We start from the raw sequence: 244,268 nt of genomic DNA on the forward strand, positions 1-244,268 counted from the left end.
AACATTCTTCCAATACTATATGTGCATTAGAATTTCAAAAAGTACAGTGTGAAGAAAAAAACGTATCAGCCTAAATAACTTTTGATCTATTGATCTGATTTTCACGTGCTAGGGCTCAATCTTAATGGTCCAACAGGTTGACCTAAAATGCTAATTAGTTAGTGCAAATGATGTTTTAAGTTTTTAACGCCAAAACGGACTTTCTCTGACCAAACATGCCTTTTTATTGACGAATTTGGATTTCTGACCCGCCAAAATACAGCGGGTTTCTGAACTCTGGGAGTTTAGTGAGGAAAACGGTACAAATATGGGATCCCAGTTACTTTTAGCGTACATCCTCCTGATATATCGCGAATTCTTCAAGCGAATCGCAAAAATGTTTGCACACAACTTTAAAACTTGTTTATCAAACGCATAAAATATAATCAAACGCAAAAAATAATTTTAAATAAATATTTATTATTTTCTTATTATTTAATAATAATCGAAAAAATTTTAAGTTGTACGATATAAAATTTTTAACATTTTTAGCATAAAATTTTTAACATGCGTTTTATATGTCAAAATACAAACTTCAAACGAAATCGGTAAAATATTTCGTGAGAAATAGAATCTGACTTTTTAAAAATTGTTTTCTTAGGAATTATTCGACCGATTTCATTCAAATAAGTTTGTAGTTCATTATATCAAGTTACATTCTTTAGAAAGATGCAAAAATTTATAAATTTTGCCGTTCAAAATTTTTCCGCTATTATTAAATAAAATAATTAAAAATAAATAAATTATTATTTAAACTGATTTTGTTTTTCATTAAATAATCTTTGGATGAACGAACTTTAATTGCAAATATTTTTTGCAAAATTTTTCGATTCTCTTAAAAATTTCGCAAAATTAGAGGGTCTAAAGTTTGGACCTCTCTCCTATCGGGGCTCTTTTTACCAGATCGCGGTTACCCTCTATATTTTGAGGGTCCGAAATCCAAATCCGTCGGGAAAAAAAAGGTAGGCATTTTCAAAAAAGTACGTTTTTGTGACTAATTTCGTAATTGAATATTTCTTCCGTGCACTAATTATTTAGTATATTATTAGTTATTATTATATATATTTATTATATTATATATTATAAATATATTTTATAATGTATATATGTATTATATATATTATATACTATATTATATTTATTATATTATAATATGTATATTATTAGTTGACTGATTTCGTAATTTAATATTTCTTCTGTGCACTAATTAATTAGTATATTTGAGTCATGCTCCTCATACCGTGTGATTGAATCCTAGTACGGGAAGATACGATCATTAGATGAAAAATTATTCAAGGTGACTCTTTTTTTTTGGAAGGAGTATCACTTTTTTATCACTCAACGTATCACTTTTTTTTAGAAGTAGTATCGTCCCTAAGTGGTAGATTGTGAAAACGAGCATAGTTTTTGTGGAATATCTGTTCTTCAAATTTAATCCACATCATGAACTAATCTCTATTGAGTATTGTTGAAGAGTTTCATTGTGAATTGAGTGAAAAAAAGGACTTTTAAAAGCTCGTAAGCTCGTTGTATTGACGACACAGCAACTGATCCTTAAACAATTTTCCTTCGTGGTTTTTGTATATTCATGGTTCATGGTTTTGACGTTTCAGGAAGTAAATAAGAAAGGTTATCTGACTTTTTCTTTTAAATTTTTTTTGTCATACTAAACAATAAACTTGAAAATGTTAAATCGAACTAAAACATGATTTTTACGTTTTTCCATGTGCGCACTTGGCTGAAATGATTTTACAGAGTTTTTTGCTATATTCTGTTTTCACATGTTCCTAAATCGCACATTTTAAGATGCATCTTAATATTTGTGAAAATTAAGAAAAACAAAATACATTAGAAACCGTGACAAATACTTAATTGTGAAAAAGGTGAAAATTTTACAAAAATGTTGTTTAATTCAAAAGAATATTGTTCAAGGTCAATTACAAAAGAAGAATTAAAGAAATTAATATCAGATAATCATTGACCTGTCAGTTGAAATTGACATTTATTTTTAATAATCACTTTTTACATTCTTTCGGCTTATTTAACAATCAAAATGATTAAGTTGTTTTTAATGACATCTTCATTGATATAACTCCGATGGAAATACTAAACATATGATATGATATAAATACGATTTAGTGACCTCTAGCGTGTATAATTTAATTAACGCATTTTTAGCAAATATTCAAAAATATTCATTGCATTAACAAGAACAAAATATTACGTAAAACATGAATATAAATATATATATATTGAGATATTGATATTTTGAGCTGTGTCCATTTTTGCACGCACGCATTTTGAACTGTGTCCATTATTGTAAATACGCGTTTTGAGCTGTGTCCGTGTTTGAAAACAAGTATTTCGAGTTGTGTCCATTTTCGTAAACCCACATTTTGAGCTGTGTCCAGATTTAAAAACTCACAAACGCTATGTTTTAAACTTTCGTATTTTGTAATACAGTACTTATTTTGGAAATGAGTAACAATTTTCTTAAAAGCTTTGTTTGTTCAAGCAAACCTTGAACAAACAAAAGGCTATTTCTACGAAAATCTCTCAACACTCCAACACCTTAAATCTACTTAATTATCAGATTATTTTGTCTTCTGTGTAAACAAAGACGCCTCACCTCGAAATTATATTCATTTTAGCAGCTGTCATGGTTTTGTCAAGAATCATCTGCATCGCTTAGCAGAATTATATACTTTGTGAAAATTTTCAAAAAGTCGCCAAATGGGCGATAAATAAACAAGTAGAACTTAAAGGCAACCCTACAGAATCTGCCTTTCGAAAAGTGGATGAGTGTTTTGGAAGCGGCAGATACAATTCTACCGTTCATGAATCTAGGTTGTCTTGGAATCAGGTGGAAATTTAAAGAGAGAGGTGTTGATGAAAGAAAATTTTCTTTTTTATCCGCGCGGATAAAAGACCGGGAGATTTGATTTTTTCACCACCCCTCCATTGTATTCCGCGGAAATATTTATAAGTGTTATGTGCCATTGTTATGCATGGAATTATTTTTATGTGGCTTTATGAAATAGGAAGAAGCTGTAAGTTTTCATTATTTATCTTTTGTATTTGTTAAATTTTGAGATAAATTAAGGAAAAACGCTGATGATTTCATTGACATTTGATAATATTTTTTCGAAATTATCATAGCGCGTGTTTTATTACATTATAAAGATGAAAGACTCTTAAAATTTTCGGAGAAAAAGACTTTTTAGAGATATTTTTTCTAATGGGTACACTAATAAATACACGTAGTCTCTCTCTTTAACAAAATCGATCGGTTTTAGTTGAAAAATTACCTTTGAAGAAAACTTCGTTATAAGGAGGTTTGAGAGCTTTATATCTGTTGAAAAATTACTTTGATAGAATACTTCGTTATTAAGAGGTTGGTGAGTTTTATATTTGTTTGAGTAAATGTTACAAAAAATATACATTGTGATAAGCTCAAAATAATAAAATTATGATTTTTAATTATAAATGAAGAATTACAATTGCTAAATTACAGATAGTAAATTAGTTAAAAATCAATACTTTTTATTGAATCAATAAAACACTAAATGGGGAACATAATTCAACAATTTATTTTTCCAAAATAAGTTTGCCTTTCATGATAGTAAATTTTCATGAAAATGTTCATATTTTAAGTGAGTTTTAAACTTATTTGAGTAAATGTTACAAAAAATCTACATTGTGATAAGTTCAAAATAATTAAGTCATGACTTTTAATGAAGCATTACAATTGCTAAATTACAGATTGTAAATTAGTTAAAAATCAATACTTTTTATTGAATCAATGAAACACTAAAAGGTGAACATAATTCAACAATTTATTTTTCTAAAATAAGTTTGCATTTCATGATACTAAATTTTCATGAAAATTTCATATTTTTAGTGAGTTTTATACTTATTTGAGTAAATGTTACAAGAAATCTACATTGTGATAAGTTCGAAATAATTAAGTCATGACTTTTAATGAAGTATTACAATTGCTAAATTACAGATTGTAAATTAGTTAAAAATCAATACTTTTTATTGAATCAATAAAACACTAAATGGGGAATATAATTCAACAATTTATTTTTCTAGAAAAAGCATTTCATGATGGTAAATTTTCATGAAATTTTTTATATTTTAAGAGGGAATTAAAAACAGAATCTGGCGTAGACTAACTTTTTTCAAAAATGACTGAAAAAAATAAATAAATAAACGTCAGAAAAATTCCATAAATGACGCAAATTAAAAACGTTAACGCCTGAAAATTTCGTCTTTAGATGAAGACTACTTAGTTATATGGAGAATATTTTAAATGTAACTTAATGTCCCCGGTTATAAATTTCATTACAAGAAAAAAATTAGGGGTTGAGATGCTTCGTTGTAGTGAGATTCTACTGTAATAATTTAATAGTCTTTGCTTTTCAGATAAATTTATTATGTATTAGTATCTTATATCTGAAGAATAGTCTTAAAAATCTAATCTTTAGACCCAAAATATCTAGTTTTCGTACGTATAATATATATATATATATTACCTTTATTGAAAATAACAGATTGCATCTCATAAATGTTGTTTCTATTCCAGGTAACAGTGTTTTTTAATATAAAAAAAATTGAAGAATAGCAAGCGAAAAATAATCAGAAAAGGAGGATTTGATTTAAATGTTAATAATCAAAATTTGAAGGAAAATAATAAAAAAAATGAGACGAAAACTAACAAGTTATATGCATACTTTTGTTAGGCAAAAAATGAAAGAAGGGACGGGACGTAGTTTTGGAAAACAAATGCTTCTCGAGGTTTGCAAAAGCTTATAAACCCGCAATATTTTTTTATTTTTTTCACTTCTCATTTAAATTTAAATGATCTATTAAAGATTGTGTAGATAAATTTATGTTAAAACATTGAAACTAGATTTTTGTGAATTTACGATGGTATTTTCAAGTAATAGAAATAATAGTTATTACAACGGAATGAAAAAATGGAAAGTAATTAACGAATAATGTTTCTATCATTTATCATAAACATATAAAAATTAAGAATTTTTTTTATGATGTCATAAAGGTTTTTTGAGAAACACATACAAAACTAAACTTAAACGAAGAATAAGGAACAGGTAAATTTGATTAATATTTCACTTTTTTATGTATTTAATTTTAATTGCTTTAATTGAGGTCTATGCTTTAAAACCTATCTTTGATATTTAAATTTCAAAAGAAGAGAGAAAAAGGAAGAAAAAAGATATTACGGAGTATTTTATGTTTTGAAAAAAAAGCAAATTTTTTTTTTTTTTACAGGAATTGGAGTTCTTTGAAATCTTTTTATGACAATGCAATAAAAAACCGAAAACACTAATTATTTCAAGACTATTTCTTAGCATTTTGGTTGTCACGTAAATTTCTTTTAAGGATTATTTCACCATGAATAGCTAGGAATGTCTATTGGAAAAAAACTAACAGTTATATGAATCTTATTTTTTATATCAAGAAGCATTTCTTCAAAAATTTAAAATAATAAATTAAGCGTCTTAAAAAAATTGATTGCTTGAAACACTCAACTTAGTACATACATTCTGTTTACAAAATACGAGGAAATAAATAAAAATAATACAACAAATTTGATTAAAAATTAATTAGAAATTAAACAAAGGGAGTTCTTTTTATTAAATTCGCTCAAAATTGTTAATGGGCTCAGAAAACCGAAGTGTAACATTAAAAATTTGAGTGCTTTTAGTTTTGAGATGGAGATGGTTTTGTGGCAAAACGCATACTTTATTAAAAAGGTCCTGCTTACGTCAAATCATGAAATATCTACCCTCAAAATTTTGTTTATTTTTTAAATTGTGGTCTTGTGAAAAACCGCAAAAACCATTTGCTCTCCTAATTCCAAGTACTGTTTTATAATGAATATGCTTATAATTTTTTAAATGTGAACGCACTGTCGAATAAATTTTTCCGCCAGGATTCTGTTTTTGTTAATATGTCAAAAAAAAGTCCTGTATTTGTAAAATAAGGACAAAAACCACGTCTTTCATTGGGCTTTATTTTTAAAATAATGAATCAGTGACGTCATCAATAAAAATGATTGTATCTGGAAGCGTGCATTTTAAAAACGAACAATATAGTGAAGGGTTGATCTTTATTATTAAAAGTTTATGAAGGGTCCGTTAATAAAGTTCATGAAGTTAACGGAGTTCATGAAGGGTTCGTTAACAATATTTATGAAGAGACCATTAACAAAGTTAATGAAGGGTTCGATAAAAAATTTATGTAGTTAATAAAGTTTATGAAGTTAACGGAGTTCATGATGGATTCGTTAACAATATTTATGAAGAGACCATTAACGAAGTTAATGAAGGGTTCGATAAAAAATTTATGTAGTTTATAAAGTTTATGAAGTTAACAGAGTTCATGAAGGGTTCGTCAACAATATTGATGAAGAGACCATTAACAAAGTTAATGAAGGGTTCGATAAAAAATTTATGTAGTTTATAAAGTTCATGAAGTTAACGGAGTTCATGAAGGGTTCGCCAACAATATTTATGAAGAGACCATTAACAAAGTTAATGAAGGGTTCGATAAAAAATTTATATAGTTTATAAAGTTTATGAAGTTAACGGAGTTCATGAAGGGTTCGTCAACAATATTGATGAAGGGACCATTAACAAAGTTAATGAAGGGTTCGATAAAAAATTTATGTAGTTTATAAAGTTTATGAAGTTAACGGAGTTCATGAAGGGTTCGTTAACAATATTTATGAAGAGACCATTAACAAAGTTAATGAAGGGTTCGATAAAAAATTTATGTAGTTAATAAGGTTTATGAAGTTAACGGAGTTCATGAAGGGTTTGTTAAAAATATTTATGAAGAGACCATTAACAAAGTGAATGGTTCGATAAAAAAAATTTATGTAGGATCCGTTAACCAAGTTTATATAGGGTCTGTTAACAAAGTTTAAGAAGGAACCGTTAAAAAAGTTTAAGAAGGAACCGTTAACAAAGTTTATGAAGAATCCGTTAATAGATTGAAATGTTTCCTCGAATGAAACGTAAAGGAGTTGTGGAGGCCATGATATGGTTAAAATTTGCAAATGAATATTTTATAATCAATTTCAGGCTATAGTTTCAAAGAAAAATATTATTTGATGCGTACACAGTCAAATAGCTTAAAATATATAAAATATTGAAACATAAAAATGAAAATGGATTTTTTACATTTTGCCTTAAATAACTTTTCCCTTGAATTAACGTCTTGAATTTTTAGATGCAAAATGTTTCTTGAAATCTTTGAAAACTTCTTCTTGAAAACACTCGAAAAGAAATTTAATAAAGGTAATTTGAGCGCGAAGAAATAAATTCCGTGTTGACAAGCATATTTATTAACAGTTTCCTAAAAAAAAATTCCCCCATTTTTAACATGTATTAAATATTTAAAGTTGCATGCGTTTAATCTGCCGAGCTCCTTATTTTCCTAGAAATATTACTCCTGTATTAAAAATTAAGAAGGATAAGTTTAAAAAAAATTAAGTTAAGTTTTCTACGATAGATTTTAATTTCCGCAAAAGTATGAGTTCTACGTAAAGTGAAGTATTTTTTTTTTTTTTTTTACATATGTTTTGACTTTAGAGAATATCTTAACTTTTTTCTTGCTCTATGTTTATGTTTACGCGATTTTTACTTCTAATTTTCCAAACAATTGAATTTATATTACTGCTTCATTAAAGTAAAGTTTCTTTTAGAAAACTAGTTCGTTGAATTTATTTATCTTGTGTTTGCTCTAAATATAATTTTAAAAAACAAAAATATGTATTTAGATCGATGTACTTGATAGAATTTGGATAGTGCAACTTTTTTAATAACCTTCCTCATTGTAGCATGTTTACTTGAAACATGTTTACAAATTGTTGTTTACTTAATAATGTAGTAGAAGTGTGCTGTTTTGATAATATTGAAGAACGAATTATTTATGGGAATTGTTATATGTGAAAAATTGTTTGTTAAACGCACTATGCATTAGAAAATGTCATTCCAGTGGAAAGTTTGATAATTTTGTAATAAAATTTAATCTGATAAGAAACCAAAGCCGTGATAGTAATGTAATAAATGCAGCAATCAGTATTTCTATTACGAAATAAACACAAGTCAAAGCAATAGAAGATAAAGTAAGATTACCTTTTAATGCAATATTACGAATAAAACTAAACCCAACGAGTATTCGTAAAAAAAATTTTTTTTGTTAAAATTACATTGTAACCAATTATATAAAGGAACAGCATAGTAAAAAATAATTTTAAAAAACAACAACATCAGAGCTATAATTTGGCAATTTAATTCTAGTTTAATAATACAAATAATATTTAACTTGCAAACAAAAACTTCTAAAAAAAAAAAAAAAAAAAGGAAACAATATCGTCTGCTTTTTTTTTCGTGTGGTTTACATCAGAACCCGTTTATTGGAGAGTAGGAAAAAAATAGATTTCATTTCTAAGAATCGCGGACTGTGTTTTTAAGGTTTGCATGGTTGCCCGTCAACTAGAAAACAGTAAAGTTACAAGAGAAAAAGTTTAGTTGTTTCATTGCCTATTGTTCGCACGAAAATACACTTTCTGGGAATAAAACTTCTAAAAAAGTGGTTGACCAACAAGGTTGCGCGGTAAATTGAACTTTTGGGCAAGAAAGATCGACCTGACGTAGCCTTTATCGTCTGTTTTTTTAGGTCACCTGCCAATCATTCGCAAACTTACCTACTCATCGCAGATATTTTATTTCATTTCACGAGTTGGGGAAAAATTTTTTACTAAAAAATAAAACAATCAACTGTGTTATAGTTTTTATATTTTTTAAAGGATTTAATTGGATAATATTCGAATTAAATTTAAACTTTTACCCGATATTCAGAAATTTTTCTTTCTTATTTTCTTACTAAAAGGCTTATCGTAAAATAAAAATAAAAGCCACAAGTTTTTCTTTCTTTCTATATATTTGTTTTGTCAGTGAAATTCACATATTTAGAATACAGATTGCACTATTTTTTTTCAAATGCTTAAAACACAATTCCTCTGTTTTATCTTGGGGCATATTATTGTTTCACAGATAATCCTTTCAGTTTTATTCTAATTTCGTATATTGAAATGCAAAAAAAAAAAAAAAAAAAAAGAACATAACTATAATGATTACGTGTTTTAAAATGATTTTGAAATCATTGATGGAAACACATGAAAATTTTTTTAAATCTTTATGCTATAAGTTAAAACCTAAATTTAGAGAAAAACAAAAACTGATAGAAAGTAATTGATAACTTCTATAACAGATAACTTTTGATGTAGGGTTTGTATTTATGTTAAAATGTTCAATTATAATTCTTATGCTAAATATTCATTATCCCTTTGACTGTTAACTTTTCTAAGTTTAAGCAATTGATGAAGACTGAATACTTTTACGCGCAATATTGTTTTTGTCAGCTGCGTACTAAGTCGTACACAATCCAAACACGATTTGTATTTTATCCACTCCAAAACTGGTCCAATCATTTTCTATTTTCACCGACATTATCTATTTCAACCAATCATTTTCAATTTTTCTTTATATTGTCCGACACTGATCGCACCACCAGTCATTAAGAGCTTTTCGTACTACCAATAATCACGTACACGTATTCTATACATCAGATCTATCATTTTAAAAGTTTAATTGATTATAGGTGCTAGGTTTATAGGTAAACTATCATTAAAAATATGACTTTTTTTAACCAGTAAACCTTGCAGCGTAGAAGGGCACCTTAATAGACGGGTATGCCAGACAAATGTGTGCTGGGCAGTGGCACTTAACCTTAAAAAAATCAGTGTATACAGGGAAGTGGCATTTTATTTAATTTTATAACCAGAGTTGAACAGTTAGCCCAATACTAAATTTACAACTATCGATACTCAACTCCGTAGCCTTCTAATTTTGAGTCCAACCCAGAGGACAAGCAAGCTCCTGGATCAAGCATTGAGAGAAACTAGCCTTCGTTAAGGACTTTTTGATAACACTAACTCGAATTTGCGTTACATGGAGAAGAAAACCACGGAAAAATCTTACGGTTAGACCTACTGCAATTGAATTCTAACCCATGATCCGTCTGCCACTGAGGATATTATACGTCATCGTTGCTATCTGCGCAAGCCGAGAGCAGAATTCGTATCATTCAACCTCCACTGGGATTCAAAAATGGGGTATTGCGCATGCGCGAATAGCCTGCGTTTTGATATATATTGTTTATTCATCAAGGATTAAGTTTTAAAATGGTTTGGCATTTGCGCCAATAGTCTACCCTGATTGCTTGCGCAGGACGCACATATGCACCCATAGGCCACACCAATGATTTTCGCTGGACGCATATATGCGTCCATAGAAGTCAAAGGGTTAAATAATCATTATTAGTGTATTGATAGTTTTTACAGCAAATATCAATTTTTCTAAAGCTTGTAATTGAAAATTATCAAATAAGATATATATGCACTGTAAAAAATTCCGGATCAAATTACGGTATAAAATACCGGTACTTTGAGTGTATCATCCGTAAAATCCATTTTTACTGTAAAATATTACACCGTTAATTTTAGAATTATATTATTGAACTTGACGGTATTGACTTATTACTTGACTTATTACTTATTTACGGTAATTACTGTAAAAATTATGGTAAATTAGTTTTTTTTTTGTTTTCGTAACATGTTGCATTAAAAATAGATTTTTCCGGAATTTTTCCCAGTGCGGTTATTTAAAATATTAATATTTTTACTATTTTACTATTTTCTTCTCTTTGAAAAGGATAATAAAATCGCGATAACAGCGAGTTAAAAATATCTAATAGTTCCCAGTTTTATGAAATTTGAAACGAATGTCAAAAGCAATTGCAAAATGATATTTTTAGAGTAAAATATATCCGAAAGGTAAGTAAATAAATTGAATAAGATTCATTCGTTTGTTCGTAATATCTTTCGTTTTCTCTTTAGTAACTTCTCATGACAATGGGTACAACAGAAAATGTTTTATTTCATATTTTTCTTACAATACATTAAGGAATCTTTCTCCTTATATTATTAGATATCATTTGTTGATCTATCGTATGACATTCGCTTGTATTAGAGAAGAATTTGTTTATGTTTTCAGATTTACCAGATTGTATCAAGTTTATTAAGCTATGTGTAACTTGCGTCTAGCTAATACAACAAGCATAAATCTATTTAGCTCGCAATGATTCTTATTATTTACTATAGATTACAAATATAGTTTGTTTTTATTTTATGAAAGATTATTGAGTTTATAAATACCGCATACGCTGATGAAAGTTGCAAATATGTCAATAAATGTTTTTTTCAATACACTGTAAAATAAAAAATAAATAGCTTACTCAGAAGATCGGTAGTTTTAATTTCATTTTTTGCTTATTTCGTTTTTTTTTATAATTAAAAACTTTTAAGTGAATGGAATGTATGTCATGATGCGTCATGACAACACTAGCAAAAAGAAAAGTTTAGCCTGGAAAAAACTTCTTGACAAGACCAAGGCCCACCCTGGGCTGTTGTTGTTGATGATGATGAAATTAAAAACTTTTAAGTGAATGGAATGTATGTCATGATGCATCATTGCTATATAAAGCTTCCTAATTCTTCCTGGACTGGGGTGTACGAGTATGTTTGTTAGAGCATCCTACTAAATACGAGCCCGAAGGTTCTTGGTTCGAATTCTGCCCACAGCTATTGAACATCTTCCTTACGCGTTTCTCCCTCAAAATTTCTGAGACTATGCACTTTGGTCAAAAATATCTTAAAAACTAGAAAAATCAAAAATCTCTAGAAATCCTATCTCTTTTTGAGACTACTCATTTTGCTCGAAAATGAGTACATGCTGTTTCAATGCTCACTATTGAGTAAAATATTTTATACCAATTACTATGCTCAATATTGAGTGCATGAGGTTTTCAAATTCGACTAAGTCTGTTACGAAGCTTTTCGACACATTTCTGTTCGATTTTGAGAAACCCTTTTTTACTTGTACTGGTTTACCAAATAAGGGACCGTGCAAGATAAAGATTATAATTTCCTAAATAAGACGAATAATTCTCAGGGATAATTTCCCAGAAAATGGTTAACTAATGGTTAAAACTCTAAGATTAATAGTTCAGGAGTGACCTTACAATGACCTTATATTCTAAAATCTTGATCAGTGATTTAAAGCTTTCCCTACTTCTGACATTGCTATCCAAACAAGTAAAATATTTTTTACGTATTTATTTATGTTGTACAAACTGAATCAAACGCGAATCAATAGAACTGATGGTTTAGAAATTGCGTAGTTTGCGTAGTTTATTGAGTAATTTTGTAGTTTGCGTAGTTTAGAAATTGCGTAGTTTGATAGATAGTTTAGAAACTTTTTCAGAAATCAAGAAGTGCTATTTTTATCGTTTCTATCAGACAAATGTGGTTATCATAAAGACATTTTTTTTTACATTGATTTGAATTAGAGTAAATTCGAGACAATTGGATAAATATCTTAGAAGAAAATTCTAAAATACCGAGAAAGGATTGGAATATTTTTAATTGGGTCATGAATTTTTAATGCAGAACAACATTTTAAAAACAAATTTTCACTTATCGTAAACATATCCATGTTATTATTTTGAAGAGATAGTATCGTTAAACTAATTACAATTTGCAATTGACTCAAAAAAGTTATGAGAATAATTTATTTGAGCAGATGTTTTAATTTTAATAATAGTTTGAATTTAGTTTAAAACAAAAAACAATAAAAAAATACTTTCATGAAACAGACAAACCGCGCGTAATTGCAATTTCATGCTTCAATTAACTTGTAAAGATCTGTGTAAATAAACCACAGTGACTTCTACAATTTAATTTAAGCGAAATAGATTACATAATTCTAAAGAAACAAACAATTTAAAAAAATAAGATTTTTTAAAATTTTTATTATCTATGGACTACTTAACCGATTTCAGATTGATTTTGATTGGTCCTTCAAGCAAAATTACATTTCATTAAAATGAAAGAATTTTTGCATCTCAATTCAAAATTTGTTCCATATTTAATAAATTAAACAATAAAAACTGTTATGAAAAATTATTTTTTTATACAAAATAATTGTTGAGTAAATGGGGTATACAATGAGTGTAAAAAATATTAAATATGGCATCTAAAGCCGGTTGATTTATCAGTATTGTAAATTGTTAATATTGTAAATTGAAGATATTCGTTAAACATTCCGATTTAAAATATTTAAAAACAATTCTAACTATACATGATAAATATCGCAACGATAATATCGAAGATAAATATGAGATATCGCGTGTATTGTCGATGACTATTATCAATTACGATATTATCATGATCATTATTGTAACTGATGAATTTATCGAACACGATAATATGAGTAATAAAAATTCTTGAATACTATTGTGTTGATAAGGGCTTTGTGATGATAAATTTCAGTGTGGTAACCAAAATACTTATTCTTGTAATATAATATTATTAATTAATAATAATAATATAATTAATGCAAAATAATATTAATTAATTAAATGTCAACAATATTGTGATATAGCATGAAATATAGTTATTTTCGCTGTTATATCACTTTATTTAAATTTTGATATCACTAATTACATTTCCTATTTTTATTCTTTTATTTATTTATTTTTTGCGTTAGAAATCGCAATTCTTAGAAAAAATTTAGTATATTCATTTCTCAGAAAGTTTTTGTTTTACTTTCTAATTACGATTTATCATCATTAAATTATCATTTCAATTTATTTTAAGGACTGCATGTTTAGCTATTGAAATTGCATCTCGGTAAAATTCCAAACTGTAAATCAAAAGTGTTTCAAATCAATTATTTTTCTTCAACTTATAAATTAATAATTTACAGCGGAATAATTAAATTAAGATAATTATTTATTACTAAAATTTCTTATTCTTTCAAGGTAATCGTAAAGATCTTATACAGAAATTATCTACTACCATTATTAACAGTAAAATTAATTTTAGCGACTTGCATTTATTGAGATTGCTTCTTAGTAAAATTCCGATTTGTACATCTTAAGTTATTCGAAACGATTATTTTTACCCAATCTATGCATTAATAATTTACAGCGCAATAATAAGCTGAAATAATTATGTAATTCTAATTATGAACAAATTTGTTTTCATCACGTAATCATAAACAGCTTATACAGATATTATATAATAGCATTTTAAAGATATGAACGAATTTTAAAGACATGCTAACTTTAAGGAGTAAAATTACAATTTGTAAATCAGAAGTTATTTAAAACGATTATTTTTCCCTAATCAATTCCTTAATAATTTACAATGAAGTAATTCAAAAATAATTATTCATTTATAATAATTAATCGATTAATTTTTATCAAGAAAATTGTAAAAAACTTATACAGAAATTATCTACTACTATTATTAGCATTTGAATTAATTTTAAGGACTTATTTCTCTGATATTGATCTTAGTAAAATTCGGATTTGTATATAAGTAATTCAAAACTATTATTTTTCGCCTACTCTGTGTATTGATAATTTATAGTGAAGTAATATAACTAAAATGATTATTCCTAACTATTATTTATTTTTTATCCATCACGGTAATCGCATATTAACGCATACTTCAAAAATTATCGATAACCATTATTTAATCAAGTTGCCACATTTTGTAAATAAAAAACTCAGAAGATAAAAAGATGAGAAAAAAGGTCCTGTCTGGAACAAACTTGATTATGCAAAAAAAAAAAAAGTTTATCATAATTAATTAATTAATCCGTACCCGTCGGTGTTTACTTTTACTTAAAGTATTGCGTTAGATATTAAGTGAACTTTTCAAGGAAGATAATTAATTAAGACCTCTAAAAGCCTGAAGAATCAATGCTATGAATTGCATTGAGTAAAAGTTTTTTTTCTCTAAAAAATAGCGATAACCTACTTTTTCGTTCTACGATACAATGAAAAACAGTAGCTTTATAAAAAAACCGTCTCATTTTTTTTTTTTGTTGCATCATCATCAACTTTCTTTCTAAATGGTTCGAAAAAACTTCGAATTATTATTTCTTTAGAAGTAGCCCAGATTTTATAAGCAAGGGAAATCGCTAATATAATGTTTTTATTATTTTTTATTAATAAACCAGGAAGTGAAAACGATAATACTTTTTAAATCATTAATGGTTTGGACTAGACTTTAAAGATATCTTTAACTGTTGTTCAGACAATGTAATCTGTTCTTTATTTTTGAATATTAAAGAAATTAAATAATAATTTAAGCAAAGAGTACATTATTATGCAAATTAAAAAATTTATTTCCTCGTTCTTAAAGTTGTTTTGATTGGAAACTGTAGTTATAAAGTTAGTGGGTTTTAATTGCGTTATTTGTTGATAGTTGTTAATTTTTTTCAAATATAATATATAGAACATTTGATTAAAATTAAAAGCATTATTAAAAAGAATAAATATTTTTTTTTAGTAACAGTGTATTATTATACAACTTATAATTTTATCACTTCCGCTTCTAAAATCAATTTTAACTCAAAACTGTAGTTAGGAACAAATATTTGTAAGAGTTAATTGGCAAATATTATTTATTCTGACATTACATGGAATATTTAATTAAATAAATGACATTTAAATAACTAAATATTTATTTGTAGAAAAATCATTGTTTAGCAAATTTGTAAATTTTGTCATTTTTTTCCTTCATTTTAATATTTATATTAAAGATCCGAGATGGCTAAGTGGTTTGGCATTGAGCTGTCATTCTGAAGAACTGATGTTCGATTACGACTTGAAGACTACCCAGCAGCTATCAAAGACTACCAGTCTGAGCAGCGATGGGTCAGGGGATAGAGCGTTCACCTTCTAATGCGGCGAACCGGGTTCGAATCCCAATCGATACGAATCCCGCATCCGGCTTCCACCGACCACAGTGTTGACGTGAAATATCCTCAGTGGTTGACGGATCATGGGTTAGAGTCCCTTTGCCGTCAGGCTAACCGTGGGAGGTTCTCGTGATCTTCCTCTCCATGTAACGCAAATGCGGGTTAGATAAATCAAAATGTCCTCCGAAGGCAAATTTCTCCCAATGCAGGAGTTTTTTTGTCTTCTGGATTGGGTTTAAAATTACAAGGCTACGGAGTTGAACATTAGTAGTTGTAAACCCATAAAATTGGGTCGGATGTACATACAACGGAGGTTATAAAATGAAAATAAAGTGACTGCCAGTCTGTTTAGGCAGTAAAGGGGAACAGTACGCAACGATGACATGGCCGCCACCATACCGTTGTTGTGAAATTGTTGTGAATGGCTATTAGGTGAATGACCATTGACATATTATTGTTGTGAATGACTATTAGACCTCAATAACGTTTAAGTGGATTGTTTCTAGACGGCTTTACATTTTGTTTGCGTTAAACTGAAAATTTTCCTCATCAAAAACTCACTTATGTTTGTTGAAAAATGAAAATCTAAACTCTTTAACTCTGTTATATAGATTACTAACCGCCTTCAGTGTTTCGTCACAAACTTACTGCTTCGCGGCTCCACTTTGACATTGCACAGTTTTTTGAAAAATTATTTTAAATGGTTAGTTCTCCTTCTCGGTCTTTCCTTTTTGCTACACCCTATCTTTATTGGTATTCACGGACTCGTCTCTTTGCGACTACCTATATTTATTGATATTCACAGACTCGGCTCTTTGCGACTACCTATATTTATTGATATCCACTGACTCGGCTCTTTGCGACTCCCTATATTTATTGATACTCACAGTCTCGTCTCTTTACTACTTCTTAAGTTCATTGATATTCACGGACTCGGCTCTTGACGACTTCCTATCTTCATTAAAATATAAAATGGATTAATAAAAAAATGATACATTGTGAAATTAAAGTGCAAATTTGAGAAGGCGAGAACCAATATTGTTACGAATTGATGCTATGACGATGCAATTTTGTACCTTATTTAATTGATTTAAATTCGGATGTGAAAGATGACTGAATTTTTTAAATGTATTACCAGAGAAACAGTGATAAAACGCAATAATCTTAACTTGTACCATTTTCTTATAGACATTAGATTATTCGTAACTGTTCACGGTTATTCTATCAAAATATATTATGCATAACTACAATATATTAGTTGTTATACGTAAAAAATATTATTTTAGTTTATATTTTATAGCCGTCGTTGAACAACCGACCCAATTTTTGACAAAGAATGTTCAGCTCCATAGCTTTGTAATTTTGTAAGCGATTCAGAAGACAAGAGAACTCCTGGATCAAGTATTGGGAGAAATTTGCCTTTGTGGAGAGCTTTTTGGTGGAACTAACCCGCATTCACATTACTTTGAGAGGAAAACTAAGAAAACCTCCCATGTTTAGCTTCACGGCTAGGGGACTCTAACCCATGATCCGTCTACCACTGACGATATTTTACGTCAGAACTGTGGTCGGCGCGAGCCTGGTGCGGAATTCATATCGATAAGCCATTGGTGGGATTCGAACCAAGTTTATCTCATATGAAAGCAAGTGCTCTATCCCCTGAGCCGCCACAGCTCAAAACGAATTATTACAGACATTATTTTTACCGTTGTTAATACAGTACCGAAACCGAACCGATTGCCTCTAGATATTAAATAATTTATGATAAAATATGGCATTATGCTTTTGAAGTGAAAATCAGAGATAGTATGAGGCAATACTACGACGAATTTAAGCAGTGGTAATTCAGATTTGTTCAATACTCAATTAATTTAAATTGGAATTTGAAATTGATTAAATGCTTAAAATGTATCATCTATAGAACAACAGTATGGCACAATAAGCATAATCTGTATCATTTGCTAATTAATATTAGACTGATCATGATTATTGTATTAAATTACATTGTATACATTATTAGACTGTGTATTATGCATAAAAATTAATATTAATAGAATTCTGCCTGACAATGCTAAGACACGATTTAAACTTTACTATCCGCTTTTATTATATGATTAATAAAAGCTAGATTGTTAATGTTACTAATGTTACTAGATTGTTTATGAATGTTATAAATTTTAAATTGTGCATGCTAATATAAATTGAATTGTAAAAACCAATTTTTTTCTTTGTTATACTGGTCAATATTTATTGTACACGAATAAAAAAAAATCTAGTTGAATTACCGTACTGTACGGTATTGACACTGTATGGTCTGGTAAAAAAAAAAAAAAAAAAAACTCCATAATTCTGGCTAATAAGAAGAAAATATCCGGTATTAAACTATTCATTCGATGAATTTTCCGTTCGAATGGAGACATTTTATTGGAAATTCCGGTTTTCAAAATTGTAGTTCTTATTACCACACATTGTGTGAAAAATACTAAACTATAAAGTCAATTTAACCGAATTAATGATTTTTATGCCACGCTGTAAGGTATCATGATAAAACTACCAAATTTTCCCTTATTTACAAAATTTTATCTCACATTATAAAACTATTTTTTATTTCATTTCACACATTATTAAACTATTTTATAGTTAATTTTTCCAAACTCATTACCAAATCTCTTTGGTAAAAGTTACCGAGCTTTTTCGCGTTCCCATAGAATCAGGAACACGGTAAAATTTACCATATCAGATAGTTATGATTCTACTTCTTTTCTGAGTGTCTTATGAGTTTATGAATGTCGAGGTTATGCAATATTGAGAAACAACAGTTTCTAAATTATCAATATGACTTTATCTATCTTATAAGTAAATAAAACTATGTCTCCTTATCCTTGCAAAATTTTATAGAAAAAAAATTGTAGTTTCGAGAAATTTCCTCATAATATTTTATATAATAATATTTTATAAGCAATATTTGATATTTTCTTTTAATATTTTCAGTGTATTGACAATGGAATTCACCTACCGTTTATATGAAAATTCATTTTATTATAATGTTTTATGTATAACTCATTAATTTGAATTTATTTATCATGTCTGGGATGTACTAATAAAATAGAATAACTTTAAGACAAAATACCTTGTGATTTATGTTATGTTCCCGACACTGCGTCCTAGAAACTAAATCTTTCTCTAACCTTTATGACTTCTGACTTTTTACCTTTTTTCGTTGTTTTTCTTTCCTTTTGGCACATTTTCTGATTTAGTGCATCCAACAGCTTAACTATAATATCCTCAGGGATTTAGGAAATAGCGAACTGTAGATTTTCATAGGATATAATAAAGAGATTGGTTAATAAAAAGTATTTAGTTTTTTTCGTTTTTTTTACAAAAAATGTCCATAAATTTTAGATAGGCTATTTTTAAGAACCACATACAATTGCATGTTCTTAGTTTAAAAAGGAAATGCACGAGTTAAATTATTTTAAGCATTTCTTTGCTCAGTAGAATTTTTTTTATTAATATCTGGATTTTAGTTAGCTGTTTGTAATGAAATAAATATTTTATTTGACACTTTTTTTATTTACGTTGCACTAGAGCTGCGCAATGACGGTCTGGGAAACATCTCTGAGGATAATCTGGAGACAACATACAACCTCCGAATTCTAAATCAGACCTTGACAGTAAGGTATCATAAGGAGTCAAAAAGTTATTTAAACTCTACCTCAAAAATTACCACTTTAACCGAATTTGCCATTTTCGAACAGTTTTACCACGTGTCTGGATCAGTATTTCTTAAACGTTTTGGTGTGGGAACGCCATTATACTTCCGAAAATATTTGGAGACTCCATAAACTTTACGCAAATATGACAAACGCGTAAGGAAAAATTGTTAGTTTCTTCACTTGTACTGGTATATACCATAGCAGTTTTAGGGTTTCAATTTTAAAACATAGAACAATGTGAAAAATTTAATTAAATAGCGAATTACAAACGACGGAAGAAGAATTCTTCGAAACGATTGTTCGTCGAAATTTTTGTTTTTTTTCATTGCCCGTATTATCTTATCTTTATCTATTTTTTCAGACACATTGTGCAAAAAGATTTATTAATTATAAAATTATTATAATATGTTAGAAAATATTAAAATTTTTGATGACCCTTGCTGCTTGCTCGATTGAGGTTGAACTCACTGTTGAAGAAACTTTGGTCTTGATGGATAAGACCAGAATTCAGAATTGAAACCTGAATTGTATTTGTTATTACGCATTCATCGAAACCTCTGATATTTGTTACAAATGTTTCCGGCCTCATATGCATTTTCAATAAATTTTATATCTGAATTCAAATAATAAAACGCTAAATTTGATATGCGATTTCAAAATAACAAAAAAACGGAACTAATTAACCTCTATGTGCTGATTAACCGTCCATTCTGAATTCCAATTATCACCCATACAATCTTTGCGTTTAAAACATGTCTAATACAGTTTTACACAGGTCTAATACAGCCGTGAGATTTTTATTATACAGGCCTTCAGTTAAGGATATTAGAAAGACATGAAGTATAGCTTTGAAGAACATTCATTATATTCTCCTAAATATTAGATACATTTTAATCTAACAACCAAATCGCCAACTTAGAGCAATGTCTGGACTAAAGCTCATATACAATTTCTATAATTTTCATATCAGCATCCAAATCATAAAACACAAAATTTAATATATAATTTCAAAATTAAAACAAAAACCGAACTAACTGAATAAACAATTCATCTTGATTAATGAAGGACTTTAACTTTGGGTATCTTCCGTTGCTAGTTGGGAAAAACGTACTTCTTAAGGAGGAACAACACAGTAAAATTTTCAAAAAATGGAAGAAAAACAAATTCTTGCATTTTTTGATAGTTTATTCTTTTAATATTATTGTACCAAAACATTGAATTGATTTTCGAAAAAAATGTGAAAGTTACAGCATAATATGTGGAGGTCGGCGAGCGACGCTGCGCTCTCTGTGACATGTATAGAACACACTCTTGTCAAAAATATTTCCCTAAAATGCTATTATTTTAACTATTTTATCGAAATAATTTGCTTAAATTATCTAAGAAAAAGAATGAATGGTACTTTCAATATAAATAGTTGAAACTTCAACTTATTTATCTGCAATAATATTTGATGAAAGTTGGAAAAGGTTATTCGCAGTTTTGGAACAATTTCAAAGGAATACAATTACAAGTAGGTCCAGCAGCTGAAGAATATGCTCAAAATGAGGATGACCTCAGAATTTCAGCTGCTCTTCTAAAAACATATAAAGACATCACGTGACTGACAAGAAAAAGGGCTAAACTAGCTCTTGAAAAAGGTGAAGAAGCATCTCATGAGCTTTGTTTTGATGCATTATAGTTAGTTGTTCAATTTTATATATTTATATGGATCACAAATCTTTAAAATGCAATTTACTCGGAACTATGATTCTATGCTTAGACGCTTCGTGCTCTGGATTCCTTTAAAGTTATAGAAATATTAATTAAAGGATATTAGAAGAAAAAGTGCCGACCGTAGGGCTCAAGGGACTGGCCTTGCATCAGAAAGGTCCTGGGTTCGAATCCCGGGCAAGACATGGATGTTCTTTCATTCTCTGTACTATCTGTCCTTACTGTGGAAGCAACGTTGGCCCACCTAATATGGTGCTCCTGAAAGAGTGGCCAACAACAAATACGCCCTTCAGATGCCTGTATTTTTGAAAGATCAATCTCCAGGTGGGCATTGGGGAAAATGTTTCTCTTACTTGCTGTATATCTAACAAGCAAAATTTTCATACAATTTGATTACAATAAATGACAAATGATCACAATAAATACAGTTTTCGCTGCACGTAGGTATTTTTCAATTGGGTTAGCTAATTTTGAGTAATCCACGAAATTCTAATTTAATTTAGGGCATTTTTTATAAACTTTTTTAAAAAACACCACCAGATTTTTAAAAAAAATAATTTAAAAGAGAACTTCTAAGTGTAATGAAAACTACATTCATGTAATCTTAAAAAAATCAAAACAAAATCAAATTTGGATGATTTTTTTTCCAACTAATGAGTAGGGGAGAGTGGGGTCAATTGTAACAGGGTACGATTGTAACAGAGCAAAAATTTCGAGTATCGGGTTCTAGATTTGGTTCCTAGGTGGCACACAAGGTGTATTTAATAAATCTACATGTACACCCCTGATGGCAACCATTTTTATGTACTTTTGAAAGAGTTACATCACAAAAGATATTTTCACGCCCCGAAAGTACTTTTTTTGGTATTAGAATATTATATTGTAACAAAGTAATTTTGTTTAAGCAAATAAAAATTAGTAACCGAATATGTAAGTGGACACCTTAATTAACATTTCAATAAAAAAAAGATTAGTTTTGCTAGTTAACTAGCATTGTTTTTAACAAATGAAGCTGAAATGGCGTCTTGGGGACAATTGTAACAATAAGTAAAGGGACGAATGTAACAGCTGAAAATAAATAATCTTATGTTTACAAACCATTACTTAACTCTTTAAGAACCACCAATAGTTTCCTATATCATTCATATTATGTTGCATGTGCATTATTTTATTTGTCACCTTCACAGCATAAATTAAAATTTTTAACCCCTTAAAGTTAAAAGTTTAACCCTTTAGGTCTCTGCTCATTATTATTTTTACTCCTAAAATATCACTACTATTTTGATCAATAAAAAAATATATCACAACTATGATAATATGTATAATTAACTATGTTTTAGTTGAATTTATGAACTGTTACAATTGACCCCGTAAGTGGGGACAATTGTAACAAGTGCACGACTGTCAAAAATTTTTAATAACTAATATAATAACATTTAAAACCAGGTATTTATTTTTTTTTCTAGTAGAGGATAGTCTACTTGACTCGTCTGTCAATTAATACTAATAATATATGGGATTTTTTGTTAGTTAAAAATAGTTAAGTAAAAAATGTTACAATTGACCCCACTCTCCCCTACAGCAAGTCGTGCGAAATTTAAGAAAATATGTTATAAACATTTTATTATATAAGCGCTAATTTTGAAAATTTTGTATTTGTAACATGAATAAAAGGAAAATTAAAATATGTACTATGGGATAAAAAAAAATAATTAACTTCATCACAATCACTTCAAAATTCTTTTAAAAATCCCCTTTTCACAGGATTCTACTGAGTTTTCCCTCCTTAAATCCTATGATTCTAAATTCCATTAAATTAAAAAAACTTAATTATTTTTTGACACATACAAAATGAGCCGGAAATGAAGAGTTTAAATTTAAAATAACTTATGTAAATAATTTATCTATCTTGTACACTTTTGTCAAAATATTTTGTTTATCAATTTATTTGTTAAAATTGTAAAATTTAATGTAAGCAAACACTTGAGTTTTTTAGAAAGTGCACAACATTATTTCTGTTCAAAGATTATTAAATTTAAATAAAAATTTTTTTAAAATAAACGTTAATGCAACAATAAATTTAATTCTTTGCCGCGTAAATAAAGTTTTTCCTGAGTAAATTAAAGAAGAACTCTTACAAGAGAAAAAAATATTTTCACTAATACTGTTGCTGAAGTTTTTCTTTAAATTTAAAAATAAAGTTTTATTTATATAACAATGTATAAAGGCTATTTCTTAGATTTAAACAAATAGCTGCTCATTTTTACGAACCAACATGAAGTTTAAAAGTAAAAAAATTTAATTCTGTTATTTTTTTTTTACTTTTTGTCTTTAATTTCCTATTTCATGAATCTTTTGTATTTGTTTTTAAAATAAAATTTTGTTTTCATGTATTACAGTGTTTATAACTTTCTTGGTGCTATCAGAATAGAAATATGCGTTTTTTCTTCTTTTTTGTGCAAAAAATTTTCAATGCTTGAAGTATAAACCAAAAGTAGTTTTACGAAAATGTTATTTACTTAAGCAATCAGGAGTATTTCTCATTTTTTTTTAAATTGGGAGGTCTAGACATTAAGTTTTTTTATAAATTTATTTATTTCCGAACTGTTTTCAAGTTTCTTTTAAACTTGAAAAAATGAAATCTTACTCAATTATAAGTTCTATATTGCGCATTCTTTAATCGGTCTAACTTATATTGATAAAGCAATTAGTGAACCAAAACTAGACATTATTTGACTTCATGCTATTTAAAGAATTCTTAATAAAGATTAATTTCTTGCAGTACAGCATAAATAATTGGGCTTTATTTTTGGAAAAAAAATTTATTTCAAAATGCGAAGATTAGTTTCAACTCCACTTTATTTAAATGCTTTGGTATTGCAAATGAACATTGCGCAACGTTATGTTAGCACATTTGACATCAGAAACAGTTTTAAAAAAATTACAACACTATGAATTCAACAATAAAACATTAATATTTTATTTACAGATACCAAAAAATGTTAAGATTTTTTAATAAATTTTTTAATAATTTTTTTTTAAATTTTCAGAAATTACTCAAAAATGATTTTAAATTAAGCTAATATTTTAAAACAGAATTATCGTTCAAGAAATATCTTTATATTGGTTGAACTTTGAATAAACTAATGTCACGTGTGTTGTTCTCGTTTCACAACTTGAAATTCATATTTTTAAAAATATTTCGTTTCGGGACTTCTTTATTTGACAGGTTTGAACATTTTCATTTGATAATTTTGGAATTGTGTATTCTTAGTGTTTCGGATTTTGTTTTCATTTGAAAGATTTGGAGCTTTTTATGTTATAATTTTTTAATGTTGTATTTTTAGTGGTTTGTGATTTCTTTTTTCATTTAACAGATTTGGAACTTCTTTATTTTGTGCCTTCTGGATTTTTTTAATCATATTTAGGAAATTTTACTCATTACCAGGGTTCGTGATTTTTTTGATTTAAATAGGATTTTTTTTTGATTTTTATTCAAATACACTGTAAGAACTTGGATTTATGATCGAAAAAACTTTATAACTGTCTAATCAAAATTAAATGAAAATTAAAACTATATTACAACAATATTTTAGAACCTCTAACTACCTAAAACAATTTTTCATTATAATAAATTGCTTTGAATGCATAGCAACCATTTTGAAACAAATGCATGATTAAAATTTAGGATGAAATGGAGAATTCTTTTTAATATAAGCTAAAGCTTTAGAAATATATATTTTCCACCAATAAAATATACTGCAGATTTTAATTCCATGCTTTTTCAATCAAAAGGTAGAATTTTAATTAGCATTTGCATTTTTGTTTTGAAAAAAAATCATGTTCATTAATTACTACAGCTATGCAAGTCTATATTAAGACAGCATTAAATGTTTACTTTAATCTGTACTTTCAATCTCAAGAATCAAAATATTTTTAAAAATGTAATTTCATATGTGTTGGAATTTAACATGCACCAAAAAGGAAAGTATTTTCGTTAACTAAAATTAATTAATGCAGCTATTTATTTAAAATAAATTTTGAAACTAGGAAAAGAAAATAATAAAAGTATCAATAATTTAAAACTCTGGTTTTTTAACTTTGTAAATCAATATATATATAAAAATCATCTGATTTAAATCAATAATTTTTTCAAGAAACTTATTTGATTTAAATCGTGATTTAAATCACGCTGATTTAAATCAACTAACCCTGCTCTTTACGAATGTCGTATTTGTTAACTTTAAAAGCTCATAAATCAGTTTACAAAAATGAAGCAATGTTAATTATTTTCATAAAAATATTTGTGGTTTAATTTTAATTTACTCTAATTTTTAGTAATTTTCATTAGTTTAAAAAAATAAAAACTAGGTATTACCTATGTAAAACGATATGTTACGTTCTTAACATATTGTTTTATGTTACGTCGTCCGTAAGTTACATGCCGCGTCCATCCATATTTTAATTTTTTTTTAAATTCAAATTCCTGGAGAAAAAAAAAATTGGAGCTGGAATAAATTAGACTAGGAACTTTTGTAAATATTATGCTAGAACCGCGATCTTTTTTAAACAGAGAGATTTATGCATTTAGAGTATGCAAATATGATAATCGTATATGGTGGACTTTTCAATTTTATAATAATGAAAACTTTTCATGTCTTTAACTTTTTTTTTAACTTTAAAGCTTTTTTTTTTAAGTTTTAAAGTTATAAAATTTTTTTAATTCATTTACAAACATTTTTTTAGACTTCTTTAATGTTAAAATTATTCAAGCATTACTTTTATAAGCAACACGAAAGACTCAAAATTGTTTGAATTTTAAATTTTATACTTTAAAAAAAGTGACTATTATTATAAGCTTTTGCAAATACACCTGTTTTGGTCCTTAAAAAAATACGACACCAAGAGTTCGTTAAAACTATTGGTATATATATATTTTTTTACCTAGTCTGGCTCATGTGGCACACTGGCGCCCGTCAATTGTTTCAACATAACGAGACCATTAATGCCGCAATTACTTCAAATGTAGCACTTCAACATGATGATGTTCTTTACCATTCTTTCTAAAAGACCATTAGTTCTTGTCTGGAACCTTAGTGCAACAGAGAAATACATTTTATGTATTTCAACCTTGGCGGTAAAAAAATTTTTTTGTTGAAGAAACGAAGATGGACAGACTCATTATGAATAGTAACCACGCGGTCTGTCGCAAGGAAAACGCCAGTAGCATTCGCAATTAGGAAATATCACGCTCACGCAAGAGTTTCATATCGCATTTCAACATCTTGCTACAGTGATGGAATTGATGTTGGCAATTACCGGTGTCGCAAAAGAAAGTGTTAAAAGTGTCAATAACCTACGTGCCTGTCATTCATACTTGTTGCTAAAATATGAGTTTTGATTCTTGAAGCTTTTTCCCTGGCTTCAAATGTTAGCTGAGTGGTTTGCTAATCGTTGGTGCTGTTACAGGCATATACCTGTCAGTAAAATCATTTAAGAAGCCAGTGAACTTTCGATCAATTAAACTGAACTTTATGTGTATTTTTTTCTAAATCTATGCATTGAATATATTTTTATAAAATTATGTTTCAATGGTACTTACATATCATTCCGTCGACCATTTCTACCAAACCAGAAAATAAATTTCGAAATGGTTTAAATTTAAATATTATTTTATTTTTTAAAATAATTTATATTTGCATTTTGTCAAATTTTTATAATCTATTACTATATTAAAATAACTTTGAAAGATACCAAAATGACTCTGGCGCGATGTTGGCGAAAATAGTCGACGGTATAATTCGTAGATACCACTTCAATTTTTGACTGTAATAGTTTAAACCTTATAAATTTTTACAACAATTATTTGTTAGTTTAAACTGTATTATCGTCCAAGTTTACTCAAACTATAATAAAGTTTTAAAGTTTTAAATTATAGTAATGAAGTATAGTGTGAACTCGTCTAAGTTGAAGTATGGTAATTGATTCATACCTTATAATTAAATTGATTCATACCACCGTCTAAGTTGAACCGTGTAAAGTTTAAAATTAATTCATTCTTCCACCTATCTTAAGCCACAGTAAAATATTAAATTCATCCATACTTTTGTCAAAGTTGAATCACAGTAAAACTTAAATTTCATTCATATTTCCGTTAAAGTTGAACCATAATAAAGTACTCAATTCATTTACTCTTCTGTCTAAGTATACATCTAACATAGTAAATTCATTCATACTTCCGTCTATGCTGAACCATTTTAAAAACTGAATTCATTCATACTTCCGTTGAATTTGAACCAAAATAAATTATTTAATTCATTTAAACTGTCTGAGTATCAATCTAAAATATTCAGGTATTGAATTCATCCTTACTTTTGTCTGAGTTAAAACATAGCATTAAATTCATTCATATTTTCGATTGTTAAACCAAAATAAAGTATTCAATTCATTTATACTTCATTCATAATTCATTATAATTTGAACTACAATAAAGCTTAAAATTCATTCACATTTACGTTAAAGTTGAACCATAATGAAATTTTCAATGGATTTATACTCCTATCTAAGTGTAAATCTAACATAGTGAAGTATTAAATTCATCCATATTTGCACCTAGGTTGAACCAGAGTAGAGTGCGTGAAAGTTTATGGTGAAATAATTCAACCTAACAACCTACTTATTTGCGTTGCAGAAAATTTCTATATGCTATGGTTCAATTTGAAAAGACTCTTAATAGTTTAGAGTCAACAATGCATCTTCATTTAAAATATATTTCTGTTTTTCTTTTCTTCTTCTTTTTTTAATGTAACTTTTCAATTTGGGAAGTAAACTTAGGCTTCCAAAAAGGAATTTAACACCAATTCACTTTTAATGGTGGTTTCGGAGAATCAAAATCTGATGTAGTATTTAGTTCTCAGAATAAAACTGCTTTTAAATATCTAAACGCAAAGAAGATTTTTTATTTCACTTTAATACTTACTATTAACACGCACTTTTTAATAAAATTTTCATGCAATTAAGCTTTAAAAAATAAGTTTTTTTTTAAAAATTCTAATATTTTTTGTCTTACATCGGCTGCCCTCTCTAATTGGTTTTCATTTTTTTTTTAAACAGACATCATGCATTTTTCTCAAAATTTAATAATTGAGTAAAAATAACAAGTTTTGAAAGATTTTAAAATGACTAAATCTTAATCAATGAGATTCTTCTAGGAAATCGTATTGAATGTAAATTTATGTATTTAGCAAGCAATTAATGATTGTATCAGTTAAGAGTAAAAATTGATTCCCTGTTTTTATACGTTTTTGAGACTTATTCTGTTTAAACATTATCGTACATACTGTAATTTTGAACTCTAAAATAAAATACTATCTTGCATATTTTAATTTTTGAAACCAGAATTGAACATTAATTTTTGAATACCGGAATTGAACATTAGTTTTTGAACACCAGAATTGAACATTATCTTATGGAAGAAAAAGGAAATTGTAAAACTTTAAAGGAAAAACGTAATACTAAAACGTTTATACTAATATATTCTAGCAATAAATACAAATACAATATGATATATGGAAAGGCATTTAGTACCTTGAGGAATTTTTCCTTGGTGTTTATATTATTTTAGAAAAATTTTGGAGTTATTTGTTTTTTTATAAGTATATTGTCAATATGCATTGACATAATAGTATAAGCTTGTTTGAAAATTTTAAATTATTGTTCTTTTGAAATTATTGTAATTATGAATTTATTTATTTGAAATTATTGTAATATCGTTTTTAGATCATATACTTCAAATTATGAAGGTTTATAGAAAATTGTATAAAGAGTAATATCTGACAATTTTGGATAAGAGAAACATCTGATATGATAGAAATGATATGATAGAATAAAAAAAAATAACGCCTTATAATTATTTCAAAAATTTTTAATTTAAAAATTAAAAGTAAAATTTGTACTTTTCTGTCTGGTCACTCAGCTCACAGAAATAAAATTAAAGATTTTTGAAATTCGACTTGCTAAACGGGTAATTTTTATTTACGAAATTCACATGATTTTTTTTTATTTGATTCGATTTCAATTTGTTTGAAATTCATTTCAATTTTAAGTCCTTTTTTTCGATAGCGTTTCTGTTGGCTTTAAACTATGACTATCCATTTTAGTAGAAAAATTACTCTCCCTCGAGATCTTTATTTTGTATGTTTATGTGTGAGTTGATGTCGAAAGTTACAGAAAAAAAAAGAGATGCAATAGATAGAGAGATTTAAATGTCAGATATAATATCTTGACATTTAAGTTAAAATGTTTGAAAATACGAAAAAATAAATTCAAGCGAGATATAAAAAGGATTTCCTAATGAGTTGATATAATGACATGAGGTTACCGTTACATATCATTAACGACTAAAATTACTTTTGCTTTACTTCTTCTTTTTATGTTATACTTTCTGTTTCCCTAAGTTTAAGTTTTTTTTTCCAAGTACAATTGATTATTTTTCAAATTCAGGTTTTTATTTCGTAAATATATTAACAAAATGTTCTTACATATACACCGAAGAGCCATTACATTATGACCACCCTGCTAATAACATGTAGGACCATCTTTAGCCTTCAAAACTGCTAGCACCCGCCGTGGCATTGATTCCACAAGGTGCTGATAGGTAGTCTGAGGTATCTGGTACTAAGCGCTCACCAACTGGTCCTGCAATTCCCTCACATTGCGAGGGGGTAGCGTGGCAGCACGAATTTGGTTTTCCAAGTAGGACCACAAATGCTCTATCGGATTAAGGTCATGTGAATTTGGGGGCCAAGACATGACTTGAAAGTCACTGGAATGTTCCTCGACGATTTGACCCTTATGACATGGTGCATTATCCTGTCGGTAAACACCATCCCCCGCAAGAAAAACTGTTGCCATGAATGTGTGAACCTGGTCTGCAACTATGTTTAAGTAGCTTACGGACGTCAGGGATTGTTCTATGAGGATTATGGATCCTAATGTGCCCCATGAAAACATTATTCCTGGGCGAGAAACCATGAAAACCTGGGTGAGCCCATTGTTATAGATAGAGGGTGGTCATAATGTAATGGCTCTTCGGTGTAAATTTCTTAAACAAAATGATCGCTTTTTTGAAAAATACCGTTTTTAAAAAAATTGACGATTATCCATACGGAGCAATCACGGAGTTGGTGAACGCAGTGAGCAAGGAAAGGAGTTTCTTCGTTTTGTAAATTTCTATAGCATAACAGTAAAAAAATCTCTCTGATGTACTGTTTCGATTGCCGATTATTATTAAACGAAAGTTGAAGTTAATATTAAGGAAAAAAAGATTTTTTTAAAATTATTTATTTATTCAATACTTAACAAAATTTCTACTACTATTTCTTCAATAAATCTAGACATGAATATAAATTATACTTTCAAAAACAATGATTTCTTTCTGGAATAAGATTGCATGGTATGCGTGCAAAAATTTAGTAACTTAGATTGGGTAGATAAATGTGGTTCGTAGATCTGCTGAGCAATCTATGAGTAGTGTGTTGTCTGCATAAATACTGATATTAATATATTTTTCTGTATAAAAAAATCCGAAGTAAAAGGAATATTTTATTCTCTCGGTAAAGATAAAATAGCGAAATTACGCACGCTAAGGTTTATGATTTATTATTCTTAAAACTTTCCTGCTACATCATTTCGACGTAAATATGTCAATTAAAACATTATTTATTGCCGATAAGACAGCAAATCGATAGTAGTTTTATCAAATAAGGAAGCATTATTTATACAAAGTTAATGTTCCTTAGTTTTTTTTTTTATCCTTTGTTGTACGAACAAGAATGAGTAATTAACGCCGATTATTTTAGTACTAGTCTATATTTATTAATATGCTAATGGTAATAAATAATATTCGATTACCTAAAATAAAATTGCTTTGATGATATTTTAATGAGTTTATTTTAGCTTTCGATTATTTGGGTTATCTATATTAGATTTTGGTGGATTAACCCTTCGACACAGAGTTTTTATTAAAACTTATTTTTTTCATTACTTTGTATTAATTTAGGTCAAAATAAATGCAAAATTCCATATTTAGCATTATAATAATTTATGGTTATGAAATACAGCATGAAACACCAGTGACATTTTCTGCTTTAAAGGTAAAATCTTCCCAACGCAGTTCTCTTTTAAATGCTAATTTTTCTAATTTGCAGTTATTTAGAACTAAGAGAAACAGTTATTCACCAGTGAAATTTATTTTATTTACAAAATCAATTATTTATACATTTTTGAATATGAATGAAAAAAAAAAATTCAAACTACTTTTTTTTGGATTTTACAGCATATTTTAGCACAACTATAATTCCTATAATCCAGAAGATTTTTTTTAGTAAGAGTTAAACTTTTCTTTATTATTAAAAGTACCAAAATATATTTTTACATGTAATTAGAGCGTGATATATGTATATATATATATTTATATATATATATATAATATATAAAAAATGAAGATAAAACAACGGAAAATTACAGACATATGAAAAAAGGGGGAAAAAATAATAATAAAAAATGCCGGAAAAAAAGGATAAAATTTTTTTTGAAAAATCCGGAAAATAAAAGATTTAATCTTTTCATGAGCCCACACGATTATATCCGCAAAAAATAGTGTTTTCTAATATTGTATCAATATATATATATATATATATAAGATCGTATAAAAAAAGAGTACTCCAAAAAGCGAAAAATCCTGAAAATTTGTGGTTTTTGTTTTTGGGTACATAGTAGAGCTGGGACGGACGCCAGCCCGGCCTAACGCAGGCTCGTTTACTGAAAGAAGATTTCAGGCTCGAACTGTTAATTAAATTTTCATAAACTCTTTTACTACTTTTAAACAAATGTTTCCTTCAGTTATTAAGTATAAAAAATATAAAACGTAAAAGAAAAGTACAGTAATCTGCTACTTCTGTTCGGTGCATTTATTTTGAAAGCTCTATTTGTACAATTACTTTTATTTAGATTGAGATTTTGATTTTTAGTTATTGTTTTAGTCATCTTAGAGTTTTAGTGAGTTTAGTTTACTCTTTGCTTTGTCTTTTACAAGCTAGTGATGAAAAGGTTTTAATGACTAAAAATTCCTTGTTTAAATTGTTAATTTTCCTTGTTTTTCCTTGATCCAAGTCCGAGAGGCGAGACTTCAAAATTTGGTCGTTATTTGACTATATCTTGTGCTCGGGTGAACTCGGGCTCGAAGTAATCCTGTGTATTTGGGGCTCGGTTGAAAATTCTTCTGGTTCGGGTTGGCCAAAACTCATTCCTAGAACAAAGCTTTTTTATTTTAATAATAAATTGTGAACCTCTAGAAACTCTATAACAAAGCTTTTATTTTTAGAGAGGAGAAAAATACGCAGTAACGCTGACTTTCCTTACTTCTTTCGACTTCCTGACTTTTATAAATAAAAATGACAATTTTTACTTTGAGCCCAATGCTTTTGAATTTGAATTGCAAATTTTGAACGACTAATGATTTTACAGTTGCTGAAGAGAGTTTCTTTTAGTGCTCAATTATAAAAATTTGACAATTTTCTGTCGGGATGCGAATAATTATAAAACTGTTATTAAAAAAGTCCACAAGTTTTAAATTTATATAACTTATGCATGTATTTGTTTATATGCTATTAAAATTACAAGATTATAAGTGAAGCTGTATAATTTTAAAGGTGTATAAGTCAAGTCAAACTTTTTGGGAATTAACCGTTTTTTGTAGAATTGTGAAAAATCTGCTCACAATATCATGAATTTATGAAAATAGGTTTTTGATTTTGTGAAAAACAAAACGAGGGAACAGGTTAAACTTTGTGTACAAAGTTCATTTTTGAGAAATTGTGAAAAATCTACTCATAAATATCGTGAGTTTAGTGATATAGATTCCTGATTTTGTGAAAAAGTCACAAAACGAATGGACTGTACATTTTTTTTTGTAAAGTTTTGAGAAACCTGTTTATAATTTCGTAAATTTAAGAAAATAGGATTCTGATTTTGAGAAAAAAATCCTAAAACAAGTTAAAATCCTAAAACAACAGATCAAACTTATTGTATAAAGTTCATCATTGAGAAATTGGTTAATATTTTAAAATATGGTCCTGATTTCGTGATGGAAAAAATGGACACTGTATGGAATAAATTAATGATTCCTTAAGAATTATTATTAACTTATATTTTTTATTCTCTCTCCATGGCGTTAATTATTGAAATTTAGATTGAAAATTATACCGACTTTTCAAAAACAAATAGTTAGCATAATTTATTTTAAAAACAACAATTTTTAAACCACGAATTCTAATTTAACAACTGATTAATGTCAGTTGAATATTGATTGTTATTTAATGGAATAATTAGAGAAATACGGAATATTCATAATTGCTATTGCACTATATTACTCCATTGTTACCCGCCATAAATTGTTCTATTTTGACAACAAGTTGGTTATCTAATTTTCAGAAGAGTTCACTATAAAATCGTTTTTATTTCTTTCTAGAACACAGAAAAAAACATCATTAAACGATTGTGCCTTCGAAATTTACTACAATGGTGAAGGAAAGTTATTAGTTACATTTCCGATAGACAATAATGCAATCTGAGTTTTAAATTGAGTTTAAATATATTGTTTGTTTTGGTTATAATTTTCCATACAATCACGCTAAAATTTATAAAAGCGCAAAGATTATATCACGATTTCCTGATTTTAACCATATTTGAAAAACTACAATCACGCAGATAATAAATAACCCGAGAAACAAGAAAACTAATTCGAACAATCAGCGCTGCGATCAAAAAGCCGGACTTTTAAGTTTTCATTGTTGGTTTCAAGGTTAGTTCTGCTTCGGGTTTATAAGCAGCTACGCAATTTTATCGCGAGAAAAATATCGCTGTGTTTTCGCGTGACACCAGTGACAAAATGAATGGTTCTCCAAACATTGACATTGGAATTTATTAGACGTACATATAAAACAATTACAAAGCGAAACAAAACAATTGAAGTTTTAGTTCGAAGAAATTGCAGCTGAAAATTATTATTATTGTGGTAAAAAACAAACATTTGAGAAACATTCGAAAGGTGATTTAGAGAAATGATGTAAAAAGAATAAGTTACTTGGAAATAATGAATACAAATTTATAAATTAGTTTTCAGATTTGACCCATGGTAGTGTACGTGCCGCTATTTTTGAAAGTGGAATAAGTCCTTTCGGAAAGATGTCCAAGCTTTTTAAAGGTTAGTGTTCAAAAATAAAATGTAAAAACATTGGCAAAGATGTTGGTGATGTTTTAACACTAAAGTTAGAGGAAACATCACAATGCAATAATGATTATTAAAATCGAAAAAACAAATAAATAACAAGTAAAAACAAATTCGAACAATCAACGCGGCGATCAAAAACTATGCATTTAAATGTTCATTGTTGGTCTTAAGGTTAGTTCCACTTTCGGATTGGAAGCATCCACGCAATTTTGTCGCGAAAAAATATCGCCATGTGTTTGCGCGACACCCTAAACAAACTGTATAGTTCTTAAAACATTGACACCGGGTTTCATTAGGCGTACACATGAAATAATTACAAAACGGAACAATTGAAGCTTCATTTCAAAGAAACTATAGCTGAAAACTAGTATTATTGGTGCTAAAAAACAAGAAACATTTGAGATCTGTTCGGAAGTTGATTTAGAAGTAAAACGAATAAGATATTTGAAAATAATGAATAAAAATTCAAGAAGTTTATAAATTAGTTTTTAGATATGACCAACGGTAATGCATTTGCCATTATTTTTGAAAGTGGAATAATGCCATTTGGAAATGGAATAAGTTCGAGGTTTATAAGGGTTAGTGTTTAAATGAATTTAAAAATATTGGTAAAAGAAGGGTGATGTTTTAAACACAGTAATTTGATGAAACATAACAAGGCGACAATGATTATTAAAATTGTAAAAGATTAAACAAATAAACGGCTTTATAGTTACAAATGGACTGATTCCACTTTCAAAAAGAAAAAAAAAGAAGCTGCTAAGAGCTGTACACATTCATCTTCAAGAAATGAAAACAACTTGTTTCGAAAGTTTTGTCACATATTTCAAATTTGCCCAATACATTCAGAAAACTTGATCCAACTTAGAACTGTAATATTGTTCAAATTTGTTGCCAACTTACTACGGTGCTAAATGAACCATGCTTCTGCTTAAGATTAACCATCTTACAATAAAGTTTAAGAATTTCGATTTTCACAAAATCAGGATTCCATTTTTACAAATTTATGAAATTCTGAAAAAGTTTTTCAGAACTTCACAACCATGAAACCTTTAAACAGTAAGTAAGAATTAAGCTCTGAAACTAATAAACAGTTTCGTCGCATTCGGAGAGTTTTACATCGATACAATCTGAGAAACTTATTAATGAGATTCTAAATTCTCTTTTAAACATCGTTGGAATGAAACCTTTCTTTTTATAGTTTATAAAAGTCAAACAGTTTTATTGTTTTGCTGTCTGCTAAAATTTGGTTTGAAAGAAAAGTAAAAAATTAGATTTAAAAGTAAGGTTTATGAGAATACTATGCTTCCGCAGAGTTTTCTTTATTAAAAAATCTTTTCAATTTACTTTTAAAAAAATATTCCAAACTGTAAGATTCAATTTGCCCGCAAACGATTTTCAGAAAATTCAGTTTATTGCCAGATTCATCGACTTGGAATACTTTCAATGAAAAAAAAAATTCTTAATAGGATTTCTTATTTTCTCGAAATATCGCGCAAAAATTTTATATACTTTTAATACTTTTATATATGCACTTTCACTCTGAAAATTTAAACGCTTTGAATCCACTCAAACAAAATTGACTTTGAAATCGAAAGATTTTCCGCGTCTCATTCGAGGAGGCTTATATCTGCAGAATCGTTGCTTCAAAGAAACACAATAAGTTTTCTAAATTCGCTTCTAAAATATGGTAGCAATTCAAATTTATATGCGACTTCAAAAGTCATTCCATTTTTAAAGCTGAATTTGCTTCTCTTGGAGGCTTTAGTGCCAGGAACTTCATATATACAAGCTCCTGTCGCGCCAAGGAAAAATCTTCTCGTCAATCGAGTTATCCAGTTGCCATAGGCAACGCCCTCTAGGAGCGCCAAAAAGAAAAAAAATACTTATTGCCACGATTTTGAAGTTTTCTTTCAAGAAGCTTCTATCACAATTTCTTTCTAGGGCGCGATAAGAACTATGAAAGAAAAAAAAGGAGAAAATTTGAAGTAAACTTGAAATTCAAGGAACCTCTTCAGAAACATTCGTTAAAGTTTTTTTTCTCCCTTTTTTCATGTTTTATTTATATTTATTTATTTATTTATTTTTTGTATTTGGTATAAGATTTGAAAGTTAAAAGTGGTTAGGAGAGCTGAAAAGGTAGCCATTGTTGAAGATATTTTCGCCTCGCTTCTTGAAATGAACTACCTGGATGGATGGAACAAAACTTTACAATTCGGTTCAATAGTTCATTCTTAAGACAAAAAAGGATTCTTTGAATCAAAGAATGGAACAAAAAGGAGTTAGAATTTTTTTTCCTTCAAAAAAGAACAGTATCGGATTCACTTGTATTGCAAAAAAATTTTTAAAAAATTCTATATTGTCAAATGAGCCATGAGAAAACTTTTTGATCACACAAGTTTTTTAAATTATGACAATTATATAATGATAATTAATTATATATTATGCTAACATGATTTTGCCTGTGCACTAGTAAGCACTGAACTTTTCTATTCGACATTTCCATACACATATCTACTCTTTGCATAGATAAAATAATTCTTTTTTATCTAATTTACACACTATAAACAATTATAGGTTCCGAATTCTCTTATTAATAAGAACAAGTAAAATTAAAAAAGAAAATTTTTTCATTTGAAAGAGAACAGTTTTCTGAATCGTTTGGAACATAATATCATTATTTTTTCTGTAAAAGCACGAAAAAATAAATGAAATTTTAAAACATAAAATTTAACGTATTTTATTTTAATGTTTTCTCAAAACACAATGTCATACTTTTTCAATGCTGTTTTTTTCAAAAACTGATAAACACATTGGAGTAAATTTTGGTAGAGGAGAAGTATTTACATAATTCTACACAGTAAAAACCTGAATAAAAAAAATTTGGAAAAAATAATTTTCTTAATTGAATATATTTCGGCAAACTGAAATATTTTTCCCATTCTTGAATGAAAATACAAGTTCACTTAAAAGAACACATAATGTAATGTAAAATAAAACTAACTTCAATACAATTTCATAAACTTTAGAACAGCAATGTATTAACCACTTTCTTATGATTTAGTTCCACATGGCTTCCAAATTTTGCATTACTTATGATTAATCTTTTGTAGTACTTTAGAATTTAAATCTACACCACAGTTGTGCACATACAATTGTATTAGTTCAGATTATCTAATTACTTGCGTTAGAACGAGATGATGCCCAAGTCTTAGCACTGCTCCTTAAAACTCAGATAATGTCTCCGTTACAGAGACATCACTTCTGAAAAATAAACTAGTTTCACCTGGTTAAAATGCAGATTACTAATCCTAATTAGTTTAAGCTTGAAGAACCTCCAACGCTTTTATATTTAACCGACTAAGACTAGATCTAATTAGTCCTAGTCGGTTAAAACTCGAAGTTACACATGTCGACAAAGCAATCTATTACTAGAAAATAGGTAAATAACTCTTTCTTAGTATAATTGTCTCGAGCGATTTTGGGATTCTGAGATTTTTTATTCCTATTCTGAGAATTTTTAAAGGTTAAAAACCACTACCCGATAACCCTAACAGTAATATTTTTTTTTAGAATTATGGTTTATTGCCTAGTACACTTATATTATTTTAAATTTAAAGGTCATTGCAAGGTATTTCGAACACTTATGTTTGGTAAAATATATCGTCTGGATAATAATGTTATCGTAGATAGTGGAGAGATGGTGCATAGATTATGTTATTTGATGTTCATTGAGCGCGAAAATTTCCTGACATTGCAATAATGCAAAGGGACAGAAAATAAAGTTAGCATGATTAGACCCAGTTTTAACCGGTTAACGGTATATGCGTTGGAGTTTCTTTGGGCTAAAGCCGGCTATGATGCATACCTTTAAATAATTAAACGCAGGTTTATCACTCAGTCTTGCGCTATCTGTAACGTCACAGGACAAAATTCGTCGTTCTTCTTCGAAACACAAAAAGTCTAATTTCCATATTTTGTAAGCATTTTCGAAAAGACTTCTTGGTACAATGGTTTGCCTTTCATTCCTAAAATATCAATTTTTATAATTGGACCTATGCAAGTGACGTCATCGAAGGTAAATCGTGCCTTTTGTCAATTCAGGAGCCAATCAGTTGCAACACACGCGCAATTATAGATATCCAATTAAGACTGATTTAAAACACATGGTTAGGCATAAACACTTCACTTCTTCTCGTGTTGCTAAGACCCAATTATAATAAAATATTAATTTCCCATTTTTTGTGTGTTTATTTTAACTGAAATATAAATGTTTGTTTGTTTATGTTTTTAATAATGTGTTTTAAATGTGAATTGTTTATCTAAAATTTAGAACATTGCAAACGTAAATAAATAGAAATGAAAAAACATTTGCAATTATAAAAAATAAATAAAAAGCAAGGAGTGGAAGGAACATTGCAAGGAATTTAAACTGGTCCTCTTCCTCCACTGTCTAAGTCCCCGGGACAACTGCCTCACTCTCCCCACTTTGAGAACGGCCTAAGTAATATCTATTATCAGACAATGCTTTTTTTCTCTATCAGTTAATGTTTTTTTTTTTTAAGTTTCATTTATTTTAACTAAAAAAAGAATAAGAAATCTTCATTAAAAATTTTCATATTAAAAACCAATAAAAAAAACAGCAAGAGTTATAATTAACCCTTTGGCTATAATTTCAGCAATCCCTCAGATAAAATTTTTTATAAACTTCTTAAGCGAGTTAAGACATAGCCATTGGCTCCAGAACACGTCATTTGCCAACAAATTCATATAGTCAGCAACATAAAAGAACAAATTAACTACCTCCATGTACTGAGTATACCTAACTCGTAACCTAACATAGCCATTGGCTACAGAACCCGTCATTTGCCAACAAATTCATATAGTTAGCAACATAAAAGGACAAATTAACTACCTCCATATACTGGGAATACCTAACTCGTAACCTAACGTAGCCATTGACTACAGAACCCGTCATTTGTCAACAAATTCATATAGTCAGCAACATAATAGAACGAATTAACTACCTCCATGTACTGAGTATACCTAACTCGTAACCTAACATAGACATTGGCTACAGACCACGTCATTTGCCAACAAATTCATATAGTCAGCAACATAATAGAACGAATTAACTACCTCCATGTACTGGGAATACCTAACTCGTAACCTAACGTAGCCATTGACTACAGAACCCGTCATTTGTCAACAAATTCATATAGTCAGCAACATAATAGAACGAATTAACTACCTCCATGTACTGAGAATACCTAACTCGTAACCTAGCATAGCCATTGGCTACAGAACACGTAATTTTCCAACAAATTCATATAGTCAGCAACATAATAGAACGAATTAACTACCTCCATGTACTGAGTATACCTAACTCGTAACCTAACGTAGCCATTGACTACAGAACCCGTTATTTGTCAACAAATTCATATAGTCAGCAACATAATAGAACGAATTAACTACCTCCATGTACTGAGAATACCTAACTCGTAACCTAGCATAACCATTGGCTACAGAACAGTACTGTTGCAAACAAAGTCACGTTGTTATAATGAAGAAGAACTAGAGAGAGTTAACTATGAAGACTTTCATCAAACAAGATACTCAGATTACTATCTAAGAAGGCCAAAATAGTAACATAGAATTTTGGATTATTCGTAACTTTTGCCAATAATTTTGCTTGTTCGTAACATGCCGAAAATTATATACACATACACTTTTCCATTAATCATTAAAATAAACTACAAAAGTCACTATCTGTAATCTGTAATTACAAAATCTGTAGTCACAATCTGTAACCACAAAAGTAAGTTGTAAAATAAACTTTATATAAACTTTCTTTAAGCAAGTTAAAACATTGCTATTGGCTACAGTTGTTGCAAACAAATTCATGTTGTCAGTATGAAGAAAAACTAGTTAACTATAAAGACATCCATCAAACAAGATACTCGGATTACATAATTCGTTGGTTCAGAACTAATAGCAAAAAGTTACGTACAAGACACTGACTTGTTTGTAACTCTTGTCACTTATTTTGCTTGTTCGTAATATGGCAAGATATGTATACATGCTAATTTTTTACCATTAATCAATAAAATAAACTTCAAGGGCCATTCTTATTTCCTATGGCCATAATTATAGTGGTATAGTAACCTCTTAGATAAACTTCATATTAACTTTTTTTAAACAAATTAAACATAGCCATTAACTACAAAACAGAACTGTTGCTAACAAATTCGTGTTGTCAGTATAAAGAAGAACTAGTTAACTATAAAGATCACCACAGACTCGAAATATCTAACTCCTTGATTCAGAACCAATGGCAAAAGGTAACGAACGCGAGAAGTTACAGACAAGAAACTAGCTTGTTCGTAAATATTGCCACTGATTTTGCTTTTCGTAACATGCCCAAAACTATACACATATAATTTTTTCCCATTAATCTATAGTATAAACTACAAAAGTCATTATTACTTCCTTTTTCCATAATTACAGTAATCTGTCAGATAAACTTTCTTTAAACAAGTTGAAACATGGCCATGGGCTACAGAACAGAACTGTTGCAAACAAACTCATGTTGTCAGTATAAAGAGAAGAACTAGTTAACTATAAAGACTCTTCCATCAAACAAGATACTCGGATTACCTAACTCGCTGATTCAGAACCAATGGCAAAAAGTTACGAACAAGAATTCCCGATTAGTCCTTGTAATATACTCCCCGAAGGGTCATTTAGCAATTTTTTTTTCCTTTTACCATTCGTTGTTTTAGTTCGCAGGAGAAAATGATGAAGTTAGTTACTACATACGATTTATCGATTTGGAAATATTAGTGGAATAGAAAGTAACGTCTCTTTTAATATCAACAAATGTAGGTCATATCATCTTGATGTGTTTGAAGCAAATATTTATGTTATTATTTATTAATTTAAGTAAATACGTATAAGTTTTTCGTGATTACCGTCCTTAATATATATATATTAGAATTATTTTTATTGTATGACAATTGTATGATATTGTTTTAGAATATTATTTATATTATGACATTCGTTAATTAGTTCGAGAATGTTTAACTGTTAATTTTTGTAATAAGGAAACCATGTGGACCGACTTACTGCCCGCTGAAACGCGACTACAGAGCAGCATAGTACAATGGTAGTTAATATTATATAAAAATATAATATTAAATATGAAAGAAATTAAACTCTTTAATATTTGAAACGTTCACTTATTTATCTGAATATTTATTCTTAATGTTCCCAATTGTTAAAAATAAATTATAAAATATTTCTTCTTTTATTATAGGCAGCTCGTGATATAATTAATGCCAGCCGTATTGGAATAAATAACGAATGGAATTTGCTTTGTTTATATGGTATGTAATATTCATTTTATATCGTAAACTGAGCCCGTAATAGTTAGTGAACTTAACTTATTTAAAAACCATAATAATAATTTTACAGATTTCTTATAATGTTTCTATGTTTTACATGTAGTAATTGTGAACAGTTCACTTGCCATAGTCAAAGCAATATAAAGTGAAATATTTTCCCATAGAAAATATTAAATTTAAACCATTCTGAAAATTACAGCTCTAAAATTTAATATTAAAAAATAAAATTAACGACTTTTTATGTAACATTTTAGTAATTTGTTATCACATCATGAAACTAAAAAGAGGATTCATAAATTGTTACGTATCAGTAGTATTTATACCTTACCTATTTTTGTTAAATTGTCCCTCAAATTTGGTTTGCTAACGTTTAGTTTTATTTACTAGTTGTTTTGAAATTTTTGATTTGTAGTGGTGAAAAAATTACGTAATATGAAAAACACTAAACTAAAAATAACTAAAATTTCGCTACCACTAGAAAATATCTCTTTGCAAAGCGGAGCAAGTTGTCATCTTTGGAATATCTATTAAAATTTTCACCATAAAATTTGAGAAATTATCTGCATGAATAAGCTGGCATCGTTTTAAAACAAATTAAGTTTTTAAAAAGTCTTAATTTTTTTTTTCAAGAGCTACTCGACCGATTTCACTCAATTTTGTTTTAAATTGAAGCTACATGCTTTAGAATGTAAACATTTGTAATAATGGCATATTTCAGAATTGGATGCCAGTCCATTTGGCATATTTCCAATAGCCTATTTCAGCACTGTACTCGTACTAATATTCAGCTTTTTGTTGTTGTTATTAAAATAAATTATGAAATTCATTTAATTGTTAAAAAATATATTGTGAATGGAATTATGTTTGGATAAATAAGTTTTATAATTCAGCGCAGAAATGTTTCGAACTGTTAAAATAATTTTAAAAGTTATGGCAAAATGCTCAAAAAGTAAATTTTATATTAAAGGGGACTAAACTTACGACCGCTCTCTGACTAAACTCTAAGGGCCCTCTCTTCCAGATTGAAGCTAGCCCCCTCATATTTTAGGACAAATTTGTCCAAATAAAGTATGTTTGTCCTGAGAAAGTACGTTTTTGTGTTTGGTTTCTTAACTTTAATGATCCGCTATAGGAATAGAAGCATACTTAAATTCGATCATTAACGTGAAAATCCGTTCATTAGATAATAAGTTATTACGGTGTTACGTTTTTCATTTTGCGTTGTATGACTACTTACTCTTATGTGTTTCATCAAAACAATTAATTGATAATATAGCTAGTATTTGAATCACTCATGGTAAATTGTTTAGACGTATTGCCTATAGGTACTTAACCCTTTCGCGCCATCTGTCACAAAGACGGGCCAGCATCAGGGTAAAAAGATCAAACCGGTAACCAAAGTAGCTCTTTAGCAGTTTATTTGTGGGCGGGGTTATAATTGTTTGATTTATTTAATTCACCATTACTTTACTTCAAAATAAAATTATTTAGTTATACTTTGAACTAACATTGATTATATACAACGAAGAGCCATTACATTATGACCACCCTCCATCTGTAACAATAGGCTCGCCCAGGTTTTCATGGTTTCTCGCCCAGGAACAATGTTTTCATGGTGCACATTAGGACCCATAGTCCTCATAGAAGAATCCCTGACGTCTGTAAGCTACTTGAACATAGTTGCAGACCAGGTTCACCCATTCATGGAAACAGTTTTTCCTGCGGGGGATGGTGTTTACCAACAGGATAATGCACCATGTCATAAGGGTCGAATCGTCATGGATTCTATGGAACATTCCAGTGACTTTCAAGTGACTTGGCCCCCAAATTCACCTGACCTTAATCCAATAGAGCATTTGTGGTCCTACTTGGAAAACCAAATTCGTGCTGCCACGCTACCCCCTCGCAATGTGAGGGAATTGCAGGACCAGTTGGTGAGCACTTGGTACCAGATACCTCTATCTATCAGCACCTTGTGGAATCAATGCCACGGCGGGTGCTAGCTGTTTTTAGGGCTAAAGGTGGTCCTACATGTTATTAGCAGGGTGGTCATAATGTTGTGGCTCTTTGGTGTATATGATTAAATTAACAATAATTAAAGTAAAAGCAAAGTAAGTCTGTTAAATTAGCAACGTTTACATTTAAGCTACCGTTTTTTATTTATTTACATCCTGATTCTGATTTTGTACGAATGCTTTTATGAATCACCCGTCCCCAAGGGGTTAAGTGCCGTATAAAATGTACCCGTAAGCTATACATTTGCGAATCTTTCGCCATAATATATTAACTCTAGTTTTGCTTGCTTTCTATAAATTGCGCTTTCAAATACAATGCGACTGTTTTAAACTGATGCCACCTAAAGAAAATAAGAATAAAACGATATAAATCTTTTTCTTATATTTAACTTAAAAAGAATTGATACAGAAAATTTAATTATCCTGAATCGAATTATTTTCAGTTCAAACCGAATTTAAAACTTTTACATACATATAAAAGTATAGACTGTTAAAATTTCTTTTCTGCCATAATAACGCCTTTAGTTTACATTCCCTCCAAAGAAAAACAAAACAAAAACCTATTGTTGTATCACTCAAGGTCAGGAGTACTAAAATATATCTTTCTTTTAAGTCTGACTTCTCGTAAAGTTATTTATCCTTTTTTCTTCAGACGACTTTTTTCCTTAATACATTAGTGACTGGATGATAATCTTTTGCTCGCGTTGATTACCTATCACGGTCACGGTTTTGTGAGTTTTGCAAACGATTTTTTTTTCTTTTTAAATTATTCTTTGAGAGCCTTTTCTAAGCCGAAACGCAACGGTTGTTGTTCACTATTTTTTTACTGTTTTTCTTCTTTCCGAGTTAACTTCTTTTTTTTTCATTGCCACCGGTGTTTTCAGCCATTTCCTGTCAGGTGTAGAATAACTTTTTTTTTGTCATGACAAAGGTCGAATCCGGGAACTTTAAACCATGAAGAAGATTTCTTAGTAAAGAGTTTGTTTTCACACGTTAAATAATAGATAAAAGAGAAGTTAATAGTTAACATGCATTATTTAACAAAACAAAAATAAAACAGGAATACATTTTTGAGCGAATGTGCCAAGTACAAAACAAATGTGCTGAAAGAATTATTGACCGAAAAATTTATGATTTGTGTATCATTTCTTAGTTAGTTTACATGTTAATTTTATAAACATATAACTTTCAGAATTACATGCTGAAAATATATATTTTTGATTCAAATAAGTTACAATATAGGGATATAAATGAAATTAGTTCAAGTTTACTACTATCAGTAATATTTGGAAATGGAAAGATAATTAAATTAGAGTTTATAAATTTTGAATCATAATCATTCCAGAAAGTTGATATATTGAATCATTAATGTGAAAATTTTTCTTAGATAAATAATGTAATGAAACAATTTTATAAAATAAAGACTTTTCGTCAAGAAAAAATATCTGTATTATGAATAGAAAACTTATTCTATCTGGAAAATTAAAATTTTTTTTACTAGATCAAATAAAAAAAGAATCTTGAATTTTAAATTTTTTTTTTAGAATTTAGTTATTAATGAACTCTTATTTCTTTTTTGATCTTAAATATAGATAGTTATTTCAAATTTAAACCCGTAAGTTATGATATATCTTTTTTAACAGACTATACAGTGGCGTAGCTAGGTAGCTAAGGGCCCTGGGGCAAATTAAAAAATAGGGCCCCACTGCTATGTAAACTGATTAGGTTTTATCAAATAAAAATATGAAATTTTTCCAAATACTTTAAAAATGCTAAGTTACTTAAGCTCTTTTTTGTGCACTGCAGGGCAGGTAATAAAAATATTAAACAGTAACAACATAAATTACAATTAATACTTGGTGTAGGTTTGGCTAATAAAACGAAATAGAGAATATTCAAGGGTTTATTATATAAAGGTCGGGCCTACCAACTGACTAAATAACAATTATATTTAAAAAAAATTTCCTAGCTTTAGTCTTCGCAAAAGTATCAATGACTTCGTTTAAATCCAGGCTTGATGCGGTTTTGTTTTCAATTGCTATTAGCGATAAATGTTGGAGTCGAGTTTGGCCCATATTATTTCTTAAATAATTTTTAATTATTTTTAATTTGCTAAATGACCTTTCAGCTGCTGCAGAAGTGACAGGAATTGTAAAGAATAATAACATTGCTGTAAATACTTCCGTTAGGTCGCATTCCAGCACTCCATATTTGCTCATTATTTCCTTACATAATTGGTGAACAGTCCATGCTTGAGTTAGTTCAGGTAAAACTAGGTGGTAAATATTAATAAATTGAAGTGAAAAACTAGGGCCTATTATATCTGAATATTTTCTTTGGAATTCGTCACACTTATGTAATAAAGTTGCTTCATCAATATGTAATAAAAATGTTAGTGTTAGAAAATCGAATATATGACAGACTGCACTCATACCAATAAAACGTGTATCTAATTGAGATATTACTGTGTCTAGTACATTATTTAAAATCTCAATTTTAAATATTTTTTCTCGGTTTGGAAATCGGTGATCAGCAGCTAATTCATCAAAATGTTTTTTAACTTTTCTTTGCCTTTTTTCTTGAAAATGGGTATCAATACCATATTTTCTCGCAGTTTCACTGGCTTTGCACTTGAATAATTCGAAATCATTTCTATAAATTTGCAACTTTGCTTTGGTCTCTGCTAAAACTTTACTCGCCTCGCCCAAATTGATGTCGCATTTTTGTAAAGTTTTGGATGCATAACTGATGTCGTTCAATACACTGTGCATGAATTCGCAAAGCAACACGAACTCGAAATTTAGCATTTTTGCTTTACTACTCTCTGCTTCACTACGCTCATCTTTATTAGGACTCTTTAGATCTATTTCTGATAATGCTTTGATAATATCAAAATAACGAAGTTTTATTGCAGAAATCGTATTGACCCTACTGGACCATCTAGTCGGATTTAGTTTTTTTAGAGTGGTGTCCGATTCGCCAGTGAATTTTGACAGTAGATTCCAACGTTTGATGCTGTTTCCGAAAAAGTTATACAAATCTTTCAACGTTGCGAAAAAAATCTGTATTTCCACACAACTGCTAACGGCATCATTTATCACAAAATTTAAATTATGAGTGGCACAATGTACGTACTCTGCGTTAGGCTGGATATCCTTAATATGTTTTTGTACACCATTATGCACACCACTCATCACACTGGCTCCATCATAGCCTTGCCCCACACATTTTTTTAAATCAATATTTTTGTCGATGTTGTCACTTGGTTGACTAAATCTACTGCGCCATGTTTGATGGCTGCATAAAAGCCTAGAAACATTTCTTTTACTTCTATATCAATTGGCTGTCCATTTTCCGATCTGGTTATTACTGCATACCTCACAACAATGCTCAGCTGATCTACCTTCGATATGTCCTGTGTCGTATTCATTATGATTGCAAAAACGGTGACGCTCTAATTTGTTCTAGTAGATGGGTTTCGAGTTTGGTCCCCAAGCTCTCAATCATTTTATTTTGAATTGTTGCACTCAGATATCTTGTAGATCTTAAAAACATAAAAAAGGACAATTTCAAAAAAGTCCTGATACTAAACAGTTAATAATTATAAACAAAGTAAAACGATAAAAAAAAACTTAGAAATAATTATTATTACCTTTGGGTATATCCAAAACTTGCCGCAAAATGTGATCATATCGGGCGACAAGCTCTAAAAAGGACAGAAAATTTCCGTGGTATCATTTCTGACTTAAGTCTTCCTGATGTCTTCTCAAAGCCAAAGAACTTTTTGCTAGGGTAAGTATGATATCGAATAACCTTTGAAGAACCATTTTCCAAAATGATGCTTCGTTGCGAATTTCATTTTCAAGTTCCTTGTCGATAGTATTAGTATCGTTTTTTTTTTTTTTTTTTTTTTTTTTCAAAATTCATACACAGCACATGCTTCCGAATGGCCACTCGAACAACTGTGTTGTTTAATTCTTTCTGATAAATGCTTCCAATCTCGAATTCCCGTACACCACATATTATTCCTTTGTGAAGCAAATAACCAGCAGGGTTGACAATAGGCAGCGTCTGGTATTTTGGAATAACACAACCAAAAACGATTAACTGGCCCATATTTAGAACACGAAACGTAGTACGATTTTGAAAAACACCTATTGTTCTGGTTGGCGTCTGTTGGAAAAGGTCCTGAAGGCTGTAAAGGTCTCATATCAAGAATTTGACATTTTTCGTTATCACTTAATATCTTGTTTGTGATGTTTCCCAAGTCACAAGAAGATTTGTCGTACACATTTTCGAAAAATGTAGAGGTCTGTGGTTCCTCCAAACCCTCCGCTCTTATGTGTGTCATGCAAACATCATCCACGTTCACATGATCGGCGGCGGAGGTATCTCCAACTGCAATAATTGTCGAATCTTCTTCAGTAGGCTTCTCAACCAACACTGCAGTTACCACGTTATTTGAGTCACTATCAATAGAAATATTTTGGCCAATTGTACTTGCAGAAGGCTGACTAAAAAACTTGCCTATTTTGGGCAATTTTTGTTTACTATCTTCTCTTTCTTGGCGTTGTTTGCGTTTAAATGCACCACTGGGTTTCTTTTTATCCATAATTTTAGTTTTCTAATTTATTTAAACAATACAATATTAGATTGTGCTCGAGTAGGTAGGTAGTCACTGTTCACTGACGACGTTGAAAGTAAAATAAAAGGAAAAAGAAACACAATGATACGCTACAATTAAGTGTCGTTGGGGAATCCCTGGAAAAAATTATCACCGTTAGTGTTACCACATTTAACGGTGGAGACTGTAATGGTTGGCAACTGTTTGGCGACCTTTTAAGGCGCACTTAGTGCATTTTGTCATCCCGTCGGAGAGATGTGAGAGAGAGAAAGGTAGATGTATGTTTCATATAATCAGGAGAGGGTCTCCCTTGGTATTCTAAGAGCTGGAAGCTCTTACTGGAAAACAATGCCTATTTCTTTTGTTTTTAAATAAAGTTAAGTTTTATTGTTTTAAAAATCTGGTCTGCTTATTTATTGGAAAGGAAAGGCATTACAGAGACCATGAACGATCTCCTGCCCGCGGACCTGAATTAATGTACCTACTGCAGGTGACTTGCATTTTTTCACTATATTTCGCGTTATACAATGAGCTGTAGCCGAAATCTATAGATTTGATACGATTTATTGACTTAACGGACATGATGTGTGGTAAAATCAAATAAAATTGAACCACTATATTGAACAGTACAAAGTTTACTGACATTAGCTTACTTACTCCTGATACAGCATTAATTTTTTAACCGTTCTCGAAAAAAAAATCTTAACTCGAATTCACAATAAAACGCACATCGATGAATAATAAAACGCACACATCATATCCGCCAAATTGACAACACTGCCAACCTACAGAAAGAATTTAGGGAAATTCCCTAGGCATAACTTTTGAATTTCTCTCAACTGAGTTGTCATGATTAAAGTGGGGTTGCAACCTGTCATATTTATTTTGAAAATGGGAATATTTTGAAAATTTCCAAAAGTTCAGTTCGATCGAGATTTCTGGTGAGGATTCGAGGGCCCCCTGAGCTTGAGGGCCCCGGGGCACTGCCCCGCCTAGCCCCTTGGTAGCTACGCCACTGAGACTATATCACTAAATGCTTATGTATACAATTGCTAGTGATTGTTACATGCGTTCAAATCCTTAGATTTTCCTTGTGAAAAATATTACTTTTCTTTACTTTCCGTCTGGTATGATAAGATCTTATTTATTTATTATAAAATGGCGTTATTTTGTAATTTTGTTCGCGCGTGTTCAGGTATACTTAATTTGTTCTAAATTAGGTTGTTAGAAAAGTTCTGCAACACTTGCGGAAATTTTGAAGTTTCATGAATTTTCATTTTATGTTGTTGTTTTGTGGTGTTCCTAGTTTAAACTTTCATGAATAAGCTCTAAGTTAATTTGGATAAAACTAAACTTCGAGTTTTCATTCGTTATTGCTATAAACGAGATCTTTCAGCAAGGAATGCTGCAAGGGGTGTTACAGAACTTTTTAACAACCTAATATTTATTTTTCTGCCGCTTTCTGCTTATACTGACCACAGTGAAATCATAAGTGAAATTTCCGTTACCATTGAGCTTTAGGTGTGAGTTTTTTGTCGTTTCCTGTTCTTGTAACGCAAATGTAGGTTAATTTCTCTCATATCGATTTAACTGACCGAGTATTTTCAATTTGGGTAATATTGTAAAAATGTTTCTTCTCAATGAATTACTTTCTCATCGGATAACCAGGAGGAAAACTGTTTTTTCATTAGAAATGAGCCGTACGAATGGGTTGTTTAACGGAAAAAATAAAGCAGAACTAATTCAAGCCATTTTAAGTTTAGTAAGTACCATGCAAAGGTTTTTAAACATCATGTATATTCACCGACAATAGCTGAAGATATTTATCAATTCCATGCCATATACAACACAAAAGCATCTGTGGTGTAAATCGACGTTTAAGGAGAAAATAGAACTTATTAAAGCCATTTTAAGTTTATTAAGTACCATGGAAAGGTTCCGAAACATCATGCACATTCACCAACAATAGCTGAAGATGGTAGTAAATTTCATGCCATAAACAACTCACATCTGTGGTTTAAATCGATGCTTAAAGGAGAAAAAGAATATCTTCCAATATATACATCTAAATTCGATTGAAAACCTCTCATGAGGCTATATTCACCATTGGAACTCATTCTCCCCTTAAAAGAAATAAGTAGACCCTCTAATTAGATAGACTTTAAATTAGATTTCGGGTGTTGACAGTCGAAATATCCCTGAAGTCATTACTGGGTTCATTTAGTTGTTTTATTCGAACAGACAGTTCTCGAACGACGGCTAATTGCATTCCCTGTGAAAACGAATCCGCGAATTAACGAAACTAATTGCATCGGATATGTGAACAGCATTTCCATCTTTTTCTGATGACTCGGGACCATTATGAAAGGCTGTGTATTCAATGTGTTTGCATTAAATGTGTGAAAAGAAGGTAATGATTTTACTTTCAAGACATTGATTATTTGAAACATAGTGAAAATTTCGCAATTTCTTTCAGATATATGTTAAAATTACATTGTTTGTAATTATTAAATCATAATCTCGTTCAAATTAGGTGCAAGCTTAATCTTTTACAGTGCCCTTCTTTTTTAGTAATGAAACAATTCCACAGTCGTATTTTCTTTAAGATATATGTTAAAATTACATTGTTTGTAATTATTAAATCATACTCTCGTTCAAATTAGGTGCAAGCTTAATCTTTTACAGTGGCCTTCTTTTTTAGTAATGAAACAATTCCACAGTCGTATTTTCTTTAAGATATATGTTAAAATTACACTGTTTGTAGTTATTAAATCATAATCTCGTTCAAATTAGGTGCAAGCTTAATCTTTTATAGTGCCCTTCTTTTTTAGTAATGAAACAATTCCACAGTCGTATTTTCTTTAAGATATATGTTAAAATTACACTGTTTGTAATTATTAAATCATAATCTCGTTCAAATTAGGTGCAAGCTTATTCTTTTATAGTGCCCTTCTTTTTTAGTAATGAAACAATTCCACAGTCGTATTTTCTTTAAGATATATGTTAAAATTACATTGTTTGTAGTTATTAAATCATAATCTCGTTCAAATTAGGTGCAAGCTTAATCTTTTACAGTGGCCTTCTTTTTTAGTAATGAAACAATTCCACAGTCGTATTTTCTTTAAGATATATGTTAAAATTACACTGTTTGTAGTTATTAAATCATAATCTCGTTCAAATTAGGTGCAAGCTTAATCTTTTACAGTGGCCTTCTTTTTTAGTAATGAAACAATTCCACAGTCGTATTTTCTTTAAGATATATGTTAAAATTACACTGTTTGTAGTTATTAAATCATAATCTCGTTCAAATTAGGTGCAAGCTTAATCTTTTATAGTGTCCTTCTTTTTTAGTAATGAAACAATTCCACAGTCGTATTTTCTTTAAGATATATGTTAAAATTACACTGTTTGTAATTATTAAATCATAATCTCGTTCAAATTAGGTGCAAGCTTAATCTTTTACAGTGCCCTTCTTTTTTAGTAATGGAACAATTCCACAATCGTATTTTTTTAAAGATATATGTTAAAATTACACTGTTTGTAATTATTAAATCATAATCTCGTTCAAATTAGGTGCAAGCTTAATCTTTTATAGTGTCCTTCTTTTTTAGTAATGAAACAATTCCACAGTCGTATTTTCTTTAAGATAATAGTTAAAATTACACTGTTTAAAATTATTAAACCGTAATCTCGTTCAAATTAGGTGCAAGCTTAATCTTTTATAGTGCACTGTTTTTATAGTAATGAAACAATTCCACAATCATATTTTCTTTAAGATGTATGTTAAAATTATAGCATTTAAAATTATTAAGCCGTTGAAAATTAATGCGAACTTAATCTTTTATTAAGCTATGTTTTTCTAATGAAAAAATTCCATATTCCAATTTATTTTAAAATATATGATAAAATGATACAGTCCCTGGCCAAATTATTAGACGCACTGTAAGATTCTATGTAAAATCTTAATTATCAGGTGATACTCTACAATTTTAATGTTTTTACGTGGCTGAAACCGGTTTACATTTGTTTATGTTCGTGCATCAATTGGTTAACATTGTAATGCAATGCGCTAAAAATAAATACAAATGGGAAGTAAGTAAAAAATCTCATCTACAAAAACTCATTACGTTCATGTTTAAATATAAGAGTAATGCATATAAACTCATGCAAAACATGCAATTATTAAAACACTACAGCGCATCTTATAATTTGGTCTAATTATTATAATATACTAATATAATACCTGATATAATAAATATTCGATATTTATATAATATATTGTCTAATTTATTCACTTGTCGAATTTATATTATATATCGTCTAATTTCACCAATTTTTACGCAAACGTAAAAAAGTACAAACCGGTTTCAGTCGCGTAAAGCTGTATAGTATCACCTGATAATTAAGATTTTATAGAATCTTTTAGTGCGTCTAATAATTTGGCCAGGGACTGTAGTGTTCGAAGTTATTTACCATAAATATCGTTCAAATTTGCTGCAATCTCAATCCTTTATAGTGCTCTATTTTTCTAGTAATGTAAAAATTCTACATTCTAATTTTATTTTAAGATTTATGTAAAAATTACACTAATTAAAATGATGAAACCATAATGTCTCTCAAATTTGGCGGAACCTTCATCCATTATAGTGACCTGTTTTTTCTAGTAATGTTATGTTAAAATCTTTTTGCAATTGAAATTGATTTACAAGTTGAAATTCATTTATCTTGTTATCAGTATTTATATTCATTATCTAAAACTAATTTAATTCTTAAGAATATATGTTTTAGTAGAAAAATATGTAAGATTTTCTAAATTTACCTACTAGGAAGAATTAATCATAAGTTGAAATGCTTTGCTTATAAATAACCTAATTTATAAATTATGTGAACAACGGAAAATATAAATTTATAACTACATTTAAACTCAATGAGAAATGATGAAAAGAACGGACGTGTAAGACACAAGAGAATAAAATTTCCTAGCGTCGGTTTCCGTTCTGTTCCCCCAATGCCAACATTTACTGTTACCCATATTTTTGTAAACAATACTATTCATCGTTGTTTTTCAGCATTTTCTAAAGTTATCAACAGATAGCAGCCCAAATAATGGGAAAATAGCTTCCCGTCTACATTTAAAAATTGTTGAAGTTCTGGGAAGAATACTTCCCAAGGTCTTTTAAAGGGTTAGTAAAATACTAAGTTGAACCCTATTATAGTTCTTCTACACCCGATTCTATTATTCAACTTGTACTTGTACTTAGTTCAGTTGAACTTCATTTTTCCACTCTTAATGAACTTCTTATTACCGCAAATTTGAACCGTATAATGGTTTAACTTCAAATACATTTTTCAGAGAATGTACACGGAGAAAAAAATTAAATTGTGGTAGTTTTTTACTTAAAAGTATTATTTTTAACCTAGCTTCAAATCCCACATGGACTCCGTTATTTAATACCAATTAAATTGCAAGTTATTTAAATATATACTCATGGTATTATAAATTTATACACGTTACAGAAAGAGTAAATTCTGCATTTATTTATGTATAAAAAATAATTTATCATTAATTGTTGAATTTAATATAGTTTACAAACCAATCGTTGCTTAATAATTTATTATCCAAATAGAGAACTTTTTATTCAAGTAAAAAAATTTAAAATTCCAAAATGTTCAACATTTATTAATCGTTGATACGTTTGCTGACATTTTTTTTAATCTCGATTTTATTATGAGGTAGTATCTGATTACATAAAGACAAACTACTAGGTCTGTGCTTGGAGCCCTTTAATTTATGATACCTAAAATCTTTATTTACACACAACATTTAAAGCTTCAAAATCATGAATATATTTTCAAAAATTAAATTGTTTTTAGTTATAAAAGCTATGACAATTAACAACTCTCGTTAACAAAACGAGTTGAGATAGATGTACCCAAATTATTGGCGATGTTTGGCCTTACTTTTTCTTTAGTCAGCCTTTTTTTACCAATGAATATTGAACCAAATATTTAAATTTTCAAATTTTTTATTTTCAAATTTTAAGTGTAAAAGCTTGTACGCTTTGGAACAAAAGCAATTATATGATGCCCCTTAATTTAAACTAATTTTAGAAAAAAGCGTGATTTTATGAATTTATTGACGTTCAGCTATATATTCAATTGAATTACGTTTTAATTCTCAAAGATAAATTTGTAAGAAAATGTATTTTATGAAATATATTGATATAAATACATATAATTTGTATGAAATGTATTATATTATATTGTATTTGTTTTATTTGTATGAGTTTATTTTTTATTTATCTACTCTACACTAATTCGTTTCACTAATTCACCAGCAAATTAATTCCAAAATAGTGTTTGAAGGAAAAACAAAATGCTATTACTTGTTTAAAAACTTCATTTCATTGAAAAATATATAAATTGGAAATAAAAGTCGATATGTTTCAAGTGCTCAAAAATAGACGCCAATTTTCATAACTTTCCAGACGTGAATGAGAAAAACAAAGCTGATTTAAAATATAAAACATAAAGTTGCCAACGAAAAATGTAAAATTAAGGTGAGAAAGAAAAAACTTGAAAAACCTATTATTCTCCAATTTTTCCTGACTTTTGTTATTACTTAGTCAAATATACTTAGCTAACGCTATCTAAAAATAAAATTTCATTAAAAATAAAATAAATGTCTTTGTTTACTACGTGAAACACTTTACGTGAAATTCGATTCTTCTTGTGGAATAAATTGCGTTGCCACCTACTTTCTCTTTTCACTGAAATCCATCTGTTTTTATTGTTCCCAGAAAAGTTCCCTTATAGCTCAATCCAATTCTTCAAAATTGGTCTAAACGAGCGGAATTATACCCCTAGTTAGGTAATAAACAGCTTACAGAGAGAGAGCTTCGCCATTTCTTTCAATTGAGGTCGTCGAAATTTTGTTCTGCAGTAACTATGGAAACAAGAAGGCGGCCTTCCTAGAAAGAGTTGAGTGTGAACTTAGTTTTCTGAAAAGGTAATTATCGTTTGATGCGTTTTGAATGTCGAACTTTTTTATCTTTTAAGATCGAAAAATACATTTAGTTGCAAAAAAAATTCACCGTTTTAACTAATGCCTATTGTAATCAAGCTCGCTTTCGCTTAAAAGTAATTTAAATTAACGGATTGTGTTAGTGAAATAAAAAAATTACTTGATTTGAAAAGCCTTTTTCATAAGCTTATTAGCTTCCTTCAAAATGAATAAAAATTAAAAATTCATTGTTTAAATTGATTAAAATGTATCTTTAGTCGAAGCTTTTAAAACTTTTTTGCTGTTAAAGGAGGTATATTTGAACTATTTTGCGAACGAATTTTCACTTACATTACTTAACATTTTAAAACTGTCTGGTTATTTATTTTAATTAAAACATTAGTTTATATGTTTATAAACCTATAATTTAGTTTGAGGAAAACTAATTTTGTTTGTTGAAAAAAATTATTCAAACGCTAACGACATTTTCTTAGTAGCAAACATCATTTTAATAACGAAAGTCATTCCTTATTTTGTGTGAATTCCGCTTTATTATTTATTTATTGTATTTACGTGTGGTTTCTTTTTAAGATTATTCGTTTTTAAATTTGAAAGCAAATTATTAATAAATTGCGTGACTGTTAACCGTGACTGTGGATAATTCTTGATATGGCGAATGAATAAAGAAAGAAAAGAACGAGTGAAATAACGAATCAGCTCTATAGTGAATCGGGAAAGAATTAGCCTATTAATTAAATATAAGTACAGTGAATTAGTGAGTCAGTGGTAAAGTATGTAATTATATAAGTAATTATAATAATAAACCTAAAAATGTTGAAAATATGATATGAAGGTGTAAAGATGAGTTAGGCTTCCTTTTGTTGTACGGATATGATTCAGTACGCAAAATTAAAAATGGAACACTCTGAATAACTCTAGATCTAATGATCAGATTTTCACGCTCTAGGACCCAATCTTAAGGTTGAAGAACCCAACCTCAAATATGCTAATTAATAAGCACAGGCGATTTTTAAGATAATGTGGGGGGACCGTAACTGAAAAATATGGCGCAAATAGTTTGATCAGAAGAGCGGGCGAATGTTAAGACCCCTTAATATTAACTTTATTTTTTTAGCATTTCACTATTTCTTAAGAACTTTTTAAGCAAATCAAAAAAAAAATTACATAATTATAAAATTCGCTTATTCAAGGAAAATTCCACGCAAAAAAATTTTTTTAGCATTTTTTTTTTAAATGCTTCATTTAATAATGATAGAAATAATTTTGATTTGAGAAATCAAATTTTATGTACACCATTTTTTTGAATTTTGCAGATTAGATTATTAAAAATTGCGTACTTTACGATTCAAAATTTTTCTGACTATTATTAAATAAGATAAATAATTTTTTTTTTAAAAAGTATTATTTGGATTAGATAACTTCGGTATATCTTGGATAACTTTGGATAAACAAATTTCAGAACTGTATGCAAATGATTCCGTTTTGGTTAAAAAATTAAGCTATAGTGAAATACCCCAAAAGTAAAATTAGCATTTAAAATTTTAAAATCTCGACAGCTCACCTGATCAAACTATTAGGATCATATTTTCCAGATGGCGGCTACCCCAATCCCCGGTTTGAGGGTCACGAATTCGAATCTGTCAAAACAAGATATGTTTATTCAAAGAAAGCATTCTTCTGTAGGTAATTTCGGAACTTAAAACATCATCTATTTTAATTAGTTAGCATATTTAAGGTTAGGCCCTTTGAACCATCTGGTACGTCAAAATAATCCAATCATTAGATCAAGAGTTATTCATGGTGTGCCATTTTTAATTTTGCGCCCTATACTCTACCGACATATGGCTTTCAAGGATTTGCCAATCAATTGATTGCGAGGACAAAATAAAAATTATTCTCTACTTTCAAACATAATGCATGGAATATTTTTATGGCTAAGTATTTTTAAAAGCACACTTGCAAATTAAAGCAACTTTTAGAAAGCAATTTTTATTTATGGTTATTTAACTAAATTATTCTAAATATGGATTTTTTCCGTGTGTGAAACACAATCAGCTAAAATAAACTTCTTTGTGGGAGACAAGTGCTTTGTTAACTTTAACTCAATATACTAATCGCAGTTACTTAACGTTTTGTATAATTTTACTCTCACATTAAGAGTCAAACATCGTAGACATAAATTATGTTTTCAGTATTAAACGACTATCTGTGTAGAAAAAAGTTCCAATTTAAAGTTGACTTTTTTTCTCGAGTAATCATTATACGCACATCCCTCCCCTTACCATTTGAAACTTTTAACACTTTTCGACTGCACTTTAAATTTGTTTCGTTCAATAATTTTTGTAACACTTATTATTTACGTATTTTTCACTTACAATCATGTTTTCTTTCTGCATTCAAATTTAAAATTGTCCTTAAATTTGTTTCTCTTTAATTCTTGTGACACTAATTATTTACGTATTTTTCACTCACAATCATGTTTTTTTCTGCATTCAAATTTAAAATTGTTCTTAAATTTGTTTCTCTTTAATTCTTGTGACACTAATTATTTACGTATTTTTCATTCACAATCATGTTTTCTTTCTGCATTCAAATTTAAAATTGTCCTTAAATTTGTTTCTCTTTAATTCTTGTGACACTAATTATTTACGTATTTTTCACTCACAATCATGTTTTCTTTCTGCATTCAAATTTAAAATTGTCCTTAAATTTGTTTCTCTTTAATTCTTGTGACTCTAATTATTTACGTATTTTTCACTCACAATCATGTTTTCTTTCTGCATTCAAATTTAAAATTGTCCTTAAATTTGTTTCTCTTTAATTCTTGTGACACTAATTATTTACGTATTTTTCACTCACAATCATGTTTTCTTTCTGCATTCAAATTTAAAATTGTCCTTAAATTTGTCTCTCTTTAATTCTTGTGACACTAATTGTTTACGTATTTTTCACTCACAATCATGTTTTCTTTCTGCATTCAAATTTAAAATTGTTCTTAAATTTGTGTCACTCTTTAATTCTTGTAACACTAATTATTTACGCATTTTTCACTTACAATCATGTATTTTTTTCTGCATTCAAATTTAAAATTGTTCTTAAATTTGTTTCACTCTTTAATTCTTGTAACACTAATTATTTACGCATTTTTCACTTACAATCATGTATTTTTTTCTGCATTGAAATTTAAATTTTTTTACACTTTAATTCTTGTAACACTAATTATTTACGCATTTTTCACTGACAATCATGTTTTTTTCTGCATTCAAATTTAAAATTGTTCTTAAATTTGTTTCACTCTTTAATTCTTGTAACACTAATTATTCACGTATTTTTCACTCACAATCATGTTTTTTTCTGCATTCAAATTTAAAATTGTTCTTAAATTTGATTCACTCTTTAATTCTTGAAACACTAATTATTTACGTGTTTTTCACTTACAATCAAGTTTTTTTTTCTGCATTCAAATTTAAAATTGTTCTATTATAAAACATAACACATTCGACAATAAAGATAATCATCTTAATTGCTCAAGATACTTCTACTATCGAACAAAAAGGGGTGTTGATTAATGGTACGCACCACAGGGATATACCAATTTTACCTTGGAACTATCCTTGAAGTCGTGGGTGGAATAGAGTACGGAGAAAGGGTGGGGCGAGCATTCTATTTCTTTTATTCTTTTTCAAGGATATAGTTGATCTAGATCTGAAATGTGTGAGGCTTTGGATCCAGTTTCGTAATGGTTTTTCTTGCTCATAACCGCGAGGGCGAAACTCCTCTAATTATTTCTTTTGCTCGATTAGAACAATTAATGTGTGGCAGAATTTTATAAATAGTCTTTTATGTTATTTATTACGTTGCCGATTTTAATTTAAAGGTTGAGGTAAACTTGATCGGTTTTCAATCGAATAGGATGGTCTTGAACTTTTTATAAGTTATTTTTGATGTTCTTATAAGGATTGCTGTTAACCATCAAATGATATGATTTTAATTCATTTTTTTAATAAGATATCTCAAATGTTTTTTTTTTCTTACGCTAGTTTAAAATTAAATATGATATATAAGGTGAGGATGGTCAACGTTTAATGTACGAGCATCACAAAAAGATCGTTTTAAATTTAAATGAGTAAACTGTTTGCTTAACTGAATAAAATAATATTTTCTAACTGTAAAAATAAGATAATTGCCTACGCTGTAAAAGGTTTGGGATCAAATGGCAAAAAGTATCGGCACACATGGTGCCAATATTTTTTTATTGTAATTTTACAATATTTTTCGGAACAAAATCTGATTTACCGTAATTTTTAAAGTAGTTTTTATTGCAAAAGCACTGAATAACTGTTAATAAACATTACTTTAAAAAATTATGATACAAAAGTTTAAAACAAAAATGGATTTTACGGATGCTGCACTTCGGGTGTCAGTACTTTTTACAGTAATTTGATGTGGAATTTTTCGCTGTGTACTGGACAGATTACAAAGGAAATAGAGTCAGTCGTGCAAAAATTATTATATTTTATTAACTGATGGAGATGGCTAGGTAAATGGCTTAATACAGCGGTTGATTTCGTCCTTCTATTCTATTCGATTTTGTACTTTTTTATTATATTTATTCTATTATATTCTATTATATTTATTCTATTATATTATATTATATTTATTCTATTCTATTTATTCTATTATATTCTATCTTTACTATCTATTCTACTATTCTAATCTGAGTCGTGGTGGCTGAAGGGATAGAGAGTTCGTCTTCCTGTGAAGGGAACCGGATTCGAATCCCAGCGATGGCAGGTCGATGCGAATTCCGAAATCCGGCTTGCACCAGCAAAAGGTCTGACATAAAATATCCTCAGTGGTAGAACTATCATGGATTAGAATCCCCTTGCCGTCAGGCTAACCGTGGGAGGTTTTCGACTCCATGTAACGTAAATACGGGTTAGTTCCATCGAAAAATCTTCCTCCACGAAGGCAAATTTCTCCCAGTACTTGATCCAGGAGTTCCCTTGTCTTCTGGATTCAGTTCTAAATTTTAGTGCTATAGAGTTGAACATCAGTAGTCGTAAATTACAAACAAGGAAAATTAAGGAACATTAGTAGCTATAAATCCAAAGAATTGGGTCGGCTGTTCAACGACGGTTATAAATTATAAAATAAAATATCTATTCTATTCTATATATATATATTTTAGTGGCGGGCACTTGGAACTATTGTCCATTGGCCACAGAAAGTGCCAAAGCGGCTAACTCTCTTTTCGTTACCCAGTGGGCACCTGTGGCGAAGCCACGGCGGTGGAGCAGCGTCTCCCACGTTACGCTACCACAACCCGTTAATAGGGCGGGTCATATTCACACACAAAGGAAAAAGGAAATAGAACACTGATAGAGAGAAAGAAACATCCATGCCTTGCCCGGGATTCGAACCCAGAACCTTTCTGACGCAAGGACAGTTCCCTGCCCCCTACACAGACCGTTCGGCTCTATTCTATATATGTTCTATTTGTTCCATTTTATTACATTCTATCTTTTTTACTGCATTCTACGTACTATATACTATCAATCCTAACTTTCAAACTTTACTATTTCATTACTTCGTACGCAAATTGGAATGGAAAATTTAAAGTATAGTGTTTTACTTAGGAAATAGTGCTCACTCTCATGCATGCAGTTTTTCCTGTAATTGTGATATTTTCGTAGTGTATATGGGAATGCGAATTTAATTTTTATAAAAACCAAAAGAATAATTATCATTAAGTAAAAAACTTCCAAATAAAACCAAAATATGCGGTATTTAAACCATTCATTTGGTAGTTTCTCCGTTCATATTGTAACTGCTTAACTGAATTCTAGTTTTCAGAATTATAGAATTACAAATCATTTAGTAATACTGAAAAGTAAATTTAACTGAAAAAATGAGTGATCTAAGGCAGTGTTTCCCAAAGTATGGTACGCGTACCCCCAAGGGTACGGGAACAGTTTATCGGGGGTACGCGTTCTTAGGCAAAATATCTTGCAACAAAAGAAGCAATTTAAAAAAAAAAAATTTAAAACAAAGCTGGCCATGAAAATTTACGATTACGTATTTTTCTATTGGCTGTTTTTTGCAGAGTTAACAGTCAATAATTAGTGGTGTCTACAGACAGTTGTGATTTTTAACTTTTGTCCAATTTTTTTATAGTAAAGGTTTCTAATAAATTTTACTTATTTTCATTATTTTTATAAAATATAATTTTTATCTTTTGTACCAAAAAAGAAAAAGAAACATATTTTAAAAAATTTTTTTTTACTAGTAGTACACAGCGTTACAAAAAAATTTAGAAAGGGTACACAAAAGTTATAAGTTAGGGAAACACTGCTCTAAGGTATCATGATGCAATGATCAAATTTTACCACATTTACAGAATTTTACCACGCATTATAAATCTATATTTTATTGCTAATTTTTCCAAAATCATTACCAAGCGCTTCGGTAAACATTACCAAATTATTTAATGTTCCCATAGAGCCAAAAACGCGGTAAATATTAACATATTTTGGTACATTTGATAATACTTTTTTCCCCATGCAGTAACATCTAAGTTATTCTGTTCCAGTTTTTTAAATTAATATTAATTACCATTAAGTCATTTAACAATTAATTATGTTTGATGTAGTTTTGACAGTTATTTATAATCTCAAGTGCGAATCTCAAAGCGAGTCTGGTAACCATACATAAGCAAACCACATATATTATAGGGAGGCCGGAAAGTAATGTTGTTTCGGAGCATTAAATATCCGTTAGTCTTAAAAACCAATTTATTTTTTTCGATCCATTTCGATTCATTTTCGATCCGGCATTGAAAAGTTGCTGCTCAGAAGAGTGAATACATTATTGATTAAAAATAAAATCTTGATAACAAATATCAAATGCACTGAAACGATATTACTTTCCGGTCCCCCCCCCCCCCAATATTTTCCTATAACATTTCTACGTTTGGAAGTTGTTGAGCATCCAATATTTTATATTTTTGAATTCGCATATTAGTTTAAATAACTTTGAAATTATCCTTATCTGAATGAATATTTTAAATTATTTTTAAGCGATGATAACTACTTCAATACACTCATATTAATAAACAAAAATTATAAATTTAAGGATTTGAAATTCGCGATCGCAACGAACTATAGGGGGCGTTGTTGTATGAGACGCTTACCTGCGATTTCCATATGAACCGTCATTCAGTTACTCTGGAGACGTCGTTAATGTAGCGTGTAGCATTGCAACGTTCCTTCTTTAATGTGGCTTATTAAATTTAAAAAAGAAAAATGCTTGATCTTCTTTCTTGTACAACCGAAAACAAAATGGTATCTCTTTTTATTAGAGAAGGAATATCCAAAACACATCGGAAAAATATTTGTACATTAACAGAAAAAAATATGTATATTCTTATAAGAGTTAAAACCTAATGCCCGAGAAATAGTATTACTAAATTTAATGATATAACATGAAAGGCCCATTTAAACTTTACATTCTATAGTTTTAAGAATCATATTAGTTCAAAAATTAAAATGAACAAAAAGTATACATAAGCCTCATAATTTTATGAAATTTAATTTTGTAAACAAAGTTTTTTGACAACAATTTTTATCAAAAGATTTCAAGTTTCAATAAAAATCATTATTTAGAAACTAAGAAACGTAAAATAAAGAATGCTGACGAAACAAAAACAAAAAAAAAAAAAACAATTCTTTTTTGTCGCCATTTTTAGTGCTACGAATATTCGTCTTTGGGATTTGCCAAAAACAAAACAAGATGCAATTTTATTTTTTCAGGAGGGAAATATTTTACCGAAAAAACGAAAATGTACCAATTCCCACAACATAAAACTTTATCTTGGCAAACGTACGTTTTGGAAATGTTATTTCATTTGGAATCTTATTCATCAGAGTTCATATGGCGATATGATTGTTTTGAATCTATGCTAAACTCTATATCGGCTCATTTTCCACCGAAATCCAATTAACTATTTTGATTTTAAATAAAGTGTTTTATTTTATGAACTGTCGCAAAAATTTTAAGTGTAGATTGGCGGCACTTAAAAACCGCCAAATCTGTAGCGGCGGTGGCGTTAATACGTCGTAAGTACCGAATTTTTATTCCATACTTTTCTGAATCATATTATTTCAAACATTGGAATATACAAGAAGTATACATAAACACATAATGTTATACCATTTAATTTTTCAAAAGTATTTTGAGAACAATTTTTATCAAAAAATTATAAACTAAAAAACGGAAAATAAAGAATTCTTAGGATAAAAAAAACGATTTTAAGAATTATTAACATTGAAATAAAAACTTTCATATTGTTTCTTTTTTTATTATTCTTATAGTTCTTAATCAGACGTAAAAAACCATTCTGTAGAGAACCATCATCAAATGAAAAAAAAATATTTACAAGCAAATTTTTTATTGTAAAAATCATTGCACTTACCTGATTTATGATTTCCGGAGAATTCCAAAATGATAAGTTCCTTGTTTGAAAACTTTATTCTCAAATAATAGATACATAGTTTATACCTTCATTACTTTTAGATAACATTCTACACAGCAAAATTTTATAATTGATATGAATTTGAATATGTAGCTAAAAACAGAATAGCTGAATTCTAGTTGAACTTATTCTTTCAAAATTAAAAAAAACTTACCAAGAAAACGATTTAAATTAATTAAGAATCAGCACAAATGGCACTATTTCAAGTAACTTGGATAATTTTTTATTGTTGTTTTCCGAATTATATGGATACAGAAATATATACTATTCTATAACGAAGAAGAATATGCTATAACTATTACAATTCTGTATGTTCTGAATTCATATTTATTCACTGGAATGACGAAAGCAATGTTGACTTCACTTTAATTCGTAATGAATTGAAGACAGAAGAAATGCATTTTACCTTAATACACACATCTGTAACAGTATCCGAAATCGGAAGTCATCAGTTGCAAGTTTGTTGATAATAGAAATAAAAAATTATTGAGGAATTTTTCTTCAAATGTTTGGCGTGTTCTGTTCCTGAAAGATTTACTAATATTCTGGAGATTTTTTTCAAGTTCTTCGGCCTTTTCCTTAGGGAAATTTTGTTTCTTATTTGCTGCTAAAAAATGGCGTCTGATTCAGTCAATGACTTTGATGGAACTTTGAAAACGTGATAAATTAATGTCCGATATTTACAGGCTCCCGCTAGACGGCGTACTCGAGCGTTGCGATCCGGAATTAAAAAAAAAAGAATTTTGGTCTTCAGAAAAAGTCGTTTGAGTTTTAAAAGTTTTTTTTCGTTTACTTTAAATAACTTTGAGGTTACCCTTTTCTAAATGAGTATTTTAAATTATTAATAAGCAATAATAATTACTTCTATACACTCATAACAAAAATTATTAATTTAAGGATTTGAAATCAAAATCAAAATAAAAGAATTTCGTTCTTCGGAAAAAGTCGTTTGAGTTTTAAAAGTTTCTTTTTCTTTTATTAGTTTAAATAATTTAGAGGTTACCCTTTTCTAAATGAGCATTTCAAATTATTCATAAGCAATAATAATAACTTCAATACACTCATAACAAAAATTATTAATTTAAGGATTTGAAATAAAAACTCAAAATAAAAGAATGTCGTTCTTCTAAAAAAGTCGTTCGAGTTATACAAGTTTTTTTAGTTTTTTTCCTGAAATTTGCGACCTTCGATGTTATTTGAAAATCGCCGAAACGAGTCACGAAATGACATTGAATTTTTAAAGTAGTTCGTTGATGCATTTTCTTCTTTGAAAAATATATCCTCTTTTATTTCCGCATCTACAGTGGTGGCCAAAAGTGTGGACACTTTTTGAAAGTTTCATGTTTTTCAACTTTGTGTGCTTGTAGAATATATTAATTTTCACTTAAATGCAAACGTTTATATATCAAATTGAAGGTAATTTAATGTAGAATTTAATAATAAATACAGTATTACAATATCTGTATTACAAAAAAGGTTATGCAACAAATAGTCAGATGTATCTTAGATTTGCATTTTTTTAAAGTGATACTTACGCAATCAATACTTAGTAGGATAATCCTTATAAGACAGCTTCACAGCGTCTTTTCATCGAGTGAACGAGTGTTTGGAGTTCATCTTTCGTAACCACATGGTGCCAAGAATCAATTATAGCTTCAATAAGTTGTCTTTTATTGGATGGATGTTTTTTTCGTACAAGAATTTTCAAACATCGCCACAAATTTTCAATTGGATTGAGATCAGGGCTGTTTCCTGGCCATGGTAATATATCTATGCCTTTATTTTGAAAGCATGCTTTGCATACTTTTGCTGTGTGGCATGGAGCTGAATCCTGCTGAAAAATAAATGGTGCGTTGTTGGAGAAGAGATCCCTGATTGAAGGTATCAATTTTGGTTTCAGGGCAGTTTCGATGTATTTTTTGGCATTCAGGATGCCATCAATCACTTGAATTCGGCCCACACCATCTGCAGACATACATGCCAAAATCTTGACATTTGTTGGATTTTTTGTAGTTGCTTCAATGCAATCAGGATGAAGCGCTTCGCCTATACTACGTCTCACGTATTTTCTACCATCACTTCCAAAGAGCGATATTTTACTCTCATCACTCCAGATTACTTGCTTCCATTGATTTTCTGACCATTTAATGTGTTCTTTTACCGACTTAACTCATTTTTTGCGTTGCTTTTGATTTAAATATGGTTTTTTCCTTGGAATTCTAGCTTGCAGTCCAAATCCTGATAACCTTCTTCTTATTGTTTTTGAACTTACTGCAATGCCAGCTGCATCCATTTCACATCTAATGGCATCTGATGACATTTTTCTATCTTGTAGGCATAGCCATTTAATTTTTCTATCGGTAGTAGCACTTGAGCATTTTTTTCGGCCTGATTTGGCATCCTGAATGCCAAAAAATACATCGTAACTGTCCTGAAACCAAAATTGATACCTTCCATCAGGGATCTCTTCCCCAACAACGCACCATTTATTTTTCAGCAGGATTCAGCTCCATGCCACACAGCAAAAGTATGCAAAGCATGCTTTCAAAATAAAGGCATAGATATATTACCATGGCCAGGAAACAGCCCTGATCTCAATCCAATTGAAAATTTGTAGCGACGTTTGAAAATTTTTGTACGAAAACAACGTCTATCCAATAAAAGACAACTAAGTGAAGCTATAATTGATTCTTTGCACCATGTGATTACGAAAGATGAACTCTAAACACTCGTTCACTCGATGAAAAGACGCTGTGAAGCTGTCTTAAAAAATAAAGGTTATCCTACTAAGTATTGATTGTGTAAGTATCACTTTAAAAAAATACAAATCTAAGATAGATCTTACTATTTATTGCATAACTTTTTTTGTAATGCAGATATTGTAATACTGTATTAATTATTAAATTCTACATTAAATTACCTTCAATTTGATATATAAACGTTTATATTTAAGTGAAAATTAATATATTCTACAAGTACACGAAGTTGAGAAACATGAAACTTTCAAAAAGTGTCCACACTTTTGGCCACCACTGTATATTTATGTAAGTTAGCATTCAGAAATGTCGCATAAATAAAGATTCGAAACAAGTATTTTCTTTTATTATTTGAATATGAATTGAATTTGTTTATCAGGCAAGAGCTATATCGATAATTATTAAACTTTTTTCCTTTAAGCCTCTTAAAATAACGTAACTGAAAAATTATTAATAATTGCCTTATTAGAATAGTTTATGAAACTATTGTGCAATTTAATAGAATATTGGCGCTGTTTATTTAATGTGGTATGACAACATACAGTATTTTAATACCATCCAGTAAATCAATTATTTCATATAGTTTTCTGTCTGGGGGTTTCAACATTTATTTAACTGGGGGTTTGACATTTTAGCATTTCATTAAATAAACTTAATTAAAGCTAATTTTTTAATATTGTTTTTCAATTTTAGGCCTTTTTCATGATGAAGAATGTGTAGGGTACTCAAATCATTGTTAAGCCGATTTGTAATTTAAATTTAAGTGAAAAAAAATATTTTTCTTTATTTTTTGGAATTATTATACCACATACGATGTTTATTATTTCTCACACTGAGGCAAAAAATAAGGTCAAAACTACAAGAATATGGTAAACTCTACCGTGTTTCTGGCTCTATGATAACACCAAAAAGCTCGATAATTTTTACCGAAGAGCTTTGGTAATGATTTTGGTCAAATGAACAGTAAAATATGGTTTTATAATATGTGACAAAATTTGGTAAATGTGATAAAATTCAGTCATTTTATCATGATACCTTACAGCGCGGTATAAAAACCATTTTTTCGGTTAAATTTACTTTCAGTTTTGTATTTTTTATTTAATGTGTGGTAATAAAAGCTATAATTTTGAAATACAGAACTTCCTGTAAACAAAACTACCAAATTAATGGTTTAAATACCGAATTGTTTGGTTTTTCTTACCAGAATTTTTTTTTTTTTTTTTTAACCAGGAACGTCATTATTATAAGAACGATAATTTTACCAAAATTTTTTTCTCCTTTAAGATTTTGATAAATTTTCTTACATTTTACATTTTTACAGAAAACAAAAACTAATATAAACATTTTTGTGAGATATTATCAGCGAAAGCTGATTATAAAAATTTATAAAAGCAGTCTTAAAAAAAAAGAGCAATTGTTTAGCGAAACTTCATCTTAGGGAAAACATTCTACGAAAAATATAATTCAAATAACTCTTTCTTTAAATATATGTATAAAAAAAATAATTTCTCTTAAAATAATATAAAAATCTTAGTTATTTTTCATCATTTTAAAAGCAAAGAAATGCACAGCCTGGATTTGTTTCTTAATTTACTACGGAACAAAATTATGGTATAACATACTGGCATTGTGGGTGCCACATCAGAAAAATTCATTTTTACCGTAAAATGTTAAATTTTAATTTTTATAGAATTTATTTAATTAAAGAGATTGTTTCATCATTGTAATTATTACTGTGAAAATTACGTTATATAAATTTTTTGGTTTTGTAACATGTTCCAGCAAAAATTGACTTTTTTAAAATTATTGCTGTAAAAATTACAGTATATCAGATTTTTTGTTCGTAACATGTTCCAGTAAAAATGGACTTTTTGCTAATTATTACTGTAGAATTTACGGCTTATCGGATTTTTTGTTTCGTAACATGTTACAGTAAAAATGGACTTTTTAAAAATTATTACTGCAAAAATTGCTGTATATCAGATTTTTTGTTTCGTAACATGTTCCAGTAAAAATGGACTTTTTGATAATTATTACTGTAAAAATTACGGTATATCAGATTTTTTATTTCGTAACATGTTCTGGTAATGAATAATTTTACGGGGAAAAGTATCGGTACCTGAGTGCCGTTAAATTCTACTGTAATTTCATCCGGAATTTTTTACAGTGTGATAATGTAAGTGTTCGACTTATTGCATAAGTTGAGAATATTGCTTATTTTCAAGTAAAACTAAAAGGAGTGTTTTTGCATTGTCAAGAAAAACTTATTAGTTCGTTTATTATTTGAGTTGCACGGTTTTAAATTTCGATAATTTTTTGACCCTTAACATTTTGACAAAAAAAATGTCTGTTATCAATAATATTAATTTTGTGAAATGGCTGAAATGTGTATTCCAAAGATGATCATAATAGTAACTACTCAGGGGTTTGTTTAGAAGAAATTTGGGTCCGTTAACGGACCCTTCACAGAATATCTTTTCATAAAAACGGGCCCTTCACAAAATATGTTAACTTAAAAACGGACCCTTCACAAAATAATTTATCTTTTAAACGGACCCTTCACAAATTTGTTTATCTTCATTATTGTTTTGTTAATCGAATAAATTCTTTCCAGGGGGTGGGGGGAAAGAAAGACAGATGTAAACGAACTAAGTTTTGTCTCCGGCAACGCTTCTTCCTTTATTCGTCCGAAATGAATATTCTGCGTTCAGCAGTATAGGCTAAATACCAAATATTTGTATGTTGCATCTCTAATTTAGTAGCAGCAATTGCTGTTTATTTTTTAAATTGTAATTTTTTTAATTATAATTTCACAGTGTTGAGCATAATCTTGTATCCCTTTACAATTTAAAAACTCCTTGAAAAAGTTTTTTTTTTGCAATAACAGCACCCTATTTGCACAAATTCACAAAAGCAGGACCCTGGTTAAAAGAATGTGACTTAACGTTTGTTTTATATTCACAAATTACGAGTAATTTTTTCTCAATTTTACAAAAATGGACCTTGCGCAAAATGTCTGGACAGACCTCTGCTACTGTTCTTCAAAGCAATCTTTAAAAAAATTCAGTCAAATTATCAACATAAATAAAAGTAGGGAATAAGTTAATAATACATTTTAATTCACGTCATATAACCAAAATTTCAACGGAATTTTCTAGAAGAAAACATTGTTTAAAAAAGATTATACAAAACAAATAATTTTTCCCTTAGATGGGCATCTGAAAGATTTTTATAAAATATACATACATATATTTTAAAAAAAAATTGCATTAAATTGTGAAGCAGGAGGCAGTACCAAGATTTGTTTCATAATGCTTGTACTACGTTGGTTATAAGTATAATCGCTCGCATTAGGTTGGTTCTGTTATAATATAAGTTAATTATGTAATTATAATATAAGTTAATTGTGTAACTATTCAATAGATTATATAGATAGACAATTTTTAAAATTTCTAAGTAGTTCTACTTTTTTAAGTTTCTGGTAATTTTTCGCGATGTTAAGAAGGACTGGTTATTGCGTTAATTATCGATTATTAATTTATTTATTTGAATTAAAAAACTTTTTTGCAGATTTAACTTTAAGAGCTTTTCTTAGTTTTTCTCAATAGTTTTCTTCGTTAAGATTAATTTTTCAGGAACTTCCTTTTGATAATTTTTAAAACTTCGCCTATTGACAAAAAGAATAAAAAATGCAAACATATTCGTAGGATAGTTAAAATTTTTTAACCAAACCGGTTGATGAAAGTAAATAACGTTCTTTATTTCATTCTTTGAAGAATAAGAATGAGATATTTATCCATGTGAATGGGATAATAAACCATTTTAATTCACTTCTGTGAAAATTCTTTAAGATATTCTTATGAAAATTCTTTAAATTATTTAAGAAAAAAACATTATGCAATGATAATTTAAATTACTTTTTTTTAGATAAGCATCTAAAATATACTTTTCCCTTACAGAAACAGCAAAAAATAGAAAACATCAAAAAATAAAAGCATTTTTCCAATATAAGAGTAAAGCAAACACCAGCACCCCATACAATAATAATACAGCCATTCGGTTCATAATGTAAGATGATAATGTAGACTAATCAGAATAGAGATTGGTAATGTATAGCAATTCGGTTCATAATATAAGTTAATAGTGTAGCCAAAAATAATAACGTAGTTATTCTATTCATTAATATTAATGTAACTATTATATTCATTATATAGGTCGATAATTTTGCTAATTTTCAAATCAAACTCAAAGGTACTTTTTCGCGATGTAATAAAATAACAGATTTTTCGTTAATTACTAACTATTAAATTAACTTATTTAAACTCAACGAACATTTTAGTAGATTTGTGGGGGCAGGAGTTATCGACAATGCCAACCTTCACAAATTTGATAGATGAAGGTCGGCATAGTCGATAACTCCGCCCCCCCCCCCACATTGCCTCGTGATTGAATCAAGTTAGCATGTCTTATATACCAGTGAATTTATGTTTTAATAATCGTAGTGGTAGTTACGCCACAATATTCCCCCAGCAGAATTTTATCAGGGATAGAATTCGACGAACAGATACCACTAGTTGCTGTACTTGTGAAAGACCGGGCGCGCTGGAATTAAGGTCACCGGGTTTTTGAGTGCTGAATGTGAGAGGTGTATTAACTTCACAGTCGTTGTCGCTCCTGTGCTGCCATTAGCAGTCGAGTGTATGCAGGCAGACGTTGTGCTTAATCGAGACGAGACTGAGTAGCAACAGCGTGAGGAGGTTGATTATGTCGCAGTCGCATGTAGCAAGTAAACTGTTCAATGTGGACTATTCATCGAAGTAGGCGTTGCTGTCAAGTTATTTGTCAAGTGGGCGTTACTGCGTGTTCAAATCACGTCCGGGTCACCAATGTGGGGGCGGAGTTGTCGACTGTGCCAACCTTCATCTATCAAAAGGTACCTCGTGATTGAATCAAGTTAGCAAGTCTTATATACCAGTGAATTGATGTTTTAATAATCGTAGTGGTAGTTACGCCACAAATTTAATTAAATTGTAAGAATACTTCATTTTAGTTCTTAATAATTCTCTTCTATAAGTTTCACTTTTTAGGAACTTCATTTTTATATTTTTTTAACTTTTGCAGATTGACGGGGAAAAATACAAGCATTTTGGTGGAATAGTTGAAATATTCAAACTAAAACCGTTGACAAAAGTAAATAATGTTTATGAAACTATTCTTTAAAAAATAGAGTCAACTAAATTAACAGTATTATCAAACCCTGTAAATGAGAAAATAATCCATTTTAATTCACTCCATATATTCACAATGGTTCTGCGAAACTTCTAAGAGAAAACATCCTACAAAGGAGATCATTTAAATCACTTTTTCTTTAGATAAGCATCTAAAAGATACTTTCTCCTAGAAGAATATCAAAAAATAAAAGTAATTTTCCAACATTAAAAGAGTAAAGCAAGCAGCAGCACCCCATAGATTTATTTCTTTAGATCCAGATAAGAATCAGAAGTTTTCTCTAACAGAATATTATTTTTTTCTTTTCGCCATTTTTTTTTCTTCAGCTTAAATCGCTGTAGATTAATCATTGTTAAGTTTTGAATTGTTCTTTTTTCTCCTGTTCTTAAAAATGGAACTCGGTAAGAGAACACTTCTTATGAAATGAAAAGAATTATTACATTTATTTTTCTTTGAAAAAAAAGAACTTTGAAAACGTGTAGAAGTAAAATATTGAATTAAGATTTGTAATCTTCTCTTGATTTTTTTTATTGTCGTTTTCGAGCATTGATATTTTTTTTATTCATCAGTATTGAAAAATTGAGTCCTACTTTTATTCCGCTTTGTAAAAAAAAAGTGATATTTTGTGAGAAATGAAATTACTCGAAGGCGGAAGTTTGGAAATAGAGTAAAGAAAAGATGTATTTTGTGATGATTATAATGAAAAAGTTAATTTTTAAGACAATGGAAATAATCCGAAATATGAAACTATTTTTCTCTTTTCAAAATACTTTGTATTGAAAGATTTTGTATTTTTTCATTGATAACTTCTTAAATAAAGCCTACTAGCTTACAGAATATATGTTATAGGCTAATTGGTTATTCAATAGCACTGTATAACATTCCGGATGAAATTAGGGTATGAAGTACCAGAACTTCGGGTGCAAAATCCATTATTAAAGTAAATTATTATACCGTAATTTTTACAGTAATATTTATTTTAGAGTGATTCAGTGATTTTGCGGTAATTATTACTGTAAAAATTACGATATTTTTTGTTTGGTAACATGTTCCGGTAAAAATGGATTTTGCGGTAAAAAGTCTCGACACCCTGAGTGCTGGTACTTTTTACCATAAATTGATTCAGAATTTTTCACAGTGTAATCTAACAATTTCAGACATATTTTACAAAGATCCCTAAACTCTTTTAGGCTAATTAGAAAATCTACATACATACTAAACAAAGATGTGTAGACTTAGTGTAAAAAAACTGAAGTTATCAGAATTGTGAAACCTATTTCTTTTCTAAATAATATGCACTGCAAAATTTTACATTTTGTTAATTTGTAATTTATTAAATAAATCTTATATATGTCTAGCCTGATTGGAAAATATAGAATGTTTCAATTCGTCAAACAATTTTTAAGTATTTTGCAATGAGCCTATACTTTTTTAGGGTGATTAGAAAATCTACATGATTTTGCTGAACAGGATGGTTATCATTCAAGCTTATTGCTATAAGATTTAAAAGAAGACTTAATGCAAATACGTGAAAATAAGTTCGGATTAAAACGGAAATTTGGCAACCTTATTTGCTGAGAGTTCGTATTTCCAAGAAGAAAAGGTAAATTTTTCCGAGAATGCTTTGCATAACTTCAGAATAGAAAAATATTTCTATATGTTTGTATTCTTGTTTTAAAATTCTCACAAAAATCTTTTATCATTTTACTAAAACTGAGAAACGATACATACTATTTTATTTCATTTTAGGCCTATAGCATTGAGCTCATACGCGTTTTTAGTTTAATTAGAAAATCCAAATATATTTGAGGTTTTATCATATTTTTAGAGAGCTTTTTTTCATAAATAGTTACAGCTTTTACAAATGAAGTTTTTCAAGGATAGAATTATATGTTTTTTTTTGTATAATTATTAAAAAATTACGCTACATTACCTTTTTTCATTTTACATTACGTTTTACACAAAAAATATTAGAACTAGAGTAGCCTGAGCCAGGGGTGTAGCTGGCATTAGAGCAAACGAAGTGGTGTACGAGTATTAGGGGCCACTAAAATATGAAAGTTAAAAAAATATGCAAATAAAATATATTTTAATTTTTTGAAATACTTATTAATTAGCAATTAGAAATTAATTAATAAGAATTGTTAAACTTAATCAGAAAAATGTTAACTTTTTTTTTAAAAATCAAGTTTTTAAGTATGAAAAGGCAGAACAGAACAAGTTCATTTATAAATTATCAATTAACGAAGCAAAAATTATGTACTGAAATATATCCAAGTTAAAAAGATATTTCATTACATATTATAAGTATCGGATTTCCAGGGGTTAAGGGGGCCCCACTTTGTGTCTTTGCCTCAGGCCCCCGAGAGTCTATAGCTACGCTACTGATCTAAGCAAGACTAACCCCGTATTGTTTAATATGACAGATAAATAAAACTTACAAAGTAAATTCGTAGCCTTAAATGTTCTTTAAAAGAACAAGTCTTTTTCGCGAAAGTTACTAAGTGAATCTATAATCATAATTTTTTTTTTTTTTACTGTTCTATAATAAGTTTTCTTCTCGAAATTTACGAAGTAAATCTACGCTCGCACAATATATGAATAGTTTACCGTGGTCTAATCAACTAGGAAGCAGTATCTACCTGTATTTATTGGGATTCGAACCCGGGTCACTTCATTGGGACAGCTGTAGTGATTTATTATGAAGTAAAGTCTGAAACTGTCTTTGCCTAAAAAGTCTTGCATATCGAGTAACCCGTAAAAGTCTAGTGGCCCATCATTTTAAAAATGAAAGTACAGAAAATAATTAAAATCATTTGAGAAAAAGTAAACTTATCGTACGGTATGCAAAACTTTATGACAAAACTGAAATTTAAATTGACTGTTTTAAACCGTTTATGGTGAAGGTGAAAGTCAGTGTCAAAATCCGTTTTGTCAACAAAACAGCTCTAAACCGTAAAAATACGGGTATCTTTAAGAATATAATTTTTATATTATACTGCGTTATTGTTTAAACCAAATCAGGTCGAAATAAATAATTAAATAACTATATAGTGATTTAAATTGTTTTTAATTCACAACAATCGAACGAGAACTCGATTGAACGTAGAGCAATATCAGTTTTTCTCGACCAGAACACTAATATAAATACTTCTATTTATAATAATAATTATTAACTTAACTGAACCTGTCCAGGTCTTAGTATTACTGTAATCTATCACTTGCACAATACTTGTGTGCGTGAAAACAATAGCCCAAATAATCACCCATGTCAAAACTCGATTATTTATTACGCACTTAAAACCTAACTTAAAGCTCGCATATATTTTTCAATCTAATCGAAACGAGTAAAAAAAAATGATTGATGAAGATTTTATGAGTTCTGATAAGAACTGAAATGATCTAGAAGAAATGAAGGAACGAAAGAGCTAAAAATAAATCGGTATTGTTATGCATATTACGGCAGTCAATTTACGGGACAATTTTACGTCACATTTATGATATGTTAAGTCATTAATCAAAATTGATTTTTATTCTGTTTACTTCTTGTACACAAGAAAAGATTATTTCTGAGAAAGGAAGTTTCTTTGGCTTTATTTGGAAATGTAATTTGGCTTCTGAGACAGCTCAAACATTTTGAAAAATTGGTGATTTATTACCTTGGAAATGGTTTCGTAATTTTAAAAGAATTATTAATATTCATTTAGAGATTGGATAACTAAGAAATGCTCAAGTTATTGTTTGTAATAATTCAAAGAAATGTTAATTTTACTTCTTGATGTATCGATCAAATTATCAATAATGCAAGGTAAACTTGTATTTTTGCCAAACGAAACCTTTATTATTAAAAATTATATTTTGCTCATTAAATTACCAAAATTGTGCTAACTATTCGTGCTGTATTAAGAAACTTGACAATTATTGCTAATTTCTTTCTAAAAAAATTGATCTCTAATTTTTTTTCCAAAAATTACAACAATTGCTGCGATACCTAATAACCATGAAGTACCTAAACAAGTAATTTATTATATAAAATTCTTAAAATGGCTTTCTGACACATTTTGTGTGTTTTATCTCTCTCTCTCTATATATATATATATATATATATCTTACACGGCGACAAAAAAAGCCTCATTACAATTCCCCGAATGGCAACGCTAGTAAATCGACCAATGACTGCCGCTAAAAATGTCACATGCCAAATCTAGCTGAGGTGGCTCAATATATAGCGCTTTTGAAAACGGAAACTGAAATAACCAGAGATAGCATTCTCAGTAAATGTGATCTCTTCCGAAATTCACCCTATCAGGTTGTTCAATTCAGCTGCGGCAATCTCATGCTATTGAGCTTGGCAGAAGTGAGTAGTCTTTGTCGATGGATCTCTACTTTAGTATTTTGTCGCAATCACTTTTTTTCACGAATTTATTATACTATAGCACATTTGTTTTATTATTGTTATTAGTTATTCATTGAAAAATGAGTCTCAGTCGTGCTGTTACGCTTTAAGATTTCCTACTATAGCACATTTCTAATAGGTTTAACGAATTACTTGTCATTTATTTGAATTCAAATTTATTTTAATAACTTAGTATTTACTAAAAAGATGTAATTTTTTAAAAAAAAAAAACTTCTGATATGGATTTGAATGATTGTTTTGAATTCTTAGAATTTTGTGCATTTGCAATGTACTTAAGTTAGTCGCGAGCGAAGCGAGCTTGGTTTGCGAAGCAAACCATATAAGATTGCGTAGCAATTTTGGGGGGTTGGCGAGCGTGAGCGAGCAGCGGGCGCAGCCCACTAGTTTTGAAATAATATTAAATATGCAAATTTAAAAGAAAAAAAATAGCTTTTTTAAATTTCTAAAACACGTTTTTACCTTGCTCCTCTACCTATGTCAGAAAAGTATTTAACCCATTCTAAATCAGAAAAAAACGGAATTTGTGAAAAAAGTGAAAAAAAAGGGGAAAAAGAAAAATCTCTTTCTTTGGTTTAGAAAAAAAAATTCCCTCTAATACCGATCATCTGAACAAGTTTTTCAGATATAATGATCTACATCAACAAGAAAGGGAATAATAGGCTGAGAGATCCATTACCTATCGAATTTTTGTTGAAGATGAATGTTCCATGTTAGAATAAAAGGATCAAAAAGGTCGAATAATAAGAGATAAAGACTGGCATGGTCGATTCTATACGTTTTCTAAACGTCGAGCACACAAAATCGACAATGGTCAGAGGCTATTATGTTTTCGATTCGGTTCAGAAAATATTCTAAAGGACATGTTTTTCTTTTCCTTTTGAAAGATATAAAAAATTGTTCTTTTACGAACCAATTCGTAAAGTTTTAACAATTCCGGAAGTTATCGTTGGTGTAACTGCGACCACGTCAGACAAAAAGAAAAAAAGAAAAAAGCTGAACTACTTAATGTCAAAAGATTCGTCTGCTTAAAAGTTAAAAAAAAAAGTTAAATAGAAGTTGCAAAAAAATATTTGATATAACCTAAAAACGTTTTAAATTATTTATTCCTTCAATTTTATTCTTTCAATTATTTTTTAATAATATGTGTTGAAGCTTTTAAAAGAGAAGCAGTGGCAAGACTTAAAGCAAAAAACTTTTATTTACTTTAACTTTATTTTTAGATATTCATTCCAAAATAAAAATATTGGATGCAAATCATCTACCTTTAAGTAAATTAGACTAATGATACAAAAAAAATCTACTTTAAATATGAAAAAGGTGACAATTTATACCAAATAATTGTGCGTAAAAAATGAAAATAAGAATGATTTGTACAAAGAAGTAGTTTAAAAAGTAGTAAGACTGATTAATAAAGAAAATAGTTTTCTTAATAAATGTAAATGGAATACGTGAAAACATAACTAGTTAAGCCTTTTCGATAAAAACTATTAAATTGTTTTACTTTTTCACTATTTTTTTAAATAGCTATATTTCAGTTTTAAAAGTGATAAAAAAGAGAAAAAGTATTTTATTTGAAAATATTCATGAGTACTTAATCAGTGTTTAAACCGATTTTCAAATATTTGTTTTCTGTAGAAAATGTCATCCCGTTTTATTTTATATAATTTGTAAAAGCAAATGGGTACATTTTAGTTTTTAGTTATAAGAATAAAATAAGTTTTATATCAATGTTAAACCAACCAGTATTTTGAAAGAAGTTTAGTTGTAATCACAAAGACTGATAAAAGGAAAAGGAATGGTGGAACTTCAAACAATAAAAACAATGTTTGCTTTCAATTATGAATCCTAAAGCTAGTTCATTTTTTTCCTTTAAAATCAATTAAATTGATTTTAAAGGAAAAAAATGAATTATTCGCTCCAATGCCAAACTAACTTATATATATATATTTTTAAGAATAAAGTTACATTTCTTTCTTTTTAGTTTTAAACTATATATTTGGTATCCAGCATAGGATAAACGTAACTTTTGTATAACGTAAAGTGAAACGCATAATTAAAAAACATTATTATTTTTAATTTCGAAACCATTTATAACAATGTTAATATTTTATTGATTTTGTGTTGACAAGTTTTGGCGACATTTTTTCCTGCCAATAGCGACAATTGCTATCGACCTTAGTTTTACAATAAAATTTTTTTTAACTGAATAATTTTCTGATGACGTTTTGTTAGTACTATAATTTTAAAGGGACGGAATTCAGAATGATACACTGTTAGAAATTTCTCTCAAAAATTAGTTAAATGTAAATCATTTTATTCTTATTTTACCATATTCAAACAAAATAGTTAAATAATCATAAATAAGATGGTATTAAAACTATTATCTGTGAGAAAAAAACCGTTCATGAACTGTTAGCGCCAAATTTAAATAATCTTAATTTTTTCGCACCAACTAGGCCCACCAAAGGATGTCACTGCCACTTAGATCTTTGCAGCTGGGTAAAGTTATAGCCTAGAAGGCTAATCTGTCAATTTCATGGCCCACAGAACGGTGGTTCAAGTCCCAGCGTTGACATCCCTACATTTTCTCCATTCCATTCAATTTTTGAAGTTTCCAGTGTTCTTCACTTCCTAATTTGTGACCACGGACTATTAAAATACGATATTTTCCCTCACACATGGATGGCAGCACCACAAAGCTGCTTGGCACAAAAAGTCTAGTATTTTCCATATCTTAGGATAAAATAAAACAACCAGATAAACTAATTAAACCTCTTTCCACGGTTAATTTGGTAAAACACAACTCAACCACAACCTAACTCAAAGACCCGTCCCCTAAGGAAAAGCTTATCTCCAATATCCTGTTGAATTTCTTTTTTACGGTTTTGAAACCATGCTAGTTATAAATGGTCAAAAAACCGTGCAGTTTTGTATTCATGGTTTCCTAGCCATTCTGGTTGTAAACTGTTTCTACACCGTAAAACGTTGTTGTTGTTGTTGCCAATTCCCATCTGGTCTGACGGGGCCAGACCAGATCAATAAATCCGTTGACATTAAGAAAATCCGAAACCCATAAAACGTAAAGGTAAAAAGTGTCCTTACCGTAAACTTAACTGTTAATTGAATGAGCAGGCTGCTGTCTGTTATTTTACCTTATTATTTGAATGAAAATTCTAACCGGTAGTTTTTATATGAATTTTTTCCTCGGAATATGTTATGGTATTGGAGATGTATTCAGGTTTTAGTATAAATGACGACGTCATTATGACGTATGACTTACTATGCTATTAGAAGCTTTGGAATTCGATGATTCACAACATTCGAGGAACAACAAATTTGTAACAATCTTTTTACGTTGCAAAATATAACGTTATTATGATATAACGTAACGATTGGGACCATCCCGAGCTAAGAACAGCTGAGGTGGGGTTGGAAAATTTGGCAGATCTACAAATTTTTTTAACAACTAATAATTATTATAACTAGTAATTATTATTACAAGTAATCAAAATCTATGATTACAAGTAATTTATTACATAGCAGAAATTTTTTGTAATCAATTAAAATTGTAATCGATTACTGTAATCGACGCACAGCTCTGCCCTCTTGATGAAAATAATTACCAAAATCAATGATTAATTCCCAAATTTCGACATTTTTAACAGTACAAATAATGCAAAGTTGGAGTCATTTTTAAATATTAAAAAATTCGATCAAAATCGTATTTAATTTTCACTAAACTAGCTTCTCTTCATGATGACGTTGTGGAGCCATTCTCATAATAAGAAATGAGGAAGTAGCTAAATAATTAGAAATGAGGAAGTAGCTAAACATAGACTTATAACATGATTGACCTAAAGGCCTGGTTTCTTAGGACAAGCGTCTTATCTGGACGTCAGCGTTAAGTTGACGTTACCCTGACGCCAACAAAATACTAGTTTGTTAGCTCAAGGCCTGGTTTCTTAGGAGAAGACTGGGCGTCAGCGTTAAGTTAATATAATTTTGACGCCATAAAAATACCTTTTTGTTAGCTCAGCGTGAGCAGTCGGTCCAACACAGACATTATCTTGCATTGCGCATGCGTTAATAACGTAAACAAATATTTATTTCGAATTTGTATTGATTTTGTGATTGTCGACCAGTGCTTTAAAGAAAAAATAAGGACTTTGTCCAAGAAAAAACACATTATAGCTTAGCGAAATGAAGAAGAGGAAAAAGAAGCTATGTTTAATGTTAAAATTAAAATCTTGACTGATTTCAATGTTCTGTTGTTGGCTGTTGTCCGCCATTGCTTCTGCTGTTAACGTCACGTTGTAATCCAACTGCAGCTGATTTGGACGGTAGTTGTCGTTCAAGCTGAGCGTTCGATGACGTATGTTGACAAACTCATACATTAACCAATCAGAGGTAAACGTTCGTTTCAAGCTGACGCCGACGTTTCCTAAGAAACCAGGCCTTAAGATTGAATCATGAATAATGGTTGAAATCTTAAAGTAATTATGAAAATAGGACGTTATTAAAAAAATTTAATTATTATGTGTAATTTATTTAATTTTTTCCGGCGTTATGAGCTCCTTATACAGTTAGAGTGGGTTCAAATGTTTTGAGATATATACGCCGAATCATAAGGTGAAAAATATTATATCGGCTCTTACAGTTGCTGTTACAATCACAACGCAAAAGTAAGAAGTAAAAATATTTTGCTACACAAAATCCTAATGTTTGGTTCTGCTATAATAAATACAGATAAAGTAATAGTTGGTTACTTGCACCGCGAGAGGAAAGATAGTGATTATGCCTAATCATGTAATTTAAATCAGTTTTTATTGGATACTTGTAATAAACGTCATGCGTGTGTGTCGAACCTGATTGGCTTCTGAATCGACAAATACCCTGATCTACCTGAGGCTGCTATACTATGTCTAATTCAGGGGCTCTAGATCTACCTACGATGACATCACTTACTGGTATCCAATTAAAACAATTTCGATGTTATGTGCTCTTCATGCTGTTCGATTGGGTTCAAGTGTTTTTAGATATATTCGGCGAAGAAATAGGCGAAAAATAATATCTTTGGTACTGCAGTCACGGTTGCAAAAACAACGCAAAAGTAACAATTAAAAATACTTGAAAAGCGTGAAATAAAATCCTTTTTGATAGTTAAGTACAGCGGTTGTCAATTTTTCGGCTTTGTAACTCTATTTGATAGAACTTGTTCTTATAGTGGAACCCAGGCTTGGTAAAAAGAAGTTTATGAGCAACCGTAAATATGCTAAACAAGGAAAAAAAACACTAATTATTGCTAAAATATATTTAATGTGAAGAGAAAGAAAAAAAATTTAAATATTTAATATTATAAATTTGTTCTTGGTGTAAACATAAGTTGAAAAGGAATAAAATAAGCTGAATTGTGGTTTTCTAGAAGTATTTTATGTAAACGATAAGAATGATTGCCAGAGAAACGTAATTCGTTATTCTAAATTTGGTTATTTTGCTAGATGAGAAATATTTATTGAATTTTTTATAAATGCATATTTTCGTCAAAATTTATTCATTATATTTTTATTGAAAAAATTTTTTTTTTCAAACTTTGCTGTTTTTCTCGTTGGCAACAACTTTAAATGAGTTGTTTGTTTGACCAGGTGATTAGCTGTTGTGTAGTGTGAAATCTTTAATTATGAAAAAAATAGGTTAACCTTAAAAAGTCCTAAAAATTGGGTTTTTCATTGTTTTTTTTTATACACTTCATGAATATAATTTATTCTCAAAATTTTCTATGAATATAAATTGCCTTAAACATCTGCTATAGAGAAACTGAATTTAAAATCGCTCTCTCGAATTCAAGCCATCTGTCGTTTGATAATTCTACTTTTTTTTTTTAAATATTTTTTATGAAATATAACGAAGAAGAATGTGAAAATGAAATGAAAGTTTGTTAAATTGAATTCGATAAAGCAAAATGATTTCAATTTCAAAATTCAAAAATGTCTGATCGTTTTAGCGTTTATCGAAACTGAATTCTATGTATTACTTTTATCGCCTTGGTGTTTCGTTTTCAATTTAATTCTTGGTGTTATTTATTCATCGTGAAAAACACTTCTTCCACGGCATAATTTTATATTACATTTCATATGCAAGTATACATTTCATATGCATTTAAATATTAAATTGTTTTCTTTGGTAACGGAATTGAGAAAATTTACCGAAATAATTTATTGCCAATGATTTTAAACCAATTTTATCATTGCAATATTTATTTAGTCTTAAATTTATTTATTTTTTTTATCCGAGGATTCAAATTATTTCAGGAATATAGTGTTAGAGACGCATAAAAATTACAAATAGCGGGACTAAAACAATGTGTTCCGTAATTTTGTAAATCATCGTCTTAACATGCATTTTAATAAATCTTATGAAATATAAATTAAATAAAAGAAAGCGACCTAGGGGTTGCAAATTAATATATACAGTGAAAACTCTTGTAAGGACCATCAAAACCAGGCAAACCTCCGTATTAAATGCAGAAAAGGCCAAATAAGGAAACAGGAATATATATATATATATATATATATATATATATATATATATATATATATATATATATATATTCCTGATACTTGACTTATTTATATACTTGAACATAGTTGCACCCATTCATGGCAACAGTTTTTCCTGCGGGGGATGGTGTTTACCAACAGGATAATGCACCATGTCATAAGGGTCGAATCGTCATGGATTGGTTCGAGGAACATTCTAGTGACTTTCAAGTCATGTCTTGGCCCCATAATTCACCTGACCTTAATCCAATAGAGCATTTGTGGTCCTACTTGGAAAACCAAATTCGTGCTGCCACGCTACCCCCTCGCAATGTGAGGGAATTGCAGGACCAGTTGGTGAGCGCTTGGTTACCAGATACCTCAGACTACCTATCAGCAGCTTGTGGAATCAATGCCACGGCGGGTGCTAGCAGTTTTGAGGGCTAAAGGTGGTCCTACATGCTATTAGCAGGGTGATCATAATGGAATTGCTCTTCGGTATATATATATATATATATATATATATATATATATATATATATATATATATATATATATATATATATATATATAATAATAATAATAAATAAGTAAATACAAGAAAACACGAAGAAAGTTAAGAAAAACAATAAGTTTCATTTATTGCGCTTAAGCTGCAAGTAAACAGAACTCATTAGATAAGTTCAAAATGAAGAATAAAACAAAGAAAAATTATATAATATTTATAATATTTATTATAAAAATTATATAAAATTATATAATATTTTTCTTTGTTTTATTCTTCATTTTGAACTTATATATATATATATATATATATATATATATATATATATATATATATATATATATACATAAATATATATACATATATACATGTAATATAATATATGTAATATAATACAGGGCTCCAACCCTGTTATCAGTGTTGTATTTAGCTTGAAATAATTCCAGTCATAAGCCATCAGACGTTCTAAACAGGTTTATTTAAATGTAGGCTGGTATTGATTACAGTTGACGTCCACACTCCCTACGGGAGGGGAATGGACAAGACTTCTGACAATTCCTGAACAGCTTATCAGGATCAAATCATGATGAAAAGGACACGCAAAACTATGCGTTCTTACGTTTTATACCAACATAGATTTGAAGTAAAAAGGCACATTCGTACATTCCTTGTAACCTTACGCATTAAGGAAAATCATTTCTGCTTCCTTATAAGGAATTGAAAAAGGGAACGATTCTAAAAATAACTCTTCCCTTGAAATATAAATCTATTTATATTTCAATGGTATGTTTTCAGCCTTGAATTCCCGAAATAGAATCTCTCTACGCTTATTCTTTAACAAACACCTTTTATGAAAACGAAAGAGATTTAATTCTTTTATTAATACAAAAGTATTTACTTTTGTATTATATATATATATATATATATATATATATATATATATATATATATATATATATATATATATATATATATATATATATATATATATATATATATATATATATATATATATATATATATATATATGTTCGATACCAATTGATTGATTTCTACGCTGGTTCGTTTGTTAACAAATGAAATGGACTGTATTAAAGATTTTTATTATGATTGGTGCTACGAGCACGCTCATGCTATAAGATCAACAACTAATTTTCAACTGATTAGGGTTACAACAAACGGTGGCGAGGATGCTGAGACAAAGATGCCAAGTTGGCGCTATATTTCTGAGATATTGAACATCCACCCGCCGTTGAATTATATTCAATAAACATACAAATTAGCATAACAATGGTACATAAACATATTCCAATATAAAATTTACAAAGATTGAATAAATGCTGTAGGTACACATAATGAGAAAATTAACACACATCTTTTTTAATTGTCCAATGGCAAAATACACAATTTATTAATGCTACGTTTAACAATTCCCTTGCTCGTTTTAATCTCCGCTACTCTAACCTTTCCATCCGTTCCAGGAAATAGTTTTAAAATTCGTCCCAAGACCCACTGATTTACAGGAAGATTATCCTCCTTTATTAAAACCATCGCATTTAAAATTATGTTTGTTTTCTCTACCTTCCATTTTGTTCTTTGTTGCAAATTGTTCAAATAGTCGCGAGACCACTTAGTCCAAATGTATTGAACAATTTTTGTCAACCTTTGCCATCGAGAAAGTCGGGTTTCCGATTTATCCAACAAACTTGGTTCAGCTATGGCAGTTATAGATCTTCCAACCAAAAAATGCTGCAATCGCTGCAATTCCCTACTAGCCCCAACAAAGTTTTTTGCATTATCAGATGATATCGTAGCACATTTGCCACGTCTAGCTACAAAACGCTTTAAAGTAGCAAGAAAAGCATCGGTTGTTAAATCGGAAACAACTTCTAAGTGAATCGCCTTCGAGGCTAAACACACAAATATTGCAACATAAATCCGTTGGAAATTCCCTTTTCTCTGGTGTTTATATTTAATTTGGAAAGGGCCGCAATAATCAACACCAGAATGCAAAAAAGGATAATTAGGGTTTACTCTTTCTCGAGGCAAGGTTCCCATAAGTTGATTTGAAACAAGGGGTTTATGTTTAAAACAAACTATGCATTTATGTACAATTTTCCTAGCTATCGATCGACCACGAAGTGGCCAAAACCTTTCTCTAGTGCAATATAACAACGCTTGAGGTCCTAAATGGAGATTTTTGATATGCAAATGAGTCATCAACAATTTAGTGAAAGGATGGTCTGCAGGAAGTATAGCTGGATGCTTTTGAGAATAATCCAGAGCAGCATTATGCAAACGACCACCGACTCGGACAATTTGATGACCATCAAGGAAAGGATTTAAAGAGTTGAGTTTACTCTTACCTGAAAAAGCCTTGCCCTTGGAAATGGCCTCTATTTCCTCCTTAAAAGCAGATGCTTGTACATTTCTAACTAAAAAGGATTCCGTGTCCTTTAGTTCATTAGAGGATAACTTACCAAATCTTTTGCTACTTGGATTTCTACAGTTGAATATGAATCTGAAAGCATAACTTAAAACATTCAAAATTTTAGTATAATTATTGCTACGATTTAAAATATTGTCAATTAAGTCCAGTTTATAAGAAGTTAAAAGTATTTTGGCAGGGGGTTTGAGTTCCTGTAAAAATTCACTGTCCGAAGAGAGTTTTTCAAATTCTATTGGAACAATATTCAGTTCTTCTTTCAAAAAATCTGGTCCGAACCACCACAGTTCATGGGAAGCAATTTCTGAAGCATTCAGACCACGAGAGAGGACATCTGCAGGATTTTTATCAGATGCAACGTGATTCCAATGACAGTTCTTAGTGAGTTCTTGTATTACTTTAACTCGATTGCTGATAAAAGTCTTGAGTTGAACAGGTGACCGTTGAAGCCATGTCAACACAATTGTAGAATCTGTCCACAACATTATTTGTTGAATGGGCAAGGTTAGAGACTTCAGAACCTTGTTCAAAAGCTGTGCCAATAAAACACTGGCACACAATTCTAAGCGAGGGATCGTGATAGGCTTTACTGGTGAAACGCGGGACTTGCTGCACAAAAGTCTCGTATATGATGTTTCTCCCGAAATTGATTGCATGTACAGAACTGCTCCATACGCAACGGCTGATGCATCGGAGAAGCCGTGAATCAGGATTCCCCTCTTCTCCCCCACGTGACGAGGAATTTGCATGTTTTCAATGGCAGGTAGAGTAGAAACAAAACACTGCCAGTCCTTAGCCATTGAATCTGGAAGCGGTTCATCCCATTCCAATCTGAGTATCCAGAGTTTCTGGAGAAACAATTTAGCCTTGGTTAGTATGGGATCAAGGAATCCAAGGGGGTCGAACAAACGTGAGATGGTGGATAAGACCTTTCGTTTGGTGTATGAGTCATGCATATTTACATCAACCTTGAAAGTAAAATAATCTAAATTTGGGTTCCAGATAACCCCAAGGGATTTAATGGTATTAGGTGGCTCACAAGAGAAATCATAGGCTTGGTCTTCTAATGGTATGGAATTAGGAATTTTTGAAGTGTTAGTGCACCACTTGTGTAAGCTCATACCCGCCTTTTTAAACAGGTCTACTAACTGTTCTTGTAGTAATTGAAATTCTTGAAAGTCTGAACTACCTGACAAAATGTCATCCATATAAGTGTCTCTAATTATTACAGCAGCGGCTAGGGGAAAACTATCACCCTCATCAATGGCTAGTTGTTTAATAGTTCTGGTTGCTAAGTAGGGTGCACAAGAAGTTCCGTATGTAACAGTGTTAAGTTTGAAGGTTTGCACTGGGTCATTCACGCTATTCTTCCATATTATCAACTGTAAATTTCGATGATCAGGGTGAATCAAAATTTGCCTAAACATTTTAGAAATGTCAGTAGTGAACACATATACATGTTGCCTGAATCGCAAAAGTATTGAAAATAAATCTTGTTGTATAGTACCGCCTTTGTACAAAATATCATTTAAAGAAAGACCGGATGTCGTTTTGGAGGAAGCGTTAAATACCACCCTCAACTTAGTGGTTTTACTATCTGGGCGAAGTACACCATGATGAGGTAAAAAATACGAAGTTGTTTTATCAAGAGGTTCTACAACTAATTGCATATGCTGCAAGTCAGCATATTCCATTAAGAATGATTTGTAAAGTGATTGCAACTCCTCATCCTTTGAGAGTTTTTTCCATAATTGATTTAAACGCATTTCGGCAACGGCTTTAGAATCACCGAGCGAAGAGGGATCCTCCTTCAAAGGCAACTGTACTATGTAACGCCCTTCATGATTTCGATAATGAGTATTTTTATATTGAGTTTCGCATAACTCAAATTCGACACTATGTTCAACAGAGGGCTCCTCAACAGTTTCTATATTCCAAAATGCTTGTAGCTGTTTATCAAGGCTTTCCGAATTTATATCTGAACTAAGCGTTAATCCACAATATGCTCTATTTGTACTATTATCGGAGCTCCCTACGACTATGTAACCAAAAACAGTTTCTTGAAACAACCAATTACTACATGGCGATCGAAGCTGATTTGGCTTTAAAATTTCAAAAAAGAGCTCGCAACCTATAATTAATTCTACTTCTTTTTGTGTGTTAAACTCTGGATCAGCCAAATTAATGTCCGATGGAATTTTTATATTAGATACTTCAACCGGATTAATTATCGTCAAATTTGTAATCGAAGGAACAATTAAAAATTCTAAAGATGTTGAAAAACTTCCACTATTGTTTTTAATTGCAGTGGTTATCTTTTGTTTGATATTTACCGAAATATCGCTCAATCCAGAAACAGAAGCATTTATTTTTTCCTTTTTCAACATTAAGTTATTAGCTAAATTTTGTTTACAGAAAGAAAGATGAGAAGCGGAATCCAAAATCGCTCTGCATGGATAATAGTCTCCCAATTCATTTCTAATATAAACAACTGCAGTAGGCAAGAGAATATTTTGTTTCTTTTTTGATACTAAATAATTAGAAAAAGTGTTCGAATGTTCTTGTGGGAATGAATCATGCACTTGCGAGACAGTTGTTTGATCGGCGCCTGGCATCGTAGAAACTGAGGAGGTAGGAGGCGGGGAAGAAATCTCATAAATATGCAGTAAAGTGTTATGGCGTTTTTTACAAACGAAGCAAGAATTATTCGATTTACAGTCTTTAACTTTGTGATTATTCTTTAAGCAATTAATACACAAATTTAATCGTTTTATTTCATTAAATCTATCCGAAACCTTCATATTTTGAAAAGTATTGCACTTATAAATCATGTGTGGTAATTTACAGATTACACAAGAGTTAGGATTATTATTCGAATTCAGGAAAGATTTACTCTTATTAACAGCTTGCTTATGTTTATAAATTGAAGAAGAAGCTGTTCGACTAATACTATCAAGAATTTGGCTTCTTTTTTCTAAAAATTCTAAAAACTTATCCAATTCTGGTATTTCATTTGATGCGATCGTTTGTTCATATTGTTTTCTAGTTTCTCGATCTACCTTTTTCAAAATGATGTTAAGCAGAAGTATGTCAGATAAATTATTACGATCAAAATTTAGAAGCTTCAAAGCTCTGATATTTTTCTTTAAAATATCTACCATGTTTCTAATATCTCCAGCTGATTCATTTGTAAGTTTTTCAATTTCCAAAATTTGATTTATGTAAGTCTCAGTCAGGAGACGTTTATTCTCAAATCTATTTTCTAATGCTTTTAAAAGTGATTCAAAAGAATCGTCAACAGTTTCGAGACGTTTAGCGTCGCCCAGCAATGACGCTTTCAAATAATGCAATTTTTGAGAATCGTTTAAATCATTGTTTTTAGTTATAATGTTATCAAATTGCGATTTAAAATTGGGCCATTCGTCAAATTTACCATGAAATACCGGTAGTGGTATCTCGGGTAGTTTAATTTCTAGTTTTGTTTTCGAATCAGCCTGAGATATTTCATTTTCACAATTAATTATTGAAGGTTTAATTATCAAAGAGTTAAGAATATCTTTAATTCTTACCTCCAGAGCTTCGAGTCTGTCTACTGTTCCCTCCAAGTCCGTTTCTACTTCAGTTACCTCAGGGTCAGTTATGTCTTTTAGCCCATAATAATGCTCCTTTAATTCATCAACTTTTTTATACAATTGTTCCACACGCTTCAGCTTGACCTCTAATTCAGTATGGTTATGTTCCTTCGTCTGGTCAATGTATGTTTCTAGCTTTGTTATGGTACCTTTGACGGCACGCTTCCATCTATTTAGTTTTTCTTTTTCCATCTCCGGCTCGACGGACCACTAATGTTTGATACCAATTGATTGATTTCTACGCTGGTTCGTTTGTTAACAAATGAAATGGACTGTATTAAAGATTTTTATTATGATTGGTGCTACGAGCACGCTCATGCTATAAGATCAACAACTAATTTTCAACTGATTAGGGTTACAACAAACGGTGGCGAGGATGCTGAGACAAAGATGACAAGTTGGCGCTATATTTCTGAGATATTGAACATCATATATATATATCCAAACTGCACTAAGCACGATGATGATATATTTTTATAGTTGAAAGTTTAGATAGAAAAAAAATCGCGTCTCAAACAAATAAATCTCTTCTTATTTTTTAAAGTTAGTTAATTTTTATTGTATAAAATTAAATGCAAAACTTACACGAAAAGCATAATTGTTCGTTTATTTGAAACGTTATCGTTGATTCTGATGTCACTTTCTCTTGAAAACTAATCGACTAAATTAAACTAAATTCATTCTAATAACTAAAGTTAAACTAAATAAATTCAGGAAGCAGTAAATACACATCCTCTTCGTGCGGTGAATCTTTTTGTTCTGAAACTTTTCTGTGAAAATTCTTATTTTATAACAAATTAATAGCAATATAAGCTGTTCGACAATAAAGATATATTAGAGAAGTGGTGACTCAGGGGATAGAGCGTTCAATGATGTGGCCAGGGTTCAAATCCCAACGATGGCTGGTCGATACAAATCCCGCACCCAGCTTGAATCATGGGTTAGAGTCCCTTGCCGTCAGGCTAACCATGAGAGTTTTTCGTGGTTTTCTCTCTCTTTTCAACGCAAATGTGGATTAGTTCCAACAAAAAAATCCTCCACGAAGGCAAATTTCTTCCAATACTTTATCCAAGAGTTCTCTTGTCTTCTGGATTGGGTTCAAAATTACAGGGCTACGGAGTTGATCATTAGCTGTGGTAATCCCAAAAAAATTGGGTCAGCTGTTCAACTACGGTTATAAAATAAACTATCATTCATAATTGGTAAATCTGTTTTTGCACATTATATCAGAAGGGGTCATTTTTATTGTCATTTTTATTAAATTTTATTCATAGATCTGGTTTTCATGACGCCAACACGCATTTCCGCATCAAGAAAATGACACTGACGGAAGTTATTATTGTTTACGAAAAATCATGTATCTTCGATTACATTTTGAAAACAATGGTGCTAATCCTTAAGAACGACCAACCTCCTTTAACGACCATTTTAGTTTTGGAACAGAGAGTGGTCACTCCCGAGAGGTTTCACAGTATAAGTAATGAAAACGCAAAAATATTATTTAAGTATGGCGAATCAATTCTAAGGAAAGCAAAATATCAAATATAAAAACCGGTTTGATTGCCTAATAACCACAGCTCAGATTATCTTAGTTTTGTTAGACAAACTAATGTGTTTGGATGTTTTTAATCCCATCATCCTAGATAATGTTGTTGTTGTTGTAGTTCATTTGCGTCACACTAGAGCTGCGCAACGGGTTATTGGCGACGGTCTGGGAAATATCCCTGAGGATGATCCGAAAACATGCCATCACAATTTTGATCCTCTGCAGAGGGAATGACACCCCCGCTTCGGTAGTCCGACGACCTACACGCGAAGTCCAGCACTTTACGGTAGAACAGTTTAACGAGAACCAATACCGCACACCCTCGGTCCCTACGCAGAATAAACCAAGTCGTCACCACTGATCGCAGCCAGTGATGCTTGACTTCGGTGATCTGCTGGGAACCGTGTCTTAACGATCAGTCTACTGCGGGACTCTGAATTGCTAATGATTCGTCCGTTCTTTAATACTACATTATGTGTCGAATAGTGTGTATTGTCTTTATTTCTAGCAATTTTTCTAAAAATATAAATAAAAGGCGATAGCTTTGGGACCCTGTACTTGACAAGTAGGGAGTTTCTTGTTTTAGCTTACGTTTTTAGATTTAAAAATTTTCAAATAGTATATAATTTTTTATTCATATGTATATCGTTGAATCCATTTTTAGCTTTTAGAATTGGAATTTTATTCGAAAATTGTTTACTTAGAGGAAATTTTTTTAAATGTTCTATTAATTGAATTAAATATTCCTCCGAGACAAATGTTTTTCCTCCAGTACTCTTTTTTTCTGGCGTTGATTCTAATTTCATTTTTTTTTAAAAATAATTAATCTACTGAAACTTTAAAATATATAATTGAATAAAGGAAGAGAATAATATTAAATTTCCGCAAACATTCTGAAATCCTTTTAAAAATTTTATTTTCCAGAAACTTTTATTTTTCTTAAATTTCAAGTTTGAAAGCCATAACACGCTGTTTCAGTGGGTTTATATTTTATTTAAAAAATGCAAAAGCACTCAAACGTTAAATTCAATTAACTCTCTGAGAATGAACTTTGATTTATACGAAAAATATTTCTATTTTTCCATTTTTACTGCCATAGTCTTGTAGTTTAATTGCAACTTTTTGATGAACAGAAAGTTTTATTTGTTTACCTTTACCAACTTTGTAAAATTAAGTTAAAACTGAAATTACTGTTTAAATTGAAATTTAAAAAAATTGCTTATTTTTATGTTTTGTGAAATTTTGCGAATTCAGAACATATATATTAAGATTGAAATTCTATAACTAAAATTTTATCCATTTCTCCAACGATAATTAATTCTGTTAATTAATTCTGTAATTTCTCTGTTAATAGGGTTGATCGTTTTGCCAATTTACGTACAATCGATATAATAAGGAATATGGTTGTAGGTTGAAGTTGAACTAAATCTAAGATTAATTTAAGGTTAATTAAATTAAATTAATTAAGATTAATTTAATAAAATTAATGATTTTCAGATCAATGTTGATGTTGATCAAGCCAGACCAATATGACATGAATGAGATATTCGAAAAGTTCAAAGTTTAACTGTTAACCATCTTTTTAGGTTTTTTAGACCACTTTTAGGATAGGATTTTTAAAAAAAATTTCAGCTTTTATTCTACTGACCTTTAAGTGAAGGACTGAACAAAAAATTAAGAGATCACTATACCCGTGGGAGGAACTTTTCATCATAAATTCTGGTTCACCTTCATAATTAATTTAAAATTTAAAGTATGAAAAAAATGTGACTTGAGGCAAACATAGAGTTAGCCATGAAGTTCCAATTGCTAAAAAAATTCAAAAGACCAAAATGCTTACAAATTATTGCACTGTTAGAAACTTCACGGTAAAAGTAGTAAAATAACAATTTATTTAATTGTTATTTTACCATATTCAAACAAAACAGTCAAATAACCATAAATAAGATGGTATTCAAACTGTTAAATGTGAGAAAAACCATTTATTAATTGCTTTCACCTAATGCGGTTAAACAACCAGAATTTTATCGCACCAACTGGGTCCACTTAACGAAGCCACTCAGTTTCTTGCAACTGCGTACATATTATAGCCGAGAGGACTAATATGTCAGTAACATGGAGAGTTTGCAATGTCCTGTACTCTCCTATGCCTATTATCTAACGATAAACCTAGCTCCTATGTCTAGTTCAATTTCGTTTTTACTGTTTGGAAAACATGCTAGTTGTAAATGGTTGAAAAACCATATAGTTTTGTTTATATCCATGGTTTTATAACCATACTTCTTGTAAAAGGTTCAAAAACAGTGAAGGTAAAAAGTTTTTTTTAAAGTAAACTTTACGATTAATCAGATGGACAGACTGCTGCCGATTATTTAACCATAATTTTAGAATGAAAATTCTTACTATGTGGAAGAAAATTTCCCCATTGATTCATCTTAAGTTATTTACTCGTGTTTCGGTGAAGTGTTTATTCACTGTTTATAACAGTGCATTGTAAAGCTTATATTTTTGTATTAGCTATGCTTAAGGATTTTCATTGCCAAATATCCTAAAATTATCAAAAATCCCCTTTTTTTGTATTCCGAGTTATCCAGTTATAAATATTTTTGATGATAACAAGCAACAGCTGTAATATGAGAGCATAATTTATTGTGTTTTACAATAAATTAATTTGGTTTCAAAGCTGTATTTTTTTTTCATTTAAAAATTGCTGGATTTATAATTAGTAAATGGGTAGATAGTCTACTAAATTTTTATTTAGTGGATTTATTTATTACCCTAATAAATAATTTTTTCGACAATTATTAAATAAAATAATAAAAAATTATAAATATCCACTAAAAGCTGTATTTTTCATGGTGGATCAATTGGTAACGGCAAAACTTTTCAATTTGCTTAAAAAGTTCTTGAGATATGGTGAAATACGCAAAAAGTGAAATTAACATTAAGGAGTCCAAACTTTGGACAGCTCTCCTGACCAAGCTATTGTGGGACTATATTTCCCAGATTGCGGCAACCCCTATGTTTTTGGACTCAGAAGTCTGAATTCGTCACAAAATTATGTTTATTCAGAGAAAGTACAATTGTGTCGTCACGATTCGTCACTAAAATATCGTCTGCACTCGTAAATATCGTCTGATTTCGTAAGTAAAATATCGTCTGCACTAATTAATTAACATATTTAATTTCACCTCGAACCATTAAGATTTAGTCACAGAACGTGAAGATCAGATCATTAGATCAGAAGTTATTCAGGGTAGTTTATTTTGCGCACTGTAGCGAATGCATGAAAATATATTGTATGCACTGTACAATTACCTTATGATCAGCAACATACCACTAAATTAATGAACAAAGTGTCTTAACTTTCTCTGTAAAATAAATCTTCATGAATTGTACTATTCTTTATATATATTCTAATTTTTCTTCCTTTTCAGAATTAAAAAATACCTATCACCTCTGCTGAAAATTATGGAATCAAACATCAGAGGTTGTTGACACAAATTCTAGGTAAGCATTTTCTATTCCGTTCCTTTTAATGTATTAATAATCTAAAAATATAACGAATACCAGCCATGATCAAATAAAATACCATTAAGTTCTCTTAAAACTTCAAAATACTCGTTTTAACTTCTCCATTTATTTTATTTTTCTTACCTCTCAACTCCATCATAACGAGATAGTCCGTTTCTGACGTCATCAACTGTGACGTCAAGTGCTTATATCATGATTCCGGCATCGAGAATATATCGTATTATCATTGGATGATGACGCGGCTGGACTAAAACTATATTAGTTTTCATAAACTTCCTGCTGCAGCTGAAACTAAGTTACTGTATCCCAAATGAGAAACTAATATCTGTGTGCTGTCAGGATTTCGATATCTCCCTTGATATCTAATTAATACTGATGGGAATTCATTCTTTTATCTTTGCTCGAAAATATTGCACTTCGGGTTTAAATATGCGTTAACTTGACAATTATGAGTCAAATAGTTTCTGGTCTGTCATCTTTAAGTGGATTTTATCGCGTTGAAATCTGATGCTTATTAACAAGTGTATTGTTTGTCACCAATATAAACTAATATAGTTTTCTATGACACGAAAATCTAAACATAAATATTTGTACCTGTCTTTCCAATTATTACTGGTTGAAAATACACTTTTAAATTTCATTTTTGTCTGTGACTCAAAATGATTTTAAAAGCGTTCTGTCCTCGCATTTCGTATTTATTATAATGACACTAAATAAGATCATAACTTTTGAGATAGCGAATTTTGACACTGGCCTACTAATATCAGCTGTCGGAAAAGATACATTTTTTTTGTAATTAACTGCAATTGCAAGTACTTAATTACAAATGTAGACAACTATTTTTTTAGCCACCGTGGCTCAGAAGATAGAGCACTCGTCTCCGAATGAGGTGATACGAATTCCGAACACATCTAGTTCCAACTACAGTGGTAGACGAAAAATATCCTCAGTGGTAGATAGAAGAGTTGGAATCGCCTTACCATCGGGCTAACCTTTCTAGGGCTTCGCTATTTTCCTCCCCGAGCAAGGGAAATATAAGTTAGTTCTATCAAAAGCTTGCTCCAATAATTGATACAGACGTTCCCATGTCTTCTGGGTTGTTCCAGTTCTCTTAATTATGGGTCCTCTCGCCTCTTTGTTTTTTGGATTGAGTTCAAAATTACAAGGCTACGGAGTTAAGCATTAGTAATCGTAAACACAAAATTGGATAGACTGTTCAACGATGGTGATGAAGTAAAATATAGTGATTACAAAATACTTTCGAAATGTGGTCACCACTTCATTACTTGTAGAAAAAGCAAAGCATTCCCGCTACAGCCAATTATGAGCCAAGAGAGTTGTGACCAACAGCACGATCGTGGCATTGTATGTTTAGCATTGTATGTTTATGTTTCGAACAGGCCAAACATTGAACATTATGTTTCGAACAGGCGAAACAGGCGAAACAATGCTAAACATTGTATGTTTAGCATTGTATGTTTATGTTTCGAACAGGCCACTTTTAATTCCCTGACAAACTGGTACCCACCAATTAGAGGCTGGTTGGATTTCAAGCCTTCACTGAGGATCGAAATTCCAATAAATTCATTGTTATGATAATTTTAATTCATTATTATGACTGATTATTCATTATTATAACTGTTCAGGGCCACAAAAATATTCTTGCTAATTTCGCTGAAGGTTATGCTTAAAATTAAAAAAATATAAGTTGTTTAATGGCAGAAAAAAAAAATTCATAAAAAAAACCTTTAGAAAAATAAATAAGCTAATTTATTTCAGATTTTTTTCAACTTTTTATGTCTTTTACAATAGCGAATATTTATTTCAAAAAAATACTTGACAACTATGAAATATATGTACTTTTGTTAAGAGTTTAAAGCTTAAGTTAACTGGAAGAAAAACTAACTAAATCGGGGACATTCTGTTTGCGTTTGTACCTTGTTTATATACAAAACAAACGTTAAAAATAATTTCGAGGAATCACAGCAAGTTAATATTTTTTCTTCTTCAAAAATAGATGATGGTTACTCGGGGACATTCTCTTTCCTTCCGCTGATGGATTCGCCTAATTTCGCCTATTAGATTCAAATAATTAGTTGCGTTTGCACCTTGTTTCTTTACAAAATTACATTATAACAACAGCTTTAAACATTAGAGTATATGTGTTAAATGAGAAGGTGACTTATCATTATATATTACGCCATACCCCCAATTTTATATATAAGTGTGCTTGATAAATTTTTTGATATAATTAAATGATGCCAAGATCTATTAACTTAACAAACGACTCTAGTAAGTTAATGTGATAAATTTTATGTAGTTAAATAGTACAGATGCAGACAAAATAATGGTATTTGTGTAAATTGATTTAGATTTTGAACTTCTTTACTTTTTTGCCTTTATTTCAAAAATGTGTTTTCGAAAAACATTGCCAATGGAGCTTGTTTATTTTGTAACCTTACCGAAGCATACGGATTTCTAAAATTAAGATGACAATATAAATACGATAGTCTGTAAATGTAATCGATAAAAATTGTTATTGTAATACATAATGAGGCATTCAGTGACTTGCAGAAATTTATCATAATTTGTTATTATAAGTGTGGAAAACAATGGAAAATGAAAGTGATTAAAGGTGCATAAGAAAATAATACGAAAACTAAATAAAGTGTGCATGAGTCTTAACAAATTTCTTTACCTCTATACAAAACAAGTCGTCAGCAGTCATCACCGTAAGCAATCATATGTTTTTTATTTATTATGAAGCAATTGTTCAATTGTTTTATTTTTCTGTGCAAAATCTGTACGGTCTAGAAATTTGAAATTAAAAACGCCTATGAAAAATGTAAACAGAGAGCGATGGATTAAAAAATTTAACATTTGATAAATAGTCCAAGAGTAAGGTGCTAAATTTGTAGAAAACAATACCACGTCATCTTTTCAGCAACACTCAGAAAAACAACAGAGTTAACCCAAATAGCAAAATAAGGTTCATTGTCACTCAGCAAAAACCTTGTAATCTAAACCAAAAAAGGTTTGTTATGCGGTTTACGTTTAAACCTTCTAGCGTTAAAACAATCTGCTCTATTATACGCACATTACCCTTAGCCAAAATCTTGGAAAACAACCTTCTATATTAAAACCTTTAATCGAGGTTGACTTCGTGTTTTCAAGCGTGAAAAAATCCCTTAATAAAACTAGTCTCAATATGAAAATAATCTTAAATCTTGGTAATTATAAGGTTTCTTTCGGCAAAGTCTTGTATGCTCAGCTAAAATCCACCTTGTCATGAAATTTTAATGGGGCGAAATTCGTGCCAACCAGCCATCTCTGGGATTCGAACCCGGGTCACCTCATGGAAAGGCGAGAGCTCTATCTCCTGAGCCACCATGGCTCAAGGGATTTACTTGTACGATTTTAATTTCCGTAATTGAACGTTCAAAACTGATAAAATATAAACATCTTGATTTGCCCATAACATGATGCCATAACACCTCTTTGAAACTTTATCAGATCTTCGTTTGCATTAAGAATTTTAAAATTGCTTTGAATTTAATCACATCATCACAACCAGCCGATAATTTTTCTCCTGGTATATTTAAATACCGAATTCCATATCTCCTTTTTGCATTGATTTAACCCTCGATTATTAGTAGTAAAACCTTCTCCTAAGTAGAAAATTTATGAAATTCCAATGCAAGTTTAGATGTTTTTTTCAGAAATTTCAAAAAAAAAAAGAATGTAAAAAAAGAAGATTAAGGGAAAAAAATCCAAATTTCAAAATAGAATGTTCTGATAAACCGGAAATGAGTCAGAAATATTACTAACTTCTCTTCCTAAACGCAATCCGGAAACACAGCTTTTAGAATTATTATTAGAAACTGAGCCGTTTTCTTCGTAGGTTGTCTAATGAATGAATTCATTTCCCCCTCATATTGTTTTCATGAATCTCATGAAGCTGATTATACCAGATGAATAAGGCTCTCCCACAAAGCAAAGCCAAGTACACCCCCTCCCCTAACTCCCGCAAAGCCAAACAAAAAGAGTTTAATAACTCAACTGGTTTGCAAGAATGTATGTTTATGATTACATTCCCCAAATTTATATTCCATCATTTCTGATTTTCCTGTTTGGGTAATGTATACGTATTTTATTTTATTCATACACTGTAACGGAGTTAGCGCACTATTTTATAATTGATTATTTTAATTTTCGACCTATAAAAGTGAAGTTTATTAATCGTTTAAATATTGCATCTCAGAAAGTCTTACATAAAGTCTAACATTAAAACTAAAATTCCAGAGTTGGCATGTTTCTCCCACGGTGTAAAATTGGAAGAAAAATGTTTTTCTAACCAAAGTGGAAGAAAAGAAAGAAACTCTTTTTTAAAAGGAGATATCTAAATTATTAAATTAAATTTATAAACTGCTTACAATTGTAAACTATACTTCGTTGCAAGTAAAGACTATTGAGGTATAAAATTTAAGTAACCGACAACGACGGTATATAGTTAAGCTTTATTTCGTTATCAAATTATACAAATATACTTTCAAAACAATATAAAAGCTTTTAAAAGTCAAACACGTCAGATAGAAATTTAAACCGTGTTATCTTTTACTATGTATATCATAAAATTATTTTTAAATAAAATATTATAATTTTGTAGTTTTATTGGAATTTTAGACTTGGCGACATTTTTCGATAAGTAAGGAGAACATTCGTTCTTGAAAAAGAAATAACTATATGACGTTGGAAAAGCATTGGATTTAATTGGACCACTAAAAATGGCGCGTCTTATGCTGATATGCTCTTAGCAAATTAAATGCGAGATAGCTTTTTTTTTTGTTTCTCATAAGATGTAGGTAGGTACTATATTTACGCAGCCCTAGAGCTGCACATTGAGCTATTGGCGATGATCTGGGAAACATCCCTAAGGATGATCAAAGATATGACGTCACAATTTTGATTCTCTGCAGAGGGGATAACTCCCCTGTTTAGGTAGTCCGTCGACTTGCGCATGAAGTCGAGCGCTTTGCGGTTGAACAGTTTAACGAGGAAAAATACTGCACACCCTCTGTCCCTACGCAGACTGATCCAAGTGGTCACAAACCCGCACACTGACCGCAGTCAGTGATGCTTGACTTTGGTGATCCGCTGGGAACCGTGTCTTAACGATCAGTCTCCACTGCAGGACTTTTATTACTTGATTGATTATGGTGGTCAATAAGAAATCAGTCAAAAAGGAAGCTGTGCAACGTCCTTTCAACAGTTGGCATTGTTGATATAAGTTCATGCTGGGAGCTTGGCATACATTTGGCTTGCACTTAGATGCAAACAGGCTCTCTCCATAGAGATAATGTTTTTTTTCTTTACTTGCAACAGAATACAGTTCAAATAGTGCTAATAATTGTCTCCGTGTGTATTAATCATAACAAACTGAGCCGTGATGGCTCAAGGGATAGAGCGTTTCCTTTCCAATGAGGAGAACCGGGTTCGAATCCCACGATGGCTGGTCGATACGAATCCACATCCAGGTTTCACCGACCACAGTGCTGACATGAAATATCCTCAATGGTGGACGGATCATGGGTTAGTGTCCATTAGCCATCAGGCTAACTGTTGGAGGTTCTTTTGGTTTTCCTCTCCATGTAACGTAAATGCGGGTTAGTACCATCAAAAAGTCCTCCACGAAGGCAAATTTCTCCCAATACTTGATCCGGGTATTCCCTTGTCTTCTGGATTGGGTTCAAAATTACAAGGCTACGGAGTTGAATATTAGTAGTCGTAAACCCAAAAATTGGGTCGTCTGTTCATCGACGGGTATAAAATAAAAAATAATTTCCAAGATATTTAATATAATGAAAACATAAATGTGAAACTGAACGAAAAGTCATTTTAATGAATTTAAAGAATTTAAACAACAGTGATTTCTTTTAATATTTTATATAAAGGTGTTTACAATTATAAAAAGAGCTGTCAAAACGTCGCAATTCAAAAAAACTAACAAATGACGTACTATTCATATTTACTACTAAAAATAAATTGAAATTGAATTCCCAACTACAAAAATCATGCTAATTTTTATAATCAAATATTATTAAGAATGTATCCTCAAACCGATTCTTAAATAATAGATAAATTCTATTTGTAGCTATTCGAAAACGATTAAAAACTTGGAATGGTATACAAGTTGCAAAATTTATTTAAAATTTTAGTGCTCTAGCTATGTTGAAAATTTTGTTGCGATTTATCCGATTTGGTGATCAAATATCGATACATTTTGCTAGTATTAATCGGGAAACGATTGGATGTTTCATTGTCTTTAAGCAGGGAGCTTCATTTAAAATTTCAGTTATAAGATTTTATTGTATAGATACGAATGTGAATTAAGTAAAATATTTTAAAATGCTTGTTTTTTCGAATAATTTAAATACATGACCTTTTGCGATAATTTTCCCTCTTAAAATAAGTTTAGATAAAATTTAACAAATTTATAAAAAATTGCTGATATTTCATAGTTATACTCAAACTAAAAAATAAAAATTGAGTTCCCATACTGCTTTTGATTTTTTATGTATTACGCAAAATAGTTGAAAAACAAAATAATTTTTTGTAGTAATTTGATAAATATTTTTTAATTACACACACTTTAAAATATCAACATTGCAAACAACGAAACACTGAATAAATACACTCTTGAAATAAGTGGTTGCATTTGCAACATAAGTTAGTTATTGGCACTGTTCCACAATAAACAATCAATAAATAATCAAAACAAATTAGCAATCAATAACTACCAATAGAAAGTATGATGCAAAATTTGAAATTGTTACCTTATTCATCGTCAAGCTTCATATCTGAATAAATATGATACTTTAAAAATCCTTATCAAATAGAAGAATCGATAGCGCAATTTATAAAATCGAAAAGAGAGATTTGTTGTTGTTTTTCATTTACGTCGCACTAGAGCTGCACAATGGGCTATTGGCAACGGTCTGGGAAACATCCCTGAGGATGATCCGAAGACATGCCATCACAATTTTGATCCTCTGCAGAGGGGATGGCGCGTCCGCTTCGGTTGCCCGACGACCTGCACGCGAAGTCGAACACTTTACGGTAGCACAGTTTAACGAGGACCCATACCGCACACCCTCGGTCCCTACGCAGACTGATCCAAGTGGTCACCCACCCGCACACTGACCTCAGCCAGTGATGCTTGACTTCGGTGATCTGATGGGAACCGTGTCTTAACGATCAGTCCACTGCGGGACCTAAAAGAGAGATAATTAACGATATATCCAGAATTGAAGTGGAAATCGAACCTGTTACTTCTACTCCTACCTATTCTTGTCTAAGCATTTCAATTCAAGGTTAGTGAATACGTAACTTTTATGTTCCACGGTGGATTGATCATTAAGGCACTGTTCCCAATATGTTAATGAAGTCAAGCATTACTGGCAGTGGTGAGTGACGACTTCAATCAGCATGTTAAGGAACCGAGGGTGTGCGGTATCGGTCCTCGTTAAACTGTTCTACCGTAAAATGCTCGACTTCACAGGCAGGTCATCGGGCTACCGAAACAGGGGTGACATCTCATCTTCTCTGCAGAGGATTGGGATGGCGTATCTTCGAATCATCCTCAGGGATGTTGCCCAGACCGGCGCCAATAGCTTATTGTGAGCTCTAGTGCGAAGTAAATAAACTACAACAATAACATGTGTAATTGCGTATGTGCGTGTGTTCTACCGTTAATTTGATATTATAAACTGTAAACTGTACAGCCAGTGTTCCTTAATTATCCATGCTCGGTAACTTTTGCCAAATCGAAGAATGGTACACAAACCACCAGAGTTAAAGTTAGAATCAAACCTGCTACAGCCACTATTTTGAGAACAACTCTGGAGGAAGGACAGTACTTCTCGGTCAGGAAAGTCTCACCTTTTTCTTAGTTTTTAAGTTCACAGTTAAAAGCTTTACGTTTTTTTGATAAAAGCACAGCTAAGAGCTTTAATTTCAAAGTCTTTTTAAGAACCTCTGACCAGCCGTGATTTTATTAATTTTTAAGTCATTCGTATCATACTCTCAGTTTGCATACTGTTTTCTTCTAAACGTCGGTGTTCTTCGTTGAATGCGGGACACGAAACTGCTACCTAATTTACTCTTACTGCAGTCCAATGTAGTTCACCTAGGCTTCCCGTAACTTATTGTACTGTTTTAAGCGTGCCATGGCCTCAGCAGAAATCGGCAGGCAGAAGCGTTAAAAATAAGAACAATGACTAAAACAAATTTTTGTATTCTATTCTACTTCATTCTATATGATTAATGAAAACTGCACTGCGTGAGAATAAAATATTATTCATTAACGGTAAAATTGTTTTGATTTTTTAATGTAATTGCTTAAAAAAAGTTCCTTAAAATTGGTTTATTTCGTACTTTTTGACATAAACCTTTGTGCATCTTTTCATTTGTTTAGTGTGAAGTTTTTGTCTGAGTATTCCTATGGAAAACTAATAATAAAAATGAATTTAAACATAGGTTTTTCAAATATTTTCTGTGAATGTCAATCATTTCTAATTTTGGGACAATTCAAATTACTCAAGGTATGCATATGTCAACCCGTCTCGTTTTAAATGTCACCGTTATGAGCCTGACTAATTGGAAAAGTATTAACTATTTTTTATCCAGCAATATATTTTACTAAATTGTTGCAGGTGCTAATTATTTTTGCACTTATCAAAAATGTGCGATTAAAGATTTACTTAATCAATCTGCAGGTTTTTTGCAAGAAGCTTTGTGTCTTTGTTTAGAATTGAGAAGTATAGTAAATCAGAGAAACTGAGCGATGAATATTTTTGATTCACCTTGAAGCTATTTGGTCTCATTGAAAACAACTTGAAATAAATCAGTTTTTTTTTTAGAGATCATAGGTTAGAGTTTGAGAAACCATTTGAGGTTTTCGTTATTATCCTCTACATGTAACGCAAATGCGGGTTATTTACTTCAAAAACAGTTCTTTACAAAGGCAAATTTCTCCCAATACTTGATACAGAAGTTCCCATATCTTCTGGATCGGGTACAAAATTACAAGGCTACGTAGTTTGAACGTTGGTAGCTGAAAACTCAAAATTTGGTCGACTGTTCAGCGGCGGTGGTGATAAAAAAATGAAGGCATACTGAGTTATCGCAAGCGTTTCTAATAGCTGTATTTCTAATTTCAGGAAATAGTTTGTGTCAAAAAATGTGATGCAAAAAATTCAATGTTTAAAAAGTCTGTCTACAGTCGGCGAATTAAAGGTAAGAGTTTAAACTATTGTCCAAATATTATATTAGTGTTGTTAATTGTTTTTTATGTATTAATATGTCTATCTATTAAGATAATATGTCTGAAGCTTTGCAAAATAAATTTAAGCATCGTGAAAAGGCACAGGTAAGTCATTGCCTAAAACAAATTTATTTCCGGTTTTGTACACTGACAAAATATCTTCTTCACTGTCAAAACACAGAATGAGTATTTAAACTTAAAAGGTCATGTAGGGAATTCAGTTTTTATTTGTTATTAATATTATTATTACAAGCCTTCTTTGGTAAATAGCTCCCTGACAAAGTTATCTTTTGTAAGTTATAGACTTAAATGGTAACCAAGTCGAAAGCACAGCGCAACTGTATTTAAATATTCTAATAATTCAACCCCTTCTCTAATTATAACACCTTATTAGTTTTAAACAATATATTTACCCAATTTTTTCATCGTCTAGCTGTTGCCAGACGATGAAAGAACTTTGATTTCAATCTTAAAAATATTCATAAAATGTCCACGATATTGTTAAAATACTCTATGTATTGAATTCTTGTAATAATTTAAAATCTGTTCATCAGCCATTAAATCGCACAAACCACTGCAAGTATGAGTTCGGTACATTTCAGCATAGTAGGCCACGAAAGCATTGAAATTCTTTACTTCTCTAACGTGGGATACGATATAAGAAGCTTTCCAATTCTCCATTACGAGCTGTACTACTTCCTCACGCACCTCTCGAGTCATCACTTGAATATTGAATAATATATATGCCATTGTTCGAAAAAGGCAAACTTCGTCATCAATGATTGATGACAGTATGCAACACCATAACACCGTTTATATATAAAATTTCTTCTTCCATTTTAGAATAGATCAAGAATAAATCTTAAGTAATTAACTTCGTAACTAAGCTTTTAATTCTATAAAATTACAAAATTATTCTGAATGAATATTTCATGTATAACTAACTATTCAGCACTAGTTAAATTATTCCTTAAAACAACCAAATAAATAGCTATAGTATAGCATATCGATAGATCTTCGTGTTTATGGTGTCACATAAAAAATTATATTTATATATTGAGAATTTGAACGTGCTTTACTAAAGTTACGAAATTATCATGTCTCTTTTATATGTGTCATTATTTAGGCTTTTTCGCGTCGATTTAGTTTATTTTTTGTGTGTAGCACAAATTTTATTTGTATACGCTAGATATTAGATTAATAATATACACTGCTCAAAACAATTAAAGGATATTGAGGTTGTGGGTTGATCTTGCAGCTGGAGAATTTTTTGAATGATTAATACATTATCGACAGTCATAGTATGTTAGATGAGATAAAAATTATATTTGTTTGGCAGAAAAAATGCGTTTTATTGAGTATTTGAAGAAAAAAAAGCAATTTGTGCATATTAAAAAAAAATAAAAGGTGTTTCCTTAAAAGATAATAATTTTTAGTAGAGGTTATAGTTTCCTCGGACGGCCAGCAACGTTGAACATCTCTGAGGCATCGAATTAATGAGGTTATAAACAAAGGGCAAGGGTATTCTATCCCTCTCCTCCAGAAAAGCTCTTTGCATTTCTTGAAGAGTTTATGGGGGTGGTAGGCGTCCAGCAATTTGTCTGCTTAGAATGTCCCAAACATGATTTATCGGGTTCATGTCAGGAGAACACGCTGGGCAGTGATTCCTTTTTCCAAAAGAAAATCATTCACCAAGTTAGCACGATGTGGCCTGCAATTGCCCTCCATTAACATGAAGTCATCTCCAATTGCTGCAGCGTAAGGGACTACAATAGGTCTCGGGATCTCATACCTATTTAGGCGACCGTCCAGAGCTCCATTTCGAATGATATGGAGATCGGTGCGACCATCAATGGAGATGCCAGCATAGACCATCACTCCCCCACAGCCAAATGTTACACATTCGAAAGCAGGATTGTTTCTAGTACCACGTTCCCTCCAGATGAAAATACGCCTATTGTAAGGATGAACAGAAAAAAACGGGACTCGTCAGAGAAAAGAATATTGAGCCATTCATTTCTATTCCAGTTCACATGCTCTGTTGCCCATTCCCTGCAGGCGCAACGGTGCCTTTCTGTTAACGGGACACACATCATTAATCGGTGATCATAGATACCTACAGCGTGAAGGTGGTTTCGGATAGTTTGTGTCGAAACTGTGGTGCCAGTAGCCGAGCGAAGGTGTTGTAGAAGAATTGTGACATTCATATTTAGGTATCTCCGACCATTTAGCGTTAAATAACGGACTTGAGCGTTGTTGTGAGTCTACTCGCTTGCCCTGATCTTCAGCTTGCATTTCTAGTCTCTAAAAAACGGTTCCAAATCCTGTAAATCTAATTTTATGAAAATAAAATGGCTTCTGCTACTTTGGCTTGTTTTTGGCCCTACTCTAACTGGCCAACAACTCTCCAAGCTTCTGATTCGGTTAAATGACTTCGTTCAGACATCGCACTCATCGAAATCACGCTCTTAATGCATGAGGATCATTCTTTTTCACTTTGTCTTACAATAAGTTCAAAGCCAAATGCTATTCGCTGCCACTAAAGCGTCGTCTTCGGTGTCAAATTTGCATACTGTGAAGTTTGAAGATAAGAAAAAATTGCATTTGTCACTCTCTTTTTAATTAAAAAAAATGTATACCATTATTCTATACGAGACTTACCATATCCTTTAATTGTTTTGAGCTATGTAGTTTAATTCTGTGTAGACCTTGTTTTGTTATGATTATTACACACGGCCATCTGCAAGTGACGCTATCGTAGGTAAATCATAGCATTTCAGATTCGGAAGCCAATCAGGTTCGACACACAAGCATGACGTCACTTACAGGTATCCAATTGAATCTAATTTTAATCACGTGGTTAAGCAAAATCACTGCACTTCTTCTCGAGTTTGAGAAATGAAAAATTGTTTTGCTATTTTAACGAGTCACCCTTGTTAATCACCACGTTATTTAGATTATCAGTAGAATAAGTGATTTCTACGTTTTAGCGGAAATTCAGTAATTTTTTCGATGCTAAGAAAAAATTACTCTGCAATTACCGACATAAGTTTTTACTCCTATAGAAGTGATGTATTGATTAAATACATATATCTACATTTAATATCTAGGCAATATTAAGATCAGAAAAATACAACGAAGATTTTAAGATCAACCTTTTAAGTTGCAATAGAATCCAATAAGTGTCAAATAAAACTTCACGTAGCTTTTGAACCATACAAAGTAATCATTGGAGAATAAATAATCAACGAGTCCCTCTATGAAGAATTTCTGTAGTCACGTTGAAATCACTTGGGATTTAGTGTAATGCCGCCTTTAAGTGATCAATCTATCCAGATTCGGAATATCAGTTTTAATTAATGTCTCTTGCACTTGAGAAATTTAATTAGACACTTTTGAAGCATGGCAGCAAAGCTTATGGGAGTTAATGTCGGAGATACTCTAGATGATTTCTGTAACTACCAAACTCTTAAGTTACATATTAGCTGTTCAGTTTCAGTCTAACTACATTGCATTTAATAAGTCAAAACTTTTGACATACACTGTATTTTATAACCTAATATGATTTTCATGAAATGTAAATTAAGTTGTTTTATGCTAAAGGAATACAAAAATTCCAAACAAATAAAGTTATTCTGAATTATTTTCGAATTTACAAGTAGAGTATGATTGTATAATTAAGCTTGTTAGAAAAATTAAGATTTATATGAAATAGTTAATAAATCTATCTTGAATATTAAAGACATGTATCTAAAAAAATAAATCTCCACCCGTTCTTTGTCTATAAGTAGAAGACTTTCCAATAAAATAATATTCCAAATCAAGTTTGTATTTACAGGTATTGCCTTCTTATGCAAGCTCTTGATAGGGGAAAAATACTTTAATAAATAGTTTTTTAATCACTTATTGAGCCTGTTTCACTATAATCGACGCACAATTTACATAAATTAAAGTTACATAAATGTTCTTAGTTGAATGCTTGAAATATCGAAATACCGATATTCTAAATGATTTCTGCAACAACCAACAAGTTATTATTTACTTTAAGCTACATATAAGCTGTTAAATTTTAGTAGCTAAATTACACTTAATAAGACGAAAAATTTTTGCCATAAATTCAATTTTATGATTGTTTGCTCATAAAATGCAAATTCAATCGTTTTCCTCTGAGGAATATGAAATTTCCGATTAGAATACTATTCTGAATTATTTACGGTTCTATATGCAGATATTTTTTTGCTTACTTACGGTTTGAATAGAAAGTTACCTTTTTATGAAGCATTTGCCGATTCTGTCTCAAATGCTAAAGATATGTATACTTTAATAACTGCATTTTAGGTCCAAATATAATTGTCATAAAATACAGTCTTTCCCACTTTTCATGTCATTTGGTAAGCAAGTCTTTTATTAATATTTTCGTTTTTAGAAATGTATTAATATTAAAAAAAATAATGCAGCTAAAGATTTTTAAGAAAAGAAAAAAGTTTTCTGATATTTTTTTCATTCTCAAGGTTTTCCTTCTTTCTAATGATCAATTAATCTTGTTTCCCCAATTTGTTCCAATGAACAAACAAAGTGATCTAGAGGGCATTTATATTACGAGAATTCATTATTGTTCGTTGTTCTAAGACCATTACCGATTTAAGTAATGCGCAATATTTTCATTACATAATTGTTATTGTATACGTATGAAGACAGAATCTTAGTTTCAGCGTTTTTTGAGAAGTTCTTTGTTCTAATGGATCAACTGTTGAAATATTTTTCTTTTTGAATTTAATAGAAATATTTTCTACAAAAGTTGAAAAAATATTATTATTGTATTATAAAAATTAAGTAAACTAGAAATAAATATGTAATAACTGAACAAGCTAGCTCATTTGAAGAAAATTTTAATTTGTAATTGATATTAATTCGGAACATTTTAAATTCAAGATTATAAACTTCAAAGTTTCAAATTTATATGGTTTATTTCTAATCAAAAAAATGTTTTTTCAAAAGTTTAGTTAAATAATTCAAATATTTTTAACAAATTATTCGAGCAAAAACATAGTAAAATTGTTTCAGAAAATGGCATCTAATATTTAAAAAACAACAACAACTTGTTGTCTTGCCTTTTCAGACAAACTTTGCCTAACGAACCCAAGATGTCACAGTTGTGTTTCATTTTCGACTTAGTAATATCGTTTTGCGTTTGGTGCCGTCTAACCGATTCCGGCGTCTGTACCATTAAACTCTTCATTTAACTAGTCTTTTTTTTTGCATAAATTCTAAGTATATTTAAATGTTTGAAAGGAGTTTTTTTATGAAAAATTTGTTTAACCTAACCCTCTGATTTATATTTATAATCAGAGTTCTATTATTGTATTGTGATCCCATTTCGAACTGTGTTTGAGAAACAATATCATATCGAGTTTTCCGTCCTCGGAAGTATGGGGTACTTTACAGGTTCATCCCTTAAATATTTGTTACTTATATAACTTGAAACGGTGTTTTAACGTTAATTAAAATGTTGTATTAACGTCATGTTGTAATAATGTTGTATAAATGTCATGACGTAAATCTGGGGTAATATTCTCCACGGAGACAATACTTTTTATTATATACTTGAAGTATTAAACTTGGAACTACATTTCTCTCTATTGACATTATAACCATCAAAACTTCTACCTTAAGCGTAGAAACTTGAGGCATTAGAAATTAGGTTTATGACAATAAAAATATAAGAACATAGACATTAATAACGCTGTATAAAAGGGTGCTTTGTAAGTCCTGGATACGTAGATTATGTAGTGACACGCCGCAATCTTGGTGACTGTAACTCTCTTGTGGCAGCAACTAGTAGTGTAGAAATACGGAGTTTCTGTTCTTAAACACCACTTTTTATTGATCAATATTTTCATATTTTCAAAAATAATACAAATATTTACTATTTATTCTTTAATTTTTTTTAATTTATGTTTTATTTTTAATCTATTCAGTAAAAATATATCTATAAGTTGAAACTTTCTCATTTCTTCTTTCATAATTTGCTATAACTTTTCTTTGCTATAACTCTTTGAAATGTTTTGCAGTCTGTATTTTTATGAGGTTCTAAAGGTGGTATGATTTGGGGACTTCAATCACTTTGCATCAGTGTTCAAAGAAAACTGCTTTTTTTTGGCAAATAGTTTTTTTTCCTCAAATTTTCCAATCTTTTTCTTCCTAATCAATACCAATTATTATTTGGTCTTTTTTGATAAAGAAATACTAAAACTCCAAGTAGAATTAGTTAAATTTGAAATTAAATCTTAATTAAAATTTTAGATGCAAATAACGAATTCTGGAAATATTTTAAAATTTACTGTCTAATTTTAAAAATACTGAATTAAATAAAAATGTGTTTGTCAATTAAAATATAAAACATATTATTAATATTAAACCAATAAATTCTCTTGAATATCATTAATGTTTTCGAAAAAATTCAATTTTTTTCAAAATACAATAATCTTATCTTTAGTTGTATTATTTTATCATGTTATCGAAATTACCAAATGAGACTTAAAGCTATTTAACTTATATAGATTCACTAAGATTTAGCTATATTATTTGAGTATTTATAATGTTTTATGGTAAATATTTTATTTTAATAAATAATTCTTGATATTCAAAAAAAAGCATTTTAATCTTATCAATCTGAGTAGTATATAAAATGAAAAAAATAATTGTATATTTTACGGAATTTGTACAAAGAAGATATTCAAATTGTATTAAATTTGATTCGTTAATAATTTTATTAATGAGTAATAATGTTAATAAAAATCTTTAAAGATGAAAATATTTGCCATAATTGTAAGTTTATTGAAATAGACACATGTTTCTTTTATAAAATAAAACAAAGCAATTCAGATTTTCAATATAGACATTTCTTAAAAAATAAAAGGCAAAATTCTACATAAGAAAACAAAATAATGAGCAATTTAAAATAAAACGCAGCAATTATTTTTTTAGCTTTTCAAAATGTAAAATTTCTTGTATTCAGTATCGCTTGGAGTTCATTTATCTCTTCCAATTCTATGCAGAAATATTTTCCGTCTTTCTTATTGCGATATGCAACAACAAAGCGATATAATTTAAAGCCTAATTTTGACTTAATAGAGCAACCAAATGCGCAACAACCTGTCCTTATTGATTTAAAAGTATGAAACAGACTAAGTAAAAAGAAAAGCGTAAATAGAAATAACAGATCGAGTGCAATGATACTTTACAGCTCTAACCAATCAACAAAATGGCAACTGTTTCATCATGCGATCGGAGACAGTCAATCAAAATCGAATGCGGTACAAAGGTCGCAAGGAAACAGACGTTACTTTACTAAACAATCTAGGCTTTATTTAGCATTACGGAATTTTTGGTAGTTCATCATCTGAAATCTAAAGAATCTTTATCATAAATTAGGTATTTACAAGGTAATTAGGTATTTAAACTAGTGATTCATAATAGATATTTGGAAACTAAGTTCTTTATAAAGTCGGTGGAGCCTAATTCCAGTTTAGCTCAATAATTATGAAACGTGGGTTTCAGAAAAAAGCTTATAGTTAAAAGAAAAGCAGTAGACAAACTTTGTGCAACGTTTTGGGAAATAAAGTGCTGCTCAAAATATCTGAACTTTTCAAAACATTTTAAAGAGGTGACTTTTGACTCGTCAAGCAGACGATATAGAAAGAAAAAAAAAGATTTTTCGTCCTTTTAAAAAATATTATGCATACTTTTGCCAATAGTTTCAAAGATTTTAAATACAACGTAAAAAACTGAAACATAAAAAATACATGTATTTTCTTTATAACTGTTTTTATACTGAACCTATTAATTCCATATTTCTTTCGTTTTCTTCCTCCTGCAATACAACGAATTCATTTTTAAATCAGAACGCGTTCAATACTTTTGGATAAGTACAAAATCTTGTTGAATTTATAAGTTACTCACTGGAGCGGGGGCATTTATTCTTTCCAAAAATTCATAACATTTTTTTGCTCCAACGAAAGCAACATCTCCAGCTTTTGATATGCAAATATGAGTATCTTTGCTTGGAGGTTTCCTCTTCCGCTTATGAATTTAAGAGACTCGAGAAAATCGTTTTCTTAGTAGAAAAAAATCGGAATGCTGAGTCAGAATAAATACGGCGAGTTTCTCTTCAAGAAAACGATAATCTTCGACGATATTTTTCCTTCGAATTTCGTTTAACATAATATTTGAATTTAAAGATGTTCTGGTAGAAGGAAAAAATTATTCTCTAAGCTTATTCGCTATTTGGGATATATGCCGAATATATATCGGAGCGAAAAAATGAATACTAGGAATAACTATTTTTAATATAATTTAAAATTGTGGCAGCGATATGGTTCTTATATTGAACTCATATCTTAAAGTTTAATTCTCGTCTGCAACTTATTGAAAAATGTTTTCAAAACTTTTATCAAAGAGAAACGTCGTTTTCTTGCAAATACTTCTGTATTTGAACAAGAAGTCATAATTTTACGTTTGAGAGTTTGGAAATTTCGATATTAGTCGAATAGATTTGTAGATTTTGTAAGGAATGTATACATCATAGCAATGAAATTAAGTGAAATAAGGAATTCGCTATCAGGATTTATATTTACTTTTGAGAAATCTAAAATAAGTTTTTACCACAGGCGCTTGATGAAGCTTTACATGCATTTGGAGGAGCGAGAATAACTTTTAAAATTCAGCTTAAACGAACTGAGTATATAATTTTTTCCTTTAAGAATAAAATAAAACCAAATGTTTCTGATTTCTGATTTATAACTCGTATAAAATATTGATAAGGTTGATATGCGAAGGTTGGACCAATTATTGTTGATTTTGCTTGCTGAAGAAACTAAAGATTTATTTGACATTTCATATTAATTTTACGAAGCATAAATACATATTTAATCTTTTACTTGGTTTCAATCATTATATCGTATAATAATTATAAATAAGTAAAGTATTGATTCAAGTTATTAATTTTCGAATTTCAGTTAAAAAATAAAAAAACGTAGAAATCATATAATGACTATGTACTGGTTGTCCGAAAAGTTTGGAAATGGCCAGATATCTCGAGGGGTACGCAGAATCTAAAAGTCTTGTCATAAATATTTTTAAAAAAATGAATTCAATGAACTTAACTCGCTAACCTGACCCCTAGCGTTTGGCGAGAACACTTTCAATTTCTTAAAGAGGAACCAATACTTTTTATTGCAGATATGATCTTTACAGAAAGGAAAAAAACCAAATTAATCGAAAGGGTTTTTGCATTTTGGTTCTCCGATGGCGCTGTTTTGGAGAAATGAAAATAATTTCCAAATATTTTTAAGGAAAAGATATCCCGAGAAATACGTATGAAACTAAAGTGTTTTATATTTTGAAAAGATTATTTGAATTTCATATTTTTATATGGTGATACCATAATCGAATCCCCTGAAATTATATTTTTTAAATATAAGTTTTGAAACTTTTAAATAATATTTTTAATACAAAAAATTATGATTAGTTTTTCTAGTAATTTTGGCAATTTTTTAACTCGTACAACTAATCTAATTAATGGGGAGTGAAACAAGCCAAAAAATAGATTCGAATCATACGCATTAAATTTCTTAAATAATAAGTCCTTTATTAAAAATCAAAAATTAGTTTAAAATCAGTAATGCAGCAGAATCAAATTACTGATTTGAAGCAACAGATAAAAAAAAATTATGACTATTTAAGTGTAGAATAAAGGAATACCATTGAAATCAACGAAAACTTCCCTAGTGGCAGCAAAGGATTTTATTATTCATATTTTAATAAATAAGGGTTAAAAGAATTTTATCTACCACTAAACAAAATTTGATTTTTTTTCTTCGTATTTTTTGTTTTATTTTATTGATTTTGAATTGGTGATAATTATATGATTCCCGAGATTCCAACTACTACGAATTCTTCGTTGTTTCAAGAAAAAAGAAAACTTCCCTAGTAGCAGCAAAGGATTTTACTATTCATATTTTAATAAATAAGAGTTAAAAGAATTTTATCTACCACTTTTTCTTCGTATTTTTTGTTTTATTTTATTGATTTTGAATTAGTGATAATTATATGATTCACGAGATTCTAACTACTACGAATTCTTCGTTGTTTCAGGAAAAAAGAAAACTTCCCTAGTGGCAGCAAAGGATTTTACTATTCATATTTTAATAAATAAGAGTTAAAAGAATTTTATCCACCACTTTTTCTTCGTATTTTTTGTTTTATTTTATTGATTTTGAATTAGTGATAATTATATGATTCCCGAGATTCCAACTACTACGAATTCTTCGTTGTTTCAGGAAAAAAGAAAACTTCCCTAGTAGCAGCAAAGGATTTTACTATTCATATTTTAATAAATAAGAGTTAAAAGAATTTTATCCACCACTTTTTCTTCGTATTTTTTGTTTTATTTTATTGATTTTGAATTAGTGATAATTATATGATTCCCGAGATTCCAACTACTACGAATTCTTCGTTGTTTCAAGAAAAAAGAAAACTTCCCTAGTAGCAGCAAAGGATTTTACTAGTCATATTTTAATAAATAAGAGTTAAAAGAATTTTATCCACCACTTTTTCTTCGTATTTTTTGTTTTATTTTATTGATTTTGAATTAGTGATAATTATATGATTCCCGAGATTCCAACTACTACGAATTCTTCGTTGTTTCAAGAAAAAAGAAAACTTCCCTAGTAGCAGCAAAGGATTTTACTATTCATATTTTAATAAATAAGAGTTAAAAGAATTTTATCCACCACTTTTTCTTCGTATTTTTTGTTTTATTTTATTGATTTTGAATTAGTGATAATTATATGATTCCCGAGATTCCAACTACTACGAATTCTTCGTTGTTTCAGGAAAAAAGAAAACTTTTCTAGTATCTGCCGAAAGTATTTTAGTATTTATATTTTAAAAATTATGCTTTAGTTCATTAAAACTAGAAAAAATAAATCATCAGAAACTACGCAGAATCCGTAGAAGTTGGAGTTAATTTATTTAATTATTTAATTTATTTGATGTGATATGTATTACAGAACAACACTAGTGTAACTCTAGTGTAACGTTAACAAACATACCAAACCAAAATTCTTATGGTTTAAAGAAAAACTAACCATACAATTTGAAAAAGGAAAATTTTTATTTGATATTTGCGCTTTTGCCTTATGTGATATTTCCGAAAATAAATTATTTTATAATTCGAATCAAACCTAAATGCAATACTTAAAAAACGCATTTTTTAACTTCTATTTTTATAAGAGTTGCATTTAGTTTTTTAATATATTTTCAATGTTTGAACAATGTTTTAAGCTTAAACAACTTAAATTTAAAAATAAAAAAAAAATCAGAGAAAAGACGTAGTTTGCGAAATCAAACATTAAAGCGATATTTTTTGCCTATCGTTTCAGATTTAAGAAATTTTTTATTTTTCCAAAATATGTTTTTCAACTTTTTATCAGAATTTTATCAAACATACGAAATAATACTATATCGTGTGTTTCTTCAAATATTTTTTTCTGTCATATATTTTAAATTTTGAATAGAGGAATGGATAGATTAAACTACGATATGCAAAGTTACGAATATTTATTTTTTTAAGACATGTGTGTCGTTTGAGACACAAAAAAATTGTATACTAATTTATTTACTTATATTTATAATGTATTTCTTTATATTATATTTATGTGGTATAATGGGAGTAAAATGAAGTTTAATTTTAGAGTTAAACTGAAGATATGTTGACTTTTTTTTCTTCTTGAAAGTTATGCTTTATATTTAGAGATGAACCTGTACTTGTGTAAAATCCCGTCACTCATTTTCAGAAAAAACCGGAAAAAGGTTCCTTACAACAACATTTTTGGTCAACAATGTAAAACCCTCTATAAAATACATGGTTATTGCTTTTATATGGCAAGAAATTGTATTTGGCGCTTCTTCTTTCGGTCTAAAATGGTCGATGGGCTTTTACTAAGTACCGGGATAGGGGACATAGTAGGGGGATGGAGCGTTTTCCTCCCATTGACGTGAACCGGGTTCGAATCCCAGGAGGTTTCTAACCAGGGAGGTTTTCGTGGTTTTCCTCTCACTTTATATAACGTCAATGCGGGTTAGTTCCATCAAAAAGTCCTCCACGAAAGCAAAATTTCTCCCAATTCATGATCCTGGATTTCCCTTCTATTCTTGAATGGGTTCAAAATTACAAGACTACGGAGTTTAACATTGGTAGTCGTAAACTCAAATTTGGGTCGGCTATTCAACGACGGTTATAAGACAAAACAAGAACTGAAGAAGCTATATAAATTGCTCGGCTTTTTTCTACTATTAGAAATTTTTTAAAACTATTTTTAGTTTATTTACTTTTGTTTGCTTTTTGAACAAACGAAATTTAAATATTTGCCACAATGTCACTTTACAAATGTACTCTTCGTCCCCCCCCCCTGTAAAATAGTTTTACCGCTTAACTCTATGGCAATAAGCAAAATAGAAATAGTATATGGGTTGAGGAAGTTAACCAATCAAGACTTTCCCCGGGTCATTGCATGGTTATTGATTTTTAGGCTTCCCAGCATTATAATTATTGTTTGTTTTTTTTTAACATCGTTCGTTCATTTTTCTCTTTTTTGATTTTTTTGATATATTTAAAAAATGGTAAACGTGAGGAAGACTCCTCACAACTTTCATTTTAAACGTTAGAAAAGAAACATTAGAATCGATGCTTGTAGCTGTTTTTTCGGAAGAGTTTTGCATATTTCACCATTTTACTTGAATAAGTAGAAACCCTATTTAAAACAAGTGTTCGCACCACTGTGGGGTCCTGTCCAGAAACCCTGGTTAATTTTTTATATATATATAACGTCGTTGCCGAGTGGAAGGATTAAAACAGGTCATAGGTCGGGAAGGAGGGTACAAAATTTATTTATTAATTATTAGACAAGAGCAGTCATGAGAATGAGTAAAAGTGCATACGAAAAGTTGCGCTCCTTGGTTATATGTTAGGGAAAATCTTGCAAAGTAAAATCCGTAAAATGTCTTAATTTAGGGAAAGAGGGAAATCTTAGTAGTTGCAATTGGTTTATGAAATAGATCGAACGTTTCCCACACAAGAGCAAAGGGAAAAATATCCTACTCTTAATTAAATGCATACTTCAGCCAAAAATGGATTTAAGAACAGGATGTGGCTTTTAAAAGTGTGAGAAAGTATTTCGTTTAGAATAATTAATTAGGATAAAGTTTTATAGCAAAGAAACTAACATAAAAAGATTAATTTAAGCTTTTTATGTTACATATATATATATTTTTTATCGTGGATCCAGTTTGAAAATAAATGATAACGCGCCAACTGGAGACGTAACTAAATAAATTGAACCACTGGAGTATTTTTACTTTCTTAAAATTATCTTTTAAGCAAACCCAATTTTTAATCACTGCGAAGTCCAGTAATATTTCTTGAATATGTATTTTTTTTATTCAGGAGCCAATCAGATTCGACACACACCCGCGACATCGCTTTCAGGTATCCAATTAAAGATTTCAATTCCATGCTTAGGCTTTCTCATTTCTTTTCTTCGAATTATAAGTTTCCAATTTAAAGTAATTTTAACTATCTCATCCAGTTTATAGGTTACTAGCATTAATGGATTAATATCCTAAACTTTACATTCTACTCGAATTAGGAAGTTAAAATAAATTATTACGCTTGAATTGGAAAATTAATTAAACTTGGTAATTAAATAATTGAAACTTGGTAAAATCTTGAACATAAAACAAACATATTTTAAATCATTACATATTCGAGCAATATTTTTCTATTAACCTCTAGGTTTAAATTAATCCTTTTGTAATATTTTTTCAACATCTACACATATGTTTGTTAAGAAAACATAATAAGTTTTAATCATCGCGTCGGCAAGTAATATTTTTCTATTTCTTGTCATTAAAATCTGAAATTAACCCATTCAAACAGCTGCCGCGCTTTTATTTTATTCTCAAAATAAAGATTACTTTCAAATTTTCAGTTAATTAAAATATTCAAAATTAAATCCGTTTTCAATATAATATAATAAATCTCCTTAAATGCTTAATGAGTTTTCAATTACTTTCAGACCGCCGTTCTGGAAGTCCAAAAATAACTCAGCCACTTAACGACGAAATATTATGTTATTTTCCAAGTAAAATACCTATAATGCTTCTCGGGCACAAAACTAATAACTATTACTCAAAAATAAAATCTTAGATTGCTTCTAATATCCACTTACATTTGTTCGAGCGAAAGATAGAGTGACCTGAAGCTTTTCAAATTGTTGAATGTAATATCTATAAGCTTGTTTATGCTAGAAAACGGGATATTTTGGCTTGGTTTAGAGAGCACATTTAATTAAAGATCTGTTGTAGAAAATCAAACATTGCGACTTTGGAATTTTCAAGAGCTTTGCATAGATAAATTCATTTCCGATATTTAATGGAAAACAGCTATGACTTTTACGAAATACACATTTTTTTTAAAAAATAAATTAAATATAAGGTGTTTTTTTGTTGTTGATGTTGTTGTTGCTTAAAGCGATATAAAATGAAACGAGCTAAGTTATTAGATTTTATTTTGTTTCAGATTTTGTAAATAGCTTTCTTAAAGAAAAAACTTACAACAACAGTCTTAAGACAGGCTTGTTTTTTTAGACAAAATTAACATATATTTTTGTTTTTTATATTTTTTACGTATTTCGAACTTACTGTTTAAGGAAGAAAAAAAAGGAATTTCGCATATAAACATTTATATTGTTTCCTTATCCCTTGCAGAATTTTTATTAAAACATATTTTAAAACATTTTTTAATTTTTAATACTATATATTAATATTTTTAATATTAAATTAATTAAATGTATTTTTAATATCAAATGTATTAGAGGTATGTATTAAAAATATATTAATATTTTTAATACTTTTTTGCCTTAATTAGGGTCAAAATAAGTGAAAAATATTATATTTAGCATTTTAATAATTTCTGGTGTGCCTGGATAGCCTGGTCGGTAGGGTGCTGAGCCCATGTCCGAGAGTTCGTGGGTTCGAAACCAGCCGGCCGAAGACTCTCCGTGTAGTAGATGGTAACTGATGCACGTTAAATCTGTCGAGTCGCAAAGTCCTCGATGTTCCCATAACAAATCAATACCTCTGGGGGGTACTGGATTGGAGATCGATCGCTCGCTGATTCAGGTCAAAATTATGATCTGTGGATGAATGAATGGATGCATGAATGGGTCCACTCTATAAAACGGATGTAACGTATGGTGTGGCAAAAGTCGAATTCCTGGCCATAGATGGCGCCACTGGAAAACAAGAATAATTGCACCCCTCTGCCTAAACAGGCATACGAAAGCAATAATTTCTGGTTATGCAATACAGCATGAAACACCGATTCTTTTTCTGCGTTAAAGGTAAAAGCTTCTAAACACGGCTCACTTCCTAACAAATAATTTTTTTAAATTTGCATTTATTTAGATCTAAAAGAAACAGTTATTCATCATTGAAATTTCTTTTATTTACAAACCCAATTATTGATAAATATTTGAATATAAATTAGATTTTTTGGGGGATTTTATATTTCAGTACAAGTATAATTCCGATAACCCAATAATTTTCTTAGCAACTATTAAACTGTTTTTACTAATCAAAAAATACCGAAATATATTTTTACTTGTTATTAGAGCATCAGATTATTGCGCAGTAGTTTCTACGAAATACTGAAATATGAGGTAAAGATGTTCTTACTCCTAACCTCCTCGCATTTTCATGCTTGAATCTAATAAATCTTTTCAGTAACACTAATTATGAATTCCACGAAAGTCTCGCTAAGAAAAAAGCTACATAAAATAAAATAAAAAAAATCTCTCCTTAGGTATTGTTGCTTTTTAAGCAATCTAATAAAACTGCCTGTTTTATTAGAATTTATTGTATTCCGGATTTCACGGCATAGTTTCTGCGGAGTTGTTTATGTTTTAGTAAAAATCATATATATTTTTAAATGAGTTTTACTATTTGTTGTGGTTGTTTCGTTAACTTTAAACGTTTGTGGTAACGTTATTGTTTTTATAAGTTACGAAAGTTAATGGTATAAATGTTTCGTGGAAAAAGTGGTCACGGTTAAATTTGTGGATGCGATAATCTGTACTCTGATGCAGTAATGTAAGAAAACAATAATTATAATCTTTATTATGCTGTTGTTGTTGTTGTTGTAGTTATTTACGTCGCACTGGAGCTGCACAATGGGCCGTTGGCGACGGTTTGGGAAACATCCCTGAAGAGGATCCGAAGACATGTCATCACAATTTTGATCCTCTGCAGACGGGATGGCACCCATGCTTCGGTAGCCCGACGACCTGCAAGCGAAGTTGAGCACTTTACGGTAGAACAGTTTAACGAGGACCAATACCGCACACCCTCGGTCCCTACGCAGACTGATCCAAATGGTCACCCACCCGCACACTGACCGCAGCCAGTGATGCTTGACTTCGGTGGAACCGTGTCTTAATGATCAGTCCACTGCGGGACACCTTTGTTACGCAAAGTCGTATTTTTTTGTTAACTATTTCGTATCGTACCTATCGGCACTGTTTCTACAGGGTTGTCACAAGCGACTAAAATGCGACTATTTTCGGCCTGAGGCGACAATGGCTACTTGTTTTGCCTGAAAAGGCTAAAAAAGCAACTAGGAGACTATTGGGAGACTTTTCTGTGCTACTAGTGATGTTTTCCCCCCCTTTTTTTTGAAGCATAAATTGGGTTGAACACATTGAATTTTTTTCTTAAAAAATAAAAATTATTAAAAATTTTGAATTGCAAATTATAGTCATATTTTTTAATGCTCTCAATTTGCACAGATTTCATTGTAAGTCTATTTTGTTTCTCGATCGCCCTCTCAACAGTTATTGCTGCGAAATTCTGCATGATTTTAAAAATCTCAATTTTTAGTACGATATTACGATGCCTGATTTTTGAATATGAATAATCACTTTTCACAATATATATATATATATATATATATATATATATATATATATATATATATATATATATATATATAATTTGCTAAATCAATTATTGATAAAAAAGAAAAATTTTTAGAAAAAGGTATGTTATTTTAATGAAAAAGTATTTTGTTTAATGAATTCTAGTAGTTAAAAGTATTTAATTTTTATAGTAATTTTTTTGATACAAAAATTTAGTGCGAGAACACTAACGTTTATATAAAAAATTTCATATTTGCTACCAACTTGACTAAATGGATCATGGTATATGACAATTGAGTCTTTTAATAAAGTTTTAGTCATATTATTGAAAAATATTTGTTCCTCTGTAGGCAACTATTTTCACAATTTTCAGCAACTATTCTCATGCTTTAGGCTACTAAAAGTAACTATTTTGCTGATTTTTTACTGTTTCGACCCTGGTTCCAGTGTATGATCTAATTTGTTGTTGCATTTTGTTCTAAATAACAATTAATAAAAATGAGTTTTTAAAATTTTAAAAAAATACAGGTTTTTCGCAACATTGTAAAAATAACGTATGAAAGCAAAGTTAAAATGTTCTGCCAGATACGAATGTTTTTATTTTGAAATATTTTATATTTAGTTATTTTTTTGATGAAAAGTATAACTATATTTGTTTCGGAGCTATTTGGCACATTTTTGTTTTATGTTGAGAAACTTTTTTTGTTCAGTGTATGCTTACTGTAAAAGAACTCTTTCTGTAAATAATATTCGGAAGTATGAAATTTGAAGTATCCTGACAGCTTTGTACGTTTTTATCATAAAATATTGCGAATTAATTAGAAATTATAATTTTTGACATAAAATTGGGAACGTATTCTAAATCAAAATATTGAGAATTATTTGTTCTATTCCCCTCCTAATAAAGTTTATTATAACTAGTTTTTGAAACTGAAATACATATATATATATGCTATTAAATATCTGATTAAAAAAACCTCATTGAAAAACAACATGTAGAAAAAATACATTTTAAATGACTTCGCAGCTAAGCTATTATTTTATAATTCCTGTTAAAATTAAATCATTATGAACTAATTTTTTCAGTTTTCGTTCTTATAATAATATTTTTTATAATTTAGTTCTTAATACTTCAGAGAAGTATTTGTTCTCTCTTCGGTAACTCCGTTATTTGTTTATTCAGAGTTGAGGCTAGTATTCTAGGCCTAAACTATTGATTTGTAAATGCGTTGTTGTATTAACTGCACATACGGAGCATGGAAATGGAATTATGGTGATTCAATCGATGATAATTAATCGCACCAAAACGCGAACTACTAATTCCGACGCTGATGCTTCTCAATCACGCGAGTGTTTGTCAGTAGGCGACAAGTGTATGCAGATGAATCGTTCGGTCATTAACTTCTGACCTACTCATTGACTCTTCAAAATATAGTCAATTTCCATACATATTATTATTTGTCATGGTAATGTATGTAGTTTGATATAGGGAATAAGCTCAACCATTGGAAATGCGTTTATTTTTTAAATTTTACATTCTTAAATATTATGATGTTGCTTATGGTTCTTTTCCAAAAATTTACTTCAAATATGTTTCTCCAACGCAATTTAACTGTGTGTCGATCGTTTGTTTCCCGATTTTCAGCTAGAAAAGTTCCTAGCCTAGTCTAAATTTGTTGGCTGAACTGGATCAGTTACTTATTAGTTTGTTACGTATCTGGCTGAACTGGATCAGTTACTTATTAGTTTGTTACGTATCTGGCTGAACTGGATCAGTTTCTTATTAGTTTGTTACGTATCTGGCTGAACTGGATCAGTTACTTATTAGTTTTTTACATATCAGGCTAAACTGGGTCAGTTATTTGTTAGTTTGTTACGTATCAGGCTGTTCGAGTATCCAAGAATGGATTGTCACAAAGAAAATTTTGCTTTCCTTAAAAATTTAATACCTGATATGTAAGCAACGATAAAAGTTTTCGATTGCGCTAAGTCGCAAGTTCGAATTTTGTCTTTTCAAAGCGAGAGTTCCTATTGCAAGAACTCTAGTCAAAGTTCCATTTTGAAATTTTATTTTATTTTATAACAGCCGACTCGATTCTGAATTCACGACTACCAATGTTCAACTCCGTAGCTTTGTAATTTTGAACCCAATTCAGAAGACAAGGGCAAAAATTTTGCTTTCATGAAGAACTTTTTGATGTAACAAACTGGCATTAGCGTTACATGGAGAGAAAAACTACGAAAACCTCCTTGGTTAGTCTGACGGCAAGGGGACTCTAACCCCTGATCCGTCTACCACTGAGGATATTTTACGTCAGCACTGTGACAATTTCAATTGTGCCCAATTTCATCAATTTCTCCGAAACTAATGAAAATTGCATTAATTTCAGGATTCTCTAAAAATTGTCTCAATGCATCTACACCAGTCTTTTTTTTAAAAAATAATTTTGCTATTTTAAGTCATACAAGTAAGAAACATTTTTTGAGTTTAGCCTTAACTGTCAGGAATATAAGTTTATTTCCCAGCAGATGCAATTATAATAATTAATTTTAATATCAATTAAGATAAATTATATACTTATAATAAATTATACACTTTTAATAAACTACATACTTATAATAAACTACATACTTATAATAAACTATATACTTATAATAAACTATGTACTTATAATAAACTATATACTTATATAAGTATATAATTAGTTATTACATTTATTGCAGATATGTTGTTATCGTAGGTCATTAATGCAAGAAGTGCGATAGCTCTTGTTTTCCAATGGCGCCATTAGTGGCCAAGAATTTGACTTCTGTTGCATCCATACGTCACACCCGTTTATAGGACGGACACATTCTTACATCTATTCATTCATCCACAGATCGTAATTTTGACCTGAACCTGAAAGCGATCAATTTCTAATTCAGTACCCCGAGAAGTATAACTTGTTATGGGAACATGGAGGAATTTGTGAGTCGACGGATTTAACATGCACCAGTCACCATTTACTACACGGGAAATCTTCGGCCTGCTGGATACAAACTCCCGTTCTTGCGAACGTGAGTCCAGCTCCCTGTCACCCTGGCTATTCCGGCCTTGCAACTATGTAATTATATAAAATAAACATATAAAATATAATAAAATGATTTTTGCTGCAATATGCGCAGCATCGGACCCAGGAAAAGGTTAAACATATGCAGGCATTAAACCGTTAAGGGTTAATATATTTCGAAATAAAATTCAAAATACAAGAACGCCTTCTTCAATTTGATAAATACAATAAAAATTTAATCGGGAATATTTATTACAAATATGAAAACTTTATAAAGCGAAATTGTAAATTTAGCGTTCATAATATCTACAAGTTTTTAAATTTCCTATTTTTTCGCTTTGATCAGTAACGAACGCAGTGTTCATGTAGCAAATTTAATATTACCTTCACCCTCTTTATAGCAGGTAAAGAAAAATTATAATATAATATTTCTACAATAAAGTGACAAATTAATAAGTGATTGTTTTATCCTTAATTAAAATTGACTACATGTTTACATTCTTTTCAGAAACCCGTTTCGAAAATTTAATTTATTTCCCTAAGGTTTCAGTTATTATTTTAAAGTAAAATATTATTTTATTTTTATTTTTTTCAATATATTTTTTCTCGAAAGATGAGTTAATCTTTATCAATGTCATAAATTGAAAGGAAAGTAGTTTATCTTTTAGTAATTTTCTAAAGTGGAAGAGAAATTTCTTTTTTTCTCCACAAACTCGGTTTCAAGAGACGTGAAATCAGTTCATTGAACTAAAATGATTGATATGCTGTTAAAACTTGTCCAAATGCCATAAAAATAAAATGTATTTGATTGTGGAAAAATGTTGCCGACCGATATATACTTTTTAGATATCAACTTTGGACAACCTTTCTGATAACATTATTTTATTATAAACTTTTATGTATGTGCCTAGTACAAAACGTTTAATACAAAACTTTCTTTAAACACATAACCTTTTTGAGTAAAATATAGTAAATTTCAAACAATCCTTTCAGACGTGTATAAAAATATTAATGAGATAAAATATTTCTAATATTTATCAACTTTAATTTAGCTTAAGTTGGTGTTTTTATATATATTTTTTTTAAAAAATCAAGCAATTTGATTTAAATTCGATATTGTTGCTAAAAATCAGATTTATTTTTCAATTTGTAAAATTCTTTAAAGTTTGTACGAATTTAATGCAATTAAGAAATTAATAAATTGTGTATAGGCCTAATACAAAACGTTTAATTCGAAACTTTCTTTAAATACATAAAATGTTTGAGTAAATTGTAGGTAATTTCAAACAATCCCTTCAGATGTGTATAAAAATATTAATGGGATAAAATATTTCCATTATTTATCAACTCTAATTTAGCTTAAGTTAGTGTTTTTATATATTTTTGAAGAAAAAATCAAACAATTTGATTTAAATTCGATTTTGTTGTTCAAAATTAGATTTATTTTTCAATTTGTTAAACTCTTTAAAAAATTTAGTTTATAATTAGTTAAATTTTATGAATTTAATGTAATTAAGAAATTAATAAAAAATTGTGTATATGCCTAATACAAAACGTTTAATTCAAAACTTTCTTTAAACACATAACTTTTTTGAGTAAATTATAGTAAATATTTAACAATCCTTTCAGAAAGATGTGTATAAAAATATTGATGAAATAAAATATTTCTACTATTTATCAACTTTAATTTAGCTTAAGTTTGTGCTTTTTTTTACATATTTGTTTTGTTAAAAATTTGATTTAAATTCGATTTTGTTGTTTAAAATCGGATTTATTTTTCAATTTTTTAAACTCTTTCAGAAATTTAGTTTGAAATTAGTTACATTTTGTAAATTTAATGTAATTAAATTGCAATTTACTGGAACATCATATTAAAAGACAAAATTGCTTTCTACTAAATTACAAAAATGTTTATATATATTTGATAGTTATAAATTAAGCTAGACAAATATTTAACTAAACAACAACTAGCTGAAATTAATAAGAAATCGTTTAGGTCTTAATACCTATAGGCTAAACCTATGTACTAATTTGAATAAAGCTAATTAAGAGTTTCGTAAACCAGCTTTAAGTTAAAAAAGTATAAATAATATGACTAATTAGCTTTGAATTGTTTTTAAACAAGCTGAAAACGAACTCTTCAATTTAATTAATTTTTTTTGGGGTTCGAACTACATGTTTTTTCAATTACGCAGTTAAAGCTCTGACTTTAACGATTTTATCTACTTCAACGAACTCTGTTTTTGCGATGTTTAAAACTCTTTTGACATTTTTTCCCCGCAGTCTACCCTTGCTACAATTTAGTCATGCGTTAATTAAAAAAAGAGGAGAAATATTTATTTTCTTGTCAGCGTATCCGGTCTGTCGACGAAATAGAATTTCTAAGTAAATACAAAGTTAGCGTAAGAAAGTAATACATATGTAGGTACTAAGTTGAGCTCTTTCTTTTTAGATGCCGAAGTAGTCGATTCCGATTCAAAAAAATTTGGAACTGCCTCGTGGCATATACGTATTTTATTAGAGTTTTGGGGATTTTATTTCAAGAACAAAATGTGAAGAAAAACTGTATAAAAATATCCTATAATATGCAATAAAATTAAAATTTAAAATTCATACATTTTTTATTTAATTATTTAAAATATCCAAAAAATTAAATTTAATTAATTGAATTTTTTTAAAAAATATATATATTTTTTGATTTATAAGTTAACTTTCTTCTTAGCTACATTTATCTAAGTAAAAATAGCATTTTCAGGCATTAATTTACACAAATATTTTGGACATTTCTTTATTATAAAAATATTTTTACTAAAATGGTTTGTACGTCTTTCAAAATTTGAAAGTTAATTTTAACCTAGGAATATTTCTCACAGAAATTATAATAGCCTTAGATAAAAAAATATTTTCTTTTATTTATTATTTTTTTGTTAATTTCTATTTGTTATTTGTTCTTTTATCTACTCCAACGAACTCCGTTTTTGCAATGTTTAAATCCCCTTTGATATTTTTCTTTTGCAGTCAAATCTTGCCACAGTTTAGTTATACGTTAATTAAAGAAAGAAGAGAAATATTTATTTTCTTGTCAGAATATGCGGTTTGTCGACGAAATGGAATTTCTTAGTAAATACAAAGTTATCTTAAGAAAATAATACATATGTAGGTACTAAGTCGATCACTTTTTTTTAGCTACCGAAGTAGTCGATTCCGATTCAAATAATTTTTTGGGCTGCTTTATAGCATATACGTATTTATTAGAGTTCAGGGGATTTTATTTCAAGAACAAAAGGTGAAGAAAAACTCTGTAAAAAAATATACTACCATATGCAATAAAATTAAAATTTTAAATTTATAAATTTCTTATGTAATTTTTATGAATAGGTAGATAGACAGTTAAGTATTTATTTATAATAATTTTGTATAAAAACTAAGAAAAGACATTTGTATGAAGACTAATAGAAATAAAAACTAAGTAATTATTCAGATTTATTTTTTCTTTTCTTAAACAGCTGTAGGTATTTTGAACAATAAATAATGCTATGGTGTTGCATGCTGTCAAACAACGTAATTAGAATTTTTAAAAAAAGCGCCAAGCTTTGTAATAACTTGCTCAAAATGTTTCAATTCAAAATATATAGAACTTCATATTTATTTGGGGACATATTGTTCTATAGGAACTATTAAATGTGCGAATTTTGAAAGCTAATATATTTTTATATTATCTTTTTAACGTTAAGAAATGAGCTAAAATTTCTGCATTATATATAGAAAATTAGTGTACAATGCTTTGTAACCAAAACACCGTTATGATGTGCTTTTTTTTTATTTGAAAATAACTACTTTAGTGTGAAGAAGATAAATGACCCAATTAATGGCGAATACTTGAATAGTTTTCTTATTTTCAATTGGGGGATCAAGAAAAAGTTAAAAAAAAGGTATATTCTGAAAAAATAATTTATCGTATCTGATTTCTTAATTCAAAAATCGTATGCACTAATTAGTAAACATTTTGTGTCTTTAAAAACTATTAAGTTTCCATCTTAGTGCGTGTTCTGTTTTTTCTTTAGTTTGCGCACTGTACAGATAATTTATGATTGTAATATTAACTTATCTTAATTTTTATTTATCTTTTTATTTTAGGTAAAGGCTAAGAAATGGTATTGAACATTGATGGAATACTACCAGGTAATAATTTTATCAATGTAATACAAATTAAACATTGATATTACGACATTTAAAAAAACAATAAATAAAAAAAAAAAATTTAAAAAAGAGGAGAAACAGTGACACAGTGAACCAAAAAAATATTAATTTTGTTGCAGATTTAAGTAATACTATGGTTTAGAGGAGATTGTAATCGGCAACAGTGTACGCGTAGATCAAATATATCGGGAAGATTTTACTGTGTAATATAAACACCCTTACAAAAAAATCCTGTTGGTCGATCTACTTCCCGCTTAAGTGCAAATGCAGTAATTACGACTAGTAGAAATTTGGGAAATATAACAGCATCTATCTGGAGAAAATACTAGGCAACAGCTTGATGTTCAAGCATATTTGAAAAATAGTAGCTTATATTTGTATTGCTCAAACGTTTCATTTATACTGATACTTCTGAAAAACATTTCGTGTACTTTTATCTAATAGTATATGGATATTTCAAGTTTTTGCAATTTGATATTGTTTTTTAATAATTTTAAAACCATAACCAAGCATTAATAATAATAATTATTCTTTTAAAAAATATCGCACTTGCGACTTTTAATTTTTCACAGGAAATATAATCTTTTCTTCATGTTGATATTTCATATTTATGACTAGAAAAAAAACCCAAATGTTTTTTTTTTAGTATGAAAAGAATGCATACATATTTAAACTTCGGCTTAAGCGTACTACATTAACATATTTTCAATTTAAAAGATTCGTAAATGTGATTATTTTTAATTATTCATGGTGGATTAAGAGACTCCATTATAATGCTAGTTTAAAGAAGACGTTACTCAGTCTAGAAAAATACAAGTGACAAATGTTTAAAGAAATGATCTAAACTTGCTTATGAAAACGTGCTCTGAAATTTAATTGCGTTTTAGCGAAATATTTTTTTTTCAATTACGATTGGCTATTTGGTTGTTATTTGCGTTTTTGAATTTTCTTAAAAAATTGCCATTTGAGCACAGTATTTTAAAATGTCGTCGTTGTATGAAACTATATTGCATACAGTGCGCAAAAAAAAAATGTGTATAGCTTTTGTTTTAATGATCGGCTTTTATTGAACCAAGTGGCAACCTTAATGGTTCAAAGGGGTGATCTCAAATATGATAACTCACTGTTGCGAAATCTGAAAAAAACGCACTTTCTGTATAGAAATAAACTTTTTGCCGGATTTGGATTCTTGACTTCAAATAGGTAGAGGCGTAGCAGCAAGCTGGAAAATATGGTCACAAAAATTTAGTCAGGAGAGCTGTTGAAAGCTTGGACCTGAAAATGCTGTCTTACTTTTATTTCATTTTGTATTTTATAACCGTAGTTGAACAGCCAACCCAACTTTGGGTTAGCAAATTTTGAACCCAATTTTGAATCCAATACAGAAGACAAGGTAACTTGTGGATCAAGTATTGGGAGATATTTGCTCTCGTGGTGAACTTTTTTATGGAACTAACCTACATTTTGCGTAAAATGGGTCGAATTTTTTAATTGTTAAATGCTTTTGATTTGCTCTAAGAAAATAAGTACATCGATAATACATTCCTTTCTTTTGAAATAACATCCATGTTTCTCGAGTGCATGTGAAAGTGCTGCCAAAGTGATTGTCTATTTTTCTTAATGACTAGTTTAGATATTAGTTATGCGTGATTTTGTATACGTAATTTCTGTTAACGCTCAGCTGCAGCCACAGGGTCATTTTTATTGCATCCATTGACGGACTCCGCAAAGATTTGCCTCCATCAAATTCGAAAACTTAGTGCTAGAACTATGTTTATTTTCTAAACTAACGTTAAAAGTAGTTGTGCTAGAACCAAGTTTCTTTTCTAAACTAACGTTAAAAGTAGTTGTGCTAGAACCGAGTTTCTTTTCTAAACTAACGTTAAAAGTAGTTGTGCTAGAACCGAGTTTCTTTTCTAAACTAACGTTAAAAGTAGTTGTGCTAGAACCGAGTTTCTCTTCTAAACTAACGTTAAAAGTGGTTGTGCTAGAACCGAGTTTCTTTTCTAAACTAACGTTAAAAATAATTGTGCTAGAACCGAGTTTCTCTTCTAAACTAACGTTAAAAGTGGTTGTGCTAGAACCGAGTTTCTTTTCTAAACTAACGTTAAAAATAATTGTGCTAGAACCGAGTTTCTTTTCTAAACTAACGTTAAAAGTAGTTGTGCTAGAACCGAGTTTCTTTTCTAAACTAACGTTAAAAGTAGTTGTGCTAGAACCAAGTTTCTTTTCTAAACTAACGTTAAAAGTAGTTGTGCTAGAACCGAGTTTATTTTCTAAACTAACGTTAAAAGTAGTTGTGCTAGAACCGAGTTTCTTTTCTAAACTAACATTAAAAGTAGTTGTGCTAGAACCGAGTTTCTTTTCTAAACTAACGTTAAAAATAATTGTGCTAGAACCGAGTTTCTCTTCTAAACTAACGTTAAAAGTAGTTGTGCTAGAACCGAGTTTCTTTTCTAAACTAACGTTAAAAGTGGTTGTGCTAGAACCGAGTTTCTTTTCTAAACTAACGTTAAAAGTAGTTGTGCTAGAACCGAGTTTATTTTCTAAACTAACGTTAAAAATAATTGTGCTAGAACCAAGTTTCTTTTCTAAACTAACGTTAAAAGTAGTTGTGCTAGAACCGAGTTTCTTTTCTAAACTAACGTTAAAAGTAGTTGTGCTAGAACCGAGTTTCTTTTCTAAACTAACATTAAAAGTAGTTGTGCTAGAACCGAGTTTCTTTTCTAAACTAACGTTAAAAATAATTGTGCTAGAACCGAGTTTCTTTTCTAAACTAACGTTAAAAGTAGTTGTGCTAGAACCGAGTTTCTCTTCTAAACTAACGTTAAAAGTAGTTGTGCTAGAACCGAGTTTCTTTTCTAAACTAACGTTAAAAGTGGTTGTGCTAGAACCGAGTTTCTTTTCTAAACTAACGTTAAAAATAATTGTGCTAGAACCGAGTTTCTCTTCTAAACTAACGTTAAAAGTAGTTGTGCTAGAACCGAGTTTCTTTTCTAAACTAACGTTAAAAGTGGTTGTGCTAGAACCGAGTTTCTCTTCTAAACTAACGTTAAAAGTGGTTGTGCTAGAACCGAGTTTCTCTTCTAAACTAACGTTAAAAATAATTGTGCTAGAACCGAGTTTCTCTTCTAAACTAACGTTAAAAGTAGTTGTGCTAGAACCGAGTTTCTTTTCTAAACTAACGTTAAAAGTGGTTGTGCTAGAACCGAGTTTCTCTTCTAAACTAACGTTAAAAGTGGTTGTGCTAGAACCGAGTTTCTCTTCTAAACTAACGTTAAAAATAATTGTGCTAGAACCGAGTTTCTCTTCTAAACTAACGTTAAAAGTAGTTGTGCTAGAACCGAGTTTCTTTTCTAAACTAACGTTAAAAGTGGTTGTGCTAGAACCGAGTTTCTTTTCTAAACTAACGTTAAAAATAATTGTGCTAGAACCGAGTTTCTCTTCTAAACTAACGTTAAAAGTAGTTGTGCTAGAACCGAGTTTCTTTTCTAAACTAACGTTAAAAGTGGTTGTGCTAGAACCGAGTTTCTCTTCTAAACTAACGTTAAAAGTGGTTGTGCTAGAACCGAGTTTCTCTTCTAAACTAACGTTAAAAATAATTGTGCTAGAACCGAGTTTCTCTTCTAAACTAACGTTAAAAGTAGTTGTGCTAGAACCGAGTTTCTTTTCTAAACTAACGTTAAAAGTGGTTGTGCTAGAACCGAGTTTCTCTTCTAAACTAACGTTAAAAGTGGTTGTGCTAGAACCGAGTTTCTCTTCTAAACTAACGTTAAAAATAATTGTGCTAGAACCGAGTTTCTCTTCTAAACTAACGTTAAAAATAATTGTGCTAGAACCGAGTTTCTCTTCTAAACTAACGTTAAAAGTAGTTGCAAGGAATCGCAACAAACTTTTTTCTTTTTGCTGCCTCTGCATTTCTTTATGGAATAAGGATGATGGCAAGGGTAAAATTATAAAACTAATTAATAGAATAAAAGTAATTAAAAAACACATTTCTTTGCATGAGACTTTTATTGTTTTCTTGGTTGAATTTTAATTTAAAAGAAAAATAAATGATAAAATGAGTGATTTAAATGAATGAAAAATTTGTCAAGTATTTTCGAAAAAAATTCAAAATGACGAAATGGAGATTATACAATATCTTTTGTCCATATGATATAAATTCAAAATGGAAGGGATTATGAATATAATCCACAATTATAAATTCTTAATTTACAACTCATTTTTAAAAATACACTTAGTAAATTTCAAGTAATGTAAATATATTTACAACATGCATATTTAATTGTTATTTTATTATTACTTTTATTTTATTACGATAGATATTTCTAATTTAGCTAAAGCTAAAATTGCAACTGCGAAATAATCCTCTTATATCTATGAAATATCTCTTTCTAGGAAATATTATCGAGATTAATTTATTCAAATCCGGAACAAAGATCCATTTACGTAAACGTAGAATAAAAGAAATGTTATTAAATTGAACTTATTATTCTTTTTCAATTTATATATTTTATCACATACTATATTATCTAACTATGCGCACATTTTTTATAAAAAAATATTTGCTTGAATAAAATAGAATATATACAAGATATAGATTTAATATGATAGGTGAGTGTGCATAATTTATTACTAAAATCAAATCTTCAGCTAAGCATCTAGATTTTGATTTATGGTTCCAAGCAAAATTAATATTTATACCTTACATTTATTTAATATAAATTATGGAAAAGCATATTAACTAACATGAATGGACGTGATTTATGATACAAGCAAGCTTAATGAATTATTTATTTTATCTTGATGTTATTTCAGACTTTTGTTTCAGTTAGGAAAATATTAATATTAGATAGAAAGCGAGGTATTGAATTTAAGAATACTTGAAAATAAGAATACTTGAGAATAAAAATTATTATTCTGCGTTTACAATAAGATACATAAATAAGATTAGCTAGTATATAAATTATAGATGAGAGAATAACAATACGGATTTTTTATGTTTTAAATCTTAAAATAAAATAACTCATGAAATGATTGATGTTTATTTAAATTAATTTTGCTGATGTTATTTCTTTGATTTTAAAAATGAGAAGAAAAAGCTCTGTAAATGGGATAATATTGTATTTCTTTGATTATTTTGCGAAATAATTTACTTTGGCTGTCAACGTAATCTTGGTTCCAATTCGTCCCAAAAGAATTTAATGATCGGTGCTGTGAGAAGGCTTGTCCAGTTTTTGAAGGCCGATTTCATTAAACCATGATACCGCAAGTCTGAATGCGTGAACTCTGCTGTTATCCTGCTGAAAGAGAAAATGGACCTTCTCCGAAATATTACCATAGAGCAAAAAATTCCCACTAGGGTAGCAATTTTCATCTGTGTGCAATTCTTATTGCGAAAGAAATGCTTATCGTGGAAGCAATTCTCATCGTGGTAGCAATTCTTATCGCGAAAGAAATGCTTATCGTGGAAGCAATTCTTATCGCTGAAGCAAATCTTATCGCTGAAGCAATTCTTATCGCTGAAGCAATTCTCATCGTGGAAGCAATTCTCATCGTGGAAGCATTTCTCACCAGGGTAGCAATTTTCATCTGGGTAGCAATTCTTATCACGAAAGCAATTCTCACCATGAAAGCGATTCTCTCCGTGGAAGCAATTCTAATGTTTGAAGCAATTTTCATCATGGTAGCAATTCTCATCGTGGTAGCAATTCTTATCGCAAAAGAAATGCTTATCGTGGAAGCAGTTCTTATCACTGAAGCAATTCTCGTCGTGGAAGCAATTCTCACCAGGGTAGCAATTTTCCTCTGGTTAGCGATTCTTATCATGAAAGCAATTCTCATCGTGGTAGTAATTCTTATCGCGAAAGAAATGCTTATCGTTGAAGCATTTCTCATCGTGGAAGCAATTCTTGTCATGGAAGCATTTCTCTTTGTGGAAGCAATTCTCATTATGGAAGTATTTCTCGTCATGGATGCAATTCTCATCATTGCATCCACAGGACCCTCTAAGTCTGTATCACTAGCTGCCCGAATACAATTGGACAGATGGTGTATACATAAGCTGTATGACTAACAATATTAAACGCGTTTTTCTCTAAACATTAATTTTTGAACTGCGCAGAAGCGTAGTGGACGTGAAATTGGCAGAAACTTTGTATGTTACTTTGTATGGATTATTCTATAGAAATGTATTTACATAATGTATATAATTTTCTTCAAAAAATATTTGCGTCATTTTTATCCAATGTTTTTGATTCTCAGTACACAGATATTTTGGAGGAACCATAATATACTTCCAAATTGCTGCAACTGTAATACGGTGCTGCGTTGACCCATATAATTTTGTACTTCTCGAGCTTGATTACAAGAACAACTATTCTAACTTGAATTGTAGCAATGATCAGCTTTATGAGTCATTTTGAAGAAATTTGGGTCCATTTACAGACCTTTCACAAACATTTTTATTGTTAAATCGGATATCTTCCGAGGAAACGAGTTTATGCTCTAAACGGAAATTTCACAAACATTTTATGTCAAAAAGTGTCTCTTCAAAAATTACTAAATAGCTAAAACGGAATGGTAACAAAACTTTTCTTTTGAAAAACATAGTCAATAACGCATCTTCAAATAAAAATTCTAAAATTTAAATTCATGGAAAGACATGATTTTTTTTATTGCATAGAAACAGGACAAAATTATTCACAAAATTATGAGTTTATTTTTCACAAAACGCTCATTTCACAAAATGAGTCTAAGCAGACCACTAGTTTTTGCGATGGTTCACAATATCAGGACAATATTTCAAAAAATGGTTCGTTTGCGGAAAATCTAGAACTGGGATCGCTAAATTTATGAAGTTTTTGAGCTACTGTACTGTTTTTAAATCCCATAGCGTAAGCTAAAAGAGATGCCGGGTTTTTAAAAAATAAATTAGTTTATTGCCTATAAACTTACTTAAGCCTGTTAGCCAACAAGAGTCTTAACGTGATCTACCGAAAATATTCCGCGAACTACTAGTAGTTCACAATCAGAAGCACGGCACTTGTTTAGAACAATCTCTGAATTTATAACCTTATTAAAACTGTAACAAATTTGCTCTTTAATGTAGTTCAACGTAGAACTGATTTTTCAAAGAGTTTAAAAGCTCTAAAGAAGAAGAGAATGTTTGGAACATTCATTAGAACAAAATTTGATTGTATTCTGTAATGCATTCCATTTCCAACTATAACTGACATCCCTTATAAATTGGAATAAACAGGGTTTGGGGTCAAGATTTATTATGATTGGCGCAGTACAGGTGAAATCAAATCGCTTGCCAAGAAGCCAGACTCGGAAGCGGTGTATTTGATTTGTGGTTTGAAGTAAATTAATACTCAATCGTAGCATTTAATTTAAACAGACTATCATCATATGGTTCTGGTTGTGTTAGAGAAATAGAGCCTAAGTAATTTGTTTATGCTTAAAGTAATTCTCAAAATAAAATATAGATGGCAGCATAAAGTCACGTGATTAGTAAATGTTAATTTTTGTTTTATGTACATGTAGTTTAGTTCTCTATGTGTTTTGTCTCAATAAAGTTGTGTAATTAAAACCGGCATGGTAATTTCTAAATGATTATTTTCCCCGAGACGAATATCCTTTTACATAATTCTTTTTTGTTTTTAGCTATGTTATACAAGCTTAGTATTTAATTAACTCGTATAAGTAAGTGTTTGACTTACTATTTAAAAGATATTATTTCAAATGAGAAAAAAATCCTCCTGGCTTCAATTGTTTAGATAAATTGATGTGACTATATATTTTATTTTATAACCATCGGTGAAAAACCGACCCATTTATTTTAGTTAACGGCTACTAATAATCAACTCCGTAGCCTTGTAATTTTGAACCCTATTCAGAAGACAACTCTTGGATCAAGTATTGGGAGAAATTTACCTTCGTGGTGGACTTTTTTTAATAGAACTAACCTGCGTTTGCGTTGTAAGGAGAGGAAAACGATGAAAACCTCCTACGGTTAGCTTTACGGAGAGGGGACTCTAACCCATGATCCGCCTATCATTGCGGATATTTTACATCAGCATTGCAGTCGGTGCGAGGCGGGTGTGGATTTCGTTTCGAACAGCCATCGCTGGGATTCGAACTCGGGTCACCTCATTTGGAGGCAAACGCTCTATCCACTAAGCCACCGCGACTCATCTATTATATAATAGATTTTGGATCAGCTTTAATAAAAGAATGATTTTTCAAATTTTTACTTTTAATACTATACGTGGATAATTAGGCTTAATAATTAGTTATCTTTTTTTGCCTCCATTTTCATGGTATTCCGCCAGCTTTTTTTCCTTTCCCTTTTTATTTCAAATACAAACTGCACTTAGCATCATTCAAAAAAATAATATATTCAGTTTAATGCAATCTGTGTTTTTTTAATCAATGTTTTAAGTATTATGACTTAAGAATACTGAAATCGCACTTACTAAATTTGTTTGCAAACTTTAAAAAGAACTAGATCCAATGCCCTATTCTATATCAATTCACTATTTTATAACAATTCATTTTTCTTATTTTTTTTTTTTTTTACGATTTAATTTATTTCTTAGAAATATCCCTTTTTTCGTATTACTGAACCCTACTGATGAATATTGGTGAATATTGGCCCAATTTTGCATCAATTAATACCTTTACCTTTACCATTTTTACCTTTTTTATAGTAAAAAAATAAAATGTGCCAAAAATGCTCCTTTTCACTTTCTAAATTAGAAAGAGCACCAACCAATAACTACCATTTAGAATAATTTGAACTTTTTCACAAGTAAGCATTCCTATATCAGTTTTTAAAATTTATGATAATTATTTATTTACTTACATAATTACTTACTTTTTATGTTTAACGATTACTTGGTGCTTTTATGCCTTTTATAAATACTTACTTACGTGACTTAGCATTAAATCGGCTGTGAAAAAATGCGATGAAGTCGTTTTTCGAGATAAAGCGAAATTACTTACTGAACAACCCAATATTTCTAAACGTCGTTTTTAATTAAATTTAATTTTTATTTTCTACAACTAACAATACAAGCAATACAGTTTTTCTATTTTTGCATTTTTCATACATGTTTTACTTTGAAAATTTTACCTACAAATATTTATTCTTAAAATGGAGGGGGGGGGGAGATATCACTGTGTTGATATTTTCTAGTCAAGTCATACTTAACTGCACGTGTTGTTTTCAACTTCATTCTTTAAACCTTGACATTTCATTGAAATGATGCATTCGTAAAGCATATTTAATCCAGTTAAGTTACCTGAAACCTTGCAAAGGCACCGGAGACTTGAGAATAGTTAAAAATATTTTTATGGTTTCTCCTGCGACGAATATTTCTCTAAAATTATGAACATAACTCTTCCTGAGTTTTACCGGATACGGTTCAATTTCAGAATACTTTCTGTTAATGGAAGAGTTTTTTGTTTGGATAATATTAATATGTACCCTGTACTTCTCGAATATAAGAATATATTCACCTGCTATGAAATCGTACGGTGAGTCCTTAATATCAATTATGTTTGACTACTATGCTTATAACTTATTTAACTGATTTTAATGTTTTTGTACTAAATTTTTTGAATCTATGTTCATAACAAAGTAAAATTTTGGCAATGTATTCCACTGTTTCAATTGTTATGTTGATTGTATGAAGTAATTTTATATTTTGTAATTTTAAAACTGTGATTGAACAACCGACCCAATTTTGAATTTTTGATTACTAATATTTAACTCCGGAGCCTCGTAAATTTGAACCCAATCCAGAAGACAAGCTAACTCCTTGATAAAGTATTGAGAGAAAATTACTTTCGTGGAGAACTTTTTGATAGAACTTGTGATGGATGAATTTGCGTTACATGGAGAGGAAAACCACAAAAACCTTCCGCGGTTATCCTATTATTACCTTAACGGCAAGGGGACTCTAACCCATAATCCGTCTACTACTGAGGATATTTTACGTCAGCATTGTGGTCGATGAAATTAGTATCTACCAACCATCGTTGGGATTCGAACTGGGCTCACCTCTTCGGAAGACCAACATTCTATTCCCTAAGCAACCACGGTAATTGCTTAAATTCAATTCATAGGTGTGGAGTCGGCATTGATGCCCATACACCAAAGCTTATGGGGCCATCCCTCTAAAACTTAGAAAATCTCTCCATTCAGTTAAACACAAAAATAGATACGAATAATTTCATTTAAACAAAAACAGCATTTTATAAGAGCAGAAAAAAAAAATCTTTAATTTTGCATCTTTTATGATAGTATGTTATTTAATGTATCAATAAACAATTTCTCAGAGAATTAATCTTGTATTAAGTTAAAATTATTAATAAAATTCATGAATTGTTTCCTTTTGAGGCAATAATTTTAAAAATAACTACTTGTAAAAAGTTTTATTTTTATATGCTTATTATATCACAGGGGGAAATTATAGAATTGAGAACTTTTTAGAACTCTTTAAGATAAACTCTTAGTAATTTAATTAAAATCTTAGCATATAGTTTCTTTCCGTAAACTTCAAACTAATTTTTACTTATTAATTCCTTTTTAAAATTATATTCTAATAATAATATTATATATTCAAATTTTGGGGAGAGAAAGATCGATTAAGTTTTTGATCTTTTATTTTACTAAAACATTTTTAAAAAAGTATCTCCCTCCCCTCAAAAGAATATTGTCCATGGGGACTTTCCCCCCTTTGGGCACCAAAGGGAGTCATTAATTGAAATGTTCTGCTCCAACTCCAATGTTCGACTCCAACTTCACATTTGATGAAATAAATTTCAAAATGTATTTTTACAAAATATTATGCAAAAATATTAAAAGAAGTAGATATCAATATTTATCTCATACGCTCTCTCGTATTACTTAGTAAAAATTCAGGAGCTAGGAAACAATTAGGGAAGATGCATTATATCAACTTGTGTATATATTTAATTAAATTTTCATCTCTAGCTAAATAATTTGATACTTGTGAATCAAAAGAAAACTTATTAATAATTAATTTATTAATATAGTAACTCAACCTAATTAACAATTTATTAAATCAAAAAGTTCAAATATAATTAACTTAATTTTTGATAAATAATAATTTAATAAATATCTTAATATTGGAGTACTATTTCTGTTTTTATAATTATAAATATTTATCAAAGTTATTATAATAAACGCCTCTTTTCATATTTTAACCTATGGATCTAGCTACTTTTACTTTACCGGATTAGATGCTAATCTAATTTTCTTCGACTCCGACTCTAGCAAAAAGTTCTCCGACTCTTGCAAAAAGTTCTCCGACTCTAGCAAAAAGTTCTCCGACTCTAGCAAAAAGTTCTCCGACTCTAGCAAAAAGTTCTCCGACTCTAGCAAAAAGTTCTCCGACTCTAGCAAAAAGTTCTCCGACTCTAGCAAAAAGTTCTCCGACTCTAGCAAATTTTTCTTCGACTCCGACTCTAGCAAAAAGTTCTCCGACTCTAGCAAATTTTTCTTCGACTCCGACTCTAGCAAAAAGTTCTCCGACTCTAGCAAATTTTTCTTCGACTCCGTCTCTAGCAAAATTTTATTCGACTCCGACTCTAGCAAAACTTTATTCGACTCCGACTCTAGCAAAATTTTATTCGACTCCGACTCTAGCAAAATTTTATTCGATTCAGATTATAGCAAATTTTTCTTCGACTCCGACTCTAGCAAATTTTTCTTCGAGTCAGATTATAGCAAATTTTTCTTCGACTCCGACTCTAGCAAAACTTTATTCGACTCCGACTCTAGCAAAATTTTATTCGACTCCGACTCTAGCAAAATTTTATTCGACTCCGACTCTAGCAAAACTTTATTCGACTCCGACTCTAGCAAAATTTTATTCGACTCCGACTCTAGCAAAATTTTATTCGACTCCGACTCTAGCAAAATTTTATTCGACTCCGACTCTAGCAAAACTTTATTCGACTCCGACTCTAGCAAATTTTTTTTCGAGTCAGATTATAGCAAATTTTTCTTCGATTCCGAGCAAAACTTTATTCGACTCCGACTCTAGCAAAATTTTATTCGACTCCGACTCTAGCAAAATTTTATTCGACTCCGACTCTAGCAAAACTTTATTCGACTCCGACTCTAGCAAAATTTAATTCGACTCCGACTCTAGCAAAATTTTATTCGATTCAGATTATAGCAAATTTTTCTTCGATTCCGACTCTAGCAAATTTTTCTTCGACTCCGACTCTAGCAAAATTTTATTCGACTCCGACTCTAGCAAAATGTTTGTCCATTCCGAATCTAAAAAATCTTTTTAGACTTCGACTCCACAGCCTTGGTTCAATCACAAAACCCATAATCTAATCAGTATATTGTTTTTAAAAAAGTAAATCTTTTTTCTCAAACACTTCTTTTTCATTTTTGCATATTATAGCTTCTATTTTTGATCAATTCAACTAATTTCGATCAACTCACGTTTAACGAGTTTCCAGATTAAACGAGCCAATAGTCTCGAACCCAATGCTCTCGTTATAAACCGGTTCGACTGTAATCAAATTTATACAGCAAACAAAATCAAAATGCTACCAATCTAAACTCGACTATTATCTATAATCTGTCAGATGCATGTATATGTGCTATTCCACGAAGAAATAACTAAATCTTTCTTCTTTGGCCATTTCCATGTAAATTCCAAACAATTTCTTCGAAAATTCGCCACTTTCATAAATGTTTTATTCATTTCATGGAAACAGATGTTCAGTTACTATGTGGACATATAGTCCTTGTTACTGCTTTAGTTTTCTTTCCCAGGGAATATGTTCTTCCAAGACTTAGTGAAACTAAGATATTCAGTTTCGTCTGAATTCGATTGTTTTAGTTGAAAGACCTTTCATATTTAGTTTATTTTTTATTGAAAAATACGGAACCAAAAACGCTAGCCGGCCGTTATGTGCGCAGTTCTTGAGAATATTATTAATATTTGGATTATAAAGTTGTTGGGCTTATTTTTGTAAATTTTTTAGATAATAGTTTAAATATTTTTGTTTATTATGTTAGAGTTTTTGTTTTAAAAAGTTTACAATTGGTGTTAACATTGCAAAGTATGAAAAATTCCAATTGTAGTGACATGTATTTTTCCTCTTTGGAAAATTAGGAAAAATCATTTAAAAGTTTCATTTATTAACACAACAAGTGAAATAAATTCTAAATACAAATGGAGTCATGTCAAATTAATAGGGTGTCCCATGTCAAATTTATCGTGCGACAGTTTCGAATTATCGTTCCATGATGTTGTCGGGAGTGTTGTTATTGACAATGTCAACCTTCATCTCTGAAAAGGTACACCAACGTAGAATCGAGTTAACATGTCTTATATACTAGTAAATTGGGATTGTGTTTTTGTAGTGGCAGATACACTACAGTACTCCACCACCAGAATTATATCTGTGATAGAATTCGATGAATGGATACCACTAGTTGATTCATTGCTGTTTTGTGAGAAGCCAGGAGAGCTGTTTGAAGATCACCGTACTTTTTGAGTGCTGATTGTGAGAGCGGTATTAAGTTCACGATCGTGGTCGCTCTTGTGTTTCCATTAGCACTCGAGTGAATATGTTGCGTGTGATCGAAACTGAAAAGCAACAGCACGAGGAGGTGGATAATGTCACAAGAAGCAAGTCAACTGTTCAATGTGGACGATGGATAGGCGTGTTCACATCCTGTCCGGGTCACCAATGTAGGGAGTGTTGTACCGATAATATCTATGAAAAGATATCCCTAGATAGAATCCAGTTAACATGTCTTATATGCTAGTGAACCCTACAATAATGGAATGGACACTTTCGGTTTTCTATATTTTTTAATTTCTTAAGAAATATTTAAGGACTAAATTGTAATTTTAGTAGTATTTAGTTCATGCGATTTTTCATACTTTTCAATAAAAGTGAAATCTTTCAGGGTTCGAGGGTCCACCAATAAATTACGAAAGAAAGTATTTTTAAAATTATAAGCAAAAATACATAATACAAAAAAATTAGTTGTTTTTTTCATCTATAAAAGTGTTTATATCTCCATAAATATTTAAGCTAGATTTACGAAGTTTTACATAGTTATTGCAAACAACAACCAAAGTAATTGACAAAATTTACAAGACTTATTTGCTTGGTTCTCTGGTATAAAGTGTTCAAAATTATTTGCTTTATTTCGTTATTTTTTGTCGGTCCTTTAAACCTCTGTAAACTTTATTGCATAATATGAAAAATCGCGTGAACTAAATATTTCTAAAGTTATAAAATTGTGCTAAGTATTTCTTGAGAAATTCGAAAAATATCAAAAACTGAAAGATCATTATTTTAGAGTAATGTGTATACCATATACAGCCTATAAACCATATTGTTTTCATGCATAGCAAGCATACAGGGTGCGTAACGTTTTTAAAAAGTGCTTCGCTTCGTTATTTAAAAGTGCTTTTTTCATTGGGTGTTTTTAAAAAGTGCTTAATTTTCCCTTTTTTAAAATGAGATTTTTCTTTTACCATGTTGACTTTCGCTACGAATTATGCAAAATGACACATTTCACATTTTTCTATTCAATGTTTTCTCAATTAATTCAACTCCAATCTATTTCGGCGTATTGTCAGTCCGTAGCGTATGAAAACGCTATTCGTTTTACTTAATTCAAAATTTCATGATTTTTGACAATTGTCAAAAACTATGCCATAAGGCTTTTCTTTGACATGACGGCTAAAACAAGATAAAACTGTCAATTGTCAAAAACTTTCCAACCCTGCCTAATTATGATATTTTTTTAAAGTGCTAAATTTTTTTTTATTTTCTTTATTTAATATACTTTTTTAAAGTGCTAAAAATATTTTTTGAGTGCTTGAAAAGTGCTTATTTTTTGTTTAATAATTTGACTACTCACCCTAATATACAATTTAAATTAAAATTCATAAATATATATTTATCATTTTTTTAATTTTGTAATGTTTATAAAATAAAACAATTCTTTGGGTAATCGACAATTTTTCATTGCGTAAAAAATTTTGTGGGAAATAAAAAACACAAAACATTTGATTTAATTAGGGAATAATAATAATAAATTTAAATTATTATTCCCTGCACCTCGTTTTGCGTATTACTGATATTGCGTATTGATATTACGGATTACTACATCATTACGTTTTGGATTAAAATAAATGTCTGTTGTTAGCACCATAATCAAAAAGAGCTTTTTTTTATGCTTCATGGTCCAATGCGGGATTATGTTACAAAATAACAATGAAAGCAAAATGGTTGTTAGTGAGAGTGTAGTTTTGTTATCTTTTGTTTTCTTATCAACTTCTTCGCGCATCATTTAAAGTCAACTTCATACATATATCGCGTGCGCGCGTCTTCCTTTTTCTAGATTCCAAAATGTCCTTTTTTTTTTACTGAAGACAAAGTGGTCAGAACAAAGAGGACATTGAACTTCACGGTCAACAGTTTCATTTCGAAATGTAAATGACCACCTCACAATCTCTTATGGATTAGATAAGAATTATTTTAAATATATCTTTTGTTGCAAAAACAGCTCCATCCATTTTTTTTCAGAATTTTTACTGTAGAGCCAATAAAAGTTTTATTTTTTTAATAAAATCGTATCTATGAATTATTAAATATCGTAAAATCAATTGATTTGATTTTATAATTTGTATTTTATTTTATAACCGTCGTTGAACAGTCGACCCAATTTTATGGGTTTACTACTACTAATGTTCAACTCCGTAGCCTTGTAATTATGAACCCAAGCCAGAAGACAAGGGAACTCCTGGATCGAGTAGTAGGAGAAATTTGCCTTCGTGGAGGACTTTTTGATGGAGCTAATCCTCATTTGAGTTACATGGAGAGGAAGATCACGAGATCCTCCCATGGTTGACCTCACGGCAGGGGGACTCTAACCCATGATCCGTCTACTACTGAGGATATATTTCACGTCAGCACTGTGGTCGGTGCTAGCCGGTTGCGGAATTCGTATCGACTGAGATTCGAACCTGGTTCGTCTCATTGGAAGGAGAACTCCTTATCCCCTGAGCTATCGCGGCTCAAAAAATCAACTGATTATAAATAATTAAAGAATTTAAAAAAAATCCTAAGTTGGTTTTGTTTGAAAATGCCAAACAGCTTGAAATTTTGAAACGCTTTATTGTAAAAGACCAATAAAAAATTTTATTTGAATATTAATTTATGATAAATATGAAGGATAAATGTGATTAATAATTAGATTAATTAATTAATCTAAAAAATCGACCAACTTGAAATTTTATTTTAATATAGCAAAAGAATTGCTTTCGAGTTGCACTTAGCTTACCGAATGCAGGCACATGCGCTGTCACTGAAAAAAGTTATAAGAAAGTAGTATTTAAAAGTAATTTATGTCAAAAAATAATTCTTATGACCTTATGATGCATTTTTACAACCAATTTAAGAAGGCACAGTGGGCACTAATAGGTAAATTGAGCAATGTGTACCGAGTGCTCCACAAATGACTTACGATTGAATAATTGAAGAAAGTATGAAATCACAGTGTGTTGTGTTCTGCTTAAAGAACCAAGTATTTTAATCTCTCCAATTTTTAATATTTATTATAAAGTTCGTCAACAGATGGTTCTACTGACTGTAAAATTTCAGACCACTCCATCTCATTATTTATATGAGCATCTGTGAGCCTGTAAATTTCATTCTCAAATTGCTCCACATTATGGTCGCTGCAAATGGGCATTGTTATCAGCGACATCTGTTGATAACTTTTGTTACTAATTTTGAAATGTGATGAGAAGAAATGCTGGTTTCCTTGTCAGATCGCAAGCTTTACATTTATTTCTACTATTGTTTTAATTTTTTAAATCTGTTATTTTTTGAGCATCCGATATTTTAACTTAAGTAATTTTTTTAACGTGTAATAATGTGATTATTGTGACTTATAATATTTTGCTAGCTAAGTATTGTGTTCTATACAAAAGGTAAAAATTGCACATTAAATTAAATCCCTCATGAATATCTTAACTACAAAATAACTTAATGGGTTAAAACGTGATAACCAGAAAATTAAATTCGAGATCTATAGAGTTCATTGTTTATTCATGAAAACATAAATAAAATCTTCCCATTAAAGCATTACAGCGAAATTTCTCATCTTGGTGTTTAAATTTTTTAATTAAACATCAGAAGCCTACACACATTTCCGCTAAAACCTTCACTTTAACTGCAACTCTTTTCAAAGCTTCTATTATTCGAGTCACGTACGATCCCGTTCCGGCCGTGGTTTTCGCGAGATAGCGAAGTTTATGGCGATCTCTTATCTTTACTTGTTCCACACGTTCTCCTTTGTGAATTCTGAATGAGCAAACGGGCAAGCTTTCCGAAAGGTTAATTGTTCAAATCAAGAGCCATGTGTGTTCTAGGTCGTGGATAGATATAAGAAGTTAACTTTCTCTCTCGGCCTTATTCGCCAACTGTTGCTTACTGATAATGGAATAGCTGTTCTGAATTTTGAAAACAGTGAAACAATTTACTTATCCTTGATGAATCCTTTAAAATAAATCTGATACATTGACTTAATAGTAGGGCAATTCCATGAAAAAGGGGAAAAGCATTGGAAAATTCAAATAAGAATAATGTTATCATTTTGGATGTTTTCTGAATTAGAAAGGTTTGAAGTTTGATAATTTATAATTATTTTTTTTGAGAGTTTAGTTTTTTAGTGTTGGTAACCCATTTAACATTGGCATTTACTTGTTCTGATTTGGGTGAAGAACATAGTCAGTTTTGGAAAATCAGTAAGTTAACAATATTTTAATTTCAAAATGTTCCAAAGAATAAATATTGTTTATTACACTTAATAGAAATATTGTGCAGTGTTAAAATAAGTTTTTGTTGTTAAATTCACTTAATTATATAAATTTCAACTAAACATTAGTGCATGTAACGTAAGTTACCAAAAACTAGAAAAAATTTTTGTGTGTAAAAAAGAACAAGTGATACAAAAGTAAGAATAATATTTTTTCTTCCTTAGAGGCTAACACTAAGTAAGCAGCAATAGTTTTCTTTTCAAATATTACTTATTTATTGTTTTGAGCCCCATTCAATATGTGTAACGTAAGTTACTGACATGCATGCAATGTAAGTTACCAATGTGAAATGAGTTTATTCCTCTTGAAAATTGGCATACAAACTAAATAAGATGTATCCAGTTACAATACCAAAGTTTAAATAAATTATCACTGCCTTAAGATATTAATTTCAATGAAACTCTTTGCTTTAAGTTATTAATTTGGGTGTTGGCATTCATATGTTTTCAAAGTTGAACGAAATCTTTCAACAGGCACCGGGAGTTAAGGATGTAGTTATAATTAGAGATGCTAATGATAGCAAAAAGAAAGTACAAGCACGGCATCTTCATCATTCAGTTCGAGAAATGCACCAAATGTTTATGGAAGAAAATCCAGAATGCAAAATTGGAAAAACTAAATTCTTTGAGCTCCGTCCAAAGCATGTCTTGCTTAGTAGCAAACTTCCAGGCAATGTTTGTGTTTGTAAGCATCATGAAAAGTTCGGATTGACTAAGGAAGCCTTCAGCAAAATTTATAATGTTCCATCTTACGAAATTCTTTAGAAATTTATTTTATGTTTAGAAAAAACAGCTGAGTGCGAGTCTCTAGAACAGATGAGTGGAGTGTCTAGTCTATTCTCAAAATCTCTACAGATTAAAAACATTGAACAGATCCACCATTTAAGAGTACAAGAAGGCATACCAGCAAAGTTTTTTTTTTAATGAAAGATGTTGTAAAAGGAAATGATGAATCCAAGATAAACGCTGGGGGTTGATGTATGGTTAGATAGGAGGACATGTTATATCCTGGTGTGGTAATGTCTGTTGCAGATCAAGAATTTAAAGTCAATGTAATGGCTGCTGTGGGAATCTATTGTACATGGCCAGAAAAAGAGATGAAATATTCTACCAGAAAGAAAGCATGGTGAAAAGAATTGAGCCCCCTGTACTTGTTAATAACAGAGGACTTAATAAGTTTGCAGTTATGTGTGATTTAAAAGTATCTGAATTTACTTCATGTACACTTTTTCTCCATTGCACTATACTGTTTAAATAACTTAATTTGCATTTGTACCTTATTTGATAAAAGTTTGATACCAAGGGAATTTCGTAACGTAAGTTACTGTAACGTAAGTTACCCACTTAAAAAATTATATTTAATTTAACTTTTGAAATAAAATCTTAAATCTAGGCATAAGAAATATTTAAACATGTCAGAAAAATGATACATATAATCTTAATCATGAAACTTTTGTATAAGAACAGAATTTTGCCTTCAAGTATATTGCAAATTTATGCCATTCCTTTTTCGGTAACGTAAGTTACCACACTAATTTTAGGCTTTTACACTGTTTAAATTGAAAAATAATAATTATTTTAATTAGATTCCTTTTGGTTTTGATTGTAATTTTAAGAAATCACTTTATTTTAATATGTGTATTCATATTATTTGTTTGCTTCTAAGTTCTCAATACAATAAAGTTCATGTGAATGTAACGTAAGTTACCGTGGAATAGCCCAGTATCGCTTTGAATTTCACTGCTTTTAGGAACGCTTCATTTATGTGTTATCTGTAAAAATTTCATTGTTTACAGTTTCAAAACAATTTAATATTCTACTAACATTCTTTTATTAAGTTTAGGCAAGCTCCGTGGTAGTGATTAATGTTATGTAGACAGGCTCTACATTAATTTGTGTAGTTAATGTGTAGAAAGTAAATTTTATCTATCCAATTTTGTAAGAAATATGTTTAAATTTGTTTTCCAATTTTGCACATTGAGCCGCGGTGGCTCAAGGGATTGAGCATTCGGCTCCCAATGAGGTGCCCGAGGTTCGAATCCCAGTGGAGGCTGGTTGATACGTATTCTACTCGTACCTACCACAGTGCTGACATATAAATATCCTCGTTGATAACGGATCATGGGTTAGAATCCCCTTGCCATCGGGCTAACCTTTAGAGGTTTTCGTGGTTTTTCTATCCATGTAACGCAAATGCGAGTTAGTTCCATCAAAAAATCCTAGTTTGTGCCAATGCAGAAGTTCTCCTGTCTTTTGAGTAGACTTCGAAATTGCAAGGCAAAGTAGTTGAACATTGATGATCGTAAGCTCATAATTGGGTCGGCTGTTTGTGGTTATCAAAAATATAAAATTTTACACATTGTTACGAGTTACTTTCTTCAAATTAATAATAAAAAATATTAAAAAGATAAAAATGTGATGATATTACGGAGGGTGCAATTTTATTAGTGTTTTATTTATTTCAAACGTTTTATTATCATTTAATAATAAAACGTTTTATTATCATCAAAAAAATTTCTTATGACTTGATGATAATGTAATTACAACAAATCTAGTGGCGTCACAGCTAATGCATCACATTTAGTGGGTACAAATAATTTTGCAGTATTATTTTCCTTTCAAAAAATTTAAATGTAAAAACTAGCGACTTAATACGACTTCATAACATTTTTAGGGAAAATTATAAGGGGAAAAATATATTTACTTTGAATGAAATTCATTAAACAAAATAATAAATCCTGCTATTTCTTCAATTCCAATAAGCAAGGTATTTTCTTTTTACTAAAGTAAATGCTATGTATAAGTTTCTGCTGTATTTTTATTGTTAGAATCTTTATGTTCATAGAAACATTCATTTTCTTTTAAACATATCGAGTGCTCCAAAAATAACTGATTTGAAAACTCAAAGGAAAACGGAAAGAAAGAGAAGCGTATGGTTTGCTGCGTTCTACTTAGGAAACCAAGGGGTTATTTCTTCTCTAAGTTTCAAAATGAATAAAAATATCTTCTATAGATGATGATGATGTCAAAATTTTTGTCGAAAAAAAAGAGACGCAGTTTGAGGACAAATTAAGAGATACCCATACATGTAGAGTTTCAGAGTCAGAATGTAATACTTGAGAGAATTGCATCATCTACTTCCTCTCTAGCGCCAGCCTCTCCAGAAGGGAAAGCCCCGGTATCCACGGAGCCATAAAGTCTAGACGGGAAAAGTCCCGAATTTATAATTAACTCTAACTCTTTTCCATAGAACAATCTAATTTTGCATTCATATTTGATCCGGCAACCCTGCGAGTAGGCAGCTCTCACCGATCATGATATCGTTGTTAAACTTATTTCCTTATTTCTATTAAATGTTAAGTTTGATTATTAAACTATTGTCTTTATTTCCTCTTATGCTCCACAAACTCCTACATACATGTATGTCATTTGGAGTAGTCTTGCGTGCACAAAAAAAACTACCTTTTCACAATTTTTCATGTCAGTAGTGCCAGCTGCTGACAAACTTTCTAGCAAGTTTTAAAAATTCTAAAGATAAATTTTCTGGTTTCTTAAACAGAACTCATTTTTCTTCATTCATACTGTTATTTGCTTTTGTGTCATCCAGTTTTGGACTGAATATTTTTAACTGAACAATTATTCACTGATTCGTTCCCGAATGATTCATACGACGTATTATTTAATCATTCATTGATTTGCTAATTCGTTAATTTCCTGTAAAACTTCTTGTATTTTCAAACTACGTTCGTTTTTTTTTTCATTTCTCAAAAAAAACTATATCATACGATTTACCAAATAAAAATAAAATAAAAGATTTACAATATCAGAACAGCAACTGTTTTTGTCTATTGACTGAGATAGTTTATTTTCTACAAAGATACTTCCATTGATTATCATTAAAAAACAATAAAAAAGAAATGAAGTCAAGTTTGCAAATTTGGTGCATTAGTTACATTGACATAAATAATTTCTTTTTAAAATTACTTTCCTAATGTTCCTCCATATTAATCAATCAAAATAACAAAACATTTCCAAACCACCCTAAACTTTATTATTTATTTATTCAAAAAGAATTTAAAACTAACAGAGGGATTTAAGATTATGGAAAATATGTCCATGACCGTAACGACTCATCTATTAACCTAGCAAACGATATAGTTAGAAATAAATACTTTAACTTTAAAAAGTGAAAAAAATAAATGAAAACGATCGCGTGGAGGGCGTCGTCTGCTCCCCAGTGTCAGGGTGTGGTCATCAATGGACCGAGGATGTAAATGAGGCCAAGTCTAGAACTGAATCTTGACCTTTAGTGGAAAGACCATAATTTTCTTGGTCGCTTTTGGAAAATTGTTCTACAGAGATTTGTCGTGGATGAAGAAAAAAAAAACTATTTTTCACGGTGGTTTTGTTTATTTTCCTGTGATTGGCAGTCTTTCCATTGTGTATTATCTTCGGTGTGACCTGTTTTTTTCGCCAACAAATCGTTTTTCGCGGCATATTTCAAGGAAATATTAGAGTTAACGGGTATAAAAAGTGTGAATGATTTCATAACGTGGAGAGTTCGATTTTTATTTTCTTAAGTAATTGCTTGAATCAATTCGTCTTTCGCAATTTATTGGAGGGTGGGGGGAGAGAATCATATTAAATAAGATGAGCGGAAAGGAAAGGTCTTGGGTTTGTGTCTTGAAATTCTTGCTTTAAATTGGATTTAATGTGTTACGAATTGGAACAAAATAATAAAATAAAATAACGATTTATGGAACTGTTAAAGTCGGAAAGTCGGACTTTCAAAACATGTTGAAAAACAATTTAACATACTTCTATGATATACAATATTTTAACAGAATGATGGGTTCTTTATTGCTCTAGAAATAAAAGTTTCTTTATCAGAAACAGCAGGAGTATTGCCAAATTCTTGCTGCATTCTTGAATTTTGCTTTCCTTCATTATTTATTAATATTCAGTTCCTCTTATTTTCGCTTAGTATTGTTATATAAAGTTTCTCAAAGAATGTCAATATCAGTATACAAATGTAATAGGGTAAAGAAAAAATATAAGCTTGCTAACTATTTAACTTTAGAACCTTTAAAATTTAAAAACACGGATCTTTCTTATTGTAAACTGGTTCTTATTGTTCATCCAAAAAGATTAAAATAATTGTGTTAAATTTAAATGCTATTAAACATTTTTATGAAAGTTGGAGGCTACTACAAGAAGAGGCGAAGAGAAGTATGAACCAAGTGACTTTTCATATGAACTTTTGAATTATTTACGTGCAGTAGTGTAGGAAATAACTTTAAGCCAACTTCAGGAAACACAAAATCGTACATTAAAACATAAACATAGAAGAAATTTTTCCATAAATCGTAGTAGAAATTTACTTAGAAGAATATTACCTAGAAGAAATTTTCCCTAAAATCGTAGAAAGTTGGCAGCTGATTTAATGCATATGTTTTTATTATTTGGGTTTGTATTATTGCCATCTTCTTAAAGTACAATGGACAACAGTAAACAGTAGTAAACATAGGATAACTGAATAGTAAGTAAAGTACAGGAAAGCAGTATTAAGAAGTATAAATATTTTCGGTATCTTTCATTTCGCCACCACAAGCGATAAATTCGCCAATATAAAGGCGCTGAGTGTAAGTAAATTCAACGGTTTTTTATTTATTTATTTATTTTTGGTAAGGTCTGTGGTTAATAACTGAATTTATTTGCTCCGGTGAAATGGAAAAGTACCATATTTTCCTAACAAATGATACATTAATTATTCCAATACTATTGCTAATTTTGACATCGTCGAATATTAATTTCAGAGTTAATAGAATACGTGTTTAATCCAAGCCAATTGCTTAAACGAAAATTGATAAATGCATTTTTTGAATGTAGTTTTCTTTTAAAAACAAAAATAATAATTTCTTTTTTTTTTTACATAACTCTATCAAAAATTCATTTAGAATTTTTTTTTATATTTTCAACATAATTTTATTTCCGTTTAGATTGAAAAAAAGCATTTAGGATTAAAATTTGCTATCCGTAAATTTAAACTAAATTTTTACAAGAAAGCGTCTTTCTTACTCTTTAGCACAATAAATTTAATTCCAAACAACCAAGTTAAAATTATCTGACCGCCAGGCTAACCATTGAAAGTTTTCGAGGTTTTTCCCCGAGGAGCGTAAACATGCATTTGTTTCCCAAAAAGTTTTGCAAGAAAACAAATTTTCCCTGTATTTGTATTTGTTACTTAATCCAGGAGTTACTTTATCTTTTGGGGATTCAGAATTGCTATGGTACGGAGATAGAATCGTAACAAAACAGCTATATGAGTTTTCCTGTTTAACATTGGTTTTTGTATAAAATTTCTCAGCGAATAATCTACAGTGTACTAATGGTAGATCTCATTGAACATAAATCATGTTATAGTTATCGGTTGATCAAAAATTAAACTTTGATAGTTAAAACCTTTTTCAGCTAAAATACTGTCATTTCATTAAAATATTCATGAAATATCTTAGTTAAGTAGAAGCTACATTTATAAATGCTGTTGAAAATTTTAACTGAGAACTTGAAAACTTTTTAAAAAGTTTCATCATTTTTCAGCAAAAATCATTCATAACTCAAAAGGCATTGCTGTTAACGCTAAAACATTATCACAGCACGCGACTAATATAATCTCAAATATCCCCCAAAAATTTCAAAGCGATATGAGTAGTTTCTTAGAAAATGTACATCGAAAAGGTCAGTTTTAGCATTATTGATATATGCCTTACCGACTATCCCCTTAACTAAATTATTAAAGAAATTAAGTCCGCTAATTCCTCTTGACTTCATAGCAAAATTTTCGTTAGCCATTCTACAACTGTATCCAAGCATCCCAAATTGCCATTAAAAATTTATTTAATTTATTAAAATTAATTTATCAGTTTAAAAAAATTAAAAAATTAAATCAAGTTTTTATTTAGATAGACGCACAATAAAGTTTCTTAAAAATAGATCTTGTAAAATATTAGTCCGATAGAAAAATGTACGATTTTTATATTATTTGCACAAATGTTATAATGTCCAACCGGGTAATAAATTCAAATTTTATCGGGTGGCCGGAATAGGCCGGATAACAAAAATGCTTGCCTAGTAGCCGGAATGGATGGGTTAGAAGATTCAATTTTCCCCGGGTACTGAGTATCCGGTTCAGGCAAAATTTTAGGAACCGGTACATTTCTATTTCATTCCATTGGATTTGCCAAAGCATTATAGTTTCGAAAAATTTAAACCTTTGATGTAATTAATATTACTACGAAAAATTGTCTGGTTCTATGGGAAATGCTTCTCTAGAAATGCATCTCCAGAAAATGCTACTCTGGTTCTGAAGGAATATATGCGTTTTTTACAGAATTATTTAATTCTCTTGCTCACTCTTAACACTGAAAATGTAAGATTTTCATAGCTCGTTTATTATGTTGTAAAAAACTAAAAAAGCTAAACAAATAAATAACTGTCTATGAAGGTAACAATTTAATCGCACGCTAAAAACTCAGTAAACATTGAGACTTTAATTTTCTCTAGCTTTATTTATTGGCTCCTTGTACGTCGACAACTGGAAAACATTTAACACCTTCCATAATAAAACTCGAAGGATTTGTGTACCTTGTCAAGTTCAGTGACACTTTTTTATATTTATCTCTTTTTTTCAAAAATTAACATACTCCTAATAAATTGTTACAAACAATATTACCTGCTGAAGTTGATTTTTATTTGTTTATGCACTTTTCCTCCGCTAACAACATGCCAATCAGTTTCAGATTTACCAAGGAGTAGAACTGTCTCGTTATTTCTTTTCCTCGTTTTATTATTTAAAAAAAAACTCTTAATCACTTCCATGAGAAAGATTTTTTTTATAAATAAACATTTTTAAATGAATGCAGACGATGTTTTTCGGAAAATGCAAACGATTATATTGATTTTTATTTTACTCTTATTTATTTTAATTTTATTTTGCTTTTAAATTTTTCTTTCCAATGATTTAATGCTTGTCTTTTACATTTTATGCAAATCAGACAATTTCTTGAAAACGACTTTTTCCATTTCAGAATTATTCATAGAATGAATGGAAATGCTCCACAAATTTAAAAAAAAATTATAATAATAATTTTATCTGTAATAAATCCTATTCGCGGCATGCGATCAATTAGGGACAAATAAAGGATATAAATCATACATGACCAGCAGAAAGTATTCAAATGCTAATAAAAACGTGTAAAAAAAAAGATTTTTAAAAGCAAATTAGCAAAGCTATAAAGAATTCAAAAGAAAGAAATTAGCTTTAAAAATTTCCATTAAAGCGTCATTCGCAATTTTTCATTATTTGAAATTTTATTTCTTCTTATTCTTAAAATTCGCGATCGCAACGCTCGAGTACGCCGTCTAGCGGGAGCCTGTAAATATCAGACATTAATTTATCACGTTTTCATTTAGTTCCATCGAAATCATTGACAGAATCAGACGCCATTTTTAGCAGCAAATAAGAAACAAAATTTCCCTTAGGAAAAGGCCGAAGAACTTGAAAAAAATCTCCAGAATATTAGTAAATCTTTCAGGAACAGAACACGCCAAACATTTGAAGAAAAATTCCTCAATAATTTTTAATTTCTATTATCAACAAACTTGCAACTGATGACTTCCGATTTCGGATACTGTTACAGATGTGTGTATTAAGGTAAAATGCATTTCTTCTGTCTTCAATTCATTACGAATTAAAGTGAAGTCAACATTGCTTTCGTCATTCCAGTGAATAAATATGAATTCAGAACATACAGAATTGTAATAGTTATAGCATATTCTTCTTCGTTATAGAATAGTATATATTTCTGTATCCATATAATTCGGAAAACAACAATAAAAAATTATCCAAGTTACTTGAAATAGAGCCATTTGTGCTGATTCTTAATTAATTTTAATCGTTTTCTTGGTAAGTATTTTTTAGTTTTGAAAGAATAAGTTCAACTAGAATTCAGCTATTCTGTTTTTAGCTACATATTCAAATTAATATCAATTATAAAATTTTGCTGTGTAGTATGTTATCTAAAAGTAATGAAGGGATAAACTATGTATCTATTATTTGAGAATAAAGTTTTCAAACAAGGAACTTATCATTTTGGAATTCTCCGGGAATTATAAATCAGGTAAGTGCAATGATTTTTACAATAAAAAATTTGCTTGTAAATATTTTTTTTTCATTTGATGATGGTTCTCTACAGAATGGTTTTTTACGTCTAATAAAGAACTATAAGAATAAAAAAAAAGAAACAATATGAAAGTTTTTATTTCAATGTAAAGAATTCTTAAAATCGTTTTTTCATCCTAAGAATTCTTTATTTTCCGTTTTTTAGTTTATAATTTTTTGATAAAAATTGTTCTCAAAATACTTTTTTTGAAAAATTAAATGGTATAACATTATGTGTTTATGTATACTTCTTGTATATTCCAATGTTTGAAGTAATATGATTCAGAAGAGTATGGAGTAAAAATTCGGTACTTACGTATTAACGCCACCGCCCTACAGATTTGGCGGTTTTTAAGTGCCGCTAATCTATACTTAAAATTTTTGCGACAATTCATAATAAATCAAAATAGTCAATCGGATTTCGGTGGAAAATGAGCAGATATAGAGTTTAGCATAGATTCAAAACAATCATATCGCCATATGAACTCTGATAAATAAGATTCCAAATGTAATAACATTTCCAAAACGTACGTTTACCAAGATAAAGTTTTATGTTGTGGGAATTGGTAAATTTTCGTTTTTTCGGTTAAATATTTCCCTCCTAAAAAAAAACAAATTGCATCTTGTTTTGTTTTTGGCAAATCCCAAAGACGAATTTTCGTAGCACTAAAAATGGCGACAAAAAAGAATTGTTTTTTTTTTTGTTTCGTCAGCATTCTTTATTTTACGTTTCTTAGTTTCTAAATAATGTTTTTTATTGAAACTTGAAATTTTTTGATAAAAATTGTTGTCAAAAAACTTTCTTTACAAAATTAAATTTCATAAAATTATGAGGTTTATGTATACTTTCTGTTCATTTTAGTTTTTGAAGTAATATGATTCTTAAAACTATAGAATGTAAAGTTTAAATGGGCCTTTCATGTTATATCATTAAATTTAGTAAAACTATTTCTCGGGCATTAGGTTTTAACTCTTATAAGAATATACATATTTTTTTCTGTTAATGTACAAATATTTTTCCGATGTGTTTTGGATTTTCCTTCTCTAATAAAAAGTGATACCATTTTGTTTTCGTTTGCATAAGAAAGAATATCAAGCATTTTTCTTTTTTAAATTTAATTAGCCACAATAAAGAAGGAACGTTGCAATGCTACGTGCTACATTAACGACGTCTCTAGAGTAACTGAATGACTGTTCATATAGAAATCGCAGGTATTAGTCTCATACAACAACGCCCCCTATAGTTCGTTGCGATCGCGAATTAAAAAAGAAAATTCATATAAATAAAACCTGCAAAACTTGAACCATTTTTACAAATTATGCAAAAAGGCTCATTTCTTGTACTGGGTGTTTCGTAAAGACCGCCATTTATAAATATTTTTAGAATACTTATAGATTATAGAACCGTCAGTAGGGTCACGAATTCTAGCTTGAAAAAAGACGCGATATCGATACTTTAAAAATCGTAACTCAGCAAGATTCTTTTACATTATTAAATTATTTTTTAAAAAAAGTTAAGCGATTCTATTATCAAATAAATTATTTCGTTTTTTTTTTTAAATTTTAACATTTCTTTTTTCAGATTTTTTTTTTAATTGGTGGTTCTGATCTTAAACACCTATTTCTTATTTTAAAAAAATCCTAGTTCTTTAAAAAACAAATTCTAGAAATTTAAATTAAAAAACAATAAAAATAAACAAATTATAAAAAATTATTTCTTTTTTTAAAGAGCACTTTTTAAATATTTTTTTTCTATAAAATACTGCAGATCAAAAACCTAATCAAGCAATAAGTCAAAAGTACTTCTGAGAATAAAAGCTATTTGAAAATAACACTGGGGAACAAATGCTTTGTTTCATCGATTCAAGTACTTGATCCTGCCTAATTAGAGTGTTAGGATATCAAATCTTCAAATTGATTTTGCTCCTAAAGCTACAATTAAAAAAAAAAATATATATCATTTTAGTGTATTTTTTGTCGAAATGTACAAGTTTAAAAATGAAATGTGCAATTTCAAATGTCCAATAATGTTTATCGTACTCTTCTAGGAGTACTTCTTTATTAGGCCCAGCTTAGAGGCTCACGAAGAAGCAATTCATAATAGGAAAGCGCCCTTAGTGGCGTATGACAACAGTTCGGGACACGAGTTCCTATTCAATTTTAATCCTGTTGTTGTGCTCAAACTCTCCCAGAAATTTGTCGCAACATTTATGCGACCCCTTGCCATACATAATATTTTTAAACTTGTACACATCAATAAAAAAAAGAGACGAAAATGTTATTTAAAAAATCTGTAACTTTGAGAAAGAAATTGATTACAGATTTGAAATCAGTGGTACGAAAGTGCCTAATATCCGTTAGAAATTTGCAAAAGAAAACAAAAAGATATTTCACAGTGTAAACGTTATATATAAATTTTATAAAAGAGCATTTAACCAAAATCGAATACGGGGGGGGGGGTGAAAATTTTCCTTTGTTCTAAATATAGATCAATATAGTTTTTTTTAACCAAATACTTAACATAGTTTACTATACAGCAGTGTTTCGATTCAGAGCAAATAAGTTTACAAAGAATCGATAACAGATTTTCTATTTTAAGCTTTCAATTTACTTTAGGAAATTCTTACATTATTCTTTCAAATTTCGTTATTATATATAAAAATTGTTTTCTTAAAATGCAACATTCTTTCTAAAAGCTCTAACTCTTAAGGTTCAAATATAAAAACGTGTAGCATATATTTCCTTTTTTTAATAAATAGGAACTAGACTTGAAATATTTGTACATTTTTTTTATTTTGAAAGGTAGGGCATATTTTCATTTCTGAAGAATTCTCTTGAAAATTTTATATTTGAAGCAATTTATTTCTAGAAGTATATTATAATATTTTATAGTGAGAATAATATAGGGTAAACTAACAAGTGAAGGAACACTTAAGCTTCCCTTGCCTTTTAAAAAATCTTATTAATTTCAAAATTCCTAATTTTAGTTAAATGACAGTGTCAACATATTTGTTACTAATTACAAATTATGTAAAAAAAATTGCAGAGAGCTTACATAATATTGTTTTAAAGTTTTGGAGGTTCAAATAACAAGTAGTAAGAAGACCAAGTGAAGGAACAACTCTCACCAGTGAATGAACACTTAATTTTGGTTATTTTTTAATGTTCTTAATGAATTTATAAGCCATACAAATATTTAAAAACAAGGCTATTCTTGAAATTATAACATATAAATACTTGGTAAATGTTATATATATATATATATATATATATATATATATATATATATATATATATATATATATATATATATATATATATATATATATATATATATATATATATATATATATATATATATATATATATATATATATATATATATATATATATAAAAATTCCAATGCTGACCTGTGTTAACACTTCGTCAATTCAGTCATTTTACAGGGCAGATTTGTTGGCCGCTCTTTCAGGGGCACCATATTAGGTGGGCCAACGTTGCTCCCACAGTAAGGGTAGATAGCACAGAGAATGAGAGAACATCCATGCCTTACCCGCAATTTGAGCCCAGAACCTTTCCGATGCAAGGCTGGTTCCTTGATCCCTATACAGTTAAGTCGGCTTATATGTAAAAATTGATTACAGTATTTTCTAAGTAATCAGACAGAATTGTTTAATAAGCGTTGCGTTGTTTTTTTTATATTTGTTTTATGCATTTATTGATAATTAGAAAATAAAAAATAATATAATGCATAATATGGCTAACATAAATTTTGTCTCCAATTCATTTCAATGGGTGCAAAATTCTGTTTTTCAAGATACATTTTTTGTAAAATGTATTTTGTTCTATTGTTTATCACATTAATTTAAACGCAAATATCTCTTTTAGGTTTGAAATTGTGTTGTTTGCTACTAGTTATCTATGCGGGAAACTGTCTACCGGATGGAGGTAATTTCTTTTTTTTCCCTTTAATTAAAAAAAAATCTCTTATCAATAGTTTGTAAAAAATAACTTGAATGCAGTTTAATAATGTATTTAATAATGGTTATACACAGCTGCACTCTTTATGGTAATTTCCAGTGACTTTTTCTGCCTTTCTGAAACTGGGAAAGTTACTTAAAAATCCAAATCAAAGTTAATTTTAATCCAGTTTATTTCTTTTTTTAAGTGTTGAAATGCAAATATTCTCTCCAAATAATCAGCAAAACCTCATGTATAGTTAATCAATTCGAAGCATTTCCATATACTCTAAAATTTTAAAGTTATAATTCCAGAATTCCATTTTTTATTTAATCAAAGAATGTTATAACTATCTGAAATCTATTGAATAGATATTATTATTCAGTATTATGAATTCAGAAATGTTATAAACATAACAAAAACTTTTTATTTTCAAGTTAAATTTATAGTTATTAGGGAAAAATAGTCTTTGTATTTCATTGACTATAAAAATCCTTAGTCTAAAATACTTTAGACATTACGCAATTGCTAACATGAAAATTATGTTATTAATTTAATGTATATAATTTTAATTAATATTATAAAGTAATTATAAATATAGAGTAAAACAAATATTATTTTAATTTACATTATTTCGTAAATCTTTTTCATGTTGGCAGAAATGGCTAAATGAATAATTGTCATGCTTTTATAATAATTGATTTGGGAAAATTTTTTATATATATATATATATATATATATATATATATATATATATATATATATATATACTTGTGACTCGTGACTTTTCTTAACGTTTTGAGACATTCAAAAATACTTGTTTTCGTTCGTGATTTAAGAAATATCAAAAACTGAAAATGCCTCTTCCATTATTGTAGGTTAGTATATATATATATATATATATATATATATATATATATATATATATATATATATATATATATATATATATATATATATATATATATATACTAACCTACAATAATGGAAGAGGCATTTTCAGTTTTTGATATTTCTTAAATCACGAACGAAAACAAGTATTTTTGAATGTCTCAAAACGTTAAGAAAAGTCACGAAAGTCAACTAAGCTGATGGTATAATTATATTAAGACTTAGCGCCTCGCAAAATTGGTTTGCGGTCAAAATGACCGCTCTGGTCAGTGTTATATATGTGAAAAAAAGAAATGAAACACCAATAAGTTAATGTCAGAAACCATTAAATATGAAGTGTATTTCCATAATATTTTCAAAAAAAGTAAATAGACTTTTTTTAATTATATATATTTTGACAGTATTTAAGAATATAATATCTTAAATTTATTAAAAGTTAATTAAATAGAACATTGCCATTTTTGCTCAATCCACCGTATGTATTCAGTAAAGTATTTCAGAAAATTTTAAGAAATCAATGAATCATAATTTTAGATCAATTCTAAATGGAATTTTTACTAAAAATCATACTATATAAACAAGAAACTTTAAAAATGTTAGCAAATTGTATATACTTTTAAAAATGTCATTTGCAATGATAGATTTATCGAAAATTTGATACAGTTTCGAAGTTTCTTGATTAGTGTGCTTTTATATAAATAAATTTAAAAAAACTATTTTCTTTTCGTCCGAAAAGCAATATCTTTAAAGTTTTATGTTTCGGAAATTGTAATATTGAAAAAGAATTTTTGATTTAAAAGCAGTTTAAGAATTTATATATTATTATTGTAGTAATGTAATATAATCCTTATAGAAAAGTAAAACTTATTATGAAACTTTTCATAAAGCTGAAATAGTTGGAAACATAGTGCTTTGTTTTAAACAAGCTAATATTACAAATTGATTGCGCTTTGTTTCATATTTTTTATCACTGAAAATAGTCATTTGTAGAAAAATGTTTTGTTGCTGTTAAGTTTACTTTCGTTTAAGTTTGTATTGCAATACCACTAAAATTGTAATTTATCTTAAAAAAGTTAAAATTTTAAATGTTAGATCAATTTTGTATTTCAATTCTTCGCAAAATCTGGTGTAGCTAATCTCAGAGAATTATCTTTGAAAGATTCTTTTTTCTTGTGGCATTATCGAATGATTCAAAATATATCCTTTTTAAAATCTGAATTTAAAGATTCGCTGTTAAACATTTACAAACCAAAACTCACACTCTCAGAAATAAAACTCACACTTTTGACGATTCAGCAAACCTTAAGCAGTATTTCTTTAATTTTGAGAATCATTTCGTCTTGAAATCACGTGATTTTTGACGTGAACTCTTAAATGTGTGACGAAAATGCTTCCGGAATTCGAAACCTCTTCGTAGTGCATTGTGGGATATATTTTACTAGAATTAACACTAGACAATCGAGAAAAAACTGACGAATTATGCTGACCCGTTTGTATGGGGGTCAAGAAGTTGGTCTTGTACCTGGAAGATCAGGAGTTCGAACCTCTCTTCGGACCTCTTCGGACGTGGGTGTACTTTATCTATCGGTACTTGTTGTGTCGTGCCGTCTATATGGTGCCCAAGTAAAAGTGATTATTAAAAAAGTTAGCTACGTTAGGCACTAAAAAAAGTTTTTGGAAAAAAAATAGAATGATGAAATATTTCTTTAATTTTGACGAAATGTGTTTCCTTGACGAAGTGAGAATAGTTATTTCGTCACTTTGACGAAACTTTTGCTCGGAACATATCCCAGGAAACGGTTTCGTCAAAAACGACGAAAGTTTCTTGATAATCAGGTATCCGTTTTTTACAGTACGTTAACTCGTTCGATGGTAAAGTTACAATTTACTATGAAGTTCTGTAGAAGTCAATGAAGTTTTATTCCTCACAAATTATGTTTCAATTGCATTATAGTAAATATTGTCACATAGGCAGTTCAATCCTTATTAAACAATTTAAATATCTGGGATTGTTAGATACCGTAACTAAGGAGATAAAGCTAGAAATTAGAGCTAAGATGGCTGCTGGATTTGATTATGCTTTACAACAATTGTTAAGATATAGCTATATGAGTATAAATTTAATTCTTATTTGTAAAGTGATAATTCGACCAATCGTATTATATTGTTGAGGCATGGACTTGAACTAAAAAAAATTTTGATCTTCTAAGAATATGAGAGAGGAAAATTTTAAGGAAGATTTTTAGCGCAATTTGTGTAGACAGGCATCGGGGGATTCGAACAATTAAAAAGACTCATGGTAAATATGAGAAATAAGAAATTGTTCCAAAATTTAAGAATAAAAAGATACCAATGGTTTGGAAACTTTCTACGAGTGAACTCTGAAAGAAATGTCAAAAAAAAAAATAATTAGATCGAAAACTAGGAAGGTTGTAGATCAGGGGTATCAAACTCAAAAGCTAACTTGGGCCAAATAAACAACTTTAGGTGGGCTGCAAAAAATAAATAAATAAATAAATGTTCATAGGAACAAATATTTTTATTTTGAATAATACATTTTAATAAACATATGTAAAGTTAAATTATTGTATGATACTTGACATCTCTTCTCTGCTACTATCTTGCCTATTTCGGGAGAAATTTTATTGGCCGTGACTACTTTCAAAATTGACCCAACGTGAGCGTTATTAATACGGTTTCGAACAGGAGATTTAATTCCATTCATAACAGAAAATAATTGCTAGCACTGATAAGTACTTCCAAACATGGAAATAATTTCATATGCGAATTTGCGAGTATTTTCAAACCTTGCCAGTAAATATTTGTAAAATTCAGGCATACCCACTTCAATGAATTTTGCCTTCAAATTTGAGTCGCATTGAATCTCAATCACTTCCATTTGCATATTACTGGGCACTGAGTCTATATTTATTGAGAAAATCGACTAAAGCAAACAAAATTTGTCTTCCAAAGAATTAAAATCTTTAAACCTTGTTTCAAATTCTGTTCTAAGATTTGAAATTTTTTCTGCAAATTTTTGATACGATGCAGTATCCCTGGAATGGCAGGTGCCGCAAGCCAATTACAATTTTACATTTTCGCTCGTACAATATAAAATGATCCGTATAGTTTATAAATAAAATATATTATAATTTCATATGCTAGTTTTCTTTCTAAATCACATTTCAACTTTATTTTTACTTTGCGTCGGTTTTCTGGCCACGAGTTTGACACCCCTGTTGTAGAGGATCTAAATTCTCTCAAAATTACCCACTACAAGAAAAGGGAGACCAACAGAAAAGAATGGCCCAAAATCTTAAAGGAAGCTAGGGAAGCTGTAGCGCCAGGATGATGATGATTAACCTTAATTAAACATATAAAACCTTTTTCTAGCTACCTGACAAAAGAACTAAATTAAATTAATGCCATTTTTCACTCAGTTTAATTTACTTTTTGTGTAATTGCAGATTTATGCAAATGGATGAATGGCCGTAAGTATTACATTGACGTGGGAGAATCTGGGATCATCAGTGTTGAGAATGCAACCAGCATGTCGAAAGGGGCAGAGACTGTCACCACCACTACCAACAACAACCAACCTCAAATACCTCAAAGATGCAGCGTCGAACTCATTACCTGCCCATCCTGTCATTTAGAAATCACTATACAAAAACTCCATATTCCCACCTGTTCCAATGATAAAACTTGCAGGTTAGTAACCTTCAGACTCATAAACGATTTTACTTTTTCTATATTAACATATTTATTACAGGATGCCCCAGGATTATTGGGACAAACTTTAAGGGCTAGTAGGAAATATCACAAGGATTCAGAATTGCTTAGCAACTCAAAATTAGAAACGTCTTCGCTCGCCGTTCGGTGGTGGTGTTCACAAGATGGATCGGTTCCCTGGCCACCATGCTCTCCTGATTTAAGCAGCGTGGATTTTTTTTCTTTGGGTTGCACTGGAAAGTACTATGTACGTAACATCTGTGGATTCTGAAATAGATCAGGTTACAAGAATCGTTTGTGCTGCTGAGGGATATACAACAAAATCGAGATGAGTCTGCCAATCCACGGCCGGATGTTGCAAAGCACGCATCTCTAGCAATGTTAGAAACTTTGTACATCTTTTGTGATATTTTCACATATCATCTAACACAGCACGTGTAATATGTTTGACCAAAAATATTTCAGATCATCTCAGTCTTGCGTCTCTGTTTCTTGTACCTGTCTTCCGCTTGACGTTTCCGATCATGGATTGCTATGCAACTCTGAATCCTTGTGATGTCTACTAACTCCCCTTAATGTTCGTCCTGTCCCAATAATACTGGGACACCTTGTATGTGTTCTTATTTATTAAGTAACTGTTTAATGTTTTTGTTTTATTTTATTCATTGAAATAAGTTTTACTGCACTTGTAGAATTAAAAATTATAAGGTATGTATATTGTTGTGCATCCAACACGTCATGATGACGTAATGAACAAGTATAGAGGCAGTTTTTTTTTTTTTTTTTTTTTTTTTTTGCTTCAAGAAGTTAGTGAGAAGGCAAGACGTTCATTTTTGTATGAGTTCGGTTCTCAGAGGAATTATTGGTATTGGACTGCAGATATTTTTAAACTTTTTCAATGTTCCAAGTTTTTCAAAGTTCAAGATTTAAAATTTCTTACAACTTTAAAATTTTCGAATTCAGTAACTATATTCAGCCGAACACATTTGAAACAGAAATGAGTCGAAAGTATTACTAATTAGTTACTGAATAAATCAGGAAATTTCAAACTTATAATTCTCCTTTAATTGACATGGAGGAAGTTAAATCCTATTTCTGTATGTCTGAAAAGGGATTTAACTTCCTCGACTGTCTACTATTCGTTTGGGTCCACATTTGCAATTATTGTTTCTTATTTATTCTCTGTATAATCAATTTGAATTTATTACAGTTAATAAGTGGGTTTGGTTACTTTATTTTATAACCGTCGTTGAACAGCCGACCCAATTTTGAATTTGCGACTAGTAATTTTCAACTCCGTAGTATTGTAATTTTGAATTTAAACCAGAAGAAATATTGGACAAGGAAACTCCAGGATGAAGTATTGTGGGAAATTTTGTCTTCGTGGAGAATTTTTTATTGGAACTAATTAGCATTTGCGTTATATGGAAACAAAAACCACGAAAGCCTCCCATGGTTAGTCTGACGGCACGAGAATTCCAACCCATGATCCGATCCGTCTACCATACGTCAGCACCGTGGTCGGTGAGAGCCGGGTACGGAATTCGTATCGATAAACCATTGCTGGGATTCGAACCCGGTTCACCTCATTGTAAGGCAAATACTCCATCCCTTGAGCCACTGCGGGTGTGAGTTTTTTTAATTAATGATTTTCAAGCATCTACAGAAGAATTCTTTGAAAAATTTTAAAATGTTTTTTGTATAACATTTAGCAACTTTTGTTAAACGTTTTGTACAACATTACAATTTTTTGTACAGCACATAGCAACTTTTTGATTTTCAAATTTAAAAAATACTCTAAATTTATGTAATTTGGAATAGAGGAGTAAAAAATAATAACAATTTTGGTAGTATATGAGCAAAACGGAATTTAAAGTTAGTCATGAGTTGGATGTGAACTGCAGATTCCTGTTAACCCATAGACGAACATTATCTGAACATATTTTTCATACATTTTTCATTCTAATTTATGGTTATGATATACAGCATGGAACACCGGTATCGTTAAAGGTAAAATCTTCCAAACACCACTCATTTCAGAACAATAATTTTTCGAATTGCATTGCATTTCAGTTATTTAGATCTAAGAGAAACTGTAATTCACAATTGAAATTTCTTTTAATTTACCACATCTATTAGTGGTAAATTTTCAAATATGAATGAAAAAAATCAAACTGCTTTTTTTTTAGATTTTATATTTTAGTACAAATATAATTCCGATAAACTGGCAGATTTTTAGAAACTATTACACTTTTTTTATAATTAAAAAATACCAAAATATATTTTTACTTGCAATTAGAGAGCCAGAAAAAAACTGTAAAATAGACATTGGTGTCCCGTCCCATCTGCACTAAAGCGTTAAGCGCTTAAGCAAATCAATCTAAGATTTTATCAAAAATTCAATTTTTTAAAAATTATTTTTCATTTTCAGTCTAGGTATGAAGTAGGTTTTTTCTACAAGTTCTTTTAAATTTCCATTGTTCATGGTCTTGCACTGTATTTTGAAATTTCCTCTTAAGTTTTTATTGTGGTATGTGTATAATCTCCGCCTAGATGCCTGATACATGTTTCCAAGAAATTTTTAATTTTCTTATAACTCATAACAAAAAATATGTGCCTGCGTTCTGAAATGTTTCGGTGATATAAGCTGGAAATATAGGAATCAGTAAGTACAGAACCCGTTATCCGGAAATCAGAAAACCGGAAAACCAAAAAACCGGATCGAAATTCGATAAATTTTCCCGCAATTTTTAAAACAAATTTTTTTTTTCCTCTTAAGATTTTTCTTTCTTTTTTGAAAGATGTTTACCTTACCATCATTTTGGAAATAATTATTAGTGTATTACTTCATCATTTTTTCTTCTTTTTAAGATTATTTCCAAATATTTATTTTTTTTTAGTTGGGCTTAACAATAAAAGAAAGGCTTTTTGTAGCGATTCAGAAAACCGGAAAAATCAGTTATCCGGAATAGCGATGGTCCCGATCGTTCCGGATAATCAGTTCCCTACTGTAAAACTTATCTATATATAATATTTATAGTGTTTTTAATGTTTCAAAAACTTAAATGAAATGTATTCGGATTGAAGTTGTGACAAAATGGACGTATCTTCAGTTCTATGAACTAAAAACGGTTCGGTGATTTTAGAAAACATTTTAACGTGCTAATTTTGTATTTTTCTTTACAGGTGCGATTTTTTATGGATAAAAGAATCTGCGTACAGCAAATCTGGTCGTGAATACTGTGGAACTAAAGGAAACGGTTCAACAGATTTGGTGTACGAGTCTAAGACGAAGCTTGTCTCCGTCGATTTTTTATTTAGTGGTTCATATGAAGAAGCTTTCAGTCTGCAATTCTCTGCTAAAAGTATTTATAAAACACTTTTTATTGAAATTACTAACTCTTTCTCACTCTCTTTCTAAATATAAGAACTAGTAACATAAAATGGAGCTTTAATAATTATTAAAAATTAATAAAAAAAAGTAATATATAAAATAGAAACTTTAGTTGATATTTATCAATATAATATTTGAGATTTAAAATTTAAAATTTTTTATAGTTTTGTTTAAGCTACATATATACCTGCTGATAAAAATTATTAGGTATGAGAATATTATTTGTAAGTAATTTTAAATTATTAGAAAAGAAACCTAGTTCAGGTAGAAGAGGATCTACATAGGGTTTTATATTATTTTACATACGGTTTTAATGAGAATTTACATTATAAAAGCTTTGAATAGATACATAACACGTAGATTTTGTACAAAAAAATTACTTTATAATGAAAATGTTAGCTACCTAGCATTATCAATTATTTAAATTACTACAAATTAGTTCATATTAAATTAATTTATATGATATTTTAAAATTTTTTCATACGTAATGTCACGTTTCAAGCTTATGCTAGGTGTTCTACAAGGGGCTCTCTTAATATATACTTTTAGAATTCTAGCCGAAAATGGAGCAAAAAAAATAAACACCTTAGAGGTCGCTCATTTATATTAAGTACAAAAAAAAGGCTTTCGAAATCCGTCGAATCACAACTGAGGAAAGAGGGATGAAAAGTGGAAAATTCTTAACTATTAATTAGTTTCCTTCGGTACTCAGAAAGGCTTTGATGTTCATAGTAACGTCAGTTGAGATTTATTAAGTTTCGAATTTTTTTTAATCGTTTAACTACACATTTTTACGCCTTGTATATTTTTTTTTATCTTCGATTTCAGCAAATATAGCAAGTATTTCGAAAATACGTATGAAAGTTAGTTATAATGGAATATCCATATATATCTAACCTCTGTGCTTTTGCTGCTTTTTTAATTTTAATAATACGCTTTTTTTTATTTTAAAAAGCTAAATAAAAGTGTTTATTTACTCTAGTCAATTATTTTATTCAAATTCAGTTTCCGAGAAAATTATTACAAATAAACTTTCCCCTTTCTTCATTAATATTCATTTAATTTAAATTCGTTCTTTGCATTGTTATAAACCAAGAAACCGCATTTCCTAAAATCTTACATTAAAAAAACAAATATTTAAAACACTAAAAATATTCCTTTTTTTCTCTCTCTCTTTTTAGAAAATATTTATATTTACAAAGGAAGCTATGATTACTTTGAATCTAACAGTTCTGGAGTAATAAAATCTCCTAATTTCCCTGGTGGATATCCTAGCGACTACAGCGCAGAATATATCATTCAAAATCTTGAGCAAATAGGATTCGTTCAACTCATTTTCACAGATTTTCAATTATCCTTGTGGTCATATGTAGAGGTAGTGTTTCATTCCTTTTTAATATTTTAAACACACATTTATATGTTTTATGCAACATGAAATATTAGTTTCTTATATTTTTGAGCAAAAGGTAAATTGTGTTGACTTTCGTGCGAACGTCGCTGTGATTGTTGAATTTTCATATAAATGTATGCTGGTCTTAAATAAATGAAAGCATAAGGAAGAAAGGGCAAAAGTTGTTTGGATTTTATGGGGCTTTAAAAATAAATTTATATGAAAAAAATGAATAAAATTAAAATTATAGTATAAAAATTACAGATGAAAAAAAATTTGAATTCAAGCTTACTAAAATGGGATTTTAAAGCAAAACTTTTAATGTGTATTTTATTTTTAAGAGGCTGAGTATTGTAACCACAGGCATACATTAGCTCATACTTGGAATAATAATTTTAATTTTTTTAATATACACGTTTCTCAAATAATTGAAAAGCTGATATAAAATATCCTCAATGGCAGACGGATCATGGGTTAGAATCCCCTTGTCGAACTAACCGTGGGAGATCCTCGCGGTTTTCTTCTCCTTGTAACACTAATATGGATTTGTTCTATCAAACAAAAGCCTCCACTAAGATTAATTTAAACAATGCTTGATCCAGGAGTTCCTAGTCTTCTGGGTTGGGTTTCAAATATTGATAGTCGTAAACTCAGAATTGGGTCATCTTTTCAAGACCCGTTATAAAACAAAATGATTGAAAAGAACGACTTTTTATTCATAGATTACTTGAAAATAAATGTTTTTGTTTTCTTATATGATTTTGAGTAACCTCTGTCATCGAAATAAGATGGAGCTGCATTTAAACATAGAAGTGAACACTTTTTTATTTTTGTTAAATAGAGTTGGCTAACAATTCAAATACGGCTTTCATATAATAGGTTGATTACCAACGTGCTTTCAATATATATATTTAAAAAAATTCAATTGGATATTTGCAACTCAAAAAGAATACCGTTGAAATTTCGTAGTTATGCATGTAAAGTTAACGTTTCAACTGTTAGGCTTTGTTTGTCATCACGCTGAATTAATTTACGGATCAAATTTAATTGGATAACTGCAAACGACGGCATGCGTATGTGTCGAATCTGATTGGCTGCTGAATCGTGGTGTAAACAAATACCATGATTTATCGGTATCCAATTTCGAAAAAGTTTTTTTCTCTTTCAAATAATTAAAAACTGATCGAAGAAAATTAGTAAAAAGCAAGAGTAAAGAATGTTGAAGATTGTTCTCTATTTCTTTAGATTGGTCCATTGTACTCTATATAAAGATTACAAGTAAAAAATACCCTTAAATATTTAATTAGTTTCAAAATTTAATTAGTTGTAAAAATTTTGTTTATAAAAAACGGTATTTAAAACGTTTGACTTTTTCTGTCTTCATTAGAATTTTCATTGTTAATGAAAATTCAAGAATATATATATTATTTTGAGCAGTTGAAATAGCAAAGTAGTTTTTATGCACTAATTAAATGATTTTTAGGATGGAATGCATTGTTTATAAGTAAAAATTAAAAATAAGATGGAAAAAAAATAATGCACAGGTTAAAAAAAGAAAAAGAATGCACTTAGTTCATAGATTTAATCTCACATTATCCTAGGCGTTTTGAACTTTAAAAATATTTCAAATAAATATATCTTTTTTCTTTCGTTTTTTAAAGAAGACAAATGCTTATTCTCTAGAAAAAGTAGTTTAGAAAAATAGTAATCTAAGATTTTCAATTTAGCTAAGAATCGCTTAGGTTGCAATAACCTATGAATAAGGCTGGTTTTCGATTTCAGAAATGATACTTTTTAGCGAACTATTTATAACTTTCGTGAGTTTTTCTTAATTATTCATGAATACCATGTTTTGCCTTGAACACTTTTTAGCGAACAATGATTTTATAATTGTTGTGAGTTTTTAGAAATTATTCTGGAATTTTATGTTAAGTTTTGCATATCTTCAGCTCGCGCACACCATGCTAAATATGAAAATGGTGCAAAATAATAATATGACGGAAAGCTTTAGTTTTGCGAAAATGAAACACGTTTGTAATCCAATTATTTATTTAAAAAAAATACTCCAACGCTATTCTGAAAACTTATTTTCATCTAGGTGGGAAAATCTTGCCAAACTGGGCGATTATGAAAAAATTTGATGTTTTCTTTTGAGAAAAAAAATTAGATAAAATTTTGTCCATTCTAAAGCGCGGATAATTCTTTTTGACAAGATGGTATGGTAAAATGTGCTAATCCACTATAACGGCAATTAATAGTTCCAGAAGGAATCGTTCAAGTCATCGTTTCGCTTTACACAAACATTAATGTTAAAACAGCAATAAAAATTAACTGACACATTTATTACCGCTATCCTTTTATTCTGAACAACAGTTTTGGTTAAGAGTAGACTGCTTTTGTGATAATGTAAATATTTGGTAAGCAATATGCTCTTTCCTTTGAAGTATATTCCTGCAGGATTCTTAAAAACCGCAATTTTTTATTTTTATTTTGTAAGGAGAAAGATAACTTGACCGGTGGTCGCTCACAATAAATTTCGAAACATTTCCCCCTTCTATATTGATACCAAAAATAAACATAGCTTCCATTTTATTCTTTTTCGTATAATATGGTTCACTTATACCAGTAAAAAAATTTATTTTTCACCAAAAAGAAAAACAAATAGACGCAACAGCGTGAGACTAGTAATTTTCAGCGATTTTCGAATCTTTAATGTTATCATCTTACGATGACTTGGAAAAATGTCGTTATAGAGGTCTACTCCAGTAGCAGACTCGTTAGAGCTTTTTCTGAGCCGTCATGGCTTCCATGGATAGATAGAGCGTTCACGCTTCTATTGAAGTGAACCGGGTTCGAATCCCAGCGATGGCTGGTCGATACGAATTCCGCATTCGACTTACACCAACCACAGTGCTGATGTAAAATTTCCTCAGTGGTAGACGGAGCATGGGTTAGCGTCCCCTTGCCGCCAAGGTAACCGTGGGAGGTTTTCGTGGTTTTCCACTCCATGTAACGCAGGTGCGGGTTAATTCCATCAAAAATGTTCTCCACAAAGGCAAATTTCTCCCAATGCTCGATCCAGGAGTTCCCTTGTCTTCTGGATTGGGTTCCAAATTACAAGGCTACGGAGTTGAACATCAGCAGTCGTAAACCCATAAAATTGGGTCGGCTGTTCAACGAGGGTTATAAAATAAAACAAAATGAGCTTTTTCTAGTTATAAAATGCATTTTAGATAAAAATATAATTTTATCCCAAGCAGGATATAATTGTTCTGTCTCGGTCTGAAATGTTTGAAATTCCATCCACATATTCTTGTCGTGTTGTATTTTCAGAATATGATATTAAAAATATAATATTTTCTACCTCGCAGAAATGAGAAGAAAAAAATTAAGCTGACGAATGCAGACATAGATTATTCATACTCTTCTTACAATATCCTTTCCAGGTGTTTGACAGCAATGGGACACGGATTGATGTATACAATGGTAACACTTTTCGACCTCCAGCTATTGTTTCCTCTGGACCAACTCTCACTGTTAAGTTCCAAGCAAATGATGAATACCCTAGCACAGGGTTCCAAGCCAGATACACATTCGTTAGCTGTGAGTTTTTAATCTTTCTTTTTTATGACAAAGAAAATGTTCTGTATTATTAAACGTCCAAAATTAAGATCACATTGTTTTAGTATTATTGTTGTTTCTAATACCACTTGTCAATACCAGCAAGCTTGCTTGGTGAAACCAAGCGAATTTAAGGCAGAGGGTGTTTTTCTTGTTTTCAATGGCGCCATCTATTGCCAAGAATACGACTTTAGCCCCACACACGTCACAACCCTTCTATAGGGTAGACCCATCCATTCATTCACGGATCGTAATTTTGACCTGAAGCAGAGAATGATCAATCTCCAATTCAGTAACCCCAGAGTTACGAGTTGTTATGGGAACATGGAGTACTTTGTGACCTGTCAGATTTAACGTGCATCAGCCACCATTTACTACATGGGGAGTCGACAGGTGGGGATCGAACTCACGACCTCTTGGACATGAACCCAACAATTTACCAACCAGGCTATCCCGGCCCCATTATTTTAGTAATCTTTCAAAGTTGCAGTTCGAGACGCGGACAGCGTTCGCCTTCTAATGAGGTGAACCGGGTTCGAATACCAGCGATGGCTAGTCGATTCGAATTCCGCACTCGGCTCGCACGGCCCACAGTGCTGATGTAAAATATCTTCAGCAGTAGACGGATCATGGGTTAGAGTCCCCTTTCTGTCAAGATACCTGCAAGAGGTCTTCGTGGTTTTCATCTCCATGTAACTCAAATGCGGATTAGTTCCATCAAAAAGTCCTCCACGAAGGCGAATTTCTGCCAAAACTCGATCCGAGAGTTCTCTTGTCTTCTGGATTGGGTTCAAAATTACAAGGCTACGGAGTTGAACATTGGTAGACGTAAACCCCAAATTGGATCGGCTGTTCAACGACGTAATAATGTTTTCTTAATAAATAGTAACTAATTAATCTCATTTCTTTAAAAAAATTATTTTTGTTTTAAAAAAAGAGAGGGATGCAAAAACTTAGGCATCTAAAATACAGACAGTTGACTTTTACTTCTTTATTTCCTTTAAAAGAATTCAACTTTTCTTGCTCTAGTTTATTACAATATTTTTAAAGAGTTTGCTAGCAAAGAAGAATAACCACCGGATGGCCACCAAATAAAATGAGAAACACATTAACGTTTCAAAATATATTACATTGAGTAAAGTTATAGATGTGTATAAGTGTAAGGTTTGCCACCACGAGATGGCGCTGCGAGATATGAACAAAACTTAAGAATTAATTAAAAAAGAATCTCTCTTCTATTAGTGTGGTGTAAAAAGGATTAGTATGTGGGAGGAAGGAGCGAAGCGCTTTTTGACGATGTGATTTGTAAATATTTCTATATACTTAATTTTATGTTTGTGATGTGGCATAGTAGGTGTTTAAATAAATTTGTTTTATGCCAAGAAAAGTTTAGTGTGAAAATCATTTCACATTATGAAAAAATGAAAAAGAACCTACAAGTTTTAGTGGCGTAGTCGTGCAAGAATGGAATTCTAGATGAAATTAGCTAATTAATTAGCAATTAGCTGAAACCGAAATATGGTTTCCAATGAAGGAAATGAAGGATTCCATTAGAAACCAGGTAAGAGGAGTCCACACTCACTAGTAAAATTTTAGTTAAATTTAAAATAATGGTAAGAGTGCATTATTATTAGCCTTGATTACTTTTGGAACTGTGAATAATTGGTATTAATTGTATGAAAATAATAAGTTACAGTTTAACTTATTGGGTTGATTCATCAGAATCGTATAGTTTTGATTCATCAGAATCGTATTAAATATTCGTTGTAGAAGGAATAATTTTGGTTTTCTGCCATAGAAAACATATTTTCATTTAGGTTTTCTGCCATAGAAAACGCATTTTTGTTTTGGTTTGAAGAAAGAACGCTTTGTTCTAAATATATCATTGTTTCCAAAAGTTTTCAAAGGAGTATTTATGTTTCATCGAAAATATAAAGAATTTAATATTTAGTTCATAGTTTCTTTGACATCAGTTCAATTTATGTGGTGGAACTTTTGTTTTCAAAACAAAACAAAAAGAATAGATGCGTCAATCCAAGACGATAAGTAGTTTTTATATTTAGTTTACTAAATATAAATTTGATCAATCCTGATCATAAATAAATATAGATTTTAACCATCCCGGTTAAAACGTTTAATATTATCGTTCGTTCAGAGACCGTCCTGGTCATTTCAAAACCTTTTGATCAACCTGATCACTTTATTGTGTTTTAATGTGTAAAGATTATCCTAATCTTAAGAAAACTTGTTTTTTAATCAACGAAAATATATATTTACTGTGTTTATATCTGTATAAAAGTATAAAGTTGCAGTTTATTCTAAAATCTATTGCTTTTTATGATTTTAAAAAAGAAAGTTAAGCATACAAAGTGAAACTTATTTTCCGAAAGCGGAAGTAATGGATTAATTCGTTTCTTAGTTGAAGAAATGTTTATACTTTATAAGAGTTATTTATGACTTTGGAATTAGTAATTCTGAAATATTGCTTTTAATGATGGTAGATGTTTAAATGAAATCTTCTCCTTATGGTTTATTGAATATTAAATTATATATCAGTAAAGTTTATATGTTTTCTGATTTGATATTTGGCATTCTGTTTTATGATTAATGAAAAAAAAAAAAAAGAAGTCTAGTAAGTGAAATGCTGTTTTGTTTTGGTGAATTCTTATTCATTCTTTAAAAAAAAAAGGAAAGTGATGACTCTGAAAAAGAATAATAAATATACGATTGAATGTTTATATTTAAAGTGATAGATTTTATTAGTTGTTTTGAAAAGTAATTTGATGTGGTGATTAAGAGAAATATTTTGGCAAAAGTATTCACTTCATTCTGTTATTGATATAAGATATACATTTATTCTGTTGCTAGAAATATTATCTAGTGATTTATTATTATTACTGTGTTCTTGAGGTCTAATGCTTTTTGATTTTTTTTATGTTCTCATCAGTGATTTTGATTTGATTTTAAGAAGTAGTTTGCTATTATTTTACAAAGTGCTTTGGTATTATTTTAACTTAAGAAGGTTGCGTTTTAATAAAATTTTGATTTATGTTTCGAGAATTTTGTAGTTCTGTTTTAGGATTGCATTTTAATAAGTTGTTTGTTTTAAGTAGAATTCTAATTTAAAAAGACCTTTTTTTATTGCATTTGAAGAGATTTTTTTTTGTGTGGTATTACGTGTATACATTACAATAGGATATTACTAATTTTTCTTTTTATTATAATAGCATATGGCTGAATTTAAATTTAATCAGATATATGTAAAAAAAAAAAAGTTTAAAATATTTTATTATTTTTCTTTTACATATCAAACTTTTAGATTTTTTTTTAACCAAGGTAAAGTAATTAGTTTAAGTTAATTATAATAAGCTGCGAGATGGCGTTTTTAGGAAAAGGCTTAAAAATAGACTTGCAATTCATGGCAATAGAAATGGGGGTTGAAAATGTTACTAATCTAAGAGTGTTTGAGTTGAAAGAGCTCATCTTGAAGAATGAAAATTTCGATGAAGATTTTTGTAAAGAACTGTTGAACACTATTATAGATGATCGTAAAGGAAAAGAAGCACTCGAAGTAAATGAACGCATAAGAAAAGAAGAACTTGAAATTGAAGAACGTAAAAGAAAAGAAGAATTTGAAATGGCGGAACGAAAGAGGCAAGATGAAGTTGAAGAAAAGAAAAGGAAGGATGAAATGGAATTCGAGCTTCGGAAGAAACAAATCGAGATGAAAACAGGAGATGAAAATGAGGTGAAAGAATCTGGACAATTCAAGATTGATTTACATAAGTTAATTCCAAAATTTGATTCAAAAAATGATGATATCAGTTTATTCTTAGTTTCGTTCGAACGTCAAGCAAAAATCTTAAATTTACCGAAGGAATGCTGGGTGACGCATCTTATGAGTATTATACCGTCAGATATCGTATGCCTTATTGCTCGTGAACCAGAAAAAGATGCGGCTGATTATGAATATGTGAAAAAATTATTACTTCAAAGATTTAAAATGAGCCCTGAAAAATTTCGCCAAATGTTTGTCACACATCAAAAGAACCCCGAAGGAACCTGGAAAGATTTCTTTTATGAAATTCGAAATTTTTGCGAGGAATGGCTTAATGGGTTAAATATTCAAACCTTTGATGAACTTAAAGATCTTATCATAACGGACCAAATGAAAAAGAAGGTGCCCACCGAGATGCGTGAACATTTTATAGATGACTGGGCGAAAATAAAAACTCCAAAGGTACTTGTGGAAAAACTTGATGAATATGAGGACATTCATCGGAAAACCAAGAAACTAGCTGTGCCATTTAACAGTAAAGAGAAGCCTTTTCAGAGGACCTTTCCTTCGAATAAATGGAATCAACCACGCCATAAAGAAGAAATGAATATAGGAAATAAAGATAAAGTGACAAGTCACAAATACAATAATTTTTATTCTAATAACAGCCATGAAACTCAATATAATCGAACACGTTTTGTACCTACATGTTTTTCTTGTGACAAAGAAGGTCATTATTCGAGAGAATGCAGGGATAGGAACATAAGTAAACAGAGTTCTCAAAGAAACAAACCTCTACCTGTCAAAGCCCAAAGTAATGCAGTGCAGGCTGAGGATAATACGAAAAATATTATGACAGTACAGATGTCTACTCCCAAATCCACCTGTAACTTCTTGGCACAGAATATTGATGAATTGAAGACTGTAAAAGTCAAATGTGGTGATGTTGTTTTCAAAGGAACTGTAGACTCTGGAGCACAAATCTCTGTTGTGCGAGCGGACTTAGTAAAAGACATTGAAAGTGCTGGAGAAGGACAAATCCAATTAGTATCAGCCTTTGGTGATAGTGAAATTGTTCCCTTGAGAATATTCAATATAAAAATGGATGATGGATGGCATGATTCAGTGCCAATTACATTTGCCGTTTCCAAAAAGCTGGTGAATGATATGCTAATTTGTCAAACTGCATATGAGGCTCTCCTAGAACATGTACAGTTATACAGTGTTAATGCAAGACAAGTCATTGATGATGAATCCCAAATAATCAAAGTCGCAAATGTCGAGGCCAATGAAGATCAAACACCTGAATCCTGTTCAGAAAGAGAGTTATTTGCAGAACCGGTCAACCTAGAAAACAAAGTTGATTCTAATCTTGACAGTGAGACGAGAAAGGAATTTATCAAACTTCAGAAAGAGGACATAACGTTACAAGATGCATGGGAAAAAGCAACTAAGAAGGAAAGATCGTTCGAAATAGAAGATTGTCTGCTGATGCATAATGATGTTGTTTGTGGGGAGAAGGTAAAACAAGTTGTTCTGCCTAATTGCAAAAGAAAGGAAGTTTTACAGATGGCTCATGAAATTCCTTTAGCTGGACACTTGGGAGAACAGAAAACTAAGCAACGCATTAAATATTCATTTTTCTGGCCTTCAATAAAAAGTGACGTGAAAACATTTTGTGAAGCATGCAAGCCATGTCAGTTACGAAGAACTACAACATATAGAGATAGAATTCCTATACAGCCAATTGTAAGGCCTAATAATCCATTTGAGGTTTGGAGCGTGGATTGTATTGGACCTTTAGAGCCCCGATCTAAAAGAGGACACTCGTACATCATATGCGCTATTGATTTGTGTTCAAGATGGGCGGAAGCCATACCGGTCAAACATATTACTGCAAAGACTACTTGCGATGTGCTGATGAAGATTTTCTGTCAGACTGGTTTCCCCAAGACTATATGTACGGACCAAGGTACAAATTTTACAGCACAGTTAACTCAAGCTTTTCATGACATACTGGGAGTTTCTCCTAGATTTTCCACTCCGGGTCACCCTGAGAGTATGGGAGCAGTTGAAAGATGGAACAGAACTTTGAAAAACATGTTGAACAAAAACATCCAAGAACATGGAAATGAATGGGATGCTCACCTTCCTTATTTACTTTTTGCATATAGGGAAATACCTCATGCAATCACTGGAGTGTCACCATATCAATTGGTTTATGGAAGATTACCAACTGGACCATTAGCCATTTTGAAAGAATTTTGGACTGGTGAAAGAGGAATTCCAACTAATGCTGCTCGTCCTGTTGAAGATTACTTGAAACAATTGCAAAGGAAACTGCAAGATGCCCACTTAATAGCATCTGAAAATAGTTCTAAAAATCAGGAACGTATGATTTCACACTACAATATGAGATCCCGAGAAAAGAGTTTTTCTGTTGGCGATGAAGTGCTGATTCTTATGCCTTCCTCAACTCACAAATTGCTTAATACCTGGATAGGACCAGCCAAAGTAGTAAAGCTCACTAGACCCCACTCCTGTTTAGTAGAAATGGAGGATGGTAGTACAAGAGAATTACATGTAAATAAATTGAGACCTTATATAGCTAGAGTTGAACAAGTTGGAATTATATTTGATCAAGATAGTGATTTTGGGGAATTGTATTATGCTCCAACGGACAAAGAAGCCACATGGAATAAAAATAATGACATTGAATTAAAACGAATGACTAATACCTTGAATGACCAACAGGAATACCAGTTGAAAAGTCTACTACAACGATATAAAGATATATTTTGTAAACGTCCTGGAAAAGCCAAAGTGAGAGGACACACTGTTAAAGTTACTGCAGATTGTTCACCGAAGCGATTACAACCATATAGAGTGCCGATTGCCCTCCAGAAAGAAGTTGATCGTCAGATTAAAGAGTTATTGGAAATGGACTTGATAGAACCGAGTGATAGTGATTGGGCGCATCCTCTCGTGTGTGTTGCGAAGAAAGATGGAAGCATTAGGTTGTGCATAGACTTCAGACTCTTGAACAGTTATACAATACCTGATGCATATCCAATGAAACATGCGATGGATTTAATATACGAGATAGTCAAAGCTCATTTTATATCAGTCTTAGATCTCACAAAAGGGTACTGGCAAATACCTATGGAAGAAGAGTCAAAACACTATACAGCTTTCGTTACCCATACTGGACATTATCAGTGGAAAGTTATGCCATTCGGAATGAAGAATGCGGGTAGCACATTTCAAAAATCTATGGACCAAGTGTTGAGCCCTCATCAGAAGTACTGTCGATCTTACATAGACGATGTGGCAGTGTTTTCAGAAACATGGTCAGATCACATGCAGCACTTAGAAAATGTTTTTAAGACCTTGAGAGAAGTTGGACTAACCGTCAACTTAGAAAAGTGCGATTTTGGGAAAAACGAAGTAAAATTCCTGGGTCATGTGATTGGTTCTGGAAAGCATGCTCCTGATCCACAAAAGATGGAAACTATGTCCAAATTGTTAAGACCTACAACTAAAAAAGAGTTGCGAGGACTGATAGGTTTAGCTAGTTATTATCGTGACTACATAAAAAACTTTTCTTCTGTTGTTCTACCCTTAACGAACTTGACTAAGAAGAAGATAGCTAACAAGATTCCTTGGGACAATGACGCCGAAAACTCTTTTCAGTTATTAAAGAAAAACTTAGTTGAAATGCCTACTCTCTACACCCCTGTGCTGAATCGCCCATTTCAGCTGTATACCGATGCTTCAGCTACTATCGTTGGAGCTTGTCTTGCACAAAATGACGAGAATGGCACAGAACATCCAATTGCTTTCTTCAGCAAAAAATTAACACCGTGCCAAATAAACTGGTCCACGATAGAGCGGGAAGCCTATGCTGTGCTAAGTGCATTGAAAAAGTTTGATTGTTGGATCTTTGGATCTCAGATACAGGTTGTCTCTGACCACAACCCACTAACATTTTTGACTAAAGGATTACCTCATGGTACAAAATTGGCTAGATGGGCTCTAGCCTTACAACGTTATGATATACGCATCATATATCGAAAGGGAGCTCACCATGGTAATGCAGACGCCCTCTCTCGCTTACCTTTTGAAGATTAGTTAATTTTTTTTAGTACTTATTTTCATTCCATTTTTACTATTTATGCATATGAATAGGAAAACTTTCTAGTTATAATAAATGTAATCATTAATAATCGTATATCATTTATTTTATCTGATTTGTTGTATTTGTTTCAATTTTGTGTGTATATGCTAAAGATCTTGGTTAGTCATTTATATTTACTATATCAAATAGTGCACTCTTCAACTAGAAATTAGATATTCATTTCAGGAACCGGACTCCGGTGAGTGTGTGACTAACCTCTTTCTTTCAGCACCTGGTCATTGAAGATGACGCATGTGCTTCCCTTGGTGGGAGGTGTAAGGTTTGCCACCACGAGATGGCGCTGCGAGATATGAACAAAACTTAAGAATTAATTAAAAAAGAATCTCTCTTCTATTAGTGTGGTGTAAAAAGGATTAGTATGTGGGAGGAAGGAGCGAAGCGCTTTTTGACGATGTGATTTGTAAATATTTCTATATACTTAATTTTATGTTTGTGATGTGGCATAGTAGGTGTTTAAATAAATTTGTTTTATGCCAAGAAAAGTTTAGTGTGAAAATCATTTCACATTATGAAAATTTGAAAAAGAACCTGCAAGTTTTAGTATAAGAAATGTGGAATTAAAATTTAGTAAATTAGTTTGATCTGGATAAATCTTGTAATGTAAAATAATTCGTGACAATTGCATTGAATTATTCGAAAAATGTTTTTAGGCCCATACAATTTTTTAAACTAATCTAAATTTAAAATTATTTTATTTTGCAGATCCTGAAAAGTATTGGATAAACCGCCCTTCTACAGGTATGCTTTTCTTTTTTAAACTTATAATATTTCAGTTTTAAATATTTGAGGAGAGAAGTGAGATTATACTAACTGATCACATCATTATTTGATTAAAATTTTCATTCACTTCAAAACTATATAAATAGGAAATAACAGTTGACATGTTTTAAGCTCTCAAAAACAGGCGTCCATTTTCAGGACTTGCAAAACGTGAATGAGAAGAAACAGAAGTGATTTGAAATATAAAACTTAAAGTTGCCAACAAAAAATGAAAAAATAAAGGTGAGAAAGCTTGAGTGTGACTATGGTTTTTCTAGTTTCATTTTTCTATTTTTTTTGTAGGCAACTTTAAGTTTTATATTTCAAATCACTTTTTTTTTCTTCTCATTCCCGTCTGATAAATCTTGAAAATTGGCTCCGATTTTTGAGTGCTTAGAACATGTCACGGTTATTTCCTATTTACATATTTGTGAAGCAAATGAAGTTTTTAATTAAGTAACATCTTACCGCTTTGGCATTATTTATTTAATGATTACAATCATTATTCTCTACACTTAACGAATTTAAAACTTCATGTTTCAAAAAAAAAAAAAAAAAAAGGTAGCAATAACTGTAGTAAATGTGAAAGTTAACTTATAGTAGTAACAATGTTAGTAAATAAATTAGGTATAATAGTTTATGATACAATAGATCATAATGGTTTTTCAAAAAAATATTTTTCATTGTTAAATAATATCCCCCTCCCCTGAGAATTGAAGAAAATTTTTAACATTCAGAAATAAATTGATAATTTTAAAAAACTAAAATAATATTGTTGAAGCAATAGTATTAAAAAACGCTGAAATAAGCCTATCACAGAAACAATTAGCAATAATTTAACTTAGAAATATTAATTGTTTTCTTGATGTAGTTTGTAGTTCATTAGTAATTATAGTTGTGTTAATGTTTTGTTTCTTTCTTTCTTAGACTGTGGTGGTTTTGTGGAAGATTTTGGTGGAGCAATAACTATGATGAATATGGTTCCTAGTAATACAATCAGAGCCTTTGATTGTATATGGTTGATCAGGCCTCGCAATTCACACGTGCCAGATACACAAGTTGCAATAAGGGTTGCTCAATTTGAAGAAATGGGTAAGCTCATTTTAACATCTTTACAATTTTTATTCAGTCATAATCGGATACATCATCACAATAGTAACTCTTGTCTGTAATCATTGATTTGTTCAAGATGTAATTTCGTTTTTTTTTATTCAAAAGAAAACTGCATTGTTAAACTCCGCACTTAAATCGTATAATCGTTATGTATTTTGAAAGCTGATATAGACAGGCTTACTTGTGAAAAAGTTCGACTGATTTTACACAGTAATTTTTGGTTGGGAAAAAGTTATCCATTTTTCGAAACGCATCATCCCTGGAGACTAGAAATGGCATATCTACATTATTAGTTAAAACTTTTTAGATTGTAATACCCTTACTTCAAATAAAGTCAAAATTATCTGGATCAGTTTTTTTTTACAACAAAGAAGAGAAATTTTATGAGCTAGAAATCCTACTGCCAGCAAAAGGTATTGATGATCGAAATGAGCTACAGAATTCTCTACCTATGGTAACACTTCACACACTTTCACCATTAGCGTGTGGACAGTCATAGGAGAAGGAAGCACGTTAGTTGCAGTCTTGATTTTCAAATAGATTAAAAACTTTTAATTTAAGAAACTGCATGGAATTAAAAACTACATTAAGCATAGTTCTTAAAGAAAGCACCGTAGAAATTTTAGATAATATTTTTGACAATTAAATGCGAAAAATGTTATGAAAGGGGAAAATATCATAGTACATTGTCATACAACTGATGGTATGGTCAAACCATGCATGGAACCGGACTTCTTTCCAGATGGCGTATTCGAGCGTTGCGATCTCGAATGACAGAAAGGACAATGTATATTTCAATAGAATATTTATTGACTATAAAAAAATGTATTTCATTTTAATGAAGAAAAAACGTAATTGCTTTCCGAACAACCCAATATATTTCTAAAACAGTGAAAATCAACGCATGGTTGGGAAGAATAGTTCGAAGGCTGAGTGATTATGGATGGTGTTTTCTACACTAGGGAACGCTGCAAACTCAGTACCGCCTAAATTTCCGGGTTACTGTTTCCGTTGTATTTTAAAGCCTTTTGGCATCATTGTGTTTTGAGATTCTTGCAAACAATGTATTTGATTACTTATTACTTGTGTTTACAATGCTTAAGTGTTAACACTAACGTAAGATGGTGCACAGCTTGCAACAAGAACAAACAGTAATAAACTTATGGAAAGAGGTCATATCAAGAATGCCAAAAAAGCGAGTTATTCAAAATCTAGCAACCATGTCACCTTTTTTAACAATATATCTCTAAATAACTGAAACAAAATTTCACTTCAAACTCTCCAGAATTACATAATAACATTAATATCTTATGAAATAGGGCAGATTTGAGCTCAGAAATTATCTAATTTTTTTCTTTTATTGAAAACAAAATTATCCGTTTGAAAATATCGCCTAGCAGAATAACATGTAGTAAGCAGCTACGAACTTTCTAACCGGAACAAGAGCAGGCATACAGCTCGAGATTGTTTTTGTTTACATTTCCACTGAAAACACCATCCATTACCATCTTCTATTCTGAAATGTCAATTGTTGTAATGCAGTGTGCGCATGCGCCAATCATCATGCTTTGGATCATCGTTAAAGATGAATTCCTAACCATCGCCTATAATCTATTTGTGTAGCTCTAGTGCAACCTTAACAATCATGCAAAATAACATTGATATTTTATATTTCAGGTCCGAAATCAGCCTTAACTATTCGTCAAGGTCAACATTCTGATGCTCCTGTACTGGAGTCTGTGACGACATATCAACATCATAAAATGCCTCGCGGTCAAGAGTTCGTTGTACCAGCTACCAGTGGATTTTACATACGTTTAGTTGGATATTTTACAAATAAATCTCATTTGGCCATCATTTACACAACCTTTAGATATGAAGGTAATTTCTTTTCTATCACGTAGCAGCAAAACTTTGTTTAAACTGTCAGTTCTACAGACATTAAGTAGCATTTCTACTACTTACATTATTTTCGTTCTGCACAACAAACCAGTTCTTAGAAATGTTAATAAAAAAATGGTATTTTGGTGAGAAACCTTATTCCAAATTCGTCCATTTTCAAAAGTGTTTTCTTCTTTTTCTTGAACAAATAAGTTAAAACATTAAGAAAAAGCCTTGAATTTTGCGAAACTAAATACACATGCTACAAACTTAAACTCCTTTTACGGTGGTATGAGTAATTTTTTCTCGAAATTTCAGCACTTAATGTATTATTAATGTACAGTGCGCAGAAAAATGGCCTACTTAGAACAAATTTAGATCTCATGGTCGAATCTTGACGTTCTAGGAATCAATGCTTCGAAGGGGTAACCTTAAACATGCTACTTAATTAGTGCAGTCGATTTTTTTAAGTTACGAAATCAAACACAAATACGTACTTTCTCTGAATAAACACATGTTTTCTTTCTCCGGATTTGGATTTTTGACCCTCGAAATATAGGAGGTAGGCGAAATCTGGGAAATATGGTTCCAATAGCTTGGACAGGAGAGCAGTTCAAATTTTGGACCTCTAATTGTTAATTTTATTTTTTACGCATTTCTCCATATCTCGCAAACTTTTAAATCGAATTTAAAAATTTCTGTACACTAATGTAAAATTGGTTTATCCAAAAATAATTCCATGCAAAAAATAACTTTTTGTAAATATTTATTATTTTAATTTTATTTAATAATAGTCAAAGAAATTTCGAACTGTAAGGTATACAATTTTTCACGTCATTTTAAAGAATTAATTTTACATAGCAAAATACAAAATTTGAGCGAAATCGATCGAATAGTCCCCGAGGAAATCGAAAGTTAAAAAAGTCGTACAGCTTCTTTTTTACCAACTTTACTTTCTGTTGCAGTACAAATTTTTACAATAAAATAGTAGAATATTAAACCAAAAACCACTTCTGTTTTCGAACATTTTAAAGTTAGATCGATGAAAAAAAATTGTAATGTAAGATTCAAAGCTGGTGGCTTTTATTTAGATGACGAACTTTAAATTTGCTTGGAAGTGTAATTTCTCTAACACGAAATTATTTTCATGTCCCGACAGGTTGCTATGCAACGTCTGATTTTGAATGTGATAATGGAAGATGTGTTAAGACTGTCCTGAGGTGTGATGGATTTAACCATTGTGGCGATGGATCAGATGAAGCTTCTTGCTATGGTATGTACTGCATGTTAATTATGTTACTGCTAAAAGTGCAAAAATCAGTTAATCTGCAGATTGTCTAGTACAGATTAACTAAGATGATCCGTTAAAGTACAAAAACAATAGTTTCATTTCTCAAATTACCAAGGTAATCTGGAGATTACCCAGATAATCAGCATATTACCTATTAGGCACTTGTTAAAGTGAAAATAAAATCTTTGCTGGAACAACAGAATCATTTCTGTCTGTTTAAATTAACACGTTATTTATTTTTAGTCAAAAATCAGTTGCTCTGCAGATTAACTAAGTTGATCCGTTAGAGTGTTAAAGTATATCATTTCTCAAATTACCTGGGTAATCCGTAAACAACCCAGATATTTAGCATATTTCCTGATAGGCACTTTTAAAATGAAAATAAGATCCATGCTGGAACAACAGAATCATTTCTGTCTGTTTAAATTAACATAATGTTATTTATTTTTAGTCACAAATCAGTTGCTCTGCAGATTATCTAGGGTAGATTAACTAGGGTGATCCGTTAGAGTGCTAAATTATATCATTTCTCAAATTACCTGGGTAATCTGTAAACTACCGAGATATTTAGCATATTACCTATTAGGCACTCGTCAGAGTGAAATTATGATTTTTACTGGAACAACAGAAATGTTTCTGTACGCTTAAATTAATATGTCATTTACTTTTAGCCACCTAAAAAATTAAGTTACTACAATTACACAATCGTTACATGATATAATCAATCCCCTGTCGCTTTAAAAATCATAATACAAGGAACAAAATGGTTTAAAATATTATAACAATTAAAAAAATTAATTTATTTTTTCAAAATCTAAAAGAATCAAGTAAAAAAAATCAAATTAGTTGATGGATATGGAAACAAGGTTTTGAATTTTAATACAGAAACCGTTAATGCAAACTTTACCTAGATAATGTGCGGAAAACACTTCCTTCCGCACTTTAAGGGATAACCCTAGTTAATCTACAAATTAGTTAAGTTATTTGCAGATTAACTGCTTTTGAACTTTAGCAGTAACAGTTAGATAAATAACACGGCTATTTTAATCATTTTGAAAAATATACTAATTATTTAGTTAAATGATACTAATTTTCAATTTTTTTTTCTACATAACGATTTTCAATATTAATGAAATTAATACACCGGCGCTTAAACCTACCTTATGCACCTGTTACAAATTAGTTTAATCAAAAATTGTTGGTTTCATAGATTATTACAAAAAAGTAATTATTGCAATGGTTTCTTAAATATTTCTTTACAAAAAGTCAATGAACTTCCAACAAAAACAGTGAAATTTCCTTTGCACAGTGAAAATAAATAACGGATCATCATAAATAATTTGTGATCTAATGTTCGGTTCTCCACGTTCTAGGACACATTCTTAATGGTTCGAGGAGGTGACCTCAAATATACTAATTAATTAGTGCAGACGATATTTTAAGCTACGAAATCAGACACAAAAGCATACTTTCTCTGTATAAACATCCTTTTTTTATTTGGATTTCAGACCCCCAAAATAGAGAGTGCAGCCGCAATCTGGGAAATATGGTCCGAATAGTTTGTTCAAGAGATCGGTTCAAAGTTTGGACCCCTTAACGTTAAATTTACCGTTTGTGTATTTTGCTATATCTCGAGAAATTTTTAAGCGAAATAAAAACATTTTGCACGCAAGTATAAAATTCATTTATCCATAGATAATTTTATGCAAAAAATAATTTTTAATAAATATTTATTAATTTTTGTTATTTTATTTATTTTTTATTAAATATTGATTAGTCGAAAAATTTTGAATTCTAAAGTATTTAATTTTTTACATCATTTTAAAGAACATAATTTTACATGGCAAAATACAAAATTTAAGTGAAATCAATCGAATAGTTTCTGAGAAATCAAACTTCAAAAAATCGATTTCACAGGAACTATTTGACGGATTTCGTTCAAATTTTGTATTTTGCCATCAAAAATTATATTCTTTAAATGATGTAAAAATTGCAAACCTTACTATCTAAAATTTTTTCGACTAATATTAAATTAAATAATAAATATTTATTAAAAGTTATTTTTTGCATGTAATTAATTGTCTTTGGATAAATGAATTTTACAATTGTGTGGAAAAAGTTTTCAATTCGCTTAAAAAATTTTCAAGATATGGCAAAATACGCAAAATGTAAAGTTAACATTAAGGGGTCCAAACTTTGGACCGCTCTCCTGACAAAACTATTAGGACCATATATCCCTTATATTTTGCGGGTCAGAAATCTAATATCGTCGAAATAAAGGTATGTTTTTTCTGAAAAAATACGTTTTTGTGTTTGTGTTTCGTAGCTTAAAATATCGTCAGTACTAATCAATTACCATATTTGAGGCCACCCCCTCAAACCATTAAGAATGAGTCCTAGAACGCAAAGATCCGATCATTAAATCAAAAGTTATTAAAGGTGGTCCGTTTTTTGCTCACGTTGGTTAGTTAAAGGCCATTTTTTTAAAATTTGTCAAAGTTATGCTTTAGGCTGAGCTCAAATTTCACTTACCATATTTAAATATAAAGTTAATGAAAAGTATTTTATTAAATATTTTTTTAGTTCTAAATATATTCGATTTGAGATATTACTGGTAAAACCTCTGAGACGGTTTGAAATTATGGAGCCTTAACCTCCATTACCCTCTTGGACAACAACTGGCTGTAGCGGCAATGCTCTACTTTACTTTGCATAAAAACAATAAATTTTCTATCTGGATTTTAACATTAAAGATTTTAATTCCTCAGCCTAAAACTAAAATTTTAACTAAACTATTTTTTTTGATGCTTAGTATACAGTTTAATTTTAGTTATTTATTTATTTTGGTAACCATAGGTACCAACGTGGGTACAGCCGTACCAGAAGATGCAAACTGGTGGAGAACATTGACACCAAACTACTATTTTCCCAAATCTGATTCTGGATCAGGTGCTGGAACCAACACTCTGATACTTGTAACAAGTTTAGCTGGTCTAGGTATGTTTGTTCTAACAACGGTCATGATTCTTGTCAAGTTACATCGCCAAAGACATGACGACACCATTAGCAGAGAAATACTTCACACTATCAGTGCAGATTTAGGTAATCTATTTCAGTACTTGTATCTTTTTTTCTTTTTCTAATCAAAGATAAAGCATTTTTTTCTTTTCATAAAAATAAATTCATGCGAAGTGTATAATTGACGCATCACAAAAGTAGCATTATCCGTTCAGTACAGTATTGAAAGTTCAGTACATAGCATGAAATGAGTACTGGCGCTGAACTTGTAAACACCAGTATTTTATGTATAAGAATATTATTCACAGCTTATAGGAAAGATAAATTTCACTCTCTTTGAGACACTAAGCACATTTTCATTGGCTATTTTTTTGATCTTAGTAAATAACATGTAGATAGATATCTCTAGCTATTTTACTCCAGTTATTATTGATTGCCAATGAGGGGTATTTTTTTTCTTCTTATGACACCGAAAAATAGATTTTACTTTTTTATTAATTCTTAGCCTCTTGCCAGGTCATTTTAGAAGTTTGGGTTCGTTAGTGGAATCTTGAGAAAAAAATTTTGTTAAAAAGGACCATTCACAAAATATTTTATTAAAACAGACCCTTCATGTTTTTTTTTTCGGGGGGGGGGGGGGGTAAAATGGAGTGAATGGCGTTCTTAATTCATTATTTTAAAACTTTATCCTCTTAAAATACAAGATTTTTGTGCATTTTTGCTAAGAACAGGATCTTATTATTACATAAACATTATCAGCAGATTTTTTTCACAATTTTACAAAAATTATCAGTAGATTTTTCCCCCACAAATTTTATAAAAATGGACCTTTTACTAAGTCTTGAATAACCCCCATAATTTCTTTTAATTTTATAACCAGAGTTAAGCAGTTGACTGAATTCAGAGTTTGATCTATCAATAATCAACTCCATAGCCTTGTAATTTTGAATCCAACCTAGAAGACAAGGGAACTTCTGGACCAAGCTAGTCTTCGTGGATGTCTTTTTAATAAAACTAACCCACATTTTTCTTACAAGAGGAAAATCACGAAAACCTCTCATGGTTAGCTGACAGAATAAGAATTCTAACCTATGATCAGTCTACCACTGAGGATATTTTAAGTCAGTACTAGGGTCAGTGCGAGACAGGAGCAGAATTCGAATCAACCAGCCACCGCTAGGATTCGAACCTAAGTCATCTCATTGTAAGGCGAACGCTTCTATCCCCTGAACTACCATGGCTCCCCTGTAAATAATGGGGTTAGGGTTAGAACGTTAGTTTAAAAAGCAATATTTTTTAACTTTTCAGTTTCTGTAATCTCTTTATTGTTCTGAATATATCTTTATATTTATTTAATACCCTAATATTTTTTTCTAAACATGAATTTATTAATTTCAGATATGGAAAATTCTCCTGGTCACCAACATGGATCAGATCCTCCTCATTATGATCCTCCCCCATCATATGAAGATGTTATTAAACTCTACCTACCTCCTCCACCTCCTTACAGTAGCATCAATCGTGGTCGGACCAGAGCTAATCGAACTCGCGGAACAGGTGTAGAAAACAGAGCATATAGAAATGATAGCCCAAATGGGGTGCGAGTTCATACTAGGAGACAGCGTTCTAGAGTTGTCCCTACAGATAACAACTTACCACTCATATTAAAGGTGGCATTACCTGAAGAACATATACCAAGTCCACCTCCTCCAATCCGGGAACGGATTAGTGACAATATTGTGGGAACGGCTTCCTCATCACAGGATGCACCGCCATACACAGTGGAAGATGTCCAAAGATCGTTTGAGTTCCTTGATTCACATTTAGAAGCTGGACAAAGCGGTGAAGGAAATCTGAACCAGTCAAATTCTAGTCCATCAACACAAGAGGATATCAGGATGAAACCTCGCGTTGATACAATAGTTTCCTGCGATTGTGAAGGAGCTTGTTCCTGTCAATTGATAAGCAATCAAAAGCAAGTAACTCGATGCAGCAGTGAAAGTAAAGCTGCAGGTGGAAATAATACTAAATTAGACAAGGCTTCTGTTTCTAAAAAGAGAAGCTTTAAAGACTTAATGCAGAAAGGCATAAGTAGATCTTCACAAAGTGCAATAATACCACACCCAGCTTCGATGACTATAACAATACATCCACCCAAATCAAAGAATCCAGCCAAAGGTGAAAGATTTGAGAAATCAAGAAGTGCAGGACCTTCTTCTCCGATTGAAACAAGTCCGCCAGATTATGATACAGATATAGATCTCATCACCACGACCAATGTCCTCAAGAGGGTATGTTCTGGTCCGTCAGATATCAGTACGTCCTTAAACTTCATTGCCGAATATCCGCCGAAAGTAAATGCTATGGAATCCCAAAAATCTGTTTCAGAGAATCAGATTACAGGAGAAAAACCATCCATTAGTCAGGTGAAACATTTAGCGTCTGTTATTCTTGATGGACTTCAACAGTCATTCAGTTCTAAAAGTGAGGAGACTGCACCTGCTCAGTCGACAAGTCAAAAAGATGATGACAAATCTATAGTGCCAGTAAATTGGACTAATTTGTTGATTCCTACTCGTAAACGAGCTTTAGAGCCAGTTGCTGGTTCGGAAAATGTCAAAAATGAAAAGTCTTGGACGGCCAGTGCAGACACACTTCCTTTACTGACAAGCGGATCTCAACAGCCGGCAATTTTGAAATTTGACGGAAGTAAACTATCGCAAAGTCTGACAAGTGATATTGAAAAAGTATCGAATGATTAAGTTAATTTAGACTCCATTTGTTGTGCAGTTTAATCAAGTTATTGTTTAAATAAATGTTTTACTGCAACCCAAAAATTCTGACCTTAATGGTCATAATAAGAGCTTCTTGTTGAATTTTTATTGGAAATATTTTGATTCCAAATCGTTAACTTTAAAAAAAGTAAATAATCCTGACCAAGATACGTTAGAATAAATTCCTCTTACAAATTATATTCATTAAATTTACAAACCAAACTTCTTTAAGAAGTGTATGTAAGACGGTAAATAAAAAAAGCAGTTTGTTTCAAGAGAGAAATGAAAACTGGGTATATCTGATACTACCACTTTTTTGCAAAATGTAATACCACAAATGTACCGTCAAGAAATAGTATGCTAAGTACACTTTCTGTACTCAGAGGAAGTTAAAGCATTTGTGTTGTTCATAAATATTTTATTAAAATTTGGTGCTTCAAGCACACAAATGGTGAATAACAGTAGTTTTGACCTCTCTGACCACAGAAGGCATACAACAGCATATTGTTACTTGGTGGTATAGGTGGGTCCATAGCATCTCAAAATTGACTAGGTACACAATGAGTACTCCTCTTATTTCTCTACAATTATACTCACGGTGAAGTTAGATACACTCTACCTTTGTTTCTTTCTGGTAAAACGAAAATCTGCTTGTACTTTTTACGTAAGAAATTACATGAATTTTCAAAATGAAATCAAACCAATTTATACTGTAATAATACACTTTGTTTCATGCTATAAGTATTAAGCTTAGAAACATATCATAACTATTTAAGTTGGGAAATCTGTAAAGATATGCATATTTGATGTGCCATTTATTCTAGTTATTTGTTTACATTTTAAAGAACTTTAATAAGATATAAATATTTCATTTGAGTTACTGAAAAAATAAAAGATTTATGTATGGAATTTGAAACTCACCAGTCATGATTTGACTAATCCATATCTTTGGACAGATTAAAAAAAAATGTACTTCCATTATACATGTACATATCTATTCTTCAGATCATGTTGACTATTTTGTGATAATATGTAAACTATATGTTGTAATTAGTTACTACTTGTTTTGTTTCATTTAATTAGTTAAATTTGAGAATAAATAATATGATTGTATTTTGTTGCAGTTTTTACTATTGTCATAACTGTCCACTTGTACAAACATTAATTTATATTTTACAAAGTTGTAGTAATATAATTATTATATAAATTTTAAAAAATGTTTCTAAAAATGAAACAAATTTTCCAACATTTAAAAGCCTGTTCTATAACTCAGTGTCATAATCAAATAGTTATGACACAGAGGACGCATGTGAATGATTTTTTCACTAGAATTATTGGCAGCCTGGAATGTGGAAGTATTAGAGGAACATGGAATTACCCAAATTGTTATCTAGACTTCGGTAATGGTTCCAAGATGATGGAAATAACAATAGACGTAACAGTATAGATCGCTCTCTGAATTACAACAGCGAATGAAGACCAGTATTTGGTAGTAACTGCCAATCGAAGCAGACAGAGCACAGCATTTGACCTATCCTGGCAGCCATTTTCCACAACACACGTGTTACAGTTTCAAGGTAAACCGTGCACAGACGCTAGAGAAATATTGGTCTATATGCTCACAGACCTATCAGATGTGTTCCATCTACCCCAACTCAGTGTCATCAACGATTAGCCTGGCGTAGAAAACATGCAACATGGACGTGACAATGGGGCGTGCGTGATGTTTTCCAACGAGTCAAAGTTTAGCTTGCAGTCTGATTCTTGCAACACTTTTATATGGAGAATGCCAGGTACCCGTTACAACCAAGACAACATTAGTTAGAATTAAACTGGGTTCCAGAACAAATCTGCATGTTCAAATCAGAACCATGATAGACCAAATTTCGCAGCTCTAGCCACTTAATTTTGCAGATAATCAGAGTTTTTCTATTTCAAAATAAACTTATGCCATAATCGCTCTATTAAAAAACGATAGAATAAATATAATGCCCCTATCAACAAAGCCACGTTTTCATACACTTAAATTTCAGACAAATTATTCTAATCAATAATTGTAAAATAGAAATGAAATCTGAATGTTCAATATCTAATAGTCATTTCGATAAAATTGTTCATAAAGAATAATTAGTCTTAAAATTGACATGTATGAAAATGTGGTACAGAATTTAAATGTTTATTTCTGTGTATGAATATATATATATATATTAGGAGCAAGGGGGCTAAGCCCCCCTATTCGTGACTGCTCACCAACCTTGATGATTGCTTCACAATAATTATTGCTTCTTGGTAGTATAAACATTTTTTTCTACAAAAGTTGAAGTTGAAACTATTCACAATAATATGTACTAAAAGGAATTCTTTTTGCAAACACTTACGATTCCAAACATTTTCCTTATGATTCTATTAAGATCTTTTCAAGAATATAAATAATTTTGCTTAGTAATAATTTTTTAAAAATAACAAATTTAGTAAAAATGAAAAATCGCAAGAACTAAACATCTCTAAAGTTACATCATACGCATAAACTGGCATAATTTAAAATAAGAACAATATTCTTTCTGGTATTTAAATTTGCCTTAAATGATGCATTTTTGTACAATACTTTACATGAAATTAACACAGGAATACTGATTTTTTAAAATTTATATAAGTTCTAGAGAAATAAATAACAATGCACTGGTAGCAATCTTGAATTAAAGATGACATTTTTATAAAACATCTCTCAATTTTAATAACTATGTACACTATATTTTTTTACAGATATAAAACATTTCAAAAATTCATTCAAATTCAAATCAGGTGTTAAACTGAGTAGCAATATATCCATTAGAATCTATAACATATTCAAATCCAGAAGACAAGTTTGGAGAGTGAATATTTACTTTTGCTGGATACCTTGTACCACAAATGTCAACTTCAAAGTCACTTTTAAGGATGAAATCATTTGTAATTACTTGGGGTATGCCATTCTCATCAAGATTCTGAATGAAACCCAAACACACCTGCAAAAACATGCAGAAATATAGTTGTAGAAAACCCCTAATTATTTTGAGCTTTATTTTAAAAAGTACGAAAAGGGCTTTCAAAATTGCTTGAAACTTTTTAAATTTTTAAGCTATTCAAATCGAACTATTCTCATCAGTTGCCAAATACAATTCACTACAAATTTAAGAAAAAAAAATTTTTTTTTCATTGTTCTTTCATATGTGCAATTTAAAAGAACTACTTCAATTACTCATATCTTGAGCGGTTTTAAGCGAAATTTTCTCAAATTTTAAAGCAAAACTTTTGTAATTTTAAATTGCTTTAAAAAATGTTTTAATTTTATGGAATATTTTTAAAGTTATAGCAAAAAAACATAAGACAAAAAATTAGTTTTTTCATAAAAATGCACATTTTTCCATAAATATTTAAGCTAGGCTTACGAAATTTTAAGTAATTATTGCATTTAATAACCAAAATAACTGTCACAAGTTACAAGTCGATTGCCACATTTTTTAGCATAGGGTGCACAAAAACATTATATTCCGTTTGTAATTTATGGTCGATCCCTCAAACTTTATTGATATGTATGAGAAATCACATGACTTAAACACTTCTGAAGTTATAAAATAATTCATTAAGTATTTCTGTAGAAATATGAATTAGTATAGAAGAGTTTCCATTATTTTGTCCATCTTCTGTACATTTGCAATGAAGTAATTGTATTTAACTACAAAAAAATATAGCTTTTATGTATATTGGTATTGATTCAACACTCCACAATACATTCATTGTTTAAATTTTTACATAAAAGTCTTTTGAACATTAATTCAGTAGTGACAAAAATTTTTGACTCAAGAAAATTTGTATCAATTTCAAGCTTTTTTTTTTAAACTATTGGGAAGAGGACAATCTGTTACGGTTTTAGCTTTAAATTTGGAGATGTATTTTAATAGCAATAATTGAATAACATTAACTCCAGATAACAAAACATTCCTGCAATAGACTACTGACTTTTGCAAAGTTGGGATGTTATTGTAAAATTTTAATCAGGGGTGATTGTGAAAAACCCTAAAAATTTTATGTGCAAAAAATTGATATCAAGATATCAATTTATATACCATACATGTTTCGTATTTAACATAATTTTTTAAATAAAGTTTATAAATTAAATTACCGATCAATGATGAATATCACACTTTTATAGTAACTAATTTAAAAAAAATCTTAGTTCTGACAAGAATCGCAATGTTGGATTTTTGTAATAGCATGAATACAAATCGCTATGTACAATTTTTAAACCATGTGAATACAAATCGCAACTTGCAACTTAAATGAGGTAAATGCCAATATTGAGGCTTGATATTCAAACCGTGTGAATAGAAATCGTGATATTAGCGGATTCTGGGGCAGTTTCAAATATTCAAAAATCTGCCAAACTAAAAGAATCAATTGATGGATTTTTGCCTATTGGTAGAAGAATCACATGTATGTAAGCGTCTCGTTAGCGGGAATTAGTGAAACTTTCAAAATTTGAATTTTATAACAGGTAATTTTGTGAAAATTTCGTCATAAGTTTTTTATTAGCAAAAGTCCAAGAACCAATGGTCTTGAGAAACGAGAAATTTCGCAATATTCACAGAAAAATCATATGTCTTTCTTCTAATTTTTAGACCTGGATGGATAATACGAAAAACCCGGGATATCCCTGAAATACAATCACCCCTGTTTAATATTCTCCATCATTGTAAAAAAGCAATTTTACGATTTATCCATATTTTAACAAGAATTGACGAAAATTTCCCTTAAACAAAGCTAATTTGTTGAGATTAATAAAGGAAACATAAAAAAGCATGTTATTAATTCATAGTCTACAACTGGAAGAATAAGTAAAAGTTAATTATCTAGGGTAGGTTTTTTATGTTTAGCTTTTTCACATATGTATTGTAAAAGCTTAAACCTCAATTAAAATGTAAAATATTAGCTGCATTTTTTACTTTACAGAAGATGGTAGTAGTAGTACTTTATTTACGTCACACTAAAGCTACACAATGGGCTATTGGCAACGGTCTGAGTACCATCTTTGAAGATGATTCGAATGCATGCCATCACAATTTAGAATCTCTGCAGAGGGAATGGCTCCCCCAATTTGGCAGCTTGACAACTTACACGTAAAGTCAAGCACATTATAGTAGAATAGTTTAACGAGGACCAATACCCTATATCCTCAGTCCCTACGCAGGCTGATCAAACTGGTTACCCACCCACTCATTAGACCCAGTCAGTGAAGCTTGACTTCGGTGTTCTTCAGGAGATCAATCAGTTCACTGCTATAACACACGAACTTATAAAGTTTCAAATGATCACTATATCAACATATGATTTAACTTAAACGACAACAATACCTGTTTTTTTAGGGTAAAGCCATATCCTGTAGTAGTAGTCAAACCTGCACACTTCCCATTAACATAAATAGGTTCAGCACCCCATGGCCAAATATCTTCATCTACATCATAATCTTCAAGAACTAGCTGAATGTAACGTCTCTTAATACCTTCAGATTTTTGTTTGAGCAAAGCTTCTTTTCCCATAAAGTCACCTTTCTAGAAATAAAGAAATCTTTAGCTTTCTTAAAGGGATTTTCAAAAATGGTAATTTGTAGCAATATTAGTAAAAGCATAGTGAATTGAACAGAACATTGATTGGAATAAGCAAGAAAGGAACTGTCTTTGATGCCAATGATCATTCAGAAGCTTTTGGCAGGATCTATTATTATTCCCTATAGAGCATGAAATAAATGTAACTGCCAGAGCTGAAATTTAAATTTTTAACATGAAAGAAGTTTTACTTACTTTTTTAAATTTGGACACAAATCTTCAATTTTTAGAAATTAAAAACTAATTTGCTTGATAATTAAACTGAAAATGCTTCATTTTTTATAAACTCGGTTAATCTTAACACATTTTTATATTAAAACTTCTTTTTTTATGTTCAAAAAAATGTAACAAATGAAATATACAATGTTAATAATAAATTTTTTTCAATTATCTATAACAGCAAAAAAACTCAGTTAATAGAGAAAATTTTGCATTTCCACAGCTATCGGAGGTTAGGATTTTTTTTATCGGAAAACAATTGATATTTACTTCGAAATTGACTCGGTATACTCGTCCACATTCAAAAGGGGTAGTTGTAGTGTCAAGATCTTGACCCCAGAATGCAAAGAATTTTTCTATCCGAAGACATCTAGATGCGTAATAACCAACATGCTGAATACCATATTTTTCACCTTTTTCCATCAGTTCATCATATATATGAAGAGCATACTGAAAAAAAAAATGAAATTGAACACATTTCTTCATTTTGGATTTTAATGAAAAACATCTATTAAAACATTATCTGACATCTTTTAAGAGAAAAAAAAAAATTATTACAGTTTTTACCAAAAGATATTAAAACTTAAACCGTATTTCATTTTTACGCATAAATATATGCACAAAGTTTACCACATGAAGCTAAAATGGAAATTAAGAATATTTTATCAAAAAAAAAATGTTCTCACTAGCATAAAGATTCAAGTAAGCTAAAATATTCAATAAGAGAATTCACTTCATAACATACAAATGAAATTAAAACCTTTTTCTTCAAAACATTAGACAGGTAGGTAGGTACTTTATTTACGTCACTCTAGAGTTGCACAATGAGCTATTGGCGACTGTCTGGGAAACATCCCTGAGGATGAACCGAAGGCATGCCATTGCAATTTTGATCCTCTGCAGAGGGAATGACACCCCCGCTTCAGCAGTACGACGACCTACACGCGAAGTCTAGCACTTTACGGTAGAACAGTTTAATGAGGACCGATACGTACACTCTCGGTCTCTATTCAGGCTGATCAAAGTGGTCACCAACTCACTGACCACAGCCAGTGATGCTTGACTTCTGTGTTCTACTGCGAACCGTGTCTTTACGATCAGTCCACTACAGGACTCAAAATATTAGAATTTAAATAGGAATTATATAATTTCTACAGTTTTAACAACAAAATATCTTTGGCGAGTATGACCCCAAAAAAGATTTTTTGAAAAACTTATGAAAATATTTTAAATAAATTAAGAATGTTTAATCTTTTAGATGAACATCCATTATTTAAAGCCGACAAGATATTGTTTTATAATATAAGTACTTTCCAATAAACTGTGATACACATTTAGCTAAAAAGGTTAAATTTAAAATTTAGCTAATGTAGCTAATAAACTATTAAAAATGATTAAAGCTGAAATATTTAATTAAATAAAAAATTGAGTATAAACTCTTAAAAAGGGTGTTAAAAATGAAACTTAAAAAATCTTGATTGATTTTTTTCAAGTACATAAAAACCATTTAGGGAATAAATTTTGAACTAAACTCTGATACATAAAAGACTATTTAGTAGATAATATATGAATGATCATATTATTTGCACTTCTCTCCTTGTTTCCGACTATTTACTCGTCAACGGTTTTATGGACCTGGTCTGACGCCGTCAGACTTTTGGAGATAAGAAACAACAACAGGATCATATTTCGAAAACTGCTTTCAGTAATATTTTTATGGCAAAGTGAGAAAAAAGAGAGATTTTTTTAAAAAATTATAAATTTTTTCTAATTAGAATTATTGAATGAATAAAAATTATTTGCTGTTTTAAGGATATTAGATAGTAGTTGGATTATTTTAAGAAATATAATTTATACATTTATATTAGGTTGCATTTAAAAATTGACTATCAAGTTACAGAAAAAAGATGGTTCTACTAGGTATATGATCAAGTGATGAAAATCACGATTAAAATTACCTATTTTAATAATTTGGATACATTTCCTTAACACAAAGTGATTACAACTTACTTGTCATGATGAAATATGCATAACATATTTCTTATAATTTTAAAACTAAATTATTATCGTATTTAAACTGTAAATAAAAATCATTAATATGATTGGTTATCTTTTAATTTAATACAACAGCTTTAAATTTTAGGGCTTGGCCAAGCAGCCACACCATCTAAGCCACTTTCAATTTTTTTTAATATTTAATAATTCATACATACATAAAAATGAAGACTATACTTTACTTTAGAGCTCCATATATAATAAAAAAATAAACATTTTTATGATTAATCATAATTTGATTCTTCATTTATGCAGTTTATGATGCTTAATAATTGCTGGTTTGCATCACTCTGGAAGAAAATAATGAACAATTGGAAATGCATAAATTACCCAATTTCTTCAACAAATAGTAATTCCAACATCAAAACATATTTTCATTACATTAGTATTAAAAATATAGATTTTAAGGATGAAATTAAACTTTTTAGAAGGAGGTGCATTTTTTAATAATAAAATTAAATATTATATGAAGTATTTGAACAAAGCAATTTTTAGTATATAATTCAAATAAAAAATAAATGCAATAAAAAGTTTTTACTATAAATAAAAAAAATAATAGTATTCAATAAATATAAAACTGCATGACATAAGTTTCTATATTTTAATACTAGTATAAAGTCATTAAAGTCTTACTTCATTTGGTATATAAAGAACATAGCCTAACTCTCCGGTATGGGTTTGATGAAACACTTTGATATTATTTGCAAGACCTATATTCATTTCCTATTTTAAAAAAAAGAGGAAATTGTGAATTATGATAATTAAAATAATTAGCACAAAATTAAACTTTTAACTTTAACAGTGCGCAAAAAAAAAGCAAAGAACTCCTAAATAACTTTTAATCTAATAATCGAATCTTCACATTCTAGGGTATGGAATTATCCCTGGATAAACGAATTTTATAATTGTGAGCAAATTTTTTTTTAATTTACTTAAAAAGGTTGAGAGATATGGTCAAATACGCAAAGAGTCAAATTAACATTAAGGGGTCCACACTTCGGTCTGCTCACCTAACCAAACTATTTAACCATATTTCTCAGATCGAGACAACTCCCTTTTTTCAGGGGGAGGGGGTTGAGAAATCTGAATCTCTCGAAAAAATGGTGTGTTTATCCAGAGAAAGTATGTTTTTGTGTCTCATTTCGTAGCTTAAAATATCGTCTGCTCTAATTAATTAGCATATTTGAGGTCAGCCCCTCGAACCATTAAGATAGAGTCCTAGAACGTGAAGATCCGATCATTAGAACAAAAGTTATTCAATGTGGACTGCTTTTTATTTTGCACGCTGTGCGTCAAATGTATAAGAATAATAGGCTTTTGCACACTATGCACCATTAGAAAAAGGTTATAAAAAATATAAAAATTATTAAAACAATAATAACAATACAATAGGCATGGCATAACAATACCATAAGACAATTATAACAATACACCCGAAACAAGGCAATAATACTATTATTGTCTTGTTCTGATTAAATTGACACAACTTAGTGTTCTTACAGTGTTCCACCAAAAAAATAAACCCTGAACTTTTCAAGGTTTGGTTTACCAAGAAAATTTTAACAAAACTCTGAGTCATATGTTTTCATAGCAGCAATTTTTCATTTTAGAAAAACTCATTTATAGAAAACAAAGAAAAAAAACTTGAAGCAGAAAATGGTTAAAGTTTTTTTTTTCTTGTACATTTATATGAAGTTATACTCTTGTTTGATTCAAATCAAAATAATTTTAACTACATTGCAGCGAAGTTTTAATAAGAAATAATTGTAATAAAAGTCTTACTCAGTTGTTTTGAACCACACTAGCTCCTTATTGTGGACAATTCTAAGAGATTGGTTGTTTAATATTGTATGGGAAATGATTTTCCAAACATTTTTAGATTTTCAAAAATGGAATATATCTCTACTCTTTTAGCCAAAATCAAAAATTTTTACAATTTCAAGATGTCTATGGTATACTTGATGGATTTTAATACAAGAAACATAATTAAAATTTGAAGAAAAAAAAACCAGCATTTTTTATTATTTTTGAGTTTGGCAAAAACGACTTTTTTTCAATACATACATTATTGGAAAATGCAAGATATATGATTGAAAAAATTACAGATCCTAATGTTCAAAAAATAAAACAAATACTTAACATGTACTCCTTTTTTTTGCATTTAATATTATATTTTTGAAATTTAAATGGAAACTAACCTACAAACAACTAAAAATATATCAAATAATGTAATAGAAGTCATTATTTAAAATATATTTTTAGTGCAAAAATAATTATTTAAACAATACTTTTTAAAATTTGTATAATAGTTTTGAATTAGGAATTTAAAAAAAAAGAAAACGTAACTCAAGAATACTTCACCAGATTTAAAAATAAATTAAATGTCGAAGCAGTTGGAAAAAAACACACACACAAATAAATACAGATCAGTCTGAATACATACTGAATTTCAATAAATTGAACAAAGTCAAATTAGTGTGCATGGAACTGTAGATTTTTACCTTGCTGGTAAAAAAAGGGAAATCTTTATACGATACAGATGTGTCTGATACATCAGACATGACACTTTGAGCCAAAGGACCCATAATACAAATGGCTGTGTACAAAGATGTTATGTCGGTGATTAATATTGGGCTGTCAGGAGGAAGATTCCTCCTGAGCCAAGCTTGGCAGCGAGCTTGTTGAATAGTTGGGGAAATGATCATAAACCTACAGAAAAAAAGGAGTTTTGTTAAATTAAATATATCCCATTGAATATAAAATCAATTCAAATTTATGATTTAAGCAATTTTCAACTACAGTCAAACCCCACTAAAGTGAATCTTCAAGGGATCAAAATTTCGGTTCACTATAACCAGGAGTTCCCTACATCCGTTCCGCAAACAATTTTAACCAATGGTTCTAAACTTCAAATAGATTAGATGCCATCCATGCTTTACGATTTGCTTTATATGAAACCGGGATGTTCTTAACATTTTTGAAGCATTTCGAACTTTGAAATTTGCCAATTACCAAACGTTTGTGCTTCTCAGATCCATTCATATTAGTACATACCAGAACGGTGAGTCGCACTTTTGAAAGTTTACCACCAGAGCACTTTTCATTTTTAAATTTTAATGTTTGGTTTGGTGCCATCACCAACGTTGAATATGTATTTCTCTTCATAGTCACGGGAGATATCATTCCAAACATTTCTTTTCCAATCCTCAGCATCAGATAAGAAAACACTTCCCGAGTCTCCGACAATATTTCCTAAAATTTTTTTAATCTGCTTTTTAAATCTGTCTAACAAGCCATTTGAGCACACAAAAGTAGACTCATAAAATTGCTTAGCAAATTCATCGACTTGAAGCATTTGTCCAGACACTGGAAGATTGTGGCTTCTTTGAACCTCATTAGAAAGCGAAAGCTCCATTCTCGAGAGTTCCCTTAAATTAGGCTCAGAAATATTATTTTATCGTAATTTAATGATCAGGCGAGCTTATGCAGTTAGTCACCAAATCATTAAATTACAATAAAACAGTTAATACTGTACCTACTTGAAATCAGTTTTCGACAATAATTAATAGAAAACAAAAAATTACGAAAATTTAGATAAATAAAATAACCCAATGTTAAAAGGCACATGATGTAACAGTTCATAAGAGTAAAGCTCCATTAACGGCATACGATAACACTTCCAGTCTTAGTTTTCCAGGTAACTCCTAATCCTAATGATGTGCCCTACTTCTTTAGAAGTTCGTCGCAACATTTACGGGGAACCCTGTATAGAGTATTTTCGCTATATAGCAAAAATATTACAGAAAATAATGGATTTTTCACGAGAAAAATATTAAAAGTTAGAAGAAAGCGAAGCTTTTAAATAACTTAGAAACCAGAAAAAGTTCAAAATAACATAAAATATTCCCAGATAATTTTAACTTGGCAAGCACATTAAATTTTAAATAAGCAAGATAAAAAAAAATAAAAATAACGTCTACCTGTTGTAGTCCATTCGAGCAACACTGCAATCATTCTCATAGCCACCATACTTATTTTGCATTCCTGTATGAACCATGGCATTTTTAGGAATATCAATATTGTTAGAGCACAAGTATTGAAGAAAGTCGAGAGCTTCTCTGCCAGGAGACTAAAGGAAATAAATATCATTATTATTTCAATATTGCTATGATATTGTTATTCAGTTAGATTCTGATCCTGAAAAAAAATTAAATATTGTGTATTTTTTTTTCCTTGAAAAATCTAAAAACACTCAACATAGTGATTCTTAGAAACATATGTTTATTATTAAAAGATCTTTTGGATTTAAAATAACCAGGCTATTTATTTAAAATAACAATAGAAATTATTCTTTCATTATCAGACAGTTACCATAGCCATAATAAACACTCTTTTAATAAATTGAAAAGACCAATCGCATATATGGGACTCAACAATATTCTCTAATTCAATATTCTTTTAAAGAATAAACAAAATAATGATATAAAACTAGAAAATATTTGTCTTACAACACTAAATTTACTAAACTGATTTATCAATAACAATACTTATATTTTTAATTAAACTGTAGAAGAATATAAAATCAACTGACAAGTCATTCTTTGATTATTATTGAAATGAGGCAACAGTACCTTCGATTAAGTTTCTTTAAAACCAAGATTAAAATATTAAAAGATAATACAGCAACAGAGAAGTTCTAAAACCAATTCTAAGAATTAAGTTCAATAATTTGCAATCTATACATTAACAATAAATAAATACAGTCACATTTCAATCAATCTCAATTTACAGTGTATCTAGTTATTCTATTCATGGGAAATACAGGGGGTGGACAAAATAATGGAAACACTTCTATACTAATATATTTTCTCATCTTTCTCAAAAAATACTAAAAGAATAATTTTATATCTTCAGATATATTAAGATCATGCGGTTTCTCATGCATATCAATGAATATTAAAACTTTTCAAGGTTTGAGGGACCGATTATAAATTACAAAAGGTGAGTAATGTTTTTAAACACCCTAAACTAAAATATGTAGCAATAGATTTGTAATTGGTGACAGTTATTAGGTTATTATAGTGCACAAAATTTCATAAACCTAGCTTGAACATTTTTATAAAAAAATTATTATTTTTTTTTTTTTGTCTTACGTCTTTTGAAGTTAACTTTAAAAATATTTAATACAATTATAAAATTAAATAAAATTTTCAGAGAAATTTAAACTTAATTACAAATATTTTGCTTTAAAATTTGAAAAAAAAAATACTGAAAACTGTGCAGTATATAAGTAATTAAAGTAGTTCTTTTATACTGCACAAGAGTGGAAAAAAATTAATTTCTAAAATTTTTTTAAAAATAATTTTGTAGTGAATCCTACTTGGTAACTAATGAAAAAAAATCCGATTTAAATATCTCAAAAATTTCAAAAGTTTAAAGCAATTTTCTTCTAAATAGTTTTTGTACAAGTAAAACGAAAGCTCATAATGATAAAGAGATTTCTACAAACATCATTTTGTATCATAAGACAAAATTTTATAACAAATGACAATAAACATTCAACCTTACAATAAGCATTCATACACCAAAATGTGATTTAATAAGGAAAGAAAACAGGCAAAAGTAAAGATACTTTTATGAGGGATGATCCTCAACAAAGCTGCTGTCATTTTTAATAAATCTTGTTTAATAATATTAAAAAAATTCTGTGGAAAACCCTTTAACATTTTAAACTTTCTTTTAAAAAAAAAGTATAAAGACTGCTAAAATTGCTTGAAACTTTTTTAATTAAAATCGTCAAGTTGGACGTTGCCAAATATGATTCTCTAAAAATTAAGAAAAAATATTTCATATTTTTTTGGTGCATGTGCAGCATAAAAGAACTACTCTAATTACTCATATCTTGCGCAGTTTACACGAATTTTTCTCACATTTTAAAGCAATAATTTTGTAATTAATTTTAAATTGCTCCAAAAAATTTTTTTTAACTTTATTGAATAGTTTTTAAGTTATAACAAAAAAAATACAAGATTAAAATATTTGTTTTTTTATAAAAATGTCCATACCTACATAAATATTTAAGCTAGGATTGTGAAATTTTGTGCAGTTGTTGAATATAATAACCAAAATAACTGTGACAAGTTACAAATTTATTGCTACATTTTTTGTCATAGGGTGTTTAAAAACACTTTTTTTCTGCTGGAAATTTATTGTTCGTCCCTCAAACCTTTAAAAGTTTTAAACATTGATATATATGAGAAATCACATAAAATAAACATTCCTAAATTTATAAAATGATTCGCTAAGCATTTTTGGAGAAAGATAAAAAAATGTGTAAGCATAGAAGCGTTTCATTATTTCGTCCAATCCCTGTACAGCTTTGTTAAGCATTTTTTGGAGTTGAACATTTGATACAATAATATTTTTTAAAAACAATGGAATCTAACCTATAAACCTAAAAGTTTAATCTCTCGAAAATTTATATAGTTGAAAAAGTTCAAATGGTTACCAAGTAATAGATTAAAATTAAATTTTAAAAAATTCATGTGACTTTTTGTACAATTTTTCTTACAATTTCTACCATAAAATAAACTTTTGGGTAAAAAAAATTTTTTTTGCACTAGTAAAAAAATATATATATTTAACAATCAGATTACAATGACAAAACACTCAAAACAGGGTCAGGCTAATAAAGTGAGGTATTTGTGAGCAATAATCAGCATCTCTTAAATCCTTTATGTCTTGGTTTTGGCAAATAGAAATTTCATTCAAATACATCAAGACTTCAGTTTAAAAAAGATATTGCATAGAATGTAAAGGAATTGCATAGAATGTATTGGACAGAAAGTAAAAAGTGAAATTTTTGTAATCATTTAATGCATGCAAAAAAAATGCAAATAGAAAAACAAAGATAATGGTATGAAAAAATAGTAATATTTGCAAGAAAGAATTAAATGTACTTTGAGCATTCTGCCCAGGGATACTCTCTCCTCAAGGTGAGACAAACACAGAGAGAAAGAATTAAAAATGTTCCATTATTTATAGAAACTTACCCACACTTCTAATTTAGCAAAAGATGAGTAGTCTAACAAAGCTACCTTCCTTCGACAAGCCATGTACTCAGATTCCAGCAAATCAAACCAGGGAGGTTTAAAGAACGTATTAGGGCGCAACTGGATATCTGGTTCAGGAACATCCTTACCTAAATTATACGTGCACATAAAATTATTAAACTTCTGAAAGAAGATCAACACTCTTTAAAATGGCAATTTTTTTAAAAACATTAAAAATATTAAACGTTGAAAAAATTGTTGAGATCGATAATGTAAAGCACTTATATTGAAAATTTTCTCAAAATATGGCAAGCATTACAAAGTTTATATCTAAAATGAAAAATAATTTTAAGGAAAACATGTAAAATACAGTAACTTTCAGAATATTATAAAACATTAATTCCATGTTTATTAAAAGATATACAAATAAAATGCCCATGGAAGGCATTTTCAATAAAAAAAGAGAATTTTTCAATCCTTTTGTTACATTTAGCTGTCTTAAGGCCAATAACTACTGTTAATTTCGTCCTATATTACAAGAGAGCTTAAGCAAAATTTAGTTTCAGACATTACATTATCATTACTAAAAAAGAATCCACTATCCTAATATCTTTGTAGCCAAATTGCCAATAAAAAATATGTGTTACAAATGACAGCTATGATGTGATAATAGTTTAGGTAGGAAATGCTCAGTAATTAGTTACGGCATGGAGAAATTGAATTTAGAAAGAATAACTAAAACTAAACTCAGTAGCGCGACAGCCCTAGAGGGCCCAGGCCTACTGTGTCCATCTCAATTTTCTTGACCTTGGGCTCTGGGGTGCAAGAGCAGATTTTCCAGTCAGGTGGTCAGCCAAACGCGGAACCCCCAGTGTTTAGTTCCCAAGCATGCTTGGAAAGAATAACTAGTATATATATATATATGAATAGCCCAATAAATAAATACAAAAAGTATAAAAAGAAAAAAACGAAGAATATTAAGAAATTCAAAAAGTTTTACTTACTGTGCATAAGCTGAAAGTACATAGAACTCATAAAATAAGTTTTAAAAAAAGAGAAAACATGGAAAAAATTACAGAATAATGAAGAAAAAAAATTATTTAAAAAAAAATCCGGAAAAAAAGGATATAATTTCTTCATCAGCTCACACAATTATATCCGCATAAGGGAGTATAAATACTAAAAATGAGGACAAAATTATTTCATTTTTAACTGCCTCTGCAATTAAAACGAAGAAAGATTCAAAATATCTATAAAAAATGTTTTATAAGTTTAAAAAAGTCCTCCTTACACATTACCAATAATATCAGGATTGAAATAACATGGTCTTTCATATCCCATTGACTGACTAAAAACAGCTCCAGCAGCTTTCAAACGAGGATAAATAGGTGACATTCTTACATTTCGACCAGTTATATATTCAGAATGAGGATACTTCACTTTATAATGAACACCTATAAAAAGGAAAAAATATAATATATGTCAGGTTATTATTAGTTGAAGAATAAAGAGGTGAATGATAGGAAAGAGTATGAATCTACTTACGCATACATAGAACATACAAGAAAACAAAGAAACCTGTTTACAAAACATTTATTTTTCTACACAAAACTACTTTATTTAAAGTCTTAGTAAATGCATTAATATTTGATACTTTAAGCTGAACATAGATATTCGTTAAATTAGGACATTTATGAATGTCTTTATAACTTTTCTTCCTGCAAATTATTTAACTGTTAATAACATTATTATGAAAATAGTTATAAATAAATTATCTATCATAAAAAAAGAAAATTTGTGCGCCTATATGTCTCTTTTATAACTTCGGAACTGTTAGTGTTAAGATTCAGAAACTAGGGAGCCTCCTACCCTAAATATCTTTTTTTTATTGGTTTAGCATTACACATTAATAATTAAACAGTAGGCAATGTTTGTTTTTCAAAATATTTAAAAGATGTTTACTTGCTCACAACTCCATTTAATAAAAAAAGGTTTTTGAGTTTATTGTAGGCTCTTGTATAATCATTTATCTATCAATTAATGACAAGTAAGTATAAGCAAAATTAATGTAGTGTGGCAACATCAAAACTATTAAAAAATCCATAATTATTATTTTTATCATCACACTTTTGAAATGTGTTTTTATAAATCTAAATAACAGAAAATTAATGGCAACTGAAATTTAAAAAAAATATATAAGTTATGCACTGAATTAGAACAGCAAATGAATAAGAAAATTATTTGATTGTGGTAAATCTAGACTAACATGTGTTGGCTATCGTCAATAATCAATATTTCTTTTGCTGACGAATAATACTAAGCAAAGTTGATCTTTATTCTATTGAACTTAAAAAATACACTTTTCTGCATCTAATAACACAAAGTCCCCAAGAAGGGCAACAAATAATAATAAAAAGAAATTGGAATTCTTTCAACTGATTTAGTTACGAGGGTATATGGCTTTCAGTTTGTATATGCTTGTGTAGTGTTAATTAGTATCAAGTCATTTAACAATAACTAGGGCTGCAAGTTTGTCGCGGGAAAAAAGACCCCAAATTCGCGGGAAATTTTGAAAATTACACAAATTCTAAACATAAAAAAATTTATTATATAAATGATGCAGACAGAAATTGCGCAAATAATAAAAAAAGCTTAAAAATACACAACAAAAGTATTTCTTTGAATTTCAAGCAATATTAATATTTTTATTTAAATGAACAGAATTTTGGTACAAAGTATTGTACATTGTCAGATTATTCTCATTTATCCTTCGTCCTTCATCACTTAATACATTTTTATACTTAGAAAACGATCTTTCTGCATCAACGCCACTTTTGATAATTTTGGAGCGTTCGGTCTTTAATTTCCGAAACTCGATCAATTTTCCTTCACCAACGCGCAATTCCTTGACCGTTGCTTTGTAAGAAGTAATTGCTGTGAAAACTCAAACATTCTACATTCAAACTACTAGTTAGAAGACCCTACTAACTACTAGTCCCCCCCCTTTATCTAAGAAACTGATCCATATTTAAGAAATCACAAGAAGCTGCCTAGGAAAAATTAACTGGATATGTAGAAAGGCAGTAGAGATTTCATTGCCCAGTGCAATAGCATGTATAACAATTTTTCTGTCAAAGATTTGATTTATAATATTTTCCTTCCTTTGTGATTCCAATTTCTTTTGTACTCTTACTGACTTCAGGAAGGTAATTGCCCTCCCTAAGTGTAGAAAGACCACCTTAGTTGACAAGATTGTGATTATCTCTTATCTCTGAACTATTTTCATGTCATTTTGCTATTGATTCACTCCCCTAAATATCTAATCAATTTTACATGTTCAATTTAAGGTTCAGGAAGATAAAAAATTCTGTTTAATAAAAAGTAATAAATAAAAAATGAAAAGAAAATCAAAATTTAAGCAATTTTCGCGCAAGTCAAGACATATTGAGAAATTTGCGGATTTTAGGAAAAAAGATGACAATTTAGCGGAAATCAATGCGGAAATTCACGCCGCGACAAACATGCAGCCCTAACAATAACTCATTTCACTTTGTATGAAGAATGGGTACACAGTCAGTAAATTATTAACATAAACCAAAAATAAATTACCAGGTACTTCAACCATTCTATCCCTCAAAAACAAACGATTGTTGTGAAGTCCCAAAAACCTTCTAATATCCACATCCCAAAGATTTCTTTTTGGTTCACTATTCACAATCCATTCTGCAGTTATTTTACCAACACCGCCAGCAGCTTCCATTCCAGTCGCTTTCATGCCAGTGGCCACGAAATAGTTCTTCACCTAAAACACAAACTATTTTCATTTTATTTAAAATGAAGCAACTAAATCAAAGTTCTTTTACAGAATGGAAGCATTCGTTTCTAGTTTTATATGACTGACTCAATTCTGAGTTCACGTCTCCGTGGTCTTGTTATCCTGAACCTAACCCAGAAGACAAGGAAACTCCAGAATCAAGGATTGGGACGGACTTTTTGACAGAACTAACTCACATTTGTGATACATGGAAAGGAAAACCATTAAAATTTCCCATAGTTAGCTCAAGGGCAAGGGGATTCTAACCCATGATCCATCTACCACTGAGGATATTTTACAGCAGCTCTGTGGTCAGTGCGAGTAAGGAGCAGAATTTGTGTCAACCAACCACCGCTAGTATTCAAACCACCTAGAAGAGAAGAACACTCTATCCTTTGAGCCCCTGTGGCTAAAATAGTAGCATAGTAACTTTTCAATAAAAAATAATTTACAACTGCACCACTGTTCTTATTAATGAATAAGGGCTGTTTTACGCGACAATACTTGATACAATTTATAAAATAATAATATATATTTTATAATTTAAAAAGACAACATATATTTATTGCTGTGCAATATAGGTAAACACAAACAAAATAGGCTTGGGTTTGGCTTAAAGAATCTGATATTTGTATCTTTTCATTGTTTAATCTGTTTACTCATAATGTTTAGTTTGACAATCATAACCTCCTTTCTGCTGAAAATAAATATGTCTCATTATACATAATTAACTTGATGGTTAGGATTTATTTACAAGAGTGAATGATTCTAAAGATGAGCCTCTATAATCTAAAGATTTTGATCATCTAAAGTAGGCTCAATCCCAATAATTTCAAATAATTAAGGTTTTATCGCATAAATTTATCTTAGAAAATGCTGCTATCAAATTAAAATTTTGAAAACTAATGAGCATAAACCAAAATTATTTAAACTTTTCTCATAAACAACAGCTTTTTAAAATATTAAAATTTAGATAAGAAAATTATTATAATGGCGGTAAATTATTATAATGGTTGTGTTAAATTATTTAAATTATTATAATGGCAAAATTATTATAATGGTTGTGTTAAACTACTTTTTAGTTGTAAATTCAGCGTGGAAGCACCCACCAGATCATGATTGGTATGACGCCAAATGCCCCGGATCATCCTTGCAGTGCACTTGTCCTAGATTTGCTCAAACAGCTTTCTCAAGACTTAGGACCGGCCATATTAAATGTTTGACCTTCAGAGCGAAAGAAAAGACTTATGCCTCCTGTCATTGATCGGCCATCGCTTCTCCATCTCATCTTTTGGATTGCATTGGTGCCTCTGTGAGGCAGCTGATTAGTGATGGAGAGATTGTCTATGACTTGCTGATGCGACATGATCTTCTGGACTTGGTCTAGGGCTCTAGACCAAGGGGATAAGTAACAACAACAACTTTTTAATTATTTCTGTGATACAAACTCATTACTCATAGGTTCAATATTTATTTGTTTGATTATTAATATTATTTTTGCAAGCACCAACTTTCTTGACAGAATCAAAGTGTAATTCTCTTAGGAAACTTTTAGCTCACAGTACTAAGAGAAACTAGTTAGTTCCAGTGGCTTTCAAAAAAAGCGGCACATTTGAATGAGACTAAGGGTGCCATGAAATGTTAATGATTTCAAAATTAGTGATAAACCTTAATAAAAGTCTGTTGAAGAAAAAAAAACATCTTAAAGTTGGTGGAGTTTTGGATATATAAGATTAGTACCCAAAGTGAAAGAGCTACAGTAAGTGATGCATATGCAAAATTAAATTTTAAAGAGCAAATATTGCTTGAAAATATATAAATATCAGAAAAGAAATGAGAGTAGCTACTTTAATACAGGATTTGAAGAGTTAACTAATGAGTAGTAAATTCACCCATCGGCCAATTTATACTCATATTTTCGCTTGTATCATTAGTATTTAGAGTATTATCATTAGTACCTTCTTATTAATTACAATTTAAATATTTCAATAGACTATAAATAGTGCTTGCATTAACTATGTTTATATTTTCAGCATGGCTTCTGTTTCATAGTCTTATATACATGAAACATATATATAGTATGTAATATATACTATACTGCAGACCAATATTATATAACTGAGGGCCATATGACAGTTTTAAATCTTGTAAAAGAGTTGCAAATTAAAAAAAACTTGAGAATACCAAAGCTAGTCAATGAAAACAGGATATTAACTAAAACAAAGAAATAAACATCCACCTTTTTTTTACCCACTGCTTAATAACAATACCAATGAATGTTTGTTAAAAATAGATAAACTAACAAATAAACTTAAACAGACTAAATAAAATCTATTCGCCCCTGCTTTGAAGAATATTTAATTCTTTTAACAATTATTTATGAACTTAGAACATTTTTGTAAGATATTCCATACATTTTTAAACATTTAAAAACCGAAATTGAAGAAATGTTTGAAACAGTAAGGATGATATGTACCTCAGGTGCCTCACCTAACAGTAGCTTACAGTCAGGAGAGAAGCTTTCAGGAGCATTACACAAATTATCAACTGTGACTTTTCCTAGAGAAGGTATTCTAAATAGCATTTGCTCTAAAAGTGTATCTGAAAATAATGAAAATAACAACTATTAAACAGTGCTAACTGGCTCATTTCATTTAATATATATCAAAGTTTATTTGTGATGTGATAGAAAATTAATAATATGATTTATTTATTTTAATAAAAAGTTAAACATAAACCAATAAGTTTTATTATAAAAATCATTTACATTTCAAAAAATATTTGGCATATTTTATATGTATAAATGATTTTATAATGATTGTGAATGTAATTGTATAATCCTAATTATTGTTATTTAAAAATGTCGATGACCGGTTTTTACAATGGTTGTAAATAGGTAACTTTTAGTAAGTAAGTAACTTTTTGAAATAACTTTTAGAAACATGCAAACACCTGATAAGCATTTAAATCATTACAGAAATAATTGCTAATTTATTAACTACTGCTTACAAAAATTACAATCATACTTTTGAAGCAATATGAAAAAACGGAAGTAAGTACAAAATATTCTAAGCATAACCAGCCATATTATAGTAATAATATTTAGGAAAAAGATCTTCTCTAAATTTAAACTGCTTTAAAATAGAGTAGTCAAACAAAACTTACAAAATTGGTCCCAATCTTCTGGCAGAGATTTAAAAGCAGTAGGGGACTCCATTTCTTTGAGATCTAAAGGTTTAGATATTGGTTCAAAACCTCCAGCTAAATAACAGCCATCTTTTTCTCTTATATAAAAATATCCATCATAATCTCGGATCACTAGGAAAGTTTTTACAAAATAATGCAAACAAGCATAAGCAAAAGACAATTTAATTCAACAATTTTAAAATTTTCTCCGAGAAAAAAAAATGACAATACATAATTTCATCAAAATTAAAAATTATTCAATAAAAAGATCCTCACAGAGGTGATTCCAGAGAATGAGTTTATGATTCAATTAAATCTATTGTACTTTTGTTCAGTTTTTATGGCAACTTCATTCTTAAATAAATCCTAAATCCAAAAATATTATTTTTTGACAATAACTATGATTGCTTTAGAATTATAAAAACTCATTTTTAGTCATTATTTTAATATCATGCATATGACTGAACACAGTGTTACAGAAAATTTATAATAAAAATTAATATTGCTCATTTAAAGGAAATATAACTTATTTAGGGTTTAAAAATTAACAAAAAAAAAACAATAACTAAACATATTTATCACAAAATCTTGCATAATAAGGTAATATCATATGATTAATTTATAATGTAATAAAGAAACAAAACTTTTATTTCTTAAACTTTAATTTCGAAAAATAATCAAAATCAAAATAATAACAAAGAATTATCGTAAGAAAGGACGACAAATATTAAAAGTAAATAATGTTAAATGGAAATAAATAAATTATTTACAGGACTATACCAATGAATCATTTATTAATTTTATCTAATTACATGACAGCGAAAGATTTCTAGATGATCTTTGTAATTTAATAATCTTATCATAAAATTTTCTGTCCAATGAGAATGCACAAAACAGTAAGGTGACAGTTATCGTTTTACGATATAGTGAAAATTGAGATATAATTATATGACATTGAAAAATTTTTTAAAAAAATAGCGAAAAAACTGATAAAAAAAATAATACGGCTACACACCGGGCATCATGGGATCAATACCATCCACAGGCATAGTGCGAAGATAATGATGCTCACATGGATACAAGGGCACTTTTACTCTTGGATAACTCAGGCGCCCAATATGATTGGCCCACTAGAATAAAAGATAAACAATGTATTAAAATATGAGAGAAATAAACTTTGGGGTAAGAGATCCTAATGTTTAAATATAGATAACACATTCCGGAACAAATTTCTGACTTACATGTCCTGCACTGTTCACAAAAATTTCACAATTTATAAGCCCTTTATTGGTTTCTACAGCCTTTATTTGATGTTTATCATCAGTTATGACTTTTAAAACAGAGCAATTTTCAATAATTGAGACTCCTGTTAATGAAATAAGATATCTATAACATGAAAACATTATTTAAATGAGTAATACTACATGTTTAACCCTCAATGCATCTAGGTATATGCACATGAAATTTTCCTGACCATGTTCTAATTTTTCAATGCAGGAACGCAATCAGGTTGAATGCATAAAATTCTGAGTTAAACATTTAGAGATTTTTTTTTTAAACAAGACATTCCTACAAAAATACTTTAGCCTTAAATTTTTAACAAAAGTAAACATAAGTTATAACAAATGAAGTACAGAAGTGTTTATCAATAAACTTCTGATAAGAATTAACAGAAATTTTTTTTTTCTTCATCCTTACAATATTTAAATACATTTTAGATATTAACAACATTAACATATTTTAAGATATTAATATTTAACATAAATAGAGAAAGAAATTTTAAAATATTTTTGAATTAAATACTTCAAGTTTTGCACACTTTTATATAATTAAACTATAGCAGGTTACCAACATTATCTAACGAAGAATTATATTTATTATTTTTATACTGTATATAACTTACTAGAATATTAAACTTTTCAAAAAATTCATAAACTACAATTGGTCAAACATGCATTGGTCAAGGAGATTTTCTTTTATATAAAAACTAAATATTGAAAGATTTGAATCTTCTTACATCCTGAATTAGAACCTTTACATTTATCCATATTATAAACATAACATTGATTATTAAACTATTTTTACCTATAAAATCCGAAAATTGAGTGCTTTTTAAAAATAACAAAACATTCCTTTTAACAGAAGTGTTAGTCCTAATGGTTAAACCAAACTGAATTAATAAATATGAAAAGACAGATCATAAGAAACAATCAAGTGAAAAAAAAATTTCATTTATAATACTTCTTAATAAAGGAACTCGGAACATTGCAATGATAAAAATTATACAAAAAAAATGACTTTTTTTATTTTTCAAATAAATACCCTTCCTTAAAAACTTAAAAAAAAAATTTTGTAATAGAGGTAGTACTTAATTTGCGTCACACTTAGAGCTGCAGAATGGGCTATTGGCAACGGCCAGGGAACATTTCCAGAATGATCCGAAAAAGCACAATGACAATTTCAATTCTCTTAAGAGGAGGATGGCTCACATGCTTTGACCTGATAATGAATTTTTTCAATACATCCTTAACTGTTCTACAGTAAAATGCTGGACCAGCACACAAAGTCGAGCATTTTACTGTAGAACAGTTTAATGAAGACCAAGAACATGCACTCTCAGTCCCTAAGCAGGCTAATTAAAGTGGTGAGCCACTTGCTCGCTGGCTGCAGCCAGTGATGCTTGACTTTGTTGCTCTACTGGGAACCGTATCTTAACCATCAGTCCACTGCAGGACACTTTTTTAATTTAAGTAATCATAATTGCAAAATTGATAGAATATGCTGATTTTTAACAATAAGTCTTTTGCAAATATACAACCTCGACGAGCAGCTTCCGAGGCTAGCGTCAACATGGCTTCATAAGGGTCACCAACTCCATCACCAGGAATCCACAAAGCACCCTAGAAAAATATAGAATTGCACAAGAATTTGTAGATTCAAAAGCATAGAAAAGATGAATTAACATAAATAATGAAAAATATACACACACAAAATTAATGAAATATAATAATATTAATATAGTGTGTGTTTATAAAGTTGCTCTAGTTTATTATCTAGTTCAGTCCATTCTTATTACATCTAGTCTAATCTGTTCTTATTACATGAAATTTAAAATGTTTATATAATTTCTTTTTAATCCATTAAATTTATACAGCTCTAATTTTACCAATAGAGAATACCTTTATTTGCATACATAAAAAATATAAATTAGATAAAAAAGCTATTAACAGTTTCTAGATAAAAAAGTATTTTCTAAAATATAACAAGTACCAAGCATTACTTCATAAAAGCATTCATTTTGATCGGCTTTTAAACACAAAGCAAAAACTGAAAATCATTTTTATTTTAAATGCAATAAAAGAGATATGAAGAGTTGCTTACATGCAAGAATATTATACAGAGTTTCAAGAACAAAAAATCTAATCCTCCCGCATACTTATGCACAATTGCACCTACTAATTTCATTGTTTTACATAAACATTTTTGTATTCAAATAGACAAAAAAATAATAATAAATTAAAAACATTTGCATCTCATCATTTTTTAAATTCAAATATGAATTTTCCTTATATAATTTAACCGAATTTTTTCCTTACACTATTTAAATAATTCCACCACACATTAATGTACCGTTGCACCTTTTTACTTTAACTTTTTTTTGCATTTAAATTGACAAGAAAAAAATTAATTAAACACATTTGCATTTCATAATTTTTTAAACTTTATAATATGAAATTTTCCTTACATAACTTAACAGAAACATCACGAATGATATAAGTAGGATAAAAACCTTACATAAACATTTTACAAAAACTATTGAGTTGGTTTTTAAAAGTTCTAGCACAGTTAGTAATTCCTAATTTATAATTAATAATTTTCAAAAGTTAAAGCAGTGTTCTCACTAGCTTTGGGCTAATTTTAGCACTTCAGCTGCTTAATAAATAAAAAAAACATTAGCAAAAAAAAATATATTAATTGGCAAATTTTAGCATTTATTTTGTTGTCATATGAACACAATTTACCACAATGGCAATCAGCAATGGCTTTCATGTCCACCTCAAAATAAATCATAACAAACATATTAAAACTTTAAGTCCAAATAAAAGTTTGAAAAACCTAATGTTAATATTTTTTTGTCCCTTGGAAAAGTCTCAGAAATATTTTTTTATAAGTAATTATAACACACCACCTAACGATGTATTAAGATCAGGTAGTATTTTTTTTTAGTATTTTTTTTTCAGAATTCAATTTTTATAGTATTTTTAATATTTTAAACAGTATATTGGGCAGAAACAGTAAGGTATGTTTAATATTTTGCAGAATTGATAGGTTCTATAAATATATATCAGAAAACAAATTTATTTAGCTCCCTGTGTTAATTTAATTATATTCTTTCTTAGAAACTATGACCAACAGAGATTTTCAGTGATACTTAATTTAAAAGTGAGGTGCTCTTTGGAAGGCTCTTTTAATGAAAGCTGGGTACAAAAATAAATTTATATAATGTGAATAATACGCAGTTAAAACTTTTAAAAACATGCACTTTACCTTAAGCATTTCAGTACTTATTATCGGACAATGTTTTTGAGCTTCCTCTGGAGTCAACAAATGGCACTCAATATTTCGAGCTCTAAAAATACATCATATATATATCTATTAACAAAAAATATAAAAATTTAGAATGTACAAATGTGTGATTCTGCAAAAAAAAAAAATGGAAATAAATTTTTATTAGTACATAAATTATGCTTTTGAGATACCTATAAGTTTTTCTCTTTAATATTTAACTAATTTTTGAACATATTTGTTCTGAACAACACTTTGAAATTTTAATGCTAAAATATCAAAATTTATTGAAAAAAATTTTTTTTATAAATAATTATAAGTATTATAATTATAAGTATTACTTTCATTCTCGTTTTTTTTTTTTTTTTTTTTTTTTTTTTCAAAAAAAAAAAATTTCATTTTCAGCTAAAAATGAGTTTTTGGCTCTGTAAGAAGATTATGTTGAATAATTCTTCTCCATAAACTTTAAACCAAAACATTTGCTAAGGGCACAAAATTATTAAATAAGTAATGTAATTCAGATAACATTTTCAAGAGTAATTAGATTACTCCAGGAAATTAATAGCTGCACCTTATATTTTGAAAATAGTCGCTTCAAGCATTTAGTGAACCTTTTCCGTATATTTTATTCATATTAGTTACACTGTACATTGCAAATTTAATAACACTACACACAAAAAAAGTGTTACTCACACAGCAGATGCAGCAATGTGACGAAAATAAATCATACGATCAGCTGTTCTAGCCAAAGATAAACTTCCACAGCTTTTGAAACCTGTAAGTATTAGTTGTTTTCTCTAAAACACATGATGCCAAAGAACTGCATATTAATTATGAAAAGTAAGAAAAAAAAAGTTATCTGAATGAAATCAACAATTGTGTGCATAGTTTTTTTAAAAAAAAAAAAAAAAAACTTTAGCCATCATAAAATTTGAATAAGAAGAAAAATAAAACAAACCAGTTTTAAGTCCTTCTGAAGCGAGTGATTTATAAAGATCAATACTGTATTGGCATAACCTAGTTTCAATAGCAGTTGGCTTAATCTGTCCTAGTAGCCCAGCACCAAATTTTGCAGTTCCACCAGTTAACCTTAAGAAAAATAAAGATTATAAGGAAAGTTGCATAAATAATATTTGTTAAGTTTTATTATATTCATAAAAGTTTTTATTGTACTATTCTATGAAGAAATATTATTCTCAATAAATAAAACCCATGTTATCTCTGAGATCGCTAGCCTTAAAAAGCTAAAGTTTGGAATTCAGTTATTAGTTTTGAAAAGTGTAGCCCTTTACAGTATGGCGGTCTCATTTTTTCAGAATTTTCAATACTAATAACTGGTATACTAGCATACTTGATATATAAGTCTGATGATTAGTCAACTTACCTTGGCAACTTCGGGGGGATACTTCCATATCATGATTTGTTGCGCCAACTACTAAATAGAGTGCCAAGGTGCCAAATAGATTTTAAACTTGCAATTTTTCTTCAAAAATAAAAAAAGCATGCAGCTGTTTGCCGTGGGGTTGCTACATGTTATACATTTCAAATTTATCTCTTTCTGTGATGTTTTTAAAATTTTTTTTAGTTCCTCGTGGTCCTCTGTTTGGAAGTTGTCCAGACTTGGCGATTATTCTGCCACAGATCACGATACAGAAACCTTACCCCTTGCGGGCGCAGCGGCCCGCAAGAAACTAAAAAAAATAAATACTACAAAAAGGGACTAAACTCGAACAAACTCTTAGACACTCCGGACAAACAACTACATATTTTTAAAAAAAAATTAGCTAGTTTAAAATCTATTTGGTACCTTGGCGATTGTAGTTGGCGCGACAAATCATGATACAGTAATATCCCGAAGCCTGTTTACATCAACACATCGGTCCTCATCAAAGGACCTATGTATGCAAAAAAGTTTTTTTAAATAACATAAGAGTTTGTTCATATATGACTATTTAGTTATGTCCTTCTTGTACACAAAATTACTAAATAATAATTTTATTTTGACAACAATCGGGCAGTGACACGCGAGAAAGTAAAAGAAACATCACGGAACAGGGGACCATCTTGAAGGAAATAACCAACAGCCATCCCAAGGAAAACCATTACTTTCACAATATATATTCCACCCTCGGAGATATTTCCATATTGTGATCTGTCGCGCCAACTACAATCGCCAAGGTGACAAATAGATTTTAAATTTGCAAAGGTTTTTTCAAAAAAATATGTAGATGTTTGCCCGGGGGTGGCTATGAGTTATACCTTTCGAGTTAGTCCCCTTCTGTGGTGTTTTTTTTTTTTTTTTTTTAGTTTCTCACGGCCACTGCCCGAAAGTTTCCAGACTTGGCGATTATTCTGCCGCAGATCGCGATACGGAAAAAAAAATTTTGATGGTAGTTGGCACTAACTCGTCCGATGTGAAAATATCTCTTAACTCATCTCTACTATCCATATTTTAAGCAACAAACATCTCAATACGAAATTTTAGTTATCAAACTTACAATCCCTGTTCTAGAAGCACCACATCTTTCCAGCCATAATCTTTGGCTAGATGGTACGCAACAGAACATCCAACAACCCCTCCGCCACAAATAACAACCTGTGCTTCTTTTGGGATGTCATTAGAGCAGAAGTCATCAACATTCACTTCAGGTAAAATGGACCATGAACTTTTCGAATTACTAATGTTCTTTAAACCATAATTCTTCAACACAATATACTTATGGTAATTTAACAAATGCTTGGACATTCGAACGGAGTACAAACTCATGATATAGGTAAATTAAAAGAACACTGAATAATAAAATATATATATATGATATCTAAAAAACCCAAAAGGCATCAAAAGCAAATGACTGAATTAATGCAGCGATTTGAGACAACATAATATATTTGAAAGCATTGACTACGCAAATTTAAAATTCACTAATACTTTTAATCTAAGAAGTTTCGATTTAAAAATAAATAAACAAATGATGATACGCAGTTGCAGTTAAAATCAAAAGCAAATGACTGAAATATTTGTCTTTAACTGTTACTGAATGAAATTACTGATAAATTCACTGGTTTAAATTTAAATTTAATAATTATCAAAATTAAAAATACTAATTTAAATTAAAAAATTACATTTTTTAAAAATATTCAAACCGAAACTAAAAAGGTAAATTCAGACTTGTATTGAGCCAGCACTGCAATTGCGTTTTACTTGCGCATGAATGTGTGCGCGCATAGTGCATATTTCCCTACTCAAAATTTAAGATAGATAGGTTTTCCTGCTTTCAGTTCCGCCTTCTTCAGTAGTAATTCGTTTGATTTCTAAAGCATTTTAGTTTTTTTACTTGGCTTAAATATCACATTTCTGACTCTGACTCAGTGAAAGAACGCGTTTCCTACGCGGGTAAATATATTTCACTAATTCGCGAACGCAACGACTTGTGGGAGCGTTGTTATTTGAGGCGAATGACTTCTAGCAGAGCAACACGTTCAGTCGCTTATTTACTAAATGTTTCACTAATTTTTTTTTTCTTTTTCTTTTCCTTTTTTTAAAAAAATTGATATTCTTTCTCATGCAGGCGAAAACGAAATAGAATCTCTTTAAAAAAAGAAGGAACAGTTAAAATCATTAGGAAAATATTATAACTAAACAGAAAAATAATATGTAGGGGAGAGGGGGGTACATGTGAACAAATTTTTTTATTTCTTTATTTTTCAAAAAATATCATCAATTTCTCACATTAAAGAAGTCTATATGTTTAAATAGTCTTTTCTTTGTCTAATGGAATTTTTTGAGATTTTTCAATAAAATATTTCTTCAGAAAAATGACTTCAATTGTTTGAAGTGTCGTTTCATCGCTTTAATACAAGACATCTTATTCAGAAGGTTAGTAAGTAAGTATTTATTCATCGTCGCTGTTCTATCTTTTTCCTGTAGCTGTTGCCATCCAACATATAATAAAATATTTATAATCATCTCATTAATCGATTCAAGAATCGATTAATAATAATACTACAGAGTATCCCCCCAGTGTCAGAGAATTATACTCTGAAACGACATAATATTTTACATAAAATTTTGAATATTACTCTATTTACATCATTGAAAATAATATTTTATACTAACAACCTTGCTTAGCTAATAATGTTAATAACTAACATAAGTTGCCAGTTTTGCTGGAAAGTGTACATGTCTTCCAGACCTAGTCACAATTTTGTCGGGTTCCTTGGGAGAATGATTTTTTTCTGTATGTAAAGATTTGGAAATTCCAGGTTTTACAACCCGTAAGTTTGATTCAACCTTCTCTGTAGTAGGAATCAAATATGCTGGCTTTACACGGTCTATGGACACAGTAGATTGCCTGCCATTTAGTTGAATTGTAAGGTTTTTAGCTGATCGCTTCAAAACCTTATGTGGACCTGTATAGGGTTGACATAAGGGAGGTTTTACACAATCCACTCTTAAAAACACGTGAGAACAAGTGCTTAGTGAGGGATTAACGTAAAATGTAGTTCGTCCATGAGCAGATGTTGCAATTGGATTCAATTCACGCATGGTGTTTCTAAGACGATCAACAAAAATATCATCACATGGTGGAATGATGGATGTTTCTAGCATGTCGCTTGGAAGTTGAAGAGTTGTTCCGTATACCAGTTCCGCACACGATGCGTTGATATCCTCCTTTACAGCAGTACGGATTCCTAAAAGGACTACTGGAAGTACTTCTGTCCACTGTGAGTTTTCATGCGCTTTTATTGATGATTTTAAGTGGCGATGAAATCTTTCCACAATGCCATTTGAAATGGGATGGTATGCTGTCGTACGAATTCGGCTTGTTCCTAACATTCCGGAAAACTCACGATATAAAGATGATCGCATCTGAGAACCTTGATCTGTTGTAATTATCGAAGGGCATCCAAATCGAGATATCCAAGTGTGGAAAATTGCACGACAGATGGTTTTGGCTTGCATGTCCACAATCGGTATGGCTTCTGGCCATCGTGAAAATCTATCGATCATTGTTAATAAGTAGCGGTAACCATCAGATGAAGGTAACGGGCCTACAATGTCGACGTGTATTTGTTGAAATCGAGCATCAGGTAAGCTGAATGTTCCTAGAGGAGCTTTGGTGTGTCTTTGAATTTTAGAACGCTGACAAGGTTCACAGCATTTCACCCATTCTTTTATGTTTTTCTTCATATTTGGCCAAACATATCTGGCACAGATGAGCTTAGTAGTAGCTGTAATACCAGGATGTGATATGCCATGCAAGTGCTCGAAAATTTGTCTTCGAAATGTTGTCGGAATGAATGGGCGTGGAGAACCATTTGAATTGTCGCATATTAAGTCAATGTCTGTATTTTGACATGGTTTGAGTTCAAGATGAAGAGAAGAATTTTTATTTTGAATAATATCTTGAATTTCTGCATCAGTTTGTTGAGCCTTCGCCAGATCGTGAAAATTCAGAAAATTCGATTTAGTAATTGAATCTAATTCTATACGCGAAAGTGTGTCGGCTACTATATTTTCGGGTCCCTGTACGTGTCTAAGGTCAGTTGAATATTGAGATATAAAATCTAAATGGCGTAGTTGTCTTGGGGAACATTTATCCGGATTTTGTTTGAATGCATAGATTAGTGGTTTTTGATCAGTATATATTTGAAATTCTCTGTTCTCTAACATGTGTTTGAATTTTTTTATTGCCGAATAAATAGAAAATAACTCGCGGTCATAGGTTGACCATTTTTTTTGAGAATTATTTAATTTCATCGAGTAAAAAGCTAAAGGCTCCCATTTACCCTCTGAAAGTTGCATTAATGAACCCCCTATTGCAAAATCCGATGCGTCGACCCATAAGCTTAAGTTTGCACCAGGAATAGGGTGTTTTAAGAGGGTTGCCTGCGCGATTGCTTCCTTTGCCTTTAAGAAGGATTTTTCTGCGTTTTCATTCCATTTTAATGGCTCATTTTTGACCTTAGAATGATTTTTCTTTTTATTTCCTTCTAAAAATTGTATTAAAGGATTAAGGATATCAGCGGCTTTTGGGATAAATCTGCGATAGAAATTAAACATGCCTAAAAATCTGCGAAGTTGTGTTAAACTGGAAGGTTGAGGGAATTCTAATATGCATTGTACGCGATCGGGTAGAGGTTCGATTCCTAATTCTGTTAATTTAAAGCCTAAGAAATTTAAAGAATTTTTACTGAATGTACATTTTTCAACATTGATACAAAGACCATATTGTTCTAATCTTGCAAATAAATTCTTAAGGTTTTGTATATGTTCACTATGATTTTTAGACGCGATTAATATGTCGTCGACAAATGCATAAATATTAGGTAAATCTCTAGTGACTTCGTCAATAAATCTTTGGAATGTAGCTGCTGCGTTGCACAGTCCGAACTGCATGCGTGTACTTTCGAATAGTCCAAAAGGTGTACAAATGGCCGTTTTATGAATGTCATCAGGGTTAATTGGAATCTGGTGATAGGCCTTTACTAAGTCAATGTGACTGAAAATTTTGGCGCCATGCAGTTCAGATGTGAAATCAGCTACACAAGGAATGGGATATTTTTCCTTCACTGTTTGTGCATTTAGTGCCCTAAAATCACCAACTGGCCTCCACTCCAGTGTTCCCTTTTTTGGGACCATGTGAAGTGGGGATGCATAATTACTTCTAGATGGTCTTATGTGCCCTAATTCCATCATTTTTTTAAATTCTGATTTTGCAATTTTTAGTCTATCCGGAGCTAATCTGCGAGGTCTTGCTACTACTGGAGGACCTACCGTATTTATAAAATGAAGGGTGTTATGTTTTACGGGTTGATTGGGATCCGGTAATTTAGTAATTGAGGGAAATTCTGCTAAAAGTGAATGAATCACGGAATCACCTGATATTGTTTTAACTGAATGCAAAATTGTTTCCTTAACATGACCTTTTGTTTTAAATTTAGTCGTCAAATCTCTTAGACATTTATTGCGTAAATCTGGCACTAAAGCAAAAGAGTGAAGGAAATCGGCACCTAAAATTGGCGTCGTAATATTAGCAATAAAAAATGACCAAGAAAAAATTCGTCTTAATCCGAAATCTAAAGAAAGTGTTTTTTGTCCATAAACATTAATTGGTGTAGAATTAGCAGCGAAAACTGTTTGCAGAGGATTATTTCTTTTTTGAATATAATTTGCCGGGAGAATGGACACGTCGGATCCAGTATCGACCAGAAATGATAAGTTTGTTGTCCGGTCTCGAATGAACAGGCGACGCGATGTTTGTGGCAAAGAACATGTCGCGTTTATTCTTCGCCAACTCCGTTTTCCCGAAACTTACATGGCATAACGCATTTTCCTGGTTTACATTTGTTTCCAAAATTGCGATGGTACCAGCAAACAGATGAATCTCGTTTTTTAACACTATTACTTCTGTTCCTGCGATAAGGAGAACGAGAGCGAGAAATTTCAAGTTTGTCAATTCTTTCATTTAATTTTTTTATTTGGCGAAGTAATTTCTCTTACATTGAATTTGAATCGTTTTCAGTTATAGAGTGGGTTTCCATGGGAACTGGCGTGACTTCTAATATCTTATCGGAAATGTCGGCTGCTTTTTCTAAAGTTAAATCTGAAACAGCTGCTAAAATCGTTTGTACTGATGTTGGCAAACGCTGCAAAAATAATTCTAACATAAGCTTTTCAGGGACTTTTAATGTTTCTGCACGACGTTTCATAATCCTTAATAGTTCGGAAGGCTTCCTGTTACCCAGTTCTTCACCAGACAAAAGTTGGCGAATTTCTTGTTGCGATGACTCGCCTGATCTAACAATTAATTCTGTTTTTAAATTATTGTAAGGATCTGTAGCATCAGGATTCATTAAAATATCTCGTACAATCGATGCAATCTCTGGCGGTAATTGAGAAACAATGTAATTATATTTGGTTATAGATTCTGTTATAGGTTTGGGAGATGCCAATCTAAACGTGCTTTCACACATAATAAACCAAAGAGCAGGATCTGATCTGTTATATAGTGGTATTTGTACAGCACTTACCTCAGACATGGCGAAAGAAGTCTGAATGGCGTCACCAGATTTTTTTTTTCAAACTGAGATCAGAATCAAACTAAACAAAATTCTTGATGGGTATAATTAATATCAATTCAAATCGTCCGCATAGTCACCATTGAAGTGTTGTTTCATCGCTTTAATACAAGACATCTTATTCAGAAGGTTAGTAAGTAAGTATTTATTCATCGTCGCTGTTCTATCTTTTTCCTGTAGCTGTTGCCATCCAACATATAATAAAATATTTATAATCATCTCATTAATCGATTCAAGAATCGATTAATAATAATACTACATGTTCACATGTGCCCCTATTGGGGGCACATATGAACATGCCTGGGGCATATATGATCAAGATTAAAAACACAAAGCAATCATCATATTTCAAAGAAAAAATCTTTAGTATAACAGATATACAAGTAGATACGCATTATACTGAAGGGGTTGTAGCTTACTATGTGAATTTAAATTTGTACAACAGTACTGTCAATAAGAAAAATTTTTTTTAGCTGTACAATAATTTTTCCGCTGTTGGATTTTTCTCAATTTCATGTTCCTCAGGAGTTGCAATGGGCATTTTTCTTTCTTCTCTAATACTCTGTCACGATTTTTTCTCTCCATTTTTTCCATCTTTTCATTTGTAGCTTTAGCAATTCTATCTTTCTCAGGTGTATCAGTTAATAAGCGTGATGCGCGATCAACCATTTAATAAAAAAAAAAAAAAAAAAAAAAAATAACAAATTAATTATGGAAAATTAAATAATAATAATTTAAATGCATGCATATTCTTTAAACTTATAATATTATGAGGATAATAATTTTAATACTATGTAGGGGCACATGTGAATTGTTCACATCTGCCCCAGATGTTTTGTTCACAAGTGCCCCATCATCCTTCTTAAACCTAACTTGAAAAATACAGAATTTTTAATTGAGTAAAAAATAAAAAATTTTTTTCATAAACTTACCTGAATGTTCATATAATGGTCTGCAATAGTTAATTTTAGTTTATTAGTTGATTTATACTATGCTTTCACTTGGAGTAGCGAGTGATTATAATATATACAACACCAGCTGATACGAAGAAATTGTCAGAATCGAACAACAAAATGTCTCATTGTTCTGAAAGTTTTGCAGAGAGGTAGAACTAGTACTTCCATCAATTGAAAATTTTTCGAGATTTTTTATTTCAAATCATATTGGTAAAACATGCAATGTTCCCATGTGCCCCCTGTTCCCATGTGCCCCTCTCTCCCCTATCTATATTCTTATGAGAGAGAAATCCGAATCCTTGAGAAATTACTTTACTAAATTTATAATTATCTAATATGACGTCTGTTTGAACAGCCCATAATTTTCCGAATGAAATTACTTCGAACATTAAGATATGTAAAGTATACAGAAACATATAAATTTATATAATATGTTTTTGTAAAAAGAAAGTTTTTGTGACAACAATATTTATCGCAAAATTGAAATTTTCAGTAAAAAAAGGAAATTTTTTGTCATACATAAAACCAAAAATTTTCGGTTTTGAAATTTTTTGATTTAACAGTTCTGAGATCATTTGTCATTTTAAGTTTCCACAAAACAAAATCAATTTCATATTCTTATTCTGCTTGTAAAAAGTAGCTATTTTAGTTTTTTTTTATATTTTAAGTTCCTTCCTTTTAGTTTTGTGTCTCTAATTTTGTTGATGTTGGAAGATGGTCGAAATTTCTGTAGTCGATAAAATAGAGATAAATTTTATCTAAAACTTATAATGTCATCAAATACAGAGTTCCAAATGAAGTTTGAGTCGGGACTGAATTCTAGCTATTTAGAATATCGATTGGCAATAAATTCTATTTTGAAAATGAATTCTGCTTTGTAGATACTGAGAAATGATTGAAACTTGTTGTATTGAAAAGACAGAACTCTATTTCATATTTATACACTCTAGCAAGTCGAAATGCCGTTTACAAAATGGTAGAAATTTCGGTTGACGATAAATTCTACTTGACAAAAATATCGTTATAAAATGTGCCTTGAACCATCAAGAAACAATGAAAACATATAGCAATCAAAAACAGAACTCCAGTTAAAATTAAAGTATTCTAGCTTGTTGAAAAGTGGTCGGAATTTTAATTGACTGTTGGGCAAAATTAGAAAATTTTACTTCTGGACATAGACCAGTTGTAGCGTTTTTACCAGTGGCCACATTTTAACACATCCGGCCATTTTTTAAAAATTGAAAATTTTAATTATTAAAAATATGTTATATTAACAATGACAACTTTTGAAACATTTCTTAAAATGTAGTAAACATTACATGTCTCCTTTCTAACATTAACAAAAATTTAAGAAGCAGATTTTAAATAAAGTAAATTTCAGAATGCAATATATTCATAACATTCACATATTTATCAACAAAAAAAAGTTTTTAAAATTAAATAGTATTAATGAAGTGCAGATAAGGAGTAATTTCGACTGAAAGAGTAGCGACTGACGGACAATTTATTAATTTTCATTTAGCCAGTGGTTACGGTTAATTTCGCCCTCTACTATTTAAGTGACAAAATGGAAATCGAAAGGTCGGAATAGCCTGGTTGGTAGGGCACTGGATCCATGTCCAAGTGTTCGTGGATTTGATCCCAGCCGGCCGACGACTCCCCGTGTAGTAAATGATGACTGGTGCACGTTAAATCTGTCGAGTCACACAGTCCTCCCTGTTCCCATAACAAATTAATACCTTTGGAGGTACTGAACCAGGAGTTTCCCTGTCTTCTGGATTGGTTAAAAATTACAAGGCTACGGAGTTGAACATTAGTAGTCGTGAACCCAAAAATTGGGTCGGCTGTTCAACGACGGATATAAAAAAGACGAACATGGAGTTCCAGTTGAGATTCGAGTGCTCTAACTGGTTGATAAAGGGTCGACATTTTGATTGCAAGGTTCCCTCACATGAACGGAAGCGAAAGCAATAAAAACAGTGTAAAATTATGAAAAACATGGTAAAACAATATAAATAAGTAACGAACGTAAAAACATAATTTAATTATGAATGAAAAAAAGAACATATATCATATTTAAGTTTGATATATTCTTATAAATTAGTTGATACTCTAGAACTATTCGGAATAAAAATTCATTATGCTTACTATTAATAATAATAAACTCTTTTTTATTTTCACTTCCCTCGTCATTTCAAAGTTTCAACTTGCCATCTCAAAGTTTCAACTTAACATCAGTTTTTTTTTCTTTTTCTTAAATTTAGCTATCTTATTTTAAAAAAATCTATCAAAGTATACATCAGTGAGATTTGGTTAGTGATTTATTATCTTCGTGAGAACTTTGAACTAGTGGGAATTTGGTGGTAAAGTGATTTAGTTTGTTTAAGATTTATATTAGCAACGAGTAGATTATTTGAAGAGCTTAGTGGTTGAAGCGGGTAAGTGACACATTTTCAGAAGTATTTATTAATCAAAGAAAATAACGTCTAGCAATCAAGGAATAGAATGAAGGAAAATAACGTGAAGCAATCAAGGAATAGAATCAAAGAAAATAATGTGAAGCAATCAAGGAATAGAATCAAGGAAAACAACGTGAAGCAATCAAGGAATAGAATAAAGGAAAATAACGTGAAGCAATCAAGGAATAGAATCAAAGAAAATAACGTGAAGCAATCAAGGATAGAATCAAGGAAAACAACATGAAGTAATCAAGGAATAGAATAAAGGAAAATAACGTGAAGCAATCAAGGAACAGAATCAAAGAAAATAACGTGAAGCAATCAAGGATAGAATCAAGGAAAATAATGTGAAGCAATCAAGGAATAGAATCAAAGAAAATAACGTGAAGCAATCAAGGATGGAATCAAGGAAAACAACGTGAAGCAATCAAGGAATAGAATAAAGGAAAATAACGTGAACAACTTATAAAAATAATGCCATATAAACGGCATTAATATGGATATGTTTAATATAACAGAATTTATTTTTACTTTTACTTTAATTTCGAAATAACTAAACAACATTAATTTTGAGTATGCTTGTATGATTTTTATTTCAGATTAGGTAGGGGTAAATATAATAAGGTTCAATTTTACTTCATTCTTCTTAGCACTACGTTAGAGATTGGTCAAATAAATAAATAAAATTAAAAAAAAACTTTGGAATTCGGTCATTATAAGTCACCAAGATACAACAAATGAGTAAGGCAAACAATTTATATAAATTAAAAAAAATTTCTCCATAAAAAATATATTATTAAAATAGCGCAAAGCAGAGAAATTTTTTTAGCGAAATCTATTTTTATTTTACTAATTATTTCATTATTTTATCAAGTTATAATTAGTTTTCATTGACGGGTCATGAATATAATATTAATTACAATTTTAAAATGACTAAAGCAGAAACAATTTAAAGGAATATAAAAAATAATGAATTGATAAATGAACTTGCTTAGTTTAATATTTGTTTCATTATTTGAAAAAAGTAGTTCAATTAAATATTTAAAAAAATAAATAATTCTTTCTTTACTGCATAGTTGCTTTGACTTTTCTCAAAGCAATCAAACTTAGCAACAATTTTAAACTTACAATATAATAAAATGCAGTATTTATATATTTTTATAAGTGTGTTCATTGTCGTAAATTAATTTAAATAATGCTTAAATTTCATCCTAAATTCAGTCTTGTTTGGATATCGCACTTAAAAACAGGAAACAAATTTTAAGAATCAAAGATATTGAATTTTGATAATTACCTACTTTTTTAAGTGTAATTCTATTATGTTTTAATTATAAAAATTTAATATACCTGTGCGTAATATAAAGTTGTGCGTAATATAAAGTTGAATAATTTTTAGATTTATAAACTTCAATTAAACCTTATGTGTAAAAATTAATATTCTTTAAACTCTATAGGATTTTAAAATTGCACCACAATGAAGTTAATTCTAATTTTATATTTCATTTTAAATAAATTGACTTCTAACGATATCTATTATAATAATTTTGATTGACTTAAGTCCATAATTTTGGGAAACTCTTAAAACTCATAGATAAGTGTGAATTATACAAATGCTATACAAATATAATTTTGCTTTTAAAAATAACAGCCATTTCAACATTATATTTCATTTTCTATTGAATAATTTTTAGATTTATAAGCTTTAATGAAACCGTATGTGTAAGAAATTAATATTCTTTAAGCTCTAAAATATTTTAAAATTACACCATATTAAAGTTAATTCTATTTTTATATTTCATTTTAAATAAATTGACTTATGTTTTAATGTTTCATTTCTTATTAACTCACTTCCCTTTTTACATCTTTAATAAGAGACCGTTTTTTAAATTATCTTTCTTATCTGTCTGCACTTAAATTCGTAGGCGTTCGAGAATTTTTTTACCAATGTATATGAATAAATTGATTGAGTTTAGAGAGCCTTGTTAATTAGATTGGGTTTTATTCGTTAAAAAAAATTCTCTCTCGATAGTTGTTTGTAGTAAGTTTACTTCTTTATATATTTAACACTTCGTTAGATATTGGTCGCTAAAATTCAATAATTAGTTTTCTTTTAAAAAAAAAGAGATCCTAAGCATATTCGAATGAAAAATGAATTTTTCCATTTCAAATATATTATTATAATAATAACGCAAAACGGAGAAATCAATTAATTATTTTATCAAGTAATAGTTAAATAGTTAATTAGTAGTTAATAAATAGTTAATAGAAATTTGATAATCAACTAATTATTTTATCAAGTAATAAATAGTTTTTAAAATGTTTGATGATTAAAATTTAAAAAAAAAATGATTAAAGCAATTACAAGGATTATAAAAAATAGTAAATAAATAAATATAAAATAAGTAAGCAAATAATAAACTTGATTAATATATTATTTTTTTTTTCGTTTTCTGAAAAAAGTAGATCAATCAAATCCAAATCTTATTACTCATTGTTTTTTGCCCTGTATCGTTGCGTTGACTTTTCTCAAATCAGTAGATAATAACAAAAATTGTAATCTTTCGTTATAATAAAATACGGTTATATTTTAGAAACAGATTCACATTATTGTAAAAATAATGGTTAAGCTTTTTCCAAAGTCAGTTTCCTCTGGATATTGTGTTTAAAAGTTGAATTTAAATTTTAACACTTAAATATATAAATTCATAGTTCTAAGTCAACCCTGAAGAAGAACTGTAAATTTACCTTTTTATCATCATAATTCTTTTATAATTTAACAAAATAACGCGATCAATCACGATAAATCAGTTACTTATTTTATCGAGTAATAAGTAGTTAATTAGTAGCTAATAAATAGTTTATAGAAATTTGATAATCAATTAATTAATCTATTAAGTAATAAATAGTTTTTAAATTGCTTAATGATTAAAATTTTAAAAAAATGATCAAAGCAAAAGCAATACAAGGATTATAAAAAATAGTAAATAAATAAATATAAAATAAGTAAGCAAATAATAAACTTGATTAATATATTATTTTTTTTTCGTTTTCTGAAAAAAGTAGATCAGTCAAATCCAAATCTTATTACTCATTGTTTTTTACCCTGTATCGTTGCATTGACTTTTCTCATATCAGTAGATAATAATAAAAATTGTAATCTTTCGTTATAATAAAATACGGTTATATATTAGAAACAGATTCACATTATTGTAAAAATAATGGTTAAGCTTTTTCCAAAGTCAGTTTCCTCTGGATATTGTGTTTAAAAGTTGAATTTAAATTTTAACACTTAAATATATAAATTCATAGTTCTACGTCAACCCTGAAGAAGAACTGTAAATTTGCCTTTTTATCATCATAATTCTTTTATAATTTAACAAAATAACACGATCAATCACGATAAATCAGTTACTTATTTTATCGAGTAATAAGTAATTAATTAGTAGGTAATAAATAGTTTATAGAAATTTGATAATCAATTAATTAATCTATTAAGTAATAAATAGTTTTTAAATTGTTTAATGATTAAAATTTTAAAAAAATGATTAAAGCAAAAGCAATACAAGGATTATAAAAAATAGTAAATAAATAAATATAAAATAAGTAAACAAATAATAAACTTTCTTAATTTATCATTTTTTTTCCGTTTTCTGAAAAAGTAAATCAATCAAATCCAAATCTAAAAACTCATTGTTTTTTTGTCCTGTATCGTTGCATTGACTTTTCTCAAATCAGTAGATAATAGCAAAAATTGTAATCTTACGATATAATAAAATACTGTTACATTTTAGAAACTGATTCATTATTGTAAAAATAATGGTAAGTTTTTTTTCCAAAGCTAGTCTTCTCTGGATATTGTGTTTAAAAGTTGAATTTAAATTTCAACACTTAAATAGATAAATTCATAGTTCTGCGTCAATCCTGATGAAGAACTGAAATTTCCCTTTTTAATTATCATAATTCATTTATAATTTAAAAAAATAACACACATTCACATGATATGAAGTTGCATAATCATTGTAAAATTTTTAGTTTTTATTGCATCAACTTGTAAATATAAATCTTTTTTTATTCATCAACTATTTGTGTAATTGTAGAAAATATCCATATTTTTGGGAAACTCTTACAAATATAACCAAGTGAAAATTATGGCAGAACTTTTTAAATTTCTTTACGCTTATTTCATATGAATGGTATGATTTTACTTATGAAAATCGTAGTGATTTCACCATTATTTTTAATTTTCTCCAGACTAAACTTTAATTAGTTTATAAATCATGAATTTAACACTTCGTTCGAGATTAATCAAATAAAGAAAATAAAAACTTTGAAATTTTGCTATTGGTCGCCACGATACAATAAGGAGTAAGAAAACGTTAAATTTATTCAAAGGAAAAAAAATGAAAATTAGATTTATTTAAATGAATATTATTAAAAATAACGCAAAACGGTGAACATTTTTAGGAAATATAATTATGTCTAGATAATCAGTTAATTATTTTATCAAATAACAATTGGTTTTTATTAACGCGTTATAAGAAATTTAATAATAATATTTTTTAAAATGATTGAAGCAAAAATAAATTGATGAATATAGAAAATAATAAAAATAAATTTAAGAAAAAAAACTACAGACTTTCAAAAAAAAAATATTATTATTCTATCACCATTTAAAAAAGGCGAACAATTAAATAAAAAATGTTAAATTTAATAAAAAATATTCAATAATACTTTATTATTGAATTGACTTTTCTCAAATAATACATGAAAGCGACAATTGCAATTTTAAGATATTATAAAATACAGTGTTTTTTATACATTTTTTATAAGTGTGTTCATTGTTGCAAATTAATTTGAATAATGATTAAACTTTATTTTAAAACCAGTCTTGTCTTAATATTGTTTTTAAAAGTTTGATATAAATCTCAAAAATCGAAGAAATTGAGTCTTAATGAAGAACTGTAAATTAACTAATTTTGTTAATCTTAATTCTTTTATTTATAATTTTTAAAATTTATTAACCAGGTGTGCAACATGAACTTTTATAATCACCATGAAATAGTCATTAACTTTTAAATTAGCAGTATTATATAAAATCTTAAATATTTTTTATTTATTAATTATTTGGGTAATACTAAAACGTGTTCAAATTTTTGTGAAACTTTTCCAAATTATTTCCAGTATTCAATCTTTATTTGTAAATTAAACTGATGTTATTCAAATTATCTTTATGCTTTTTTCGTATGGTTGGGACAATTTTATTTATAAAAATAACAGCCTGTACAACTTTATTTTTATTTTATTTTCTTACCAGTTCTTAGATTTATGTTTTATTTTCAGCGTTTTATTTTCAAGAAAACTAATTTGATCTGAAACAAAGGAGTATTCGTTAAATTTTAAGACATTACCCCATTCTCTAGTTGAATCTAATTTTCCGCCAGATTAAAAAAGAATTGAAATAAGTTTAAAAGATTCCTTTTTCATTTATTTACTTTGCTTCTTGTTTTAGTAAAATGAGGCAGCCATTAAATTATCTCCCTAAATATTCTCTCCATTTAAATTAGTAGGCATTTGTGAATTTTTTTCATTAGTGTACGTGAATAAATTGATTTAGTTTCGCGAACTCAGTAAATTAGTGGTCATTTCCTCCGTTAAAAAAAATTTCTTTCGTTTCTGGGTTGTAATGTTCAATTTTTCTTCATTTTATATTCAACACTTCGTTAAAATTAAGTCAAATAAAAAGAAAAATAGTTTTTAAATTCTGTTAATAGACACCAAGGTACAATAATTAGTAAGATAGTGAGAGAAAACAAGTATGATTCAATGTAATAGGGAATTTTTTTTTTTTTTGTGTAGATATATTGAGAATTTATGCAAAGCGGGGAAATTTTTTTTATTGAAATATATTTCCCTTGTTAATCATTTAATTATTTTATTAAGAAATAAATGGATTTTCATTGACGTCCAATTGATAGTTTGATGATTAAAATTTTTGAATAATTAAAACAGAATTCAATTAGGAAAATATTAAAAAATAATAAATAATAATCCGCGAGGCGATGAAAAAAATTCTAGTAAAATCCCTGTACTGTACGGTTATAACATTTCCTGTAAAAAAAAAAAATTCTGGTTTATAAATCTAAAATATACGGTATTTATACCATTCATTTATTATATTTTCCATTCATATAGCTGTAGTTAATTGGAAATACTTGTTTTTGAAATTACAGTTTTGATTATCCTACATTTTGTAAAAAATAAAAGTAAATTTGACCAAATGAATGGTTTTTATGCCATGCTTTATGATATCGTGATAAAATCTCCAAATTTGATCACATTTACCAAATTTCATAACATACTATATAACCATATTTTATTGTTAATTTTACCCAAATCATTACCAAACCGCTCCAGCAATAATTACCGAGATTTTGGTGTTCCAATAGAACCAGAAACACAGCAAATTTTACCATACTCTGATAGTTTTGACCATACTTTTTTCTCAGTGTGGAAATAATTTCAATTTCAAATGTTAGACTAATGGGCTCTTCACATTTTTTAAAAAAACTTTTTTAAATTATGCAGACAAATTTTTTTTTCTTAAAACAGGAAATTCGAAGAAATTTTTTTCCAGAGTCACATCGACCCAAGATCAGAATTAATCTTTTTAAATAAATTTAGGACAAAAATAAGCGATTCTTAAAAAATGACGTGAGCTAAGTAATGGAAATGTAATTCAAAATCCGTCTTCAAAGATAATTGGCTATCTGGAGCAAAGTACATTGTAAAAAATTCCGGATCAAATTACGGTGAAAACTTGGCACTCAAGGTGCCATTACTTTTTACCGTAAAATTCATTTTTAGCTTTACATATAAAGGAACAAAAAAATTTATATACCGTAAATTTTACAGTAATATTTGCCGTAAAATCATTGAATCACTCTGATTAAATAAATATTACTGCAAAATCACAGGGTATAATATCTTATAGCAAAAACGGATTTTGCGGTAAAACGGATTTTGCAGTAAAATGGATTTTACGGATAATGCATCCAAAATGCCGGTACTTTATATCGTAATTTGATCTGGAGTTTTTAACAATATACCAGCAACATTTGAACTAAACTTCTCCCTCCACAGAGTCTTGCGTTGCCTGCTGCTATGAAAACAAGAAAAAACATATTTTAGAAAAAGAACTTATGATACTTTTCTTACCGATACCTGTCAACACGTGTCCAAAGAACTTTCCTCACATCTCTACATAAAATATTTAAACTTCGTATCATAACAATAGTCACCGACAATGCTCCAGACGACTGGAGAGTGGAGTTCCTTAGATCAATCTATATAGGTCTTCTTTCCGTGTAAAGCGAGCATCAAGTCGTTACCCGCCACGCGCCAATTTGTATTGGTTAAATTACACCATCACTTCTCTAGCCAAGTCAACAATAGAAAAAAAATAATAACTTAACGTTTTTTAAATATTTATTTTATGGTAATGTTGGAAATTAGAGGTTAAGGGGTTGAGTTGGTGTGTTGGTCAAGACCTTGCTTACCAATGCTTGGACCGAAGTTCGAATCGTTGTGCTAAATGCTGCACTTTCACAGATCATATGTTGCAAAAGGGACTACGACTCTGTAAATTTCCAAAAAAATGCGACCACGCTTAATTTAAAGCGCCTGGTCGAAAATAGTGAAAGGGGGAAAAATTTGCTTAAACTTCAGTCCCCAATAAAATTTTAGTCCAGTTAAAAAAATATCATAAAATATATGAATATTTATTGTATGTGCATGCGTGGGGCATTAGCTAAGGTGTTTGCCTTAGTGGTTTTATCTTTGCTAGAATTTTATTCTAATTTTATTTAACTTTTTTCTTAAAATTTTTCTTAAAAGTACATAAATTAATGTATACATTATTTTACTTTAATAAAAGTTTATTAAAATTATTTTATTATTTAAAGTTAGCACTTAAGATTTTAGATCTTAAGGCTTAAATTCATTTGATTTATAATTATATTAAATTAAAAAAAATGTGTGTGGCTTTATACCGGGTTGCAGGCATACTGTAAGCTCTAAAAATACGAAATTAAGCATGAAGGTCTCATTGAATACAATACCTAATGAATACAATTGTATACAAACTACAAAGTCCGATTTTTGATTTTTTAATTATATTTTTAAACCAGAGACATTTAAAAAAATTAAATTTTCCCATTGGCTTTACGGAATCCATTGTTTTAAAATAATTTATGGACGATTCAGTTTTATAAAATATTTTATAGATAACATCAGTGGTATTTGCTAGCTTAAAGCTCAAGTCAAAAAAGTTTCTCAGTGCCCGTTCTGTAATACTTAATTATTTTTCAGTCGTTATGCTTGGTAATCTGAATGATCAAAGTGATAGTGGCAGAAGTGGACTATGTCCCCAAATTAGTATTCCTAACGTTATCTAAAACCACATGTTTATTTTGCTTATAGTTATGCTTTCAAGACGCGCCTATAAAACTGAATAATTTAAAATCAATGGTAATTGAAATGAAAAAATGCAAATTTTGCACTGAAAAGCAAAATTAATGGAGAAATGGAACTAATTCAATCAGGATAAACATAAAAAAGACACCAATATTATTATTGAGACAGTTATAATTAATTTTGGTAATAGTTACAAATTGAAGCACAAAAATAAGCTATGAAAATAGCTATAATAGGGATAAAAGGCAAAATTAATGGAGAAACGTTACTTTTTTTTTTAAGAGAGTGTAAAAAAAATCGGCTAACTATTATTGACATCAATAATGCTTAGTTAGCTTTGTTTATAGGTACTGAAATATAAAGAAGCTATGGCCAAAAAAGCAAAATTAGTAAAAAAAATTTATTTGGGGGATGGTAAAGAGTCGCCATATTATTAATGACACTGATTATGCTTAATTTTGGTAATAGGTACCACTGGTATCATGGTAAATGGTATAGTTTTAACAGGTACAAAATATACCATTATGTAGGTACAAAGTATTTTATAAGTAAATTTTATGTCGATTATAGCAGCACCAATACTGTACATTTTTTATTATGGATTTTGAACAGCCCCTCGAAGATATAAAAGCAGCGGAAAAAGCAGTTTAATTGTGGTAAATCTTGAATTACCTCGAGCATAAAATACGCATTTTGCTTAATTTAATAAGGTAAAGCAACCGAGAAAGGCAACTAATAATACCAAATAAAGAAAAAACATCGGAATTATTTTAGTTTTGCTATTTGTGTCGGTATTTGTCTTACATTTATATCATAGTCCACGATTTTGTAGTGTTGCTTAGTACTGATTTATTGATGCATATTTTTTTTTACCCCGTACAAAGAACGGATATTCCGCTATCATTAAAATATAAGAGTTTTAAAAATATAAAAGGAAAACATTAATGGAATGGAACATTTTTCAGAAAAATTATTCTCATGAGTCATTAACGAGTTTTGCTGCATTTTCCTTTTCATTAATATATTATTGCTTATCCATTTTACCTTTTTAAAGCTCTTTCGAAAACAAAATTAGCTAAAAAATAACAAACATGTATAAAAAAGTATTTATGTTAAAATATTTTCTTTTTTTAAAGAAAATTATGGGTGTACTTAGTATTAAAAAGAATTCCAACCGAGCTGCTAAGAAAATCTGATTATTATCTTAATGATCACAAATTCCTTTTATAATCTCGCAAGCATTAAATATTTTAATTCTATGCAAATAATCTAATGTCTCGTATTTTTTCTTCTAATTTCAATAACAGCTTTTTTTTCTTCTTGTGATAAATAGCGGTTGTTTATCTAAATTTTCCTTAATTGAAAAAAAAACTGCGCAAAAAATATCTTTATTAAAAGGAGTTGTTTTTTCCGAGTCTTTTGTGCACGTGATTAATGTTTTGATTGAGGAATTTAATTAAGTAAATTCCACCATGTAAGTATTTTTTTAGATAATAAAAATACTTGATCTGTAATTAATGCTATAGCATACATCGCAAATAAAGTTTGCAGTTTATTAACCGTGATAATAACGTTAAATTATCACAATGATTGAGACATTTCCTACCTAACATCCATTGATTGATTTACCCTGCAAAATATCCATAATCATTTCCCTCAAATTGTTAAACACAAATGGTAATAATACTATTAAAAACTTACCAGGTATTGATATTCGCTTCACTTATCAAAATTGCCAAGGTACTCAAGTCGCTTGCTCAACATTGAATATACAAATTAATTATTTTTATACTGATCAGATATCACTAAAAGAAAACACTTTTGCCTCAATCTTGCTTACATTACAACATACAGTTCTAATTTCCTACGAGCTCTCCAATGTGTGATTGTGACTCTCTAATGTGTGATTGTGGCTCTCTAATGCGGTTGATGCTCTCAAATGTGTGATTGTGGCTCTCAAATGTGTGAATGTGGCATTCAGTAGCTTTGACGAATGGGCAAGTTACCCCGATAGATAAAATGACCCCAATTGATGATATGTAAAATTTGGCAAAAGTTAAGATAAACTGTTATAATACCTAGTATATTTAAATCATTTCTAATTTTAAAATTAGTTGCAACAAGTTACTCGTCAAAAAAAATCATGCAAAATTAACATTTGAAACATTTTGTACACTTCAAAATTAAAATATGTAAACAATCTAATTTTGACCATTCGGTTACTGCTTTGTAGCTAATTTAAAAAATTTATTTTTCAAAACATGCAAACGCTGAATTACATCTTCATTTTTAGATTTCCATGTCCAAGTAATTATCACAAATAATCAAACAAGAGCAGCGATGGCTCAGGGAATAGAGCATTTGCCTTCCAATTAGGCGAACCGGGTTCGAATCGCTGTCGATACAAATTCTGCATCCTGCTTGCACCGACCACAGTGGTGACGTGAAATATCCTCAGTGGTAGACGGATCGTGGGTTGGAGTTCCCTTGCCGTCAGGCTAACCGTGGGAGGTTCTCGCAATCATCCTTTTCATGCAACGCAAATGCGGGTTAGCTCCATCGAAAAGTCCTCCACGAAGGCAAATTTCTCCCAATATTCGATCCAGGAGTTGGGTCTTCTGGATTCGGTGCAAAATTATAAGGCTGCGGAGTTGATCATTAGTAGTCTTAAACCCATAAAATTGGGTCGGCTGTTCAACGACGGTTATAAAATAAGATAAAATAATCAAAAAAGCGAACTTTTTATTTCTGGCCCATAATTTTTAAATTCAGAAACAAAATTTTTAACAGGGTTTTTAATGTATATATAATGTCTGAAAAAAAATATTATTTAAACAGCAGTTTTGATTAATATGTTGATTAATTCTTACATAAATATCTCTAAAAGAACGAATTTAAATTTTAGAAGATTTATTTGCAAATACAAAACAAAATAGCATTATATTAAAATATTTAAAAAACACAGCTATATATTCATTATATAAAATCTATTTGCAAAACTCAAGAATCAAAATTTAAAAAAGAATTTTAATCGAAGATATTTTTTATTTAAATTGTTATCGCATGACAACGATGAAAAATTAAAATCAAGTGATAGTTATTTAATTAAAAATATCTTTATATGATCTAAAGTAAAACCATCAAAATTAAAAGAAGATTAGGGTTAACTGTCAAGATAAAGCTATGTTTCGTGCTGCAAAAGTGAAGAAAAAACAAGTAAGGCTAGTTTTTATCATTAAGATGGTAGTTTTACTTTTTGTGCTCAAATAAAGTGAAGACAACTTGAACATAAAGCTCAACTAGGAAAAACGCAAAATAAAAAAAGAATTAAAAAATTATGAATTGTCTGCTTCGTCAGCTTACATGAACGAAATTTCATTCAAGAACGAAATTTCTTATAGCGAACAAAAAAATGTGAATAAATTTAAATAATTTTTCGATGTAACAGAAGATGAACAAACATTTTTTTAATCTGTTTTGAGCAATTATTTTTTGCGAGTCATTGAAGATAAATAATCTTCAAAAAGCTTAGACGATGTTTAGAAGAATTTTATTAAAATATTAAGCATTAATGGATCATACTACTTTGCGTTTAATTTCTATTCTTACATTTTTCAAGATATTTGGACTTAAATTCTTTTACTGCTATTGGTTTCCTGTTTAGCATTTCATCTGCATAAATTTTTTTTTTGACTTAATAGACCAATTAGAGCCTTTTGTTATGTTGAACTTATTATACGTTATAAAGTATTTCGAATTCATTTTGCATGTGCACACTCATTACAGTTCCATTACAGTTCCAGCTATTTACAATTGATGTATCGAAAATAGCTTGGCTCTTTAAAAAATATAAAAAGGAAGTGAAAAGCAACAAAGGGAATAATAAAAAATAAAAGAAACAATAATATTGAAGGTAGCTTAAACCCTAAAGCTTAGCTTTGAAGAACGCGACAAAAAATATTCTCGTGAACTTGTTTCCTGAGCTTACGATAACAAAATTTGATTCAAGAACAAAATTGTTTAATATTTTACAGTGAACACTGGCGCAAAAATATGAATAAATTTGAATAATTTTTAGACGTGAAAGAAAGAAAGAAAGAAAGAAAAGAAAATAATAAACAAATGAATTACTATAATCAACTATGTCTGGAATCGAAAATCTATCTTGGTCATGAAAGCTCAAAAATGATTGGAGGGAGCTTATATAAAGCTCCAAAAGGGATTAGTTTTAACACCCAGGATGTTCTATCATCATCGCCTTTAATATTCCTTTTCGGTCTCAGTCAAAAAAATGTGCACATAATAACAAGGCTTTTAGACTCCATCTCTATAACTCTGTATAAAACCATCACAGAATACACAGTACACGAAAAAAAATTGAACACCTTAATAACTTTTGATCTAATAATCTGATTTACCTTTTACTCAGAATCTTAAGGCTTACATACTTATTATTTAATGGTTAAAATGTCTATCTTTATATAGCTAATTAATAAGTGGTGGCAATACTTCAAAGCGTTGAATTCTCTGGGGGTCACCGGTGACAGAGACTGAGTTTGCTCATAGAGCCACGGGGGTTACCGGTGACAGGCGAAGCAAAAATTATTAAAAACACATAATTCGAGTAAATTTTTAATGTTTTTAATTTTTTTATATTATTACCGTTACTAAAATGGTTTGAAGAAATTAATGCAATACATACTGAGAAAATCATTTTGGCCAGACGGGCAAGCCATGTGAAATTACCTTGGCATTCAACGTGTTAATCTAACAGTTGCCTTGAATAAACATTCTTTTTTTCGACCAATATGGGTTTGTGATGTTAAAAATATGGATTTTGTTATTTGAAATAATCTAGATTAAATTAATGGAAAAATTTGCTTACCTTACAATGGAAAACCCTACTCACCATTAGTAAATTAAATTGGAAAAAAATGTTAACTGTATCAATTTTTAAAAATAAATTTTTTTGAATTGTGCTATTTTTGGATGAACGCATTTTATAATTGTGTACAAAAAGCTTTTGATTCGTTTTAAACGTTCTCGATATAAGGCGAAATACTCAAAAAGTGAAACTAAAATTTGTGGATCCAAACTTTTGATAACTCTTCTGTCTTAACTATCGGTACCATATATTCAAAGCTGCTATTTCCTTATATTTAAATTAAGAATCCAAATCTGTTGGGGGGGGGGTATGCATATTTGTTCAGAGCAACTACATTTTTGTGTCTGATTTCGTATTTTAAATCATTGCCTCTACAAGTTAATTAGAAAACATAAGATATATTTCTCGAATCAATAAGATTGAGTTCTAGTATGTGAAAATCTAATCATTAGACCACGAGTTATTAAAGTGTCTTCCTTTTTGTATGCTATCATGTTTTCCTTTCAGTTTCATAAAATATGAAATTCTTCGAATAATTAAACATCGCAAAGACAAATTATAAAAGAAAACTATTAACAAATTAAAAATAACACCGGTGAAATTTTTTTATTTAATTTATACAAGTGCTATTTCTTACCTAAATCGAGAGTAGGAATTAATTTTGTTCGTCAAGTTACATATTTTTTTTCAAAATGATATTATTGATTCGGTTTATTTTTAATTGTTATTCATTTTACGACAATTTATTTTCTGCTGTCCTTTGTTCTTTTGTTAAGTTTATAAGGAACGTATAAATTTATGTACATATGCAAACACATGTCTGCTTCTTTGAACAAAACTCAAATTCCTTTGAAACTTAAGATAAAAACGTATGACTTTTACGTATCGCATCATAAACTGAAATGTATCATCCCCTTCTTCCTACTACTCCCCACGTAGCAGAGAAGTGAGGCACTTAGTGTTCATTTATTGATAGCGTGGGTACTTAATGTTCATTCTTAAAATTTAAAAAAATTTTGATTCGGAATATATTATTAAATTGCTTAAAACTGTAGCTTGTAGAGAGAAAGTGATCACAGGTTTGAAATCAGCGACTCGAAAATATCTAAGATCCATTAAAAAACCACGCAACTGAAGAAAAAATATTTCACAGTGTTATCATATATATTTATTCATAGTATATACCGTCGTTAATATTCAATATTAGAATTCTGCGGAATTTTCGTTAAAAAGGAAGTGAAAAGAACATTCACATTTTAGGACAAAAACTAATATTTAACCAAAAATAAAAAATGAAAACGTCATTAAAACCAAAAAATTCAATATATAGGGGAATCGCATTGACATTAGTTAATTGAATAAAACTCAGTACGCATGTCCCATGAGAATGGAAGCTATTTTTAATAATTGGCTCTCAATTCAGTTTTTCCAACCGAAAATCAAACTAGATAC

At 29.8% G+C, this 244,268-nt stretch overlaps 4 protein-coding genes across 8 annotated transcripts; 1 reads left to right on the plus strand and 3 right to left on the minus strand.

Annotated features, from left to right (window-relative positions):
- The first annotated feature begins 2,851 nt into the window (after positions 1 to 2,851).
- LOC107440650 (uncharacterized) lies at positions 2,852 to 192,541 on the plus strand. Of its 5 annotated transcripts, XM_087161162.1 has the most exons (16): positions 2,852 to 3,089; positions 42,007 to 42,076; positions 94,795 to 94,867; positions 104,110 to 104,185; positions 128,437 to 128,481; positions 159,517 to 159,576; positions 163,947 to 164,190; positions 167,398 to 167,576; positions 168,787 to 168,980; positions 172,442 to 172,598; positions 181,295 to 181,330; positions 182,279 to 182,443; positions 184,142 to 184,345; positions 185,505 to 185,618; positions 188,493 to 188,738; positions 190,053 to 192,541. In XM_087161162.1, the coding sequence occupies exons 5-16, from the start codon at positions 128,451 to 128,453 to the stop codon at positions 191,414 to 191,416; spliced, it is 2,994 nt and encodes a 997-aa protein (XP_087017288.1). In that variant the 5' UTR covers positions 2,852 to 3,089; positions 42,007 to 42,076; positions 94,795 to 94,867; positions 104,110 to 104,185; positions 128,437 to 128,450; the 3' UTR covers positions 191,417 to 192,541. The 5 variants fall into 5 exon arrangements, with proteins under 5 accessions (XP_087017288.1, XP_087017291.1, XP_087017289.1 ...); XM_087161165.1 differs by lacking the exons at positions 2,852 to 3,089; positions 42,007 to 42,076; positions 94,795 to 94,867 and adding an exon at positions 102,793 to 102,813; XM_087161163.1 differs by lacking the exons at positions 2,852 to 3,089; positions 42,007 to 42,076; positions 94,795 to 94,867 and adding an exon at positions 103,125 to 103,256.
- On the minus strand, positions 48,026 to 90,003 carry LOC147810969 (uncharacterized). The gene is made up of 6 exons (XM_087162173.1): positions 89,749 to 90,003; positions 86,388 to 88,281; positions 86,214 to 86,254; positions 85,198 to 86,139; positions 50,742 to 50,856; positions 48,026 to 48,636 (listed from the first exon to the last, which is right to left on the minus strand). The coding sequence occupies exons 1-6, from the start codon at positions 90,001 to 90,003 to the stop codon at positions 48,026 to 48,028; spliced, it is 3,858 nt and encodes a 1,285-aa protein (XP_087018299.1).
- A 1,517-nt stretch (positions 192,542 to 194,058) lies between the features above and the next one.
- On the minus strand, positions 194,059 to 220,943 carry LOC107440652 (pyruvate dehydrogenase phosphatase regulatory subunit, mitochondrial). The gene is made up of 18 exons (XM_016053626.5): positions 220,461 to 220,943; positions 218,921 to 219,051; positions 218,656 to 218,737; positions 217,945 to 218,026; positions 216,215 to 216,296; positions 214,638 to 214,762; positions 214,412 to 214,526; positions 213,376 to 213,528; positions 212,687 to 212,811; positions 210,006 to 210,198; positions 207,695 to 207,850; positions 206,397 to 206,545; positions 203,325 to 203,473; positions 201,846 to 202,053; positions 199,978 to 200,067; positions 197,560 to 197,739; positions 196,819 to 197,016; positions 194,059 to 194,433 (listed from the first exon to the last, which is right to left on the minus strand). Exons 1-18 carry the CDS (start codon positions 220,727 to 220,729, stop codon positions 194,227 to 194,229), a joined length of 2,694 nt encoding a protein of 897 aa, XP_015909112.1. The 5' UTR covers positions 220,730 to 220,943; the 3' UTR covers positions 194,059 to 194,226.
- A 4,519-nt stretch (positions 220,944 to 225,462) lies between these two features.
- LOC147810970 (uncharacterized) lies at positions 225,463 to 226,005 on the minus strand. Its single transcript, XM_087161168.1, has one exon. It carries the CDS (start codon positions 226,003 to 226,005, stop codon positions 225,463 to 225,465), a length of 543 nt encoding a protein of 180 aa, XP_087017294.1.
- Positions 226,006 to 244,268: the final 18,263 nt, after the last annotated feature.

This window comes from Parasteatoda tepidariorum, chromosome 4 (assembly GCF_982258835.1).
Source record: "Parasteatoda tepidariorum strain Cologne lab strain chromosome 4, Ptep-v5.0, whole genome shotgun sequence".
NCBI classification, from domain to species: domain Eukaryota; kingdom Metazoa; phylum Arthropoda; class Arachnida; order Araneae; family Theridiidae; genus Parasteatoda; species Parasteatoda tepidariorum.

Bases quoted from the DNA above. Each gene is read 5' to 3' on its own strand.
- LOC147810969 (XM_087162173.1), bottom strand. From the start codon at position 90,003: ATGGAAAAAGAAAAACTAAATAGATGGAAGCGTGCCGTCAAAGGTACC. The intron at 88,282-89,748 runs GTAAGAATTAAA...GAAATTTTAAAG, and splicing joins ACAGACTCGAAGCTCTGGAG to CCAAATCAGCTTCGATCGCC. The intron at 86,255-86,387 runs GTGAATTTTTAC...TTATGCTTTCAG, and splicing joins TGAAAAACTCTCTTCGGACA to ATTCATATTCAACTGTAGAA.
- LOC107440650 (XM_087161166.1), top strand. From the start codon at position 137,958: ATGGAAGAGTTTTTTGTTTGGATAATATTAATATGTACCCTGTACTTC. The intron at 138,046-159,516 runs GTGAGTCCTTAA...TATCTCTTTTAG, and splicing joins ACCTGCTATGAAATCGTACG to GTTTGAAATTGTGTTGTTTG. The intron at 185,619-188,492 runs GTATGTACTGCA...TGGTAACCATAG, and splicing joins AGATGAAGCTTCTTGCTATG to GTACCAACGTGGGTACAGCC.
- LOC107440652 (XM_016053626.5), bottom strand. From the start codon at position 220,729: ATGAGTTTGTACTCCGTTCGAATGTCCAAGCATTTGTTAAATTACCAT. The intron at 218,738-218,920 runs GTTTGTTTTATT...TAATACTTACAG, and splicing joins TTCAGAAGGACTTAAAACTG to GTTTCAAAAGCTGTGGAAGT. The intron at 210,199-212,686 runs GTACATATCATC...TTTGTGTTTTAG, and splicing joins TGTTAGGTGAGGCACCTGAG to GTGAAGAACTATTTCGTGGC.
- LOC147810970 (XM_087161168.1), bottom strand. From the start codon at position 226,005: ATGTCTGAGGTAAGTGCTGTACAAATACCACTATATAACAGATCAGAT.